The sequence below is a fragment of the Aythya fuligula genome, chromosome 6, assembly GCF_009819795.1.
Source record: "Aythya fuligula isolate bAytFul2 chromosome 6, bAytFul2.pri, whole genome shotgun sequence".
In the NCBI taxonomy this organism is placed as follows: domain Eukaryota; kingdom Metazoa; phylum Chordata; class Aves; order Anseriformes; family Anatidae; genus Aythya; species Aythya fuligula.
Window position 1 is genome coordinate 37,823,707 of NC_045564.1, and position 283,184 is coordinate 38,106,890.

Consider the following 283,184-nt stretch of genomic DNA (forward strand, 5'->3'; position numbering starts at 1 on the left):
ACAGGACCACAGGCACTCACTCGGGACAAGTCCCAGCCCCGAGTCCAGCACAGCCTCCCACAGCCCAAACTGACCCCAAAATGCTGCCCCTGTGTGCCCCAGCCCAGCCCCAGCGGCACTGCCACCCAGCACTGCCGAGCATCGATCGGTGTGAGTTCGCATCGGCTGCCATTCATGAGGGATGCTGCCATTTCCAGGGCATGGAGGGATAAAAATAAATGGAGATGAAGCAACTCGCCTCAAGTCGAACAGGAAATCTGGAGAAGAAGTGGAAGCAGGACCTGGATTTCCTGCTTCCCACTCCTGTGCTTTAGCTACAAGTACATTACACCTCCCACTGAAATGAATGAGAAATGTGTGCATCTTTGAACCGATCCCGCTTCTACTCCAGAAAGCTTTGAACACAGACCAGCTCCCTTGGAAAATAACTTTTTTTTTCAACCAACTGGGAAAGGGATCAAGAAAGCAAGCTGCCAAAAGCATCAAAGCACCACCACTTCTCCAACGTATGCGGTAGCAACTTTATTTATATTCAGAATTACATTAGAGCTACCTTTTTCAGCCAGCTGCCATGACCTTTAAAGTTTGTGAAAGCGATTAGTGCAGCCAGCTACCAGGTGTGTGAAACCAAGGCAGCATTACAGCAAGCATCTGCATAACAAGCTCAAATCATGCTCCAAAGGCTCCACGCAGAACAAGCACACCTCTGCTGAAGGCCCAAGGTACGACAGGGTGAGCACATTTCTTTCTCTCACACTGTAGACTTTTATTTTTTTATAAACCCTGGATGAAATTAGGCAGCCTGGTTTCTTTATCAAAGATGAATGTGGGTCATGAATGCTGTAGTCTAAATTAGATTATTTTTAAATTCACCTTAGTCGTTAAATAGGTACTAGTAAGGATACTTTTAAAATTATTCTTAGCGTGGCTACGTGGCTCGCTTCCCAAGTCAAGATACTGTCCAGAAAATTTACACCATCATCTCACTTTAGCAAGATATAGTTATGTCTGAGATTTGAAATGAAGAACAAAGTAGTTGCCAGTGATTTAGTAAATGCGTTGGCTTTGTAAGGTTCAGATGTGTAGTTTAAAGTACCCTGAAATCAAGCCAGTAGGGTCAGTGCCTCCAAAGGGTGCTGTAAATAAGGGGTGTAGTGCAGCGCGGTGCTTTGTAGCTAATAATGCCATCCTCAGGTGCAGCAGGCTCCTTGCACACAATGGCTTGGCATCCATTCACAGCCTCAGCAGAAGGCATCTTTAAAGCACAAGGATTTATTCTTCCTTTGAGCTACGAATCCTTCTGGGTAATTCGTCTCCTTGAAAACCTATAATAAGCCCTAAGCAATTATGGTTCATTCTCAGGATGTGCGATACACTGCTCTTAAAGTTTCATTGTATGTGTTTTCTATATAAACACCTCATCATTTGTGGCAGTTGTGTGCATTTCCATTTTCTTTAAGGTTATTCTCTTCTGTTCCCCATAGCTGTTACCATACGCATTGGTTAGCAACCAGCACACCGCAGCACTCCCTACCACGCTGAGCCCAGCTTACAGACAACTAAAGGTAACGAGCAAGGGTTGCCGAGTAGAGGAGCTCACCCAGCAGAGGTGAAACGCAGCACAGCTCTGAAATTAGGCTCGCCTCTTCCAGAGCACTGGCACTGCTGGGAGCGCGTGGGAGCACGCTGAGCTGGAGGTAAGTGGGCGCACGGCTGAGCGGGCTGGGGAAGGAGGAAGGTGAAGGCTGCAGCAGTGAAGTTCATGATTCACGCTGTGAGTGGCACTTCAGGCAGCTTTTGCCTCGTCTTTCTGGCAAGGATTTAACCTAAGGAGTAAACAGAAGACTCTTCACCCGTGTTTGTTAAATAAACTTTGTTTTATTCACACAAGGCAATGCACACATATTGCAGACAAGAGGCCAAACGGATATTCCATTAAAACAGATCCCCTACCCTTAATACTGCAAACTGTGGAAGGTAATTTTCTGTAAGAACTGTGACGCATCTATTAACCAGCACATATTCACCTCAAACCCCAGGCAAAATAGAAGTAGAACCACAACCTGCATCCAGAACTCAGGCATGCTGTGTGCTGGGGGTCAGTTCGCCAGCTGGCAGACGTTACAATTCCAGTGGAGCCAGCAGAGATGAAAATCCAAAGTGCTCAGACCCTGCCCATTCATGTTTCTTTTCCTTCATTTCTCATTTGCACTGATTCAAAGCAGTTTCAGTCAGTTTCATGTAAAATTTATCTGGTAAGAGCCATAAATTCTAAAAAGTTATTTATTCGACAAATATATCACAGTGTTCAATGTAAGCAAGAGTAGTGCCTATTATGTCTTAGAAAAGATGCATAGATAAAAATAAGAAAAAACCCTTCCTATCAGAAAATAACTACTGGAAGAGATTGCAGCTACAGCCAGGTCCTGCTCGGCACTCCTTTCTAAAGGACAGCCTTCCAAAGAATTACAGTTCCACAAGCCTATGGACATCAATGAACAAAAGCTAAATGAACACAGAACATTACTTTAAGGTCTACCTGTTACAGAAATAATTTCAAGATTGTAATTTTTATACCAAATTTAATAGACAATGCATTTGTCACATCAAGGCCATATGAAATACCAACGAGTCTCAACACGCACCTCTGAACGGTGGCATTACAGACATGAAATCATTGCTTTCAGTTGACTATATCTTAGACGTAATAGGTTGCCAACCCACACTAGAAGAAAACGTATCGAGCATCGATATTTTTTAACACCCATGAAACAAATATTACAATAAAATTCTCCTTATAAAGTTGCACGAACTTCTATGTTAACTAATAAGAGTTTATATGAAAAAGCAGAAGTTATCTACCCTTGATTCCTGTTATAAAACAGTAGGAATAAACCTAGTGTAGAAATCCGAAGTTAGATAAATCCTTTGGCAGCATGTTCAGTTACAATCAGGCCTTAAAAATAAATATGATAATGTATAGAAGTTTGAGGAGGAAAAACAGTTCCTATTAACACCGAAACCCTCTAAATACACTATTTTAATAATTAAATTATTTTACACTATCTACAAGTTGCATATCACAGAATTCAGAATATAAGAGATGACAATCACAAATCTGGCTTTTATAAAATTTCAGGCTTTAACAGTATGCATATATGTAGCTGTGTAGAAAATCTCAGACAAATGAGTATATACATTATTTATATTCATAAAATAATTAGAAGTAATCAAATCACATCTGTCCAGCCATCTCCATTTAGGATATTCAACATTTCTGCTGGATCAAAGTTTTGAATCCAATAAAATTCTCTACCTTTATCTCATTACTAATAAACATGGAAAATCTATATAAATGACAGCAAGGTCTAGTTTGATTAAAAACCAATTTGGAACGAAATAAAACCTTAAAAAAAATCTCAAAACAATAAGAATTTTGAACAGCAGCATTGAAATTAATTATTCCTCTTAATGCAAGGAAAAAGTTCTCCAAGTACTCCAGTATTGCAACGTGTTATGTATGCTAAGCTACTTCAGAGGGAAGGATACAAGAAAATTAAAATCTTTTAAAAGGAAAGATAATAGATTCTTTCTAACTGCACAGATTTAAATAATGATTTAAAGAGCAGGTACTGAATCCCTTATTCCATAAGCATGAGGCTGCAATCGAATAAAGTCATGATACTAAGTAATTAAATAAAATGCAAAAGCAATGGAGGTGGCACTGAGTGAACGATGGTTTTTATTACTCAGCAACAGTCTACAATCTGATAGTTCTCATTTGGTAGAAAAATTATACACCAAACATACTTATTTAGACATTTTCGGAGTTTCAGACATTCAACAAGATGTTTTATCAGTCATTTGCTTCCATTATTTTCCCAATCTAAAGATTATTACTCATCGTAAAATTGTTAAAATATGTATAAATACGACTACGCTGAAGTGAGTAGGTAAACAGGAGAATTAAGTGATTTTTTCAGAGGCTGAAACCAGAAAAGAAAAAACATTCCTGAAAGGTAACTCAGCTCAACTGTTCCTCGTTAAAGAAAAAAAAAGAACCTACCCATTTAAAAGTGCATCAGGGAAGAAATTCTTAGATTTCTTTTCTTAGCCACCAAATGCTTCACTTGCACAGTCCCAAGGCAATTCCTTTTCTAAGGACGTCTGGTATTTTCAGTATGCAGCCATTCCTTTTATTAAATGAGGAGCACAATCACAAAGCACGCATAGTCTGCCTATATGTGGTCTGTTAAATGCACCTTTCCCAACTGGTTTAAGAGTTTCCCTCTGTAACCAGTCTTTATTTAGACATGTAGATGGCAGCAGCAAAAGGAAATCCTAGAGAGGCAAGAACCCCCTGGTCCCATAAAGATGCTTCCTGTTCCACTTGCCTCCCCAATGGAAACGGAACAAAGGTGGATTCTCAGTCTTAAGCTTCAAACATTCTTGAGCCCCTCCTTTACCACACAGAACTACAGCTCTCCTTCACTTCTACATACAACAAAAAAAGGGAAGAATACATTCTGTACAAGACCTCATATCCAGAGCACCCACAGTCTGCTGGGAGCATCCCTCGTGTGTACCACCTCTGCCAAAAGCAAGTTCAAGCAACCCCCCGCCATTTCCTTCAAGAGAAACACATCAGAGTTCCCTGTAGTTTCCCCAAATCTAATAGGCAGCACTGCAAAAACATCATTCCTCATACTTCTGTAGGTACGTGGTCCTCTCTGTCACAGTATCAAATCATTTTCTCTTCCAGCTCTCATCTGATTAACTCGTGCAGCTGTTCCAATTATCTAGTGCACACCGTATCATAAAGCTCACGACAGCAGCACAGAGAGGAGGTGTCTCAATCAGCAGAGATTTTCTAAAGCTACCTGGATAGAAAGATGACAGTGAGACACCAGAAGAGACAATGCGTAATGAGAGCAACGCATGACGCTGAGGATGCGTCCCCAAATTGCCAGAAACACATTAAAAGAGAAAATTATTTTGGGCCAATCTTTTTAGTTATATTCAGACTCACAAACAGCATTTCTTGAAACCGCTGAACTAAGGGCTCAAAGTAATCTGAAATTATTTTAAACCATTACCTAATCTAGTTCAAACTACCTTGAAGCAAATGATTAACAACCGGTTCTGATGTATATTTTTACTCAGCATCACCCGAATGCACTAAAAGTTGGGTTACTTAAAAAGGAAAACGCATTTTGATATCTGTGACAGGCATTAATAAAAATCATTAGGTTCAGCACATTGTATTCATTGCTTTAGAAATACGAGCCTGGTTTGTGTCTAAAGGAGGGGCTGTTGGTGGTAGTTTGTTTGTTGCTGCAGAACGGAATGAGCAGGAACTGCCATGGGATAACCTGGTCCTTGGGGCAGGCTGGACGCGTTGTTCTGGTAGGCTGCCATATCCACCGAGCCTCCCATCTGCTGCGGGCTGTAGGCAGCTGTGCTGGCAGCTGACGGAAGAGCCGCGTTCTGGTTCACGTACGTCTGGTTCAGCACAGAATCCGGTCCTGGGCTGTAAGGAAACAAACCAAAACAAATCTAACTCCGACAAGTTCCCATCTATTTCTCTGACAGGCAGATTTGCAAGTGAGAATTTTGCCTAGCCCAAAAGCAAGCTGTGTGTTTTCAAAGCGGTTAAACAGCATTACACGTCACTGTAAATACCTCATGGAGATACAGCCTCTAGGCAAAGCAGTAAAATTACCATCAGGGATAGGGTGACGTAAGAGCTTGCTGAAATGATACCTTAAATAGGCAGCTTGAGCAGGCTGAGCGGCTCCAGAAGAATTTATATTTTGAGGCAGAGACCTCAGCTGCCCCATCTGATCAGGTCCTAGGCCATAACCCGGGGAAACGGTGACTTGGTGAACACCCTGGATCATGTAGTTTCCACTAGGTGGCTGTACAGGATATGACTGTTAATTAAAAAAAAAGCATACCTTTTATTTTCAATTAAGCAGCAGCAAACGTGGCACAGAATACAACTACAATAAACAAATACATTAGGATTCCAAAGCTCAATAAATATCAGTTTTCCAACACACACAACTTCTCCTAACACATATGAGTAGTAAATAGGCATCCTTTATTGCCATCAGCAGGCACCTTTTTCAAAAATGCCCTGCTAACACGGTCTGTCCCTACTATCTGGAAGATCCTTTTGTACCATGTACAAGACCTTTGTCCCTCCCAGAAACCTTGTTTCTTTTTCTGTAATTTGCCTTGACTTTACAATATTTGGCCCTCACACATTTTGATGCACAAACACGGTTGAGTGGGATGAGCACCAGAAAAGATTTGTTATTTAATACATTTTGGGAATAAAAACAGAGGAATGTTCTAAGACTCTAACATAAGAGGAAATAAAAAAAAAAAAAAAACAAAAAACTTTAGTTTCTGGCATTTCTGATTTGAGATAACGCAAGTTTTTAATCAAAATTCAGATAGAGCAGGTGATATAACATGCTTATAGAAGTCTGTGCTGCTCATTGCTTTTGGACTTGGGACAGTACCGGGACACTGAAGGAACAGACAGTTTTGTGTCAAGTAACTGTGCTAGGCCCAGCACGAGTAGCATTATCTCACATTTTCACTGCTGGAAGCATGAATCTTGAAAGAAATAGTAAACCCCCATTGCCTTTTGGCTCACGTTACTTCTTAACCTCCAAATATACTGAATTTTTCATCGTTACCAGAATTTAAGGACATGGAATTACTTTTAACTGACAGATTTTCAGATCTAGCAGTTGCTATGGCAACTATTCTTTATTCTTTTCCCACTGAACAATTAGCATTAAAGTAAAATTCACTTGAAGTAAAAACACTCGTTCTATGCTTTCTTTAAAAAAGGATCTTTAAAATCCCTCTCCCCTCTATTTTTGTTTTCTTAGGACACCAGTGTGGCACACAACGGATACTGTAAATCAGTTCTGAGCAACTACACCCACTAATGCAATACCTTTTTTTTTCCCCCCTTGGGAAAAAAAAAAAAGCTAAAACCAGATGAAGGTTTCTATACTTAGCAAGTGCACTGGGCTCATGATTAATGCACTAATATTCAAGTTCACTCACATCCCTGCTATTAGATAAGAAGGTAACATTTTACTTTAAGACTGAGAACATGACTCATCGCAAGAATATCCACCAAGCTGCTGAAACACACAATTCTCACTAGGAAAAAAAAAAAAAATCACAGAAAGAATCTTTTAAGTATTTTCAATCAATCATCTTTATGTTAAAGTGAGCAAAATTAACATCTATAGCTTATTGTATGAGCAGGTAACTGCAAATTAAAGTACTCTGTTCTAGTGCTTAAGTGATATTTTGTTCTAAAGGCTACAGAAAGTCACCAGGCAATGTCAGATTGTTCGTAGGCTAGCAAGAAAGCCTACACTTCATTTTGGTGTCATCTTTTTAAATAGAAATCTGTATTAGGAAAGTCTCTATTTCCAGAAAAGGGTACTGACCTGCACTGAAACACCAGAAGATGTAGGTGGGTATTGTGCGGGATGGTGGAGTTTTGAGTAGGCTGAGTACATCGGTGTTTCATTCATCAGTTTGTTATAGAGCTCCAAAGCTTCCAGAACTTTCACATTCAGTTCAGATAATTCTGAATGCTTTCTGTTTCAAAACACATGTATGCAAACACTAAGATCCTCTAATATCTAGTGTTAGATGGTAAAAAAGGAAAGCACTTCATTAAACAGGTTTGAGCATGCAAGAAAAAAAATCTTGAAAGGTAGATGGCTGATTTCTTACACATCTGTATCATAAAACAGTCAGAACCCACTCCATTCCTTCTACCAGTGAAGGAGAGCCAAAATGGTGAACAACCATCCTTCCCTAGTTGCAATAAAGCAGGCAACTCCACGACGCTAGTCGATTTTTCCTTCCACCATTAAATATCCTGAGTCTGAGGGGAAAGAGGTAATGATGCTGACGAACAGATTTTCCTGTCGTGGAGGGCAGTGAGCATCAGAATGAGAATACCAAGTTCCAGACAGATAGAACAGCCCACAAGCAAGTGCTAAGATACAATACACCAAGTAACTTATGCAGTATGTTTAGGAGAGCAGCGACAAAATCTTCAGTACAGAAGTCCTGGTGTGGGTACTAAATGTTAAAAGTAGAATGGTCTAATTTTTTCTTGCAAGATTTTCTACTTTGAGAGATGAAGGAGGAAATAAAAAAATCAATACAATTTGAAGCATTAGTAAATCATGCAGAAGCTACATTCTGACTCACCTATCTATCTCTTCTAGTTTTTCATCTATCATTGGACCCATTTGTTGGCAAATATCTGTAACGACAAAAGAGTCCAAGTAGTTAACATACTTCACAACTCAATTTTAAATCCAGCCAAAATATACTTTAAGTACACTAAGCATACAGAATTGGACAGTGCCCCTGGTTATCAGGCGTGTCCAGTTCCTCCAAACCAGAGAAAAACCCTGGTTATTCTGCTTTGTCACCCTCTCTTCACTTTATGTCCACAAACAAAAGACTACTGATGAAAACCAGAGAAAATTTTGCATTTCTGCTTCCACCTCCAAGGTTTATGGGGTTCTCATCTTTCACTGGAGTACTACCTATGAATCCATCTAGGCCTCCCATACTGAAGATATTCCCTTATTTTCCACTTTTTTCATTCTAGAAAACACTCTAAAACACTCTCCCCCCCAAAGTACACTCAATTGTTCTTGCACACCTTGAACAAAAGAATTACCAGCTTAATCGATGGAAAAGAGTTGTGAGAAGAAATACAAGAATTAGCAAACTTAGTGCTCCAAGTACCTTCTGAGTCTAGAAGATCTGGAGAATCAAGCTTTAGATCTGTAGGATCTATACTCTGAAGTACCTGCAGTGTTTTATCCATCTTATCCTGAAAGGTGGGAGATGAGATTAATAACAGCAGTTTCTGAAGCACAGCAGAGACTGTTTTAATTTTCAAATTAAAAAAGGTCTTTATATTAAAAAAAAAAAGTTCTCTCAACTGGCAGCATCAAAGCAATGTCTTAATCACTTAAAAATATCCATATTTCTGTATATTGAAAGTGACTGCATACCTCGTCTATATAAACAGGCTCAGGTTCTGCTTTCTTAATTTCTTCTGCAGTATCCTCAGGAACACAATTTTTATCCACAGTTGCTGGAAGAACAAACAGTAGTTTCCTTCCTGTGGCTGCGTTACTATGTTCACTTAAAGTACACATTTTAATTGCTTAGCATCAAGTCTTTAAATGAGATAGAAATTTGAGTAAGTACATCAAAGAGTGATGCAGCTAGCTGCTGGAGAAGTATCATGTTACTCTCAAAGAATTATGGCAAAATGAACTGAATTACTGCAGCAGGGAGAAGGTAACAATTTACAATCAAAATGTATCTTTAAAGTGAGCTACAGCAGTGGTATCCACTTGCTTGCTTGAAACAATGTCAGGATTTCTCCCTGGATTCTTTCCTTGGGCTGATTTCAGGAAATCATTTTGCTGATGGGCTAATTAGTACTCCCACCACAAGGCTGCCTTTCTAAAAATAACGTGTCAGCTTTTGAGCAGCTAACTTACCTGCCTCAGGTTCAACGCTTAAGTCAGAAGTCACAAAATTAGACGGAAACAATCCCACACCTCTATGATTTTCACCTTTCCACCAATTGGCGTCACTGGGGAAATAAAGCCATGTTACAAAACCCTGACCATCAACAGCATTTTGTGCTTTTGACAGAAAACCTGTGATATCCGAGACACTATTTCCTAGGTGCCCAATAACAGAGGCAAAGGAGAACATCTGTACAGATTAGCAGCCCGGCAAAGCCAAGAGCAGGAGCTGGGGCACAGGGGTGGGCTCGGGGGAAGTAAAACCATTTAGCAGCAATCACTGCAAGCTTACAGCACAACTCCTCAGTTCTTCAGAGTGATTAGATGATAGCCCATTACTGCTTCACCTCAAAGTTTACAAGAGGTACACAAGTGGGGACTAACATTAGAAATATAATTAATCTGTCACAGCCTGTTAAATCAGAGCAGCGTTAGCAGGTTCTGCTTCTTAGCTGTCATTGGAGCAACAGTGACAATAGTGACAGTAACTACCTGCAGCATTTTTCCTCTGTTTTATTCCTAGCAAACGCGATGCTTGAGAGCCAGAGATCTAACAATTTCAGTACTGCAATGTGCATAGTTATTATGCTGTGTTATAACCAAGTTATAACTGGGCCAGTGGCTTGCAGTCCACTCAGCTGGGCAGAGGCTACTTTCTCCTTGCCACTGGTATTTTATTTATTTTTATTTATTTTTTATAATATAAAGCAGCAAGCCAGGGTTAACCAGGATGCTATCCATCAGAATCACAGCACGCTGCTTCTCCACTGAACCTCAGCAAAGCAAGACAGCTGCACAGGAGAACTTCAGAGAGAAAAGGCAGCTTCCTTTGATTACAGCCACCAAAAAGCTCCAACAGCATCAGAGAGTTTCAGTGGTGGTGGGTGGGGCTCTGTTTTAGAGAGATGGCTCATCACTGGGGAAATGTATGAACTGGGGGAGGAGGGCAAGGATGGCCTCAAAGAAGTGTAAGATCCATTTTTTTTCAAGGGTTAAAACAATTTGGGGTATGGAACAAATAGCAGAAGATAAAGGATCCGGGGAAGGCCAGAGTGACAATATACGTGCTTGTGGAAAAGAAAGCCCTGGGGGGAAAAAAAACTGCTAACAAGACAACAGTTGTGGAATAAAGGCACCTTCATCTGAGCGCGTTATACCTGTCATCCAAAACAAAAATAATTTCTCCACTTTTAAAGGTGAGCTCATTGTCCTCGACAGCTTCAAAGTCATAGAGAGCTCGCACCTTCCTTGAGTTCTGACTGGTTTGCTGAATGTCTGCAGACGGGTACAAGGATTTGGTTTCCATTTGTTGCTGTTTCTGCTCTTGCAATGACAATTCAATAGCTACAGTTAGGAGAGGAAAATAAAACAGGTAAGTCTGTCTATTTATCCCTGTATACAAGGGCAGTTTGCTTTCCTAAAATAAATACTTATTTTAACCATAAAGACCATGTTTATATTATCTTTTTTTTCTCCAAACTATGAGCCATTTATTACATTTCAACAGCTTTACTCTGCCCTACAACAGAATGAAAAGGTAAGACATTAAAATGTTTCATAACTCGTGCATGATTAACATAAACTTTAATTCCCAACCCGCTGTGCCCTCGCGTTCAGTTCTTGCAGCTGATTTCCATGCATTTTAACAAGACGCTCCAGAGCACAAGCCAAGGCTGTGACTAGTAATTTACCTTTAGCTATATCTTCATCTTCTTTGTTTTTACTTAACGATGAACCATTCTTAGCAGCATTAGTGGTAGCCTGCAAATGTGTTAACAATAGAATAAGTTCATGGTACAAAGGAAGAAGAAAGCTCTGTAATTATATACTTAAAAAAATTAGTAATAAGCTGTTTCTGATTAATTGCCTTATCAGAATATTTCATTACTGACCCAAGATGATCTTCTAGATGAAAAAATTTACTGTTCTCCAGAATCTCATCCATGTTTTATTTTGTTTTCAGCAGCAAAGTAAAATAAATAACAATCTCATTTATTTAAAAGATTTCATTTAAATACTTACTATCGTTATTTAAATGAGCTCTGTTTAAATGACTACGCTTTCTGCCTTTGCACTCCATACCTCCCCTCAAAAGGGAAGGAAAGCTCTTGGGAGTCCTACGTTTGTAAAGACCCAAGTTATTAACCTGCAGCCGGACTTGCTAAAAAAAAGTGAGATTTTTCTCCATGTCACACCAGAAGACACTCTCAGTCTCTGTTGTAGGAGCGTGGAAACAGAGTGAGTGTTAGGAGCTGCTGCCTTGCCTAACTGAGTCTCCACAACAGCACAGAGAAATCATTCTTAGAGTTTTCACTCCATCAAGGAAGTCATCCTGCAGGAACGAAGAACCTAGTTTCAGACACTGAGGTTATCAATGATCCTAGAAAACAATTCTGTGCAAGTATACCAGAAAATTCTAAACCTCAGTTTTACTGTTTGCAGTGAAGTGTGTGAGGTAAAGACAAAGATATAACTTCGTATGTATTTGGAGGAAAGAAAGTACAATTGGTTGCAGCTCTCTCAATCTTCCACGTTTCTACCATATGTTTTAATGCTCATCCTAGATTCAGAAGTGAGAACATCTTTGCAGAGAAAGGCAAGATTGCAGAAGTATTAAAAAACAACTCTGTTTAATACAGAGAAGAGTAAACTTCACATAAGGAAAACTCAACAGAAGCGACAGTTCTAATCTTCAGGATTGATTTTCGCCTAACTCATATTGAACATAAAAATATTTAGAAACATCAATAATAAAGCACAGAAAATAAGAAAACCTGTCACCGTATCTGTCAGCTAGATGATCAGGCATAACACACCAGCAGAAGGAAAAGAGAGAGCAAGTGAGGTTAGGGACTGGAGCCACCACTGCAGAGCCAGGGCAACTCCTGACACAGGAAAAAAAAATGAAACGGGAAATGGGGATTTAGGAAAGAAAAGCACAGAACAGATCAGCTTCAAAGATGCCTCAGTTCTAGATACTGCCCTTTGTTTCATGAGGCTCTGCAAAGGAAAAATAGAAGATATGTGCTCCAAGTCAGCAATTAGAGCCATGAAACACCAAGTACAAAGTGTGGGTGTAGGATTGCTTAGATTTAAGGCAGCGACAGCTCGACGAAGCTCTAAAAAAATGATCTGAAGAAAGACAGATCTAAAATGAAACAACTCATGAGGACATCATGAAATAGCTATTAGTCTGTTCTTATTTTTCTTCGGAAGGCAAGGAAATAAAAAAAGCAGAATGAAATGAACCTCAGAATTGGGAGGCAACAAAGATCCTCCTCTCCTCTGACCAAAAGCACCTCCCATGGACAGCTTTTCATTTTGTTCACTGCCAGAGGCTCAACAGGAGCAGAACGATGTATTCCTAACCAGCTTTTACCTGTGATCCAGCTGCAGGAAAAGTTACACCTTCTTCTTTTAAAGATTTAATTGTTGCGGATATTAAGCTACACTGGGGGTCCTTCTGAAATTCTTCTGACCACTCCACCATTAGACTTTTCAGCTTCTCAGATACTTTTGGATGAGCCTAGAAGACAAAATTGCATAGGAAGGAATACTTCCACCTCAAAGTGAGCAGAAATAGTTGTAAAACTTTGTTAACACAGCCTTTTTTTTTTTATTATATATATAAATACACTTAATAATCAATTCATTGTGTTCAGTAAGACAGTAAGAAAATTTTGGAAACATAACCTAGCAAACATGACCTTTTATACACCGATTCAGATATTACAGGCAGCATGTTTAGCCTCTGGAGCATCCTCCTTCGACCCTCACAGCACCCCTCCACAGCAAATTCTCTTGCACAGCCAAAACTTGGAATTTACAGGCAGCTCACCCATATATACTGCTGTAATTTTAGTGATGTCAATTTTAGGTGGTTAAAGAAAAAGACTGACAAACTTTTCCATTTCTCAGATGTTAGCCATGTTTCTACCTCAATAGTTTGGGGAGATTCAGGCTGCCTACCTCTGTGTCTTTCTCCATCCCCTACCCTCATCTAAAGGATTTACGGCTACTCTAAATCCAGGCCAGAGCACTGATTTTGTGCAACACTGCCAATTTTACCTGCTAACAACCTCATGCCAAGAGATAAACCACCTGAGAGAAGTGAGTCAGACTCAGGCATCACCCTACTGTATGAGTAAAGGACACACCTCAGAAGCATAACTTAAACTCCATCCACTTTCTAGTTTTCCTTCCAAGTAACTAAAAGCCTACCATTTGAACCCAAAGCCTCCAAACTAACACTGATACCTGCTGCTGAGTGAGGGTTCTGGGGCTGGTGGGCTCACCTGTATCTGCTTCAACCTGCCTTGTACAGATGGAAGCTTGGGACTGCACAAACACAGTGCGTGGCCACGATTTCCCATCTGAGTGTCCTTCAGAGCACAGTGTAAGCCTGTGGCTCACCCACAAACACGCTGAACAGTCAGAACATTGACGAGTTTGGGCTCAAGCATGCATTTAATTGAAATAAACCACCTAGCCCAGAAGGTTCATTATCAGCACAAAAATATTTGTTACACTTGTCTGAATGAATTTTCTTTCAGAGAAAAGGAGGAAGCACGATTTTATAGCCCCTCTGAGGATTCTTTCTCCAAATGAGGAAGGGACAGGGGAAAACACAAGTGTGCTTCCCACCAACAAAATAAATTATGCTCCAGTAGGCGATTCTTCAGCAGGATTAAAGGTTTGTTGTTACATCCACAAGCACTGTCAGACCATGAAGGTCAATGTTCTATTTCAGAATGGACCATGGCTAATGAGAATGAAGTGGAGGACTTCAAGACCTATTTTTCCCGCAGAAAGCAAGAAACAGAAGAGCCATGAACTCATTTTGCTTCCCAGCAGTTTTATTAGTTTCCTTAATTGCTTTGCTCAACCTCTGATGGTTCCGGGCCTCCCATACATTTGAAGACTATCTTCTTCAGTCATTCTTGTCTTCAACTGGAGCAGTAATTACGGTAAAGCTGTTTCTGCTTACTCAGTTCTTTACATCTAGATTTAGATCCCATCAGCTGCTTGACCCCAACCACTGAGGTCTTCCTTTCTCAGTTACCTCCTCATTCAGTGTTCTGAGAATCTCCAGAAACTCAGGTGTCTGAAGCCTTCCTCCTTTTCCTTGTAAAAATATAATTTAACCTTCTCACTGCTTTCCCTTTGCACTTTAGCTTATGAATTTCATTAAAGACACATAAAAACTCTTTTCAGGGAAAGCTGCCTTCACTATCAAATTAATTGGGCTTAGGAGGAGTCACAGATTATAATTAAAATTGCTTGTGTAATTTTGTTAAAATTTGGGGCAGGCAGTAAATGGAAATACACAAATTTCAGGGATAAGAAACAGCCAGCAGCATTTCCAACTGCACCAAAACCAGAAGATTTGATTAGCTAGCAAATTAACTAGAGCATTAGTTTTGCCAGTTCTTTGCTACAATGAGAGAAAGCAAAGAAATCACCAAATAATTCTCCCCCCCAAAGTTATAAGATAATTACCTTGTTTATTATACCTCGAGCTTCACTAGCAAAGTCACGAGAACACACTTCTAAGTGAAATATTTTCCCACAGTTTGATACGCAGGCTCCTAAAAGCTGACAACAGAAATACAACGGTGAAGACGTATGCCAACAATAATCCAAAATAAAAGCATGCACAGGAAGTTCACCCTTTGTTCAGCACGCACTCTCCCAGTGACTACTGAAGACACACAGAAAGGTATTAACTGATCAGTACACACTTCCCAGCTCCATCACCTAAAGGAACAGAAAGGTTTTGGGAAACAGGGACAGTTTACTCACTGTAAGTGCTTGCAAAGCCACATGGGGAACTTTATGATTTACTCTCTTCATGATGGCTTTAAGGCAATCCTTTGCTCTAAAAAAGGAACAAAGAAAGTATTAGCGATGGATGCCACTGACCTAATTTGCAGAATGAATGAAACCAGATACTGAACTTTGCTAAGCAAACAAAACCGTCTCTATTTTAAAAAATGCAAATGCAACCTAACCTAAACTTTTCCCAAAGCAAGCCTGAAAAAAGCGCTTAACAACGTGTTTGTTCTTAAACGTGCTGAATTGGAGCAGACTCCATTTTTATTCTGGCATTTTGTATTAATTTCCATAGTACTGCTGACACGTCACAAAGAGAGCATTTGCTACTACACTGAGGAAACAGATTTGACATAGACAACGAAAGAAACATCTGCATTAAAAAAAATACCTCTGCAGCAGCAGTGACTGAATGGCTATTTAACTGACTACTGTAAGTCTCTCTATAGATTTAATTTAAAACACATTCACAGCTTCTTAGCTCTTGGATCTCATTTTCAAGTCACTTGATTATAAAAATTTAAGATTTTTTGTGTTGACATTCCCTTTTTCCCCAGAAGGAGAGGATTTAAAATAATTCCCTCCACAGAAATTTCCTAGCATTAAAGATTTTTAAAAAAGGACCCAAAGAATATTCTACACTTTTTCCCTTGAGGCCTAAAGATTCCCAGATTGAAGGGATCTGCCTTTCTTCCCTGTGGGACAGGACGTAACTAATACAAAAAGAACTTTCTCAGTGTAGTACCCTTAAATACTACAAATAAACGATAAAAAATTAAGATCACTTGAGAATTCAAGGTATGTACCAGTTCAAGTTGACTACAAAATTTGAAGCATTTTTCCACTGTAAAAGATTACCTCAAAAATGAGCAGATACTTCTGGCAGTTACAAGATCACTGAATTACCACTTACATTTCTGTATTACCACTTAGGCTAAACTGATCCAAATTGAGGTGGGCATTGACCTCAGTTGTTTTTTCTTTTTTTCTCTTTTCTCCTATATCAGTCCCATCCTTTCTAATCAACAAACAGATAAATTCCTCATCATAAATAGCAAACTGTCCTAACTAGATTTTTTTCCAAAGAAACTAGTTCACCATTTCCTATTGACATAGTTCCTTCTCAAAAGGAATGCAAGATCATTAAAGATAACAAACTTGGTCTACTGTGCAAAACCTCATAAAATTGGGATGCATGCAACATCTCCCAAATGCTCTACTGGACATCTGGTTGGAACATTTCTTTTAAAGAATTTTAAAGCCAACTGCACACGTCTGTAGAGCTTACAGAAGCATCAGATCATTAGCATTTTGAGATGTATTTCTTCTGAAACAGTATTCTTCTTCATGAGAACATGAAATTGCATATTGTGATGCTGAGACATAGCTTACCCATTGGGAGTACTGCCAACTTTGTCACATATATCCATAATAAGCCCCCAGTCCTCGCTGGTGTTGTATTCATTTGTAGCCTTTTCTGTAACGAAAACCAAGACTGATTAAGCATAAAAATACCCTATTAAATTCAGATTCTAGGGAGCAAATGCCTTCACAGCCATACAGAAAAGGCAGCTCCCCATATAAAACACTGAAAGGCAGTGTCTTCCAGAGTGCTAATTCCTGCTGTTTTATGAAGTGTTCTGCATGTATTTTCATAAGGAATGATGAATAGCACGGGACTAACAAATGCATCGAGTGTTTTGAAGATCCAGAAAGTAAAAACTAAGTGTAATGTTGTAATTAATGAAAAAACTGCTTCTGTACACTTTGCTTACTTCCTGCAAGTTTAGGCCATAACCCTAAGTTGGGGTTTGCTCAAGGCCTTCCAATCTTTGCATTCATTATAATTATATAATATAGAATATAATACATATTATATGTATTGTGTATTATGTATCGTGTATATTATATGTGATATATAATACATATCATATATAATTTCCTTATTTTCAAGGAAAATAAATAAATCCTTTCAGACCTCTGAAGGAAAACCACCTCCTCCTTCAATAAACTTCTTACAACACTCCTCCACTAGATGTTTTCAAGAAATCTGAATGTCACAAGCGTAGAGAAAAGTCAGTGACATGAAAGGGTTACTGAAGGTCCCGAAACTGGCCAACAACACCCCAAACTGCTTCATCTCAAGAGCGTATCCCTCCTTATCCCTTACAGCGTTCCGTTCACCACGTTAGCAGACAAGGGATAATGCCATTTGTATTTCCCATTTTTGGTACAACCATGTTATTTTAATGCCACATAAACATTACAGCTCTATTAAAACAACTCAAAATCAATATTTTATGCACTACACTTGCCATCTTATGATTTAATTTTAACATGCCATTTTAGTATTTTGACTAAGCTGCAAGGTAAGAGCCCTCAGATATTTATGCCACGTAGGAACGCGCTCCATAAACGCTGCTGGCAATACCATCATTACTACTTTTATAGGATTTTGGGTAAGAGAAGTCATTACATCCCTTTGGGACTGAGCACTTCAAAGGCTATTGAGCAGATTAACGCAGCGCATGATGGTCACTATTAACACGATGGCGCTCTGTGGCAGCAGCTGGTCCAAAATGACCGGGCCTGCTGCCAGCAGCACTGGCTAAATGCATTTTCGGGTGCGCAGTTTGGCATCTTCCTGATAACCAGCTCCACCGCTCGGTTCTGCAGCCAGGAGCTGCAACAAACACCCCCTGGCAGCAGAGCGGCCTCCCCAAGAAAACACAAGCACAGCAGAGCCCCCAAAACCTTCATTACAGATCTAAAAGCAAACCAAGGAGCAGGAAAGGAAGCTGGCAATTTGGGCCACACGTTACCTTCACAGGTTGGAATTACTCTTCAAGGGAAGCAAATCCCATTTGAAAGCATGTTCCTACTGCACAAAGCTCCTTAAAATACTTCCCCAGAAAAGACACAAGTGCTAGATTCTAAGTGCATCAATATTTTTAGGACACTAAAACTAAATTAATTGCTCATTCTTGAAAATAAAGGAGAGACTGTGATTTGAAACAGCCTGCCGCGCTGTTTATTTAAAGAAAGCCAAACAAAGAACCCCTACGTGCAGGGCATCGCCTGGGTGTGTGAACTGCGAGTACTGAACCAGCACAAAGGAGGCACCAGAACAGCACAACGCGACGCTCGGTGCACACAGCTTCGCCTGCTGTTTGCTGTGAAGCTCCACCAGCTGATGGTGCTTTTTTTAAAGCATCACCTTGCACGCCTCCATCCCCGGGGTGCAAATCCTGCCAGCAGGGCTCGCCAGCCAAATTCATCCCTCTCATCTAACAGCAGCAGCAGCTGTGCTCACCACACCAGCAGCAATACCCACACAGCACACCGGGCACATGGTTTAGTCCCGCTGCCTTGTGGCAGCCCCAGCTGAAAGCTGTTTCTGCTCTGAACCCCCAGCTGCCTGCTGCACACACCTCTTTGCCACCAGCAAAAAGCCAACGGTGAGCAGCAAGAAATGGGAAGAGGTCAAGAGAAAGGCATGGAAGCTGAGAAAACACCAGGGTGCGTTTCACACTTGAGTCTTTGGAGCCTCAAAACGCCACAGATGGCAGTGACCAACGCCACGCTTTGGTTTTTCCAGTCCCAGCAATGCCTCAGGAGGCTGCAGACCCACCTGAGGCACAGAAGAGCTTTGATGCAGGTGGGCACAGCTCGCAAAGCAAGGCTGCAGACAGGCACTGCCACGTGTCTTAGCGTTGTTTCCCACCTCATTGACTCCAAAACCTCAAATCCAGACCCCTACACTTCTCCCTTCCTACGCTCCCTCCTCTTTTCCTCCACTACTCTCCTTTTAAAATGGAACAGCAATCAAATAAGGTAACTAACTTCTGGAGAGGTTCTTTAAAAAAAGATAATAGGATCCATAAAATGCACCTGAGGTGCTCTGAGCAGACACACACATTGGATTTGCAAAAGCCATCTCCTCTGAAACGTGGCAGCAAAGAGCTGTGCTGAAATAGAGCCGTGGGACAGACAGGTAGGAGATGCGGAGCACTCTGGTTGTTCACAGGACAGTTGAAGTGCAAGCTCGTAAAATTAGTGGGGAAAAAAGCAGCATAAACACTTCTCCTTGCACATACACAGCTGTGCCACAGGCAGCTCCCTCCTCCTGGACCCACGCACGCCGTTCCATGGGCAGACACAGCCCCACTGGCTGCCCTGCAGCAGCCTCGCACAGCTTCTGAGGTTTCCCTCCTTGCCAGCAGGACGGATTAATGCATTAACAGCATCTGCCTTCGCGCCTCGCACGAGCTCCAGCTGAGGAATCATCTTGGAGAGTAACTACCCTGCAGATGCTGAGACAGGGACCTGGATCCGAGGAAGCAGATGTGGGAAGGTGCCTTCTGCAGGGCTCCTTCAGTGCTAGGAGAAAAACTTGCAGCGAGGGGAAACGAGCAAGGCAGGTTGCTGACAGCTCGCCCTCACTGCTGCCCAGCGCCCAGCCTTCACCTGCAAAGTGTTTTCTTATTCTGCCCTGAGCTTGCCAACAATGCCAAACAACACGTCAGCTAAAAAAATAAGTACTCAAATGCAATATTTTTTTTCCCTGTGTCAGTTTTTACACTAGAAGCAGAGAAAACCAAGCAGTCACATGTGGACTTCGCACAAGGAGCCTTCCAGCTTGGTGTGCCATTAGTTAAACCCGATCAGTGGAACGACAGCCTTCTAGAGGCTGATTTGCCTCCAAAATATATGCAAAATAAAATCTTGTAGGCACAATCAATCTTGCATCTGGAGCGTTACACAGCACCACTCTCAGTTTGTAAGAACAGAGCCAGGGTAACAAAAATGAAAGGCTAAAACCTGGAGGACAATCCTGACTGCTGGTTTTCGGAACCACAAAAACAAATTCCTGTAAACCTGAAACTTAGCCCTACACCTTCTGTTGCTTACCTCGCCTTCGCCTCCCCAGATTAGAGAGGAGGCAAGGAAGTCATCTAGCTTTGCCTTAATGAGCGATTATGAAGATGATCGCTGTGCTCATGAGGCTTGCACTTGCAGTAAGGCAGCACGGTCCAGTTGGTCCTCACTGAAAGGCAGCCCTGCTTGGAAGGACCCCGGGTAATTAACTGAATGACCCCGGGTAATTAACTGAATGACCCTGGGGAAGGAGTGGCAGAGGGAAAGCACCCGGAGTCAGCAGGCCAACAGCCTGAGAAGCAACCAGCACTGCCTGTCGGTCTGGGAGCCCTCAGTAACCACCTCCCGTATCAAACATGGAACTGCAGCTCCACGGGGCAGGAAGCTGAGTCACTCAGATGAAGGTAAGGTCTGTGGGCTGGAGGAGATTTAAAGAAGTGAAAGAGAAAGATCCAAGCAAGAATGACACCAAAACTCGCAATCAGCTTGTCCTCAAGCATCTGCAAGGCCTTAGACCAGGCACTGAAGCAAGAATTATCACTGGGAAATGAAAGGGGAGGTGCTGAGGAGACGCAGGTGCTGTTCCCAGCGAGGTCACCTTCCCTGGGGTTGATTTAAGCACCAGCTGCTCTGTTCGGATGGCAGGGAGGTATTTCAGGGGAAGCCACGTGCGAGCTGTTAGCCACAGCTCCTGGCTCGCTGCACAAGGCGAGGAAGGCGAGCTGGGACGTACAGCACTCCCAGGGCGGGGAGCGTTCCCTTCCTGAGCGCCTCCAGAATCGCTCTGGAAATCAATGCTGCGAGCCCTGGCTGACACCGACCGCGGGAGAAGGGTCAGGAGGAAGCCAGCAGAAAGCTGGGAGGTGTCTCCCGTGGAAAGGACGAGCAAAGCACCGTGTAAGGAGGAACGTAAAGCAATCGGGGCTGGATCACACAGCCAAAGGTGACCGTAGGACAGAACACAGACTCAATTAAAGTTCCTCCTAGAAACACGAGCTCGGTGGCTGGAAACCAGAGCAGAACAACAGGCACACCAAGTCCTGGCACAGGAGGACGTGGGCCACCAAGGGAAAGCAGCACAAAGAGCAAACAGCCCCAGAACCAAACACCCCAGCGAAGGACAAGGAAACAAATCTCCAAGCTACCAGCAACCCGTGACACTGCGGGCGGGTCTGGGAGTCATTGGAGCTACACAAATACTTCCTGCTCCCCTGCTGCTGCCAACCTTGTGACAGCAGGCCAGCTGCTGGAAGGCTGAGGAGGCACAGACCTCTTCCCTGCTGGAGGAAGAGCTACTTGAGAGACGAAGGCTGTGTGGCAGCCAGGGTTACGCTGGAGGACAGCACGTGCGAGTGAATGACCTACCAGGAGCATCAGGCAGGAAATTAAATCGCTTCCAACCCTGTGAAGAACTCAAGGACTGGGCTGGAGAACCAGCAGAAGGAAAGCAAAATCCCAAACTAGCCCAAAGGTTACAGGAGAGCTACAGGCAGCAGCCAGGAGCTGGGACTGCAGGCAGCCCTGCACGTTTTGCACCACGAAAACAAGGCCAGCTGTGGCAGAGCGAGGGAGTGTTTATCTACACTTTCTAGAGGTGCCCTGAGCAAACCCCAGTATGAAATGCATGGTCCGGGCAGATAGCTGCATCGACCCGACTTGTCGCTGCTCCCAGCAGCAGGGCCCTGCTCCTCCCTTGGGCCTTGTCGGGGCAGCCCTGCCCCTTGTCTTCACTGCCACTTTGCAGCCCTCGATGGTTTAAATTGCCAAATTCCCAAAGTCATCACCTTCACAGATGATCCAACCCGTAAGCCAAACAGCTCTGTGAAATAAGCTTTGTGCCAAAATGCCTGAGTTAAAGCAGCTTGGGGGGGAAGTTCAAAAAAATCTGGGTGGAAGAGAACACAGGAAAGGAGCTCTCCTTCCCTGCAGCACCAGGACATCATTTGGGCTCACTTACGTGCTTGGTACCTACCTTATTTCTTAAGCAAAATGAAGAAAAAACAGTAACAGTTAAATCCTGACAGAAGCAGTACGTGCAAGCAGTTATGGTCTGTACGTATAGCACAAAGTTTAAGAAAGCACAAGTGCACAGCCCGCCACCTTTGCAGCACTACAGGAAATACACTGCTATACAAATATATAGAAGAATACTCCTGGAGTGTTTGTGTTTGGCCATGCACACAGCACACAGCTGTGACAGCTCCAGTTCAAAAAGCCTTCCCTCGTGCAGGTAGAGCACCTGGAGCCATGTGAAAGGTAACCCCAGACGTAAGCCTGGGCACACAGAAACCTCCCACCCGCACACACCGAGGCCCTGGCAAAACCCGCAGGAACGCAGCGCTCCCTCAGCCTACAGCCGCAGCCTGACGGCAACCACAGCCCCGACCCTCACGGCTACCTTCTCACTTTCCTCTTCCGGCGCCCCGGGCCAGCAATGCCTTTATTTCGGTCATTTTCTCTCAGAGAGCCCCACACCGGCCCGCCCCGGGGCCCACCTCCCCCCGCCACCAGGCCTCGCTCCGCCGCGGGGCCAAGGCCGCGAGCTCCCCGCCCCCCCCACCGCCTCCCCGCGCCTCCCGGGCGCTCTCTCACCCACGTCCTGCTCGAAGGGGTTGGCGGCGAACAGCGGCATCGCGGCGGCGGCGCCCCCCGGGCCCGGCCCCGCTCCTCCTCCTCCTCCGCCGCCGCCGCCGCCGCCACAGCACCGGGCAGCGCCCGCCCCGCCGCGAGGCCCCCGCGGCTGCCCCGCGCCGCGCCTGTCTGCGGCAGGCAGGCACGCACCGGGGCAGCCCGGCAGCACGGGGTCCTCGCGGCAGTGCTGTGCGGAGGGCACGCCCCCGGTGCACAAGCCACGCCCACTCCCCCACAAGCCGCGCCACCTCGTCTGCATAAGCCACGCCCCTCACCCGCTAGGCCACGCCCCCTGTTTGGTGGTGTGGCGTCACGCGCGGGCGCCATCTTGTGGCGGTGCGGGGCCGGGCGGGGGCGCTGCCCCGCCGCCATGTTGGCTGCCCCCCCCCGGGCAGGGATACCGGGCCCTAATTTAACCCCTCGGCTGTAGGATAAAAGCCCAAAGCTTTATAAAAGCCCAAAGCACAAAGCTGAGGGGCTCAAGGTGCTCTATGGGGTCTGGGGTGGTCTGGGCGGGCGGTCTCTCAGGTCCTTCAGAGCCCCCTGGTGTTGTGCTCCGTGAGGGACTCACCCCCCCCCGACGGGGTCGTGAGGTAAAGTTAAGGCTATCTATCGGAATTTAAAGGAATTGTGAGGGAATAATTAAAGGTTATACACCAGAAAGTGAGATTCACTGGAAGAACATGCCGATATTCCTTCAGGAAGGGAGGCGGCGCCTGCACCTCAGCGCGCTGGGTGCTAACGGCGCCTGCTGCAGGCACTGCGGGCTGCACACACACGGTGCCCCGGGGCTGGCAGAGCCCAGCCGAGCCTTAACCGAGCCTTAACCGAGCCGTAACCGAGCATTAACCCAGCATTAACCGAGCATTAACCGAGCCGTGCCGAGCCGTGCCAGGCCGCCCGCAGGCTGCAGAGGGCGCCGGCAGCTCGCTGAGGCGAGGCCGGGCAGCACCGGGCAGCGCCTCCCCCTCCGCCTGCAGGTCGGTGACTGGACCGAAACTCGGGGTTTCAGTCAGAAAATCGGCCTTGAAGCAGCGCAGTGTTGTCTCTGTCAGCGGGACGCTGCACCTGAGGGCTGCCCGGCTTCCAGAGGGGAAGGATTTCAGGGGGAGGACCCCCAGTGCCCAGCCCCTCGGCTTCCAGCAGCCGTGCACGGAACAGAAGCGCCTGCGGAGCTCCTGCTGCAGGTGACGGCACAACCAAAGCCATGGGACGTTTCCCAATGGCTCCTAATCAACCTAAGTTCGTCGGTAAATAATTAAATCCGCAGGAATAACAAGACATGGGAGGAGAAAAGGAAAAAAAAAATGGGGCTCTGCCAATTATTTGAGTCCTCCAGGAACAAGCTGTTTGTGAAGAAGAACTCCTAGGGAGCCCTACCGAGGAGGACAGAAAAAACAACTCTAAAAAAGTCACTTCTAAACCCATTTCTCCAGACCAAAGCTGGCAGCAGCGAGCAGGCCGTGCCCACCTGCAGCCCTGCTATCAGCCACGGCTCGGCTTCTCCTCGCTCGGTGCTGCCCTGGCACACATCAAAGGGGCCCGCTCCCAGCTTCCCCCGTCACTTTTGTAACAGCGCGCTGTCATAATATTTAATTTCAAGCCTTGGCTTTTATAACACACGTGTTGAAGGACAATTAATATTGTCCAAAATGTTTGCTTTTAACGAACTTGGGGAGCACTTAGGGAGCTTTCTCCTGCTGCCTAAAAGCCCAGAAGTGACTTGCTAAGACTTTGGGCTTTGTTTTGTAGCTGACTGGGCTCTCTGTATTTCCCCAGCTGCCCCCTGGTTGACTTGCCAGTTTTTGTGGTTTACTGAAATATTTTTTGCTCTTTTTCTAATGCTCTCTCTCCCTTGGTGCTCTGTGTAGGAGTCGCGCAGACAGAGAAACCGATTAAGCAGAGAAATGCTGAAAATAATTCTGCTAAAGCATTTCAAGATGTCCACGCGAAGACTCTCTCCCCCTCAGCCCTTCTGATTCTCCTGGTAGGTGAGGCTTGTGCCGAGGGAGGCTGGAGAGCAGCACGCTCTCGAGTGCTCGCCTTCTGCATTCCTACTGCTTTCTGCTCAGCAGCTGGGCAGACCTCGTGTCCCTCGTGCCCTTGCATGCGAGGAGCCTCTGCTTGAAACAAGCCTGGAAAAGCCTGAGCGCTTTTACGAGTGACTTCTCCTTTATGCGCAGCCTGATGCCACTTAGATGCAACGTGCCCTCCCTGCTTAAAGACTTTGATCCATTACTGTTAAACTTTTTTTTGGCTTTTGTTACGCAGCTTAAGCATTCAAGTTGCCTCATGCAAGCACTTAGGCGCTTTTTCATGCGTGGTTATTGCAGTACACTTGGAATTGAGCTGCTATTAACGGAAATAGATTATTTTTTTCCAAGGAGAAGTTGTATTTCCTTGTACCTGCTGTTTCACGGTGCTGTTTGCCTTTCAGCTGCCTCCCCTGACGAGCCCCAAAGGCCAAGGGGCTTGCGTTCGGCGTGCTGGGGCTCCTCGAGCTGCACCCCTTCACATCACACAAATCCCAGAGGGTTTCACCCCGAGGAACCCTGCTGGGGCTTGGTGCTTTCCAGCACACAAACGAACATTTTTAATTATTCCCGAGCTCCTGCACCCGCCTGGACGGATGCAGAACAGGAGAGGAAACAGCAGCCGGCCCCGCAGCCGCTGTGTCAGGCGGACGCGGTCACACGCTGAATGTATGCTCGGCCATCAGCTGATGGCACAGCACACAACGCAGCCGGCGGGCGCTGCCAGTCTCGTTCCCCTTCCTCAGCAAAAAATAAACCAAAAGAGCCCCGTGTCAGAGAGAGATTCGGGAGTTCACGAGATGGGGACTGGGACAAATGAGCGAGCCTGACAAAATGAGCCCCCATGCAGCGAGCAGCACAGGTTGCTCATTCCAGCTGTGCATTTTCCAGGATTTACCCCAAACTGCAGGTTCTCTGGTGCTGGAGCAGAGGGAATTGGCTTTTTTTTTTCCATTGTGGAGGAGGCTCCAGGAGGGCGCGGGTCCCAGCGGGTCCCACAGCCCGGGGGCACCCCACGACCACCGGAGCCCCCCGTGTGCTGCTGAGGGAGGCGAGCCGGGCTCGGGGAGCCGGAGCAATGTCACCGACCGCCTCCTACATCTGGTACATCTCAGGATAATTTATTTTAACCTCTGAAGATACAAGGGAAAATATTTGAAGGGGATGGAGCCGTGCCAGTATTTCCAGTTCATTATAAGCAAAGAGCTGTTGCTTATAGCACTTTTTTGGAGCGGAGAGCAGTCTGGTTTTAAATCCCTGAAGCAATGAGGCATCGTGTACAAGCCAATGTAAATTCTTCGTCGCTAAAGAATTCGCTAATTAAAAAACTTTAATTTTTAAATCCAGCCTAAAGTTTCCCCTCGTTTCCTCCCGTTCCATAAACGTTCTCCCTGCCCTTCCCCGGGCACGGCCGGCTGCCGGGGCTCACCCCAATTTCTCGGGGCCGGCTCCAGGCACAGCCGGGGCTGGGGCGTGCTCGGGGCCGGGCCCTGGGGGAGCTGGGCAGGGCTGGCTGGAATGTTAAATCGCCTCCAAAGATGCTCAAACCCCAAAAACTGCGCGGTCGGGGCCAAAGGTGAGGTGAAGGCCCGGCAGTGCCCCAGCGCCGGGTGTTTGGGTGGCGTTTGGGACCCCGTGCCAGCTGCGGGTGGCAGTGGGGACATTGGCAGCGTGGGCACTGGGCATGGCGAGTGCTTGTAGGGAAACCCAGAGCCACGAGCAGGGAGGCAGCTTCACCAGGAGATGACACCGCACAAGCAGCTACGTGTGAGCGTTAGCAGCATTCAGGCTTAATTAAATTCCTGCGAGGTTTTTTGGGTCTTCATAAAGCTCCTTTGAGCTTTCTGCCAACTAGGATGTGCTCTCTGGCTTCGGAATATGAAAGCGAGTGGTGTTGTGTTTTGCAAATATGTTTTCTAATGCATGCAAGTGCTGAGTGTGCAGAAGCCTCCCTGCTCTCCACGATTAACAAAATTACAGAAGCAGCGAGGGCAGCAGCCCGTCTTGTTTTTGACGATCCCTCGCAAACAGGAGACGGATCAAAGTGTCCCGTGATGCAGCTCATTAATCACACCCACACCGCGAGGAACCCGCGGCTCCTCTGCATTAGGGGACGCGTTGGGAACTGTGTTGAGGAACAGAGAGGTCTGTCCTTCCCCTCTTCCTTCCTTCCTTCCCCTCTTCCCCCGGCGCAGCACCGAAGGGGTTATCCCGCTGAGCCGGCAGCCCCACGTGGCACAGAGCTGGCATTTCAGCCCGCAGACAATGCGCTGTGCTCCCTGCATTCATCCCAGGCGCCCGCTTGGCATCGAGGCCGAGGTCCTCACCCACCCGGCCACGCTCTGCAGCTCCTCTGTTCCCGCTAGCAAAACAAAGCGGAGCTGAGTCGGCAGCACCGGCACAGCGCTGGGGCACGGAGAGGTGCCCTGATAGATGGCTTTCTGATAACGCTGCTGCAGTTGGTGCCAGGGCACTGCTCGGAGCCCTCCTGAGCGACTGCCGGGGCGATTTGCAAGGCAAGCGCTCAGCCAGCAGCCAGCAGGGCTCCACCACCGAGGCTGCTGGAGCTCAGCGCAGTGTTTTGGAGAAGACCTGGGCAAGGTGCTGCAGACACCGAGCAAGCCCAGCGCTCACAAGCTCTCCCCGTCCCCTGCTCGCCGGGAGACAAATGTTATTCATCAGCCCTGCAAGCCGAAATCCGTCTTTTTCTCCTGACTTCTGCAACTCATTTCCAGGCCGCTAAACGGCTCCCATCGGCCGAAAAAATGCGATTAATTTTATTCCTCTTGCCCAACCATCCTCGGGAGTTCTTTTGTCAGGAGGCTCCGGGGGCAAAACAATGGGAACTTGTGCGGGGTGGCCGCGCACCGAGCTCGCTGCCGGCCCGGCACAAGGCTGCCATTGTCCCACCGCCACCGAGGCCACGGAGCCGCCGGAGCTCGGTGCCGGGACCCGCACGCTGGCAGCGTTCTGGGCAGAGCAGGGGAGAAGGAGAATGTTTGCAATTAATACAAACAACCCGCTGAGGTCGGGAAATGTCCCCGTTTGATGATGGCTCTGGGGCTTCTTCGATAGCCGCGGGTCCCACGGGCTGAAGGCTCCAGGCGGGCGCACAGACACACATCTCGCCTTGCCTCCAGCTCCCGTGTTCAGAAAGTGCTGCTGTACGCCCAGATACGAGCGCTGCTGACTATTGACTCATCCCCTCCCATTCTTTGCTGCTCCATTATCTCATTTTCCCGAGCCTTTGCAATTCTTTGCCTTTCTGGGAACTCAGAAGTTGGGTTTTGTCTGCCTGCCTTCCTGCCCGTAAATCACCGGCGAGCTCCCAGCCGCGCCACGGGGCACTGCTCGTGGGACATTTGCTGTGAGTGGGATGGCAGCGGGCCGCACACGGGGCTCCTGGGGCTGTTTGGGGACCCCTGCCCGTGGCTGGGGGCGTGCGGGGAGCTCTGAACCCATTTGGGTGATGCTGAAGCCCCCGGTGGGTGCAGGAGGGGCTGGGGAGGCAGGGTGTGCGGGTGGTGTGCCAGCGGGGGGCTGGGAGAGCACACCCTGCAAATCTGCACCCCGTGCATGGAAAAATTCTGCCATCAATCGCCTTCATTTCTCAGGATCCTGGTGGCAGATGAGCCAGCACCCCGCGTTTGGCAGGACACCTCCTGGGGACAGGTCTCGCAGCAGACGCTCTCCGCGCTCCATCCCACGGACCAAATGCTCACGCTGCTTCCCAGAACCACGTTTTTCTCCAGCCCGTGGGCCGGCGGCTCAGACTGGCTGCCTTGGGAAGCAGGAGGATGAGAGCTTCCCAAAAATACCCCGGGCTGCATCCCCCCGGCCGGCAGCGCCCGGCAGCTTTGTTCTCAGTGTGCAGTCGTGGCTGTGCCGAACCAGCGCTGCCTCACCTGCAGAAATTGGGCTCAATAAAGCAGCAGAGGCAGCAGTCGGGGTGTTTGCCATGACTGCGGCTCCTCTGCGAACGCACGCGCTCCGATTCCTGCTGAGAGTTGCACTCTGCGGGCTCTAGAGAGAGCTCTCAGCGCCGCGTCCCCGCCGGCTCTGCCGCGCACGCAGCCTGGCCTCGGTGAGCGAGCCCGAATATTCCTAAGAAATAAATAAAGCATAAGAAGAGAGATGCAAAATCCTCTTGGGCTGAGCGGCTGCAGGTCCCCGTGCCCATGGATGCGGGGATGCTGTGTCTGGAGCTCGCTGCCGTCGGGACTGCCCCTCATCTCCCCAAGTCCAAGGCCATCAGCACCGCTACAGCAGGGTGTAGCTGCGAGGAGGAAATCAGAGTCAAAGCCAATAACCCAATTCCTGGCCCTTCAGAGTGACTGCGGCCTTTTCGGGTTCCAGGTGGCTTGCAGATTCGTGATTAATTGATTTTCGAACAAAACATGCGCCCTGCAGAGAGAGCCTGTGATGCTGCTCAGCCCAACGGGCCGGCCCATTATTTTACACCTTATTTCTGCAGGCTGCTGGGGCTAGATAAGGCAGGCTGCGGGTAGCAGGAGGAAATCTCTATAAATACAAGGCTACCAGGCAGTGAGGGAGATGAGCAGATACGTGGTGCTGGGCGAAACACGGCAGCCCCAGTGAAACCCCCTCCTCTTCAACAGCTGATGTGCACACGGATAAAGGCTATCGCTCAAGTCCCTGATCTCCTATCATCAGGGTATCACTGCAGAAGATGATTTTCATTGAAAAGGCTATTCTCAGAATCCTTTTTTTTTTTTTTTTTTTTCCCCATTTATTATAGAAGAAGTCCTCTGTAGTCTCCCAGGCAAGGTCAGCTGTTCCTGTGCTGCCATCAATAATCTCTTCTTATGTGCACGCTCAGCTCACGATGGGGTTTACGCTCGCAGCACATCTTTATTATGAATGAACACCACCTCTGCCACTGCTCAGCTCGTACCCGGCCATTTATTAAAGCCTGACACTGACCCGCCAGCTTCAAAAGCGCTAAATCAAATCGTCTGGGACTGCACAGAAATGTCAGCTCGGGATCTATCAGGAAATGCTGAGCACTGGGGAAAACGAGGCTTCATAAAATGATCCTAGGCCAGTGGTTCAGAGGAATTTAAGAAAGGCTTGAACCCAAACTTGCAGCTTTGTTTTGACACAGAGGTCTTGGTGACAGAGCTATTGGATGGCCTCGGTAAAGGCTGGGAAGTATTTGTCTCGTTCCCCAGTGAAATTCCACATGTGATTATGGCTCGGAGCCCTTGTGGAGCTGGTGTGGCCATTAACCCCGGCTCGGCCAGGGACACCCTGCTGGCATCACCCTGCCTGAACAGCTCGGACGCCTGGGATGAGCTCTGGAAACGAGAAATGGTGTAGCTGGTTTAAATAAATAATTGCAAAACTGAGGTCTTGTTAATTAATTTTCATCCCAGAGTAATTTCTTTAGTTTAAGCGTGAGCCAGCTAAAGAGCTTTTTATTCAGCAACGCCGCCGCGCTGATTTTAATGCTTGCAAATGTTGGCACCCCAGTGACGGACTGCAGCAAATTGTTCAAAACTCATTTTGTTCTCTTAAAAGGGCTCCTTCCCTTTGTGCACGCTGCGTTCACGGTGAGCAGTCGCCGTGCGCATGGATGGTGATTTTCATTAAAAATTTCGCCGGTCTGGTTTTGAACTGAGCGTGCCTTGTAGCGTGAGTGGGAGCTGAGCTGGCTGCAGGACAGCCCCTGGCTCCTTGCCTCCGCGTCAGCCAAGGAATCCAGTCGGACCTGCCGTTACCCTCACCTTCCCCAGGTATGCATGGCTAGCAGCAGCTCCCGGTCCCCCGAATGCCTTCCCTCATCCAGAGGGATTAAATAACGCTGAGATGATTTCCCCTGATTCCAAAAACTAAGTTCTCGTGGTCCTGCTTTGCAGCTGGGAGCGCTCTGCTGCACGGGCAGGTCCGCGGCTGGGCAAACCCAGCACCCGTGGCTGCAGGCATCACCCTGCACCCTGACCCCCAGCCCTCCTCTGCGGTACTCTGATGCTCCCTTATCTCACAGGGCTCTTGAGAAGCTTAATTAAATAAAGGGCAGCCTACAGATTTTTAAAAAAATAGTTTATGAAGGATATTGTAAGCATTTTAGGGTGTTAGCAGTTTTAAGAAATTCTTGTCTGTTGGACAAGAACGTTTCCAATCGTGCCGCACTCTCCTCTTGCTGAATATTCATGCACGTTTTCTTGCTTTTCTTTCCCCCCAGATGAATCTCTGCGTGGATAGTTACCAACTCCTACCAGGCAAAGCCAAAAATATCCCATATCCCAGCAGAAATTGATGGATCTGGCCAAACCCCTTTGCGGAGCACACCGGTATGTTTACTGCTGCCTGCCAGGTGAGAGCGCTGGTGAATCCCTGCGTAATGTGATTGAGGAGATTCACTGCCTTTCCTCAACTAGCTGGCAGCAGAAATGCAGAACTTCGCACGTAATGGCTGAGAGCCTTCAATGATGTTTGCAATTTTATTCGTAATTGCGAGCTGGCACGGCACCGTGCACCAAAGGGGTGCAGATGCAAACCCCTCTGCAATGCCAAAGCGAGAACGGGCCAGGAGGCAGCGAGTGTGCCCTCGTGACGGTGAGGCTCGGTGAAATTCATTCCTTTTTGGAAGGGCAATCGCACACTAATATAAAACAGGGATGTGGATTGCCAGGTAGGTGGCAGGGAAGGAATCGGGCCTCAGGTGGAGGATAAAACAGCATCAGTGCGATGCAGCGGGGTCACCAAACGGGTCAATGCTGTCTTGGCCAAGGTGCAGAGTTCTCCTAACCCATGGCAGGCTCCTCGCCGCTTGGCGGGCACTTGTAATGCCACGGGGTGCACAGAGAGCAAGCTCCAAGCATTAACGGGGTCTGGGCTTGACCATTGTGATCTTTTTGGCCCAGAGTTGACAGGAAATGGTAAAAAAGTCAGACAACAACATCTGGCGAGAGCATGGCTTTGATGCACAGGGGACAAGGGCGATCTGTGGGGTGACGCTGAGGCAACACTGAGGTGTTTATGGGTTTGTTTAGGCAGTGCCACCTCGAGCTCTGGGAGTTATTCACACCCCATCTTCACAAAACCCAAACCTGGTCTGCGGGGCCGGAAAGCAAGGCCGCCCCAGGAGGACTCCCTGCAAATTGCTTACACAGCTCGTGTGGCTCTGAGCAAACGTGGCTCAGGTGGCATCTTCACCCCAGCTCCTGTCAGGGCACCCCAACTCCTGTCAGGGCACTCCAAAACACGGCTGGGCACCCCAAACCATGTCTGGGTGCCCCAAACCATGTCTAGGCACCCCAACTCCTGTCAGGGCACTCCAAAACACAGCTGGGCACCCCAAACCATGTCTGGGTGCCCCAAGCTATGTCTGGGCGCCCCAAGTCCTGTCAGGGCACCCCAAACCATGGCTGGGCACCCCAAACCATGTCTAGGCACCTCAAACCACGTCTGGGTGCCCCAACCCCTGTCAGAGCACCCCAAAACACTTCTGGGTGCCCCAAACCATTTCTGGGCACCTCAAACCATGTCTGGGTGCCCCAAACCATGTCTGAGTGCCCCAACTCCTGTCAGGGAACCTCAACCCCTGTCAGGGCACCCCAAACCATTTCTCTGTGCCCCAAAACATGTCTGGGTGCCTCAACTCCTGTCAGGGCACCCCAACTCTCGTCACGGCACCTCAAACCATGGTTGGGCACCCCAAACCACGGCTGGGTGCCCCAACTCCTGTCAGGGAACCCCAACTCCTGTCTGGGCACCCCAACCCCTGTCAGGGCACCCCAAACCATGTCTGGGCACCCCAATTCCTGTCAGGACACCCCAACTCCTGTCAGGGAACCCCAACTCCTGTCTGGGCACCCCAACCCCTGTCAGGGCACCCCAAACCATGTCTGGGCACCCCAATTCCTGTCAGGACACCCCAACTCCTGTCAGGACACCCCAATTCCTGTCAGGACACCCCAATTCCTGTCAGGGCACCCCAACTCCCATCAGGGAACCTCAAACCATTTCTGGGTGCCCCAACTCCTGTCAGGGCACCTCAGCTCCTCTTGGGGCACCCCAAACCACGGCTGGGCGCCCCATCTCCTGTCAGGGCACCCCAAACCATGTCTGGGTGCCCCAAACCATGTCAGGGCACGTCAACTCCTGTCAGGGCACCCCAACTCCTGTCAGGGCACTCCAATTCCTGTCAGGGCACCTCAACCCCTGTCAGGGCACCCCAACTCCTGTCAGGACACCCCAAACCATGTCTGGGCGCCCCAATTCCTGTCAGGACACCCCAACTCCTGTCAGGACACCCCAAACCATGTCTGGGCGCCCCAATTCCTGTCAGGACACCCCAACTCCTGTCAGGGCACCCCAACTCCTGTCAGGACACCCCAACTCCTGTCAGGGCACCCCAAACCATGTCTGGGCGCCCCAATTCCTGTCAGGACACCCCAACTCCTGTCAGGACACCCCAACCCACGGCCGCGTGAGGCGACCCCCGCGGGCCCGCCCTTGTGAGGTAAGATGGACGCCGGGGGCGGCGGGGCGGGCTGAGGGGGTCTCGGCGGGACTACGAGTCCCAGCGCGCCGCGGGCCGGGGGCGGAGCGGAGCGGGGAGCGGGGCTGAGTGCGGGGCGGCATGCGGGGGAGCCGGGGCCGGAGGAGCCGGAGCCCGAGCAGGAGCGAGCCCGCCCCGGGGGGAGGGCGAGGACGAGGGCGGCGAGCCATGGCGTTCCGCCGGCGGTGCTAGAGGGCGACCGCGGGGCGCCCAGCCCGCCTGGCTCGGCGGCGGCGGCGGCGGCGGAGCGCGGAGGCAGCGCGGAGGGGCCGGCGGGGCCGCCGCCGCCATGGGCAACGCGGGGAGCGTGGACGCGCAGCAGCCGGAGCTGCGGGCGCACAGCGCGCCCCTCAAGCTGCCCATGCCCGAGCCCGGAGAGCTGGAGGAGCGCTTCGCCGTCGTGCTGGTGAGCCCCATTGTCTGCCCGCGGCCGGCCGGGGGCGGGGAGGGAGAGAAGGGGAAGGGGAAAGAAGGGAAAGGAAGGGAAGGGAAGGGGGGAGGCAGGGAGGCTGGGAGGGGAGCGAGGGGGGGGTGCCGGAGCCCCCCCCCCGGGGTTGTGGCGAGCCACATGGAGGGTTTGGGTTGTGGTTTGGGTTCCCCTGGGTTAAAGCTGCACCTGGGGAGCACAAAGGGCGCCCTGCACCCAGCTCCACGGCCCTGCACCCGGGGCTTAACTCGTTTTTGGTTTGAAAGCAGGAGCTGGGCAGCACAAGGGGTGTAAATGTGTGTGTGTGGCACCCCCCGAGCCCGTCACGCCCCGCAAAAGCTGCCTCAGAGGGTCCTGAGATGGGCACGGGGACACGCAGCCCCCCGGTGCCGCTGCTCGGGGTGGGCGCTCCCCGCTATGTGCATGGGTTTCGTCCTGCTCAGACCCAATTAGATTATGGTGTCTGAGGGAAGAATCAGCCTATTCAGCCGGGAACCCCCCGCCGACGAGCCAAGTGCTGAGCGATGACGAGGTTTACTGGAAAACGCCTGCCCTTGCCCCGCGCCTGCAGCCCCCGAGCCCTGCTTCAGCGCGTCCTGCCCCGGGGAGCCCGGCTTAACCCTCATCCACAGCCAGCAGCAGGAAAAATTGGGGATCTGCCGACCGGGACGGTGCGAGGGAGAAGCAGCAGAGTGCCGGAGAGACACACGGAGCAGGAATACAGGAGGCAGCAGCACCGAGCTTGTGGTTTCTTGAAGCACTCGCAAGGAGCGGGTGGCATCTGTTTGCAGGAGGTGGGCTCAAGTTCGGGCTCGGAGGAGCGGTCACTGCTGTGCTGGAGGCAATGATGGCACTGCAGGCGCTGTGGGATCGCTCTGTCGGGTCCCGGCTCGGCTCCTGGCAGGAGGAGCTGCAAGATGGGGCTGGAGGGCCGCTGCTGGCACGGCAAGCTGAGAACTGCCTTTAGCCTGCTCTCGAAACCAGCGAGGGATGGCTGGGGTTTGCTGCAGCTTCCAGGAAATATCTGACCGGTTTGTGGAAGGATAAACTCCAAGGCTGTTATTATTTTGTTTTCTCTGCAGCGCGGAGGGGGAGATGGCTGTGGCGCTGGTTAAACCCCAGCAGTGGGCAGGCCGTGAAATAGCCGAGATTAATGAGAAAGGAATGGCAGACTGGGGAAAACCAGAGATTTCTGTAGGGAGAGGGGATTAGTCAGGAGATGAGTATGAAGAAAGAGATGCTGAACTTCCCGGGACTGGAGCTCACCTTCTCAGCACTCCGGTTTAAGAATTTAGCCTGGCACAACCATTCCTCGTGCACCGATGGGATCCTGAAGGGCTTTGCTGGCAGTGCTGATTTTATTACTGCTAATGAGGTTTCCAAGACCACTTTTGACGCCGATGAAGCTGCCTGCAGGTACACGACCGTCACGCTGAGCTGGCTGTCCCTGTTTGTGCATAAACCCTGGGGCCGTGAGGGGAAGGTCCCTGCCTTGCCACGCTCGTGGTGCTGCCCTCTGAGCCACGTGCATGTCCATGGAGAGCGTGCAGGATGGTCACATTTTTACCATAAGTGCTGTAACGTTGACTGCTGCCTTATTTTTTCCACTTGGAACATGCTGCCCTCATCTTCTCCAGTAGCTCTGTGGTCTGTGCGGCGGGTGGACGAGCAGCAGGGCGCCTGGGGATGGTACACGTGTGCGCTGCCTTGTGCCTGCTGGGTCGTTAGCAGCCGTCGTTTTGTGGCAGGTCGCTGCTGTAGCAGTTTGGCTGCTTCAATCACACGCAGTCATCTTATTGCCTCCTTGGTTAGCCTCACTCTTTGAGGTTTGAGGCGCCCAAATTGCAGGAGGCGATGGGAGAAGCGCTCCGGGTCACCGTTTGTCAGCGAAGCTCTCAAATCTAACGGTGCTGACGTGTTCCTTCAGCAGTGACAGTGCCACGGGCATTGCTGAGGGTGGGCTGGGTCAGTCCCTCACCGTGCTCCACCTTCCTCTTCAGCTGCCTCGGATTCGTTTTCTCCCATCTTTCTCCTACAGACACACAGGATATGTGCACATAAATCCCAAATGCTGGTCTCCAGCCCTAATTTATCGACTGGGAAGCCGTTGTTCAGCATGTTTGGGTGCCCTACGTGTCTGTAGACATGGTGGGTGATGTGGTGTGCTGGGAGGCACTGGGGCAGGAGCCAGGCTCCCCGTTGCAGCAGCAGCAGCTCCGGCAGCAGGGTGGTCTCCTCCGAACCCCTAGCGGGGCTGCGTGTTTGCAAACGACACGTGGTTGGGAGGAAGCGGCCGGGACGGAGCTGGCAGGGCAAATCGTTGCCTAATGAGCTGTGATTGACATAATGTGACTGCCGGATTACATATCTGCGGGGAGGTTAGCAGGAAATATCCTCTTACCCCCACCGAGAGCTGGTCGGTTTCACAGAGCTCGCTGTGCCCGCTCCCGCGGGACGGAGGGGTGGTTGGAGGGGCTGGGGGCACGGAGCGAGGGCACGGGGCTGCTTTCTGCTCTGCTCTGCCTCTGGGGACATGGGACCAGCCTGGAAAGTCCCCGCTGACGGGGCTCTGCTGCTCGGCACCTCTTCTAATTCCCCTCCTTCACCAGGGATTTGGGCCAAGCATCGTTTTCCACGCGGGGCGAGGGAGCAGCGTGGTGTCTATTGCTGAGGAATTCGTGAGCTGGGGGTGAGAGCCTGTAACGGTTCCCAGCTGTTTTCCATTCTTTTTCCTAATCCTCTATCAGATGCAGCGTGCATTGTTTGGTAATGTGTACAGCTTAGGGGCTGCAGATCATGGAAAGGGATGCGGCCTTGTTGCAGGGGGGGTCTGCAAGGTGCTCTTTGGGTCCTGCCATTTGGATGGGGCTGGTGGGGCACCGGTGTCCCTGGTGTGGTTCCCAAACTGAGCATAAGTCTATGGGGATGGGTTTCAATTGAGATGCCCTACTCCTGCATTGGGCAAAGTTTGCCTTGTTTTTATGGGATCTGAAAGCCATGGGATGGAAGCTGAGAGGCGCTAAATTAGCTTTAGGAGCGGCGTTCGGGAAAAGGAGTTTACTGAAATTTCAGAAATTGGAGAGCCCTGATGTGTTGCCTTCTGTCTGACAGATCCCTGCCTCTGGGCTCTTTCCTCGGGATCTCATTTAAACGCTTTGAGCAGTGATACCTTTTCCCCGAAGAAACGACCGAATAAGTCACGTTTAAAAATAGCTGTTTGTGACGGGTTCAATTCACGGAGCAGACAGCTGCTGCACGGTACAACATCTGTCAGGCTGCCTCGTAAACGGCATTTCCAAGCTGTTCTGCCCAGGTATCGCAGGGGAATATTTGTGTAGAGCTGGGTGGTTTGTTTCTGTTGGGTGTCTGAGCCACGAGGGCAGCCCAGTGGGCGTTCAGCATTCCTGAAATCAGTTCAGCGCCTGGGAACCTGCGAGGCTTCGAGAGCGGATGCACGTGTGTATGGTTTTGTGTGTGCCGAATTTCCCTGTAAAATAATCGCCTGAATTTGTTGGGCTGCTGTGCCGGAGCTCTGAACCCATTCTGCCAGGCTGCGTGTGTCACTTGGTGGTGACTGCAGCGCACGGGGACGGGGTGGGGTGGGCAGGAGGGATGGGTAACAGCGGGTCTGTCACCTCCAGGAGGAGAACAACACCAGGTGAGAACCACGTGCTGCCCTTGTCGCTGTGTTTCAGGTGTGCTTTACCCTTCAGGATGCTTTTTTACCCTTCAGGATGCTTTACCTTTCCGTGCTGAGTAAACAGAACTAAAGCCTACAGAAACATTCCTGAGCAGCAAATCCAGCAAAATCACCAAGGCAAACACCAGATTTCCCCCACGTATTTGTTCAGAATAACCCCAGCCACTTCAGAGCTGGTGGAACCTCTCGTTTCTCCAGGATTTTTGACAAAGGTTGTAAATTATTCAAGGAACTTTGTAAAGAGCCCAGCTCCTCCGTAAAGCAAACCAGCTGCCTGGAGGTATGCACGCTGCCTGCCAGCCCTGCTTTTTGCCCGTGTGGCTGTTCAGCAGGAGGGCAGCGTGTTCCTGGTGCTGGGGCAGCCCCGGTGCCCTTGTGCAGGGCTGCAGTGGGATGTCAGTGCCACGTCCTGCCTGTCCTCTGCTCCCCCTTCCAGGCTTCCACCTGCTGAATAAAATACTTTTCCCAGGAAGGTGGCGTAAATCTGTCGTCTGAGTCAGCCAGCTCTTACTCCGAGGGGGTGAGTGACCCTCCAGGAATTGCTTTTTTTTTTTTCCTTTCCCCATTGTTATTTGTAGCCTCGAGTGCATCCTAAAGTGAAACCAAGTTTTGACCTTCACTTTCTGATCCTTTGTTTGCTCATTGGAGCGTTACCGGACGCAAAATTCCCCCAAAGCAAAGTTCCCCCAAATACATTTTTAATCTTGGGCTGTCAGCGTTTCTGCCCATTTCTCAGTGCTGTTGCATCCAAGTCAGAGAAACAAGAATGAATCCAGCCTATTGTTTGCTCCCTTTGAGAAATGGGAAGGTCCCCACAATTGATTTCAGTTTTGCTTTTCTTTCTTGCCGTGCTGCGGCGTGTGGTGGTGCTGTGCTTGGAGCAGCCGCTTTGAGATCAAGTTGCTGAATGGGAGCTCCCAAACAACGCTCTTAAATCACAGAAACAGCAAATTTGAAGTGATTTAACACACGGCAGGGCCTTTGCTGTGCTTTTTCGAGGTGGGCTTCCCGCGAAGCCGGCGTGGTGGCAGCCCGGTGGGGTGCTGGCACCCAGCGCTGCCCGCGCCCCAGCTGCCGGCCCGACCCCGCGCCCAGCACGAGCTGAAGGGCTCTCCACAGCACAATGAAATTAATTATGCAAAACATGCTAATTCAGCCACGCTCTTCAGCAGCAGTTTATTTTTAAGCATCTGGGCTGTCTCAGGCGTGTGAATGGAGCGCATTATGGCGGGGACCGCGGCGCTCGCTGGTGCAGGGAGCCGAGGGGGGGAGCAGCAAGCGGGGCGACTGCTCGCTGGTTCCTTGTGGGGAGTAAGGAACGGGGCCGGAGGTGAAGGTCATTTGCTTTGGTGGCTAAGGACTGAGCCTCAAAACCAGCTGGGAAGCCAAAGCACACGTCCTGCTTCCTGAGAGGAAGAGGGAGAAAGGCGCATCCCGGCCGGGGCTGCGAGGCAGCTGCTATCGCTGGGGGAAGGCTGCTGCAGCGAGTGATGTGTGGCCACGTTTTAGACAAGCCGAGATGAATTATTGTTTGTTTTCCTCTTTGTTTGTTTGGGAGAGGCCATCTGGGAATTTGGGATGGGAAACGAGTGACACCAGCTCCTTCAACGTGATTTATAATCGTGCTAGAAAGAAATCCAGCCCGAGCCTCGAGCGCTTCAGAGCTCCAGCATCACCTCAGCCTGTTCTCCGCTAGAAACACCTTCAGCTGATGCTGCTGGAAAAAAAAGGCATTTCCCAATCTCGGGCCCTGCTCATTTCAATTCTGAGGGGTCAGCGTGGCAAAACGAGCAGGGTTTTAGCTCCGGGGTGTGCAGGCAGCTACGTGACGGGCTGCCCTGCTTTAACTGAGCCTGGTTTCCCTCGCCCCGGTTGTTTCGGCCTCGATCATCGGCTTTCTAGTGCTATAGCTCTAGATGCACAGCAGAACGCGTGGTGTGTTGGAGAAGGCAAGCATTAATTTGTCCCAGGCACCGTCTCCTCCTAAAATAGCGCCTTCCTGCCTTGCCCCGCCGCTTCCTTGCATAAAGGCTTGGATAATGTATAGCTCGCCCGCGCTCTGTCGTAACTAACATGCTGGAGAAATTAGCTGCGTGTTGGTTTTCAATCTGCCGTGGGATCTCTGACAAAACAAGTGCTTGTCTTCTGTAGCCGTGCATCTTTAAACATATATTTGGGGAGGATATTCAGAAGGCAGCACAATAGCCGCATTGTGTCGGCGCTGAATGGCCTTCAGAGGAGCGTGGACCCCCAGGACTCTGCCCTGCAGCTCTCCGGGGTGACTGCAGGGCTGGCACAGCGCCTGCCCGGCCGTCCTGCAGCTGGAGCACGGCGAGGCACACGGGGACACCCTTACCAGCACCCTGCCAGCTGCCCGTCCATCTACCAGGGCTGCCCGGTGCCAACTGGGGCTGGGATTCAGCTGGGAGCACCGTCACCGATGGCTGTGCTCTTGGACACCCTTCTGCTGTGCTTTTCTGCTTTTTTTTTTGGAAGCATTCATAGGAGGATGCCCCAGCCACCGCCGCCAGGCTGTCGTGGAGGTGGTGGGACTCAACGCAGTGCTCTGCTTTGGCCGCAAATCGGTCCCGCTGGGAGATGGTTGAGGCCTCCAGGAGGCTGGGAAGGAGTCTCAGTCCTTCTGGGGCGTGTTTGGGTGTTGTGGGAGATATCTGAAAGCACAGGAATTGTTGTTGTTGTTTTCTTTTTTTTTTTTTTTTCCTTCTTTTTAAATACACATTATCTGGCCAGAAGTCATTTTACTATAAAAGGACTTGGGGAGAATATAGATTGTACATCTGTTACTTGTTTGTCTCCAAAATGACTGTATAGTGGAGGCCAAAAGCGAAGAATAGAGGGTTGCACAAATTGGCAACGTTTCTGAAGCCTTTCAGAAGCCAGTAATTAACGCGAAGAAGCAAATGGTTGAATCCAGAAATTCTGGTTGTTCACCCATCCGATGTTCTGGCACGTCCCTCTCCTCCTCCTGCCGTCCTGCCTCCCTCCTCAGAGGCCTGGGAGGGATGGGGATGGCCCCGTGGAGCGTGCTGAGCGCTTTTCGGACAAACATTCCCAATAATTTAGTGCGTTTGGGAGTGCTTCAAAGGGCTTTCTGCCCTGCTCTGCGAGCCTCGCAAACGCAGGAGACGAAACGAGCTGCTATCACAAATATTGAACTCGCGGTGTGGCCCAGAGGGAGCTTTGATGCTGTGTGTGTGTACGGGAGCCTCTGCGGAGCTGCAGCCTCGTGCTGGTTCGGTAGATCCCTGCTGTTTGTCTGTGCTCAGCCACAATAACCCAGCGCTGCCCTGTCGGTGGCCGCGTTGCACCCTCGGAGCCAGGCAGGACACCGGGCACCGAAATGGGATGTGGTGGCCAGGGGGCATCTGGAGCAGCGTGAGCTTCAGAGGGGAGCTGGCCCTAAAGCAGGCATCCCCAGTCTGCCCTATATTGAGCATCGTGGGGCATGGCATCCCCTACAAACGGAGGGAGATTTGTCTGTCGGTGCGTTTGCACGAGGTGCTGCTCAATGGCACAGCTACCAAAGCTCTTCAGGGAGGCTGAAGAAGCAAGTGTGGCGTAATGATGGTTCGTAACACGGGCTGCGGGTTAGGCCGGGAAGAATTTGGTAATAATTTCAATCCCTCTGTGCTCACATCTAGCTTATGGATCACTCCAAGGAGCTGTCGCAAATCTGGTTTCTCTAAAAATCGCGTTGCCTTGCAGTGAACTGGTCTGGGGGTTGTCACATCCCTGCACTGAGCCTCTCCCTGCGCGTGGCAGGGGGGCGTGGAGCTGTGGAAACGCAGCTCTGCTCCCTTCCGAGCTTCAAGTACAAACGCCTGTTCTCTTGATCATCTAAATGAATATCCAAGTACGGTAAATGCACGTCGTTCTTTTTGTTAAATAAAACACGAGCTCTGTGCTTTGCAGCGTTTTTCACCTGTGGCTCTTTCTCCAAGCCTTGCTGTGCCGCAGTGGGAAGACACGGGGTGAGAGCTATCGTCGTCATCTTCTTGAAAAATAAAGCTGGAATTGCCACGAGCCCCCAGAACCGAGCAGCAGGAGAGAGATTAGAAGTAAATGTCTCCCAACTGCCCAGCGCTTGCTGTAACCAGCGGGAAAATGAAATGGAAATCCTCACTGCCTCCCCCCGTGAACATGTGTTGGACACATTGGGAAGCCCGCTGTGCCTCTCCAGCTAGCGTGGTGATTTGGGACCTGGCAGCTGGCATTTGGCTCTTTGAAGTCACCTTTGCAGACCCATATGAGCTTCCCTTTAAAGCCTTTCATTTGTCTCCCTCAGCTACCCAGAAGTCGAAGAGCAGCGCTTTAGTTTGTTTACTTTCTGGCATTTTAGGGCATCGTTTCTCTTTGATGTATTTACAAATCTCCTTTTATCATCTCCCGAGGTTTTGCTTGCTTCTTACCTCCTGCTCCCATTCTTCATTTTCAGCTGTATTCTGCAGGTGAGGTGTCACTTTTGGTCCCTCTGTGTGTATGTACCTGTGTATGAAGTGAAACGTGCTTTTTTCATGCCAGCAAGCCATATTTCAGAAGTGGCTGAGCTGTGGGTTTGGATTAGGGTGTGAGGAGGAGGTACGTTCATCCCCAGGCAGCTCGCTGGGGCAGCACCGAGCAGAGGCACTATCAAAGCTCTGCTGGGTCTTGGTAAAGGAAAGAAAAGGAAGATGAAAGGAGGTCGTGAGGGTCTAAGGAATCATCTTGCCTTGGGAATTAGTTCTGCGTTTTCTCTCAGTAGAAGAAAGACAAATCTCTTCTTTAATCTGGAGATGGCTGAGTGCATGAACGGCGTACTCGAAACACTGGGGGAAAGTGCTTTTCTTTTTGTTTTGAAAATGCACTTTTATATGAGAAACTGTAATGCCTGGAATAGGTATTCAAGGGTGATTTCTCTGCTGTTGGATGAGTGGCGGCTGTCCTGCCACTGCTTGCTGCGGGACCAGCAGAAATCCTGCCCGAAACACAGCTGTGTGCACCTCTAACCCCAGCCTGCTGCTCAGCCCGGTGTGCAGGTGGGCTTCCTCTGTCCTGAGGAGGATTTTGGCAGCAGGTGAAGTGCTTCAATTAAAATATAACAGGACTTGTGCAAGAATTTACGTGAGCCTTTTGTGCTCAGCAGCGGCAGGATCCTTGGTCAGCAAGGGTGATGCAAATGACTTTGTTGTTCACGGAGCGGGGCAGGAAAACCAGCTCGCAGTTTTCACATGCTGATACTGCTCCTGCATCCTCAGATGCGGCCCCGATTACAGCTGGCAGTCGGTGGATGGAGAGCACGCCGCGTTTTCTGTTAAGATGAGCAGCTCAGATAGCCACAAACAGGAGGGAGCCAAAGGCTGGTCAAGCGTGAAGTTCATCGCTGGCACGGGACTTGCACGGCTCGAAGAGGCAAGAAGATGTACAGCCAGGGAAGAAAAGGACTTGTGCTTAGAAAGCTCAAAGCTGTTTATTTGTTTTTGCTAGCGTTTGTTTCTGAAGGAGGATCTTTGTCAAAGGTGAATTCGCTGTTCTGTTTAGCCAGTGGAGAGAAAATTATCCTGATGTGCCTGCAAGGTGTTCAGTGAATTAATTCTCCATTAAAACCAGGTTGCTCTCAGGGGCTCCAGGATCCTCGAGGTGTGGTAACCCACAGAGGCAGAGTATTCCTCGTGTTTCTGGTACAAAACACGGCTCTTGTGTTGAAACCACGCAGGGAGTACACATAAATAAGCACGCGGAGGTGTCTGCATGGAGCCAGAGACCTGGTGTAATACTGCTAAGATTATCCTACAGGCTTGTGTGGGTACGTTCCCCCAGTTTCTGCTGCTGTGCCGAAACATGCGCCTCAGAAAATACAGGCAAAACAGAAAACCTTCCCCTCTGAGCACTGACAAAAATCCCTCTTTAGATTTATTCCGTTTTCAGGAATGCTCAGGTGAGGAATTGCTCGGAGGAAAGCCCCGTCCCGAGGCAGCCCTGCCCCAGCAGTGCCCTCACTGTGTGCCGCAGGCCGCTCGTCCCAGCGGGGCCGGCATCTCGCAAGGCGTTCGGGGCCTGTTTACTGCAGCCAGAGCTTTTCTCACAGAGATAGTGCTGCAAAGCAGGGCGTCTTCTGCTGACATGGAAATCGGGGTAGCCAAAACACCGGGTAAGGCCTTGAGCGTGGCCGCCCTTATCCTGCCGGGCTGTTCGTCTGGTTGACCTTGTGCTGCGTCGTGTTGCCTCCACGGACACATCTCTGTAGAAGCTGCAGTCTCCAGCTTTTAGTAGTGGCCTAATTTTGCTTTACAACTTGCTGCTGCTCGAGGTGCCCGGGGCCTGGCTGCGGGCTGCCTCCCCCTCGTGCAGTTGGGAGAGCCTGCTACTTTCCGTAATCCCTCGCTCGCAATATTCGGTGTGCAACGCTGCCTTTCCTCACGGGAGCTGGATGCTGGTGCGGCGTAATACTGAGGATTTAGGCGGTGGTTCAAACAGCAGATCAGTAGATTATCAAGCGTTATCAAGCGTTATTCACTACCCATGTGGGATCCTGAAGTGGATTTTAGTACTGCCACGAGTGCACGGAGGAGTCAGGAGGAGCCAGGCCGCGCGCTGGCACCTCGAGCACGGCTGTTGGGAACATGGAGGGCTCCTCACGGCTCTGCAGGAGGAGCTTTCACATCAACGGGGCGCTTCAGACTCTAAGGAACTGCCTTAGCAGTCTCCCCCGAATTATCTCGAAGGCATTTCTGGCTTTGTGGGAGGGAATGTGGCTGAAGGAATACCAACGTGCCGTGAGCGAGCGCGGCTGAGAAGTGTTTGTGTTCGTAGGGCCTGGGCAGTGGGCGAGCTGGGGGCAGGGATCCTGCCTGCGGGGCTGCTGAGCAGCAGGAGGGCAATTTGACAACGTTTAACACAAATTCATCCTGACGGGAAAGGTTTAAAAGAGGGCTTTTGGGAGCATGTGGCAGCCTGGGAGGCACACACCCACCTCACAGCTCCTCTTTGCTCAGTGTAAAGTCTTGCAGATCTCAGGTAACTGTGATGCCATTTTTTTCTTTTTCTTTTTTTTTATGTTGTATTCCGGTCTCTGGAAAATGTCACCAAGTGCTGCAGCTCGTAAGAAATGAAAGAGAGCCCGTTCCTTTTTACGAGGTGGCCTGCTCCCTCGCCGGGGAGGAGGAGGTCACCCGGAGGGCTGCGGGCTCCGTGTCCCGCGGGCTTGGGCTTCGCTTCTCAGCCACCCGTGTCCTCCCGTGCCTGGTGGCGCTGGGGGTGGGAGGGTGAGATAAAGCCTCGTAGGACTACCATGAGCCAGCACACACGTCCTGTGAGTCAGAGGAATGCCCTCTGCGTGCAGGGACGGGATGTGGTCAGGCTGGTGAGGCACGAGGTGCTCAGCCCCCAGATCTCTCCTCTTCTTGCTGGGACTGCACCACCGGGGTCAAAACCTTGTGGTTTTTGAGGGTTTCCCCCACAGCATCCCATCTGCAGGAAGGAGAGGGCTTGGTGCCATTTATTTAATTTAATATTGTTTAGTGCAGAGCATCAGGAGCTGGGACAGAGACCCCCATGCGCTCCTCACCGCTGTGGCTTTGCCTTCTGCTCACCGACATCTCATGCTGTACAGGTGCCCTGACACACGAGTGAGCTTTGCTTGGGATTTTTTTGTTGTTCGGATTGCCCGGAGGCTGTGTGTATGCCAGCACTCCTTGTGTAAACAGGGAGATCCCTTGAAGCGCATGTCACTCCCCTGCTCCGAGGGTTTTTGCCGTCTGAGATGTGTGGCTTGTTTGTAACATCTGCTGGGCATTGCTTTTAATTTGAATGCCGCTGATGTTTCTGAAAGATGCTTTTCATTAGGGTCGTGGGGCCTGATTCCAGTGACATTAAAGGCTCTCCCACTCCCAGAGTGATACAAAGGCATCTTGGGGGGGGATAGGAGTTGGGCTTACACTTTGTTTAAAGTTTTGCTGCCTGGCCATGCTGGGGGCTGGGGCGACAGCAGCAAAAGGCACTACCTTGTAAGAAATCTTTGTACCTAGATCGACAAGGGCTGCTGGTGATTATGTGTGTGTAGGTGCAAATCTAATCTGTTGTCCTAATCTGACAAATTTATGAGGAGTTGATGCACTCCAGAGGTGATCTCTGCTCCTCCTGCTCGGTCAAAACACAGTCTTCCCGGTAAGTGTGGTAGTTCTTTGAGTCACGGGAGTGGACAAATGGTTTTTGTTCACTTGTCTGGATGCATAAAATGAAATTAATACCCGTAGTTCTCTCAAAGAACTTCACCGAGGCAGTTGAGGGCAGAATTTGGTCTGCCTTTTGTTAGTTTTAATCTACAACACACTGCGTTCTTAAATTAGAGGAGATTCATCCTAGAAACGCACACAGTCAACGCTTTGAAATACACTGAAGCAATGCATTTTCTACATAAATTATATAAAAAAAAAGAAAAAGCAAAGTTCGAACCCATGAGCTTGCAACCGAGCCTCTTTCTTACAGATGGCGAGCTGCTGGGCAGCGCAATGAGAGGCAGATGTCCTCTCTCCTACCCGGTTGGGAGCAGCAGGACTGAACTGGGCTTCATTTGCAGCCCTGCTCAAAGCAGCAGCCTCCAGGGCTCACGAGCACGGGGCGAGCTGGCAGGAGCAGGCATCGTCCGTGTGTCAGGGCTGTGCCTTTTGCTAACCCCAGAGCGCTTCTAATGTGGGTAAAACTACTGTGTTTTCGTAGCCTGGCTCTTTTTGGTAAGGAATTGAAAGTTTTGGGTTAAACGTTCAGCCTCAGACAGACCCTAAATAGTGGCTTTACTGAAATAGTCGCTGCTTGTCACAGTTACGAGCATCTCTAGATGGTCTGACAGGAGGGACAGAGTAATAACTGGTGTTGTTAGCCGAGTGATGGTGACTGTCATGTCATCGGAAGTGCAAATTTAATTGAAAATTTAGAAGCAAAACCAACTCCTTGTTGTTTATGGTGTTATTTCCTTAAAGCATCTGTTTATTTCTGAATGCAGCACATTATAGATGAGCTCCTGTAAAATGAGAAGACGGTTTATTTTGCCTTAGGGAAAGCAACAACCAGACTTAAAAACCTCCCAGAGCAGACATCTTTGGAGAGCATTTTACAATTCCTTACGTACTTTCTGTTACGTGCTCAACCTCAGACTACACGAGAGCATAAAACTTGCACATCAGTATGCAGCATCTCTTCCGAAGGCCTCCCAGAGCCTCTGGCCCGTGGCAGCCCCACGTTGCATGGAGGGTACGCTACATGCACAGCCATTCTGCTTGGAGTCTCAGTCGTACACCATTTAGGATCTGTAGAGGTTTTTACTGCTTTTTTACTTACTCGTTAAATCATCTGGAAAACATATTTAAGTTTTTATGTCCTATGTTGTTTTTTTTTTCGGATGTTAAAGCAGTCTAAAAGCCAATGCAAGCGTTCCTTGGTGCGCAGCATGGAGAGCTCAGAAATGACATCCCACTGCAGCAGAGCATCTGCGGTCAGCACGGGGTGCATAAAGGTTGGCTTCATGATGTTTAAATCCTGGAGCACAGGTTCCTGGTGATGAGAAATTCCCTTCTGGACTGAGGCTGTCATAGCCCACAGAGAAAGCCCCCAGCCCAGGTTCTTCTCTTTCCTTTCTGAATGCACGCGGTATTTGAACTTCACCTTTCCCTAGAGCTGCCTCACGGCCACAGACACGGAGTTACCAGCCTTCATGTGCTGAATCCTCAAAAGCTGTTCTTGTTCATGTCGAGTAATTTTTATTAATTTATGAATCAAGAAGCCAGTAAAACCTCGAATGAGATTTAATAAGCTCCGTTAGCAGTATTTATGCATAGCAGAAACAACACAGAGCTTTGTTCATGTATTCCCTTTCTTCTCACCATCCTGCAAATGCGGTGGAAGGGTCGAGTACAATGGAGACCATCCTTTGATGCTAATTGACAGCTAATCAATTAACTGCTTCCAAGTAAAGACAAGAGGAGGCAGTCCCACATTCTCCCAGGTCAAGTTTAATAACCACTGTGGGGAGAAATCCTGATGGGAAGCAACGCGCTGTGCCGTTCAGATAGAGCACCAAAATGCTTACAAAATGCAAGAATTGTGCAGGATTTGGTAACGTGACAGCGACGTGCAAGCCGTGCGGGGCGGCCAGAAGAAAATTCCCCAAGTCAGTCACCCCTCAGCAGACCAAAGGAGATTTTCTCTCTGAGAATGTGGGATGGAGAGCCTGCCTTCCAGCCCTGTAATTAGAGTGTTATTTTCCTTTTAACTTAAGAATATTAGAGCTCCAAATGCACCAAAGTTACAGCCAATCCTTCGGCTTCATGAGGGACAGATGCTTGGGAAAAAAAAAAACCCGCTGGGTATTAAATGGCCAGGCTGTGTATTAAATGCCAGTATTTAGGGCAGAGTTCTGCAGTCCGTGTTTCCTGAGGAAATCCAGGAAAACGGAGCTGCGAGATGCAGGCGTGGAGGAACGGGCGCCCGCGCTGCCCTCTGCCCGGGTGACCACCAGCGGGGGTGTGCAGATTGCTTTTCCTCCTCAGCTGCTGCTCAGGATGTGCTGACGGTCTGTAAAACAAGCAAACAAACAGAAAACCCAATTATTCCCAAGCAGTAAATAACCTGCGAGTGCATGGAGCTGCTCTGAATTATTTAATACCCGCCGTGTTTCTCACTGGCAGCAGCAGCTTTATGGGTTTGTTGTAACGTTTGCGGAGACGAGGAAAAGATTTGCTGTTGTCTGCTCCTTTTATAGAGTTTCTCAGATATATTTGGCTTGGATAGCCCCGTTTTTCTTCCCGTGTTGCCACTGACTGTGGAAGGGTCTCATTCTTCCCTTTTTCCTTTTTTTTGAGGGAAAGTCTGTCCCTGCCACAAATCTCCTGTGGCAGGAGGATGCAGCCCTTGGAGATGGCAGGACCGTAACCCTCCCCTGGCTAACTCGGTGCAGCTCCTTTGCTCGCAGGTGATATTACCTCTGGATTTTCTCTCTGCTGGGTCTTGGCGTGCTCCTTAAATGGCTTACACACAAAAACGAGGACAATTCCCCTATAATTTCCAGGGCTGCCCAGGTAAGACTCAGTCACTCAGCACATCAGCACGCAGGTTATTCACAGCACGGCTGGCCGTGGAGCAGGCAGAGGGCTGATTCCTTGAGGCAGAGCAGGGCTGGCAGTGTGTTTGGCACAGGGGGGAGCAGTGCCACGAGGCAGGCTGCTCTCAGCCACTGCTGTCAGTCCCCTGATGCCAGGAGAGCTGGTCCAAAACCAACCTAAACACGGCGCGGTGTCAGGGAGCCTGGCTCTGGCCCACAGATGTTCAAAATGAATCACGCTGCTTGTCTGTGTGCCTCAGCTGGGGTTAACTCCTGGCCTACGGAGGATAAAACCGGGCTTTTTATTGCTTGGGAGGCTGCATTGTTGAGCTAATGCCATGGGTGCTCGGTGATGAATGCTGGAGCACCAAACAGCTGTCTGTGAGAGCAGCACAGTTGGGAGGCAATGCGCAGCCTACCCGGCCAGCCAGATGATGCGATTGAATCAGGAATAGATAAGCAGAGCCTTGTGCTTCCCTCTGCTTCGTGAGCGGGGCTCTAGGAGTTCCTGCACATTGGCACTTCCAGGAGTGAGCAAGGAGAAGTTGGGCTGAGCAGCCTAACACACCCAGCAGTGCTCGTCCCTGCTGGCTTCCCTCTGATAACCCTCCACGCATTTCTTTGGAGGCAGCAGCATTACTGACGTGACAACCCAAAAGCAGCAATAATCATCGTTCTGGTCATTAGTTTGGGACGTGGGCTGGAAAAGCTTAGGAGTCCAAGAAGCTGGGATGTGCCTGGGCTCCGGCAGCCTGCTGCTGCCTTCGGACATCACCCGGCCTTACAGCTGGGCTGCTCCGACGGACCAGAGCGATGTGGGGATATATGCCAAAGTGTGAGCACGCCTAATTAAGAGCTGATTGATTAATACTTTTATTATAGCACTGCTGAGACTGCTGGTGGAGGCAGCTCGGCGCGTACCAGCACAGAGCAGAGCTCCCTTCTGAAAATCCCTCTAGCAAATGCTTTCATACTGGGTTGAAATGTGTTCCAACACACGACATTGATTTCAACTTTTCGATTCCTTAAACTTTCTCTGCAGCAAAGCCCCCCAAAAATGGTCCTGAGAGCTGTTCATCGACTCTGCCCTGCAGTAGATCTCGGTTCCTAGCTCCTGGCAGTCGCTGGCTAGAGGCAGCAGTACAGTGGAGAGGAGCAGCACAGCCCCGCTCCTGAATGCAGCTGCTGGGAGCATGGGGGGCAGGTGGCTGAGGGCAAATTTAGGGAAATTAATGGTTGGAGATGGGCGAGATGCAGAGAAACGAGGAGGAGTTATTGTAGATACTCCCCACACTTTCAGTGATAGGAAGGTTTGGGCCCATTTGTAGAAGCTGTCTCCCGTGAGCTGATGGAGCGGGGCGTTCTAGAGGAAATTAATTTAATTTCCTTTATTTAATTTATTTAATTTTATTTAATTAATTTAATTGCCGTTCAGATTTTCTGAGCTAGGAGGGAATAATCAGAGTAATTTCCTCAGCTAGGGCATGGCACAGAGGGACATCCCGTGGTGGTGGGCAGTGTGTCAGTCGCAGTTACCGGGCGAGCACCGCAGGGCAAAGAGTTTCTGCAGCCTGGTGCTTATTTTGCTGTGCTTCAGCCATTAACGCTTTGGGACGAGCATCTCGCCCTAATTAGGCCTGATTTCTCAGCTGGCCATCTGTTCCCTGAGCCCTCTCTAAATCTTCCTCTGCTGCAAACCCTCCTCCGGCCGCGCCGAGGTCCCGGCTGGCCCCGGGCTGCTTTTGTGTCACAAAAACAAGCCAGCGCCGAGCCTTCCTCCTCTGGACTCGTGAGTAGCTCGTAGTGCTGAGCACTTTTTGGATGGACTTAATAAATGAGTCTATCTGGACAAGAAAAGACCCAAAAGACACCCATGACAGCGAGTTAACAAACAGCTATTGCAGACAATGGCCTTTTTCTCAGCCTCAGACTGCGTGTCTCTCTGGCTCCGTTTCTTTTTGTGAAACGCCAGGGCTCTTTTCTCTCCTCCCCCCCTGCATTTGAACTCCTTTTCTGTCCAAAATCGTCATTCAGCTCTCCTACGAGTGGTGCTTTTACGACATCCACCGCAGTATTTCTCGCAGGCGCTGCGTGCGCTGGGGATTAGCCTGGCTGAGCAGCTTCTCAGGGGGAAATCCCTTTGCTCTTACTGCTTAACAAAGAGAGGCGAGGGGTCTGGGAAGGCTTCACCTTCCTGCTCCGTGCTGATGTGACAGCCCCTGAGCCGGGCACTGCCTGGGTGCACAGCCCGTGCTGGGGACACCCATGCACAGAGGACACCGCGGGTGCTGTGCCTGGCCGGGGCTCACAACTCTTGCAGCCCAACAGGAGCATGAGATCCATGCACACCTGCAGTCCTCTGGCCTCAGGGGACTGGAGAAGTGTCACCGCGCCAGCCCCGAGCCTTTCAGGACTCACCTTGGGCAGAAAAACGTGCGGGGTCACAGCCAGGCTGGGGAGCGGGGTGGTGGCACCAGCTTGTGCAGCCACCTGCTCCTGCTCACGGCCAGGGCTGTGAGGATCAGGCACCGAAACGGGCAAAGTGCTGGCGCTGCTCCTGCAGGGCAATGCGCAGGAGAGGGGCTTGGATGTAAGGGTTTTGCCATTTCTGCTACACGCAGCAGCCTGGATTTGGGGATCCTTTATCTGGGGATATTTCCATGATGGCATGAGCAGGACTTTGGTCAATCGTGCCACATTTTGTTCAGGACTCTAACGCGTGATTTCACATTGCCCAGGTGAGCCACGTGGGCTGATTCCTATTTTTCTTTTCGGTGCCTTAGCAGTGCTTTGGGGTCAGGCTCTCCTTTCAGGCTCTCCTTTCCCAGGCTCTGCAGCGTGCTGGCGCATTCGCTCTGAAGTGATGGATCGTGGCATGCTGAAATGCTGCTTCCCATAGCACCACGGTACGTCTTACAGCTCTTAGCTCTATAAGAAGAAGTTTAGGGACACATATTAAAGCTTTCTATTTTCTGTCTGTTTAATAAAAGCTGCATTCGCTCTCGGTGTGTATACAATTGGTGATTTATTTTCAGGAAGGATGGAAATTCTGTCCCTATGGTAGCTTCTCGTGAGTAATCGGTTTCATCCTTCATATTTCCTGTGTTTTCCTTTTTAGCAGAATGCAGCCTCCTTAGAAGGGTTCAATTTACATTGAATTCACATTCAGTTCTGTATTTATTCACGGTCAAATTCTGGTTTTAGTTAACTTATAGACAACTTCATTGACGTCAGGAGAGGCTGGATGCATGCGGCAGTGTGGCTCTCCACGATTTTATGCATTTATTGCTCTCATTTTGGCTCGCGGATGCAGATCTCTGGTGTCTGTCATTACAAAGAACAGATGCCCCTCATTTCAGACCCAAATTTATTCCTATCCCACACAGCTCAGGGTAGCGTTCCTGCCCTGTTATTGTTGCACGCCGCGCAGACGCGTGTGAAGTGGGAGGTCATGGGAGCAGGGCTGCAAGCGGTGATCAATGCTTGAGCCCTGCAGGCTCCCGGCGTTAGCAGCTTCTCACTCTGCTCTTTCCACGTTCTTCCCTTGGCACTGCTGCAGCAGGGACGGAGCCGTGGGGCAGATTCACCGCAGTGTGACCGTGAGCCTGTCGGTGTCCTGCTGGTCACAGCGGCTCCTGGTGCTGCCCTGCGCTGGGTGTTTCCAAATGGGAAGCTGTAAACGCACGGCCTGTGTGTGCTCCGTTCCCTGGCGAGCTGTAGATTTGTAGCTGTGAATGAATCAGGAGCTGCCCCTTCCAGGTTTGGTGCTGCCCTGTGGTTTTGATGCCTCCTTCCCAAGCGGGGCGAGCCGCGAGTGCTGCCCCCGTGCCCCGCAGGCGTTGTTGTGGGGTCGGGAGGAGTGGGACCCCGCTCTGCACGCTCCAGTTGGACTCGAGATGTGCAGGCTCCTGCCCTGCTGGCACCTCACGTGCGTGCACGCTGCAAATGGGCCCTCGGTGCTGCTGCTGGCATGCCCTGAGCCGTGCAGGGAGGCCCTGAGGGAGCAGCTCCGGTTGGCGTGATGGGAGCTCCTGCTCAGCCCTGCGTGGCGGCACCAAGCAGCCATCCAAAAAAAACAAACAAAAAAACCCACAAAAGATCACCTTTTTCAACCTTTTCTCTTTTAAAATAATACTTTGCACGCTCTTTATAAATATTACCTTGTGTCTGAGCTGTGGGCTGCCTGCAGGACAGCAGGATGGGGTTTGCAGCCGAGTTCCTCTTGAATCACCGAGAAGCTCCCGAGCTGCCGCTCTGTGTCCTGAGCCCACCCCGGCCCCAGGACAGCTCTTTCTGTCCTCGGTGTCCCTGCCGGGGCTGCTGGTGCTGCCAGCGAGTGCCATCTGCCACCTGCATTTCCACGCCAGCCCCTTTGGAAGCAGCCGCCTGCGCCCAGCGGTCTCCGGGCCGCCTTCCTCGTGGCCGGCGGGTCGCTGGCACGTGCCCTGCACCCTTTGGCTGCCTCGTGGCTTCGTGTCCCTGAAGCACCTTTTAGCAGGGAAACGGGGGGCTGGGGGGAAGCAGCAGCCCTCTCACCTCGCCTCCAGGCAGCCCCTGGGAGCTGAAGCGAGGCGGCCGCTGGCTCCGGCTCCTTCCCTTCCCCTCTTTGTCGCGGGGGTAATTTATAGGTGCTGATACAAAAGCTCCCCGTTGAAGGCTCATTGGGTTTAATGAAGTGAGATTGCCGAGCTTGGAAGTGAAATAAAACCCCAGTAAGCCAGTAACCTTGAGACGGGAGGAGAGAGAGGGTGATTAAAATGCTTTATTCTGAGATGTCCGGGACCGCGAGCCATTCACGGGTACGCTCACTGCTTAAAGGGAGCCCTGACTAAAAGCTGAGGATCAGCAAAAAAAGATTGTATGAAAAAAAAAATATCAAATAGTGGTAGCAGGGGAGCGGTGCCTTTCGCAAATCGCTTCCCCAGAATCACACCGCAGCCCCACGGGTGCTTCCCGGTCGGATCGCAAGCCCCAACTTATACCTTCTGCATTTTTTGTGCTGGGCTAATTGCAAATACCTGCCTCCGTTCGCAGGCAGGCATCGCACAGGAGCTCCTTCCTCCTGCGAAATTACAGCCCCGGCGCTGGACTTGCCGGAACATATTCTCACATATTCCCGTCCTCAAAGCCGCTGCTTTTCCCCCCAAATTTCCCCGTCCCTCCCGGATGGGTGGCGCCGGGGGATGGCAGCGGGAGCAGGGGGCCCCTGGGTGCCAAAGTGGCCTCGTTGTGCAGGGCAGGGAGTGCTGGGGCTGGAGGTGGGAGCCCTGCTGCTTCTCACCCCGCCGGGGAGCTGCAGGAGGCTGTTTGGGAATCGCAGCACCGAGGATCTGCATGCCTGGCCTCGGTTGTGGCTGAGGACCTTGAAAAATCCAGGGCGTTCACATGTGGATAAATAAATCCTCATGCTTTAAGGCAGAAGGAGCTTAGCCTGGCTCCCCTCAGATCCTAAAAGAGTGTGCAGTGCGTATCCATCTTCACAGAAACCTTCGGAGATCTGAGGGTGCAAAGTGTCAGCACTGCAGGGTGGGTGCAGCCCCTGGGCAATAACGCGCCTGCGTGGCCATTGCCCATGAATTTGGGAACGTGTATCTGGGTGCAGCACCAGCTGATCCTACAGGGACGTGGTAGGAGGATGCAGCATAACCTGGAGAAATTGGAAAGGTTTCAGAAATGCAGGGGCTGACAGGGAAGGAAGAGCTCCAGCCCCTCTCTGCGGGGACGGGGGCAGAAGGGGCTTTGTGGGCGCAGGGGCTGTGCCTGCACCTTGGGGACGAGCTGTGTGCCGGGCTCCTGTCCCCTCTTATTGCTACCTGAGGGAGCTGGGATGGTGCCTCGGGAGCCCTGCTGGCCAGAAATGCCCTTTTGGTGCCCAGAAGTGCTGATCCTCAGCTGCCGGGGCCGGCTTTGGTGCCTTCCCCCAGACGCCGAACCGGTCAGGTGCGGGCCTGGCTTTTCTTGTTGCTTTAGCCACCCTGCTGAGCGTGGCTTCAACCAGCAGCCTTTATTTTCTTACGCCCACGTGCTTGTTTACTTCCTTGTCGTACCTCTCGGAGTTGAAAGGGCTCTTTCATGAAAAAAAAAAAACCTCCCTGGCAAAGAGGAGCTTTTGTTGTGGTTTGGGTGATGCCGGGCCGGGCGCAGGGTGTCTGCGCTTCCAGCCAGAGCGCGGCTGATCCCGGCGGCCACCCGCTCCCTGCTGGCTCCTCGTGCCCGAGCCGATGTGGAGGTGTGGTGCACGGCCTTCCTGGGACAGCAGGACACGCGTCCCCAAAAGAAAAGAGGATGTATTCCCCCAAAAAGGCCGCGGGACACACGCCCCCCCCCAGCCTCGATTTGTGGTCGGCATTTCAGGGCAGCCCCGTGGCAGCAGCCCAGAGCTGGGATTGGGGCTCACCCGGTCCTTAAGAACCACACCGTGGCTAGTATTAAGTGTTTGCATGCATTAAATCCCAGAAAATGAAACCAAAAAAGCCCCCTGGCTAGCCTGGAGGCTGTGCACTGAAAGGCTGCCGCGTGTAAAATTTGCTCCCCGAGCGCGTCAGCAGAAAATGCAAGAAATCAGCCAAGGCAGCGGGTCCTTCTGCGGGGCTGCTGTCAGAACTGCTCAGCACACAGTGTTTTACTGTCTTTGAGCGCTCACATTGTGTTTTTTTTTTTGAAGAAGTCTCCTCTTTTGATGAGTATACCCACAAACGGAGAGCAGCCCCAACCCCGCTGTGGCTGTGACCTGGCTGAGCCCCCAAAGCTGCTCGTCGCAGCGGTCACCGTGTCACTGGGTCAGCGCATCCCTGTCCCCGGCTGGCACCCGGGCAGCCTCCCGCCGAGCTGCAGGGCTGTTTTGGCTGCTCAGCGTGGCTCCGTGCCACGATTTTACAGGCTGGACGTCCTCGGGTCTCCGCGGAGAGCTGGAGGATGGAGCAGGCATTGCTCCGAGGAGCCAGAGGGAGAACCGGAGCCCGGCGCTTCCGCAGAGCGAGCGCCGCCTTTGTTCTGCTGCCTCCCGTGCCCGAGCAGCCCTCTCGGATTTGTTTGGAGAGGGTTTCGAGATGCCTGCCTGCGAAACGCTCGGCCCCCGAGGGGATACCAGAAGAATGGAGGGTTTTCGTTGGAGCTGCGAGCCTCTCCTCCCCGCCTGGAAATTGCTGGCGATGCGCTTTCTTCTGGCTTTTAAGCCTTTGGGATAAAACGGGAAACAACCAGAGGTCAAGTGAAAAAAAGAAGGAGTTGTGCGGCAGGAGTAGGGAGCGGGGCTGAGATGTAGGTCAGCTGCACGCAGCGCAGCGCCGCAGAGAGGAGCCGTTCTCTCCGGCTAGATTGCACTCAGACTTTTTGAAGTCCACATCTGGTGAGCAGATTGAAGGTAGGAGCCTGCGGTGTTTGCGCAGAGCTTCCTTTGCTCCCTTTCTAAAAATACGACTCGGAGCCCTCCCGTTCGGTGAGGCGCTGGAGCTCTCGCTGGGCTCCCCTCCCCTGCACGCTGCCGAAGCGGTGCCGCAGGTGGATGGAGGCGCCCTGTTTTCGGGTTGCCATCCGCCTGCTGCTCACACTTTGTGAGCCTGTTTGGGTGCAGGAGAGGAAGGTGGCAGTGAGCAGGAGTTTTTTTCTCCCTCTGGACCCCAAGCAGCCCGGCGGGGCTGTGGTGAGGGCTGGTGCCCGTGCGCTCTGCCTGCTTCTCCCTCGCCCCCTGGCTCTGCCCTGCCGGTCTTGCTGGAGCTGCTCCAGGCTTGCGTCAGGCCCCAGCCCTCTTTTCCTCCAGCTCGAATCTGGAAGAGCTCTGTCGAAGGCAGCAGAGCTGCGGAAAAATATTTATAGACAGGAAGGGAATCTGGTCTCCCCCCACCCTTTGGCAGGGTAACTATCAGTTTCCTTAAGATACGCGCTTGGCAGCGGCGAGACCTAATTCCTCCCGTCGAGCATGCTTCTCCCTAGCATTCATCAGATGCAAAATGTCACGGCTTTGTCGTGTAGCTTAATTTCTTCCATTCGGATATGTGTCAGGAATGAAGGCAGCCGAGGAGGCCACAAAAGCAGCATTGATGCCGTGGTCCCCACGCGTGCCCCCGCGGGAGGAAGGAAGCGGTGGCGGGCCGGCAGCGCGCTCAGCTCCCGGGGGGACCACCTGGAACCACTGCAGGAGCTCCCTCAGGCCCCTCGCCATCCCAGCTGAGAAAAAAAAAGCCATCTAGTTTCAAGGAAAACCCCTAGGCGGTGTGTCAGGCAGGTGAGAAGCTGCCCTGTGCTACCAGGCTGCAGGTTCAGGTTCCCTTCTGCCCTCGCCTTTGGGACCAGGCAGGCTGTGTCTGGGGCATGGCTCTGTTGCCACGTGCAGCATTCGAGGAAAAAACGTGGAAAACCAATTCAAGGAAATGGTTCTGCACCTGTGAGAGGCGATGCTGTTCCCCTTGGAGCGGTGGATGTGGTCCTTTGAAGCGCATCAGAACCGAAGTGGCGTCATGGGAAGAGTTGGAGCAGCGAGAATAGCGCTTTGTGCTTATAATCTGTACATTTTAGGCGCAGCGGGGGTCTGGTTTGCAGAAGGGGATGCTGTTGCACTCGTGTAGATGTCCATGAGGAGAGGCACGCTGCCAGCACACCGGCCGTGACCCCGCTGCTCTGCCTGGCTGGAGCCCGAACCTCCGCCAGCTGAGATCAGTGCAGTGCCGAGGCGATCTCACCTCCTGTCGGGACTGGGACGAAGGCTCAGGGCTGCCAGCCACAAGGCAGAGGATCAGCCGGGAGCCTACACCGAGTTATTTTGTTTGCAGTGCACCTCGGTGTTTGCCTTAATGTGTGTTTTTATACAAACAGCCCTTGGCAGGCTTCAGAAGGAGACATAACCCCTTTAATCCGTGCCATCCCCTCCTTGCCCCTCAGCTTTCCCCTTTTCTGGACCCGCTGCCCTGTGGAGCTGGCAGCACCCCGAGTCGGGGGCGCCTCTTTGCACGCCAGTAGGCTGCTTGCGTCCTTGTTTACTATCCCTTTTACCTCAGAACCAGCAATTTTTGTGCTGAATAAAGGGGAAGACTGAGAGTGCTGGTGCTCTGCGGGCCCCCGGTGCTCACCAGTTGCCCCCAGTCCCTCCTCTCCTCCCCGTCCCAGCTTTTTCCAGCACGGCTGCTCTTGGGAAGAGATTTCCAGCCGTGCCAGGCTGAGCAGGGCTCCTGTGCTTGAGATGCATGTGTGTATTTTCGTGCTTGGGACACTGGTGACACACTTGGTGGTGTGGGGTGTGCTCCGGGGCTTTCTTCTCGGGGAGCATCAGTTTTCTGATTAATACTGCCGTGCGTGTCCCTGGAAGTGGCACTTGCACAATCCTTTCCAGGAAGGGGAACGGGGCGCATCTCGCCTCGCAGAGCCCGGTGGAGGAGTTGAATAGCTTGAACTCCCTTTAATTAAAGGTGAGGAAACCGAGATGTGGGGAGATTAGGGACCAGTTTTCTAAGGCAGCGCGGCGGCTGGTCGGGACGGGATTTTCCAAAGAGCTCGGCCCCATTGCAGCAGCAGATGAAGGGGCGGCTTCCCAAAGCACCCCGCCGTGCTGGACGTGCTGCAGGGCTGAGATCCGGGTGGGAACTGCCCCCTGGGCACAGCGAGGGTGTTCCCTTCCCTCTCTAGGTGGCTGTGGGGACGTTTTGGACCCGTCCTCCCGTGGTGCTCTGTGTGCCCCAGCACCTCCTGCATGGACGAAGCCATCAGGACAAATGAAACCATGTCAGCAGAGGACACATTGCAAGCATTGATAAGGCTAATTAATCTAACTTGGTGCCGTAGTACCAGGAACAATTCGTGTGTCCCCTGACAGCCTTTGAATTCCATGGAAAATAAAAGGACGCGAAGTAGCCTGTAAAGGTGAGGGCAGGTTATTTTCATTGGAAATACTGAATGCGAAGACTGCAAAGTAACCCGAGACACGATGAAAGCATTTCTTCCCCGGTGGTTCCTTTGCTTGGAGTGGAGACCCCCGCGTGGCAGGGCTGCCCGAGGAGGGCAGGCGGGATGGGGCGCGCATCGTCCCTGGATATTCTAGAAGAAAAACGTGTAGCGAATTAAAGGAAAGGTGTTTTCCTCTTGAGGTATTTTCCTCTGTCCTCTTGCGTTCAGCTGGGTCCCAGCGGCTCTGGCAAAGAGCAGCACGGCCTTTTTTCTATTAAAGAGCCCACGGAAGCTGCTGGGTCCCCTCCCCGGCCTCTCCTCAAATCACAGAGTGTGATCTGGGCTTGCCTGCCGTGGCGCAGATGTCAGCAGCCGCTGTGCCGCACAGCTTCAGTGCAGGCGTGCGCTCGGTGCCTTTCAGAGAGCTCTTTTATTCTTCTGTGTGCCTTTAGTGCCTGTCCAGTCAGTCCTCGTTGTCCTCTTCCTTTTGGAAGAGCCAGAGCAGTTCAGAGGAAGAGAGAGAAAAGGGAGGGCAGCCTGCACCGCGTTGTGCGGCGTGGAGCAGTGTCCGCGCAGCTCATCGCTGTCTGCTCCTGGCTCCTGCTCCCAAAAGTGCTTCTTCCCTCGAGGGGGGATAGGTGGGACTTTTTGCTTCTTGCACACCTTGGGAGGGACCTCGTGCAGCTCTCTGTGCTCACACACTTGTGGGGGAACTGGGAAAGGGGCTGCCTCAGCTGTCTGCACAGCTCTTGCTCTCGCTGGCAGGACGCGGTGGTGGAGCTGTGCAACGCTGCACCACAGCCCTTAGTTTTCAACCAAAAAGTAAACAGACACGGGGCTGAGCAGTAACAGCTTTGGGTTTTTGCTAGAAGTGCGCTGACCAGAGCTAGGCGAGAGGAAAATATTTGGAGAGTGGCATCTCTCCTGGCTGCTGCTCACAAAGTGCTGCTGTCCGTCAGCGCCAGCCTGAAACTCAGCAGCCACGACCTGAACTTGACCGGCATTAAAGGCAAGGAACAAAACCCACCTTAATGACTCCATACTGCTTTTCCTCCTTTTTTCCTTTAGTTTTTTAAACAGGAGTTAATTTTTTCCTGCTTTTCCTGCTCCCTGCAGCAGCTCCCCACGTGGACGGGGAGCGCGGGTCCGGCTGCCGGGGCAGACCTGGCTCCTCGGGGCAGAATTGTCCTGGTGAGCTCCTGAAGGAGCCCTTCGGGTTTTGGTTTTAGGCCTGGGGGAGAGCTCAGCCGAACACAGTTCAATAAATGTCAGATCTCCTGCCCGGGGATGCGTTTCCAGCACATCCATCCCACCCGGGCGTTAGGGAGGGGTGCGTTTGGTTTTCCCTCATTATTAGATGACAGCTTTTAATGTCCCAGCGGTGAGATTGGAAACAATCAGCATGGAAAGCAAATCAATAGGAACTCGGGGACAGCGGGACGGATGCTGCTTGACTTGATTCTGCAGGAAATCTTTGGTTGAGGTGTGGGACTGGAGGAGGATCTCCGCAGGTTCTGTACGCTGCAAAGACACAGCTGACGTGTCCAGGACTTGGATGATGCCCGGGCTGGTTAAATGCTGAGAGTTTTCCGTAGATAATGGAGAATTTGCTGCAAGAATAGCTGTTATTAAAAACAGGCACGAAAAACTGTCAGGAGACATTTTGTATCTGATAAGGGAAGCAGGAAGATAAGAACTCTGCACAGTGAAATCTCAGCCTAATTGCAGCTAGGAGGGAATTTGTGCTGCTTTATTCTCCACGACCAGGATTTCAACACGCTCCTTGGATTTTCTACACATTTCCAGGCTCGGGTGCCTCTCAGGGGACCGCCTCAGTAACTTCCCTTCTCGCAGGGCCCGTGATGGCAAAAGGAAGGTGGTTTTTACATAAATCTCTCCTGGTGAGTCAGTGGTGCACCCGAGCAACACGCTGGCTAAGTAGCCTTTTGCATATTGCATTTTCCTTGGAAGGGGCTCATCGGTTTGGACTCAGAGCCCTGCCTCAAATTCATCTGTGCGGGAGGGCTCCCTGCCCTCGGCTGCCTTTTGTCGTCCTGGATGGCAGTGTCACTGGGTCGGGGGCAATATTTTGGTCTGAGCTGGAGCAGCAGCCACATGAAAAGCTGAGTTATTCCTCAATCAATTTCTCTGGTAGCAGGGTGAGCAGAGGCACACACGTGGCAGATGTAGGTAGGGCCCGGCCTTCTGCAGGGCTCTGCGTAGTGCCAGGACGTGTTTACTGAAAAGAGCTTTTATTACCTTTTTTTCTAGCTGTGCTCGGTTTGCATTTCCACCATAAATTTTTAACCGCAGATTTGTGTTTTTGCTCAGTGGAGGAGCTCCATGAAAGAAGGCCAAAAGCCTGACTTGAAGTTGTTATTGTGATTTCTGTCCAAAAAAATCATTGTTTACTTTACCATTGCAAATGTATACACATGGCACCAGCAGCTGGCTGGAATTATTCGGGGGCAGATTCTGCTTTTGTTGAAGCTGGTGTAAAAATAATTCCTTTGTCTTCTGTTACAGCCCGCTCGGGGGCCTCTGCGAGCACTCGGCCCCTCTGAAGAGGGGTCTGTGTGCGAATATATAGGAAGCTTTGTGTCGGCGGGTGGTGGACCAGCTGAGTATTTGGTGGTCACACTTTAAAGTAGGTTTGTTAGCGTTTTCCTGACGTTTTGTTGAAAAACGGAGCAGAAAGCAGCCCTGTATTTCGGTGTCACCATGCACAGATCCCCCCTGTGCCTTCTCTGTGGCCCAGGTGCCAAAACTCTGCCCGAGCAGCCGGGCTGCACACGCAGCGTTAGGAAGCAGCGGCCGAATGCTGGAGTCCTTTTCTTCCTCTTCTCTTGAACCAGGTGGAAACAACGACCAGGGCATGCGGACCGGTGGTGTGTGCAGCGTGGGTAGGGTTGGGAGTGCTTTGGATGGCACGCTGGTGTCTGCAGGCTCCTCAGCACACCTCAGTGCCCCCGCTGTGTGCCGGGTGAGAACCGGGCACCTTCCCGAGGTACCTGGACCCTGAGGGCAGCTCTGCGTGCACCACGGGAGCCGAGAAGCGCCGGTCCCATTGACAGACGGAGCCTATTTCTTACAGACCACACAGGAGCACGGAGTATGTTTTTACAGTGCTCTGTTCCCGAGGCCCATACGGTTTCCGTTTATTTACCAGCGGAGGTGCACGGGGCTGATGGTAGCTTTTCCAGTGCTGTTCCTTCGATGCCATGCTTTCGATTCCAGCCTGGGAGCGTTCGTGGTGACCCCCAGCAGTGTCCCCAAGGTGCTCCCCGCTCGGGGCTGCCCTGGACCTGGCAGTGCCTCCCGAGCGTGCAGCCTCCCTGATGTGCCAGCTTACGGAGCTCTGCTGAGAGCCCGCAGGATTATTAAACTGGGAAGGCAACGGAGCTTGTGTGGTAATTATTTATGCAACTAGAATTAAGGGCAGCGTCTAACTGTGGGAAAGAAGTGGAGAGAAATATTCCTTCCTTGGGCTGGTTCAGGGCAGCCGGCTGTGTTTTCGTAGTCTCCAGCGTTGGACTTCTTGAAAGATCCTACAGAGCCTCCCATAATCCTGAAATATAATCTCTAGCAGAGATATTAGCATGTACCCTCTCACACCGAGTCAGGCAGAAAGCTCTGCTGCAGAAATATGAATAACCCAGTGCGTGATTCACACGGGTTTGGTTCAGCTTCATTGATTGGGGTTTATGAACAACTTTGATCCCAGAAGGAGAGACGTGCACCCGATGTGAACAGTTTCAGGCGACACGCACCCTTTATTTGCAGGTACCCCCCTGTTTTGCTGTAATTCATTTGTATTCTTGGTACGCTGGCGGTGCTGGGATCGTTTTTCCTTGTTCACACAGTGTCTGCTCGGGCTGCACCGCTCCCTACACCCACACTGTCTGCTCGCCCGGGCTCTCCGAGCATGTTAAAGCTTGACATCACCCTTCAGTCCCAGTCTGATTTCGCAATAACAAAAAGCAGAATTTGGAGAGAGAGCTGCCAGTTTTAATAAGCGCTAAAACACACCCAGCCAAGTTTACTTTATTGTTCTTGGGATAGACAAAAAAAAAAAATTGTTTGCACAATAACATATTTTGCAGGGTTTGGCTGACTCCAGCCTTTCCTGCCTCCTCCTTTGTTTTCCGGATGCATCAGCAGATGTCCATGAAAGTGCTAAATCTGCACCCTGCCTGACCTTTGCTATTGAGGAAGGTAAATCACTCCTGGCAGGAGGCTTCCCAGAATATCTCCAGAACGATACTATTGCTATTGTAAACAAATCTAATTAAAGAGCTTTTTTTTTCTTCCTGCTAATATTTTAATCAGTAAGCTACCTCATCACAGTGCCTATTTGTGGTTTTACACTTCAGTGCTTTCTCAAGAGGCAAAAAAAAAAAAATAAATAAATTGCTAGTGATGTAAACCTCAGGGTTTGTTTTGCTGTTGTTTCTTTTAAAGACATTTTGTGGGGCAGAGAGTAACGCGGAGATTAGGCCAACAGAGCGATAAATATTTGAAATACGACTTGGAGGAGGATGTTTTAAGTCTGCATTTTGTACGTGTGGCTGTGGTGGAGTCCTCTGGGCTCCCCTCCCCTGCACCGTGGTGCTTCAGGGACCAGGGAAAGCTGAGCAGGAAGGGGTAGGGATGGGAGGTGTGGGGCTGGAGGTCTGTCAGCAGGGCCTTGTGGTGCTGCCGTATTTCCGTGGGTTGTTCTTCTTGTAGTCACGTTAACAATCTGGCTGCCTCTTCAGCAGCAGTTAGGAAAGCTTGCTGGGATGTAAAGGTTCCTAAATCAATACCTAATCCCCGAAACAGCCGTATCCCTTTCCAAAGGCGGTGCCTGTAGGATCTTGCTCAGAGATCTGGTCAGCGCCCAGCTTTGGGAGCTGAGTTCAGACCTCCTCGGCGGCCGTCCTGCCGGCTCATGCTGTCCCTGGAGCACCTGGAAGAGCCTCACAAAATTCCCCTGAGCAAATCCCCGTGTCCTGCTTACCCTGTCTGGGGTCCTGGGGGATCCCTGCCCCACCTGGGGCCACAGCTCATGGGCACTGGTGTGCTGGCAGCAGCTCGTGCCCAGAGCCAGGAAGGTGCCTGGCAAAGCAAGGGGACAGGGATTTGGGCTGGGGCTGTGCAGATCTCCCAAAGGGGTTATCCCAAATGTCTTAAGGGTTGAATTTTCCAGTGTATGTGCATGCAGGTTAACAATTGGCTCCGCTGTGATTAGTTTTGTGAAACACAGGGCTAGAGGGTTGTGCTCGTCTGGGGTGCTGGTGGTGAAAATAGCGAGGATGGCAAGGGCGTGCTGCTGACTGCAGTGGGAGCTTTTGGCTTGGCCTGCTTGCAAGATCGCTCTTGCTCACAAGACAAGTAATAAAATCATTTTATTGATTTAAACAACAACAAAAAAATTCAAAACGATGTCTACATATGAGCAACGTAAACACCAGCATAAATATCAGGCTTTGTACTTTGGCTTAAAACAACTCAGACAGGAAACTAATACCAACGCCCATTTCAACAGATGTCGTGTGCCAGGAAATCAATATAACGCCTTTCCAAGGCAGAGCCACGTTCTGCATGAGCAGTGAGTAATGAAGGCACGGCTTAACGAGGAGGGAGCCGCACAGCCCTCGGGAGGCACGAATTTCTTGTCAGGAAGAGCGCTGTGGAGGTGTGCGCTGAGGGTGCCGCAGGGCCTAATGGCCCGGCAGGGGCTGTGGAGGTGAAGGGCTCTGCCTTTTCGCTGCCGTGGTGGTCAGAGAAGTCACACCGAGTGTCCTTGGGATGTTGGGGACCAGTCCCTGTGTTGTGGCCTGTGGTGGCTGTGGGTCTGTCCCCAATCACCTCAGCGCTGCGTGTGGGAGTGCAGCAGGGCCCAGGCGGCCCCGCGCCATTCCTGAGCTTAATTCCTCACAGCAAAACCAGCCCTGCTGGGACCTGGGGCTGCCGTGGGGTTTTCGAGTGGTGTGAGGAATGTCTGCTGTGTCCTGGGGACAGAAATCGGGCTGATAAATCGGTCCTCGAGGGCTGATGTGGCTTGCACCAGGAAGTCAGGGGAGGAGTGTGCTGAAAAGGCTTCCCATTCTTCAAGCACTTGGGGTTTGAGGTGTTGTCTGCACAAACAGCGGGGCTAAGAGTTCAGGACCGGGCAGACTTCAGCGGGAACAAAACCAAGCTGAGTAAAGATACATCCCTTAGAAAAGCTGGTAAAGATATCTCCCTTAACACTGCGGGGAGACCAGGTGGCAGCGAGGGCTGGGAATTAGTTTAAAAGTCTGCTTGGTAATGTCATTAGGGGGTTGCTCTGACTGGAAGAGATCAGGGCCCTGCTGTGTCCTAACCTCGTTTATTATATTATATTTATTATATTTTATATTACTAACCCCAGTTTTTCCAGAGGTGCCACCGAAGCACCCAGAAATTGTCCCCCGTTCTCGCGTGAATGGCAGGGGGTGGGCAGGAGCTGTTCTTTGTAGTGGGCAGGATGGTCCTAATTTTAATGGTCCTTAATTGCTAAATTAAGTCATAACAGGCCTTGGTCAGTGTGAATACCAGCGTTATTCGTAGCTCCCTGATGTCCTGCCCCACAGCCCCACGTCACGATGCTAACCACAGGCAGCCTGTGCACGGGGAGCCGCGGTGGAAGGGATGTTAGGAGGGTGACGCCGTGCAGTGAGGTGTGAAATGCACCCAAACAGGGGAATGACACGGCCCAGGAGACGAAGAACTGTCATTAATTAAACCCATTGAGATGGACTTCAAGGGGTTCTGGGGCCGGCCTTGCGGGCAGTAGAATGAAGCACCTGCAGCTTCAGACGGTGCCTGCAAACCCCGTTATTAATGTCTTCCCTGCGCTGCGTTAGATGTTTTGGTGGATATCACAAGATCCTAATTGGTAAAACATGTTCTGCTAAAACAACCCTCTGCCCTCATGCTTGGCTGGCCGTCGAGACGCTGTTTGTCAGGGAAGAGAGGAGGTGCAGGAACTGAGAAATCCCCTCGGAGCTACGCCCAGGCGGCGCTGGAGCGAGCTCTGCTGGGTGTATCTGCGGGGAGGATGTGGCGGGGGGGGTCCTGCCTGCGTGCTGCAGCCTGGCTCGCTCGTGGGCTGTGTGTGACAGCTCGCTGGGTCTCCCTCACACCTCAAAACCCCTGCTGGTGGTGCTGGGGCTGGCTGAGGGTGCCAGCACCCCTCTGGCACCCCGGTGATCTCCTGCTGGTCCTGCTTGGCTGGTGCAGGGAGCATCTTGGTGTGATTTAGATCCATGGACAATTGCATCGTTTCTATTATTTCTTGTACAATTATTTATTCCAGAGGAGGAGCAGCCTGTGTTCTTACAGGGACGGGTACTGTCCCAGTCCTGCTTGTGGAGTGCCCTGTAGCAGCGAGCATCCTGGTTTTACCATCGTGGTGTTTTCTGGATTTTTTCTTTCCATGAAGGTAGCAAGGGGAGCATCAGCAACTCCACCTGTCAGCCCGGCCTCTGCCCGTTGAGAAGCTGTCTTGCCGGTGTAAATGTTGTCCAACTGCATAAAGCACTGCCTAAATCCCTCTCCAGCTCTTCCATTCATTAGTCTGCAGGCACCTCAGGCTCCTGCTGATGAGGACGCCTGCCTCGTCTGCAGCCAGTGCTCCAGCAGAGAGGAGGGCAGCTGTGGGCACAGCACCTTCTGCCTGCTCAGGTGGCCCTGTGCGGGCTGCTCACGTTTTGGGGGGCACCCAGAGATCCAGCACAGGCTGTGGGGCACGTCCTGGTCCACCACTGCCGCAGCCCTGGGTGCCGGGCTTTGGCTCTGGCTGGGCTGCGGATGAACTCTTGTCTCTGGGAGGGCTGGAAATGCAGCTCGTTTATTCTTTCCCAAGCAGTTGAGTGATGTTCAGTTTTGGGTGGTTCTGTTTTTCTTCTGACAAATGCTTTTGGAAGAAGATGCCTGCTGCTGGGGATGGCCGGAGGAGCGGATTGCACAAGCCCGGCGCTTGCTGCCAGCAGCGGGACGCCAAGGGCCGGCGCGGGGCTGTGGCAGCTCCGGGACAGTGGCCACCAGGGCCGACACCTCTGGTCCCCATCCCGCAGCCAGACCGAGTGGCCGCCTGAAGGAGAGGCCTCACATCGTGCTGCCAGAGGTGATTTATTGCTGGTATCAATGCAAAGGGTTGCCTTTTAGCAGGGCGCTTGCTACAAATGTGAAACACCGAGAGAGGTGCTGCTGCCACAGCCCTGCTGCAGACAGAGAGAGGCACGTGGGGAGATGCAAGAAATACGATAAAGAACAGCGTTGTGCTCTTCTCCCCTTCAACAGATGGTTATTTTTGTTGTCCAGCGTGACCTTATGTGTCTGATCCTGTGTGCCGTCTGGTTTTGTTGTCACCGTAGGGAACACGGGCGCTTCTCTGGCATGCAGATGTCCTTCAGCTGCAGGACTGGCAGCAGCTATTTCTCGACCTACCTGCTCTGCTTTGCTGAGCCACAGCTCTGGCAGGGGGAGCTTGCCAGCACCGATGGGCACAGCCACGGCCGTGCCTAGGAGGAAGCCGGCAGAGCTCGAGGTTCCCCAGCACAGGAGCCCTGCTGCAGGCTGGGAGCTGTGAGACCTGTCTGGGGAGCAAAAAGCATTAATTCTGACTTTCTGAGCTGGGCGATTTGGGAATTGATCATTTTTTGTAACCCCGTGGTTGCTCTGTGTTCCGCTTGGCAGGGCGTTAGGATGGGCACTACCCCGCCAGCTCTGCACCGGCTCCTGCAGAGAGGAATTAGGATGGATGTGGTGTTCGGGGAGCATCACGCTGGCCTTGTAATGCTCTCTTTCTGTCTCATTTTAAACCAACAGCACGTAATTGTAGCTGGTATTGGCTGTGTAACCGAGCAGGAAAACTCCCCATTTTAATGGTATGAATTGCAGTTAATGGGGAACACCGGCTGGGAAATAATAACGCTCACCTCCAAAAGCTCCTTTCCCTTTTTCTAACAACCTGGCTAATGAGTATTTGGGGCAAAAGCCATGGTTGGGACTTGCCCGAGGACATTTCATGCTAGCTGGAGTAAGCAAAGGGGCTGAAAGCAATGCCCCTCGGGGGGAAGACATGGTGGGGGTGTCGCTGGTTTGCAGGGGACGGGCTGTGTTCCCCTGCAGCTGCCCGGGACCCAGTGCTGGTACCACCGAGCTGCTTTTGGATGGGAAATGCTGCACCCCGTGGCACAGCTCCACTGGGAAATGAGCGAGGGGAAGGTTTGGGGCTGCCCACAGCTCGCTCCTGGTGATCGCTTCTCCTGGTGCTGGTGGTGTAGGGAGCTCAGTGGCACGGCGCTCTCCCCTCCTCGCAGCAAGAAGCAGGCCCAGAAGAGAAGGAGCAGGGCGGAGGGAAGGGCATAATCCCAAATTACAGGCAGGCTCCAGGCTGGACGTGGTATTTTGGGTTTCACAGCTATTTTTAAGCGCTCTGCGGCCTGTTCAGGCGTGTGCCAGGAAAGAGAAATCCGGGCAGGGACCTCTGCAGCTGCAGCTCCCGTGCATCTCCCCGCTGCTGCTGTCCCAGCCGCTGCTTTTCTCCTTCCCCTGCTGTCCGAGCAGAAGTTTGTGGACGTTTCCCTGGTGCTGGGTGTTCAGTGCTGAGCACGAGCTGGCCCCAAAGTGGGGCTAAACCTGCTCGGTGCCGATGCCTGACGCTGCCAGCCCTCTGTCCTGCGGAGCGACTGGGAGGAGGACCTGACCCGTGCTCTTGGGTAGGAGATGGTTTGAGGATCACCTCCATCCTTGTGGGGCCAGTGTGGGACTTCCACGTCTGCATCTGCACCAGCAGCACGTGCAGCTGCTCCTCGCTGCTGCCATCCTTGGAAATGCAGGAGGAGGGAGGGAGGTTTGCTCACCCCCTGCCCCTGTGGAGGTTCGGGGACTGGCCCCTTGCCTTGCAGCACAAACCCAGCCCCGAGCTGAGCCGAGCAGCTCGAGCCAGCCCGAGGGAGAGGCGCGGGCTGCCCTGAGATACAGACATCACAGTGACAGCCTCGTTAGCGGAGCAGAAAAGGCAGGCTAATTAGCTGGAGCTGTGCTCAGCGAGGATGCCCAGCGCTGCGTGGAGGATGGGAGCCAGAATTTCCAACCAGAATTTCAATTTTGTGCCTAAACAATCGTGCATTCCCTTTCTCCCCCTTTTACCATGAATCCTCCTTCACCTCCTAGGCGGGTGGTGACAGCAGGTGGATGGGGGCAGGCAGCTGAGTCCCCGGCTCTGCTGTCACAGCGTTGTCCCCATCCCTGTCCCCATCCCCAGCAGGGGCACAGCCTGCCCGTGCTCCTCCTCGTGCTCCATGGGCGCTCCCCACACCACCAAAGGGCAGAGATGCCCGCACCAATTTGTGTGCGGCGCTTGCCCCTATTAATGCTTCCTGGTGAGCTGCTGCTTCAAAAAGGAAAAAAAAAACTTTAAAAGAGATGTAAGCAGATCCCCTGACTGCCTGTGCTTACATTCACAACTCAGTTTTTCCTGTCCAGGGGCTGGTACCTCCTTGGCTCTGCACGGCTCTGCAGCAGGGTTGCCTGCGGGTGCTGTGCTGCGGTGGGGACATGGAAATGTGGTTTCAGGATTAATCCTGCTCGTGCCCTCGGTACCGTGCCGCCCCAGAGCCTCTGCCAGCTCATTGCCATGCAGTGCCACGCTGGGCTCCTGTGCGAGCTGTTTAACCTCATTGGCATGCCGGGGGCTGCCCCGGCTCCCGGCGTGGGAAGCAGCAGAAAGGCAGGGCTGGATTCACCAGCGGGGTCACCCCGGCAGTCCCGAAGAGCTCAGGCTGCCGTGCGTGCCCGAGGGACTTGGGTGTTAAAAAAGGGGGCTGTGAAACACTCCAGTCCAGCTTCCTCGTGGAGGTGGGGACAGGAGGAGCGTTGCCTGGCTCCGACCTGCTCAGCCCGTGCTGGGGCTGCGTGGTGATGGCAGCAGAGCAGCAGCAGCCAGGCAGGAGGTTGGTTTTCCAGCAGGAGGAATTTTGCTGTTCCCGTGCACTCCTTGCTCTGACCCAGCGAGCAGTGGGCCCTGGGTGTCACCTGCTGTGCCCACAGGGCCACCAGACCCAGCTTCACCCTGCCCGGGGCTCCTCCTGCTCTCTCCTCGCTGCGCTGGGCTCGGCTCCCGACGCTCGGAGCCCCCTGCTCCTTAATTGGGGGTTAATCACAAGAGCATTACCGCTTAATTTGGGGCTCTTAAAGAGCGGCAGAGCCTTCTGGAAAGGCATTAGCTAGCTTAGCCTCCTTTTTGTCCCCCTTCTTTTGTTGATATTTACAGCGTCAAGGTCATGACAAGGGAACTGCAGGAGGGGCATGCGCTCTGAGCTTTGTTTTGGGGGAAGGAGCAGGCCTGGGGTAAAATAAAGGGTTTTGGTCATTCCCCAGTGCCGTCGGTGCGAGACGCGGTGCCAGGATTTACGGCCAGGTAGCAGGCAGCCTTCACAGCCTAAGCTAGACAGCAATAAAAAAGCGTAGATATTCACCAAACGTAAACATGACCTCAGCTTCGTTAACACCTGCGGGTTGTCTCCACCTCCGTGGCAGCGAGGGGGGGATTTTTGGAGGTTTCAGCAGTGCCGTCACCTACACGGGGCTGTCTGGCATCTCCCTAAGGGTGCCCTGCTCGCCTTCAGTGCCTGCTCCAGAGGTGCCCGGGGAGTTTGCTTCGTGCCACTGCCGCCCTGGGTGCTGCGGGTGCCTCGGGATCATCCTCCAGACCCCACGGAGCAGCCAAATCCTGCCCCGAGCAGCTCACGGCCGCGCCGAGCTCCAGCAGGAGATGGAGCGTTGCAGGGCAGTGCCCCATCATGTTTCTGGTTGGGGTTTATCAGCGCTCATCAAAGGGGTTTTTTGGTGAAAGACGAGCTGCTGCTGTTTACGCTCTCCACATAACACACTCGGGAAGTCACGAGGCTGGTATCTCAGGCTGGTATCTCGGGGGTTAGCAGGGGAGCTACCTCCGAGATTACACGATTAAATTAGGAAGGTGTTTGGGGGTAAACAGAGGCCATTGTCGGAGGTGTTGCCGACAGGTGAGAAGAGCAGTGGGGATGGGGAAGGGCAACCCGGGGAGCTCGGCTGGGGCTGGAAGAAGCCCTCAGCTGGGCCGGGGAAAAGACAAAATCCATGAAGCGTGAGCCATTCTGGTGCACGCTGGAAACTTCAGCCTGCTGAGCATAAGCAGAAGCCCAGAAAATGTGGTTAGGGCTTTATTTGGAAAAACTTAACCCAGCAGAAACTTTTATGGGAAGGCGCGAACATTTATGGGTCTAGCACCGAGCCGGAGGACCCGCGTTGGGAAGGCTGCAGTAAAAGAGGTTAAAGAATAACCGAGGCTGGGGGGTGTTTCCCCAGGGCAGGGTTCAGCAGGGCTTTGCCCCGTGCCCCACAGCTCAGGAGGGTTCCCTGGCAGCAGACCTGGGGCCGGCACCAGCTCCTGGTTTACATTTCGTGCCAAGCTGTCTGGCAGCCTGTGTGCTACATAAAAGCTAACGTAGTGCTCGGTTTGACATCTGGGGGGCTGTGCAGGCTCCTTCTCGTGCTGGAGGACGAGCTGGGAGGCTGGGAAGGGGAGCAGGAGCTTCCCAGCGAGGATTGCCCGGCTGCAGACGTGGGCAAGGTCAGGACACGCAAGGACAGCCCGTGGCCATCCGGGAAGGGAACGGGCTGTGTTTGCAGCATTGCCTTGCTGCCCCGTTACTCAGGCAGCTTCCCAGTCAAAAAAAAAAAAAAGCAAAAAGCCAGTAAAAAGCCCCCAGTGAAATGGCTGCGAACTTTCCATCACTGAGCAGGGCGTCCCGGGGGCTTGCAGCACAGTGCAGCCTTGTTCCTTCTCGGTGTGGCGGCTCAGAGGCAGCGCTGGGTTTTGCTGAACACAGCAAACCTCGTGGTGCTCGTGTGAGCAGAGGGTTATTGCTTTTTGGTGCTTGGCTTCACCTGCTTGGTGCAGGCGTTATTGAACAGCTTGGCCCTGCCCCACGTGCCAGCACCGAGCCCGTCCTGGCCGTGCTCCCTCCTGGTGCTCTCATGGTGCTTCCCAGCCACGCTGCGGCTCTGCCCTGTCCTCAACCAAAGGATTTGCTCAGTTTGCAAACCCTTGGGGCCCGACACCTCAGCCCTGAATGGCAACAGCAAAAAATATTTAAGAACAGGTGAAACGTCAAATGTCAGGACTGGAGGTTCGAAGGCACGTGATTTTTAGGGTTATTCGTGTGATGTGTGTGTGTGCTTGTGCACCACGCATTTTTACTAACTCTTTTATTATCAACCCAGGCAGCCTTGAGATAAGGTGGGCAGAGCCTTGGGGGTGGGTTATGAAGCACAGAGTGGTCCTGTAGGAAGGATCCCTCGTTCTGGCTACAGGTCCCACACCCGTGGTTGCCTTTGGCTTGCCATGTGCCTCTTCTGGGTGCCGGCGGTGCCTGCAGTAGCCAGCCTGTAAATATCCCCAGTGCAGAGCAGGGTTTATGGCTCGCCCGTAAAAATTCCCCGGGGTTTGAAGCCTGGCGTATGGGAGCCTTTCCTCCTGTTTACATTTTTGTGTATAACAAGCTTCCAGACGAATTGCTCTCGCCCTCATCGAGTAGAGGAGCGTGGAAAAGAGGAGGGTGAGTGGTTTGCAGTTCTCCAGAAGTGCTGATCGCTGCGCTGCTCACCGCTTCGCCGTGTTTGCTTGGTCCGAAGGCACCCACTGCACCTCCTGGAGAGCCTCGGCCTCCTGAGCTCTGGCTCACGGACACGCAGACCTTCTGTAAAATTAGTAAAAAGCTCATTTGTAAAGGTCTGTTGTGAACGTGTACCAGCTTCGCCCCTCTGGGCAGCCCGTCCCCACAGCTGCCCTGGGTGGAGCAGTGCCTGGCCTTAGGTTTTGAGGGGAATTTCCCATATTTCGGTTCGTGCCCACCGTAAGTCTCAGCACATTTTGTTCGGGTGTCTGGGGGCTTTTGTGTTTGTGTGGTGTTGGTGTGCACATTGTGTCCTGTTTTTTTTTTTTAATTATTTATGTTTTTTCTGGATACATTAAAGTAGATCAGTTCAATATCCATATGCATTACCTTAAAGAACTCAACAGAATGTGTCCATACGCATGCCTGTGTTCATGTATGTGTATAGGGGAAGAGGTGCCATCATCTGTGTGAAATACAGATAAAAACCATCCAAGTTTCCAGCGAATTGAGGCTTTTTAGTTCACTTGTTCAGGGGCTTTTCTGAGCTACCACCCAAACCTGGCTGTGCCGTTACAGGTTTCTGTGTGACACACATCCTCCAAAGGGTAGGCTGAGGAAGGGGGCTGCTTTCTTCGTCGTGTTGTATGTACCCCAGTGTGCAAAATGAAGCCAGTTCTGTGCTTTAGAAGCATCCTTTCACCATCCTGTGACCTCCTGTTAGTTCAGTAGAGCAGTGACAGGAGGGTATGAGAAGAAGAGAGCCTCTGATACCATCGACCCCACAGTTTCCCCACGCCACCTGCACACCTCGGGTGGGAGAAGGCTTCTTCCTATCAGCAGTGCTTGTAGCAAGGTGGGAGCTGCCTTAAAAATTCCAGATAGAGGAAATTTCTCTACCTGCTTTTTTGTTGCTTTGCTGAGAGCACGGAGGGGTTTGGGCAGCCACTGCTGGGTGCTGCTGCCCCTCGGGGTGGCTCTTTTGGGACAGAGCGACCGCGGGGCAGCCGCTCGCTGCCAGCCCTGGGACATCTGCTCGTAATTCCGCAGGGATTGTGCTGAGCAGCATCAGGAGGGATGGGAGTAAAAGGCCAGCCTTTTATTAATTAATAAAATTAATTAATAAAATAAGGCCAGTGCCAGGACCGAGCTGGGCACCCAGGAGCGTGTGTGGCACGGGGGGAATAAGAGGCACCAAGGGGCTGTTTGCACGGCGGAGAGCAGCCACATCCCAGTGCCAGGTGGGAATGCTCCCCCTGCAGATCCAGGGCACGGTTAGTGGCAGAGAGGGCTCGTCGGTGAGAGCCCGTATGTTTAGATCAAAGACCAGTTGAATAAGAAAAAAAAAAAAGGGGAGAAGGAGGATTAGAACAATAAGTACATTTAATTTTAGCATGGATTCCTCATAGAGTCAACATGCCCAGGATTGCTTCACTTGCTTCGAAATTTCCTAAATAAACACAGCAGAGCGGGGCTGAGAGGTGAAGCTGTGCAGACAGTTACAGAAAGCTGAATTTTCATATTGTACGGGAATATTGAGGGCTGGTTTAGTGCCTGGGTCCTGGAGTGAAATTTTGGTACTGCCCAGAAATACGGAGGGGGCGTTTCAGTAGGCAGCTGTTAGCGGGGAGTTCGGTTCCTTTCTGCTCCTGGTTTCTGGAGAGACCCGGGCACCTGGCAGTGCCAAGAAGTGAGCCTGGATCCGCTGATGATCCCAAATTTTCTTCCCAGGCTGTCCCCAGCCAGGAAGGCGCCTGCTTGCTTTCAGCTTTCCGAAGCCGGGAGGTATGGATTTGACTTACGGACCAATTTGGGATTTACTTTGTAAGAGCTCTCCAGACATTAATAAAAGCTTAAAACAATTCAGACTGCGCCTGAAACCAGTCCTGACCATAACACAGGCAAAATGAAGGCTGCAGCTCATCACTGTGGAGGCAACGGAGAGGAAACCAGGAGAGCCGGAGGTGAAAGGCGCTGGGACCAGGCTGTCTGCAGGCTTGAGGAGCGTAGCTGAGGAGCTGGAGAGTAACCTCAGGTTAGGAAATTCCAGCTGGGGACAGGGGGTCCTTGAAGTCTGCAGTTGCAAATCAGAACTAAGCCCAGTCGGAGGAGAGGCAGAAGGAGAAAGTGCGTGGGGAATTAGGTCTCACCAATATAAGCCTCCCTGCCACGTCTCAGCGAGGGCTCGGCGTTAACCCGCACCCTGCCCTGCCACCATGGGCACTGCAGCTCGGCTTGAGGGCACATTCACTGAGCTGAAATTTAATATTACCATTGCACCCCAGTTTTTAAGGCCCCAAACAACAGCACAAGCTATGGTGATGTTGAGTTCAAAGGCTGGGAGCCAGCGCCGCAGAGCTGTGGCCAGGCTGAGCCCTGCAGGATGCGGCCGTGCCCCCAGGGCTCCTGGGCACCCCGGGGAGCTCCAGGGAGTAGGAAATGCTTTTTTTTGCTCTTGGAGGCTGGTGTTTTAGGGGTGGCTGCGCTGTAATGGGCTTACTGAAGCATGCAGGGCCTTCCCTGTGAGCGGATGGATTAGGAGGACTCTGCCGTGTTGGCACATTAGTGTCAGGATTCATAAATAAAAGGGATTTGGACTTAAAGATGATAAGATTAATAAGAAAGAGCAACAGCTTAATGCCATTAATTAGCAATGCTTATACCTCGGAGTCACTCAAACTGCTGCTGCATTTGTTTCCCAAAACACGAAGCCTTTTAATTCTCTCCAAAACGAGGAGCGAGTCACACAAAGCAGGCGTCGCTCCTCGCCCCAGCAGTGTGTGGCTCGGTGCCGCTGGGACCTGCAGCCACGTGCCAGCCCTCCTGGTGGCAGAAATCACCGGAGCTGCTGTGTGTTGTGACATTTCTGTGACAGGAGCTGGTTCGGCCCCTCCTTTCCAGGTATTTCCGTTCCCAAATTACCGTGTCCCCAGGGCGCTCTGGCCCTCGGTGGCACCTGGCGCGCTGCCGTAGCGTTTTCTGAGCATAACCCTGACCGTGTGCCCCTGCGCGTCCTGCCTGTGCTTCTGCAGGTGCTCTCCTTGCACGGGGTTCCCTTTTTTCTTATAATGCACTTGTTGGTCCTGAGAGATGCAAACAAACCACCCAGCCTTGGGCCCAACACCCGGGTGATGCACCTGAAGGGGAGCCACGTGTTTTGTGCCCTGAGCAGGGTCCCAGTTCCCAAACCCACAAGCTGCGCAGTTCTCCCACTAAATTCAGGCTCTTTGGCACCTCAAAACCTAGTTTTGATGCCCTTTTCTGCTTTTCTTGGGGCAAGTGAGTTCAGCTCTTGGTGACAAAGCTGTTTTAGGGTGGCCTTAAAACGGGAGGTTCTGTTCCCTGCGTTTTGGGGCTGTGCTCGCTCTTTGGGGAAAGACTTGGGATTGGGTGGCACTGGTGGCTCTTCAGGGACCTGTGCTGGGTCACTTAACTCTCGCTGTCGCACCGATTCAGATAAAATCATCAGGAAATGGTCAAAGCAAGGCAGGCACGTGTGAAGTGTGTCTGTGTGGAAGGAGGCTCTGGACAAGCCCGGGTGCGCAGCGCGGTGCCGAAGCGTCTGGCACGGGCCTCGGAGCTGCTGCTGGGGGGGCCAAGTGGGACAGAGCCGAGTTTTGTTTAATAGGTTAAAAATATACATTTCCTTGATGCGCTGCTGGTTTTATTTTTAACTCCTGAGCAATTTAATATTTTGTAGGCCTGCTAGTGTTTCCCCCGGTTTTCCATCTGCTACTGCGATTAATTCAAGGCCGCGCTTTACAATGCCAGTCTGGAGCAAACGAAATGGAAACCTTACCTATACGACTTGGCACGCGGCAGCAGACATGAATAACTTTGGAATTTGCGGGGAAAAAGAGAAGTTATGTGTGTGCGTGGAGCCAAAACAGGGCTGGAAGCCGGCCCCTGCAGACGGCAGCGCGGCGTTGGGGTCTGGCCGAGTTGTGGGGGGAGGCGGTGGAGGTGCTGGTGGAGGAATGGGGCCGGTTGTGTGAGCTTTAGCCTCCAAAGCTGCGACGAGGGTAAGGATGGGAAGAGGAATTGCAGGCCCTAGACCTGTAGGTAGCCAAAAAGGACCTGGAGGTGGCGAGGAGACGGCTGAGACACCTCCCGAAAAGAGAGCTCGAGGAGCTGTGGGCACAGCTCACGCTCTGTGTATGGGCAGGGGCTGAGCCCGGCTGCACGCACGGGATGTGGGATAATTCTGCCTGCCAGACCAGGGCCATCCAACCTACATGGCAGGAATTGTTGGAAAAAACGAGAGGGTTGTGAATGGCAGCAGTTGGCGAAATACAGGGGGTGGCTGTGTGCAGCGCAACCATGCGGGGCGAAGGAGGTCACGTTTCGGGATGAGGTCAGATTGAACTCATTTCGAAATGAGCTCACACCAACCTGCTGCCTAGGTCTCGTTTTCCCTGTTTGGGGCTCTCGGCCACGCGGAGCCCTTGCCACGGCTGGGTTCTGCAGAGGTTTCCAGGCTGGTTTCGTGTCCGAGCGCCAGCGTGGTTCGGGGAGCTGGTTAGGGACAACCAGGTCGCAGTTCGGCAGGGCGAGCACTGCAGGCAAACGGCGAAGCTCCTCCTGCAGCTGAGGTGTAGTGGAGCTCTGAAATGTGTTTGCGTCCTCGGAGGGAAGGAATGGCACTCGAAAAAGCCCCAGGAAAAATACCGAGAAGTGCATTAAAATGATAAGAAGAGCTGATAAGGTGTATGCGAAGAGGCTGCGAGAGGAATCGAGGGCAGATAGGATCGCAGCCTGTAAATGCTGTCAACATGACAGCATGGATGAGCAAAAAGAAGGGTATTTGTTATCTGATAGAAAAGAGGCTTTGGGAAGAGCAGCCACTGCAGCTGCAGGTGACGCTCATCCGCTGGGGTGGAGGTAGAGGGGGTCCTGTGGGAGAGCAGCAGGCGCATCTGCGAGATGCAGGAGGCCAGATGAGCTGGAGACCTGTTCTCCGTGCCTTCCTCGGGGATCCTGCAGAGACCGCGAGGTCAGAGGGCGGCCTCGGGTGTCAGAGCATTCCCGGCAGGAGGAGGCGTTTGCAGCCACACCAAAGATTTCAAAAGAAATCTGTGCTGGGGTCGGGAGTGACTGTGCTCCGCGCAGCACGGCCCTGCAGGGAGGTGGCCGTCATCCTGCTGGGGCTGTCGGCGGCTGTCCCTGGCCAAGGGGGACGTGGGCATGGAGACAAAACCAGCCCAGTGCATTTCTGATAAAGTGCTTCAGAAATACCGATCCCTGCTGCATGACCACTCGACATGCGGGTTGAAATTCCTCGGTCACCGCTCCCTCCCGTGCCCGGGACGTCCCCTGTGCCACTCGTGGCCGCGTGGGTGTTCCCAAGGACCCCCAGGACAGGCTGGGTTTGGCAAGGCTGTGAGCCTCCTGCATGGGCTGTGAAGGTGCGTCCTGATACAGCAGGGTCTTGGTTCCTAACCGTGGGTTTATTGAGCACTGCTTCGCTGCGGGAGTGTTTATGGAGCAGCTTGTGGCCTCGTTCTGTGCCCGTGGTGCTGTGGGTTCCCATCACCTTTCCCAAAGGAACCAGGGGAGCGCAGCGCTCAGTGCTGCAGGGCCTGGCACCCCGCTCTGCTCGCAGCAGGGAGCCGGGCTCTGCAACCCACTGCTTGCGTCCTGGGGGTTAATTCGGGTGACTCCGTGGCCAGACGAGCGCGCCGAGGAGAATGTGAGCTGCAGACGGAGAGGTGCTTCGTGGCCCTCGTCTTCAGGCACTTGGCCTTCCTGCGCTGCCCTCGGCTGATAGGGAGGCTCTCCAGGCTCCGTGTGTGCAGAGCTCTCCAAACGGCACGGCCGTGCCCTCCTGCTTCCCAGCGTGTCCCCGCGGCAGCAGAGGCGCCGCTGGCCCTGCCGTGTGACTCACTGCTGCTTTTGGGGCCAAAGGCGGTGTTGGGAGGGAATGTTTCTGAATAACTCTGTCAACGGGGATTCCCATAAAACAATTAGAGCGACCGCAGCCATGTTGTCTTGGTTTGCCCGTGACTGACTCCTCCTGATCCCGAGCCCGCTGTGGTCCCTCACGTTGGTTTCTTTCTCTCCCTGCAGAATGCGATGAACTTGCCGCCCGACAAAGCCCGGCTGCTGCGGCAGTACGACAACGAGAAGAAGTGGGAGCTCATCTGCGACCAGGTAAGGGCGGCCACGAGGGCTTGCAGCAGCCACCCTGTTGAGAGCATGCTCTGGTGTTTGGGCAGCGCGCTCCCAGGGCTTAAAAGGGGAGGTCGCAGAGGATTTGAATGGTTTCAAGCACTCATTTGTTTGGCCTCACGCTCCATTGTTGGGAACAGCTCACGGAAGCCTTGTGCTGTGAACGTTGCTTAGTTTGCAAGGCAAAAGCTCGAGCAGACCAACCCTTCATCCCCTCCTGGTGAGTGCTCGGAGCTGGCTCTGTCTCGACCTGTGCAATGCCGAGGAATGGTCTGGACCCAGTGAGCCTCTGGCTTTTCACATCACGAGCCATTGTCACAGCTGGCGGTCGCTGTCACCTTCACCAAAACCTCAGTGGTGATGGTGAACTTCCCTTCACCTGCATAGCCTGCACAGCACCCTCAGATTAAGCAGCACCATGTGCTGAGGCGTCCTTGGTGTCCGCGGGGTGCAGTGCTGTGCAACAGTGAACAGGTTGTCTCTGCCACGGCAAGGAACAGAAGCTGTGTTATTTAGAGAAAGGGAAGCATGCAGAAGGGAGGGTGTGCAGTTGTGAGCCAACAGCAAAATCGGGTCCTGCCATAAACTCCAGAAGTAATGGCTAATGAAAATAATTGATCCCGGACCGACGGAGGGGGATGTCTCCTTGGAAAGTAAACACAGAGGTACCAGGATGAGAGTTTGGCAGAAGGTGCAGTCATGCTGTGAGGTCAGGAACATCATAACAAATAGATCCGTGAGACATTTCCTTTTCATCCAGTTCAGCGGCGGAGCCTCTGATGAGATCCAATTACCCCGCAGGAAAGCTGAGTGAAGAATTGCTCGCTTTTTCCACGAGTTTTCTCTGCAGAAAACCTAAAGCAGCGAGCTATTTCAAAGTTTCGCTTCAGCCAGACGCCGAACAAATTGCTTAATCTGCTGCGAGCGATTTGTTTCCCCGTGGCTGCGTGCTTGGAGCGTGCCCATCCAGCGCGGGGACGTGCGGGCTGGGCAGGGGCAGGGGCAGGGGCAGGGGCAGGGGCAGGGGCAGGCAGCGGCGCTGAGATCACAGCCCTGGTGTGCACACCCTCCCTCCTCAACGCAGCTGCTGCTGATTCACCGAGCTCTGCAGCAGGACAGGAGGGGCGGGTGGGTGGGAATGCAGCAGAGGGAGTTTGCAGCGTGCAGGCACTGTGCAGCTTGCAACCCGCAGTGCGCCCCAGGGGCACGGGGATCCGCTCCCCGCTGCTCCGAGGAGGGGATGCAGCACAAGGCAGGAGCCTCGCTGGGACTGGAAGGTCCCCAGGGGACGGGGGTGACGTGTGCCATGTGTGTGCCATGTGCCGTGCTCCCTGGGGTCCCACCGTGCCGGGGCAGCGAGGGGCTGCGTCTCCGTGAGGGGTCCCCGGTGGGTTTTTGGCAGCCGCTCTGAGTGGGAGCAGCATGAAGCAGGTGGCTGCAGGAGCACCAACGCAGCATATGGTGTGTGAAATACTGATACCTGCCCGTGGAGTCACAGTACTCAGCCAAAAACACTTCCAGGAATGGGTTCTGTATGCAACGTGCAGGCTGAGATGTGGACGAAAATTTCAGCTGTTTTCTGTCGGTATCGACCATCACACCTTTATTTTGGTTGCTGGAGCACAGAGGCTGTCAGTGAATATAACAGCTTGCAGGCTTCTCTCTCACCTTCCTGTGCTGGCGTTCAGCTTGTCGGGAGGGGAAAAGAACCCAAAGTTGCTGTGAAGGGGTAGTTGCTCAGTGCTCTGCAAGGCAGGCCCTGGGTGCTCGACTCTGAAACATTTTGAGACTGCTAAAGGAGAGAATTCGGCCCAGAAAAGTAACTCCTACTTTAAAAAAAAGTGAGAATAAAAACCAGGGGAGCTACTGGTCTCATGCTTAATAGTAATAATAATAATAATAATAATAATAATAATAATAATAATAATTATTATTTCAAATCTGCTTTGGTTCGGTTTCTGCCCTTTCTGGTGAGTCACTGCAGGGGTTGCCGGGCTGGTTGTGGGGACTCATCCCGGGTGGTATTTTCTGTTCCTTTGTCTATAAAACTTGGAAGTCATTTACACTTTGCTGTGGCTTTCCTGGAGCTTGCTGCCCTGCCTCTCTGGCTTGACCAAGGCATAAATGTGAGGAGGAGGAGAACGAAACCAGTATTCCTACTGCTGCTCACACGTCTGCACGATCCTGACAGTGTGTCAGCGAGGTGGGGTAGGCAGGGAGGCGACCTCGGTCCCGGGGGGAGCTAAAAATCCAAGCAGGACGGGTAAAAGCTCAGGGAGGGCGCACGGGGAGGTGGCAGAAGCTCACTTGGTGGTCGTGGGCTGGCAAGGAGTGAGACCCGGAGAGAAAACCCCGAGGAGCCTCGTTGGAGAGCTCCAGCCCTCGCCCTCCTGCCTGCAGCATCCCCGGAGGGGCCGAGCTGGGGGTCGTTAGGGAAGGACAATTAATTCCCTGCTGGTTCTCCAGCCTTGAGGCCCCGTTGGCAGGTCCTGTGGGGAGAGGAGCAGTGCTGGGATGGATCCGAGCAAGGATGACAAGCCCGGAGGTGATGAGCCACCCCCTTGGTTTGCTGCCTTCACGGAGCTCTGCCTGGTGGTACCCCGGGCGTTTCGGTCCCGCAGCGTGTGGTGAAGTGTTGGAGGGGACAGGGATGCTGAGGGCGAGGCTGGGAGCATCGTAGGAAGTTCTTCATTGCCCTCTAATGGCAAACCATGGCGGGGCAGAGACCGGGGCCTCCTTGGAGGAGCTGGGGGTGTGTGGGGAGGGAATGGAGGGAGCCGAGATGGACGCGGTATGAGTGACACCCCAAATGCCTTCACCGGGGGCGTAGGAAACCCTTGTTTTGTGTACCAGTGAATCTCTCGCCCTGCTTGGTTTTTTGTTTAAAGAGCCCAAAGTGGGTAAAATATGGCACCCTGCCTGCTCACCTGGGGGATATGAATGCTACGAATGACACGAGCTAGCGAGGGCAGGGCGGTCATCGCAGCGTAACTCGCTAATGCAGAAAACGTCCCGAATGGGTTTGGAAGGAGAAGACCTCTGGAAAAGCCACGGCTTCCTGGTTTCGGGATAAATACGTTTCCCAGATCTGGGTGAGCAAGGGATGTATCGAGTTCTCCTTGGCATCGCATCGAAGGGGAAGCGCAGAAATCCAGCAGTTCCTCTTGGCTACTGCCATCAAGCCCTCCACCCCCCCTTTTTATTTTTTATTTTTATTTTTTTTTTATCCATCAGGAAAAGAAAGTGCTAATGCTGGAGGCTGCTGGTGAAGGAAGCACAGGAGCAGCGCTGTGCTGCCCCAGCTGAAGCCTTTCCCCGAATTCCCCTCCTTTATTGCTCCGAGGGGACGCGCTGGGGCGAGCTCATCGCGGCGTCTGGCAGCGCTCGCACTTTGCAGCTCCTAGGCTGCGGTTCCCCTGCCTCCTCAGCGAGTTTTGGGGGAAGAAAGGGCCCTTTATTCTTGCAGGATGGATTTACATGCTAGGTGGCTGACGGAGGCGGGGTCGGGTTATTGTGGGTCCGTGCCTTTCTCGTTTTGGGGCTGTAGGTAGGGTTGGTGCTCCCGAGTCGCGCAGTGCAGATAAAAGAGGCATTTTATTGGGTTTTGATAACTTTGTTGTGTCTGGTGACCACGCAGGGACCTGGTAATGTCCCAGCCCTGGTGTCACCCACTGGCTCGTGCTGTGTGCTCAGTGAAATTTGGAAAGATGAATTTAGATTTTAAACTTTTAATGTGTGTGGTAAAAATCCCTCACCTCCCGGTTCAGGTAGCGTGAAGCTGCTGCCCGTATGCATTTTTATTTGGAAAGCAGATTTGGCCGATGAGCAATTACGGACTGCCAGAAGAGGAGAGGAGGAGAAGACAGCAAAAAGCAACAGGTTTTAGCTCCTTATTTATGGTCCTTACGGAAAATGAATTAGGCACGGACAGCAGTGCCTTGGTGGTAGCCAGGGCGTGTGTTTGCCTCTCAGATGAAGTAGATGCTCTCGGGAACACCAGAAGGAAAGGATTTGAGCTGTCCTGCCTGGGACCTGGTGGGTGAGTGGCACAGGGCGACACTGAAGGCTGGTCCCTCGTGGCCTTCCAAGGCAGAAAAAGCACTTCAAGGGCCAAATCTGCCCTTACACAACTTTTTAACTACCAGAATGTTTCACTCCTTCCCTGGCAGGTGCAAACAGTGGCTTGGTATCTCCAGAGCTAATACAAAACCGTGGTGGGGGAAAGAGAAGTGGTGCTGGTCTCCGAGGTTCGGATCCCTCTGGTAACGCTCCTGCCCTGCCATGGGCCACGCTCTCATTTCCAGCAAAGTGCCGCTTTTGTCCATCTGCCAGAGCAAAGAACTTTTAAAATGAGTTAATGGATGGAGTTACTTCTAAATAACTTGTATTCCTGCCCACTGTAAAGCCACGGTTGTCGCTGTCCCATGAGGGCTGTAAGCGTAAACGCGAAGCTGCCCCAACTGCTCTGCACCGAGTGCGTGAATTAAGCTAGCAGTTCAGGTACTGAGTAGTGACAGCTTAATCTCTGACATGATTCACTTGATGGACTTTTAATTTCTTCTGTGTACCTCTGCCAACATTGGTGGGTGTTCCTGCTTTCCCCCTTCCCCTCCATCGTGTCTGTTTTCTAAGTGCAGGGGCACGAAGGGCGCTGAGCGGTGCGAGGTGGGGGACACGGCACGGGGTGGCACGGGGGTGACAGGGGTCCTGGGCTTCCCTTTGGCCAGGGAGCTGCCCGCCAAGAGCTCTTTGCAGAGCTGCTTCGATATATAAAGGAAATGCCAAATCCCAGGACTCGCAGTGTGCCCCGTACATCTGTGTGAAGGTGCACGGAAGAAAAATTGCTAAAAAAGAGGAGAGAAATGTCTGCTTCTGTCTTTCAGAGCTGTAGCCCAGGGCTGGGGGACCACTGGGTAGATTTATCGGTCCATTTTCTCTTTCTGACCGTGATATATTACTTTTTTTTTACAGCAAGCAGCAAGATAATAACAGGAATAAGTTTTGGTGTTCAGACAGTACGTTCTGGTCACTGGGCAGCAGCGCGCTCTTCGTTATGAAATAACTTCCAGATAATGTAGTCAAAATTGCATCCTGACCGAATAAGTGGGGGTTTCAAATATCAGTTATAAAATGCGAAGCTGTAACATCAGGAGGAAATTGTTATGAGATCTTTCCTCAAGGGAGAGGGCAGAATAGTTTAAAATTCTTCCAGGATACAAATAGTATCAGGGCTTGGGGTAATGCTCTTAGCAGGTCTGGACACAGCGCGCTGCTTGCAGCCTGACTTGTGCTTCACAGCAGCTTTGCAGAATAAATGTCAGCCTGGCTGTGCAAAAGCAAGCACAGACCAAGAGGGACTCAAAATACAGGTGTTTTGAAGGTTTTCAGTATTATGAGAGGTTTTCAAAGCGGTCGGTATGCCCTGGAGAGGAGTGCAGGTGACAGCACGCGGCGTGCCAGCCTGGCCCAGCTGCGATGCCCCTCTCTGCTCTGGGGTGCAGAAGATTAGAGAATCTGATGGGTGTGTTGTGGGAAGGTGGAGGGAATAAAATCAACTGCAGTTGAGCAGTTCTTGTGCCTGCAGGAGGTGCATGTGCTCGATTGTACCCACTCATCATGGCGCAGGCACAAGTAGAGTTAAACAGTACCTGTCAAAATACCACTTGTCTGCTGCTAACGTACTGCTCTTGCATTTATTTTTCCAAAATCCAAATAACAAAATAAAACTTCTTCTGTGAATGGACCACGCGGTGTGTTTGTGGGCTCGTTCCAAACGACAGAAAGGTGCCTCAGCTCTTGTGGTGACGGCTCTCAGTCCGGCATGGACACGCGCTCGTTCTCCAGCCCCTCTCTTTTCTCGCAGTGCTCTGGCTGCCAGAAGCCCTTTGTTTGCAGATGTGTTTGTTTATGCGTGTAACCAAAACCATCGAATATGCAGGACAGGTTTTTACGCCTCCTATATAAATATCAAATTTCAGAAAATCAAGGTGCATGTAAATATCTGGTATTTGCATGCACATTGTATATGCGTAGGTTAAGTATTTATGAATATAGGGCATGCACATACAAATTCAGGTTATACATACGTCCTGTTTAAATATGTATGTGTGTGCATGCATTTCATGCGTATAAGAAGTAAATACAGAAATGTTACCAAATGGCTGATGTTTGTTCTTACATCCTTTGCAGGAAAGATTTCAAGTGAAGAACCCTCCGCACACGTACATCCAGAAGCTGAAGGGCTATCTGGACCCGGCAGTGACCAGGAAGGTGAGGAGCGTCCTGTTTCCTCTCATCCTCTCGTCCTTGTTCCTCCACGAGGATGGTCCCGGGGTCCCAGTTCCTTCCTGCCTTTGTGTGGAGGCTCTGTGAGGGTAGCTGGGAAAAGTCTTGGAGATGTAACAAAACGCAGAGACAAACAAAGAGAAATTGGAAAGGCGCTGCGGTTTGCGCAGCTGAGAAAGAGGAACAGATGTTGCAAAGAAAGGGACGATCTGACACATGAAACAAATTGTTTTAATAACTTTAGCTTCAATAAATAGTCTGACAAATTGTCGCTGAGCTACGCTCTAGGTCTGCCTTTCCTCATGGGCAGTGCTGGTGGCAGGTAAACTGCAGCTCTGAGCTGTTCTCGGCATTCACCTGGAGGGATTGGGTTCAGCTGGCATTGCGGTCCCATCAGAGAGCCTCACGCATCCTTCTGCCTAATATTCATCCTGAATTGTCTGCTAATGACTCACAAAAGACCCAGGCACTCCACCTGGCCTTTCAAGGATGCTTTTGTTGGGGTGGACGCCTGATCACGGGAGAGCTGCTGCGTAGGTGCAAAGGGACCCTCCTTGTACTGCCGGTGTTTGCTGGAGGTGGTGCTGTGGCTGTGCACACGAGTGGCTTTCTGCAGAGTGTGGCAGCTCTGCCTGGTGCTCAGCAGGTCCCAGGCTGGGGAAACCAGCCCTCTGGGAAGCAACCAACCCTCTGGGGGAGCGAGATGTGTAGGGCTGGGCACAACATCACGGGAACGTGGGCATCCCCGAGCGAGGCTTCTGCACCAGCAGGGACCTGTGCCTGGTGCTGACAGTTCTGCTGACAGTTTCTAAGCCCTCATGGGCTTAGAAATAGCTGCCAGGGGTCTTAGAAGTATAAATTTACATCCTGTTCAGAGGACGGTCACTCAACCTTTGGTATTTAAGCACTGTGGACATCAGCTCATATCCTGTGCCGATAGTTCCAATAGCCCCCAAAAACCCAGCACGCAGCAGTTCCTGCCATTGACTGCTCCTCTTGTCCTCCACAGTCGCTGCTTTGTGCTGCCCTGCAATTAGCCGAGCTGGGTGCCCCGCAGTAAAACACAGATCCTGACAAATGCTGCGAGCCAGGGCCAGCTCGGGGGGCTCCTGCAGACACAGCGCCGAGCCCTCTCTGCCCTAATGCCTCCTGACAGGGCTGCTCTTGTCAGGGGCCGCAGCGAGGAATAGGAAGCCATTTAGGAGGAAACCTTTAAAATTTGCCCGTAGCTGATTGTAGGTTTTTGTTGTTTGTTTTATTTATTTATTTATTTAAAAAAAAAAAAAAAAAAGCTGAACGGGGGTCTTTGTGTTTTTCCCCTGCAGGGTTTTGAAATTCGTTGAGTGTGTTTGGCTTCGCTCTGCGGTTAGTCCCTGGGCACACATTGAAGCCTTTCTTACCCTAATACTACTATAGGAGTCCCATGACAAATGACAAAACCGAAGGAGCCTAAAAATAGCCCCATTGAGTTCCTCCCTTTTGTCGCATTATTCTGCATCACCAGCAGCCTTCCCTCAGCCTGGGCTGCGTGTCGGAAAGATTTACAAACGGGCTCCTGGACGGATGCTGGATGCTGTGGGCAGGGCTGGGGTTACCGGAGCCGTGCCCGTGATCGGGGCTGGGTCAGGCTTTTTCCTGCTAAATCCCCGTGTGGCCAGGGGCTGGTGGCTCCCAGCGCTGCTGTGAGACGTGTGCTTGGGCTGGGAGCTGGGACTGTGATGGGCTTCTCATCCCAGCTGAACTTTGAAACAGGAAAATTCAAAGTGTGGTGATCCTCTGCTTGCCCTGGCCCCCCCTGCAGTGACCCAGCTCGCGGAGCTCCCCGGGGGCCAGGCAGCCCCAGAAGTTGCTGCGGGCTCGTGGCAGAGCACAGAGAACAAGGTCCCTCTCCTGCAGCGGCCTCGCTGTGTCCTGGATGCTGACAAACCTTCCCAGACCCATCCAGCTCTGCCTGACTCGATTTGGGTGTGCACTTTCAGGTCTCCTGCCATTGCCAGAGCCTGCTCCGAGCCCTGGGGTGCCGTGGGGCTCTTGCTGCATCACGGGGAGGTTTTGCCAGGCAGTCCTTTCTCCTCCTGCACGGGGATGACACAAAACATCATCTTCTTCCTACTGCCCAGCATTTCGCTTCTGCCATTTCAGGGCCTCTTCCCAGCTTCTAACTTTGCAGATACAATTTTGCATGCACCAAGTACCAAAACCTGCAGATAGTGGCACATGTGTAGCTCATTACCGCCTCGCACCCACAGATTTGGTAATTAGACAGAAATTACGGCAGCGTTTTGGTGTGGGTGTGAGGTCACAAAAGTGAGATTAAAACATATGGCTGGGAGTGACACCCAAACACCGTAGATCTCAGTGGAGGGGTTGTTGCTAAAACAAAGCTTGTATTGTAAAGAAATGTGTATTTATCTACAGGCTTTTCATTTTCTTAATCCTGGAAGCTCAAAATATACACGGGAACAGAAGTTATTTTTCTGTTTGTTTTTGTTGCCTGCCTGCCTGTTGTTGTTGCGTTCCTCGGGATTTAGGGGAGGTTCTCAGCTTGCCTGAATGTTTTATGTGCTCAATCTGTGCTGTAGGAGATGCTGGCGTTTTTAATAGCATCACAGAAGTCTAAGTGCTGTTCTTGCCTTCTCACTCCATTACAGAAATTCAGAAGACGAGTCCAAGAGTCTACTCAAGTACTCCGAGAACTGGAAATTTCTTTGAGAACAAATCACATTGGGTGAGGATTTTTGGTGACCTCTGGCCTTACTAGATTTGCACCTACTGATGGCTGTCTTTCAGAAAACATCTCTGCCTGCTAGGCAATGGTACCACTTATATTGGTTGTTAAATCCTGAAGGGCTCAGGTAAGGGGTAGCTGGGCGTCTCAGGAGAAAATTCAGCCTTAATCCTTTCATGATAGGGTTAATCCACGTCTCTGTGAAGGCCGTCAAGAGATTGCTGCTCACCCGAAGTAAGTCAGGGCAAAAGTGAGAATAATTGGGTCTAGAATAGTACAAGCACTGCAGCTATAAAAATATGTATATTAAAACATGCTGGTTTATAGCTGAACATGATACAGTTCACGAAGCCTGGCTGTAAGTAACGTTGCCAGCATTTTGCTTTCACAAAGCAGAAAATTCTTCTCGAATAGCACAAGTAAAAGCACGGCCAGGGCTCCAGGTTTTTATTGAGCAGGCCGTCTCAGTGCGCATTTCTGCCCGTTTCATCTGTCTGCTCGAGGCCTCGGCACAGGAAGCCTCAGTGTGTCGACCAGAAAGGCTTTGTGTAATTGTCAGACTGAAATTCATGGCAAGAGGTCAGCGCTTTTCAAAAAGGAGAAGGCAAAAATGACTGCGAAACGTGCACCTGGGCTGTCAGAGCCGGGCCTTGCTGCTATTACTCTTCCACATGTGTGCTGTCTGTATGCACCTGAGAGACTGCCAGAGGCCAGGGTGTGGAAAATAAACACGAGAAGTGCTGGAGGACAAACCAGAGGACAGACGTGGTCCCTGCTTGGGAGCCATGGAGCACGGAGGAGGAGTTGGGCAGCTGAGCTCTGCAGGACATCCATGGCCCTTGGTATTTATTGGGCCAAACGTCTAGCTGCTGGGTGTGCATTGGAGAGGGAGTTTTATGGTTTTGAAGTGCGGTGCTTTTCTTGTCCAAGCACTGCAAAAAGGCTCGTTTCAGTACATTTGTAAAGTCCTCTAAATAAAAACTTCTGTTTTTTCAAAGTCCTCTTTTCCTCAGTGAGAAAGAAGAGGTTTAACTCAGCAGTCCCATCTTTCCTGCAGTGGCTGTGTCTTCAGTGTCTGTGAAAAGAATTCCGGTAACTGCACAAAACCAGTGAAATGCTCTGACGTCTCATGATTTTTCCAACAGATGGGTCAGGGAGTTCTTGAATGAGGAAAACAAAGGCCTGGACGTTCTGGTGGAGTACTTGTCGTTCGCACAGTACGCGGTCACGTAAGTAAGACTTGCCTCCTACTCGCTGGGCTTGCGGGGCTAAGCAAAACCCCCAGGAGAGGGAAATGCTGATGGGATGCTCGATGAGATGCTCAATGAGATGCTCGATGAGATGCTCGATGAGATGCTCGGCTTCTCCTGTAGCAGGGCTGCCATGCTCGGTGCCAGAGCTTGGCCCAGTACCGTGTGCCTGCTGCAGAGCAGGAGCAGAGAAAATGGTAACGCTAGTCCTAAACTATTGAATTATAGCATCCTGTAGAGGAAAAAAAAACACTTTAACCTTTGTGATTATTTTTCTTTAAGGCTTTACTGGTGTTTTTTAGCCTTGGTGGCCTCTGACTGTCGTAGGCTACAGTGCAAAAGCAATTCAAGGAATGTATGGAAAGATGCAGACTTCCTTAGAAATAGGTTTGTGATTAGTGCCCAACCCCAAGGATTGTAATACTGCCTGCCTTGTTCAAAGCCCCATCCCCACAGTAACCACTACTCACACAGCTCCTGGCAGGCAAAGGCACCTTTGTTTTGTGTGCCCACAGGCTTTCCATTCACTGTATTGTAGCATTAGATTTTTGTGTAAAATTGTATGAAACTAAGTGGTGGGTTACAGATGCCATTGTAGCTGGGAGCTCAAGCCGAGTGGAGCTGATGTCTTATTTTTTAAAAAAGATGCCATCAGACGTATATATTGCCATTGCACAGAAAAAGGACTTATGGTGGAGTTGCAGTTGAATCAATGAAACAAAATTATATGTTTGAAAATGTTACTAACACTGGAAAAAACTGTGCGCAGCAAAAAGATGTCCTTGTATAAAGACTTTGTTCCTAAAATTATACAAATGTACGCAAGTTAGCCTGCTGGGTTTTTTCCCTCTCTAACGTGGTGAACATGAGTAATAACCTCAAAAACTGCAAGGGGAACGAGCAATTTTTGCTTGAAAGAGCAGTACGATGGGCAGTGAATCAGAAATCAGAGAAAATCTATAACGATTATGGTAATGTCTTGCATATGCGAGCAGATCAGCGAGGGCCAGCAAGGCAGTGTAAATGCTCAGTCACATACTGATGGAGGAAACTGAATTAGTACTTGCGCAGCGTATTGATTTATTGCAATAAAATGGAGACAGCTTGAAGTATTCTCCTTCTTTCCTTCAAGGCATTGCTGTTCATCTGCAAAGTGGCTGATGTTGTATTTATTTGACATGGGAGTAGAATAATCCGTAGCTGTTTGATCCCTCTGAAACCGAGCGCTCGTGTGGTTAGCTTCTCCCTTTGTCGAGGTCCAGATTTGCAGCAGTATGTACTGAAGCTCGCTCTGAATTGCAGCTGAAGGGAAATTAGTTTGCGGTGCTTTCTTCCTTTCTTGTTGTAATCTTCTGGGACCTGCTAAGTCTGCAGATGTTTAACAGGAAGGGAAGCGCTGTGTGCATCTTTGCTGTCTAACCCAGCTTTGGAATTTCTATTTCCTTGCAGCTTTGACTTTGAGAGTTTGGAGAACAACGTGGAAAACTCCATGGACAAGTCCAAACCTTGGAGCCGATCTATTGAGGACCTGCACAGAGGCAGCAATTTACCCTCGCCAGTTGGCAACAGCATCTCCCGCTCGGGCAGGCACTCCACTTTACGGTAAGGCCCCGAAGCAGGCAGCAGGTGACCTGCAAGCAGCGAGTGCCCGAGTGGGAAGAGTCAGCATGGTTTTCCAATTAGGCTGTTTTTCATCTTCACGTGTCGTTGTGCTGTCGGTTTTGAGGTGGAAAGAAGTGCTAAGCCAGTAACACGGGGCAGCATCGCACGGCGATTGAGGAAATGAAATGAATAAGGCTGCCTCCCTTTCCAATGGCAGAATGATCTAAGGGTGCGTGATATGTTTCCGTCAGGTACAGTGTGACTTGCACAGAGGAAGCAATTACTCTTCTCCAAAGAGTACCTCAGGATTTCCATGGGCCCAGCCAGGCTGGAGCTCTGATCTGGTGTCTCATCCAAAAAGGTCTCTTCTCGCAGCACAGCCCGTCCATGCTGCTACGAACAAGATTTATGTTTTAAAGGCCACTGCCATGCTTCAAACCTGATGTTAATTTGAGCACCGCCCCAGGCTTTACTATGAAGTCTCTTTCCAAATACCGTTTGTTTTTTTTTTTTTAGTTTGTGGAAAAGGCAGGATCCCTTCCCAAGGCTGAATGTCAGTCAGCTCCGTTACAGGACCTTGCATTCCTACGATCCTTCACTATTACAAGGCATGCTGAGAGCATCTTCAGGCTGGCAGTACAGTTACTCAGGGGCACAGCTCGGAGTGCTGAGGGGGATTGACTCTGTGCACGTTTTGATCTTTGGGGCTTTTGTAGAGCTTTGCTGTGAGCATAAAGGAGTCCTACAGAGCTGGAAGCAGTGGGGACCTGCAGATTTTTTCTGTGTCTTCCAGTCGAGGTTCAGTTCTGGTTTGTCACTCAATGCTCACGTTGGCTTTTTAGTTCCTGTTCAGTGGCTGCCATCCTCCTACAGCCTGAGTGGTGGCGGGTGCGAGATCTGGAATGTATCAAAGACATCGGGGAGAAAGTGGGGAGGAGGAGGCAGACACACAGCTCTGGCAAAGAGATACAGGCTGTGGAGTGCAGCAAAAGCACTTGACTAGGTTTTTTTTTTTTCTGATGCTGCAAAGGTGATTTCAGTGCTTGTGGTGTGTGCTTCGATTTCTACCTACTTCAACAGAGAAGGCAGGGTCTTGTGTTTGGAGGACGTCTGATCCTGCTCTCTGTCTTTGGGAGGCATGCTTGTGATCAGTTATTCCAGAAATGCCTAAGTCAGGTATACATTACATGTCTCTTAATTTTCTTTCTCTTCATTTCCTTCCATCCTTTTTCTTTTTCCTTTTTTTTTTTTTTTCCCATATCCCCCTCTCATCTTTTATTTTCCATTTCAATGTCTCCTTCCCCACGTCCACCGTTCCCCTCCCTCCTTCAAATGTTCTTCCCCGATTCTCCCTTCTGCATCCTTCTCTCCTCTGCCCTCCCCCCTCTTCGTGTACCATCAGATTGGTTTCTCTGCCCGAGCAACTTCAGTTCAAACGCCGCCAGAGCTGCTTTTCACCCTCCTGCCTCTGGAGCGGCTTCACTTTGCGCTCTGCTGATGAGGCTTCGAGCCGGAAAACCTCGTAAGTGCCAGGAGTGAGGGCGCACGCAGCACGGGCTGTGCCGTGCATGGGAGCTGCTCCCATGCCCTATAATCCGAGAACCACACGTCTTGGTAAGCCTCGGTGGGAGATGGCAGCCTCCAAGATGTGTGGTTTTCGCATTATGACTTCAAAGCATAGTGTGCTTCCGCAGAGTGGGGTTTTCTAGAAGAGGCTGAAATGCGTTTTACCTGGACACAAGGCAGTAGTTTTCGTTATCGTGCTGCAAAAAGCATTATTAGTTTCATGCCTAAGACACCGAGCCTTAATCATCATCCGTGTTGTTGAACCTTTTAAGTAGAAATATTGCTGGAGCGTTGGGTTACCTGCACTCATGTCCTGGATGGGCTCAGCAGTGTCACCTAGCACACTGTGTGTCTGCCACGTGCTCCCCCACCGGACCAGGACCTTTGGGCAGGAGCTGTGGGACAGGATCAGCACCTTTGATGTGTCTGTTCTGTAGTGGGGACGGTGTGTATTAGGAACAGGGAAAGGTAAAAGTGGGTGGGAAGTTTTAAGACTTGTTTTTTGATTAGTTTTTGATTAACTAATAACTATTGGTCAACAGAAATGGAATCTTCTCCTGAGAACCAAGTAGGGTCTCCACAGGAGGGTGTGCAGGACTGCATTTGTCATAGTTCCTGCCCCGTGCTGGGCAGGCAGCGTGCCTGAGGCATGGAGGGAGGCCCAGGCCCCAGGTTCTGCTCTGTGGAAGCTCCTCTCCTGTCCTTGCTGGGCAGCCCATGTACAGGGAGACGGGAGGAAGGGGGCCTCCCTCTGGGGTGAAAAGGGATGGGTCCGACAATCACAACAGGGTAATGTAAAATTCAGGAACTAGACTCGTCCCTGCCATGCCAGCATGAAAAATGGGAACATGCTCGGCCTGGATTCCCTTTTATTAAACAACACAATCTGGGGAGATGTCTCCCAGACTAAGTTAACTGCAGGTCAGGTGCTGTGCAGTCTCATCTGCAATCTCATCTGTAGTCTGGTGGCACTGAGGTGGCACAGGGGCTGTCCCCTCGAGGCACCTGCTTTCTCCCTGTCCTCTTTCCCCACCCGTTGCATCTTTGAGCGCTCTCGGTTTCATTTCTGTGTGCAGCACCTCCCCCAGTTAGATCCTGCCATCTCTTTCGGGCGGGCGAGGGGCTCCTGCCAGCTCTCACACGTGGTTTCCTCGATTTTGGTGCCTGCCTGGCAGCGCCACACTGCTGGCTCGCCAGCCTGTCCTCAGGGGTCAGCCACTGCCACCCCCAGGACCCTGCAGCTGGTGTGCCCTGTACCCATTACATTGCAGCAGCAGGGCTAGGAGACAAGCACAGAGTAACCCTAGCAGGGTGATGCCCTCATATGCCTGCAGACGACACATCCCCATCGCAGCGAGCAGCTCCTCGTGCACAGCCAGGACTGGGTGCCCTGCCACGAAGCCTTCCCGGCTTTCTGTGCTCCCCTTTGCGTGGCTGAGGCTCTCCGTTTGCACGCTGTAACTTTACTCGACTTCCTGGAGCTCTTTTTAGCAGTGCTAGGCCTTGCCAATTCCCCTCTCGGAGCTGTTTCCTTGGCAACTGAGATTTTTTTTTTTTAAAAAGAGGCACAGGGATTTGGGAGGCAAGCACCGAAATGGGGGTAGAAGGATAAAAACGGGGATGAATCTTTGGGGATTTTATTGCTGCTCTTTTTATTTTTTATTCTGAACAGAGCATTGCTTTCACGTGAGAGCTAGACCCTCCTCCCAGATAAATATTCATAATGACTTCGCAGCGTCCCAGGCCATTAGAAATTCCCTTTCTTCCGAGCCTAATACTTCAGTTTTTTATGTGGATTGAACTCGGAAACTTATTTTTGTGTCCAAAATCTGCAGAGTTCGTAGTGAGACAGCAGTCCAGACAGACGTATCGTAATCCATAAATGGGCTTTAAAAGCATTCAGGATTTGGGCTGTGCTCTGGCACTGCTTCCTTCTCGTGCCGCAGCGATTCAGCAAGGGCTCTGCCATTTCCACTTCCACTCTGTGGGGAGCAGCTGACGGTCACCGTGCGCTCTGTCAGGCCCTTGCTGATTTAGCAGAGCGTGTTTTCAGAGCAGTCGGCTGCCCCTCATGGGATTTTTTCTGCTTTCTTGACCAAGGGACCTGCAGGTCTTGGTGCCTGCTCCCGTGCCCGAAGCCCGGTGGGATGCGCACGGCGTGGCCGTGCCGAGGGCTCCCCGGGGTGTGCTTACAGCCTGCGAGCCTGCGAGAGGGGAAGAAGAGCTGGGGAAGGCCAAACCAGACTGCTACAATTTTTTCTCAAGCAGCAAAGGTCCCTTCAGCATTATGGATTACTAATTTTCCCAGATTTTTTTGAGAAGAAGACAAAAACTGGAGGCCCAAAGTGATTTATTCTCTCCACATGTGCAGCTCAAAACCAGCTTCGTTGCCCTTGTTTGAAATGCCAGAAAAGAAACATTTGGGGCGCCGGGGCCACCCGCTCTGTCACACCCAGATGAATATTTTTGCCCTTGCATGGGCAGAGGACCCAACTGCAGCTCCCTTGTTCCCGTCCTTGTTCCTTCCTCTGCGGAGGCTGCAAGTTCCAGGTCCCCGTGGAGAAATGCAAAGTTGGTAGGAAATTTCCCCCCCTTCAAAGTCCCTTCCTGCCATTAGAGCAATGTTTGTCATGCAAACACCACCTCCTCCAAAGCACCAAAATCCCAGTGGGAAGCAGGAGCCCTGGCACACGCAGAGCTGGGAGAGCTGCCGGGAGCCACCTGGGGCCGTCCTCTGCTCCCACCGGGAGGGAGCCAGCGGGACACACGAGGGTGTAGTGCTCTGCAGCAGAAAACAGGATAAAAATGGTGAGAGAAAGCAGCTATAGCTTGGGTTTGCTTTAATGCTGTGTGTTGGAGGCCTGCACCTTTGGATCGGGCACGTGTCCTCGTGCTGAGCGTGGAAGTCTTCCCTTGAAGCTGGTGGAGATGGCAGGAGTTTGAGTTATGTGCAGGTTTACCATGTTGGGAAGGGCTTTTCCTTCCTTTGAGTTCCCCAGCTCATTGCATGGGTGTTTTAATTAGCTATATGCGGGTCCTTGGTATCTAAGGACTCTCTCACATGGTGCACTTCCATGGAAACGATGACCAAATTATTCCCGAACAGACAGGCACTTCCCTGAGACCTAGGCAGGAAAAAGAGCCCTAAATCGTACGTTTGAGCGCAGGGCTGGGTGGTGCTGGTTTCGCCACGTGGTCGCAGTGTCAGGGCTTGGAAGGGCTGGATAGATCTCACACATTTCCCCAGCTGCCAGCCCAGGACACGGCGGTGGGGTAGCTCGCTCAGCTCGGTGCCGCAGGGAAGCACCGTGAGCTGCAGGAGCCTGCACACGGTCAGGTTTTCTGTTTCTTCTTTTTTTTTTTTTTCTTTTCAGGAGTAAGGTTTTATGGTTCTTCTTTGAAGGAGGGGCGAAGGAAATAAAAGAGGAGCCATCTGAATTTCATTACTAGTATAAATACACGCTCGGTGACACAATCTCTGACCTGCAGCAGACAGGAAATCAAAACCAACAGTTCACCCAGATGCTCGCATCAGCCTAGTGGTTAGTAACAAGCAATGACATGAAAGCAAAAGAAGATCGTCCACCCTGGTTTGGCTCATGTCGGGCACAGGGGCTGTTGCAGTTACCACTCCTGCGGAGAAGGCAGCTGGAGCCTTACTTGCAGCGTGCAGAGTCGCTGGAAAAGAGTTTCTGTACCAAAAACCCTCGTCGATTCTTGGCATTCGCGTCTGCGCGAAGAAATTTGCATCTGTTGAAGGGAACCTCTCTGAATCTAGGGCAGAATCCCATCTGTGCTGGGAATATTTTCTCTGCACTGCAGCTCCCGAGTGCATATCCTGTGCTGGTTTCTCAGCCTCGTCGCAGACCGCCGTGGGCAGAACCGAGAGGCGCGGGGTGCGCGCTCCGCACGTCGCCAACGGGGGCTGTGCGAGGTCTCCGTCCTTCACCAGTTGAAGGAGCCTTGCCCCCGGTTGTTAGAGCTGACAAAACTCTCCAGATGCATAAACACATCTTGAAATTGGAGGAGTCAATGCACCAGACACCGAGGAAGCTTTTTTCTTCTCTCAGCGGCATGATAGAGATCTAAGTGCTCTGCTTATTAAAATTTAAATGGAAATAATGTATGCAGTCTTCAGGAGTTTAGGGCTGAGATAAGTCATTATAGGAATGATCTGTGTGTGACGAGAAGTGGCTTTTAAATCTTTTTATTGCAGTGTTTTTCATACTTAGTGAAATGTGTATGGAGATGCGCTGGCACGGCGTCTTTCCACGCTCTCCCGCGAGCGTTTTCACACCTCCTGGTTCAGACTGGGTATGGGCTCCAAGTAAACGTGGTCTTGCTTTTGGCACAGGAAGGGATGCACCCCTTTTCCTGCTGTCCAGGGCAAATGCGTGGCCTAGGTAAGCACAGAAAAAGCTCTGTATTGACGTCTGCCGTTTCCCAGGCAGGTCAGGAGATCGCCACCTGAAGCTGCTGGGCTCTGCCCGTCCAGGCTCCTCGGAGGAAAGCTGTCATTGCATCTGCATTACTTCTGCACATACTTTCGGTGTGTGGGTTGAAGGGAATGCCCCGTCACTTTGGAGGGAAAAGAGCTGCCCTAGGTTTTTCCCCGTCGGTTCTGGGAAAGCGTTTTGTTGCCGGGGATGACCGGAGGGAAGGGCCGGGAGGTGTGCGAGCACGGGAGCTGTCGGTGGGACTGCTGGCACGGCCGCAGAGCCCTGCAGCACACTGCTGGGGCTCCTTGCCCATCCGTGGTGCCACCACGAGCAGCAGACGAGGTGCCCCGGCACCCAGGGCGAGGTGCAGAGCCCGATAATCATCCTGCTGGCAGCTTGGAGAGAGCGGGGCGGCCCCACAGTGCCTTCCCTGACAGAGGAGGGAATGAGCAGCAGGTTAAAACTGGAGCCGGGGGAGTTTTGCTTACCAAATGTGAAGCTGCCCACGTCTTGCCTGTGCTCGTCCTGTGTTCTCAGCTCTCTGCCTCCCCTGCGCTCCCTGCCGGGGTCTGCTCCCCAAAACTCGCTCCGAGTGCGCCCAGCGCTCCCCGTGGCTCCCAGAACTGGGGCAGCTTTCCTGCAGGCCTGAGAGCCTTCTGGAGTGCCCGTCAGCCGATTTATGCATTCATATATATGGAGAAAAAAAAAAAAAAAGCCGTTTGACTGAATTCTGCTTTGAATTTTGGGGTTTCTTTCATCTCGGCGCTCCTGGGAAATGAAAGCAGAGCGCAGGCACTGCTGCAGCCCGGGCACTGCGGCTGTGCGCCGCGCCGAGCTCCTCTCCCGTAGTCTGTTCCCACTTGTTCGTGTATTTATGAGTATTCTTTACTCTTATTATTAATAATAATGAGGCTAATCATTGATTTTGAAAGCTACACCTTTTATTTAAACAAAACGAGTAGCGTGGATTAGACAAGTAAGTGCACAGTAGAGTTGGCGGTGAGGAGGGCAGTGAGGAGGTGTGCAGCTGTGCTGAGTAACCCTGGGTACCAACAGCGGTTCATCTAAGCTCAGGTTTGGCACCTAATCACGGCTCGGCATGCCACACTCCTGAAGCTTTTCCCACTGCATTGTTTTCGCATATCAAACACAAGAAGAGCTCCCGTGAACGTTGTCCAGGCTGCAGCGGTGGCATTGGCAAGGGTGAGGGTAGCAGCACTTGTCTGAGGTAGCCTTGCTTTTGCTGATGGCTGTGTTTAATCCAGCAGCCAAGTTTCACCTACAGATTTCATTTCCCTCCCCCAGCGGGGCTGCTCTTAGCACAACAGATGTCAGAATTCACAAACCTCGTAATCGCGGGTGCCTCATGGTGCTTGCCTTTCTGCCTTTCTTTCCAGCAGATTTATGCCTTCTTCCTCGGCTTTCAGGCCTGAGTGTGATTGTTTGAAATGCAGAATGACCACTGTGACCTCCTGGGGGTTTTGCCAGCCCCGCAGCCTGCCAGCCGATGCCCATCCTGCTCTGTGACCACGGTGGCCAGGATATTTCAGAGCCACCTTGCCCCTCCAGGCCCCTGGGCTGGGGCTGGGGACACGTGGGACAAGCCTTGGGCTGGGTCACTTTGCTCCTGCTCCATTTCAACACCTATTATATATATATATAAATATATATATAATATATATATCAATATAATTCTGTATTATTAGTAGTGCATTGCTGTCAGAAGGCTTTCTGGACCGTAGCCATGATCTCGTTGTTTATTCAGCGCTGTGTATGACTGCAAGAACATGCAAGTATTTCACATGTCAGCCCTCTCCCTGTCTCCAGTTTCCCGTGCTCAGCTCCCAGAGCGTGTTTCGCCTTAAAGAAAATCAGCAGTGTCTCAGGAAGAGCTGAAATGTGGCTTTCGTTTACCGTGCCATGGAAATGACAGATTGAAAGGTTTCCCTCTGTCTTTATTCCACGCACTTATTTAATAGAATTGAAGGTTGATTTACCAGTTAGGGGTTACAATTAAAATAATTAATGCCTCTGTGCTGTGGAAAGATCCCGAAGGCTTCATTTTCCTCGGATCGTTTGGAGGGCTTTCAGAAAGCTCAGCTGCAGAGCAGAAGAGAGGCACCATTCTTAAACGAAATGCAACCAAAATTAATACGTTTGCTGATGCCTACAACTGTTCACTTCCATTAAAAGTCTGTGTCTGCACCGGCAGAGCATAGACAGAAAAAATCTGGGATATTTCTGCTGTGGTAGAGCTGCGGATGAGAGCCTGCAGGTCCTGCTCCCTCTGCTCCCGCTGGTACCTGGCGCTGCTCAGTTCCTTCAGGGCCCGTTAGCCTCGTGTCCGGGCCTCCTGTGCTGATAAATAACCAGCCCCTGGCCTCTTTCCTGCTTTATTTGCATGCGTGTTGTCAGCTGGCCGTGTGCTCTGCAGAACAGAGAAACGTGTCTGTTTTCACCAAGCGGAGGGATGTTTCCTTTCCTTTCTTCTGCCCACCTACAGTAGTCCCCTGACTGATGAAAGCTGTTTTTGTCTGCAGGTACAATACCTTGCCAAGCCGAAGAACGCTAAAAAATTCCAGATTAGTGAGTAAAAAAGACGATGTCCACGTCTGCATCATGTGTTTGCGTGCCATAATGAACTACCAGGTATTTCCCTTTGCATTCTTCTGGACCGTGTCACTTTTTGTTGTTGGGAGGGAAAGGTTAGTGGTGAATGATGAAGGTAAAACTGCTGGGAAGGTTTAAATCCTTGCTCATTCTTAGACAGCACAGCGGGGAAGCCGTGTACAACACAGCCCTTGTCACAGCTGGCACTCTAACGCTGCTAGGTGTGTGAGCTGTGCTGGTGGGGATGGCAGCTCCTGGGAGCTCCAGGATTTCTTTCCTCTAACAGGAAGGATGCAAGCGATGGTGCAGTTGTGGTACTAACTGATACCACGCTTATAAAGCAACTCTTTTTTTGGGTTTGGAGAGCAGACCCCGCAGCACTCGCGCAGTAGCTGCATGCAGCAGTTGCTCGGTGGCAGCACGCCTGGGGAAGCGATCTTGGCAGCTGAGGTGCAAATTCCCCTTTGGAGAGTAAATGGCACACTGGGCTGTCAGAAATAAGAAGTGTTTGGGGGGGCAGGAGCAGGCAGAGGGGTTGTCAGTGCTGCAGGAGCAGCTCCTGGACCCCTTTTTGTTGGCCAAAGCGAGTACCTCCGACGTGTGGTGACAGAGTCGTTGTTAGTCACGGCGTGAGATGGAAATGTGCTGACTGCCTTGATAAAACTCAGCACTGTTTTATTTGGCTTACAGCGTTGCCAGAGACTGCCAGATCTGGTCAGAGATACGTAATTTGTTGGGTTTTAAAAATAATGACTTCGGTTTCGAAGCTGAGACGATTTTTTCCCCTTCTCGTTTCAGTACGGGTTCAATATGGTCATGTCGCACCCGCATGCTGTCAATGAAATTGCACTGAGCTTGAACAACAAGAATCCCAGGTAGGCTGTGCGTGCTAGCAGGGAATTTACGAAGTAGGTAAGTTAAGAGGACGTGGAAAGGGGTTTTCATGGATACGTTTATGCGCAAATCGGTAGCAAAAATCAGACCTCACTCTGAATCACGTTCAGTCTGTGTTATGGTGGGAATAGAGGAGCAGTTGCCATCAGCAGTAGTGCCATTGGTTTCGGAAGCTGCTGACTCTTCAGCTGTATCTTTGCTGCTTGAGCTCTCCAACCCTGCTACAGTGCAAAGAAGACCCTGCTGATCGTGAGCAGCTTCACGTGGGATTTTCCTGAAGAAGCTAAATTTTCATCTATAAACTTCGAGGGGGCCTCAGGTTTGAGTGTCTTCGAGAGAGGGTTTTGTTCTTGTCCTGCATCTGTACAGCAGCTGACTCAGCATCGGGTGTTTCTTCAGCCTCAGCCCCAATTTTGTGATCGCACAGTGGAGCTAATTGCTGCAGGGCCGTGTCCCCTCTCCTCCCCGCACACCCTGGTGGCCCTGGTAGCTGCTTCCAGCACGGCCTGGAGCTGCAGCCCTCTTGCACCTCTAATGAAACCAGATCTGACATTCTGCTGCTTGCAAGGAGAGGTAAAGCTAGGGGATGTGACAGAACTAAGCAGCACCATATGGAGAGAGCAGAGCACCTTTCCGTAGGCTGTCCACTTGCCTTGCAGTGCTCTGCTTGTTTTGTCCTGGTGGAAGTAGGTGCTCCCTTCCTCACTTCTCTTTAGGCTTAAATCAGCAAGCCTGGGCACAGCGTAAATGGGAAGGGTATGGGAAGTTTATTGCTTTTATGATTTTTTGGTGTCTTGAGCCTGGAAATCGGGTGATGGAGAGACAACTTAAGCTTTTGGTTGTGAAAGAGGTGAGTTGTTTAGGTTCCTGATTATTTAAAAAAAATGCATTCAAATGTGGCTAAAACACCTGAAAGCCAATTTACCGTTATGCTGTTCAAAACCTAATTCCTTTTTGTTTTAGCCCCATCATGATTTTTGAAGAAACCTGAGTTTTGGGTGCTTAGGGCTGGCTGAGATGTGCACAGAGGGAAGCAGCAGCTCCGAGTCGCGCTGGAGCGTTGTCCCCAACCACACTGCAGAGCTAAATGCCACGAGAGCTGGCAGGCCAGGGGGAGGACGAATGTAGGGAGCAGTCAGAGGCTCCATCCCTTCTGTGTGTGCCCACAGGAGTGACACCAGCACAGTGGCACTGTCCTCTCCCTGTCCCCAGCTGCAGATGTGCCAGCAGCAGGCGGGTGAGGGCTCCAGGTGCCGTGGAGACCTGGGCATCCTCCTGGCCACGCTGTGCACACTCATCTCCGTGCCCTTTCCCTGCACACACAGCTCGTGGCCTGTCCTTGCAGGGGATGTTACTGATGAGCCATAGTGAGAGCTCCTTGAGCCTGTCTGAAAGAGCTTGGGTTTTCTTCTTGTGGCAGGAAAAAAAAATTGATGAGTAAGGATTGAAAGTGATCCATATAAAATTTCCTGGGAAAGTGAACATTTTATCTGGTTTCCAAAGATAACCTTGACACTTTGAAAGCCAAAAGGTATTTCTTTTTTCTGTAACATCTGGTTTGAGTCAGTGCTTAGGCATGAGACTAATTTCATATGTGTCTGCATGATTTTAATATCTGCTCATAGCTCATCAGGCCATAAGGTCCGGTTGGTGCTTTTGCCTTATGTGACCCCGTAAGAAAGCACTGGGGCTTATTTATATTGGAGCTGCAGTGAGTCTGTTGCATGCTTTCCTCTCAGTAATTGATTGTCTTCTCCCCCTCATTGCTGTGCCTGTGTTAGCACTGCTGTCAGTCAGTTGCCCAGATTTCTGATCCAGGAGGGGAGCGATGTGCTGAGGCATCCTCTCCTCACTTCAGTGTGCCACAGCTTACTTTTTGGGGGGGCCACGAGTAATACAAATTGTCACTGAGAGTAATTCAGATCTGTATTGGGAAATACAGATGTGAGTTTTAAGCACGTTCACCAAAAAGTGGACGCAGGGGGAGCGGGCAGGCAGCTGGCTCCTGGCTGTGTGCGGTGATCCTGCTGTGCCCCCAGCCGCCTCCTCACCGACCCTGTGCAGGGGAGCTGCTGGGAGGGCCAGCTGTGGAGGGCTGACGTGCTCTGCCTTTACGGATTGATGTTCTGCCGTGGGTTTGCTTGGATTTCCACAAGTGCAGTTTGTGATTTCAATTTTTGCATGTTTCGGGAAGCATTAAAATGGGGGAGAGCTGCATGATCCCGGAGACTCAGCGTACCCCGGATCAGACGATGCTCAGCATTATGCATCCTGCAGGTTTTCTCGTTTCAAGAGACTGAATGCAAACTACTGGATGCAAACTACTTCTCCCAGCGTCTGCACATCATTTGGCAAACAGGTAGAAGGTGCTCAGCACATGCTTGTCATTGATTGCCACGGTTTGGTTTCTTCGCAGGACAAAGGCCCTCGTCTTGGAACTCCTGGCCGCTGTTTGTCTCGTCAGAGGAGGGCATGAAATCATTCTGTCTGCGTTTGATAACTTCAAGGAGGTACGTTTTTCTGCTTTATCAGGATTTGATGGGCATATCTGTAGCTCTCGGTGTGTTAGCTTGAGCTTTCTCACTCATCTAAATTCCTTAGACTGAGGATTTTCCACTAACTGTAGATTTTCCAAAAATCACTTCGAGCTGCATAGACAGCAGCGGTCGTGCCGTTGTTTTGTGCAGTTTCATGTAAAAGAGCTGTAATCCCAACAAGGTGAATCCAGTCTGAGAATTGCTTCCTTTACCTTTTGGTCAGTTGAGCTGTGCCCCAGAAATGGAGGGCTGATGGAGATGTGGAGAGCTTTACTCCAGTTCCTCTGTTTCTGAACGCTTTGGTACATTCTTAGATGAAATAACCAGGAATTGTGGATTACAGCTCCTATTTTCAGAGCCATTTACACAAGCCTTTGAAATGCAAAATTCCTGGTTTTACTATCAGCAAGAATTTTATTTGTGAAGGAATCCCAAAACCAAGCCTCTGTGATAAAACCCTGACTCTGCTGGAATTAATACAAGTATTCTGCTTTGCTCAACTGGGGCAAAACTGTCATTCGTCTGAGTGTACGTTCGGGCGTAGCAGGTTTGCATACGGGGGTTAATGGGACTCCAGAACATTGTGTGAATGTTCAGAGTTACTGGTGTGGGAATCCAGCTCAAGAAAGCTGCTATTCTAGTTTATTTTGAATATTGGGTATATGTGTGGATGTATTATCAAAGAAAAAACGAATCTAGTCTTACCAGCTCAAAAACTGTTAAACTTGATGAGTCCCAGCTGGACTCTGCATAAACATGTAGCAGGTTTTAGCTCAGTGCCTAAGTAGGTTAGTGCAGATGATCAGCGAGCCAAGCTGTTAGGTTTTTTACTTTTTGTGTTTTGGGAATTGTTTCTGGTGGAGAGATACCGATCTCTGATTTACATCCGCTGTAAACATCTGCGTGTCGTGGAGCTCTACCATAGCTGCCGTGCTGAGGTTCCTGCCGGTATATAGAGCCAGAGCAAAAGGTTTGGAGTCATCTCCAGTGTGCTTCTCTTGTGGAAACCTCGGGTGTGCAAGACCAGACCTGTCCGAACTGTGAGCCTTGGTGTGTGCTGCCTAAGAAGAGAGCTGCTGGGAATGGCACGGCCACCGGCGAGGCTTCACCTGGGGTGAAGATAAATTCAGGCTGGGATGATTTTGTGACCGTGAAGAAAGCCTGACTCGTGGGTCACACCAGTAAAAGGGGCAGTCAGCGTGGCTTTGTGAAATGAAGGAGTGGTGGAAGGGAGTGCAAATGAGATTGTTGTGAGAACACCTCTGTAATATCTGAGAAGGGCTTTAAAGAGGAGCAGCACGAAATGTGTGAAAGTGTGGCGTTGATACTCCAGGCTGAAATTCTCCATGGCTTGTTCCTGCCCTGTTAGAGCAGCAGCCTGACTGGTTAGGGAGGACAGCGTGAGGAATGGCAGATAAATCTGGCAGAAATGCCACTGGTTGGGATGCTCGGTGGGGCTCACTGGGCAGGCCCTGGTGCATGTCACAGGGAGGGGTGGCCAAAGTCCCTTCTGCTCCCTTTCCTTCCTCTACCCGCAGCCAAGCTTTTGCTCCTTCCTTTCCTTCCACATACACTCTCATCTTTTTCCTCCTGCTGACATTCAGAAATCATTACATAGCCCAATCAGTTTGTCTCCCATCACATATTTATTCCCCTGCTGTTTGTGCTCCATGAAGCCATTTGTCTGTGGACCTGCTGGATGGATGTTGGGGGTGAAGCGGGTGAGCAAGGAGAGGGATTTTACCTAATTTCTGCCTTCAGCTGCTCTGTTTGTCCAGTTACCCTGCTTATTCTTGCTCTCTACTGTTGTTTTCCACTTTCCTCCTGGGCAACTTTGGGGAATGGTTTCAAGCCTTTCTGTTTATCATTCATCCAGCTGGTCTGTGAGAAACCTCGGAGTTCCCGGCATGGAAAGCGTCCGGGGTTCCATTTCTAGCAGGATGCTTCCACTTCAAATTACCGTAAGCTCAGTGATATTTGTGTGGCTTCTCTGAGTATGCATGGCAGGGCCGCCTCGGCTTCCCTGTGGTTCTTTCATCAGACGCAGCATGCATATTTAGGGCAGATTAGACTTGTTGAACTAGATCTCTGCCACCCTATCTCCTCGCCATAAAATAACTTCAAAAGAAACCTGAACTCCTGTCTAATGCTCTCCCTGTAATAAAGTCAGTAGAGAAAACAGGATATTTCGGACCAAATTCTGCTCTCATTTGCATCGGGGCGAACATCAAATATTTCATTAGGCTTTGAGCTTTGCTCTGATGTAAATGAGAACAGGATTTGGCTCTCAGGGTTTGCCCGAGCTAGCAAACCACAGCTGATCTGAATCTTGTCAGGAATTCTTTTTGAAAATGGCTTTTCACTTGAAAATGATGTTACAGGCCAGCTTTTTCTGGCTGAGGTCGGGATTTTTAAATGGACGGTTTGTTTTCCCGAGGTGTCTCCTGAAAATTGTTCTCTCTTGCTTCCTTCCCCTGCAACCCTCGGTTCCCCTGCAGCAGGCCCAGCACTGCGCCCTGCAGCCACAGCTCCTTGCTCCTTTTTCAGTGAATAATTAGGATAATGTTGAGCGGGTCACTTCTGCAGATGGAAACACAAGGATGTCCTCAGGCCACCAAGAGCCTGCAGCAACCTAGGAGCTGGGGAAGGCAGTGAACATTGCAGAACTCAGCGGGGGAAACCCAGAACTGCTGTTACCACCAGGAAACAGGGAGTGTGAGGTGGGGGCACGGAGAGGCAGGTTTTTGTGCGAGGTGAGGAAGCCAGGCTTCACAGTCACACTGATTTTGGGAAAGGTGAGCCCCTGCTTCAGTGCAGCGAGGGACAGAGCTGTTGGATACCTTCTTGTTGTGCCAGAAGGCAGGCAGCAGTCACAGTGCAGTCCTCGTCCCTATGGCACGGGACAAATTAGTTATTTTCGGGGAGACATCAGTGTTGGTTTCTCATCTGTCTTTGTGCTTCCCCTTTGTGTTCTCTGCGGTGCTGACAGGAGCTGAGGATAAGCAGGGGATGGGGAAGGCTGCTCTCGTGGTGCTTCCTGCAGCCTGCTCCGTGCTTTGGGAACTGTTCCCTAGCGGCAGGACAGCAACCTCCACCCTCTGAGGTCCCTCCTGCCTTCGGTCCCTCCTGCCAGGCCAGTGCAGGCGCTGGGAGAATCGTTCCCAGTTTCCAGGCCAAATTTATCTCATCAGAAAGTGGCACCGGGTGTGCTCGGGGCCGCTCGCGCTCTGTGTGTCCAAAGCTTCCTTTTTCTGTAGGATGCTTGGCTGAATTCTGCTGCACTTAGGGGAAATAACGGGGAGTTGTGTGCCACACCAACCCCACGTGGATAGCCAGGGGCGTTTGCTGTCTCCTTATCTGTCTGGTAGTTTCTGGCCCCTTGCCGGTTCTGTTCGCAGCCACCGCTTATTCCCAGCCTCTCGCGCTGGAGGAAAATGCTGCTTGAAAGGGGCAATGGCAGCTTTGGCTGGACGAGCTATTCAGCACTGCCCCGACCCCTGCATTTACCCACTTGCAACCGGGCTTCCTTAGCAATATTCCCAGGTCCTTTGTGCTTGTTTCCATGGATTTGTGAGAACTGGCTACTGGGTTTTATCCGAGTTGCCTGGGATTTGCGTTACGGGATGAGCAAATGCACTTTAGCAGAATGCCAGGGGGAGAAAATGAGAGTAAAGTGAGCCTCCAGACAAGTCGGTAGGAGCCGCGGGGGTCACAGAGCAGATGCTGGGAGCCTGTGCCCCATTTACATCGAAGCAGGCGGAGTGCACCACTGGAAAACAAGATATATTTTCCTAACGCCTCTTCAGAGTAGTTAATTCATTTTAATAGTGTGACTGTATGTGTGGATACACAGAGAATGAAGCTGCTGTCTTTTCCTGCCAACAGTAAACCCTTTGTTTTACCAGCATTTCGTGGCATACTGCTTCTTGAAGCAGGCGTGCTGCTCCGGGGTCACGGAGGCGGCGGTGCACCGGGATTTGGGCTCCTCGTGGTCCTGGTGAGTCCGTGCGTGGCCGTCAGGGGCCGTGGGAGCCAGCACGGTGCACGTGTGCAGCTTCTCACGCGTTCACACTCGCTTTGCACCGACTTGGAGGCTGTGCTGCTGTGCCACTCGCTCGGGGCACAAAGCGAGTGTCGGTCAGACTGTCCCTGCGCTGTGGCATCGTCCTGACAGTGGGCCATCACCAGGGGCTTGCTGCGAGCAGCTACAGCCCTGCAGGAGGGTGCTGCTGGCCCGGGCACCGTGCTTTTGCTGGGCTCACTGCAACTGTACGTGGTGGTGCCCAGATGGCAACCACGGCTCCGGATCCTCAGGGCCAGTTCTGAGCTGGGCTGAGGGCTGCTGCTGCTCCACCGTGCAATTTTGGAAGGTTGTGCATCCCCAACAGGAGTCCCATAACACTTTACCCATTGTGTATCCATATTTCTATACACACATACACATATATGTGCATATATAAAGATATACACCCCAGTCTGCTGGGCTAGGTAGAAGGACCTAGTGCTTGCAGAGCAGGCTGCTGGAGAAATCTGGTGAGAACGGCCAGAAGTAGAACCAGCAAAAAAGTCCTTGTTAAACACAACTAAATAAAAACTCATTGAGGCTATGAATGCAAAAAGCTGTTTTCCAGCTCGTCTTGGCCTTGCTTCATTTTATTTTTATTTTTATTTTGCAGCTTTTCTAATTAGCTGTTTAATTTGCATTCTTCATAAGCTTTTTATTTACCAAAAGTGTAGTAGCCAATGAAGGAACAACTGCAGGAAGTTTACTTGGTGAAAAACGTCCGAACCCAACAGCTCTAATGTATTGCACAGTGAAAACAGTCACAAAGACTTTTTTTTCTTCTTCCAATTACTAATTTCTTCAGTTTTTGTGAAGATCTGAAAATGGCAGTTTTGGAATATACTTTGCAGCATTCTGAACTGGCATTTTAAGGAGAAAAATCTTAGATTCAGCTTTTTGTTAACCTCCATTTTGAACGTTGACTTGACTTAAATAACAGCTCACTATTTCTGAGAAAAGACCAGAGGGCTCTACCACTCTTTTTTTTTTTTTTTTTTTTTAATAAGCATAATTGTAGTTTTAAACCAAACCAAGGAGGCAGAAGAATTGACTGCGATCTGGTGCGAGACAGAAAGCCAGCCAGAAATAATCCTGGCTCTCTGCAGGAAACACTTCCTGACTTTGGCTCTAACCCAGCAAAGCAGTTAAATTGCTTATTATATAAGCATCTACCAAAGTCAGTGAATTCAGCAAGGTGAGTGTATGCCTGTGTGCTTCTCCATATGGGAAATAATTTCAGAGCTTTAAAATAAAACACGAATGGAGGTGCTTTTTCTAAGATGAACCATATTTCTCAGAAGACCACCTCATTTTGCTCTGAGACAAGAGGAAATGCCGAAAATACACTTGGAATTCAGATAATCCAGGAGACTTTTGGGGAGCTCCTCGTTTTGTGGTTATCCCAGTGTCTGAACTTTGCTGTCTGCTCGGCCGAGAAGAGTCAGCGTAGCTCCCTGCAGGCCTGGGGGTGAGGAAGGGGCAGGGTGCAGGATGCTGGCTCTCCCTCTCACTTTAACACCAGTTTAATTGACTTATCTGTTCGCTGCTCTGCCACAGGTGAGCAGAATTCAGTCCCATTGCACATCGTCTACTCAGGACAGCGATGCCGGGCTGTGACAGCAGGATTCATTTGGGTTGCTGTGCGGCGAGCTGGAAAGCCGAGGCATGGCAAATGGACCTCTTTGTTTACCTCCGGCAGTTTTCACTCCGGCGGCGTGAGACAATATTGTTCAGCCCCAACTTTTCACAATAGCGGATTCAGAGTCAGATTTCTCTATTTGAATAATGAGTGACAGCACTGAAAACAGCAGAGCCGGGTTATTCTTACAGGCCATTATAATAACTCAGGGCTAGAAGAAACAGTTTGCAAGCGCTGGAAAATGTAAACGCATTTGTTGTCTTTTCTACTGCAGCAGTATTTTCAGAGTGCCTTAACCCTGCTGGTAGAGAAGTAAGAGGTATTTTAACCTAGTAAGTATTAAGTAACTGTTTACTTAACCAGTAACTTATGAGAAAATCGATTTTTTGTTCTTCAGCGAACTGCAAAAATGTCAGCGTGATCAGTCAAAACAAAGTGTTCCTGTTGAGCGCTGCCGGCCCGTGGTGGGATCTGCTGACCACAGTGGGCTGTTGTGGGGGAGAGAAAGCCAGCATTGTGCCGCCGGGACAAAGGAGCACAGACAGGAGGAAAGGTTTACAAAGGGTCGCATGGATTTTTGGGTTGCACATATCCATCAGGCTGCTTATAGCACCGCACCCAGTATGGGCTGCGTTCGTGTGCTTAAAATAAGCTTTGGGCACCACATGGTTAGATGGTTGCTTTAACGTTTGCAGTGGCAGATAGTGGTGCTGTGTTGCAAAGCCTCTGCTGAGGTTTATGTGTTTCAAATTCAGCCCTTTAGTAAGAAGAGGCTCGCACCGGGGTGGCTGCAGCAGGCAGCTCCAGGGCTGCATGGGCTCCGCGTCTCAGGCGTGCGAGCATCGGTCCTCCAGATGTGGAGGAGGCAGAGATCTGGCAGCTGGGGCTCATAGTGTGCGATTTGTGCTGTTGGCCAACAAAGCTGCAGCTCCAGAGCCTGAAAATACGGCGTGTGTGCCCTGCCATCTCCACACGGAGCTCGCTGCGTTGGCTGGTGGTGGGGTTTGGTCGCAAGCTCGGTTCCCCAGGTGATGCTTCGTGTCCTTAGCTAATGACCTGGGGCAGGAGGACGATGTGCTTCGCTCAGCCTGGGTTTTCCCTTTGGCTGACACTGCTCATGAAAACGTGGCCCTTTTTTCAAAATAGCCTTACTGCCATGTGCTGCCTGCCCCGCCTGCCTTTCTCCAAAGGCCACGTGAGTGGGAGCATCGCGAGCGCTGCCGCCTTTGAACTTTGCTCCTGGGTGGTCTGGATGTGAACTGCGTGACCTGCCAGCACTGCCAGGTGGACAGGGGTGCAATCCTCACAACATTTTTCATACCAGAGCCTTCTGCTTCCTTACAGCGCTGCCTTGTGCCTTTGTAACGCATCCGCAAAGGGCTCACCTCGTTAGCACCCGGAGAAAGGACCCTCCGTGGGTGGCTCTCCATAAAGCCACATTGTTCTTCCAGAATGACGTGGGCTTAATGCAACCTAAAAAGACTTTTTTTCGCAACCTAAGTAGAGACAGAGGCTTATTATAGCTGCGGTAACCCATTTAATCTTTCTTCTTACATAGAATAATGCTAATAAAAGAAAGATCAGTCTTTCTTAGTCCCAGCCGTACTTCCAATGCAAATGACAGACCTTGGAAATTTATTCAAATATAAATGGCAACATATGGTTTTATGCGGTGGGATTTGATTTCAGCGTTCGCCTTGGATTCGGGCCAATCTTCAGGCTGCAGGCTTCATCTACAGTCTCGCTCTCTTTAATCTTCTGGGATAAATTATATCATTTCACGAAAGTCAGCTCGCTGTCTCTCTTGAAGCACACATGTTCCCAGCCCTGACTCATCTGATGACAGTGTGAAATATCTGCAAGCAGCCGCTGAAAGCCACAGGTTGTTGGTGCTCTTCCTATTGCTATCAGCTGCCGAAGCCAGCCAGCCGGGGCTGCTGGGTTCCCATCCTTGGCAATTGGCTGCCGGGCTTCTGTCACGTCAAGTTGCTCCCCGATTTAATTAGGCAACCCCTAATGGGGGCTGGTTGTTTATGTCAGCTTCTCTCAGCCATGCGGAACGGTTTGCATTAGATTCCCCAAAATCAGTCCTTCTGGCTTGTGTTGTTGAGTGATTGTATGTGCCTTTGTCATGTTTATTTCCACGGTACCTGATCTGCTTTAAGTCCTCCCATTTTGTCTGAAGTGGCTGCGGGAGAGGTGTGATTGTTTGAGGAGCTCAAACCTGAGATGAACCTATTTCTCCTTTTGTCGTGTTGACTCCAACTTTTTTTTGGGAAAGGGAGGGTACGAAGAGTGTAGGGTGGGCTTGCTGTTGGTTGCATTGAAATACCATGCCGGAAAAAAATGGGCTTGGAGAATATCGAAGGGATGAGCACAGCTGAGCAGCCTGTGGTGCAAATCAAGGAGAGGCTTCTTCGGGGTTGGTTTGAGAGGGAATTGGATCGGGCCCAGTGTGTGCCTCTGAAATGAAATTACATTGGCAGGCTGCTACTGCCTTTGATCTTTACAGTGCAAGTGGGTCCCTGACGCCCTGCCAGATCCTGGTTTTGGCTCTTCCCGGGGGAAGTGAGTCTCTTTGCAGCGACTCATCCCTTCTCCTCCTGAAGGGCGTGCTGCCTCTGCCTGGAAGCATACGTGGCCCAGGGAGGCGTGCACGAAGCAGCAGCAGCCGTCCCAGGCAGCAAGGAGGGAGTCTGATGGCCCTCGGTAAGAGGGTGCTCAGCAGGGTGCTCACAGTAAGTCCCTGAGGTAGGTCATGGTGCTGCACGGTCATTGAAGCTGAGTTTCGTGGCGCAGAAACCATCCCTGGGTCTGCAGGCAGAGAGTGCTACGGAGATGCTCTGGTCCCTGCCAGAGAGCACTCATTTGAGCTCTTGCTCTTAAATGCACACTGGTGCAGCCAGATGCTCCCTATGATCTCTGTATCTTCCCAAGGGTGCTTCTCGCCGTTTTGGAGTTGAGTTTGGACATCTGGTGGCTTTGCAGAGCCTAAGTCTCTGAAGTGAGGCCAGCTCTTGTGCCACCACCATCTGCAAAGCACAGCGTGTTGCAGGGCAGGAGCAGGAACTCACTCGTTTGCCCTCGCTTTTGGTTAGAAACATTTTGGAGCTGCCCTAACTCTCCGTATACAGTGTTTGGGCTTTGATCTCCCACCAAAAGATGATTCCTGGAAGGCTTTGTGAAGATTACCATGAAGAAAACCCTGGGGTTAGACTGGAGATTTACAGCCTGAAGCTGAGTGACCGGTGTCTCTCCAAACTCACCCGTCCTTCCCATGTCCCAGGGCCCTCTGCTAAGCAGGGACAGCTCGTGCATCCTTCTCCCACTGCACAGCTGCGGGTCAGACAGCACAGCAAGACTTGCTGCATCCCAGTGGGTCTGTCTCAGCTCTGTTTTACTGTATCTTGGACCTTAACGTGTGTTTTACAGGCAGAGTAAAAATGTTCAGTGCTTTGAAACCCCTTCTGTGATGTAGGCTGCACAGAGAGCTGAGTCCTTTGGGTCTACGATTGTGACAATTTGCCTGACCACCGAGCACAGTCTGTTTGTCACAAGGGTGCAGGCTTTGTCACTAAGGTATTTCTTCTGTCTTCTGAGTTTTTAAGGTTTAGCTGGAAACATGCTGCATTTTAAACACCATTTTAGCCAGTGCTGGTTACACCTTCGGCACCTAGCAGATGCGTGTGGTTGCTGAGCATGAATAATAACCCAGTTATGACAATTTTGTATGGCAATGACAGAAGATGTGTGATATACACTGCAGATAGATTTCATTCAGTCGTAACAGACAGCAGAAAGGATGGAGAGAGAGCGCCCAGCAGCCCACCACAGGCAGTGCTCTGCAAATCCCACCATCAGCTTAGTTTAGGTCCCATTAAACCATCCAAAACCTCCCGCTGACCTCAGCGAGGTCTGCTCGGTGCCTTCGTTGTGGAGATAAATCCTGCAAGACAGGGACAGCTAAAAAGAGAAAGCTAAGGGGGAATAGTAATAGTAATGCATACTTTGGATAGAATTTGCTTTGGGGGAGTAGGTGGAATCAGGGATGTGGTCCTGCTGTGGAGGCACTGGAGAAATACATCCAGAGAACCAATCCTTGCCCCAGAGGGTTTAGTTCCCAAAGAAGCACCCAGTGCTCCCGCCAATCCTAATTACCATTCGTTGGCTAATTTCACACAAGTGCTGCAGGATGAGCTGGCTCTGGAGGGAAGCAGCAGCCGATGTTCTCCGATCTGGGACGGGGAGCTGCGGTGGTGGCTGCCGGAGCTACTGCTTTGTGAAGTGGCTGGCTCCTGGGGTTGTAATCACGGGGATGCATCTGTGTCCTCCTCACAGCAGCAGCAGCCAGCGCTCCCCAGATGTTCGCCTGAAGCCTGGTTAAGAAAGGAAGAAGCCTCTTGGGCTCACCAAGGGTTTTGTGCTTCAAACAAAAGGAGGGCAGCGGTGCCCACCCCACGGTCCCGGTCACTTGGCAGCGCATTTAGTGTTTCGTGAGTTTGTGGGGAGTCACTCAGGTCATTTGTCTGCTGAGAGAACTAGGACTTGACCAGGGAAGCTATGGGGGAGCAATAAGAGTTAAGCAATACACTGAGACCTACGTTATCTTAGATCTTATTTCTCCCTCCAGTTGGACGTGTTTCCTGCCAGCACCCCTGTATTACAGCTCTGTGATTCCAAGCAGCTGATTGTTGTGCTGATGCATTTCGCTCCTCATTTAGCTGGTGATAATTTTCCTTTTTTCCTCTCTGTAATTTGGTCTTCTTCCTAATCACATTATGTTGCAGTGGAAAATCAATTCTGAACTGTAAGAGAGGCCAAGTCTTCCTGTGGCATCGCTTGGTGTAACTCTGTTGTAACACTTGTACAAGCAGTGAGTATCCCTAAATTTTTAGGGGGAAAAGAGCTATGAAGAGTTACATTATAATTGGAGCACATGTGTTGGTTGAGCTGTGAATCCACAGCTGGATTTGTCATGAAGAATATTTGTAACAAGAGAGGAAACGTGGACAGAGGGAGGTTTTGAGCAAGCACAGAAGCTGCTTTTTAAACGTTTTTAATACTCTCTCTCGCAAAATGCAGTTTAATGTACACGTGGTGATTCTTTTCTAGGTGTGTGGAGAGAAACAGCGCTTCGAGAAGCTGATGGAGCACTTCCGAAATGAAGACAACAATATAGACTTCATGGTGAGCACTCTTCATTATCAGCAACCTTGGGTTTCCCTACTTACTGTGTCTGTTCCTGCTGTCACACGCAGCAGTGCCATGTGTATGATCCCTGGCCTAAAATTACCACAGTGCAATTTTTTAATATTCTAAATCGCATAGTATAACTCTCATATTTTTTTTTTAGTTTCGGTTGACTTCAAGAAATGTCTGCTACCATAGCAAAGGCATTAGGAAAGTAGCCTTTGGTTGCGTGTACTGCTTCTATGTGGCAGGGTAGCAGCATCTGCAACATCAAGATGCATATTCTGTACATGTGCCAACATCCTCAAAATCACAGACAGGGAAGTGTGGGAGCGACTCAGTGCAGCTGCTGTCTGTCCTTATCTGCAGATAAAAATAGCAGTAGTTTTCACCACTTTGGTTCCTCAATGTGCATGTGTATGATTATTCACCAAATCCACTTCCCCTGGAGCACAGCAGAAAGCAGCAAGAGAGGAAGATCTTACTGGCACCCACAGATGCCAACACCAGCTTGCACGCTGGAAACACGTGAAAGACAGAGGGACGTGGCAAGGATGAGCTGGCTGGTTACGTATTTGATATAAAAAAATACTTCTGTATCTATTTCTTTAAAGCCTGTGGCAAGTGGGCGGTCATTTTGGTTGGAAGTTCTATTTTTAATTACAAAACAAACGCAGTTCAGATACGGTTGGTGCAGTCTCCCTTGCACTATTTATGCCCAGTGCCTGGAATATGACATGATCCCATTTGTAGGTGAAAGAAGAGCAGGAGAGTTTCCCACCTGGTCACATTGGCCATTCTGGGTCACTGTGAAGCGTGTGTGACACTTTATACCATTCTAGTGCAGAGCTTCATGATAAAGACCTCTTCCTGCCAGGAATTAGGCATTAAACCAGCTGGTGGGGTGTTTCCTACTGGCGTTGAAGACCCCAGTGTCAGTGACTTGCAGCCAACAGGGCCAGGTTTGCACCCACGAGGTGGTGGCAGAATCAAAAGGAAGCAGTGTGAGCAAGATAGGATGACCTTTTCCTTATGGTTTATGAAAAAAAAAAAAAAAAAAGTGTTACAGTGATCCCTGCAATTTTACTAAAGTTAGCAAGCTGCTCTCAGTAACTCTGTGACATGTTACAGTTGGGTTTTCTCCTTATTATTGCAGTCCCAGTAAGGACATGTTGCTAGTCACAGTATACATTAAGTGTTCTCAGATGTGCGTACAGTTCAGCCTGTAATTTAACAGAAAGATTTGTCAGGCCCAAGCACCCAACTCCTGAACGTTTCTGCTGTGCTCCCACGAAAGGGTGATGGTATTTGGGGAGCAGGAGAGCAGCGCAGCGTAGTGCAGCCTGCAAGCAAGAAAGTGGCACCAGCCTGCAGCCTGCACCTTGCTGGGAGCTACAGGATTTGACCCCTTTATTAGAAACAATCATCCCTCATCGTTATTTAAGATAAGAAATGGTGTATTGTGAGGTTGGAACAGGGAATGTACCTGTCAGCATGTCTGTACAGGCCCGGTGAGCTGTGAATATTCAGCATCCAACTGGGCAGCCTGTTTCAGCTGTGAGAACATTCCCTGGTCCTCTCAGGTTGAATGTAGTGCTTGAAAGAGGATAAATAGAGAATTTTTTCAGAACTTGCCCAACTACTAATAAAGTCTGCGTCTTTGGGTTGCTTCCATTGACTGAGGGCTTGAATATATGACAAGCCTAGAGCTAGAGGAGGGAGCTCATGACAAATGATTTGGCAGATCTGCTCGTTCCTGTCACCATCTGGCCCTAACGCGCTCCACATGCTGCTGCGAGCAATAGCTGAGAAATGTGCCTGGGGGCGAGCAGGGGGCTCGGGGCTGCCAGAGAGGTGCAGAGCCGAGGAACCAAGGTGCGGAGCTGAGATGTGGAGCTGTGCAGTCGTTCCTTTCTGCAGGATGGGGTGAAATGGCTCCAGGATGTAACGTTAAAGCTCGGGTAATTCAAGTAGTTGTAAGGAGTGAAGATAAACAGAGAGCTATTCCTGCAGGACCTGGCTTTCGGGCTGCCCTAGATGGAGAAGACAAGAGTTGTCTGGGAAGCTGGAGCTGAAAGGGGCTGCAGTTAATTGCGTGGATCTAATGGGAGGAAAGAACAACAAAAAGGCAAAAGTATTTTAGAGAAGGTTCCTGTTGTTGACATTGACTTACTTCATTTTAAAAGCAACTTTCTTAGATTAATTTTCTTTGACTTGATAAATTCCTTAGTTGTGTATGTAAGGATCTGAGAAAGGAAATGAGAATTTGGCCCTCATGTTCTAAGAGCCAAAGCAAGTATAACAAAAGCGCTTTTGAAATAAGGAAATTTGGCTCTGAGTGATTTGACAGGACAGCAGTGTTCAGCTGGCCAAGGCCGGCACCGGCCCTAGGAGGAACCAGAGTTCACCACAGAAACTGGAAGGAGTCCTCTGCCATGCAGGGAGTCAAAACCAACTGCACGAGCAGGGTTGCTTGGTAAGAAATGGGTGCACGTTGAGTGGCAGGGGTGAGACACCCCAGGAGCTTGTGTTCCTGTGGTTCCTGGTGGCTCCAAAGCTAGCTCAGGTTGGGAGAATGGGCATCCCGGTCCCAAACCTGTTGTCAAAGGCCACCGTACAACAGACACTTGTCCACTAGTTTATTCTTTGGGCCTTGAAACAGAGAACTGGCCACTTTCCAGCAGCAAACTGGAAATCCAGAGGGCAGCCTTCAGTTCTGTCTTCCCACAAAGCAGCCCAGAGACATGGAGTCGCCTGGAGGCTTAGTTTCATTCTAGAAACCTAGGAGCTACCTCAGTCAATGCTGGGAACGTGGTGTTACTCCTGTCACAGTGTCTCCAGCAGGACTGGCTTATGGCCTAGAGGGACACGTCAAGGACAAGGCGAACCCTCTCAGAGCAGCTCAGGGAGTGACGCAGAGGTGGTCACCCAAGGGCTGAAAGAGCAAGGGATGTGCAGAGTGGGATTTGGCTGTGCCTTCTGTTCCCATAAAAAGCAAACCTTTGTGGGGTTCCTGGCCCGATTCCTGCCCTTCTGCAGGCGGCTTGCCCTGCTGCTCCTAGGGCTCATGGCCCCCTTCGCTCCAGGGCCTTTGTCTTGTCTGTGCTGTGCTCGGACGTGGTGGCGTGCCAGCTCGTATGGTCTGGGCCCTTGCTCAGTTACCAAACCACAGATTTTAAAACACGCTTTCTGCAAATAACAAAGCACCTTTTGTAAAGTCCCCCTTTCCAACTTAAGGGTTCCAGTTGAAAAATTAATCTCACTTTTAAAGGCAGTTTTGGAACACGGCATTGTTTTCTTAAGCACTTGTGTGCTTGTGTGATGTCTCGCAGTGCGAGCTGGCACGGCAAGCCAACCAGCGTGCAATAAAGGTAGGCTCCACAGACATGACTTAATTGCTGGAATCCGTGTTTCCCTTTATCACAACAGACAAACAAGCTGATGGGGAAAAAAAAAAAAAAAAAAGCTGCAGAACAGCAAATCAGAGTTTCCCTTGGCAGCAGCCATAACGAAGTGCGGTCACTAGCGCTGTGTGCCCTGCCCTGCTGACCCGTGATGGTTCCTCTTGCAGGTGGCCTGCATGCAGTTCATCAACATCGTTGTCCACTCGGTGGAGGACATGAACTTCCGAGTCCACCTGCAGTATGAATTTACAAAACTGGGCCTGGACGAGTACTTGGACGTGAGTATGGGCAGGTTCCTGGCGCTCACCAGACGGGTGAGCGTATTTGCAGCGTGGGGCTGTTGGCACGTGTGGGCTTTGCTCAGGGAGCTGGGCTGCTCCTGCCTGTGCCCTGAGAGCAGCAGGGACACGAGTGAGGCCGGGGAGGCAGTAGGCAGGCAGTACGAGGAGGCCAAGCCTCCTGCTGCCCCAAACGTGCTGCCACCGACAGCTTTCAGGAGGGCAGCACAGGGCGGCCCCACAGCCTGTGCTGAAACCGCCGTGCTTCGGGGGCTGACAGGGCTGCGGCCTGGAGCCACCCTGCCGCGAGGGGAGAAAAACCCACTGCTGCGAGCTGGAATTACAGACAGGGAGCTAAATTGGTAGCTTTGTCTGATAACAAGGCGAGGATGAACCACAGCCGCTCTCTGTGGCAGTGGCATGGCCCTGCATGGTGCAGGCCGCGCGCTGACCTTTGGCCTCGGGCTGCGAGCACTGTGCCTGGAGGCACTCGCTGCATGGAAATGGTAGGGACGGGCACTGCCTCAGTGTCTGCCAGAAGTAATTGTACACACTGGTACCAGCATGGCACTCTCTGGGGTCCAGGGGTGCCCCAAATACTAGAGTATCCTCAGAAACAGGCAGAATGGTTGAAACTGCACTCTGATGTTTTCTTTTGAGATAAAATGAGCTCATTTTGAATGTGGCAAGCCAGCCCAACACGAGGTGAGTGAAGACAAGGGGAGGGTTCGCTCTGGGCCATGAGGCTGCTTTGTGCCTGGCCACGAGTGCTGGCTTCACCTCTCCGTGCTGGCTGCAGGGCTGGGGCATGCAGGAGAGCAGTGGTACCCTCTGTAGTAACAGAAGACGAGACAGTGCTCATTTTTATTTGAAAGTTCTGGATGTTTGGTCTTCAAAAATGACTGTTTCTCAATTTTGACCCCAGCTAATGTTAAAATGCAGAGTGTTGTTAAAATATTAAAATTCCTGAATGTTGGAAGTGGCCAAGCTCCCACTGTTCTCCCTCCCCTTTTCACTGTGTGCAATTATCTTGCTTCAAATCGCTCCCTGTGCTGAGTGACGGCTTTTTATTTTTGGGTTTACAGAAATTGAAACACACGGAGAGCGACAAACTGCAGGTGCAAATTCAAGCTTACCTGGATAACGTTTTCGACGTGGGAGCATTACTGGAGGACGCTGAAACCAAGAATGCAGCCCTGGAAAGAGTTGAAGAACTGGAAGAAAATATTTCCCATGTTAGTACAAAACTGAAGTCACTTTCTGGAGTGGTGCAGAGCCTGCTCTGCACAGGGGCTCTGGTATTGCCCCTTTCTTTCAGGAGGTGGACATAAAAGCATAGCGGGGGCTAGAACCTTTGGGGTGAGGAGTACTACTTTAAAGGAAGTCTGTGGGACTGCTGTGCTTTCTTTATGGGGGGTGAAAAGATACTTGGCAAATGAAGGAATTCTGGAAATCTCAGGCAGGTAAACTTCCTGGGGGCTTCCATGGTGTATTTTGAACCTGATATGCTGCATATTTTAGTGGTGGGCCGAGGGGGGAATTATCTCCACGTGGAGGTGCTGAGCAGAGAGGCACTGGGCACACAGAGTGACTGCAAAGCGTTGTTGTGAGCCGGGGAAGCTAATTTATGTGGAAATGGCAAATTCCATAGCAAATTCTCAGTACCAGTAAATAGAGAAGATAAGGATCTCTGACTGTAAAAGCACAGCGAAAGCTCTGTGTGGCTTCCAGCACTCACAGCAAGGATGTGTGAGTGGGGGCAGGCAGGTGGAGTGAGACCACTGCCGCGGGGCTCCTGCTGAATCCCTGGGGCAGGGCCGTGTCCCGTGCTGGAGGAGGGTGGGTGCGGAGCTGATAGGTGCTCTGATGCCTTAAAGGAAGCAAGGGCTTAGTAATATAGACTGAAAAACAGCAGCGGGCAGATATTTGGTGCTTGCTCATGGCTTTTCTGTCCCATCTCTTCTTGGTATCAGTCACTTTAGTGTAGAAAATGTGGCTTGGCTGTTTTATATTAAATAAAAGTGTTTTCCATACTTTAAGAAAGGGTTATTCTACTACCAGTCCTATGTGGCCATCACTTAGAATAAATATATTAAAAAAACCCTTCCCATGCAGTATCTGCCACTCTTGAGGTACTCTTCTGCTAGAGAAAAATGATGTGGTGGAAATGGCATGGGTTGCTTCGCAGATCTCCTTTCCACTGTTTAGAAACTTAATGGTTTACCTTGGTGGCAAAATGTTAAGGGCTGACTTCTGATCTCCATTTACACAAACTAGACTAATCCCAGGAGTATGGACATAATTTTCTGTTATGTGTTGACAGAAATATTAATAGTAGAATTGCAAATTTTAATCTCAAAAATGCAGCAAGCAGTACAGCCTTCACCAACCTTGCCTGTGGTAATGGAAAAAAGCCAGCACGAACTTCGTGGCTTTTCAGACCCCTTGGTAAAAAATAAAAATAAATCAAAAGACCATGGGAAAGAGCAAACTCTCAATAATAACTAATTAAATTAGCTCAGTCGTGAGAGGAGATATTTACAGGTCCCACCACTTCGGCATCTATTGGCTTTACAACAGTGCCATTGTAGGATTGTGTTTTTTTTTGGGGTTTCACATCAAACTTGGTGTGTATACTAAATAATTGCATTTTAAGTTCTTTATTGTAGAGTAGACTCTCTAACTGGACAGGCTTGTGACTGCAGTCCAGCCAGGCTGCCTGCTAGTCAGAGCTGAGGGGTAATGTTCGTCATCAGCCCTTGGTGCCACCTGCCTCCTCCACGCAGGACCCCTTGCTCTTTCCAGCAAGTGGTGCTGACATTTTGCTTGAGAAAGCTACTGTTATTTATCTAATTCATTTCTCTGTTGTACAATAGTTATCTGAAAAACTCCAAGATACGGAGAATGAAGCTATGGCAAAGATTGTGGAACTGGAAAAACAGCTTATGCAAAGAAACAAAGAACTGGATGTGATTCGGGTAAGTGCGATAGGAAGGCTCTGGCTGATGCCACGTCTCAGCGGAGGGATCTGCTGTGCATTTCTTGTCTGGGAGCTAATGACTGTTTTAATGGGTTGAGCAATTTCCGTCAGCTTTCTAATTTGGAACCCAGAGCAGATTTCAAGTAGATTTATTTGTCTGTGCTCTCAGAGATGGACATTTAACGCTCTGAGTGTGCCAGCAAATCGGTGAACTAGACAAGCATATCCTATTGCTCAGGTCTGTAGCGTTGCTGGTTGAGTTTTGCACATGTGGTTGGCTCCGGAGGGGGGTTTGAGGTGGAACTGGAGTCTTTGAGACTCAGGTAGCATCAAGCACAGCATCAAGCACAGCCTGCTTTCTGTGCACAATCCAGACTTTTTGATCAGGAGGGGAGACACCTTATGGGTCAATACCTGCTCATAAACAGAGCAACCAGCAAGGCATCAGATACCCTGAGTTAAAATCGAGGTAGAGCACATCTGCTGTGCATAGGATGCAGTACTGCACACAGCCTTACCTCTAGTGTGGGAAAAACAAAAAGGAGGCCTTCCTCCCCAATGAAAATGTATGGTTTGTGTTAAAATGCTTCCTTTGATAATGCCTGGGGCAGCCCAAGGTCTGGTGTCAGGCTGCCTTCTGTTGCTGGTATTGGCATATAAAATTGGTATTGTGTTTTGTGAATAAAGCTGCAAATGCCGTGTTTGTGTGGCATTCACAGGAAATCTACAAAGATGCAAATACCCAGGTTCACACCTTGAGGAAAATGGTGAAGGAAAAGGAGGAAGCCATCCAGCGACAGTCAACGCTGGAGAAGAAGATCCACGAACTGGAGAAGCAGGGGACCATTAAGATCCAGAAGAAAGGAGATGGTGACATCTCTATTCTCCCTGTGGCTCTGGCCTCCGGGGTGGTGCCGGCAGGCTCAGAGGCTGTGGCTGGCGCGTGTGTCACACCGGTTGCTGGAGCCACAACTTCTGTCCCCTTGCCACCACCTCCACCACCACTACCAGCCTTAGCAGCAGCATCGGAGGCAGGTAAGAAGCATCACGTCCCCAAAATATGGGCTGGCCGGGAGCTTGAGAGCTGGGTGTTTGTTGTGCTGGGGTCAGGCTTGGTGGCCTTACACCAAAAAACCACCTTCTGAGGTTGTAATCAGCTTGCAGGTCAGGTTTGTTTGATCCATTTCTGAGCTCTTCAGTTGGCAGGAAAAACAAACAAACAAACAAACCCCACCAGCTTCTTTCATTAGGGTGGTTTCCTCCCGTGCTCATATACTGAGGTGGCGTGGTGAAGGGTCCAGCAAACACCCGCCTGGTGTAGTGTGGAGAGGAGAGCGATGGGAGGGACAAGGAGGGTGGTGGGCCCTGCTGTGAGTTGTTCTGCAGCTGCTTGTGACATTTTGATTTCTCTTCATGGCAGTGCCTCTTCTCTTCTCTCCATTTTTTAGTGCAAAACGGCCCCGTGACGGTGCCAATGCCGCCTCCACCCCCGCCTCCACCACCACCTCCGCCGCCGCCACCTCCTCTCCCAGGCCCAGCCTTGGACACCGCTCCTGCAGCTCCTCTGCCCCCGCCGCCCCCGCCCTCAGCTCCCCCCCTGCCTGGGACAGCCTCTCCCACCGTGGTTTTCAACTCAGGGCTTGCAGGTAAAACTCCCCGGTGTTTCCCCAGCGTGCTGAGGGTTTGCCTGCAAAGTAAGCAAAGGCAAGGCCAGGGCGTGTGGACTGGAGGGGACAGGATACTGAGGTGGGGCTTCTTTTCTCTTAGTCGCCTAACTAATACTCTTTATCTCTATCTGGTATTATACTTAGAGGGATTTACGAAAGGAAAGATCATTTATCAATCAAACAGATTTGGTTTGGTCTATGAGAGATGACTTCTTCAGCGAAACTGAAGCTGTTGCCAGAAATATTTTTCTAACATCATCATTTTTGGCCTGAAGTGAACAAAATATGGTTTTGAAAGAAATGCAAAGCTTCATGGTTTTGATTTCTTCTCAGAACATGATGAAGAAATATCTGTGAAAAAAAAAAAACACGGCAAACTTTTTGTAATTATTTTGGAAGGAAGAAAAATTTCCTGACCCATCTTCCATCATGTTTTTATGCTCTCTCTATCATATGCCAAGCATCTCACACAGCAAGTGAATGTTAATTGGTATCACACCCCTTCCCCTGCAGGAAATCTCAAGAGTACATTATGATTCCAGAGACTGAGAAAGTCTGATTAATAGCTTTTTTTTTTTAAACTAATTAAGTATTCCAGATTCGAGCCCTTAAAGTCTTTTTTTTTTTTTTCTTTTTTTTTTTTTTTTTTTTTTTTCTGAAAGTGAAAAGCATCATGGAATTGGAGGGTCCCAGAGAGTGTATTAAAAAAAAAAAAAGAACAAAGGATGATGCTTGGTTGAGGTTAGGGGTTAATGTGTCCCCAGTGGGTTTCAGAGCAGTCCTGCAGCATGCAGCGCTGCTTGACACCGTGGCTGGAGGAACAGAGCAGAGAGCTTGCAAGCAGGCGCTCCCTTCTGCCTCTGCGGGGCCAGCCTGGTTCTCCAGAGGCCTTTCCACGTGGAGAAGACCCCTGCCTCAGCCTGGTGTCCTCGTGGTGTGCAGGGACAGAGCAGCAGCGCTTGGTGCTCCTCGGGTGCGGAGGCTGCTGGGCACAGTCCCTGCGGGGTTGGAGGGGGAGCGGTGAAGCGATGAGCCTTGCTGTTCTGACCATCACTAACATTTTTTTCTCTGTTCTTTCTGCTTCCTGATTAGACGGGCCAATCAAGCTCTTCTGTAGGTTGCTCTCTGCTAAGTATTTAACTCTCTTCTCCCCTGTCCCCCTCTGTCCCTCCGTGCTGTGCCCTGTGTGTGCCCACAGACGTGTCCCTGTCCGGGAGGTGGAGGGGGGGTGCAGGCTGCTGCAGAGGGGCTCTGGGTGGAGCAGGAGCACATTTTGGCTTCAGGGTGCTGCCGACCAGCAGGATTTGGCCACTCGGAGGCCCTGATTCAGCAAAGCACTTCAGCAAGTAATTAAGCTGTGTGGTTTCTTTGGAGCTGTCCTCCAGCTGCGCTCTTTACACCGTTCACATCAAGGATAGGCTTTTTTCCCCCAAAAGGCTGAAGCACTGAGACTGGGCAGCCTCCACCAGTTGCAGATGCCTTCCTTGGCGTCTGTACCCTGCTGGGACCATGTCCCCACTGTGCTGCCCTCAGTGGTGCGGCTCCCAGGGGCCTTGCCAGCTGCTGCTGGGTCTCTGTAAGGGAGGAGGAAGGGAATTTTTAAGGGATTTTGATTAGCCGAGGTGGGAGCTGGCTCACGAGGCAGTTCGTTTCCCTTCCTGTCCTGAAATAACCCAGCAGCAGTCACTAAGCTATTCTAATGCATGCATCAGATGAAAATGTTTTTTTCATGGATATTTCAGCTTGGAAAAAAAATCTGTTTTATTTTAGGAATTATTTAGGTAAACACATTAATTGTACAAAGAGCAAAACTGGTTTAGATGAGCAGAAGTTTATCATGCGTGGTCATGTCTTCCAGTTGGGTGAACGTATTTCTCAAAATACACTTTCAAGCTGAATATTGTGCATGTTCCCTGTTACTCACTGATGGATCTTTGTTTCGAGCAATTTGTCTTGCCAGTAATTTATTCTTTGCAGTGTCTCTGCAATATGGGCACGAGCCCGAAAGGTACACAGAGGCACAGCTCAATTCTTTTAGAAGTGGGAGGACAAAGTGAGAGAAATGTTCTTGTTGTTCACCTGGCTCCAGTGCACAACAGGAGAGTGTCCCCTGAAACAGGTGGTCTCTGTCCTGCCCAAAATGTGCTCACAGACTTGCTAGGCAAAAGTAAAATAATTATTTGCTCAAGTGCTATGCAAGCTGGGAAATCCATCTTCTGAAATCACGGGGAAAAAAAACCCTAACATCTCTACACAGCATCAAAAAATGAGCAAGATTCCTCCCACTACAAATGCAGGGTAGGAAGGAGCCAAGACTTGGATAGAAATGGCTCATTTTCTAAAGGATTTTGGATCAACATGTTGGTTAATTAATGAACATCCTGATTTCGTAGTGACTAACACCACTGTGTGTACATCAACATACACAGAAATGAGCACTGAATTACCAAAATTACTGATGTACCCTGCACTTCTGGAGGAATAGCAACAGAGTTGTGTTGTTTTCCTTGCCCCAACGTTATTTTGTTCTCTGTTCACTGATTACTGGCAGTAGTTAACCTTCATTTCCTGTAGCTTCTCTGTGTAAGTTACTGAAGCACACAAATGCTGCACAACCCGAGAAGACCAGACCCATTACTTCAGCTGTGTGAAAGCTCTCGTGTCCTGCCCACCCCTTGGGCTTTAGAGGACAAACCTGGCCCTTCTGAAGCCATGCTGCCCCATTGCAGCAGGGTACCAAAAACTGGGGAGAGGGGCTTCTCTGCCTCTCGTCCCCTGGCTTTGGTTGAACTTCGTGACCCATCGGCTGCCAGCAGCACACCCTCCCTCCACATCGCTGAGGGAAAGGTGTCCTCAGCTGCAGGGAATTTATCATTTCCTTTCCTCTGGTGTCTCTAGCTGTGAAAATCAAGAAGCCGATCAAGACCAAGTTCCGCATGCCAGTGTTCAACTGGGTCGCCCTCAAACCCAACCAGATCAATGGGACAGTCTTCAACGAAATAGATGACGAAAGGATCCTGGAGGTACGAGTGCTGTCTGCTGACTTCTGCTTCCCACTTCTGTCCATACCCTGAGTCAATATTGGCTTTTGCGGAGAGAGGTTTTGGCAAACAGCTCATCAGTGGCCTGTGGTACCCAGTAAGGAGTCCTTGTAGCTGCTGGTATTGATTATAAAAGGTGCACACCTATTAAGTGCAGTTGTTTGAAGCAGATCCAACGAGGAAGATTTGGTTTTCCCAGCCTAAAATCGCTGCTCCAGCCTGGTGGGTTTGGGCACATGTGGGCTGCATGCCGGGGAAAGGAGCCTAAAGCAGCACGGAGCAGGGCTGAGTACTCAGGTGTTGCGTGGTCCCTGTGCCCTGAAGATGCACAGAGCTGCATGGACTATTTGGGGTGGAGGCCAAATTTCCTTATTACTAACTCAGGAGCACGTTTACTACACCCTGCAGCCACAGCCTGCAGTACTCTGCTGCAGCCACAGCAGCCACAGGGCTTTACTGCAGCTCTGGCCCACTGTTAGGCAGTGCTGGCTGTGGTATTTGCTGCAGGAGGGATAAATCATGTGCTTTCCTTTTTAGGATTTAAACGTGGATGAATTTGAAGAAATATTCAAAACAAAAGCCCAAGGTCCAGCCATTGATCTGACTTCAAGCAAGCAAAAAATAACTCAGAAAGGGTCGAACAAAGTCACGTTACTGGATGCGAACAGGGCCAAAAACCTTGCCATTACTTTAAGGAAAGCTGGAAAGACGGCAGATGAAATATGCAAAGCTATTCATGTGTAAGTAAAACACTTGTCAGCAAAGAAGTCATAGTCAAGATTTACTGTGGTTTTTGGTAAGTGGAATGGTTTGGAATTGGCAGTTGATGTAAATGTTTCTGCATCTGGAAAAAATCCAAGAGTAAGGATGGAACCATTCTGAATTCCCACAAATCAGATCCCCTTGTACTGAAGTATGTTAACTTGCAGCTTTATGTTGCTGCATCACTCTATAGGCTTAACAAATTAGCACGTCTTTTGTTAAAGAGCCTAATTCCTGTGTATCCGCCGTGTGCTGTTGCACACTGAGTCTCTCCTCCTGTTTACACGATGCTTTCTGTTCCAGTGCACGCTCAAAGCCCAGGGTGTCAGGGGCAGGCAGCTATCGCCGTGTGCTCTGTAGCGCTCAAGTTCAGCCCAAGTGCACTGGAAGCCTTCTGCATGCAATGAGCTTTACGTAATCGCCCCACGCAGTGCCAAGCCCCGATGTGATACAGGTGTATCCCACAGACGGGGCAGGGGAATTCTGCTCTGCCCTGGTGGTGCAGAGCCTGGGCTGCCAGCTCCGCTTTGAGCACAGGTGGACCTGCTCCTCTGGGCTGCTGCTGGAGTCGCTCAGAACCTGGTGGTGTTCGTGGCCAAACATCTGCTATTTCTCTCAAAGTGAGGTCTTCAAAATTTGCAAGTACAAGCATTACACTGGGCCTGGGGAGGAGAGTCACACAGACCTGCTGTGGATTGAGGCAGCTCCAGGGCTTACAGGGCTCTGGCCCAGTTGTGTAAAACAGCTCTTTGTTCCTCCCAGCACATCTTTGATAAAAATGAGATGTGGCCATGCAGGGGTGGGGGCACTGGGCACGTCGTTCAAAACAGAAAGAAGATGCCAAACAGCAGCGTTCCCTTCAGCACTTCTGTCTGTGTCATCTGTTCAGTGCTACCTTGTTCACCCCTTCATGTGCAGGCAGCTTCATGTGCAGGGCTGTGTCCCTCAGCCCAGCCAGGGCAACACGAGCAGGGGTAGCATCACAGCATCTTTGTAGTTTCTCACTGCTTTAGCTGATGTGTAGCTGAGCAGTGTAGGAGGCAGAGGTTGTGCCACTGGCAGCTTTCTCATTTCTTTTACTTGTCCATCACTTCAGGCAGACCCTTGTTGTGACACTGCTTCCTCTGTCTTTTTGTTATCACCCAGGTTTGACCTGAAAACGCTACCAGTGGATTTCGTGGAATGCCTCATGCGGTTCCTGCCCACCGAGAACGAGGTGAAAGTGCTGCGGCTCTACGAGAGGGAGAGGAAACCCATCGAGAACCTGTCCGACGAAGACCGGTTCATGATGCAGTTCAGCAAGATCGAGAGGCTGATGCAGAAAATGACCATCATGGCCTTTATAGGCAACTTCGCAGAAAGCATCCAGATGCTGACCCCGGTGAGCAGGAGACAACCCCTGGAGATGCCTCTGTGATGCATCAGCTGTGCAGAAACAGGGTTCCCTGAGGCATCAGCCCCACAGGAGAGTTGCTCTCTGTGGCACGAGTCAAGCTTGGGGGGAGCATTGCAGCCACATGCAGGCGTGGGGCAGCCAGTGAAGGTTATAGAGGTCTTAGTTTTTCTAAGAGATGGTTTGAGTGTGATGGAGTGATTATGAGTTCTCACGGAGGCAGATTGAGAAATGATTACATGAATGAAAAAAGTGTTTTTCTAGCTATGTTTTCATTTATCAATGGCTCAGAGATCTCAGGTGCTCTTTGTATGGCAGCCTGTATGCTGGGCTGCTCCATATCATCCTTCTTTTTCCCTGTAGAAGTTCAAGACCAGTTTAAATGAAAATCTAGTTGTTTGTGTCATCAGAAAAAGTTACTATCAGTGCTGGGCTGGGAGCTCTTTGATGTGTGTCCCATCCAGTCTGATGCATCTTTCACAGTAATAAGGACTGAAATGTAAAGACAAGTTTTACTCAACCACATCTGAATGTGCTAAATCTGCAGTGCAAATGAATTATTTGAAATCCTGACATGCCAGGGCAGGGTAACATTCATGCTAGGGCCCACTGTATAGATCAAAACCATTTATTTTTTTCTTTTTTTTTTTTTTTCCCCCAAATGCGAGTGTGTTGAATTTTAATTTTACTTTGGGGTTTGATGTGCATTAACTAGCCCTCTTCCTGTGTTTACCTGCAGCAACTTCACGCAATAATAGCTGCGTCTGTCTCAATAAAGTCGTCCCAAAAGCTTAAGAAAATCCTGGAGGTAGGTCTGATTTTGGTTACGTTCAATAGCTCAACCACTCGCCCCGTGTGTGTGCTGGAAGCATGCATGGATGCCTGCATACAAACTCTCCTTTCAGAGGTTGCACAGACGCTGTGCATTTGTCCTGAAAATTCGTGTTCTGCTCTGTTTCTTTCTGGCAGATAATCTTGGCTCTTGGTAACTACATGAACAGCAGTAAGCGAGGAGCTGTGTATGGATTTAAACTACAGAGTTTAGACCTGGTGAGTAAACTGGAGGTGACGGGGCCAGTACCTTGTGGGGGCACAGGCTGTGATGCATTTCTTGTAAGCTGACAGTGGCTGCTGGCTGCCTGGGGGCTCAGCCGGGGCTGCCCAGCCAGTAAAGGCAGCCTTCCCACCACACTGTATGAATTTACTTGGCTTATCATCATTTTGGAGGCCCCTCAGGAGAAGGACACAAATCCTCAGAGGCTTTGCAGTCCACAGTTTGAAAACCACTGAGTAAACACTTACAGGGGCATTTGTAGCTGTCCTTGTCGGGTGGAGAAACACCAGGAAAAAGCAAACACCACTTCAGTCACTCTGTTTGGTGTCCGCTGCACCTTAACCCAGCAATCTTTTTGCCTTTTCTCCCCAGCTCTTAGAAACAAAGTCAACAGACCGAAAGCAAACCCTGTTGCACTACATCTCCAATGTTGTCAAGGAGAAGTACCAGCACGTGTCCCTCTTCTACAACGAGCTCCATTACGTGGAGAAAGCTGCTGCAGGTACTGTAACCCCTGGGACCATCCGAAAAATAAAGGCAGGTGGTTTAATGTGTGTGCAAAAATTGGTCTTGTAGTAAAGCCAGTTTAGGACAAGATGCTGAATTCTTGGTGTCAGCAGGCTGGCTGAGCTACTGTGGGCACAGGGATTGGTGCTGACACTGTGTGAGGGACTTCAGGGTGAGCCACACAGGCTGTGTGACACACCGCTGTGTTTGGGGGCACTTCTCGGCGAGGAGCTGTTCATGCTGTGGGTTTGGGTGCTTGCGGAGCAGGAGTGGTTCAGCGATTTCATTTTGTTTCCTAGTGTCTCTTGAAAATGTCCTCTTGGACGTGAAAGAGCTCCAGAGGGGCCTGGACCTGACGAAGCGTGAGTACACCATGCACGACCACAACACGATGCTGAAGGAGTTCATTCAGAACAATGAAGGAAAGCTGAAGAAGCTGCAGGATGATGCCAAAATAGCCCAGGTAATTCGTAATTCTTGGAGATTGACACAGGGGTTTGAATGATGCAAAAAGCAGAGCACTGTCTGTGCACACACAGGTGTTTTCTGCTGAAGCCAGACTAGTTTGCAGCTGGTTGTGCTTTGAGTGAGGAGGCACTCTCCAGGTTCCCCTCCTTTCTGATTTAAATGTGTAAAATGGCCATTACTTGTGGAATGAAGATTTGTTGGCCTGTTGTGGTGTATAAAAAAAACCTCTTCCATGCTGTTAGCCTCACACATACTGTATCCTCACACATACTGTATCCTCACACATACTGTATCCTCACACATACTAACCACCCATTCTTCCTCCTTCATGGTGAGACTGAGTTTAGATTATTTGCTTGTGCTAGTATTTTCCTAGCATTTTTTCTTCAGGCTGCAGATGTATCTTACCTCTGTCAGCCTGGTGATAACCCTACAGATGTTCTTCTCAACACACTCTGTGGGTCAAACCCTCATGGTCCCTTTTGAGGCAGGCTTCAGCCCATGAGTGACCAGCAGCATGTCACTGCAAAAAGGAGCAGCAGTTCTGTGGATTTGTCTCTGAGTTCATGTGCTAGATGTAGATGTGCTGGTGTCAGCCAAGAGTTTCACACCCTGAGGAGATGTAGACCCTTACACTGAGTTCTGCAGTAATGGCTGGCGAGTATATCATGAAGTGTGTGCAGCACAGTCACCGTCTGCTTTTTGTAGGATGCCTTTGATGATGCTGTGAAGTACTTCGGGGAGAATCCCAAGACAACGCCCCCCTCAGTCTTTTTCCCAGTGTTTGTCCGATTTGTGAAGGCCTACAAGGTGAGCAGGAGCATCCTCATCTTCTCTTCCATCCTCAACATTTATTTGGGACTCGTGTGGCTCTGGGTTCCCAACACAACAGCTTGTGGCTCCCTCTAGCTTTGATGCAGCGTGAGCTGTCCTAGACAGCACAGTAACACCGCTGGAGGCAGCACAAATAGTTGTTTTGGGATTACTTTCAGGGCTGAAAGACAATACAGCTGTCTGAAACGCTGGAGGAGTCCTCAGACACTGAATGTCTGGGAGGCTGCAGTTTGCACCTTTAACCCTGAGTATGTGTCTTTTGGGATTGGGAGGGGGAGGTTGCGTGACCTAGAGAGGTCTCTCCCAGCCCATTTTTTCAGACTTTGTTTAGAGGTAGTTAAATTGCTACACCCTAAGCTTGTTTTCTTGGAAAGTCCTGTGGTAGCAAATGGTTGTGTTATTTATTTTTAATATTTAGGTTCTCTGTGGCAATTTGAAGCTATAACCTGTTTGTTTTTGTTTGTTTGTTTGTTGTGGTGATAAATAGCAAGCAGAAGAAGAGAATGAGTTGAGAAAAAAGCAGGAACAGGCCTTAATGGAAAAACTTATGGAACAAGAAGCACTGATGGAGCAACAGGACCAAAAGGTATGAACCACAGGCTGGAGCCATCATGTTCATGTTTTCCTGAGAGTTCAGAAACCACAGCTCTGTGTAAGAACTTAAGTTGTCTAGACTTACAGATGCCCAGAAATGTAGTCCCGAGAAGTTTTTTTCCTTATGGGGAGAAAACCAAACTGGGCTAAAGGAATCCAAGTGTACAGTTATGCTACTTTGACATTTGCAAAATTCAAGAAAACTGAATAGACAGAAAGTCACCTGGCCCATATTGCTGTTGGTTATTTATTTTTTCTGCTTTGGCCTTTTATCTGTCTGAAATCCCACCTGTATGAATTGTGCAGAGACTCCCTTCTTGCAGGGACATGTAACATTCCTTCCCAGATCTCTCCCTTTTAGAGCGTGGCAGCAGGAGTCAGCCCCTTGTTACCATTTTATAGGATTTTCCTGACCTCTTTTTTTCCTGAGCTAATGCTTTAGATTTGCTGTAGGAGGTTTCCCATGGCTCTACAATGGCTGCTTTGGTGATTGATGCTGCTTCACACAGCTCTTGTCATTAACAGGTATCTTTAATCCCAGCCAGGCATTTTCCCTGGGAAAGGAAAGCCTGTTCTCATTCCCTTCATGCTTTTCAGAGGTAAAAGGTTGGAGTTTCAGTTTCAAGTGAGGAGAAGGCTTGGAACTAAATTACAAATGTAAGAAGGAAAAACAGCCTGGCAGCCAGGGGAACTTGTGGCTCTGGCCTTCCTCTCCTTGGGGTGTGAGCTCACCCCAGCCTTGGGTTTTCCTGGTCTTGCAAAATTGGGCAGAAAACTGGCAGTTCCTCTTTGTTGGTTGCTGCAAGTGGGATCACCTGGTATTTGAAATGTTCAGGGAAAGAGGAACAGGGTAACTGGAGGTCAAGCCTTACAAATCCTCTCTTCTTTGCTTTCAGTCTCCTTCACATAAAACAAAGAGACAGCAGCAAGAGCTAATTGCAGAGCTCAGACGGCGGCAAGTCAAGGATAATAGGCATGTGTATGAAGGGAAGGATGGTGCTATCGAAGACATTATAACAGGTAAACCCACTTTGTTCCACCGTCCCAGAGGCCCTTTCCCAAAGGACAGAAATGTGTATCTGCCTAGTAGCTGTCGTAAGTGCTTTATGTACTTCTTGAGGAGTGTTACTGGAGCACAGCTTAGGAAATTGTTTACTTGATGTGAATCAAATGTAGAAACTTACGCTACTGGTACGTAACAAAAACCCCAATACCTTGCTTTTACATGTCCACTGTCAGTGCTGCCCGAGTTTGTGACAAGCACAGGCCTTGGACATGTGCTCTGTTTCTCTGCTCTTCTCTCAGCATGTTGGGACCCACTCAGGCTGATACTAGAGTAGGCAGCTCAGTGCCTGACCTCAGCAGATACTCTGGTGGCGATATGCATGCTGTGCAGATCTTTCCCAGAAATCTTTTTTTTACCCTTAAGTGGAATGAATGATGGATGTTTAACATTATTAAGAGCCTACGTTTTCATTAAAATGTACTAACAGTAATTGCAGCACATTATTGCACAGTTACAGCAAATCATTTAGTCAAACCTGAATGATTTATGACCCTAAACTGCTTCTGGTTTTACTGCTTTTCGGTTTGTTAGACAAAGCCCACACTGATCACCAACCTAGGGTCACAGGGAGAGGCACAGAACCCGCTGGCACAGCCAGAGACAGCCGGGACACTGTGTGCAAACGTTTGCTGGTAGAGCTGTCGTCTAAATTGTACTTTGCTCAGGAGACAAGTAATTTTTATCCATGCATCTCCTCTGGTTGTGGTACATGGATTTTAGTGCGTGTTCTTCCCCTGTGATGTGGAAGAAATATGATTTTAACACTTTGATAGCTGTACAGTAATTTATTTCTGTTGCACAGAAACTCAGAAAAAGGCCTTTGGGCAGGATTTCCTTGGCTCCTTCTCCTGAATGTTTTCCATGCCATTTTTTCCTGCAGGAGGGGAGGAGAGCTGTTTTATCTCTCAGTAAGGAAAGCCAGAGAATTTTTGCCCAACGAGATGACAGGGTTGAAACGCTTTTGCTGAAGCTTTCACAACTCTTTTAACTTTGATTAATGGCTTCCTAAGATAATAGTCTCTAGGAGGCAGACTTGCTGTAATATCTAAGAGCTGACTGCTTCTGCAACTCCTTCAGACTCCTTGAAACTCAAAGAGTTGACAAAGTGGTTCTCCTGCTCTGTGGGGGAAACAGATTGTGTGAGAGGTGACAATCCACATGCAAATGGCAGTCCAGTGCAGGGAGGGCCAGACAAATAACCCCAGCATTTCCTATGGTCCTGTGTCCAGCATTTCTATTACAGGGCTGTCTCTGAGGGCCTCAGGCCATGGAATAATACAGGGTGGGCACCGAATGTCAGGTAGAGCTTGAATATGGCCTGCAAGATCTTTATCAATGGTATGGAACTAGTCAAAAGTGTCATTTAAAACTGGCTAGTGCCTCATGAGGCACACAGAAAAGCCCTGCTGGTCTGGAACAGGCCACTGTCAGAAACCACAGCCCTTTCTGGAGTAATGGCTTTTCCATTTAGCAATAGCCTTTCAAAACCATTGAACACTGTGTAGCATAAGAAATACTCAGAGACTTAGAACTGCCTCGTTCCCAAATGCTGGTAGTGTCATGAGACAGCTGATTGGAACATGTCAAACCGTTCCTGGATGTCCTTAACCAAGCACTAACAGTGTACTAATGCGACAGATCCTGCTCCTCACTGCTCTGTTTGTCTGTTTGGCTGTTATTCCCATGCAGTGCTGAAGACTGTGCCCTTTACAGCTCGAACCGCCAAGCGTGGCTCTCGGTTTTTCTGCGAACCTGTTCTCACTGAGGAATTCCATTACTAAACTATTCCTCTTTCACACCTGATGCTCTTAGAAAAAAAAAAGGTTGCTGTAGATTTTTGACACTTCTCCATTTGTACGGACCCCAGCCAGGACCATGTGAATGTTGAGTGTATAGTAACGCCCGGCGTCCGCCTCACGTTGTGTTGTTGTCACCCTCGTTGCATGCTCTCGTCCTGCCCTAACTTTTTATTCCATCCCATCGACTTTGTCTTCGATGCTTTTGGCCATCCTTGCATCTCAAAGGCATCTCTAATCCTCATGACAAGTGCCATAGAACAGCAAGTGGTGGAAGTCACGGCAGCACGGTGGGGGCTGGCGAGGCTCAGGGGGCCAAACGCAGCCGCGCAGTGACGGTTCACTTGTCTTTTCTATGTCAGCTCTTCTGGCCTACAGCTCTTCCCTCTCTGCAAATCTCCCCGTGTAACACGCATGTAATAAGTGGGCTGGATGCCACGCAGAGTTACGGTCTGCATGAACTAAAGGGGACTCTCGTGGGCTCTGCTTTCTGGCGCGGAGGGGTTGTCCGTAGCAATGTCCGTCCTCTGCAAGGAGCCACGGTTTGTTTCAGACTTTCTAACCAGCACCTGCATGTCTGCATGCCAGATACGGAATGAAACGGACAGCATCAAGTCTCCTCTCATTCGGTCACATCCACGTTTAACTTTTTTCAGTTCCATGCCAACTTTATCTAAAATCAGAAACGTTTATGGAGCATTACCCGGTTCCAGTGCTCTTGGTGGGCTCAGCATGAACGGGGGGAGACGGAGGCAGCGACGCTGGGGAAACTCAGTTATTTGCCAGAAGCAGGGAAATTGTGACGATGAAAAGCTTGACATGGAACTGAGCAATTTACATCTTGTGGTGTAAGGTGTAAGAAGGGTGTGTTTAACCCTGCATGTTTGTTAACACTGTTGTCTTGAATTAAGGATCGAGTGGCTTAAGAAGACAACAGTGTTTCACTTTGCCATGTGTATTTTTATGAATGCTTCTAATAAAATTGCAAACTATAATCAGCTCAACAATTATTTGCTCTTTCAAGTTAATTGCTGTGTTATCTTCCTGGAGCCAATCTTCAAAGCAGCTTGGAATTTGGTTAGCAAGAGGCAAGGGTGGCCCTCTTGTCCTTTCCTCTCCTTGTCTAACCTCCTCTCGTAGCCTCGGCCTTACCCCTCCTGGTGCTCTGTTGGCTAACGTGCCCGGATCTTTGAACGCTGAGTTGACTTGCTCTTCATTTTCCATCCCATTTTTTACTTAACCATCATTTTGTGTTTGTTTTTTTTCTTTTTTTTTTTTTTTTCTTCTGTTTAGCCCTAAAGAAGAATAATATCACTAAATTTCCAAATGTTCACTCGAGGGTAAGGATTTCTTCTAGCACACCGGTGGTGGAGGATACACAGAGCTGGCAAGCATCACTTTTTACTTAGCTTCCTCCTCTCTCTGTATGCCAGACAGCCTGTCAGTAGTCGTGGCTAAGGGTAGTGCTGGTGAGAGCCCAGAGGCCAGTGCAGGTCCAGGCCCTGTCCTCACTCTTCTGTGGCAGGGGCTCGGTAGCCCACTGGCTGCTGACCCCTGCGTTTTCCCCTTTCCCTCCCGAAGTTAGCCCCAGGTTGGAGGTTAGCAGCCTCGTCCCCAGGTTGGTTTAGCTCCTGGTCCCGTGGTCCCCATCACCCCCCCTTTGGGTACCAGGGATGGGCCAAGAGCCCCGGCACGGCCCCTTCTGCCAGGGGCTGCGGGGCCTGGGACTACCAGGAGGTTTGAGGGAGGCCGTGCCCAGCCCAACACTAATTCACTTCCCAGGCAAAAAAAATCAAAAATCTGCCTGCCCAGGAGGTGCAGCGTGCCCCTCACATACTGCACCCTGCGGGGAGGCAGCTCTGCAGCACAGGGAGCCCCGCCGGTCCCCTCCACAGCGCTCCTAACACCGGCTCTCGTTCCAACGTCCATCTCCAGCTTTCTCCATCGCTCGACCCATCGCATGCTCAGTGTCTCCCTTCTCTTCCCTCCCGAGCTGTCACCCCCTAAGCAGCAGCCAGGGGTGGGCCGGGGCAGTTTTTGTGCTGTGCAGGGGCGTTGGGGTCAGCAGCAGCTCTGCGGGCAGGCGGGCTGGTGGTGGTGGGGCAGCCCTGGGTCTGCAGTGGGTCGCAGAGGAACGGCTGCTTTGAAACACGGGTGGGTGGGGAGCACGAAGTCAGGCTGTTCTGATAAACTCACGTACCCCTGTGCCCTCTATTCAGTGAGTTTCATGCCGCATTGCAAAACGCCTGCAGCTCACACCAGGGTTTTAGAAGCTGCAAGGCCGAGTAAGGCCAACTGGCTTCAGCTGCTGTTGCCTTTGCTAACGAGGTTCCTCAGCACCAGCTGCCCAGGGGTGGGGCGAGGCTCAGGCCATCCTGACTGTGCTGACTCCATTTGGGCTCAGCTGCACCTCGGCGCTTCCCCCAGCGTTTCCTGCTGCTTGGGCGCGTGGCCAAAAGGGCCCCTCAGTCAGCGTCCGCTCACGGCTGCGCCCCTCGGGGTGACGGCCCCGCTGCTGCTCCTACCCAAGCTGCTTTGATTGGCTTCCAGCAGGACCTTTCCTTGTCTAGAGAGCGTGTGTGTGCGTGCGTGTGCCCGCGGGAGAGACCCCTGTGCTGACGGCGGCCGCTTTCCTCTCCGCAGATCTTAGAAACCAGCCGTACCGACGGGCCGATGCGGTGAGGAGAAGCGTCCGGCGGCGCTTCGATGATCAGAACTTGCGCTCTGCAAACGGTGCTGAAATAACCATGTGAGCTGGAGACCTGCGCCTGCAAAGTCGAGGGGGTGCTCGAGCGATACCTTGTCCATGTGAACTGTGTGCTCTGCCGCTTTCTGACAGCCCTGGGACCGGTAACGGTACTTCCTAAAGGGCTCAGAGACCTAGAAAATGCATAGGAACGTCAGCGATGGGCTCTCCACTCAACTGTAGCTAACAAGTGCCTAAAACTGAAGTACCTGCTCAAATTAATCAAAGCAATAGGACTTGATTTGATTGGGTATCTTTTTACACCAATACGTTACTCAGTATTTTTAACCAAAATGTACAATATGTGTTGGTTTCGGGTATTTAGTTTGGTTTGATTATATAAAAGTTTAGCGATCGGCCTTCTGTCGGCCGTACCTGGATCCCGGCTGGTTGTGAACAGGCTGTACCTGGATGTGCTCTGCGGAGAGCTCCCTGAGCTCGGAAACGCGTTCCTGCGCTGTCAGCTGAGGGATTTACCTTGGCTTCAGATGCACTTATTGGCTTTTTCTTTTTTTTAAAAAAGAAACCAAACACTTAAGGGCTTTTTCTGTATGTAATAGGGAGATGACGACAAGAAGACCCGTTCCTTTTTCCACCATACACAGACTCCACACCACTGTAGGTAGGACGTGGTAACACGTAGGTCAGCGATCACACGATTTGTAACAAATGAGCACTGCTCTTCTCCTTAGGATTCTGATTTTGGCGGTGTGCAATGCGGGGCTGAGGCATGAGGGATACTTGCGGGGACAAACGCGTTGCGAATGCACAGAAGGAGAATGGTGGCTACGGCAGTTACTGTGCTCTTCAGATAGGGGCAGCTTTTGAGTAACAGTGTATTTATTAATTAGCACTAAGGTATTAACATCTCAGTAATCAGTATTAGGCTTCTGAGGACCATTACAGTTCAGTTACTAGCACAGAGAAATCATCCCGTGCCCTGCTGCGTAGGATTAACATCCCCTTACAACCCAGTTCGCATCTACGTTGTAACCCCCCCCGGCGTCCTTCGACAATCGAGTTCAAATTAAGTCCTAAGGTTCGTTTGTCGGGTTCATCTGTTCAGTAACACTCCAGACGGGTTCCACATTGCATTTCCAAAGCTTAAAAAGGGACGGGAGCTGCGCTGTGCACGCCCCACTGCCAGTTTGCCCCAGTACCCCAGGGTAACGGGACACAGCGCTCCGTGCCGGCCGGGCACTCGATTTTCTCAGACGTGAAGAACTGGACTGCAGATAAAGTTGTACTTTCCAAGATACATTTTGCTTACAGCTTACCTTTCCTGGTATCGATGCATCAATATGTTAATTGTAAAATTTATTGTATAGTATTTAACCACTGAATTTCTTTTCTTTTACGTTGTGCTTATGTGAACCACTGGTGAAGGTCCCATTTTTCTCGGATAATGTGTAGTTATATGATAATCTGTTTTTAAATGTACAGATATTTTGCTACAAAATTGGTGCAGTTTTTTATGGTTTTTACACTTCTCTTTTATTCCCACTTTAGCCTCTGGGTAATATTGTAAATATTGTTTAAAAAAATGCATCAGCCTGTGCTATACAATCTGAATGTTATTTTAACTTATAGTTTTTGTTTTTATATTTAACTAAATGGACAGTTTGGGGCTCAGTTACCACATTGACCTCTGCTTACCTATTTACAGGAAATTTACTTTAAAACTGCCACCTTCTTGCATTTACAGCAACATGTACTTGACATGCTAAAGAGAACATGCCACGTGGCCTCTTTCTTCACTGCTCGTGACAGAAGAGTGTTTGAATCTGTGTAAAAAATTCGGCTGTTAATTTAATAAATTGGTAGTCAAACGGTTGAAACCAGTAGCTTTCATATTCTTAAGCTCAAAGGTATTTTTTTAAACTTCAGACAAAAATTCTCGTTCAACTGGACTCTAACGCTGGCATGTTCTCTTTAATATTTTTCTAGTAATAGACCTGCTTCTTAGCAATATTAGAAATGTTTTATAAAAGCAGTTCATGTTACTTTCCTGGTCTGTTCCTGGCATAAGATCAAATAAACTATTTACACTACTAGCCCGCAATCCAGGCTTTTTGGGCTGTGTGAGACGTTCAGAGTGCCTCTGCTCCTGGTGCTGCCGGTGGGCACGGCCATGGCGTGCTGCAGCCTACACCTGGCTTCAGCTCAGGGCTGGGTTTTAAAAAGAAAAAGGACAAAGAAGGAAGGAAGAGTGGTGCTTCGGGGTGGTTGGAGTCTGGATAAGGCTGGAAGTGAAGCACCGAGGCCAGTTCGCCCTCCCCTGCCAGCATCCCGCCCAGGCAGAGCCTCCTCTCGCAGTGGGTGCCCCCTGCAGCACCCGACTCGTGCAATGCCCACTGAACGCACAGCGCTGCTGCCCACCAGCCCCAGCATCTCACAGATTCGTCTTGTGTTTCACTACGGCCTCACCATATTAAAGGCCTAAACTAAGAGAGACAAACTTCATATTTTAGCCAAAATTCAGATTTAATTTTAGAAGGTTTAACAAAATAAATACAGCGCAATGTGGGGGGAGCATGGGGCTGCCAGCCCTGGCCCCCAGGCAGCTCCGAGGGGTGGTTGCCTTTGGGAGGGCAGCAAAGCAGAGCAAGTCAAACACAAAGTTAAACATCATCATAGGTACCATTAACATTTAAAAATAACTGCTTTTGCTAAAATCCTTTAAAGTTCAAGGCAGAAATGAAGCATCTGAACGCAGAGCATCTTCGTGCTGCCCAGCGGGGAGGCACAGGCAGGGGATCTCCACTGCATCCTGGACAGGCCAGCAGAGAGGTGAGGCCACAGAAAAGGAGGGAAAAACGAAACAAAATAAAATGCCCACTTAAAAAGTCTTGTCATTTCCCTTAAAATGAAATTATGCCTTACCAGGATTATTTTCTAAAAGCCTCATTTTAAGATTTTGTTTTGGAAGATCTGATTAAAGAGACGTAATAAAAAAATCTGATTTTTTATTTTTTTTTTTAATGGAAAAATAAAGGCAAACCTTCTTAAAAGCAGTATTTACTTAGAAACACATTTTCCTTATGTAAGTTCAGCAAATGCAAGGCATTAGCAAAATACTGTACACAAGTTCTGTGTTTGCAAACCATTATGACCAAACCCTAACTCTGTTCCCTCTGCATTTCCCCGTCCCGCATCTATATCAATGTAAAGCCAGCGTAAGACAAGATTTTCAGCTAACCTCATGTTCTAGAAATCAGTTGCAGTTTATTTTTTTCACTTGGGCATTGCTGCCTGTTACACTATTTACACATTTCCATCTTAAAATACAAACCCAGGGAAGTGAGCTTACAAGGGTAACAAAATACGTGGGTGAAGTCGCTGCTGACCGCGCGCAGCCCTGGGAGCACCGAGTTCCCTCTCCGCTTCATGCTGCCGGGGAGCAGCCTGGAGCAAAGCCCCTGCCAACGTTTCAGGCTGCAGCTTCCCAGATTTGACACAACCATTTCACTGTAATGAAGGAAATACCACACATCCTGCTGCCCAAACCCCTGCATTTATTTAAGTGATGGGCAGTAAGTGGGGGGATGAGCAATTAATGCTCAGCTGGAAAGCAGCAATACCACAGTGGGCCCTGGACTGACCCTCCTCTACATACCAAATGATCTCAGTTAAAAAAAGTTATCATTTCCTGCTAAATAGATCAGCTGTCTCCAGCATTTTGCATTTCAAATGACTAATTCTGATCTCGAGCAGTATTCTTAAGAAGCCTGAGTCACGTAACCACCCTAGCAAGAAAATGTGCTGCATGAATTGGACCTTTGGGGTTATTTTTGCGCTAGTAACAGCTGTCATACATTAGGAAAAAATGCACTGAAAACAGAGCTAAACTCTAAATACAGCCTTCAAGTATCGTTGTGTGAGCATACATTGCTTAAATCCAAGAACCAGAAGACAGTAATTTATCAGAGCTGTACACAGCATTTAAAACTAGAAATAAATACTAGTACACACTAGGAGACAAGGTTTAATAATTGATAAAAATGTACAAAAATATTCCAATCAAACGTTTCAGAATGTGTACCACAGCGGTCACTGCTTGTTGCTGAACTTTCCTAAGAGCAATCAGAAAGGAGACGGAGCTCAAGCTTCTTCCTTTTCCCTTTTTAAGGAAGGGTTTAGCACACACTGAGCTTCTAGACACGGATACTGCAGCTGCTACTGAAAACCCGGTGGTACATTCTTCAGCAGGTTCTTAAGGCAACATACTGAAATTAATTTACAGGATTTTTATTTCGTTTAAGATTTTAACGTGAAGATAAATGCTGAAACAGCTGCAGCTGTTCTGGATCAGGTTTTAGCTAATACAAAGGGCAGCTGCGAGCAGCAGCACCCTCTGCCGGCACGGCACTGAAGCACCCACTGCGTTTGTCGGCCACATCTGCATTTTATTTACCATAAACATTCGCTTGGAGATGAGACTTAGATGTGAATCTCAGCCAGGACGTCAGGTCTTCTGCTTCACATAAATGCTCAAAATTGGTTTGGCCAGGAATGTAGTTCATAAAAAAACAATTCCAAGATCTGATTATTTTTGCAGTAAAGGTGAAGAAAGGGATTCATTACTCCCCTTCCCCTTTCAAAAATAAAACCAAATTCATAAGACAAATTAAGCCACAAGAAACTATATTAAAAATCTTTCTAAAAAACGAAATTTTACCTGCCTACATTGGCCAGGAGAGACAGTGTTACTACCTTTCTAGGAAGGACCGTACTTAGGAGATGCTTTGCTAGAAAGGTGCCAACACTTTCCTTAGCCTGCAGACAAGATCCAGCGAGAACTGAAATGCCTTCCACCGTGTTGTTCCCTTCAAAGGGCTCTCTCCGTGGCGAGCAGAACACCCATTCTGCCTAGCAGGTCAAGGACAGACATTCAACTTGTAACTCAGAATTTTGTTCACTTTTCTAGATTTGATGCCCGTAATAATAGTACTTGAATGTATTTAGGTGGTCAGATTAAAACCCACTGTTATTCCAACAATGGAACTCAGGATATCAGAACCCACATCCTGAATCAGACATTGGTTTCTTTTATTATGCCACAATGTAAACATATTTGGTATAAATAACGTTCTCATTGATCTTCATCCAGTTGTTCCAAAAGAGTCCGCCTCTGTTTTTCCAGCTCCCCTTCGCTCAGTTCACTGCCTGAAGTATCCCAGTTACCCTGCAGAGAGAAAAAGGCTGATGGTGAGTGATTTATTTTCCACGCTTTGTTCTCCGGCTGAGGCACAGCAGGGGCCCCCCGTTAGCCTCCTAACCCTAATGCAGCGCGTTAGGGAACGCTCTGCACCGAGGCTCCCAGCTGAAGCCCAGGCTCTCTGAGCACGAGAACCCCCCAAACCTATCCTGTACAGCACACACGTCCACAGTTGTTCCTGCACAGAATTTTCCAGCAGGACTTTTCTACAGACACTTTTACTGATAAAACACATTCAAGAGCAGTGTTTCTGGTGCCCCCTGATGCCTGTAAGCCCTGCAGTGTTTAAGCCACCTCCTCACGGTCCCAGCACGCTGCTCAAAGCCCCGCGAGCTGCTCGGTGCCTCTCTCGCAGGGCGTTCAGGCAGCAGCAGTCACAACAAGAGGCGGGGAGGGAAAGAGGGACATTGCAAGCTAAGCTGAGGTCCTCCAGTAGACAGTGACCACTTAATCACACCTGAGTTCACGTTCGCATTCAGCCACATAATTGGGTTTTTCAGCGGCGTTCAGATGAGGCCAAAGCAGCTTATTTTAAGAAGATAATGCAGAGAGCAGCCATCTGCCCTCCCACCTCCCCAGGGGAGGCAGAGCACACGGGGCGCTATCCAGGACAGCGCCATCAGCACCATCCAGCTAACCACAGCTAGGCAGATGATTCCCACAAAGACACCCCAAGAAGCTGATTCCTCCCCCCTCTAATTATTTTTTTTCATTAGGAAATGTTTGCACGTCTTTGAAGACACTGTCCTAAACACCTTCCAAAACCAGTTCCATGCAGAACCACCACAGCAGAGAGCAAGATCACAGCTACAAGTACACTGCTGTATGATTTTCCAGCTTGAGAAGTGAAAGAATTTAGATTTTCTTCCTGTATCAGGCTAACACCACTCAGCACAGCAATTGCTACCTGAACAGTGACAAGACGACTAAAATTTTAGAATGGAAGAGCCCCGTGATCAGTCAGATCTTTACCCAGCTGTGCTGCTCATTTTCCTTTGAGATCAATTTGGCAAATTGGATGGAAAAACAGAAAGGCAGTCTAATCATAAATAGCACTTTGTCACAGTATGGACTGTGCTCCAGTACGGTCTATGCCTCATTCACACTTTACATCACCAGCAACAAACAGCATTTAGCCAAATAATTTCACACATCAATAACTAAACACTAAGTGAGGGCACAGAGTCTGCATGGCTCAGCTTTGGCTGAACATTCAGTCCTTTTATATATGGAGTGGGAACATAAATAAAGCTTTAGCACCTTACTTAAAGGTAAACCTTTTATGACCCTTTAAAATTGCATACTACAGCAACCCACTGATACATAAAGCCCAAAGGCATTACACAAGAAGGAAATAAGAAAGCTTACAGAATCTTTTCCAGGTCGTTTTTTAGTCGGAGATTTATGTTTTGATTCAGATCTTTGTCTAGCTCTATCCTTTTCACTTTCTCTCTCTCTTTCTTTTTTGTCTTTGTCTCGTTCAATATCTGATTCTGGTGAATCCTTTGTAAACAAAGGGAAAATATTAAATATTAATATTAACTGTGTTAGATATTAGTTTACAGAATACCAACACTTCAGAGAAGCCTGACTTCATTTTAACATAGGCCATATTAGAAAGAAACTGCTTGAAGCGGTTACTAGTTTAACACATCCTATTAACCAGGGCAGAAACAAGTCATTTCAAATCACATTACTGAAGTGATTTGAAAAGAAAAGGAGAGAGTTTTAAGAAAAACCATTTACCATTTTCAGTGCATGCTAAGACAGAGCACGCTGGGTGCCATACAATAATCTCTTCCATACACAAATGCCATTCATTTAACAAGATTTTTTCCTGCTCCGGCAGGGGGATTGGACTAGGTGATCTTTCAAGGTCCTTCCAGTCCCTAACATTCTGTGATTCTGTGATCTCTGGAAAGGGTGAAGGCTGGTACACATTTTTTTCTGCTAACACAGTTGCTTTGCCATATTTGACTGCTTTAATGCTGCTGGGCTTTTACTGGACTGAGGGATTAGGTGCTGCAACCGTGCTTTCGTTCTGCTTCATCCCAGTGTTACTAAGCTTATGTGAACCTGTGCTGTGATCCATTAGTACTAACGTGTTACTCAGTGCCTAACAATCAGTATCCCCGCTCTTTGTGGATGCTGTCTGTTGAAGGGCACAGCTAACTGCTCAGAAGTTACAGAAACAAAAGAATAGATCAGTTTCAAAAAGCTCTGCAGCAACAAGGAGTCCAGAGACACCAACTTCTTTCTTTACCCAACACCCAAATATTTTACCCAAAAATATTCTTTGGCCTCAACTGATACAGAGTGAACAAAAAGCTTTCTGCTCTTTAGGTTGTTTTGATGCTCCAGCACGTCTGATGTCAGAGCTTCTAACCCAACCCTGATACTCACGCAGACAGAAGGAACGTTGCTTAGCAAAAGGAAAAGATGGCAGGGATTTTATAGAGCGCTCCATGGTAAAAGCCAACGCCAAGACTTGCCATGATGATAAACAACAATTAGCAGGCTACAGTCCTTCATACTCCCTCAATTAGTTGCAGTTACCCCCTCCCCCCCCCCCAAATTCTGGGGTTTTAAGTACTTTAATGTTAATGTGTATGTAACAAAGTGACTATTATACCAACACCCTGTCTGATCTCACAGAATGCTTACTAGAAAGACAGCTGGTGATCAAATACCTAAAAAAGGATTGCTAAAACTATAAGGCATCAAGTTGTCCCTTAAACTAGCTCAAAAAAAAAACTAGTTGCACTTACAGACTTGTGTCTTCTCTTCTTGCTCTTTTTCTTGTGCTTTTTTGACTTCTTGTAACTTCTCTCTGCAAACATATGGAGAAAAAAAAAAAAGTAAGATTACAATTACCCAGCCATAACAGAGTAACACTAATTTGAAAGCAAAGAAAAAAGTCTCATACCAGATTCTGCACTGGAAGAACGCTCAGACACAGATCTAGATTCTGACCGTTGCCTTTTCTTCTTTGAATGACTATCATCATCCTCAGACTCTGAGCCCTTGATACAAAAAATGCGGTTAGCAAGACAGCATTCCAAGTAATTAATTACAGGAGTAGGTTTTACAACAAACGCCTTACCGAACGAGAGCGAGACCGCTTCCTGTGATGTTTTTTAGACTTTTTAGAATGTTTCTTGTTCTTTGAATGATGGTGCTGACACTCGTGCTAGAGTACATGAAAAGGCAAACGTTAGAATTGATCTACAGGGCACGGCAAGAAACTAATGACATCTCTCATCATCCACAAGGCACCTATAGCTGGCAGTGATTAAAGATAATCAAGCATTTTGTGTGTCAAAAAATTATACACCATTACCAGTACTGCCAAATTAAAGCTGTAGTAACAAGCGTTTAGGAGCAAGGAAACAGCTAGCTTCAGGCACGGATGCACACAGCTCCCATTACCTGTACCCATGTTTCAATGCATCTGAGTACTTGTTCAAGTTGGCCTAGAATATACAGCATACCTGGCTTTGCAAGATTTGAAATTCTGAAATTAAGCCATTTTAAAGTCTCCTAAGCTCCAGAAAATGAAACAAAACCCATATAGTGTAGGTGTTTCAAACTCCTATCTCACACTGTCTAGAAAAAGACAACACCTTTTTCAACAAGAACAGTTAAAAAAACCCACCGTAAATGTTGCTTTTAGTTAACTTTTGAAAATTCTTGCAGGGAAGCAGATTAAAAGAACAACTACATATCAAATAGTAACATGTTTCTTCAGTGCCTCATTTTCAAAACGAGGTTGTAATAGCCATCATTTTGGGAAATGCAGAACGTCTGTCTCTTAAATTATATGGAAAGGGAGACAATCAGGTAAGATTTTTTTCGGTATATTCTCTAATCAGAAAAAAATAATTACCTCTAGTACATGCATGAAATCTTTAAATATTCTTTTTCTTTCGGACTCTAGAGTGATGTCTTCAAATGCTGGCTCCTTCACAAATCTATCTCTGATCTGTAAGAAAAACAGCAATGAATTACTAATATGAAATATGGCCATTCAGAAGTGCTAGCATACAACAGCCTGTTAAATATATTTGGAAAAACTTTCATAGCTAAGTGACAATACATACATCTTCCCAGACAGCATCCAATTCAATCGGAGGAGTAGCTTGTTTCAGCATACTCTTGAAGGCAGACTCTTTCCGCTTCATTTTACGAGCTTCTTCTTTTTCTCTCTCTCTCTCACGGGCTTCTGCCTTTTCTAGCAGCTATAATAAATTAAAGTTGTGAGATTATTTGAAAAATATCAAAATGGAAGGTTAATAATTCAGTTTCATGCCATTTTTGGAAAGCCCAATGACAGTTTACCTTTTGAGTTTTCTATTTGTCATTTCTACCTACCTGCTACTTTAAAGCGTGCAAGTGTTTCTCAAACAGAACCTAAAATATGTTTAATACCTGATGCAAGCCAGACTGACAAATGCATAAAAACCCTTTAACAAGATAAATTACAAATAAGCACGATAACATTACTGAATTCCTACTGAAGTGTTTCACTTTTCTCAAGATGAAATGCTTATGGTTTCAGATAAAAAATCTTCTTGGAACTGTTACAGGATAAATGGCTCTAAAACACAGCCTTTTTCTTAAATGTTGTGACAGCAGTGATAACAATACAGTGAAAATAAGTGCCAACTCTTATTTTACAGGGATTTTGTATTATTATTTTGGAACATTCCTATATATTAATACTTACACTATTGAAAGCCAGCTTGATATTTCCTGCATCTAAAGTTGTAGCTCGTTTAGTTGAACTGATGACCGTAACAAAGTCTTCAAAAGAAGTGTTCACTTCAACCACAAATCCTTTATCCTGTAAAAAAATTCCTTTGCATCAGGTAAGAAATTCTCACATTAGTGGCGACATACACAAAGTAAAATCCTACCTCCTGGTAGCAAAGATTTTACTTGAAAGAGATATTTGGCATTAGAATAGAAACAACATAATGGGGCGTTTTCCCCTCTCACCTTTAAGATGTCTTTTATTATCTTCTTTTCATCATGATAACGTGCTTTTAAGTCTTCAACATAGAACTTGAAAAGATCAAGTGCTGTTGATCCTGATGAAAAAACTAAATAAGTCAAAAGCTAGCTCTAATAAAAGAGCTGCATTTTTTTTTTTTTTTTTAATTAGAAAACATACAAAAAACCCTGCTTTACTCTACCCTAAGATTAAGAGCTTCACACCTTACTTTTAACAGGGTTGGAAGGAAAGAATTCTTACCAGGTTGACCAAGCATATTAGTGAATCTGATGTCAGAGCTTATGGTTGGGTACAACTCCATCCAAGAGGACATTGAATGTAATTGTCCATGCTCATGAAGTTCATCTAAAAATATCTGTAAAATACAAGCAAATTGGAAATTCATCATCACTTATACTTCCTACTTTGCTAAGAGCTGAAATGAATACTCCTGACAACTGGATTTCCGTATTCATTAAATTTTTAATTTTCCATATTCTCGCAGTTTCTGGCGAACAGATTTATTACATCACAAAGTGGTGCACCTCTGATATTCGATTCATTATATGTACCCATAGCCTATCCTATGGGATAAGAAAACACTGAGTATCTAATCTATATGACATGTCTAGGACAGAAAAATGAAGTCCACCAACCTGAAAAGATTCTCTGTTTTTACGCTGCCGCCTTCTTTCTCTAAGCAAGCTTTTCTGTTTTTCTTCTTCCTCCTCTTTTTCCAGTGCCCTGATATGTTCTTCAAAACAGATGAGCGCATCTTCCTTATCCATATCTAGGAACAGGTAACAACAGAGCATTAAGAGTAAAAACTAAGTACTGCTACTCAGTAACTGTAAGAAAAGTCTTAAGAGATAACTGTTGCCAATTTTTACTATTAATGGAGTGAGGTGAAAATTCATTGACCACTGAAATATATTAAAGACCTGTGCAGCAGCAAAACCACCAACCCTCCTCCCCTCCAATCTGGCAACCTGGCTAAATTTTCTTTGCCAATACAGAGCATGGAAGTCTTGGTGAGAAAAATATTGTGGATGAGCACTTGTGCATCTCCCTCTAACATCCCAGGTATCTTACAAACATATGAAAAAAGTTAGAACACAGTAACTCTATCAAATACTTCAGCAGTTGTGCAGAAGCATATGCTGCTCTTAAAAAACAGGATCAACCTATTTACAACAAAGACGTAAACATAATGGAAAAAAATACCTTCTTACTCAGAAGAGTAAAAAGAATCACTGCTTATAAGAAAGCAAACACAGAAGAACCTCGGTCTAGCAGAAAGCATTGTATTTGCCACAGTGCTTACGCTGTCAAATAATCCTTCAAATTTCACAGAATAGCAACTACTGAGGTAGTTTAAACCCTGTGAAAGAGGAATCCATTGCTTTATTATTAAGAATAATAATTTTCTGAAGCTAACACTCTTTCTGAGGAGCCAAAAGAAGACAGGTCCATTTACATGCACTGCTCAGCAGCTGTCACAGCTGCTCCCAACCACACAAGAGCAAGCCATAGCCAGGAACCCTCACTGCTAAAGACAAATCCATTCCCTCATCCAGAAGAAACGCGTAGACTTTTTACATACTCTGAAGTTCTTCGTCTTCTGCAAATGTAGGATTGTCCATCAGATACTGCTGAGCCTCTGACCACGTAGTGCAGTAAGTGACATTAGCCATGTTATCTAGTATGTTCTTTAACGCTTCCCAATTCCTCTTTCGCAACTGTTTGGCTTGTTCCTGAGGAGAAAATGTAGTAATGTAACAATGCTTATTTGGCTCCCAATCTCTTTCCTACAAATTCCCCCCCTTCTGTTTGCATTTTGACTGTCCCTGAACTACGCACAGATTTGTGCTGCTTGTAAGATCTCTTTACCAAGGGGTGTAAACTAATTTACTGGTAAGTCAAAAAAAAAACAAACAACAAACAACAGGTACAAAAGTTACCTTCTCTTTCTTAGACAGAAAAAAGAGGACATCCTCATAAATTTCAAGACGATCACGCTCAGATATTGCATTCCAGACTTCCATCTCCCCAAACATTTGTTCAGCTTTTCTAGACAAAGAAAGAAAAAGCACACCACAATTTACTGGTGAATACTAATTTAACATGTTATTGCAAGACAGCGGGACATCAGCTACATTATAGGCAGTAATGCTTTTGTACAACATCTCCCTAATTTCTCTCTTGGACAACTTCCGTGACAGCTTTATCTCCCTCTTACAAACAATGAAAACAGTTGAAAATCAATATTCCTCTCCATAAAGTCCAGGCTCACCTACAATTCTAGTAAGCACCCTGTGAAAGCAGCTGAAGAAAATTTTCAATGACAGGCCTATCAGACACACCCCCCTTTGGGCAGTTGCAATGTCTTTCTTTTTTCTTTCCTATTTGTGAACTAGACAGAGAAGACTAAAGTTGCACTGTCCTTTAGATTCAGTAATGTTACACAATAGCTATCAGATTTAACCCTTAAAAAAGAACATGTAATAAACAAAATCAAATTAAAAAAGAACATGAGTTTTAAAAGCCACACAACTACCGATTTTTTGTAGGTGGGACATTACCTAGAATAAGTGGTTGTCTGCATTCACCTAGAATCTTTATCACTTAGAAAACCACAGACAATGTTGAGTTTATCCACCACAGTGACTTAAACTTCACACAATTGTTTCTCAACACTTCATCAAGTCTTTCTGGAGAGAATAAAGCCTTACCAGTCTGCATGCCTACTACCTGAAACCAACTATCAGTGTTCTGGATTAAATTGTGCTTTAGAATCAATCCAAACAAATGAAAGCAACTTCTAAAGATAATCTAGGCTTAAAGCACAGAAGGGACTGTTCACGTGCTTAACATCACATATCTAATGAAGTTATCACAGCTTTACACTCAGACCACATTCCAACAGACTCCAGATTCAGTATGCATAAATGCAGGATGCTGATTCACCTGTCTTACACTAAGTTGCTTGATGTCAGTGCTCAGAAGTACTTGACACAGTACTCAGAGAGAAGAAAAAATCTGAGTCTGGACAATTTGTCAACTGAGATTTTAAATTTGACTGAACTTTGATAATACGGATTTCTGGCAGGCTTGGTATTTGCTATGGGCTTAATAACCTGACAAGTCTATCACACTTCTATTTTAACACTTGGGATGTTGGTCCCAGACATGCCAAAATTTGACAGCATTTACACAATATCACACTTCAGGAACAAGCTATCAGACTTTCTTTGTTCTTGATGGCAGATGTAACAGAACAGCTCCCAGTGTTGCCGTTCACCTTTACTTATTTGAAATTCAACCATATGAGTTGAATCAGTACACCACCCCTCTGTGTTACCTCTTTTTTCTTTCTTTCCTGCCTATTTTGCCTGACTTCAATACATTCTGTGAAAATGAGAAGAGTTGTTTTCCCATAAATGTTTTACTTTCCAGCTTTTCAAGGCTGAGCAAATGCAAAGGCTAGCATTACTAAGAGCAAGCCAGGAACGTTTAAGGATAAACTTGCCAAGTTAGCAAAAGTCAGAACTTCATTTAAGATTGATCTTACTTGTATCTTGTTGTGGATGTCATCTTTTCATGGTTTTCAAGAAAACGCTGGAAGGATTCTTTAGCTTCTTTGTATTTTGATCTTGCTTCTTCTTTTTCTTCTTTTTCTGTTTGAACTTTGTAAGCATTAAAGGCTTGCTTTTTTTCACTCAACTTTGCCAAAGCACTTTGTATAAAAACAAAAACACGAATATGAATTACAGACAGGAAATTAAATTATAAAAACAAAACTGTAGAGTCAAAACGTAAAATAGATCTGAACAATTCAAATATTTGAGACAAAGTTCTATTTAATCTATGTGGCCAGTCATCGCCCTCTCTCTCCTTCAAGAGAAGTGAAATATCATTTAAAAAGAAAGTAGTAAGAACAAGTCATATAGAAAAGCAGTTAAGAATAAAACAAACTACTATCCTATTATCAGGTTGTGTTTACACATTTCAATATTTTTATAATTGATATGCAACAGTTTTTCTGCCAATGTTTATGGCAGCCGTCCATTTCAAGAAGTAACCTAGAAAGTCTTCAGTTCCAGTCAAAAGCATGCCTTTGTTCTCAAGCAAGTCATTTAAATTGACAATACAACTGTCAATTGCCTCATCTTCTGCAAATCAAACATTAAACCTAAGACTTGTGCTTTACATACTAAAGGAACAGCATTCCTTAACAATGGCATATGTTCACAAGTGGACAAGTATGTATTAAACCGATCAAAAAGTTGCAGTAAAGTCAAACTACCTCAAATAATATTTGTATAGAAATGTAATGAGAAAAGAATCAAGCAGTACCTGTATCTAGGATCATTAATGATCATTTTCATAGCTTGCTCCCAGGATGCATTAGATGGTACTCTCTGTCAAGACATGACATCGTTACTTTGGCACCAATATCTAACAATGAGAGCTTCCTTAACAAAAAAAATCCTCAGAAAGAAAAGCACTACATATTTTAGGGTTAAGACAACATTCATTGTTACAGAACTTAATTAACAGTTTATTAACAGTCAACTTGAGAAATGAAACTAGATTCTTTGGTATTATCACTATTCCTACAATAAATTCTCCTGGAAATTTTTCTCACTTGAGAAAACACAGATTCTATACACTGAGGGAAAACCAATGCGAATCTCATTTTACTCTTATTTAACCTCCATCTTTAAAACAAAGATGATAAAAATTTAAGACTTAAACAATCGTACTTCTGAAAAAGGCTTAATCCGTACATTGTTTTCACTGTATTTATTTTCCCATATTTCTTGTCTAGCATGTAAGTCCTCTTTCACAATGCTGAGAAACTTTAAAAACAAACACAAAAGCCCTCTAGCTGTACCTAGCAAATGTAGCTCGTGCAGTTCTATAAAGCATTAAGAATAGTAACCAACTGAAATACCTTTTCTTTCAGGAGTTCTTTAAATGCTTGCTTTGCTTCTTCCTTTGTATTCCATGTATAGGTTTTTTTAACTGGCTGTGCATCATCGTCCTCTTTCTTTGAAGAAGCACTATAAACAAAAATGAATTATTTTAGTATTTAAGCATTTTTTTTTCCTAAGTTAAAGTCACTGAAGAATCATATAGGGTAAGTGTGTAACATTACCCCCAGAGAACTCTTAAAGCTATTCAAAATTTATCAGCTGTGAGCCACAAATGGTTCTATAGTAGCTTTAGGGGAAGGCTGACAAGAGGGCATTAGATTTTTAAAAATAGATTTAATACTCCTTCCTCTTTCTTATTCATTCTTCACTGCTGCCATTGAGATCTGTGCTCATGTTTCACTGAAGAAACAGCCAGTTGTCAAAGAAGCCTGGCCACCTAGAACTGGAGATTAACCAGATCTGACAAGCAATACAGAAGTTCCAAACTCGTAAATCCTATATAATTTTTCTTACTCTGCTGAACCCTCCTGCTTGGAAGAATCATCTGTTGCATTAGCTGCAGCTTCTGCACTCTGTTCCTGTGCAGCAGGTGCAGAAGTTGCTTGCTGTCCCTGTTCCTCTGCTGTGGCTGCGGCAGTACTCTCATTTTCTGTCCCAGAAGCTGCAGCAGTTTCTCCTTCAGAGGCTGCTGTCGCTGCAGTAGTGGTGGTGGTGACAGCTGCTGCAGTTTCGGCAGCAGTTGTGGCTGTGGTGCTTGCATTTGCTGCTTCTCCTGTAGCAGATGATGCTGCAGTTGACTCCTCAGGTTTGATGCTGTAGGTATCAGAAAAGGCAACAGTAACATTTAAGCACGGGAGACCTTAACAGTTTAGAGAAAACTGTAGTTTAAAGAAGTTCAAGTAGGAAGGGAGAGGCTTAGGTCAAGTTACAAATATTTTTATCTTAGAATAATATAAAATAATCAGCTCTGAGATAGGAAGGTTTCACTGAAACTATGCATTTATGTATTATATCATAGGATAATGTCACAGAACAGCTGCGGTTGGAAGGGACCTTGAAGATCACCCAGTTCCAATCCCCTTCCATAGGCAGGGACACCACCCACTAGGTCAGGTTGCCCAGGGCCTTCTCCAACCTGGCCTTGAACACCTCCAGGGATGGGGCATCCCCAGCTTCTCAGGGCAACCTGTCCATACAAGGACCATGTTTAAGATTCAAGGACTACATTCTACTTTTAAGAAGTAAAGGCAGCCTAACATAAAACACAGCACTAGTAACACACTCAAAACGTACCTGTTTTCTTCTGCTTTAATCATTGCTAAAGGAGAAGAAGGAAAAAAAACACAAATCAAAATACAGCTTTAAAAAAAATGTTTTATGTATGGTAAGAAGTCATTGTTAGCATGATTTAATAAAAGCACAGCTTTAAGTATCTTCATTACCACTGTTCTTTGAAAAGTGAATTTAGTTACAACTGAAACAAAATTTAGAAAACCCATTAGGGTATATGAAAGGGATTTCCTCATTTTAAAGTAATTATTTCAACTTCAGACTATTTCAAAGAACAGAATGTCAAGCTTATTGAAACAGATCTTTCCTTCTTTCTTATTCGAACATTCATTGATGCTCATTAATTGTAGTATTCTATATATTTATTTCATAGACGGCTGATCTTTTAGTTTTTCATTAAGATCTTATTTCCCTTATTATATCAAACAAAACTGTTTTAAAAGTGAAGAATGAGAGCACATCATCATGTTTGTTTAAAAAAAAAAAAAAAAGAGACAACATTCTGTGTCCCTCCCCTCCTGTTTTTACAACAGAGGACAATACAAACATACTAATATATTTTTGCCACAACAGTTTCTCATATTTTTTTAGAGAAATTAACTGGAAATAGTTACCTAAGCAAAACCTGACAAAGTTTTGGCTTTCAGTAGACACTCTGCTTTCAGTATAAAACATATTACTATTCTTAAATATTACCATTCTTAAAATTCTTCCAAGACACCAAAACAAAATGCATTTCCTACTTGATTATAAGCTATATAATATTATTGGAGTCCAGCACCCTTTTATCCTGTTTTCCCAAGTCAATGAGTATTACTATGGTAGCCCCTCTGCTTCTTGTCTTCCCCCACAAACCAGAACCCATTAAAAAATTCCACCGAAAGCTCATGTTTCCAAAGAATTGGTGGCTAAGAGTGAAATCATACAACAGACTTAAATGAAGCATCACCTAATGTAATGAGAACATGCACATAGCCCTGAACCAGCCACAGCAATTACATCCTAATTCAGTTCCTGTTTAAGGACACCAGGGGGAGCTTCTGCTGCTGCCACTAGGTAAGTAGGCAAGAACTATGTGCATTATGGAGAACTGGGTGGCAATGAGGTAGAAAAATACAAGGCAAACAAGAATGCTCCATAGAACTCTCAGACTGCACTAACTCTGTAGCATACAGCTAATTCCAGTAGTTTTCATTTCTAGCAGAAGTGTAACTCCTGTGCTCTGATAACAATCTTTTGCCATAGCTCATGCGTGTATGCGCACAGCTTGCAACCCTCTGTCACTGTCCTTACTCAACTTTGTTGACATTACCTTCAAGATCTTCAAGTTCTTTGGGTTTTGCCCAGCGTGATTCCTTTGTTTGGGAATTATAGTAGTATGGCTTTCCAGAATCAGATTTGTACTCTTTCCAGGGACACTTTGACAACAATTGCTAATGAAGAAAAAACAAAAGCATAAAATCAAGTTTACAGTAATATCATATAATTAAAAGACTGCCAGAAGTGAGCCATAAGCACTAAGCCAAGAAATCATTTAAGAATCAACAAATACAAGGCATCTACTTGCCAAGGAAAATCCTCCCTAGTGATGTAAACACATCACTTATCTAAATACTGAAGAATGCCACCCTTTTGATTGGGAAAATTTACATGTACATTGAAGAGAACTGTTTTAGTTCTGTCCATTTCGCAGCTTTAAGTTCCATCAGTATAAGGAATTGTATATAAACATATTTGCAACATCTCTAATTTTAGGAGTTTGCTCCCAATGATAAAAACCAGTAGGCACACCTGTTCTGCATGGTAGTCATGTAGTAAATTCTTGCCTTCACACAAACTTCCACAATACAGTAACTTTCCTTTGAACTTAGTTTACCTCAGCTGGTGTTTTGAGATCATCTGGCTTCTCCCACGTGGACTGCTTTGTTTCAGTATTATAGTAGTATGTTCTTCCATCAGGTGATTTGTGTTCCGTCCACGTAGATTTCTAGGAAATTTGAATATGACATTAGTGATGAACAATAACTTATGACCAAGATGCTACCAAAAGCCACTACAAAGTGCAATACAAGTGGAAAGCAGATAAACCTGTTTAGAGTGGTCTTCATTAACAGAGCTGTTGGTTGTGGCGGTTTGCTGAGCTGCACAAACTACAGGATGTGTTGTCTGAGGGCGAAACAAAACAGAGCTCTGAAAAGACATTCTGGTTACTATTTGTTTTTCATTTCAACGTGCATATTAAACATAGTAAATAATTCAGCAGCAAAGAAAACGCAGCAAAACAAGATCTAAACAACGTTAAGTTGGTATTGTTTTCAAGAATCTAGTTTGTGCTAAGCTATTAAGTCTTCTACCCCCTCCCATTCAGCAATCCAAGGTAGCCAATTGCCATCAGAAAAGAAAGGAAAAGTTAATGGGATCAGACCCTAGCAACTTCAAATAATAATCCCCAAAGCATGCCATGTTTTCAAAACTAAGAAAAATTTGCTTCAAGGAAATCCGACTTCAAGAGTTCAACGTGAACTCAGGAGTACCTTCTTAATGCTTCTCAACAACAGCTTACATAAACTTACTGAAATCAGAGGTGGCAGAACTCAGCTTTAGCTGAAATCTGTTCTGAAAATCTGCCATTTCAGTTAGTGACTATGGCTGAGAAGAAACAACCCCTTCACAGGTCAATTACACAGAACGCAAGTCTCAGAAATAGAAGGACAACTGATAGTCACTTATATTCATCAAATAAGTGATATTCATTTAATAATTACACTAGGCAAAAAATGTGCTTATAAACAGCTCTTGTAATAGAAGGGAGATTTTAAAAGAAAAAAATGTTGGAACAACTTTCACTTCTTCAGTCCAAAGCTACAACTCTACCCCAAATAACTGCCTAGCCTGACACTGGCAGACTTAGAACTCTTTAAGACAGAACGACAGCTTTAAAGTAACATGGGTATTTTTAACCCATCTGAACAGCAAGTGAATTATATTCTAGACACCTAAAAAAAATCAAAATAAACTGCCCTGCATACCAGAATAACTAGACAAAGATTAATTTCAAAGTTCAAAAATTCATGGAAATAACAAGAAAATCACACCTTCTACTTAAGTTCAAGCTCAATTCCTTTCAATAAAAATACTAACGACACAGAAAACATTATGAAAACCTTGGCAAAGCAGAAGAAATGCATTTGAAGCTATTAATTTTAACGTTAACTACCAACTGATAATCTAATGAAACCTTAAATCATAGATAGGCCAGCAAGCTCCATAAAAGGAGGACAAAAAGAAAGTTTTAAATCAGTAGAGCCATGTTTGTGCAACACCACGCTTCTATCAAAGACTTCTAGAATTGTGATTTTCACCTACCTGAGTTCCAGGTGGCGTTACACCTGAAAAAAAAAAAAATCAAAAAAGGCTGGTTACTTTTTTATTCCTAGGTAAAAACACACAAAATTAGAAGAAAAATAATTTCTCTGGGGACCAGTGACAGCTAAATTATGTTTTACAGAAGTGTGTGTGGGTTTTTTTTTTTTTTTTTTTTTTGGTACTTCACCTAATTTTGGTGAAATACTTTGAAACAGTAACAAAGAGCTTATACTTACCTACTTGCGCGTCCATGCTGTTCACCCCTGGCTGTAGAAACAATCAGCAGATATTTAAGCACCAAGTACAATCAAATCAATAAATACAGTACTTATCCAAACAAGTGTGTCTAGCTGCAAAATGCTCTGATGTCTTAAATACGGATTCCTCGCTTCCCATCACCCACACACTTATTACTGTTGACTTGAATTAAGAACATCAAGCTACTTCTCAGAAAGGCAATACACAAAATCAGCTACAGCGGGGGTCTCTCCTGCCATCATCCCAATATTTCTGTCTTTATCTCCCAAATAAATTATCTCCTACATAAAGCTTCATCACAATTAGCAATTGCTGTTTTCTTCAGCTGGACTGTGAAAAAAAGATATAACCCTGCTAAACAAAAAACAACTGACACGAAGACATTTTAAAATTCAAAAAAGTGAAATTAAACTCACCGGAACTGTAGGCTGCATAGCAGCTTGGGACATGTGGGACATCATCATTCCAGGCATTACTGACTGCATCATTCCAGGCATCTATAATTAAACAGTATTTCAGATATACTTTATGATACTTTAAACATTAATTATGCCACCTCTCATCTTTGTTCTAAAATAATTACATGACACTTGCTTTAATACAAATGAACCTTCTAAGCATTTGGCAACAAAAAGTAAGTTACATCTGTAGAATCCTGATGCCTACAAAAACTTACAATAGGAGTAACACATCTCAATTATTCTGAAGTCTGATATGTGATATTAACAAAGACCACCACTTCAACAAAAGAACAGCAGCAAATGATGAGGTATGTAATCTGTGTGATAAGCTATTACAGGAAGAAACACTTTACAGGGACACTAGAAGAATGAATTTCTGCAAATAACTTCAAGATGAAGAGAGCTATTAAATTTAAACACCAAACCCACTGATTTCTGAACTCTTTTTTTTAAAACACAGATGAAAATCTTCATGTAGACACACAATATTAAACCATGTACAACATGAACTTGGTAATGGGGATAAACACTGTACCACAGCAAGGAAAAGTTTCAGTCTAGCCTCATATCTGAGTTTGTTGGGTGATCTGACGAGATACAGAACACGGAACTGCTACTCTGATAAGCTAGCCTTGAATCCAGTATTTACACTGACAGTCTCAGGATGGTAAAGGGATGGTTATGTAGAAGTTACGCACTGAACCGATACGCTGAAAAGCTGATAATGCTACTGAAAGTATTTAATATTTTGTATGTTTCCCATTATTATTAATATTTTTTTTTACTGATCCTGACTTCTAAGAACTGCTAAGCTATTAATAAGTGGCAAAAGGAACAAAATATATAATCGAGGTATTGCCTCAACACAGTTTTTTTTGGCCACCGATCCCAAACAGATCTCTAGAAGTCAACCCCCTTCATCCTTTCCGTTGTGCCCCTTTACCTTTATTGTCCTTGGCAGGCTGGCCAAGAGACCCCATCCCCCCGTATCTTCAGGGAGCACCAGGTTACCACTCTCCTCATCTTGCATCTCGTGGGGAAAGAGGGTATGTGGTAGGGCTACTGCTCCACCCTCAATCCACAAGGTTTTCTTGGGAGGGTGAGGGAGGAAGGAAAGACTGGAAGGCGGTCCCTCCTATTCCTCGCCATCCTGTAGAAGCAGGAGAAGAAAGCACTCTTGCCCCACTGCTGCTTCCAACTAAGGGGGCTCTGAGAGCATCAAGCTTCTTAAAAGCCCTGGCCCAGGTCCTGCAGAAACCCTGAGCACTGCTCTGTTTCTGTGTGACACTAACACACAAAGTAAAAAAATAAATTAAAAAAAACATCTGTTGGGGAGGTGACCCTACTCATTTCCAAAAGGCCTTCCTTCCTCTGACTGATGCTGAGAGGAGGCCACACTACTGCTGCTATTACCTATGCTAGGAGACACTTATCCTACAGGGGCTCACCTCAGAAAGGAGACAAGCTAGGAAAACATCTCGTTCTGCAAAGTTTCCCAAATAACCTCCAATAACTACTGGAAAAAGTGGTTACGACCCAAGGAAACAAGCCAACATGAGCTGACACTTCCACCTGTCCCATCCTCAAGGCCACAGGATGATTGAGCCTCTAATCCCCTCTCTGCCATGCCATTTTCTTTAGCTTTTTACTCTACATCTACCAAAAATTCCTCAGTTCTCTACCTACATTGCTCACTAAAATATTAGACACTGAAATGGGTAAGAACGTTACACACGTATTACATGGGTAAGAATCGTGGAATAGAAGTAAACAAACCAAAACACCTGTTAAGCAAAGAAATAAAACAGAACTGCTATTTAAGTTTTTAACAAACACATGCAAAAGCTCACACCATTAGCTATCATACTAACAGTCAAGTCCTCCTCACCTTTTAAAACTGCATTAATTTTGCAGATCTAACAGGCTGCAAAGCCATGCTGAAGAGTCCTCTCAGGCTCAGTGTGTCAGTGGAAAAAAAAGAAAGCACATGCTCTATCCAAGGTACTGCAAAGGAGCACAAGGAGTGGCCAGGATGACCTCAGGGGCTCTTCTTGAGGCGTTAACCATTCCTGCCATCCCCTCACCAGGATGATTGCAAACCCTCAGTTTCTACTTAGGCAAACCATTATCACAAGCACTTCTTACATCCAGCAAGAGATCTGCTTCTTTACAAGTTCAAAGTTCAATTGGAAACCACACAGGAAAGGATTTTTCATTATTTAAAATAAAGCTTTAAATGTGCAAAAGGCACAGCTATGATTCTGACTACTGTACCTGTCAACCCAGCTTCACACCAGGCAATGTGAATGGCCAAGTTTATTTGTCAAACTGCGCACTCCACTAACAACAACAGCATATTATACATCACTCCCTAGGATTCTGGAAGGAATTCTGCAAAAACTCAAGTTGTAAGTGTTTTTCCCATGTAATTTTCATCCACCTGGACAGAGCAGATAGCCAAGAATGAAAGAAACACAAAGTTCTCTACTTTTTCTACTTCCAAGAAGAACCAACACTTCTTGATCCTAATATGTATTAAGATGACAACCTGACTTCTCCAAAATCCACACAAATCCAGCAGCAAGTTTTTTATTCAATTTATAGGTTCATACCTACATCTACTGATGCTTAAAGGGCAAAATGAAGTACCCTGATTATCTGCTATAATGAGAGGAGTTTCTGTGTGTTCCACACGGACAGGAACTGTGGCATGAGACACCCTGAAAGATTAACCTTAGCATTGCAAGCTAACGTGAGACTTACCTACACGCGGGGATGACCTGACATCGTTATGGGAAGAAAGAAAAAGACACTAAAAATGCGTTACCTGCCCCATCGGCGGTCCTCCCATGGGAGGCATCATCTGAGGCATCATACCATGCGGAACCGGCGGCATGTTCGGTGGCCTCTGCCCCATGGGGTGCATTCCCATGGGCGGGTAATGTGGCATCCCTGGGTGTCCCATCTGAAAGGCAGCAACGAAGGAAATGCAATGAGTGAGAAGACACCAATTCAGAAACGCATTAAGAACAAAGGGAGGCTGCACGCTGAAATGAAAGCTATTTGATCAATTTTAACTCAATACTGCATAACGACAGTAAGCATTTGATCTTCCAGGTCCTCTAGAGTCATGAACATTAGATCGAACAAAGTTTCAAAACCAACATCCAAGTGAAACCTCCACAAACCTTTCTCAAGCCACCTTATGGCTTGGCACAGACAAATCACAGAATTGTAGGGGTTGGAAGGGACCTCGGGAGATCACCGGGTCCAACCCCCCTGCCAAAGCAGGTTCCTCAGAGCAGGCTGCCCAGACAGGCGTCCAGACAGGCCTTGAATATCTCCAGAGAAGGAGACTCCACAACCTCCCTGGGCAGTCTGTTCCAATGCTCCGTCACCCTCACCGTGAAGAAGTCCCTTTGCATGTCAGTGCACAACTTCCTGTGCTCTAGCTTGCAGCCATTGCCCCTTGTCCTATCCCCACAAACCACTGAGAAGAGGCTGGCTACATCTTTCTGTCCCCCACCCCTCAGGTATTTATACACACTGAGGAGATCCCCTCTCAGCCTTCTCTTCTCCAGGCTGAACAGCCCCAGGTCTCTCAGCCTTTCAGCCTCTCTGTGCCACCTTAGGGCTTGGCACAGACAAGCACGCTAAGCTTGGGTTTGTAACTCTTTCTACATGCTCTTCTGCACAACTATGAGTGATTTTGCTCATCGTGCAAAGTTACGTGCATTCCTTTCACTCCCCATATCCTAGTCTGGAAGAGTTTTTATAATGAACTGGAGCAGTTTTTACAGTGAATGTGGTCAGCACCTCTTTATTAAACAACCGAACTCTGTTGCTCTTGCGATGCCTGATACGGCCATGCTGCAAGGACACAAATGGCTACGGATATGAGATATCATTCATTTAAAATTTTCGAATTAAAGCATGGGCCTTCAGTTGTGGCTGCAAGTACTTGTTCTAGGAGTACTTTAGGAGCTGCACAGCGAGGGAACTTCCTCACAGAGCACACAGCAGAGCCTCACAGCACAGTTCTGCAGGTAATTGCTCCAGCTCACTACAGAACCACCCCCTGAAGGGATCATTCCGCTGCGGCGGCCGCATCCCCACCCCCCCACGCCCCCCAAACCCTCTCCCCATGGCCTCCCGGCGCTCCCCCCGCACTCACCATCAGCGACCCGCGGTCCACCGCGCCGGGCCGCATGGCGGGGCTGAGCAGGCTGCCCCCGCCGCACCTGCCCAGCAGCCGGCCCCGCAGCGGCTGCCGCGAGGAGGGCCCGAAGGGCATCAGCGGCTCGGGCTCGCCGCGGGGCGGGAGCAGCGGCGCCAGCAGGCTGACGGGCTTGCCGGCCGGCCAATCGGGGCGGCCCGCCAGCCGGCTGCCCTTCGGCGATTGGTCGGCGGCGGCGGCGGCCACGGGCCGGACGGCGTCCCCCGGCGTCAGCTGCATGAGGGGGGGCGGCTTGGGCAGCGAGAAGGGCAGCGGCTGAGGGGAGGCCGCGGCCGCCGCCGCCGCAGAGTCGCCGCCTGACATGGCCCGGCCGGGAGCGGCTGCGCCGAGCCCTGAGGGGAGAGGGGAGAGGCGGGGGCGGCCCCCGGGCTGGGCCGGGCCGGGTGAGGGCGGCGGGGCCGGGGCCGGGCCCGGGAGCGGAGCCGGAGCGAGCGCGGGGGAAGCTGCGGCTGGGCCGAGCCCGGGGCACGCCGGGAAACTGGTCACGTGGGCGCGGGGCGGGGCACCAGGAGCTGGGCGGTACCACAGCGCTTGAAGGAGGGGGGGAGCAGCGCCGCGGCTGACGCCCTCCCTGATTGGGCAATCACGGAGGGGTAGGGCGATCCCCCCCCTGCGCCAGGAAGTAGATGGAACGCGCCGGCTCGAAGGCTTGCGCGCGTCCGTCCCCCCCCGCGTCGCGGCGCGTTGGTATGGACCGAGGCTGGGGCGCGCGCGCTGCAGGGCGGCCGCGGCTCCCCCCGCCCTGGGCGCGAGGTGGTTGGCGCCCGCCGGGCCGGTGGTACCCGGCCTGAGGGGGGGGGTGGTTCTGTCCCCATTTTTTGGGGCAGATTTGTGTGAAATCGCGGGGTTTTGTGCTTTCTGGGAGCCCCGGCCTGCGGCCTCCAGTGAGGGCCGGAGCCGGAAGCCCTGAGAGAAAGGGGAGGGGGAGAAAGGGGGAGCTGGGAGTTGGTCTGGTGTGGAAATCCAGCACAGCTCTAACCGAAATGGGGCGTAACCTGGGTTTTCAATAAAAAAAAGTAAAATATGAAGTTGTGTGCTCTTTGTGTGTGGTACTTACACGGGTTTTTTAAATCATGCGTCTCCTGAAAGTGGTTGGCGTGAAGAATAAAGTTACATTTAGGTAAAACTAGTAGGGTGTGATAAATCTTCTTCAATTACGTCCATTTACAGGTGGCACCAACACACGGTTTTGTTTCTGGGTATCTTTAATTTAAAATGCAATTGAGCTCCATATAACTCCTGTAGTTCATTAAAATCAGGTGTGAGTGTGGCCCTTTGGATCTAGTGGTGTTTGGGGTGTCTTTTTTTTTTGGGGTGGGACACATTGGATACCACAAGTGTAATAACTTCCAGGTGTGAAAATACTCTTTACAGGTGTCCTGTCATTTAACATGTCCATTCAGTGGCAGTCTTCAGTCCCAGGTGACAATAGGATTTGTGTGGGATGGGCTCCAACAAAAATCCGAAGTTACCGTCTATGTGGGCCTGCAACAAGATCATACTGCTGCTGCAGTGCTCTTTTGGCAGAGCATATTTGTTGATAGAAAATGTTTCTAGCTCTGCCAGTGGCATTCCTCGTCATCAAACGTGCCTGTCAAGTCAATTAATTATCTCTAAATAATTAAGGTTCCATGTAGATGTTGTATGAAAGGCACAGATTATCACCTGCGCAACATGCTCCAGGTGATCCTGCTTGGCAGGGGAGTTGGCCTAGGTGATCTTCAGAGGTCCCTTCCAAACTCGGATGCTGTGTGATTATAAATCTCTGTAAATATGATATACCCAGGCTGAAAGAATACACGTCAAGTTTCACAGGGATTAGGTGAGAGCATCCAATTAAGACTTCTCTTCTAAGTAAGGTGCTAAATTCCCAACCAGTTGTCCTGTGGGAGCCGAATGCTGTTCTCTGTGCTGCGTCTGAAGGGAGCAGAATAACGTGGCTCTGCCAAGTTACTGTTGGAAAGCATAATCTTGACACTTTCAGCTGGCCTTTATAGGTGTATTATAAAAGAATTAACGATACTAACCCTGTTTTGGGGTTCCTGTGTGAAAAATGGAGACAAACACATCGGGCAAATGATATTTGAGGCACACAGCTTGCTTCTGATTGTCAGTGTCTTTTTGATTAAGTCTTAGTTATCCTTTTATGAAGACGTATGATAAATTTGCTCAGACTAATGTTAACTTCTGTGGTGACCAAAGGAGGAAATTTAAAAGCATAAATAGTAGTAATATGGGAGGATTGAGTTGTTGATCTGTAAAGGTGCTTTTACTTTAATAAGCTTTTTAAAAACCATGTTGTAGTTTTGAATGTTTAATCACTGCAATAAAACAGGACAGCTTGTGAACAGGATATTAAAACTTGATTTCTGTCATACCAAACAATTGGTGTACCTTCAGCAGTTTCTCAGATTGGTGTCCTTTCCTGACAGGTTGGCATGTCCTACTGTACTACTGTATTAAAGACTTGATTTTCTTTTTAATGTTTGAATATGGTTCTAAATGCAAAATTACATACTTTAGTGACTGCTGTTTCAACCAACTTCATTGTGAAGCTGAAGCAATTCTTTTGGAAACTGCTCATCTCTTGCAGACTGTCCGGTTTATACTTTCCTGGCCAGGTTTCCATGTAAAGGGGCTGCATGTGCAGCTTTCTGCTACGTGGCTCAAATCCAGTTGCAGACAGCACGCTGCTTGGCAGAAGGTCCTGATCTGGTATTCATCATGGGAAGGAGTCAACCCAGCCGTGAATTCCTGGGTCTTGGCGGAGGAGTTACCAATCCCATTCACCTGTGTTGTCTGCATGGTTGAGAGATGAATAAAAGGCTACACTCTGTGTCAGAAAAGCATTGGAAATTTGGCTTCATAATTATTTATAACTGCTATGACTTAAAGATGTGGTCAGAGCAGGTACGAATGGCCAGGCACGTCTGCATGCATGAAAGGGGTGCAGGCTCTGCTGGGCCTTGAGCTGTACTGGTGCCAAGGTAGCTACCAAAGACAGGAAACCATCCTGCTTTTGGCAGGGAAAGCTCCGCTGTGTTAAGGTACTACTGCCTTCACTCAGTAAACGCTTCGGTTCAAAGTTCAGTGCAAAACCAGTTTCAGACATGGCTTCCTGATTTATTTGTTTATATCTGAAAGGGAAGAGCAAGCAGAGCTGTGAGCTCTGCCATCAAAATCTAAGTTGTGAAGAGACTTGTGTTTATGAGCATGTTCCTGGGTGAATTCTCTGCTGTCTGGGGAGGGCTGAACTTATGATGTGCCCATCATGAAAGTGATGAGCATCAGTCCTTGAACAGTTTTGTGAAATTTAGGTTTCACAAAAGCTATGAAAAAAACCCCACCATCTAGTTCCCAAGCGTTACAGGAGGGATGGATGCATACAACATGAACAATAGTCTAGAGACAATGGAGGCAGGAGTTTTGCTAGAAACTAAGAATTTACCTAATGTCTTGTTTAAAAACATCTTGTGAAGCTGAGCAGTTTGTTTGACACAGCCAGCTATGTTACAGCTGTTACTGTGTTCTTGCATTCATCTCCGGAGAGTGTGTGGGCAGATCTCTTCGTTTGCTGATTACACCAATACAATGCATTCACCTGGCAGCGTGATTAACCAGCCACTGATAAGTAGCCCCAAAAGAAGTCAGCTGTGTCAATTGGGTGTGTCGCAGAGTTGTCCTTAGGGGCTGCCAGAAGAGCTAGAAATCTTTGGGACTGTTTCTAGGGATTTTTTTTGGTTTTAATTCCCCAAATAGAAAGAAAGGAACTAACATTGATCTATGTTATTGTGGTAGTAAGTTACTTACCGTGTATATAAACTAGGGAGTAACCTGCCTAAATAATTGTTAAAGTCCAACAGTTGATATATATGGCCATTATAATTATGGTGTTGTGGAGTTAGGTGTAGTGATTATTGCTGAAATATTTATTATTTTAAAATTAGATGCATTCATGAAGCCTGGACAAAATACTTTTAGAGAAGACAAATGAATCTGGTATGAATGCACAGGTGAAACTGCATATGTAATAAAGGATTGCATGTGCACTTAAGATTATAGTAAGTCTGTGAACTCAGTGGGACAGATAATGAGTAAAGTGGGAGAAGGGATGGAGATATGGTAAAGAGAGAGAAGATATATAGAGAGAAAAATATAAAGAACTTATATATAAATTCTGTATCACAGTTGTGTTTCAGTATAAGCTGAACTTGTGATAACCGTGCCATGGTGCTGCAGAACAGACAAATGCTGCACTGAGACACACAGGAACGTAGCTTAAGAGGTACAGGACGTAATCTTTGCCGTGCTTTGGATTAAAAAATAAATTTAAAACCTAACTTTGTCATAAACTCAAGTTGGAGAACAATAATTTATTTGGAATTTAAAAACTGGCACTATTATCTTGATACTGCCATCCACAGAAAGGGCAGTTTCTTTACTAAAAGTATCCGATTGAAAATTATTTGCTGCTAAAATGAGTTAAAATTCAACAAGTGTAGTCAAAGGTTCTGCAAATAAGTTCTTTAGGAACTAGAACAAATCACACTTAGCCCCTGAGCATGAGTTGATGTCAGTGATGGTAAGTTTAGCTTTCTGTCCCTACGATGTAGCTTTAAGTGGTGTGTACTTCCTGCAATTGCATAACTTGTAATGTGTCTTTCTTTTTTTTAATTGCACCGCCTATCTTATGGTGCGTTGTTTCCTCCTCATTTGAAGGGAGCAGACATTCAGGGAATGGGGATTTTATGTCTGTGCCTGACACCTGATTCCCACCCCGGCACTATCAGAACAGTGTTACTGCTGTGCTGTGTGGGTACAGGCATTGCAACAAACGCTCCGCAGCCAGGCGTGAGCTCGTTGGGCTCAGATGCTGAGCTGGGGAGCTGCCCTGCCTCGTTAGCATGATACAGGAATAACGAGGCAGGGTGTAGCAGTGCTCAGTGCATGTCCTGTGTCCTGCATGCAGTGTCCTGCAGCGTGAGAGCAGGGAGAGCCCATAAAGACCTCCTTTAGACATTTTTAAGTGTCTTGTCTTATGGTATGCTGGCCATGGCAGTAGCCTCGTACCCTTTGTGTTTCACTTTTAATCTTTCTTGGATTGTGGGATCAAGGAAAATTTCTTTGCAAATGTCCACTGTAGTTCTTAGGTTGCGGATAAGAGATTAAAAATGCAATCGGCTTGCATAGCTTCAACACTGCGTGTGCTTCTGTATGTATTTATGTATCGAAGGAATGTGCTATGCATCGTGATTTCTGTGTTGTTCAGCCTATGAAATAAAGGTATTCTGGTGAGGAATGGATTTGGTACCTCTGATATGTTTGCTAATCACATATTGCTTTCCAGTGCCAAAGAAGAAAGCCAGTTTTACCACACTTATAGACGTTACTTCCTAAGGTCCCAGGTTTGTTACAAGAGGTGAAATTCAGCCAACTGCAGGACCAGGACGAGGATTTAACAGGCAGAGCTTTTGCTGTTTCCAGTCCTGCTCCAAGCCAGTTCTGTCGCTTCAGGATGGAGATGCTGAGCAGCTTGGGCATTAGCTCCCCAGTCACCATTTTACAGAACTCATACCTTGAAATTAGAGTTAAAACTGTAAACTCGCATCCTAGTGACTGCAACAGAGCCCAAATTAACAGTTTCCTAGTACACAAACATTAAAAGGCTTTTCCTTAATCATCCTTTTCTGGCATGGTATAATTACATTTTTTTTGATTTCACAATTGCTGTCTGGAATTAATGGTGTTACTGAAGCCTCCCACTTCACCTGAACCTGCTTCCTACCCAAACACGACCTGCTCACCTCTGACAGAAGGACTGCCATTCTGCAGCTAGGAGAACTGCTTGGTTGAGCCCTGTAATTTACAGCAGTGAGGTGCTGGCTCCTGTAGCAGCAGTCCCTGATTTCTCTGGCATGTCTTCCAGAGCAAGGATATATAAAAGATGTCCTTCTGCTCTGGTGCGAGCACTCCACCCTCATTTTTGCATGCTTTGCTCTGCAAGCTATGACTCTGCTTTTATTTACTGCACACTTTCACCCGCTGCCACCGCCCTTCCCTGTTGGAGCAGACTTGAGCTTCAGTGGTGTGAGAACCACAATTCACCGCAGGAACCCCAAATCTGGAAGGACTTCAGAATGCAGCTTGTCCTCAGGACTGAAGTGAATGAGTTTGCATTTGGGTTTAGGAGAGCTGAATTTTCCAGGATGCTTTTTTTTTTTTTTTTTTTGTCCTCGCAGTAAGCATAGCTTGAAAAAGCGGGGTTGAAATTGCTTTTGTTACCTCAAGGTGCAAGTTTGCTATTTACACTCTCATTTTTATTTGCATTTAGTAGACTTACTTTAGGCGGTAATATTTAAAGGAAATGATTATTATTATTTTTTTTTTCCTGAAACTTTTTGCATTGCTTTGCATTTGTTTTGGTAGAATACATATTTTTCTTGCAGCCTGCCTTCCTTTCCAGTCCCCCAGGAAAAGTCCCTGGCAGTACTTCTGTATTCTGAAATCCGTGGGAAGCCAGGGGGAAGGAGTGCTTGATCTCAGTTGCTTGTACAAGGGAATGGTAGATTAAATTAGTTAAATATAATTAAAATATTCGGTATTTTATTTTTTACTCTTAGAATTGCACTTTAGGTTTCTATGTATAAACTAAACAGATAACTAGTCTCAAACATCTTTAGACACCTGTCACTTCATATATAGGCGGCTACTTTTTGGGAGCACAGCGGTTTCAAAGGCAGTCTGTAATCTGGCCAGCAGGGTGAGGGCTTGCACACAGAATATGCTTGAAGACTGCGAAGCTAAAAGAAAATATTAGTGAAGCTTCCAGCACGTCTGTCTTGGGATTCAGTTAATAAACCAGGAACAGCTTGTTAAGGAAAAAAAAAAACAACAACAACAACAAAAAAACTAAGATTATTATTTTTATTTCTATATATATATATAATATGTATGTTTTAATTTCAGAGTGCCATTTAGAATTCTTCTACTTGATGCGCACTGGTACAATAATTTCAAATGTTGTCATATTAAGCAAAGAACAAGGGACTCCAAAAAGCAATGTTGCCTTAGCAACTGCAGTCTTGGTTTCTGGAGAGATTAGAACTATTGTTTTCTAACATTGACTTTAAGAAATATCTCTGGGCGTTGGAAAAAAAAATTGGTGAAATCATATTCTACATGAAGCCAGTTATGTTTTTGTTTTGCAGGTGAGCCTAAATGATTACTTCATAGCACATGTGCTCCAGGCTACAGAGTAGGTTGCTTTTTTATTCTGTTGGAGCTTCATAACTTATTCAAGGGTTGAATGGATTCTGTTTATTAAAAGTATAGTATAATGATGTTGTTTTTTTTCTTCCCCTTGCAAGGAGTCCCAAGATGTATTTTGTTTAGAAGCATTCAGCTCATAACCTCAGCGTATTTGTCAAGAATTATAGGGAACTTTTCCCTGTTCCAAAGGTATTCTTTGCAGCTTATTTCTTCCCCCTCAACAGGGGTACTTATTTTTCACTCCTTTATTCTACAAAAAATGAAATTTTTCAGTGGGGTATATTGCATTATAAATAATGGAATTACACCAGATGCTGGGTGCTATGTTATCATGGCATTTTGTTGTGATTATTTTCTGCTTCCACTCATGCTGTCAGCTATCATGGAAAAAGTGAGACCAAGAGTAGACCGGCTTCAGATTAGTCCAATGTGGGGACCAAGGTAAGGGGAGTGTATGTAACTTTTTTCCTAAAAAAAAATAAAATTTAAATCAGAGAATGAATGCAGTGTTGTTTCTGGGGAGCTCTTGGTGTATCATGCTCTGAGGAGAAAAGGAATGGAAAGCGTAGCCTCTGGGGAGCCTGAACCTTCTGTGAAGCATGTTGGTCCTGGAGGTGCTGTTGTCTGGATAACTTTAGAGCCTGACGAATTCAGGATCTGGGAAATCATTTGAATCCTGATTCTTCGGGTTAGTTCAGGAAGATAAGGTTTCAGATGTTAGGCATCATGAGGAGCAATGCATCTAAAACCAGCATCCTCTCTGGTGCCTGGAATCTGTGAGAGAGTGGAACTGCCAAGCTTTAGGAAGGAAGTGTGTGAGGCAGATATAATGAAGGTAGTGGAAAATGCAGAGCAGAAATACGTGACGATAAAAAATGATTCTCACTTTGGGTAGCTTACTGCTGCCTGAGTGTGTGTGAGGCTGAGGGGAGCTTCCCTCCGAGGTGAGTAAGGTGCGTGTGCTGCAGATCCCATGGGTAATGGTTGGACTTTCACCTGGCTTGCTTTCACTAGAGTCCTTGTTAAAATGCAGTCCAATGACTAGTTACTGATTTTGATAAAGCTAATCAGGGATTTTATGCTGTATAATTACGTATCCTACTTTATTGTTTTCATATGCTTGTTTTGTTTCATAAAAATCATGCCATCAAACATAGATCAGTAATGCTTGTTGCTTGATCCTATGGCTGTATGGCTGATGAATTCATGGATTTAAGACAAATAATCCGTATTTCATTACTAGCAAGTGCTAGAAATAAAAATGTACTCTGGACTATTGGTTGAAAAACAAATCCTAAAGTCATAAGAGAGGATTAAAGTTGGAAAAAAATCTCTCAAGAGAAATGTTAAAAAACGAAGGGAGTAATGACATCTGCTTAATAGCATCCAGCCCCCTCAGCCAACAGCTATGACCCTTTGAAGCCTCTACATACAGGAAATAAAACCAAGGAGGGCAGAAAAAAAAAAATTTAAAAATGACTGTGAAAAAACAGAGTAAAAAGTAGCCCGGGTTATCTGAAATTTTTATTTTCTACATGGGAATGCTTTGAAGTCTGTCTGAAATGTGTTCTAAAATCCACTAATGAAGCTAAAGAAAAAAGCATAGGGATAAAGCTTAAAGGGCAATAGAGCTACATTTAATTCACAAACAATGCTGGTAGTAGGGAGAGAAATCTTATAATGCCTGGACATTTTCCTTGTTTCTGAAGGTGGTTTCACTTCAGAGCACCTATCAGCAAGGAGGGTTTTTTTTTTTTTTAGTTGAGAGAAAAACAATGACAGGCTTTTAAGTTAATGTCAAGTGTGATGGAAAAGTCAGAAAAAAAAAAACTAAAAGGGTATATTTGGAAATAATGTGGAAATGCAGCTCACTCAGTGCTAAGTGTGGCCTGTCCCTCAGGAAGGGAAGACAAATCAATTCTTTGACAATCTTCCTGAAAGAAGATTTTTTTTTTAATGTGCTAAATTAAATACCTTATTTCACTTCTCAGGGAAACTTTTTAGTGCACTGAGAAAAAAATCCATTTGTTGTCATCCAGAAAGTTGTCTCTTCTGTTAATTATTGTCTCCTGTGAAATTAAGCTTGAAAATCAGGGTAAATTGAGCTTCACTGAATGGAAGAATGTATTTCATTGGACTTCTGATGAAAATGCATTTCCTTGTTTCTGCTGGTCTCGTTTGGAATTCAGGTGACTAAACAAGCAATGGGTGTTACTGGTATAAGACCACTGTAAGCGCTCACCTTTGCCAACAAAAGTCATGCAGACCACTGCAAAAATGTTTCCCTTTATATGCTAATGCAAATCGTGCTACAGATGACTAAATGCTTAAAAGAAACAATTATCTCATGGTGGGCATTTCCCAATCTGATATTCAGTCCTGCAAATCATAGTATAGGAAGAGCAACAGAATCAACATTAATGCATTAATCGGATGTTAAATGTGAGAAATAATCTGAACATGAACAGAGGTTATGGATGTGTGAGGAAAATCCAGTTCCCTTCCCCATAGTGTTCCATGCCACAAGCGGGCATCAGAAGAGCACTGCCCCAGAGGTGTTAAAACCGTCTCCAAATGATCTTCTCCATAGTTACTCTAAAAGGCTTCTTAATTACCCTGGCATATGCCTGCAGAATGAAATAACAGGGAAGCTGAAAATGCCTTTTTCAATAATCAGTTTGAAACAAGTAAACACTTTCTGGCTGGTCGTTCTGCCAAATTTCTATTCAGCATAAATGTTTGGGCTTTTAAAACGAGTAACTTCTTAGTATTTCATTTGACTTTGACTTAAATGTTTGCTGCTCCTACCCCTCTCTATAGAGGCCTTTTTGTGAATGGAAAACTTCATCCTGCATAGCTGTAAAGTGTTTTTCCTTAATTTTCCATCATGTTTGGGTGTATTGGCAGTCCACATGGCTTGCTATGGAGAATGAAATCAGTCTGACAGTACCAAATGTTACCTGCACACCTGCTTGCTTTTGGCCCTGTTTGTGTTCAGCAGCAGCGTTATTCTTCCCAATGCACGATGGAAGACGGCGTGTGCCCAGCAAGAGGGAGCAAAAGGGCCTGGAGCTCTCTGATTTCTCCTGCCTTCCTCCTGGCTCGCTTTCCTCAGCAGAGAAATCCAAAATCTGAAGTTGAAGGGAAGCCCTGCAGCATCAAATGGTAGCTATAGAGGAGAGGGATTTCCTGGTGGCTGACTAAATGGAGAAACTTCACGAATGAAAGACTGCAGTTGTCATTAATCTAATTCGGAATTTGCTTTATTTCCAGAGTTAGCCATGGTTATGAGAGAGTTTTTGATTTTTGTATTTTTTGTTAGCACGTTTAAAGGTGTCAGACATGTGCACACAATGGGAATCATATGCAAAGTATGAATAAAACGTATTTTAATTAAGGCAGTCTGTGTTGTGTTGTCCCAAGTTCTGAACAAACGCTGTCCATTTTCATTGTTTCCCTCGTTCTCCTTAAACAACCTCAAATTTGAGGGTTCATAAGTACTTTCAGGAGGTATTCATCTGGTTGTTTGTGTTGATGAATGCCTTTGAATGCAGTTTGGGGCACCCATCACAGACTGTGTTAGGCTGGAAGGGGCCTTGTGGGGCTGCCCCGAGGCTGGCTTGCCGCCTTGGGGGGCTGGGGGCTGAGCATCCCCACGGGTGGTGGTCCCAGAGGGACATGTGGCCACCCAGCTCTGTGCAAATTCTGCACAGGGGTGATGCCTTTGGGCTTCTTCAGGAGGGAAACGGCAGCTCAGGCACCCCTCTCGCTCAAGCACTCGTGGTGGGAAGCAGCCGCGGTATTTCTGCGCTGAGTTCCTGCAAGAAAGGGATGTCGGTGATATAGTTGTATCATTGCTAGCACATAGAAAACGTGGCAATGAACTTTTTCCTGGTACTTTAGAGCATTAAAACAGCTGTTTGAGATCAGATCAGCAGCTGTAGCAGTGATCCGATGGTGATTAGTGGGCTCAGGGACTTGCAGACTCGGAGCCAGGCTTTTTTGTTCTTATCCGTATTTTGCTTTTAGGACTCCTGCTTTTGCACTGTGTGCTTCTTTACATGCAAAAAGTTCTCCCAGCTATAAATTCTCACTGAACCCTACAGCAAAGAGCTCGTAGTTTAAATGCCTCCTGCAAAGATTTGTTCTGAATTATTGTCATCACCGTACTCTCAGCATCCCGATGGTGCAAACAGCGCTGATTGCGTATCAAAGCTATTGTTCCTGCCACAGGCTGGGAAGGAGAGCGGAGTGCAAGTCCGCCTCGGGACCTCGAAGATAATGCATTATAAATAAACATCTGAAATTTGTCTGAGGCTGCAGCGTACGATGGCATGGAGCGCTGGATTCTGACCATGCTATACAAAGATTGCTGCTAACGGGTTTTGGCAGGGTCGTCTCTCAATCAGAAAGCCGAAATGATTGCAAATTGTCTGCTTCAATACAGATCATACAGCTGCCTGGAAGACTGTGGAAGGAGGGTTTAATTAATGTTTGTTCTTGTCAATGTACTGATCAGGTTTTGATGCAAGGTTCTCTTCTTTTGTGCTTTTTTTGGTCAAATTTTATTTTAAACTTGTATTCTATGCTAAACAGTAGCTCCAGTGGAAACACAAGCATCTGCCAATGAGGAATTTAAAGTTAGGACGTGTTGTAGAGATCTGAGAATGTTTTTCTATTTGGGTAAAAATGTTTTCTATGTTTTCCTCCTCAGCTGCTGCTACGGGATGCTTTAAAACAACCATAATCCAAGATGTTTGCTTTCCAGAATGCCTCTTGGTGCTCCCCTGCTCGGGCTGTGCGATGCCCCAGTGATCCCGCTGGCGTGCCCGCGCCAGTAATTCACCGTAAGCTGGAGGAATCCATCTGATTTCTGAACTCCTAATCCCGCAAAGCCTTTAAATGATGGTTATTTTAGCTTCGTTTCTGATAAAACGGGGCTTGGGAGACGATGACATTTGCTGTCTGTTTCTTCTCTGCTCTGCTCCCTGTCACCACCCAAAAAGACCTCTGGAGCCCGTTAGGCAGCGCTGGTGGGACTGGGAGCCTGGGGCGTGCAACGGCACGGGGTGGTCGGCAGAGGAGATGGTGTTTATCCCCAGTTTGAAAGGAAAGCTGTTGGTTGAACCTGGCTTTTATTACACAACAAAAATGTGTATAGCAGCTGAAATGGGGAAGGCTGGAATTTTAATGTGCTCCTTCAGTGGCCCGCAGGTGAGAGTAAAAGCAAGGTAACACACTGTGGCGTCTCAGATCTGAACTGCCACCAGATGGGGTGGACACCAGTGAGAAGGACCCCAGTAAGAAGGTCTTTAAGTTCCCTCTAACTCCTCTTGGAGGATGGGGATAAAGCCTACAAAGCAGTACACATCCTCAGCGTAAGGCACCTGGCCTGCTGCTTTTGGTTTGTCTTACCCCATTGCACACCTGAGGGAGAGGGGAAGCTTTAGTCTTGGTAAAACCACAAAGAATCTTAATTTGAGCCCCCGCACAGTGTGGTGAGTGTGCTGCTTGCCTGGGTACAGGTCTGAGCTCAGAGAAGGCTCAGCGTGGACAGCTCTGGTTGAGGCCCTGCCACGGTTCAGAGCTCGGGCACCTCTCCAAGTCCAGTTCTCTGGAGCAGCTCATGCAGAACAGGCGCTGACGTGCAGTCTTTGGACGTAGGACTTTTTTTTCTCATCACAAATTAAGACGGAAATAAGTTCCCTATAATGCATTTATACATCTTCTTGCACTGTCCTCATCCTCCTAGTCTCATGGGAATTAGTGTGAGCCTGCGTTTGGTGCTCCTCAGGGCCTTTTTGGATCCCCATCATCGCCGCTCAGCAAAGGGCAACTTCTTCAAAGGGTGAGTGCTGCAAAGCTCTGGTCAGCAGAGGCTGTGTTAGCCAAAAGTGCACAATTCCCTTTTAGACCTATCCTTTATATATTTGCCCTTTTTTTTTTTTTTATTATGCACTACTTTGTTACAGTTTGAGAAAATAAAATAAAAAGCCCAGGGATTTGGGGACTCGATTAGTACTGCTGTGAAAGGAGGTGGCTGATTGGAAAAGGAGCTTGGTTTAAGAAGTGGCCGTATGGGAGGGTAAACTGTGACATCAAAGGTGCGTGCTGGGCTTTTTGCTTTTACTGAAACGTCTGGGCATGGAGCATAGCCGTACCGAGTGCAGGCTGGCTGTGGAGGGGAGCGTTCTTTGAATTAAGCTGGCAGTAAGGGAACGCTGCCTTTCTCTTGCACCAAGTCCCGCTGAGAAAGGTGTTGCAACCTTTTGTGTCGCCTGCCTAGCCCCCAGCTCCTGCCTGCCTGCATGCAGCCTTTGTCAGCCAGCTCCTCGTCCAAGCTGCACTTTGTGCTTTATAGGGTAGCCACGAAAATGTGTCTGGCAAAGGATTTTTTTCTTAAAAGATGTGAATAAAAAGCATAATCACAGCAGGTATTTTATGACTGGCAGCTCAAAATGTATGTATTAATAAAAAAAAATATTTTTATAAATTTTAAAGTCTGTGAAAACTGGCAGCAAACTTTTGTACTTGTGATCCAAGGCAGTGAAATGTTCTGTCCTGCTCTTCTGCCAGCTGCAGATGTCACGGGTGGGCAAACAAACTGCTGCTCCTGGTTCAAGTTTCTTAACTACTTCTGGTTCAAAATATTTGAAAGAAGCACATTTTAAAGCCAATATGATTTTTTCAGGGCCTGGTTGATTTATTTCAGAAAACGTTTCTGTTAAATAAAACACATTGTGAAGTTTAGCAGGACTTTTGGTGCAGAGGGGCTCCTGGAAAGGCAGGGGAGGGCATTCCTCCTCGCAGGGAACCTGCTCAGCTCCATGGGAAGAGCAGGGCCAAAGCTGCGTGGTGGCCTTGGCTGCTGCAGGACGAAGGGAGGCATCTCCTGGGAGGGATGGGGATAAAGTTCTCCGATGCCAGCCAACAAGAGGTGCACCGTGAGTGACAGGATGCTGCTGACAGTACTCTGATGGGTAATTTTCCATCTGCTTGTCTTGAAATACGCAGTAGAGTGCTCAGATGCTTTTACAGCATGGCTCAGGAGATGGCAGCTGCATCTGATACCATCGAAGCACCCCTTGTGCTGAGCCTTACACCTTGATTTCTGAGCAGTCAGGTTTTTTCTGTAGCTTTAAGATTTCTTTCAACACCCAGCTTTCCAGAAGCGCAGGACGAGGGAAGTGCAGTCCAACCCCACGTAATGAAACGGTGGCAGATATGTAATGCAATCATGCTTGTTTGGTGTCATACCCTCTGTGCGTTTTTTTTTTTTAAACTCCGTTGTGGATTGAAATGTGATCTTTGAGCCCTAGTCATTCCATGCAGTGTCCGCCTCTTGGACAAGTGTGAAATGGCTTCAGCACTTGTGGATGATTCACAGTTTCTTTATTACACAGTGTGTGAAATTGTTGTCTGTGCTTTGTTAAGCATGCATGACATTCACTGGGGATTTTCGAAGTTTATTTTTAGCTTTTCCAAATAATTCACAGATTTGGATTAAATTTCAGTCTATGTAGCAATTTAAAACAGTTGGTGTATGCTAAACGTCTGTCACTGAAAACCGTGACCTACAAAAACTGTGTTATAATATCCTAAGCAATGAATTATTCACATACTTGCACATACTGTAAATGCAACGCCAGCTTCAAAAATCCAGACTGAGCTTTTGATCACATCATCCCAGCAGGTCTGGCACTTGGCCTGCGCTGCAGCTTTCCTCCACACCCCCAGTGGAAAAGGAGAGAAAAAGCCAAATAAAATTGTACAAAGTAAAGCAAAGAAAGAACAGAAGATGGAGACGAGAGAGAAAAGATGGAATGGTTCTAGTAAAGGCATAATGCCCAAGTATACCACGTCAGGAGTCTCTGCTTGCTGTCTTGAATTATCAGGGACTTGGGAAAGGTTTTTTAGAGAAGGTGAAAAAGAACAGAGTGCTGGGAAAGCAGTTGATGTGTTTATACATGCGCGTTTCCAGCCACTGCTGTCATACATGCGTGTAGCAGGATCACACTTTACACCAGAGGACCAGTTCTCTACAAGTGTAGCAGGATCAAACTTTACACTTGAGGACCAGTTCTTTACAAGCGAGATATTCATATGAATTGCAAAATGATACAGGCTTTAAGCATAAATCTCAGAGCAAGTGAGCCGCTATGGTTTTGAGGGAGAATGGTTCAGTGCGAGGACACCAGCTTAGAGCCTGTCTCGGCTTTATGAGAGGAAAACACGTAAGGCTGACATTTCATAGCACTGTTGTCTCTGCAGTTTTTATTTGTGTGTCTCATAACGGAGATATTTTTTCAGTTTAACTTTCTACCACGATTGGTACGGAGCTGTATGAAGAGCTGACCTTGTTTGCAGAGAAAATGACCTCCGAGTCAAATGTTACTTTATATGAGCTGTTAACTACAATGTACTGTTCAGTTTGGTTTTGTAGGACTTTTAAATATTACCTGATCAAAATGAAACCTTTAGCTTTAGATTTGCATTTTTGTAATTAACTGCACCATGTGAAAACATGCAAATCACCCTCAAAAGCTGCAGGTAAAACAAGCGATGCTATTTCAGCTAATTTCTTCATCAGTAGAGCTCTCTGTGATTTTACTGCAAACCAGATGAAAATTTCTTGCTCTTTCAGCCACTCAGAACAGTTTTTGGCTGCCCCGTTTTGTCAGCAGTGATGTATTGTACGTCTATTTTGAGATGCTTGCTATTTTATTCTTTAAGCAATGAAAATGCATCACAAAAACACCCAGCGCATCTACTGCATGATCTCGAGGACAAAGCAAAATCTGCCTGTGAGGATTTAGCTCTTGACAGGAGAAAGTATTTTTGTTTGTTTTATCAAACATGGGGTCTGAAACAGTAAATAAAAAGAAGTATAAAAAGGCCCACTAAACTACTTCCTTCTCATCTTTTCAGCAACAGCAGAAATGGAAATTTGTTATTAATCTGAAAAGACTTAAAAATTATCTCAGTGGTTAAATTGCCTTTTGCTGAGTCCTTTATGCTTTTGATATAAATAAATAGAAATTTCTATTTTTCTGGGCTTTTATCTAAAGTTATTACCATTCTTAATGTGAAAGTGATTCATCTGTGGCATTGGTATTTAATAAATTTCAGTTCTGATGCTTGTACAATCACACTAAGTAGTACTTTGCGTTGAAATCATATATAGGTATTAAATGCTTTCCTGAAGGCTGCTCTTCACATAATGATATCTTCGGAGCTCTCTGCAAGTATCTTGTAATTAATCGTCCCGGCAGCCTTGCGAGGAAGCTGGAAAGCGCAGCGGGTGCTTGCAGTGTGCGGATTGCAGCCCCGGCTGCACCAGCAGCATTCCTCAGAAATAATTAGGGAAAATATTTTATTTTGGTTTCTTTTTGGACTTTGTTAACCAAACCAGGTTTTATTACTCAGATTAAGAACACTGCTACAGTGGAGCCAAGCCTAGTGCATCTCTCGGTGTGCCCATACAACCAGAGTTTGTGCCCATATAATTTCAGCGTGTGTAAAGGAGGAGTAGGATGAAGCCATGTGGGAAGGTCCCAGGAAATTACTCCAGGTTTCAAAGTCATTGGTTGCTGGAGTTCCCAACCCCAACTTTCCCTTGGTATTCAGAAAAACTACCTTTCTCTGCTGGATTCAACAAGCATCCCTTCTCCCCCTCCCTGTAAAGCTGGCATGCGCTTTGAGAAGAAAATTAATTAAACATGTTTGAGGAGAAAACCAAGTGTGAGTGGGGCTGCGGCTGGCAGCCACTTGTGCGGGGCCCTGCTAATGGGTTGGGGGGCTCCCAAACATCCTCCAAGACCTCTGCTTGCCCTGCCCATGGCCTGCAACAGTGGGGAGAAGGTGTTTTGGGCAGGGTCTGCCAGTAGCAGGGTTCTCTGCTTGCGAGAGGGACTTCCAGCATCTGAATGTGCCGGAGAGCCTGAGCGTTGGGGTCGTACCTTGTTTTCTTACAAACCTTTTAAAGTCCAGGCTGGGGAGGGCTGCACAGCATCTCCCTCCATAAAAAAGTAAACAGTCTGCAGTGGAAGCAGGGGGTGAGGCAAATTACACAAACACCCTTTCCTCTCCCTTTCTCTGCCTTCTGGCTTCTGCCCTGACCCCTGCCCGTTGCTCCCCCACCCATGCTGGTGGGCTCAGCTGGCCAGGGCTGAGGTGAGCGTGCATCTGTCCCTGCAGTGCTGCTGGGAATGCTCGCCCTCCCCTGGAGCATCACTTGCCGACCGAGAGGCTGAGGTATTACAAAAGGCTTCGCAAGTGATACAAAATGATTGTGCTCTGCTTTTGTACATCTGCAAAGTGATTTTGTCTCGTCTGTCATCCGAGTGCTCATTTCTATCTGAATTCCAGTTTTGCTTCCACTCGTATTGTACAAAGATCCATTGAAACAGATTAAAATTAAAAAAAAAAAAAAAAAAAAAAAAAAAAGAAAGCAGCAATCAGCATACCTCAGTGGCATCCATGGCAACAATTTTCCCCTTGCAATTAGTTTGACTCAGGAGACAATAAGACTGTTTACCATGCTAGAGGAGATAAATAAAGACTAATAGCCATCTTTTTAATAATGCTTCCCCCTCTAAGTCTTTCATTTTCTCTGGATTAATATTCATGATTTATGTTTGGGAATATGTTATCTTGCAGATCTGTATTTTTTATTTGGGTACTCATCTTTTACATTTTTTTTTTTGGCATCTGGTCAGTGTCATTTCCTAAGCAGAGTTTCACACGGTGTATGCCCAAATGCAGTTCATGTACTTAAGAGATGAAGAACTAGACTATTTCCACAAAGTGTAAGCTGCATAGGAAATACGTTTTGAGCAGCATGTGCCAATATCAACGCTCACATCTCTTGCTAATTCCCAAGAAGCCACCCTCCCCTCCCAGTGGCACCCCTGCAGCGCCCTCACGGGCTGGGACATGGCCTCAGCGTGGGGAAAGTCAGCAGGTGCAGGGCTGAGCTTTCACACTGCAGCATGGAGCAAATGGGTCTTTTTCAAAGAATTTTCTCTTTTTTTGTCCTACTTTTTTTGGAAAGCAGAGAGGCACAGAAAGTCGATTCACTGGAACTGCAGCCGCACATTTTTGCACATTCACTGTGTGTTGCCTCAAAAATCCCTTTCTTTGCTAAGTGAACCTGAGGTCCAGGGTGGAATATTTCTCCAGAGCTGGGAGCTTTGCTCTCCGGTCACTAGCAGGGTGCTGCCCTCCCCGTCTGTGTCCTGCCCCTCGGCTGCCCCTGCCTGTGTTAGGGCCCTGTGCAGCCACTGCTGAAACCAAGAAATTACAAGAGAAAAACTGCAGAGAGCATCTGTTTCCTTTATCTCTGTACACGTTGCAGCACACAGAATGCAAGGGCCATATATTTTTAAATATAGTGTATTTTAATTATCTATAGCATATGTATTTTAAAATAAAGTCTGTCCTACAGTTTATAGTGCCTTAACCTGTCTAAAGTTCACCCATTTTGGTCAAATATCTCATATCACAACATCAAAATGACTTCAGGGGGCTGGTGCACACTGGTCCCCCGAGGCTCCCTGATGCAGATCCAATCTACATTGTCAAAGTCAAATGTATTTTTGCCAGCTGTGCCAATTTTTGTCTTTCTGATGAGGGCTCCTGTGAGCTGGCATGGTTAGGGTGACTTACAAGTCCATGTTCTTCTGGTATTGCAGCAAATTAGCTGTCCTTTGTTACACTTTAACAGTGTCTGAGATAACAAACTATAAAATCAGTATTGACACTTGTAAAAAACTCAGGAACCAAACAACTCTCTCCTAGGTCTTAATAAAATTGACTCCAGGTTTGGACTGGTCATAAAGGAAGGGACAGGAAAGAGCCTTTGATAATGCCATGGTGTTAATTTCATTAAGTCTTCTTCACAAAAATATGGCAGAAGCTCCTTGATTTTGTTTGGCAATGAGCTATTTGTAACAGACAACTAACGCTGCAGTCCTCGCAAACTGTGAGGCTTGATTAAAAGACCCGGTGCCATCAAAATGACGGGAATGGATGCTCTCAGGGCTGTTAAGTCCTACTGAGAACAATCAAAAAGTTGAGTTATGATTCCTCAATTAGCTGTGGGGTTAACTTCTGATGAAAATGAGGCATCCAAAAATGCCTCAAACTGTGTCTGACAAGGCTTTCTGTAATGAATTGCTCAGCTCTTTTGTGCTCCAGCACCATTCTTGGCTTGGAAAGCTGCAGGGACACTACATGTTCGCTGGATTTTTTAAGTCAGAGAATATAGGTGCTGTATTTCTCACTTACTCTGCTGTATTACAAGGAATATGGAATATTGTCGTTAAGTCCCAAATACCCCCTGCAGAGAACAGCAATTAGCAATTCCATCAAGCCCCCAGCCGAAGCACGGGGCCAGGCGGCGGCAGGGCTGGGCAGGTTCATTTGCTGGCAGTGCATAATGAGCAGGTCCTGCTCTGCTCACGTGCTGGCCCCAGACATGCACAGCTGGGACCTCAGCACTCAAAATTGAGAATAAGATGCCACAGTGATGATGCAGAGTGGAGGAGGTCAAAGGGAAAGCAAACACGACCAGCAGACTGAGGGAGCGCCGAGGTGAGCGGAGGCAGCTGGGGAAGGGGAGCTGCCAGAGGGCACGGCAGAGACCTGAGCTACCCCAGCAATGGGCCAAGGCACTTCTGCAACACCTGCCTCCACCCAGGTTAATCCATAGCACCCCAGTGCAGGGCAGGCTGATAAGACAGACGTTAAGCTTAGTGCGTGCCCACAAACATGCTGGGAATGTTGTTATTCCATCTAGCTGGCCTGCCAAAAGGCAAAGAGTGACAGCAGCAGATCAGCACAAGGTTATGTTATGACTCAATAAACTGCCTGTATGAGGAAACTCGTTAATATCTAACTTGAGTGTCTATGTCTAACATGGGAGTCCAAATGTTCCTTGAGAAAATCACTGTGCATGGTCAGAGCGGTCTCTCCTGGTATACAATAACTTCACTGACAGCAGCTCCAGCTCCAGCAGTCTCCATGGGAGACTTATGAACTGCTTGGGAAATAAGAAGAGAAATGACTTGAATTAGAAAAAAAAAAAAAAAAAAAAAAAAGTAGTGTTACAGCTGTGCAAATGTCTGGGAATTTTAGCGTTGAATTAAATGGCGTGAGGATGGTGCCATGATACTCTCCTAAGCACCTTAGAAATACCTTGCACAATTTGCTAAGCAGGACTGTAGCTACATTAATTGTATGGCTGCTGCTTGTGCACTTTGAATAATAATAATTGCACTTTAAAACGAGTTCCAAAAGGAATCCTGTTAATACTCCAGGACTTGTTTAGTATGTGCAGCAAGTTTTTGGACCGTGGAGAACATAAAGGATCCAAAATAAATCTCACTTCACAGGCAGATGATGCACATCTTAATGCCTCCATAATTCACTGTAACAATACCGAGTGATTATAGTAAGCTCAGTCTCTCATTCTGCTGAAAAACTGTTCATAGGGGAGATCACCATCAAAAGTTGTTTATTCATTTGCTTCACATGTACAATAACATAAGGTAACACAATAATAACCAGATTTTCTCACTTATTCCCTGTTCCTGTTGCTGTAAATACCAGGAGGAAACAATGAAGATTTATTGTCGAAGAACTTTGTAACCAGGCATGGCTACAGTCCTTGGCAAAAAGAAACCTACATCTGTGCCTTTTAATTTTATCTCAGTTATAAAGGCCCTAAATTTTAATTATTTGAGTAAGATTTCCTGTTAATCTTAATGGAATTTCATCAGTAGAATCTGAACAAACAGGAACTGGAAAGCTACAAGTAACACAGCATCAGTTTATCCAGTTGTGTAATAAAACATAAAATATATTTGTAGGTGACAGAAGAAAACCAAAAACAGCAAATGAAAGAAGTGAAAATTCATGGCAAAGCTGGCTGTGCTATCCACCTAAAATGTGCTGTTTCTTTAGAAGAAATGGCTAATCATTAATAACAGCATGAGCTTCGGTTTTATCTAAGTACTGCTGAATTTTATGTTCCCAATTTAGGGAAATCCCCTTTAACAGTTTGTGTGAGTTCCTTTGAGATGGGGATCGTTCTCCCATCACTGTGTGCAGCTCTCACACTTCTCATACTGTCCAAATTAATAACCTGTAATTATACTAAAATTATCTTAAACATTGGTGAAGATGGAGGGGAGTGGCTCTTTTTAATTAGACAACAGAAGTAGACTGAGTCAGACTTTTCTGTAGGAAAACTGAGGACTTTTCTGGGGTAAGAGCTGCTGGTGTTTTCTTCACACCCAGACAGCTCAGGGACAGTTACTTGCTGGGTTTCAGTGACCTCAGAATTTAACTCAGGAACAGAATTTGTGGTGTAAACAAATCATTTTGAAATAAGAATGGATTTCAAGGTTCCTCATTGACTTGTTTTCTGACAAATAAAATGTAACTCGCTTGTTAGAGTAGGTCATTTCACACCAGTGAGTGAGGGTGTGGAAGAACTCAGCTCACTCCCTTTCCTACAAGGCATTTTTTTCATGGAGAGATTTATTTTCCTCTTCTTCTTTGCATATTTTTCCTTTTTTTCTTCTCCCAGGCTCTCAGAAAGCCCCCCTGTGTGATATTCAGGAGGGAAGGTAGATGAATGTGTCCTGTCATCTCCCTTATTGCTGTGGATGGGCTGGGGATTCTTTGCTCACTGCTCTCAAACCTGTTGGCAATCCAGTCAGAACTGCAAATGGATATACGGACGAATTCAGTGTTAATCTGTTTGCTGATGACTACCCCTCAGAAAGGGGATTATCTACAAATTAGGAGCCTATACTGCGAAGGGAGAGCACTCTCTCAGTCAAATCCAGGCTTTATTTGAAGATTATCTAAAGAATAAAACAGATTCTCCATCGGCTGTGTTTAACAGTTCATGTCTGGAGTGGCTGAGTTGCCTGCAGAGCAGCGTTGTGGCTGGCCACATCCATCTGGGGCAGCTTTGTCAGCGACATCCTGAATTCTATCCCGATTTAAACACCAGCAACAGCACTTCCCACTTCAAATCTTCAAGGAGAGCCGTGATGCCGGGGATGTTTCCCGCCTTGTGTCCCAACAGCCTGCACATTGCCCTGCAGTGCCCCACACACCACAGCCTGCGGGCTCCTCTGCTCCTGCTGCCTCTGCAGCCCCAGCCCTCGCCCCCATCCCAACATTGAGTCACTCAGAGACATCCTCCAGGCTCATCTCAGCCACGCTGTTTGTTTTATTAGAGAGGAACCTAATTAAAATGGTGTTGGTTGCAAATGGCATGAGTTAGGGCTCGCTCAGCAGGTGGCTGAGGGTTAAGCCACGTTGCTGCCTGCGTGTTGCCCTGGGGCTCTCCTGCTGCTGCTCCAGGGTCAGGCCGTGCAGCAGAGGGAATATAAAACCTTGTATCTGGAGAGCCCGTTTATGGGAGAGCCTTAATGCTGCTTTTATTGCCGTGGCAAGAAAGCAAAATAATACCAGCGATGTGTCCTGTTTGTTTATCTCTGGCTCTTCTACACCGGGTGTAAATTCTTCATTTATGCACACACTCCTGGAAAGAGACCCGGAGAGTGCAGGCTGGCTGGAGGCTGCTCAGCTACAGTCCAGAACGTGATCCCAGGCACTTGGCTGGCCGTGTGTGGATGCCATCAGCAAGCTCCTTACAAACACGTCTTTGGGCACAGCCAGGTTCTTCCATGGACATGCCTGGGCTGAGCTGGGCATTTGGGCTCGTCTGTCCCCAGGTGGACGTTGACCTTTAGAAAGGTGGTGGCCCTGCATGCTGGGTCCCCTGCAGGACCTGGTTCCCAAAGTGATTTGATCATGCCAGTGCTGAATGCTGCTAAAAAGCAAGGTGGTCACATCACCTGCTTGTGGTTCCTAAGAGAAAGCCCTTCCTGGTGTCCCAGGGCACTGCAAATTGTTTGATTATGGAATGTTCTCCATCTGTTCCCATAGCGTGCAATGCTGCAGCCACCTCCAGTATGCCTGCACTTCCAAGGCAAGGAGAAACAAAGATATAAAAAAGGAACAGGGAAGAGAAGGGGAAGAGAAATTCCAGCTGTTTCTGAAGCAGCAGCCCAGGAACATTTCTAGGTGGTGTTGGTTCATTGCTCCCCAGCCTGCTGCCAGCCCTCCTGCCGGTCTCTTTCTCCCACTCCTCTGTAAGGAAAGGCCAGTTGTGGGACTGCAGGGTCTGTGTCTCCCTGGTGTTCAGCTCTGAAGAGCAGCACTGAAAGCCAGAAACTTAAAAGCCTGGCGGAATGGGTACTTCAGGCCACTCTCTGGTGAATGGCTGCTTCAATTAGCATTTGGCTGTGAAAATACCGTATTGTAGGCAGGCTATTTATCTGGCATGGCATTATCTAAGTGCTTGTCCTGGTTTATAATCATTTCCATTCAGGGCAGCATTATCATTATGTTTTACTATTTGTGGCACTAACGTGTTCCAGTGTGCCTTTATCCAGCCCGGTGCTTGCTTACATTGCTGGTAACTTAATGTCAAAAACAAATGCTTCAGTTAATTTTACACTTGTGTTTGTACTGATAAAACCTCACAGCTTTGTAGAGAAAGATTTCATATACGTGAAAATAGATTTATTTGGGAGAATATGTACAAGGTATAAGTAAACATTATAGTATATGGCATTCGGTATAGCTGCAGTAATACAACAGTTTGGGTTAGGTTCTCCTTTTAGATGTGAGAACTTGAATGTCTCCTCAACCAGTGACAGGCTGGCAAAGCTGACTGGCAGGGTTTGCTCTCCTGCAGCTCTTACAAGGCACAGGAGGAGCTGCAGGGAGTGGGGCTGGGGCAGAGCAGCCCCCAGAGCCTGGCTGCTGCAATGGGCATGGGTGGGGGGGCTTTGTCCCACCTGGGTACCCTGTTCCTGGTGGCGGAGGAGATGGCAGCAGCCAAAGTGGGTGGCTGTGCCCGAAGCTGCTGCAGGGGCTCAGCAGCCACACGGTGCTGGGAACCCTGCGAGGAGGGAGACAGTGGTGGGTTTGGGTTCAGCACCACGTACAAAGTGAGTAAAATGGTTTGCTGAGCATGTTCTGCCCAAATTATCCACCGATATCTGCGATCCCTAAAAGTAGGCTTACCGTTCGGGTCGGATTGTGACTGCTCGCTTTCCATCTGTAGTCTTTTTCATTGCTGTTTTTTAATGAGCTATTTGATTTAGCTTTCATTTTGACTTCTTTCACACCCAGCTGGAAAGCTTTGAAGGTATCAACATCACCACAAAAAAGCTATTATTTTCAATTAGCTATTAAAGGCATCGGAGTTTGATGCAGCCTTGCAGATCAGCCTGCCTGTGTTTCTTGTGAGTTTTGGGCTATCAAATATGAATTACTAGCTTTGATCAAAGTCCAAACCAGTTCTTAATGAATTATTGAATTCTCGGGGAAGCTGTATGCCATTTCCAAGCACTCTGCAAACTTCTCCTGCAGCTCCTGTCACGTTCCAAATCCTGCCTGATTCTGCAGCGTTTCTCCAGGAGAGGTGGGTGCAGTGTCTGGCTGGGTGCTGAGATGCAGGCGTGGACCCCCACACCCTGAGACCTCGTGGGGAAGGACTGAAAATAAGCAAAGAGCAGACACAGCAAAGGGGGCGAAGGCACAGGGGGTTAGCCCTTCTTCCAAATCCAGACTTCATCTCGAGAGGTAAGACACCATCTGGTTTGGGTTGCTGAGACCTTTGGTGTCTTCCAGAGACTTAAAGTTAACCAAGGAACCAGCCTTTACAGAGGTAAATTGGGGAGAACTTGAAATCTAAGGCAAAACTTAACAAAAGGGCATGAAGTGACTTACATGTTTGGTATGCTTAGTATTCTGAATTCTCATTTTGATAGCGGAGAGCATAGTTTTGGGTTATTGATGCAATTTTCTTTCTTGCATCTCTCATACTAAATTGAAAGAATAAAATCTGGACAGCTGCCTTGGCATCTAGCAGAGATGTGAATGCTCAAGAAACAGTCTGAATAATGTATTGCTGCTTTCCTGGCTGATGTCCTTAATATCAACTTCCCTACTCTCAAACATGTTGGCACGACTCTTTTGAAATATTATATTGCCAGACCAAGTCTATCAGGCCACAGCATCCTGGCTGGGAGTCAACAGATCCCTTCTGCTGCCCCTGTTGAGTCTCTGCAGCATCTCTTGGCTGCTTGACATCTCTTCTGCTTCCCCACCTGTGCAACAGGGCAGTAACAGCACCCAGTCCCCTGGGAAGCAGCTGGGGACCCTGAGATGAGAAGTTTTAAGAGTCAATATTAACATTTTAATGCATATTGCTAGTGGTTTCAACATTTTTCTCGTATACACAGCAGCATTTTCCAAGAATTGGATGTTTTTGAAGTGATATCACTGCATTGGTGGTTACTAGAGTGCCCATGAGCTGATTTAGAGAGATTTGCCTTTTGCAGCACAGCTCCTTCTTCGTTTCCACATTTCTCCTTTGCTTCATTTCCACATTTTCCCGTTAATATGATGTGTGTTAATTTTGGTGCTCTTCAGCCCTACATACAGACTTGCACATTCACAGTCCCTTGGTGCCAGTCAGCTGTTACCACCAAGTTATTCACTCCTCTTTCTTGTAAATGCCTCCACCTATAAATAAATCAAACAAAATAAACAATTAAGATATAAAACAATTGAGGAGTAAATATTAACATATAAATGAATCCAGGACCTGAACCCTCTCCCTGTGGGTCTGACCAGTGCAGAGCAAGGTCCCCTGTGTAGCTGTTGTGCTGCCGTGGGTGGCTGTAGAGGGATGCCAGCTCACGGCAGCCAAGGAGATGTTCTTGGGAAAGTAACTCCGGGTCAGAATTTATTTTTTATTTTCAGGATTTCCAAATCTGGGATTGATTACACAAAGGGTTGAGTCTAAATCATGTTGACATCTGCTCAGGGGTGAACTGACCCCTCTTGCTTGCAAAGCTGGACACGGGTGAAGCTCTAGGCAGGCCTGTTGGTGAGGTACTGCAGCAGAACGGAGTGAAAAATGGCTAACCATTGTAAGGAGCAAATTATCTGAACACCTGGAAGTAAAACCATATGCTGGGGAAATTAAAATATTAGAAAAGAATACAAGCCAGGCTGCAATGAAGGAGGGATTCTGACATCTCTTCTGTTGTTTTCTGTCACATTTAACGTTTCCAGTAGATTAACCCCAACTTTTAGCACCCAACTCTACCAAAATATCTAATATGCTTCATTTTTGGTGTGTCTCACCTCAGTATCTTACAGCCAGGTTCCACAGAAAAGGGCAGTTTGTTCTGCCACTCGTTCTGCCCAGCTCACTAAGATAGGAAAACTTGGAGACCATCAAGGGTTGAACACCACCATTGTTTATGAGAAATGGTTTATAAAGCACAGGAGGGGTAGAGAACTTTCTGAAAACAGGCTGTGCTTTGCCTTAAGGTGTGGGCAGCCTGAGTGTTTAACTTTATGATTCCTCACACATTTAAATGGTGCAACTGAAGTCAGTGTGACCTGCACCAAAGTAACTGGGTTGTGCCTCATACAGCTGGCTCTAGAAAGGCAATCTGTGATTTTTATATCCATCTTGGCAAGCTTAGCCCTCAAGACTAGTGGAACAAGCACAGCCATGCACTTAGTGTCAATAATTTATTTGTTCATTAGTGCATCCAGATTCGGTCCTGGGTGCTGTTTAAATTGATGCTTAACTAAGTGACAGCCTTTCTTACTGCGAGCAGGTGCTGCAAATGCTTCTGTCAGTGCATCGTGAGTTCAGTTACCAGTCCCTGCTGTAGTTCCTAATAGTTTGTTGCACGGCCATTCAGAAAGGATTCACTGTACTCTGAAGTCCCAGCTCACTGCAGACCTGGAGACTCCAATCTTAGGGATGTGGTTTAGTGGTGGGCTCAGTAGCATCAGGTTGATGGTAGGACAGGGTGATCTTAAGGGTCTTTTCTGACCTAGGTGACTCTATGAGCTGTGGTGCTACACAAGAGCTTGGGGGTGAGAGCTCTTTCTTCCCTTTATGTGTTTCTTCAGTGGTTGGCCAAGCTGGTGCAGCAAGGCAGCTTTGTGTTTGATATACCTGACCTCAGAGGTTATGCTGGTATTTTGCCTTTGTACGAGCAAGAACACTGCAATGCCCCATGTTGAATGCACAAATACCGTGCCATTTACAACATCTGATAATGTGCAGATCCACATGGACGCACGCCAGGAGAAATATGCCCCAAGAGAAAAGAAATGAAGAAGAAAGTAACAAACTGAGCCAAACGCGCTGGATTTGGGGACATTCAGAGATTTAACATCTGTTAGCATAGATTTTGATGTTTGTGGTGCCGAGGAAGCACAAACTTACAAGAGGAGAAAGTCTCACACACACACGTACGGTGGTTTCAGCTCCTGCCCTCGTGGTGGCACAGGACATTTCCCTTCCCCCTGACCCCACAGCAAACTCCCTGTGCCAACTGCAGGGATGGGAGACATGGGAACCCACGCTGATCCCCTCGCAGAGCATGGTGAGCTGTCTCCAGAGAGGGCTCAGCACCTGCACGCCAGGCAGGACGTGCCCCAGGACCAGCCAGCTATTTCCAGACCACTGCTGGTTGCTCTGCAGATAGGTTTGGATAAGGGATTTAGGCCAGCAGCCAGGAGCAATGGAGACAAGTAGTCAGAAAGGAATAAAGAGAGAAAGGCTGCTCTTCCTAATGAGTGCAATAAAACAATAAAAGTGCAATTATGCAGTAAAACTATTGTCATTTTGGGTTTAGAAGATAATGCACTAGGCAATAACGCTCATTTTAGCCTGTGTTTTCAGGCATTTTTTACCCTCTGACATTATAATTATGTACTACTATCTGATTCCTGCATCTCTTCATTTTTATGGGTACTGAAGCATTGCATCAGAACAGTGTCAGATCCAGAAATTCTGTAAGCCCATGCTCGTCCTTAACTTCATTTTGCCAGCTCTTTAACATACACTGAATTGTAGTCTCTCCATCCTTTACATTTGTTGAGTAACATGATAGCATGAGAGAAATAATTACAGCCAAAGTATAAGATGCATTCCCAATGCTGAGCTCACTGTATCTATTTCTCTTGCACATCAAATCTAGAAATTGTGCATGAAATCATTTTTTATCAACTTCCCCCTTGCTTCCTGTTAATAGCATAATTTTATGGAGGATATAAATTATAGCTTCTGTTTAATTTTGAAAAATGTCCTATTCCCTGCAGTTACATTTTGTCATAATAACCACAAATACTGACAAAGGCAGAATAATCTGCCTTATTGGTGCTTTGTTTTCTTGCTTGGCAAATAGTATTTGTCTTCCCCCTCCCTCTCTCGTTCCCCTATTTTTTAGGGAATCAGTTTGATGGTGGGTTATTAGAACAAAAGGAGTGAAATATACCCATGTTCTTTGTGTGTGTCTATGCTTAACTATTTTTAATATGATCCCTTGGCTTTAAGCCATTTCATATGTAGTGTCACGTCCTAGTGTTTTGAAGCTTTCAAGCAGAGCTAGCCGCAGTTGGTGGAGGCATTTCTGCTTTAGAGTGGTCTAAAATGATCTCCTGGGAGTTTGAGCAAATGTCGTCCTTGCGTGTTAAGAACAAATAGCCAGTATTTAGATTGAAAATTCTAACTTTAACCTATATCTGCATGCCAGTTTTACAGCAGAGGAGAGTCCCGCTTCAACCTTACTTTTTTAGGACCGTTCTTGCAATGGTGTAGTAATAATAATAACCACCCTCTGTCCTTTAGGAAAGCACCATCCTTCAATTAGTAATTGACTTGGGTCTAATTCTTAACAGTGGTTCATTTTGAACACCGGGATTTAGTCACTGCTTTTCTAAAGGTTAATATAAATCTGTAATGAATGGTACAGATTAAACATTGGTGACATTCTGTTTTCCCATCTTGTATAGATAAAATATTTACACTTTAACAGAGATCAATTTAGAAAGCAGGTGCAGCTTTGATGTTTACATCTTTTAATCAGCAACCTTAATTAACAAGTTGTTTGCTAATGATTAATCACCTGCACAAATACCGTGTGGATTTGTCAGTTCTGAAGTTACAGGCATCTTGGATTACTTTATTTTCTTTTCACCTTAAGATGAAAAATGACATAGGATGGTGACGACTGTGTCCTACCGAATGCTTGAGCTGGGAAGGCGCAGAGGCAGGACTGGGTATTTTCCAACAGCCCTGGTCTGTGTGCAGAGCAACAAAGGCGCTACCTATCAGGCTTTGGTAATTGCTATAATTCCTTTAATATTATCCTTCCCAGATGCAGCTTTGCAGGGAGGAGGTGGGGATGATTGTTACTTGCACCTGCAGGTAGCTCCTAGCACATAAATTAGGCTGGGGAGGGTAGGAGAGCTTTTCTTTTGGTGTCAGCATGACTAAAGGCACAGGTTTGTTTTCCTTGTATTGTTGGGGGACAAGCTGTTAGTGTTTGAATTGCCTAATAAGAATTTTAGAATTTTAGTTTCAAGTTCTTATCTTTCCTTTGAGTGTTTTGGTGAAAATTTTGAGGCTTTTTTTCCTTCTTTGTTCTAGTAGCTTCTTCTGCCCTCAGTGTTGTACTTCTGCGCACAGAACCAAGCCTTCCTTGCACAAACGTGGTTGTGTTGATGACTTCAGAGGTACTAGAAGCAGCAAAACCAAAACAGGTCTGCCATGAGAAGAGGGATTTGCTGCTTCTGTCCTGCAGCTGCTGTCATGGGAGGGTTTCCCTGGGGGTAGCCTGAAGGTGCCCCCTGGGGCAATAGGAGCTTGGGTGCTGTGTGAGGGCAGCGCTGGTGGGAGCAGTGGGGGGCTTCCCTCCTGCAGAGCCCCCCAAGTGTTTTTTGTTGATGACAAATCTCTGGGCAAGCTCATTAAAGATAAACTCCCTGCTCTACAGCTTGCAATAATTTATTATTGTTAAGCTATAGTTCGCTTTCTGAGCAGAAAGGCGAGGTTGAAAAGTGCCTCTGTTCTGGTGGTGTCATTAAGCCTTAATTCAGTACTTCACGTTATGAAGTACTTACTGGCTTTGTTTATTCACACGAAGGCTTTGACAGTGATGAAGTTGGAGAGGCCTGTGTCCTCCTGGGTAGTCTTCATGGATGCTCCCCATAAAGCTCCCAGGCCACTAATGATCCCCTTACTTGCAGCAGTCCATTAACTCATTTTATTCCTACATCACAAACCATACAGCTGACCTCCTGAGTGATGAGGAGGTGTCGAGATGATTTGTATCTCTTTGGCTGTTTTATATTACTCTGCCTCCTGTGAAACGAATTATAATGCAGTATTGTTGAGGAAATAAGATTTAAGGGAGGCTTCGTGAAATGAGTGCAATATTTCAGGAGGTATAATTGGGAAATACTTAGTAGAACAAGACACCTTAATAACTGTCTTCAGTGGAAGTCAAAACATCTGAATCTCCTTGAAGACAAGGAATTGATTGCGCTGCAGTGCAGTTCTCCAATCGATTGGTAGCCCAGCTCTGGAGACAGGAGCTTGGCATTTAACCTCGCACAGCAGAGGAATGAAACCTGAACCCAGTGTATGGGGAGCTCCGTGCTGTGCTTTAGTGGAAAATCTGTCTCAAATGCCAGAATAAGAGCTTCTGCCTTTTTAAAATGGACTCTTACTTCCTTGCTTGACAGGCTGATAGCAGTTGAACTTGTGAATAATTTAAGGATTAATTGGAATGTATTTAGGAGAGTAGCCATCACTGGAGACAAATGCTGAGCTTGCACTAATGATGGTGCTTGTGTGCTAGGTGAGGAGGAAGTGGGAGGTATTGTCTGTGATTTCTTTGTTCTATTACCAATATGTACCTTGGGTAACTACATGCAGTCTTGGGTTTCTGCACTCACAAAAATGGTAGCTATTGTGCTCCTGCATTATTAGTTAGTCATTATGAGTTGGTTAGACATCTTTAATGCCCTACAGAGCACTACTGGGTGTTCCAGCATGGCACTGACAACTTAGGAAGTGCAGGTTGCAGGCTGGTACTGGCTGTCTGTTCTGGGTGCTGCAATATGGATTGGAAGAAGCCTTAAACTCACTGCTGTTAGTTTTTTTTTCCTTCATGTCACAGCAAGGAATAAATGATCTCCACTGAGATTCATGCTTGATGAAATATCTCCACCAGCCTGAAACTTTAAATATTTAGGAGGTAAGTTCCTGAAGAAAATGAAGTGGTAGACTGGGATTTGACACTTGGAAGAGCTACAAATGGAGAAGACTGTTAGCCAGCCAGGTGGCATGGTCATATCTGCAAATACTAACCAGGAGGGCCTCCTAGAAAAGTCTGGGTTCAAAGTCATGCTTTCTCTTGTGCTTTTCTTCCTCTGGTTATGTCCTAGTGAGTCTGGGCACGTTTCTGTGTGAAGCAGGGCTGGAGGCTCCAAGAGGGCTGCTGTGCTCCACTCTGACCTGCCATTAAGTGATCCCTGGGCTCAAGCTCTCTGCCAGGATATATCAGCACCAGCCTCTCAAGGGGCTTAAGCAGAGAAACATCTCGATTTGGTGAGAGAAGGGACTGTGTATGCAGAACTGTAATCTAGTTTTGCCCTGTAGCATGGTTCATGGGAAGCTATTTGTAAATGTTGAGTTACAGCAACCAGAAAGGCTTTTAGTTACGGTACAAAGAGAATGTGAAAGATGACTCTGAATGGAGGGAGGACAGGGAGAGAAGTCAAACCCTTGTCTGGCTGCACTCCAAGACTGCCCCTCCAAAGCAGAACTCATTTTCTTGCTCCGCCATGGAGATCATTGCATGTCCTTTATTCTAGGCAGAGAGAAGGGATGTGACATGCTGGACATTAGAAGCTGTGCTGAAAAACGTCTTTAAGATGTGTGTCACTGTAAGCCTCCATTGCAGAGGACAAGCTGACTTCTCAAATAAGTGAGCAAAGCATTAATCCTCAACTGAAGGCTGTGTTTTACCCAGCCTGACTCCATTGTCCAGAAATGTTGGCCCTGATAGCTCAGACCCAGGGACTCAGACACTTTTTTTTGTTCTGGAGCATTTTCTTAGTTGTATCTGAACAGTCCTGAGCAGCTTTGTGGCTGAGACATCAGGTGCACAAAAGGGATAAAAGTCCTCATACAGCCCACAATTCTTAGCATTTAACAGCACCTTTCAGCTATTGTGAGATATATTATTCCATATAGTGCATGAGGATTTGGTCTGGTTTAAAGAGGTGATATGTGACTATTAATTTACTTTACTAGAGAAATGGCAAAGATGCTTATAGTGTTAACAATGTGCTCCTTTATTTCCATATACTATGATTTTATGCCTCCTTACGTGCAATGGTTTAAAGGTTGATGCATAGTAATTGAATATAGTTTATAATGGGACATGATTTCTTAAATTTGTGTTTGAGTGCATATTGAAGTTTTTAAAATCCATATCTTAATGAAAGTGCACTTAGAGATGGAACTTCAAGTATGGAGTTTCTCATTATTTCTGTTAACTATTTGGCAGTGAAATACTTTGTTTTCCTTCGTGAACTTACACCTCTGTAATCTGTAAAACAAGATTGTGTTTCAAAAGATAAAACTGGAGACTGATTTAGTACCAGAGTTCCCAAAATGGGGTGTTCTCATGCAACAGTTTTCTCCGGAGTATAAGAATTCCTAGGGAACGCACGAAGTCATCAAGAAAAATAGAAACCTTATATATGTGTACACTGCCAGTTTACATCTACAGAAATGCTATTTAAATAGTAGCATGTCCAAATGTTGTTGTTTTAGTGGATTTTATTGGGCACCAATTTAACTGTAAAGAGTAGATGCCTTTCAGGATAGCAAAAAAATGTTGTTTTCCCATTCTGGGAGGCCTGTCAAAATCTTCATGTCTCTTCCTCTTTCATATTTAGAAGAGATGGATATCTTTCAAAGATTCCCATCCCAGAATAGTAAATTGATTGAAAAATGCAGATGTAGCAAATGGTTTGGCTGATGGTGAGAGTATTTGCTTCAATCAGCAACTTGAGCTTCTAGTCAAGATCCACTCTCCTATAGGGATTTGTGTGGTATGGTGCATTTCTCTAATCAAGTATGTGGGATTTTTATTAGTTTTGGCCTATTATCTTCACTCGCCAGGTTACAACCCTCCAGTGCCCTTCTTGGACATCAGGTACATACAATTGTCCTTTTGTTTTTGCATCTTGACATTTATTTTCCTTTAAATAGGGATTTACAAAAATGCACTTCCCTCTGGCTCTTCATGATGACAGCAACACCTGGTTGGCTGTAACACACAAGGAGTTTTGAGAGAACTGATAGTGCAGACACAACAGCACTGCGTTACTAACTTTTCCTGTGCAGAGTAAAAAGTCTCCTGGTGTTTGCTTTTGTTTGCCTTTAATTCTGGCAAAGCATAATGCTGCTCTGTGATGCTGTGTGAGTATCTTCTGCAGAGTGCTAATATCTTGTGAAACCTACTCCACAAACATGGTATTTGAGTTTATTTCAGCTGATGACTTGTTCTTCTTTCCTCTATCAGTAATACTTACATGACCTTATTCTGATTATTTCTTCCCAGGGAAGAGGACTGAGGCTTCATCTGAGAAGTGATTTTTAAAGAAATGAAAGCCTCCTACACTTCCTTAATCATAAAGAGGAAATATAAGGCCAATCTTGATCCTGTTAGACTCTCTAGGCTTCCACACACTACCAGTCTTAAGATTAAAGAATATTTGTATGACTGATCTTAAGTTCCTGCTGTTCTTGTGTGCTTCCCATCAGTATGCTGCAAGTTCAGTGCCTGTTGTGCAAAATTAATTCCTGTAATATCCAGCTGTGATACCCAAGGGAACTGTGACTTCAAATGGGGAATTAACACAAGAAGCAAATCAACCCTTTAAATGAAACCTGGGTTTTGTGCAGATGCTGTTCAGAATGAAGAACCTATTTGCACCTTTGTTTGACGTGGTAGAGTCATTAGAGAGCCACAGGTCATTGGATGATGAAATGTATGCATTTCTGCAGATTTTAAATGCTTGGTTTAATGTTGACAAGTGGCAATAATTCAGGTGCTTCATAAACATCAGGATTTTTCTTCTCCTAAATGAGGAAGACAGCGGTGAAGGAAGAAGCCATCTTCTGAGCTAATTGTCAAGATATGCTTAAGAAGAGAATTGTCAATCACTCCCTTGTCAGAAGTGTATAGAAGAGAAATCATCTTTTCACTATTTATTTCTGCTACAAACTTAGGTATTCCTGATTTTTTTTTTTACCTTGAGGGAGATCAGAGTGGTTTAATGCTGAATGGCAAAATACCATAACAGCATGTGTGCAGCGGAGGCAGTGGGCTGTACACAATCAAATTGGAGGGATTTTTGGTGGCAGATCACATTAAAATAAGAGCTCAGGAAGAAATTGGCTTTGCTTTTGCATTTAGTAGCACATCTTATTCATTCAAAATGGGACATTCAAAAAAAGGTGCTCATCTTCTTGCAAATGGATCTTTGCTATTCCCCGGTAGCCTGTAATCTTTCTGTGAAAACAACATAAGCTGATTTGGAGGAGGGAGGTGGTAGGAGAATTGCTGAGAAAACACTTTGTGGAGTTGTTCCAGGAGCTTCATGTGTGCGGTGCTCCTCTGCTTTCCTGGACCAGCACAGCTTGTGCTGAAGGATGTAGGTAGAAATGAGGATAAATTGGAAAACTGCAGTGTTTTTTGTCTTGTGTGTTTGATAATCTCCTAGAAACTTAAAAAACCACCACCAACAAAAGAACACTAGTATATTTTCCTGTCAAATAAAGATATTCTATAAAATCTTCAGCCTGCATGGGCTAAAGGAAGGGAGAGAAGATGTTTAATGAATGCAAAAATATTGCAAAACTTCCTTACTAACTTCCTTACTACAGGCTTGTGCTTAAAACTTGATTAATGGATAAGCAATGCATGGGGATGTATGACCAAAATACAGTTGGTTTTTATCTTCAGTAAAGTGAAGTTAACACCATAAAAGTTGACATACACAGGGAAACAGTCTTTTGTAAATTGCCACTTTATTTTTCATTTGTTGCTCAGGGAGACAGCATAGACAGGCATCATTGTTTCAGTGGCTTCTGGATATTTTTTCATTTTGGGACTGATGTGAATCCCATTAAAACTTGCTGGGAATCATTTGATTCACCTGATGGCTTTTCCCCCCACTCAGCCCTGTAAAAGATCAGAACAGTCTTGTTTTTACTGTTTGTTAATTATTTTTTTATATGCTCCTGGGTCTGCTATTCAAATTATTTTAATATCCCCCTTGCTGAGGAAAAGGGATTTTGCAAGTGTCACCTCCTGGTAATTTCCCTACTGCTAACCAGGGCCATGGGAGAGCTGGAGCGGGGAGGTATTTATGGCTGTAGGAACACTGCCATGCACCAGCTATGTGCAGTTTGCATGGACACTGGCTAAACTAATTGGCTTTCGAGCAAAACCACTGGCCTCTGGATCTGCATTTTCAGTATTTCTGAGTCACAGCATGGCGGATTTGGAAGGGACCTCTGGAGGGCATCTGGTCCAAACTCCTGCTTGAGCAAAGCTGCCTGGAGCAGGTTGGCCAGGGCCATGTCTAAATGAAGCTTGTGAAGCAGCACCTCTTTACTCCAGCTGGGATGTAGCAGGCACATTGACCTGGAGGGTGGGAGCTTATATGAGCTCCCAGTGTGTGAGTGCATCACCGTCACCTGAAAGTTGACTGCATTTGATCTATGCTCTTATTCACAGAGCAGGAAGGCAGGTGCTGTCCTGGAGAGCAGATCAAAGGCTTGTGCTCAATCTGATCCACCTCTCTTCTGCCCCTTGCTATAGCTCCAGGCACAAGTGACACCAGTGGTTTGGCAGCAGTGTGTTGTGTTCTGCCCAAAGCATCTTGGCATGTGGAGCAGGACCTTGACAGGAATTTATTGCAGGCTGGCACCTGGGGGAATGAATACTATTCATATTTCTCAAAAATTCTCTATTTGTGTATTCTACATTTTATGCACAATGAATAAAAGCATCTGGGAACTTGTAGTTATCCAATTTAATAAAAGAAGAATTTACTCTCTGATACTTCCCCATTCTTGTCAGTTACTGGGAGTTTATTAACTTGACCTCTAAGCTCAGGGCAGGAGCGGAGAGCGGATCAGTGTCACTGTGTCACTTGTAGGTACCTCTTCCCAGCAGTGACAGCATAACCAGCAAATTCGGAGTGAAATATCATTCCTCATCCTTGTGACAATAAATTGTCACACTGAAGCATGAGATGTGACTAATCACACTTTAACATGCATAAATGCATGCCTCGTTACAGGCTGTAAAATGAGCTTGCCCCTCTTTAATATCTCCAGCTGCTGTGCTCGACTCCAGCCTGCTGTATTGAACAACTGTTCAGTTCTTTGTCACCTGGTTGTGATAAATGTCTCTGCTCTGAGCTTATAAAGTGAGACTGCGGTTGTGTGCCCCCCTTTTACCTGTCTGAGGGAAGAGGCAGAGAATGGGCAAGTCAGCTGTGGTGAGCTACCTGCTCGTTGCTAGCTATGGTCACTGGTGGAGATGGGAGTGTATTAGCTTCTAATTTAAAAAATCTGTGTTCAGATCAATTTGTGATGTTTCTCACTGACTAGAAACAGATGCGAAGGTAGCATTTACTGATCACTGCTTCAAATAAAAGCTCACAAGCATGTTGTGTTAAGAATTTTCAGAGTCCAGCGTTTGCCTGTTTCAGAGCCTGGCCGAGAGCTTTCACTGAGACAGTCTCACAAAGTTGAACGTATTTAATTTGGCAACAGATACAATGGATTTGGAACTGCTGTTGATAAATACACTTCCTGCAGTAGTGCTACTATATGATAACAGTACTAGCAAAATGCTGTCCCAGCTCTGCCTCACCAAAAACTGCAGAGCTTACTAAGAAGACATCCTCGTCTTGGTGGAGGAGAAAGGGTACAGCCTCATCTAGGTCCCCAATTCCCTCCCTCTTCCTTACTCTAACATCTTACTTTTCTTCCTTTTTTCCTTCTCACACTGACTCCTAGTGTTTTTATATCCTAACCATATCTGTTTCCTCTCTGGGGTGATGTCTAGTATGATTTGGGTGAGGAGCTAAGTACTATAGTCATGTGTACTTCTTTAAGTTCATCATATTTTGGGGTGTGAACTTTAATGTTCATTTTACAGATAATGAAGCAAAAGGTTTCACTGTGGCGCTCAAGATTCTGTTCAGCTGAAATTCAGTGATATTTTGAAGAAATGCCCTCTAGAGAAGATCAGGTTTGAGGCCATCTAAGCGATATGGAGGTACGTGGGTCCATGAGGTGCATCTGAGGGCCCTGGGGGAACTGGCAGATGAAGTTCTTAAGCCATTGTCCATCAGATTTGGTAAGTTGTGGCACTCCAGTGAAGTTCCCACTGACTGGAAGAGGGGGAACATAACCCCCCTTTTTAATAAGAGGGGAAAGAAGACCCAGAGAACTACAGGCCATTCAGTCTCACCTCAAACCGTTTTATGATTTTCTCTAGGCTATAGGAAAAAAAATTGGGGTAGGCTGTTGTGGGGGACAAATGGTTAACTACTGCTGTTGTGTTCTTCTCCATCCAATTTCCTTCTCTTTACTTTCATTTTCCAAGGAGAAGTTGGTGTTACTGTCATCTGAGCCACTTCAGTGTTATGTCTGTATAAGCGAAAATACTCTTCAGAAATGCTAACCCTCGTGGGACAGATGGTTATATTTCTAAAGCACGAGCAGAAAAGAATGGTGGGAGCAGGTGGATGGAGTGGTTAAGTGTGTGATAAAGGTTCTGTAAGAGCAGTTCTTGGGGACAAAAGGGGCTGGCTGAAGGACAACGATGCAGTTTCACAGCAACTGCCTCAACTTTAAAATCTTATTTTGCCACTTGAAAGAAAGTAAAATCTTCTAGCTTCACTGGTGTGTTACCTAAGGTACTTCAGTAACCTCCAAGGAGGGTTTTTCCTTGGTATTTTGCTGTCTGGTAGCTCTGAAATGGGCACTTCGGTTCCTTCAGAGCCAGCAAAGATCTCTGCAGCCCCTAGGGAAGGGCTGGGCTTAACCCACAGGCTGCTTCGCCCACGGAGTCAGTGCTGAGAAACAGGTGAACAAAGGGCACAAGACAAAATCCATCTGAGAAGTGAGGCATGTGGTGAGGGGAGGGGAGGCTGGAGAGCAGTGTTATTTCTAAAACGTGGTTATAAGTGACCTTTAAATGTTCACAGAGGTCTTAAGAAAAGCGAGAGGAGAGGGAAGATATTTTTTGTTTAGCTAACTTTAGGTCACAGAGGACAGCAGAAATATTGGAGTTGTGCAAAATATATAACGTCCTCCTTATAAGCAAAAGTTTAGAGTCAGCCACAGGGGTTTTGCACTGTAGCATTTCATTTGGCCCAATGTATATATCATAGGTGGCTGCTTGTCTGCGAGCAGAAGGAGGAACTAAAGACACCACAAAAATATCAGTTCCCGAGGAGAAGTTTCTCCTCACCAGTAAAAATCAGGATGTCAAGTCCCAGATCTATATATTTCACTCTATCTTGTAGAAAACCAGAAGTTCAATGTAAGCAATCATTTCCTTGTCATTTTGGTATGTTGGCAATGAAGCTTCTGCCTTCGCCTGCACTTTGATTTCAGGCATTAGCTGTCACCTACTGTGAGCTAAATTGTTTTAAGGCATGAAAGTAAAATTTTTCATCTAGACTTGATTCACACTTCCAGTGTAACTAATACTCTTAATTAAGTCCTAAGTGAATTTGCTGTCATTTTTGAGGGCTAAGTCGCTTGTCTTTTGGTACCAGTTCTGCCTGCACTAGACCACAGCTAAGCTTTCGGAGGTCCCTTGCTTCCAGCTTGACTGCAAACCAGCAGGCTTTGCTTTCAGCCTTTTGGGTGCCAGCGTTGGTCTGAACTCTTCTCCCCTTACTTAACTAGGAAACCTAGGACCCAGGAGCCTGCTACTGGAGTGCCAGAAAGGTTGAGCAATAAGACTCTGCCATCCTTCAGGCCTTACTCAGTTCCTGCCTAGAAAAGCATGAAATAAATACTGCCTGCTGTGTGACAGTGGTTATTTAGTGAGTAACAGTGAAGTTAAACTCTGTTACTCCTTGCACAGCTCTCAGTGGTATGAGCAGAGGGGGTGGTGAGTAGTTAGGCATGTATCAATATAAAGGCATTAGAAATTGCTTTCCTTGTTCGCTTAGCTCTTTCCTTGCTTTACTGTCAAATTCTGTTTCCAGAATATGAGAGACTTGAGCAACCATCATAGCATCAGTGGCCAGTCAGCAAACCTGTCTTTAATTTGCCTGGGGTAAAGGTGTTTGCAGGGGAAGAAATGTAAAAGTTTCAGAGACTCAGTCCTGGATAATGAAGTATGGGGGGAGAAAATCTTGCCTCTTTCAAGGATTCAGTTAAATGATTGCAAAGCAGTGACAGTGCACACATGTGCTTCTCTGCCAAAATGTAACAGCAGTGCTGGGAGTCCCTTCTTCTGCATTGCACTGGTAACGGGGGCTGCTTTCCAGCCAACAGACATCACGGGGGGCACCTGCATGAGCACAAGTGGGCTCATCTATTAACGTCATCCCAGAGATGGAGTGCCACTACAGCCTCTATTTTTAGCAGTATGAAGTGTGATGAGCAGGGATTATCTTGTTTATGGTATTATTATTACATAAAATATGCTCCTGAATCTGTATAAGGCTAATATGTGCTTGGAGGAGGAAGAAGTCATTAGGTTTCTCCTGTAAAGATGGATGTGTAGTTTTGAGGAACAGTATCTGTCCCAGAATAGTTAGCAGCTGCTGCAATAATTCTTCTGAGGTTATAAAGAAAGCGACAGGCTTTCTGGGGTTTGTTTTGGTAGAAGTCCAAGAAAGAAGAAAATTGGGCTTCAGGCATCAGATTCATCACCAGGGCTGGAAATGAAGGAAAGCCAGTGCAGCCCTGAAGCTTTGCTTTGCATGCAGCAGGAGAAGGTCCTGCAGCTGCCAGTCCTGCTCCCATGAAAAGGGGAAACAGCCCCATGGCCCCAGTTGATCCTGGGTCAGAGAAACATGCTAGGCTGGTCACATCTTTTACAGACACTGTTTTGGAATAGCTGTGGATTTAAGCACGTTCTTCTGTGTTGGTTGATAAATATGTCTACTGCTCTATGACTTTAAAAGTACAGGAGTAGATCTGTTTTTAGAATGAAGCAGGGAGAGTGGTTACAGCCACCTTAAAGCCTGATCTCCATGTAGTCATACGGCTAATATTCCTTGTGTTGATAAATATTCCTGTGCTTCTCATTTCATAGCGGTCCTTCACTTTAGAAGAATACACAAATACCTCACATACCTGAACAAAATACCCCCTTCCCCTGAAATAGCCTAACTGGAGGAAATGAAGCATAAAATACTGCACAGCAGGTGGCAATGATGAAATGATAAAGAAATGAAACTGGCTGTATGGTTGCTTTTTTTTTTTTTTTTTTTTTTTTTTTTAAATTCCCCAAAGGGAAAAGATGATTCACAAAGTGATTTGAGGTAGATGCTTCAAGCCTGAGCAGCCTCAATGACTGAGGGTACGTGGTACTTAATCCACCTCCTTGGTCTACGTGGGCAGCAAGCATGTTTTATTTTTATATTTTAATGAGCACACAAGTCATATCAGGTTTCCGGAAAAGACTAAATCATAACAGCATTCCCAGAAGCTTTGTTTCCTCTTTTAAACTGTCTGCTCAAAACTGGAGAGGGAAAGCAGCAAGGCTGGCAGGCAGTCACCAGACATCTGCTCGGGGAATCCAGATTCACGCTCTGTGCTTGAGATTGCCTATCCAGCAGGCAGCAAAATAGGGTGGGAGAGAACCTGTAGGTGCCTTATTACTTTGTAGTCAAGGAAATTTTGTAATTAGCGATCTCTTTATGGACTAGTCTCCTCTGCCTGATTTCCCTGCGCTGTTCTGGGCAGTAATGCAGCCCTTGGATGTGTCCTCTTGGGATGAGGTGGCTTCCATCCCAGGAGCATGGGCAAACCCCCAGCAAATATCTTGGTTTAGAAGTTTTTCTGATAAAAACTTCTTAAGGGATGAAGTACAAGTAATGAGGAGTAAATTCATCCTAACACATAGGTTCTACAGGCTTCACATAGTGTAATTTGGTTTTGAATTTGAGTTTTGTGGAGCAATGGTTTTAGCTAAAACCTGCTAAGTTCTCAAACTGGTGTAACTTTGCAGGTGATTTTCTTAGGGTTCCTCTGAAATCCTGGGTACAAATAGCTGTAAGGAAAGTGTTACTAGATGAAAGAAGCAGCTTCTTTGTACTCTTGTGCTCTCTTATAATCAAAGTTTTGTGTTATGTGGTGAAAACCTGTGGATCAGTTGATTTTTTTTCTAGTCTTCACTGTGTCTGCTGGTGGTCCTGGTAAAACCCAGCCTTACATGGACCACGGAAACAAACTTTGTGTACTGACTGTAACCTTCTCCATTTAAAAACTGGGACAGAAGCTGCACTTTTCAATTCCCACTGCATGTTTCTGTTCCAGGACTAGGCAGCACGCTTGCCTCTTCTCAGGAATCCATTTGGCACTTCTTGTGAGCAATAAAATCAAATTTGAATCAAAGGAAAAAGTAAATGAGGACAAGAACAGCCTGTTGTTTTGATGTCAGATCAGAGCCCGTAGGAAGCACTCTGGCTGAAGTGGGTTGCTGCTAGGGTTTGGTCAGTTGACGTGAAGATGTGCTGCAGGGCTGCTTTCAACAGGGGCTTCAGAAACGAGGGACAAGGCTTGGACAGAAGCAAACCTGCCATGGAGCTCCCAGGGCCCTATGGATAGGGATCATGCAGGGGGCACAGAAAACCTCTCAACACTTGGAAAACACCAAAAGGGAGATGGCTTGCATAAGTCTGCTCTGGCACCATAAATGTGTGCATTACGAAAACTACAGGGTGAAGCATTGCATCCTTCGTGCGGAAGACTTTTCTTAGTCATAAGACTATATATGTGTGTGTTTGTATCTTTCAAGTTTTTATATTTGATCATCTCTAGTAAGAGTAAGTTTCAAAAGTTCATTAAATCATTGAGCAGTTTTTTGTTTTTCCCAGGAAAAAACATCTTTAATCTCATACATTCCCCCAAAGAGGCGAATCTTTAAAATGTATTTGCGTCTAATGTGGAATTTATTTTATGACAAAACAGGAGATACTTGTACATGAAAAATAAATACCAAGAATAAGTCATGCATTTTTCATTTTGTGTCTGAGTACGGAGAGTTGAGAAGTTTAAATATTTAAAATAAGCCCTCTGGTGCCCAGTAGAGCTCTGGGCTGTGCATATAGGTGTGTGTGTGTGTGCTGGGTGGGGGCTGAACCCCCCATGCCTCAGGGGTCTGTGCCCTGCACTCTGGTAACTTGGGGGTGGAGGGTCCTGTGAGGAGGGAGCTCCCTTGCCTGGGGAAATGCAATGTTGGATGATGGGTGTCCCAGCTGGGATGGCTGTTTGCAGGGATGGGGATGGGGAGAAGCCCTATCTGTGTCGTGTATCTTTTGCTGGACTCTCACAGTACCTTGTTTACTTTGTTGTTTACTGCATAGGTGAAATCCTCATGGCAAAGTCTATCTTGGCTATTCACTTTCACCAAAAATTAAGTGGACTCTTGTCTGTTCTTATGGCTAAGGTCCAAGTGATCTAAACCTGTAAACCAAGCTGGGGAAGAGGTGAGGCAGAGAGCAAACCCCTGACCTCGTGGTGATTCCTCTGCAAGACAGAATGGTATTATGTCTTTAAGTTTGCATCTTTTTATCATCCTCAATTACAGTTTCTCTTGCTTGTGTATAGGAAAGCTCTGATATTTCTCCACTTTTGCTAAAACTAAGCTTTCTCAGCATAAAGATCAAAATTATTTGCTAGCCATTGGGACTAATGATCACCTGCATCCTGTGAGCCTTCAAAACCATCTTGCTCTGTCAGACAATCACACAATGCACCATCATATGCAAGAAGAGTAAAGCTTGGCATGGTTGTGCCAGGCAGCACGTACCTGAACTGTGCTGCTTGCTCTGTGTGTTATGTGTATTATGTCAGATCATCACCTCTGAAGTGCCTGCCTTGCTCCTAGGTCACTACAGACATCATTTGTATGGGGGTCTCTCTGTTGGCAAGTGGAACCGATAGCATCATCTCTGAGTTGCTGAAAAATAAAGGATAGAGCAGGAATAACAAATTTCTCAGAAGTTAATAAGGTCCATATGACTCATGTAGTGAATTTGCATTTTGTCTTCCTTGGTTTCCAGATGCAATTATTTTTTTCACTGCTTTCTTCCTTTGCTTTTTGTGAACTGGTTTCCTCTGACCAGTACCAGTCCAGTTGAGCAGCCTGTAGGTTACCAGATTTTCATTATCACACTTTCTCTTACCTTCCCCTTTTGCAAAAAGCTTGCCATTCTACAAATTGTTCTTCATCAGAGATAATGTGTCCATCTGAAATGGAAGCACTCCTCCCTTTAGTTGCTCCCAGAAAGTGGCCAAAACACCTGCAGATGCTGATGGGTTTTAAAAAAGGAAAATCAAATGTTGTCTCAGCCAGAAGGCTGTTCAATTAACTTTTCCTGCTGGGAATTATTAGACCTGAGGCTGTGCTGTTGGGAGGAATCATTTCTTAGCATCAATGCTAAATGAATTAGGACTTTGTTGGTAACAGAGAGGAACTTATCAGAACATGAGAGGCAACAGCAAAGCTCTGAAACTTTAAAATATACAAACATCAGATGGAGTTACCCTTTGGAGCACCATAACATTTCACTGAGAAATGCATTTAAATGAGAATGTCCATAAGTAGATTTTTTTTTTATTGAATATCAAGATTTGCTTTAAGAATGGCAATGTGGACACATTAAAGGGAAGATTTTTTTGGGGGGTTATTTTTCTAAACTTTACCACTTCCTTAGCACAAGTTCTGTCAATCCTGCTTAGCTCAGCCTGTCTGAATAAAGGGCAAGTGGCTCCTGTAGGGCCAGGACCTCTTGCCGTGGTGCTTAGGTGCCATTTGAAGGGCTCTATGGATTGCCAATCAGAACCAAAGCCTGCTTTGCCTGAGCACTTGCTTGTATCCAGGTTTTTGGGCAAGTGCTCTAGTTCAGTCTAGCAACCAAACTCTTGAAGCTTTTGAAATACTGATTTTAGTAGAAAATAAAGCACAAAACACTTTATTTTTAAGGAGGTGAAGCTTCCATCCACATATTGTTTTTGGAAGAATTTGAGCTGAACCCCAAACTCTTTTCTCAAGGAACTTCTCAAATCGTTGTCAAACTCTTAGGTATTTTTATCTGAATCTGTGTTTTTAAACAGTAATAATTTCTTACATTTTTTAAATGAATGCTACCAATAAACTCTTCTGCAAGGCAGTGATGCATTTATTTTTAGCAGTTTTAACTGAGATATCTGGTATTGCTTGGACATGTGTGACCAGAATATTGGCCTCATTTCATGAACACCTGAGTCCTGAGCAACTTCTTGAAATTGATACTGATAACAGCTATGTACTTTTTTGATGCTTTTGTTCAGCAGGTGTGGGCTGATTTTGGCAGTGATCACTGATCACAAGTAGGAGGAAACCCTATATTTTGTTATCTCCTCCAGGTGCAGTACTTGCAAAGAAAGCTTAGGGCTTGGAGGTGACGTTTGCATGGTGAGTGAGCACATGGCTCCTGTAGTGTGTCTGCAGGTTGTGTGGCTGGGCTCATCTTTCCTACTGCACTCTAGGGAAAGTTATGAGCGTCAGAATGAGTGCTCTTCAAAATGCACAAGAGGAATATGTTGTAATCTATTGTTCGCTGCCTAGAAGCCCTTTTGATTTAACCATTTTTCTTTTCTAATAGTTCACCTGCTTTTATCCAGTGCTTCCCTTCTTAATACACAACTTTCTAATATTTGTTTCCTTCAGACCTGTTCTACTTCCATTATTTCATTGCTTTCCTGATCTTTCCCTTCTCAATATCTTTGGTTGTGGTGTGATTTTACTCCAGTCCTTCTCTTGCCCTCTGGAAAAATAAGTTCAGGGGTGGCACCTGCAGCTGAGCAGGAGGTGCGGAGGAGATGCCCAGCTAGCAGGGTATATTTCTAGTGAAGGGTTCCAGTTTCTGTGAATTGCTGTGGGAGAAACAGAGGCTGGGCTGTGGCTGGGGGGCTTTGGTTTGTCAGGACAGCAAAGCCTGGGCTTGACAGATACCAAGTGGCAAACCACAGCAAGTTACTGGGTGAAACCCATCCCTCTGCCACCATACTGCATGTTTTTTGGAGGAGTTGCACATAGGTGTAATCAACAAGAAACCCAGTTGTTACCTGGTGGTGTCAAATAATGAGCTGAATAATTGCCGTGTGAGTGTTGCTTTTTGTGTGAGAGCCTCTTTGAATTTGTGCCTTAATGCATGTGTGAGTATTCCAGTGGAGCCAAGCAGGAGACCTTAAAATGATTGCTCTGACCTGAAGCCCTGCTGTGCTACCGTATCCTCCAGAAACTGGCTATTACCTCTGCTCCAAGACATGTCTCAGAAGTTGCAGGGGGTGACCTGCTCACATTCCTCACTTCAATCTATACTTGTTAAATGGCTGCTGGTGAGGGCTCAGCTGCTCCAGTTGTGGTTGTGGGAGAGGTTTGGGCACACTGCTTTAGGGGCTGCTCCCAGGTAATTAAAGCACGTCATGCATCACCTCCACAGGCTGATTCTGAATTTGTACTTATTCCCCAGGGTTGAGCAATGTGAAAACTTGAGAATTGGGCAGAAACTGTAAACCTGAGCTGTTGGGATCGGAGTGGCTCAGTGTGGCCAGGTTGAGGAGGAGCTGAGTGCTGAGCTGCTTGGCTGCTGGGGACTCGCAGACCCACTGGCAATGAGCTGGGACCCAGCCACAGGCAGAGCTACTTTCCAAAAAGAAACGTGTGCCAGTGATGGGTATTTTGGGCTTTAAGCAACCTGGAGAGTGGGCACAGCTCTTGGCAGTACTGCCAGAAAGGAGAGGGAGAATCACAGCCTCTGAGCAGCGGTGGTAATGGGAAGTGCAATTAAGGCAGGTATGTCAGCTTCTCCCTAATTGTGTCCGTGCCGCAAATATAGATGTGTGCATGTGAGTAATGGCTGTGCCTCTGCAAGCTGCACGCATCTGATAAGCTGAAGGTGCTGGAAAAGAGACCTTCAGACCGTGCTGTTGTTCCTTGCAATGTTTTGGGCACATCTGTCCCAATTTCTGTGACTTGTTTGGATTTGGGAAGGGTGATATGCCTACAGCTCTGTGCCGGGAGTCTGTTAGCGAGAAACTTTTCTTCTGCTGGTGAAAACATCATAGTCCTTGTGGATGAGCTGTAGGCTGACTTTTTGTACCTTCTGTGCTTTAATTACTGGAAAATCCCTGGAATCAGAGGATGGCATCACATGGTTTATAGCTCTGCTTTAGCCGGGATTCAAATGCCTTACTCGGTCAAAATTTGCTCTGAAATTCGAAAGAACTTGTCTGAATAAGGCACACAGGATGCAGTTTATCGTCGGCGTGTGCCGTGGGTAATTGTACTTACTCAGCTGTCCCAGCCACGTGCAGCCTGATAAGGCGAGCAGAGCCAGGCGTATCGCAGGCTAAACCAAACAGTAAGATAAATCCTTACTTTCAGAATTAACTAGGCAGTAAAACATGTTGTTTTTCACTAAGTGTCCATAAGATGTAGCTGAATAAGGTATTTGTTCTCTCTGAATGGAGCAACAGCTCTATTAATGTATGGCGCAGCCTGGATTTCCTCTCCCCAGCATCATAGTGATAGCAGCATTACAGGGACTTAAGGCAGAAGATGCTCCCTGTGGCTTGCTGAGAATAAAACGTGCCCTGCTATGACTCCTGAAGCCATGGTCGTGATGATGGGCACTTCCACAGGACGTGGGCAGAGCCGTGTGTGATGTGCAGCTGGGTGCCTGCCGGCAGGTCCGGGACACAGGTAACAGCTAAATGCAGTGACACAATTCCCTCAGAAAATACAGGGACCTGTTATGTTTTAGTTGTAATTAAGAATGCATTAAACCTGGCGTTATCAATTAATCAGACTTTCATGCCAATTAGGCTGAGGCTTGGGGGGAAATATATTCAGGGGTTTTGTAAGAGACAAAATGGTCTGAGAAATTTGCTTTTATGTGTGATGAACAAGACAGCTTAAAGATAGCACCAGCCTTTGACAAGCTGCTCGAAAGGGACACAGGGTTATCTCTATTTTGAGCAAATCACAGTTGCAATAAAAATTGGAAAACTGTCAGTTTCACAAAGCACGAGAGAAATTCTTACCATTGGTTTTCTGGGAGCACCAAGAAAGAACAACAGTCTGGGGTTACTTAGTCATCCAAAACAACAAAAAGCCCTGCTGCCTCAAGTGTATTGCCAAAAGTGGGGGTTTGGGTGAAAAACTGGTAGTGTGAAAGCCTTAGGGAACTTGGGGTGAATCTACTCCAATTAGTTTGGTGTGGAGGAAAGGTGGACTTATTAAGCACACTTTATTACTGCAATCTACATTAATCTTTTTCTTTTTTGAAGATGAGTAAATGCTAACAGCTTGTTTAATAGAAGCTAACAGGTGCTAAGCCAACACAGAGGGTGTTGGCAAGACAGGGAACCTGCACAGGGCAGCCTTGGTCGCTTCTATAGTGATGAAACCATGGGCTAAGAAATTTTCTTCTGCATTGGAAATTCATCAGGAAACATGAGATCAGCTCTATCATGGAGGGAATAAATACATTTAGTTGGGTAGTTGTCTTGCTGAATAAGAAAAAGATCAGTAAAATTCTGTATGCAAGGGTAGTGTGGCTATTTTCTTTATACATGTAAATTATGTGAGCTTAGGAATCCTCCATAAGCTTATGGGAAATCATAGAGAACTAAAAAATAAAATGAAAAAATGAAGCTTCAGCCTTTAGCTTGAAGGTTTCCTTGGATAGGGACAACAAATGCCAATAAAATAAGAGTTTCTTCACTTTTTTTTCCTTTTGTGAATTACCTTCTGTCTCCACAAACTGTGATGTCTTCTGTTGCCATGGCTCTGCTGAAACTGGGGGTGAAGTTTGCTGGCTGTGATGAGGACAGGTTTTTGCAGCATGTAATCAGGTAGATAAGCGCTCTGTTTGGATCCAAAATGCAAACTTTCTCAGTTGTGTGTTTCAGGAGATAGCCTCGTTCAACAGCTCTAATGCCACGGTGGCAATTGCTCGTTCTGCTGCTGCTGGTTGTTTTTTTTGATAGGAAATAAAAGTGAAATTATTGTCTTAAAAGTTAGAGGGTACAATGCACAGAAATACTAAATTTTTTCAGAGTTTGTTAAATATTTGTTTGGAAGCATTTCAGGCTCTTCGGGCTACTAAGATGTTCTCAACATGAAGCCATTTATGAGCTTGCTTTAATTTCCACATCATTTTCAGCTCCAGACAAACCATTCTAGTGATGCAATTGAATTAGAGAAATAAAGTCTTAGACACAGGAGCAGTGTGTGGGGTTCAGGAGGCTGAGCAGGTAGGGGCTCTCTGAACCCATTTTTGGCAGGACCAGGACCCCTTACTTTGGTAACTACCTGTCTCCACTGCTTGTTGGCTGGTTTAGTTGATCACTGTCTATTTGCCCTTATTTCTCCATGTCCCTATTGTGGAAACAAGTATCTTGTCTGTTAATGACCTTTTCCCAAGTGTTTTTTTTAATATCCCATACCTTTTGCAAACCCATCTTATACCGTTTGTATTGCATTTGCAGATGAGATTGAACCTAAACAACTTATACCTTTGCTTTAGCATAATAGAATTCTTGAATAAGCAAAACCATTTGGGATGTCTGTACTCCGGGCCTGGATGCTGAGCTCTGGGATCACATCTGCATATTCCCATGGCACCTTACTCACGGACTGTGTTCCTTTGTTTTTGTCTGTGACTGATTATAATTAATGGTCTGGGTATAGAGTTACTTTCAGATGTGAAGTAATGAAATACAGTTTTCATTGCAATGAACTTTACAGTGTCAGAATTTGGCATTTTATTTGTTGTTTTTATTCTGATAAGGCTGCCTTGAAAGATGTGACATTTTGTACGGTTACCAAAATGGAAAATTTCCTCTGCAAATGAGTCTTATGGAACTGATTAGAAATGAGTGTTTTGAATGATCTCCCACTGCTGCTGCTCATCTGTCTGATGAGACCTGAGATACTGTAAGCCCAATTCGTACCAGCCTCTCAGAGGCGATGAAAAGCAATTTTGTGAATTCTTTAATAATGTCTTCAACTTAATTGACAATCTCAGGCACACATAAAGCAGTTTGTTGCTTACCAAGTGAAAATTCCTGTCTGTAGAGCTGATCCTACATCATTCTTTCCAGCAGTTCCCTTCAGAATTGATAGATGAAGAGGAAGGCAATGCAATACGCAGGAATGGAAACCCATCAAAATGGTCATTTTTATATAGGTTTGTTCTGATGTTCTCTGAAGCCAGTGCAGAGAGCCCCTTCCAAGGGGCTCTGTGTGCAATAATCCCAATCAAACCTCAGGGAACTAAACTCACAGTGAAAAGTTTCAGATTGATAACAAGGAGGAAAATACAGCTGCTCTTTATTTAAGACTTTAGAGTTTGATACGCATGGCTTTCTGATTGTTTTGTGTGTTTTCCTTTGTTATAAAAGGTGTAGGACAAGAACCAGCCCTCAGCATTCCATGCTTTAAAACCAGGCTACCATATCAATACCCCACCTATACCTACACTTACCTAGCTGGTAAGACACCATTCTCTATCTAGGTAAGACTCTTTGACTTAAGCTTTATTTTAATGTTTTAAGTTCAGATAAGTCACCTGAAGATTTGATACCCTTTACCTTTCAGCTTGTATTTGGTCTGTATTAGGGCTGTCAGATGTTCTGACGAATGGGCCCCCAGTGGTTTGTCTCCATAATATGATCCCACCCAGTCTTTCCCCAGCCTAGGTTAAGAAAACTGATGGTCAGTGTATTTGACTTTGATGCAAAAGTGTTTTTTCCTTCCCTTCACAGACCAAATTACCCAGGGATGTGTCACTATGTGTTCAGTTCAGTCATGTATATTGACACTGTCTAGATTACAAGTAATTTTTAGTGAATAAAATCATAACATTGAGCAATGATGGAAAGGAGCGAGGAACAACTTTTATCCTATGTCTTGATTAAAAAGAATTTTTCTTCTCAGTGAGCTGGAAAAATATTTGCCTTCCCGAGGAGAAACTTTTTCAGACTATCAAATGAAATGGTTGCCAGTTGACAAGCCTGAGAAACAAACACATACAAGTCAAGATCTTTTAGTTGCTGTGTGACTCATGTTGTTGCAGCTGAAAATGTTTTTTGATGGACAACTTGTCAAATAAGAATTTCATTATAGGAGACCTATGCATAAATGTATCTTCAAGACATAGAAATTACAGTGTGGCCTCTGAAATGAAAAAGTGCAAAAAAAAAATAAATAAAAATTTCCAGATGCTCTGAATAAAATAGGATATACTGGTAGGTTTATGATTTTCACTTCAAAGTAAAAGGTTCATTTGTCTGAAATAAGTGTAATTTATAAAATTAGTATTCTGGAATGTGCAATCATAAAATAATACAGTATTCTCTGGTGTTACATGGCAATTGCTGTCCTTGAAATTGAAAAGTAATGCAAGGGGGACAAAATGTGTAATGAAAGGGCAGGAAAAATACTGGTACCAGAGGCACTGAGAGTAACATAGTCTTAAGCCATCCCTCCACATGCTGGTGTCTGTGTGGTGTGGCTCACCCTTTGGTACAAGGCTAATATTTATATATTCAGAGGTGTAGTTTTTGTGTCTGCAGCTGTGTATTTGTTTCACCTCTAGCACATGTAAACTCTCTTCCCCAGAAGCTCAGCACAGGCAGCGTTCCCTAATCCCAAGCCTGCTCTTTCCCCCCACCCCGCTGACTCTGCCTGGCGCTGTTCCTCAGGCTTTCAGTGTCAGCTCCCTTCCCTGACTCTCCCCTCCCGCACCGATGGGCGATATTGATCTCATGTCATCTCACCGCCTTCCTCGCTCTTCTCCCGAGCTGTGCTTGCTGGCCTATGCACCGTGACCCCCTGGCAGTTTTCTGGCAGCTTGACTTGGCAGAGCTGCAGCTGCTTGGGGTGCTGCTTCCCCCCCATCATCACTGCTGGTGGGGAGCTGTCTCCGTAATTAAGGCTATCAAACACGTGCTGATGCCCCTGCTCGCTGGCTCCATGCTCCATCTTACAGCCACGCTGTTTGGAGTGGTAGTGTACTGACCATGAATGAAATTCCTCCTTGAAAAGGGGCCCAAAGTCATCAGCCAGCACCATCGATTGTGTAAGGACGCTGATCGATGGCTTCTGTGGCGAGCCCCGTGCCTCAGCTGGGCTAAGCCCTGGTGTGGCAGGGACCAGCAGGCACGAGCCTCCGAAACGTGGTGTGGTTCCCACTTCCCAGAGGTTCTCCTCCTGCACCTTCACAGCTCTGTTTTTTTATTTCTGTAGCATTTGTTTTGGGTGGGTGAGTTATAATGAATCACAGCCTGCTCAGTGCTCAGATTGCTCTCTGCTGGCATCTCTGTGGATGGAAAACACACAGCTGGGGTTCAGCAGAGGGATTTGCAAAAGGAGGAAAAAAGAAAAGAGCAGGTGACCGGTGCTGAGGTTATGCGGACCTTGCCTTCCTCCCTTCTGGATAAGGAATAACTGCTGCTTGATGGGGACGCAGAGCCTGGATCAAGCTTTGTGTAGCCATTCCTTTATGGACAGGGTTTATTTATATAGTAATTTGAAGTGTTAGAGTTTTTGTTGTTGTTGTACTTTTTGTTTTGGCTTGGTACGCTGTGTGGTGCCTCAGCCAGACTTCTCTGGGCATCAGAGTTCGGATCAGGAGCACAACGTGACGTCTACAGCCCAGGAGCTTGCTACAAACTCATCAACACTTTTTTTTTATTTTATTTTTCACAGCTGTAAATCAGTTGCAGTCTTTTCTTGGGCTGAATACTGCCAAAATCCTACTTTAATCTAGAGTCTTCAGCCTCTGCCACCTTTAAACACAATTTGGATGTACTGATGCACTTCCCATGTGGGATGAGTTTCACGATCCTCGTGCTGGGACATGAGCCGACCAGTGGCAAGGGCAATGGCCAGGGCTGGCTTCATCAGACCAGGCAAATCTCAGCTGATCCTTTCTGCTGGCTAATTGGGCATTAATGATCAAAAACTTTCAAATGGCATCATCTTACTCTCTTTTCTGTTTCTAATCCCACGGTTTTATTTCCAGGTGTCTGGGGACATTAAATGGCAGAGAGAAGGGAGAGAGGAAGAAGAAACTCTCAAGCCCAGTGGAAAGAAACTTCAAAGCATCACCTATTTATCTGAAAATCTTTAATGGTTCAAATTACCAAGAATCTCAAGAAGCACTCAGGGAAGGATGAAGAAGTAGTAGTGTGACTTACGTATGATTGACAAGGAGAGAGCAGGATCTTCCCCAGTACGCATTTCTGCAGCTCTTCTGTTCCATTAATATCAAGTTAAAATATTCTTTTAGGAGTCCTTCCAAAACAACAAGTTTTTCTACATCCAAGTGTCTTTGTAGGAAAAGACTTTGTAGGAAAAAACTTCATGGGCTTTTTTGGTTATTTTCTTTTCTCCTTGTATAGAAATGCTAATGGAATGGGCTGGAATAACAAAGGATAAGCAGACTCATTTTTAAAAACCATTTCTGATAAAGAAAGCTTCCCCAAAGCCTCTGCTGTGCAGAGAAGTGATATCTCAAGCTACAGACACAATTACAACCAGTAGCCAAGATCTTCACTTGGAAACAAGACCGAGCTGCGAGCCCTCCTCACTCCCACTCCTCGTGGCTGCATTTGCAGGGAGCTGTGCAGGGTGCTGGGGTGGCTGCACCCAGGGATGCTCTGCGTGGCTCCATCCATCACATGGCACATGTCCTCCTGGCACCACGGCCATCAACAGCTTCAGATTTTCTCAAGGGTTCCCATTTTACTATCAGAACTCTTCTGTTCATCAAGCTACAGTGCAGGAATAACTTAGCTGGCAGCTCGTCAGGCTGAAATCTGGAACTGCAGTAATGGTTGCTCATTTGGTAGGACCAAAGAGCTTAATTACATGCACCAAATGACTCGAGTTCCAAACAGTTGTATTCTCATTTTAATTAAGCTGTATGAGTCAATAGTTATCTCCTCTTTTCTTGCACTGAGCAATAGCTTTCCTTCATGAACAGCATCGTTGATAATGAAGAGAAAAAGTTATTTGAAGAAAAATTTATTGCTTAGTACTAGAGTGAAGCCTTGCACAAAGCATCCCAACAAGTACCAAGGAGCTATGGGGAGGGATTTCTTCCTTTTACCTCTTTTCCCCAGGTTTTGATGCCTCTGCTGACATTGTCACTATGCTGGTGGATGAGCCTCTGAATGATGTGCACAGGTGTGTGAGTGCTTCACAGACTTGTGTGTGGAGAGAACAAATCCTGTTCACTAACTTGATGTTGGATGTTTAATGGGATTTAATTATTTGAAGGTTTTCTGAGTTGCTTCTTGAAACCAGAAGATGTGTTTGGACCACCCTAAGGAGGAATGCTCAGGTGCTGTAATGACCAAGGGGTGAGTTTCATAGGCTTTAAGTTATTTCACGGTGCTAGGAAAAGTGTCCCCCATGCTGTTATACCTTGTCTTGCATCCTGGTGTTAGAGCCCCTTGTCTGGGGAATCCATGTAGGAAGGGCTGTGGCTCTGAGCGCACGAGGGGCTGTCTGTTCATTTAACTCTGCCAGGAGAGGTGAGCAATGGTCCCTTAGCCCAGGGAAGGAATAAATATTAAGAATGATGCACTGTAAAAATGTCACTTTAGGAAAAGGAGCCCACTTTAGAAGAATATATTGATTTTTCTTTCCCTCCCCTCTGTGTGGGTAATGCGAACAGCATTCCCTTGCCGTTACCTGCCTGGCAGTGGCTGCTACAGCCTCTGATTAATGGCTCTCTTGTCTTGCCAAGTGGCTTTAATTCTGCTTCAATTTGAGTGGTGCTGCACCATACACAGTAAAAGCAGGTTTTCACGTGCAATATGGTCAGCTCCCAGCAGCAGGGTAAACTCCTGCCTTTCAGAAGCAGCCATCCTCGGGCAGGAGCACGCAGGCAGCTTTATCTGGGCACGGGGCTTGGAGGAAGGCAGCGGTGGCCAGAGCCTTCCCCACCACCCCAGGCAGTGCCCAGCAGGCTGTGTGTGCCCCTGCTCCCCCTTGGCTTTCCCCCGGCACATCAGCTCTGCCTGACAGCATGCCAGAAGATCCAGGGCACGTCTTTCCAAAGGTTAAAGATGAAAGGTACAAGGCGAGGTAGACAGTTTAAATGCTTAAAATGAAGGGGAGACAGCTGCTATCCGTATGCGTGACAGCCCTGACAGGCTTGGCTGTGGTTTTATGCAGAAAATACCCTTGACAGTAGCAATCCGGGCTTTAAAAATATGATTTACCCAGCCTAAAGCGATGGACAAAAAAAGGTTCTCCCATAGTTTTATTATAGTGTAAATATGCTTGCTGTGTTCTCAGTTCCACCTTTAGTGTTGGTTTCTAAGCATTGTAAGAGTTTATAGGTAAATTGGTCAGGTTTTGGTCATGTTGTCTGCAGACACAGCACAGCTCTGTTGGTCTGGGGCTGAGGGCTTCCAGCCTTCTTCCTCCTGCCTCCTCCTCTTGTCCTGGTGCTGGTGCTTCTCCTGCTGCTTGACGCTGCTGCCCGGAGCAGTGACTGCATGTGGCTGCAAGAAATGCTGAGAAAAAGCCTTTGTGCCAGCCCAGAGTGTGTTGGGAAGCCTGGCTGTGCCTCGAGCAGCACCTCGAGCTCTGGTCGTGTCTCTGAATGAAGAATGTGTGTGTTGCACATGTTACAGGATGAAGTGTGTGTGTGTGTAGCACATGTTACAGGACGCTTTCCTTGCTCATTGTCAGCTTGGGGACAGCTGCTAGGAGTGGCTTTAGGGGACAGATTTTAGGAGCAAGAACTGCATTAGAGAGCTGCACCATAATTGGGATTATCTAGAACTAACTCCAAATACTTAGTGTTTAAACTTAGTGTTTAAAGTGGACAAAACCTGAGGGAAATGGGGAACCAGCTCCCAGCAGTGCCCTGGTTTGCTGCCCCAGCCCCGCTCGGTGGCAGAGCTGCTGGGGAGGGGACGAGGGCAGCCCTGAAGCCCGGGACCCCCCCAGCCACTGCCTGGCGGCTCTGCAAGCACCTCCTTGGGCAAAGGCACCTGGCTGCGGTCTTGCTCCCAAACTGGCATCGTTAAAATGTTACCTGAGGTGATGCTGAGCAGTTTTGGAGGGTTGAGTTGGTTTCTGCTGAAAGTAAATATCTGTGCTGGGATGGAGGCTTGCGTGCAGGTGACCCAAAACGTCAAGACAAACTTATTTCATTTAAATATTTGCTGCTGATTGGATTTCCATCACTTCTAAAAACCCTGTAAAGTTCTGCTCAGTAGCTATGCAAGGAGTCTGCAGTAACAGCATTCTGCTTGATCTGGTGCTTGTTACTGGTCTGCTGAACTCGGTGAGCACAGACAGAAGCCCCCTTGCTGTTTCAGGAGAGCAGCAGGACAGGACCATCGCCGTGCTGGGCTCCTGCAGCCAGGCACGGGAGTTATGGCTGTGAGCGCTATTAAAAGGAAAGTCACTGCAGGAGGGCAGTAGCTTTGAGGCGTATCTACTCATTTGAAATATTTCAAAATTGCTTGTAGCACAGGAAGGCGTATTACAAAACAGAAAATAAAATATTGCTCTCTGCTTTTATTCACCTCTAAAGGTAATAAACAGTCAGAACAAAATGCTATTTTATTAGTGTCTCCTATTTTTTTTTTCCTCCCATGATGTAATTTATACAGTAAGAGAAATAAATATCAATCTTTAAATTGCTCTCAGTGGTGCAATACCAACATGCATTGCAGCTCTGATAATGTGCTTGATTTTTTTCTAGCTCAGTTAGTGTCACGCTGCAAAAGTAAGTTGTATTTACACATATTTCTAAGCAATGTGCACGACAAGCTGCAATATAAATCAAATCCTGTGAGTGCAATGTGAGACTACTACTCTGCCCCTGATTTTGTTATTCCAATTTCAGTTCCTTACGCCATAGTTTGTGGGGGAAAAAAATCTTTTCAAATCCAGTCTGGTTGCTGCTAGCTCTGCTTTAATGTGATTTTGCAGCGTTTGGAAGGCAAGGTGTATTTATCCTAAACACACGCCTCCTTGCATGTAGTGGGAGCAGCTGACTGAAGTGCCGCTATCAACCTGATGTAAATCTATATGGGCAGAGTTTCATTAAGCTACATACATTTTATTAGTAGTATGTCAAAAGTCTTAAGGTAGAGCTCTGAGTAATGAAATTTGCTTTTGTATGTACACGTCAATGTGAAATAATGCAACCTGCTCAGCGTGGCCATGTGAGGAAAGGCACGGGCACAACCAAGGGTACGGTGAGCAGTGTAAGGGGACAGGAACATGGCAATCCCTCCTGGTTTTGTTGGCTGAGAGGCGAATCCCTCCTTCTCCAAAAGAAACTGCCAGTTCTTTCACCCTTAATTACAGAAACTCACTGAGCAAGGCTTTTAGCTTGCCCTGTGGATGCAATGGCAAAAGCTAATCAAATACTTCTACTCCTTGGTGAAAACAGAAGGGCCTCATGTCTGAGGCCAGTGTTTTCACACCTGCTTTACTTTTGTGTTGTGCCATTGAAGGCTAACATGGCATTGCATTCAACCTGACAATAAGTGACTGGTGTTGGATGCTGCTGCAGCACCAAAAATGGTGAGCCCAGCTCTCAGTTCTTATGTATTTTGTCTCCGGCAAACTAGTGACTGTCTTAAGATTAATTTTAAGGATAGTATTATTTCAGCTCTTCATTCTCCTCTGGTTTGGACACATAGTCCAATTTTAGTCCCATTTGAAAGAAGCATGTATTTCTCAAAATAACTGTTAAATTTCACAAAACCTGGCTATTGCTAGGGGAAAGAAGTCCTGGTGATGACTCCTGCTGAACGACATGCTGCTGGGGGTCCTGGGTTCCTCTCGGTCTTTGCCTGACCCTCGTGGTGTGGCTGTTCTTCAGGGACATTTGGCGTGCCTGCCCCTCGCTGTGCTGTGTTGGGGCACATGTTGGCGGTGCTGAGCATGAGGATGTGTCCAAGCACCGTTCCTCACCTGGTGTAGGCTGTTTTTTGCTCAGAGCACCATCCATTGATGGGTATGGATCAGCAAGCTTCACTGATGCTTGTATTGCCACTGCTCTTAATTAAGGCTGGGTTAATTGCCCTGGGTCTGCCCAGCACTGGCTCTGCTCGCCCATTGTGTCCCCAGCACACTGGTTGCTGCTGCCCATCTCACCCAGCTGGCAACAAATCAGAACTTACAAAATACTTACCTGCAGGGTTTTTCTGCTTTCTTTTGTCTGGTCTCCTGGAAAAGAAACCCATCATAACCCGCATATGAGCCTTCAGCAGTTCGATTTGTCTGTTTCTTCCTGCTGTTCTGCACAAGGGCGTGCATGCTTAGCCTGCCCAAGGATGTTCATATTTGCATGTTTCAGTAGCAGTTAAGGTTTGTCCTGGAAAAAAAAAAAAAGCCTTGCCACAGACAGTGCTGTACAGCTGCTGCCCTTGAGGTGTCATTTTCCCTTTAATAGAGATCAGTTCAGTAAAGCTATTTTTTTTAGTTAGCACCTCGGCCACCTTCCCCTCTACCCCTCCTTGCCCTCTGGGGCTTGACTGACAATTGTTGAAGAATTTATTTTTACGCCTGGGAACCTCGCCAGCTTGGAGCAGTTTCTTTTGTGGCAGATGCTTCACGCTGTCCATGTGTTTATTAAATCTCATGCTGATTACTGCAGGTTCCTAATTTGTCCTCTGGACTATATGCTTAAAGAAGAAAGGGTGGACAAAAAGACTTGAAATTTCAAGAAGGCGTATAGCGAGAGGGTGACATACGGCTGGTGTCATGGCTCCTTTTTTAGTCTCAGTTTACTGCACCATCTTCTCATAAAACCAAGATGGGCCTTACCTTTTAAATTTTATTTTTACAGCTCCTCGGGATGTGAGACAAGAAAAGTACTTTTTACAGTTTATTGTGTTGTACTCTTGCATCGTCAGGTCCCCAAGGCTACGAGTTGCGTAGCCCTCCACGCAATATGTCAGAGAGTAACAGGGAGGCGTGGGAGATGCACAAATTGACGTGCACCTTGCCCCTGTGAAATCCCTGATAATAATATAATATTATAATATAATAATAATCCCTGATTTGGCCAATAATAATAATAATTGGCCAAATCAACAGTAGTAATTAGTACTTCAGGACAGACAGCATGAACAGGCGAAGTGTAAAATTAAATATTTAATTTTCAATCAAAACTTTTCCAGATCAAAGAAAAAAAAATCTGTGCAGGGATGAAAACAGTTTTTACCCTGTTTGGCTTCCTCTTGCTGTTAAACCAGTATGTAAATTATTCACCAAGTCTAACGCTAATGCTAACGATTTTGTGCTAGGTTAATTTAAACAATAGCTTTACCTCTAACCTCTGTGGTGTTATCTAGTGTGAGGTGTCCACTGATGGTGTTCTTTGGGCTGTTGTACAAGAAGAAACCAAGGCAGGACCCACAGGTGAGGGACAGGGGCTCCTCTGGCTGTCCCCAGGGGGGACACGGTGCCTCAGTCTCTGCCTGTGCCCTGCTGGTGTTCAGAGGTGGGTACACTATCCACCCCCCTTCAGCTAGCTGCCACAGCTATTCAAATTAAGTCTTTAATTAAAATAAACACAGTAGGCTTTCAATTAGACCAGAATGAAAATTGGGAAAGTTGACTGACTGTTTCTCAAAATCTTCATGAAATATGATAAGACTTCGGCGTTATTATAGGACTTAATTATACCTTCAGTGCAGCATGCCGAGCTGATCTTAAAATAGTGTGATTTGTTTCCTACCGTTTGTTCTTTTAACAAGCTGCTAAACTGCTGCTTAGTGGCCCAAATTATTTCCATTAAAGAAATATTTATTGAAGTTTATCTTAATTTAAACGTGAATATTTCCCTTAAAGAAAAACTCGAGTAAAACAACAGGTGCTGGTGCAAAGAAAAGGTCTCTGGGAGCCTGAAAAAAGCAGTTCTGCTTGGAAATGATGGTTTTGGATGGAAAACAAAAATTTGATGGTAGAGGTAAAGCCAAAATGTTGGACCGGATATAACTAACTGCCACCTTATGATGAGTTATCCAAGCCTTGAGGTCTTTAGAAGACTTCATATGTTTTTGTGAGGTGCTGGAGACAAGCAGTGCTCTGGATGGGGCAGATGTGGGGTGAGGTACCAAGAGGCCTCGTGGCACTATTGCAGTGATTCCTTCAGCCCTTATCATGCATCAAAACACTTTGAGAAGGAATGCACATATCTGACCAGAACAATAAAACATTAATTCGCTACCTTTGACTCCACAAACGGTACCTGTGGCTAAGTAGAAGGCACAACAGGATCTTACTTTTAGCCAATTAATTGTAGAAAGTGATGGTAGGCTTTATTTCTGCTCCTGAGTTTAGAGGTGGGTTTTGCAGTTTTATTATTACACTCAGCTGCCTTAAAAGCCTCATGCTTGCTTCTTCAAAGATCTGCTGAAGCTGGAAGCAGCCACTTACCTTTCTTTTGATTATTTTTTTTGGTTTGTTTTCAATAATGAATGTGTTATTCGACTATGTAAATGTGAAGTCTTTCTAAAAATAAGAAGTATTTTTAAGGTGCTGTTTTTGTAACATCACCTGAACCAGTTGTTCGTGTTCCCTCTGCTTTCAGTATTCTTCCAAGAGCCTGTTTGGGGTTAGCACCTGATGGGCCCATAGCACCTCCTCAGATAGCGTTTAACAAATGGGGTAGGACGTCAATTTGGATGTAAAACACCGCTGCTGCTGAAGTTGATGGCACAGGTAGCATTGGCACCGGCAGGGCAGTGCTCCATCCTCGGGTTTTTGTGCTTGGCTTTCAGAGTTTTTAAATTATTTTCATGCCTGAGTGCTCCGTTTGGACAAGGTTCATCTATATTCATACAGCTGTCTGCAGAATTGAGTTTCATTCTGGAGTTGCTCAGTCCCTTTGTCTGAACTCGGGGCTGGGGCTGCAGGACTTGGGAGGCTGGTAGTGAGTAATGAGCGGCGCCGCCTCCTGCGCAGCACCGGGGCCGAGAGCTTGCTTACCAAATTTATCTCTGCCTTTGCTCTGGGCGTAGTTCCAGGGATGAATTTGGCACTTTTCCCATATTTTCACCTGAGGGAAAAAACACTTCTCCGTTCCAGCAACCATTTCTAATTTTAGTTTGCTGGAGGATAAGCATGATAAATAATTCTGTTTTCACACAAGAGTTTCTTTGTGTTAACTGTTGAATTTTTTGCCCACAATAAGCACTCTGACCAGAACATACATATATATTTTTTAAGTTATTCTGACTGAAATTCCCTATGGGAAAAACTAACAATATTTTATCACAACCTGATCTCCCTAGTCTAACTTGTACATTCAACAAACTCTAGAAGCAGCTGTGCTTTGCTTGATTTATATTGCTAAATTATTCAGCATGTAAGTCCAATTTACCAAAGGGTTTAAAAAAGCAATTAGAAAACTTGTGACTGGCCAGAAATTGCTTTGTGCTTACCATTTTGTGTGCCCCAGCCCCCTGCCCCTTAAGGTATGGCACTGGGAGATGTGGGAGCAGTGGGTAAGTACTGAGCATCTCCTTTGAGGTCATTATTTCATTAATTATTTCATTAATGACTTCAAATGAGAGGGGGACTGAGGCTTGTTGCATCTAGACTTTGGACACACAGATTTTCATGAGAAAGAAATATTTCTTCACATGAAAGATTACCACTTTGCCCTATGGCTTCTCCAGACTGTTCTTAAGTGGCACTTTAGGATTCTGGGCATCCAGCTGTGCCTGCAAAGGTTTGTTTTGTGTTCTCATTGAACTCTACACCTGCCCAGTTTTGAACTGTTCCTATGAATTTCCTCAGAAAATGTGACCCTGGTTCACACCTTTACACAGACAGGGTCAAGCTCTGTAGTGCTGCTCGCATTTTCCTTCTTTTTAAGGTGTCATTAAATAAATTGCATTCTTAGAAACTCAGTAAAACCTGTATTTTTCGTCTTGTTGGACTTCTTTTATATACTGCCAGTGCCATTTTCTTCCTCCTTCAGACAAGGAGAGGCCCTGCAGTGCTCCCTCATGTTCTGCTCTGGAGATCTTGTGGGGTGAACGCTGCTCTGGCAAAGCAAGCACAGCACTGAGCCCTACTGCAGCAAACCAGATAAGCAGAGATTTAAAAAAAAATAATAATTATTGCTTTGGTGAAGGCTAATTTTGATTTTAAAGTGATTGGTGATCCTTGTGATCTGTCCCAAGGTGCTTTAGCTTCGCAGTGATTTGGGAGCAGCATCACAGACCCGTCCCACTTGCAAACTGTTGCAAGGTGAGCAAATTCACAATTGCAAACTGTTGGCAGTGGAATTTTTTTAAGTTTCCTTAATGAATGGAGAAGATTATTTTAAATGCAAATTTGACTTAAAAGTACCAGATCTTGAAGTCCCTTTTTGGGTGTGTGTAGATCATTTACGTAGCTATCTTGTCATTTGCCTTGACTCTTTCTTCATGCTGTCCTTGAACCAAAGGAATCAATGTGACTGTTCATCACTGAGATTTCTATTCTCTGGATATCCTTTGAGCCCCACTTAGGCAATAAGCATTCATGCTTCTATTGTGGCTGGGAAGAAAGGTCAGAGATTTTTCAAAACCCACAAAGAATCAGACTTTTCTACAGGCAAACACCGTGCCAAATGCATTACTGGTTTTGAAGCTCACCCCCAAAATCTGGGGAACAGAGCTGGGCAGACTGTCCACATATTTTAATCTAAGACGGGTTTAAAATATACTTAAATACATCATTAAATGTGCAAAAAATAGGAATAAATAACATCTGTTTTTCTCATTTTTGTCAAAGTAGAAGGGCTCATTAAATCTATCACAAGATATATGGCTGCGAGTGTTTGTAATGTATCTCATGCAGATATTTTATGTTTAAAGCAAGATCATGAACTGAAATTTTGAGGTCAGATTAAGCCTTGTTAGCAAACCATCTGTCTAATGGGTAACAGCCAGTGATGGATATCATTGAAAGATGGAATAATTTATGAAGCTTGGAAAGCTTTTCCCTTTTCGGCTGGGTTCTGCTCAGTGGGAACAGCAGTGCTGGGGGGATTGGTGGGGCTGCAGTGGCCGGTCCCATGGGATGGGGCTGCCACCTTGAAGCACTCCCTGGCACCCCGTGCCCATCCTGGTACCATAGGTGAAAATAACCCAACGGGGATTTACACAGAGCCAAGGCTCCTGTCGCAGGTTGCTGCTGCTCTTGCACGATGTGGGGCCCTGACCTTTAAATAAAGGCAGAGGGAGTTGTCAAAGGCAGATAGAGCAGTGTGAGGGAAAAACAGGCTGCTACTAAGTGCAGATCAGAAGCTTGCTGTAGTAAGGTTTTCTCCTTATTGTACCTCAGGAACAGGAAAAACCTTGGGCAAAGGGAGGCTGCTGGTGGCATTATGCATCCCATTTAAAACAAACATCTGACAGTGACAGTGAATCTGTCTTGGGAATTGACTGCTTTTTCTCTGGAATATGATAATTATTGAATTTGAGTCTCTTTTTTATTAACTGGTGGTCTTTACAATAGAAGGGAGGCTTTAATTGCTGTTGTTTTGATTTTCTCTCCTTTGTTGAAGAGTTGAAGACTTTCAAATTTTAAACCTGTCAAAACATGAATTTGTCATGAAAAAAGCAGTCAGGGAGTGTTTGATGATTGAGCCCTGCTGGTAACACAAGTGGTGAATAATTGAAAAGATCAAAAAAAATAAAAAATAAAGCCAGCTTGTGGATGACTCTGTTGTGCTTTTCCCTGCAAAGCTGATGGCCTGTTTTAATGAAGTCTGTATATCTGAAGTCCTGCTAGTCCTGCTAAAGAAAGTAGCCAAGCTAGTTTTTATTATTATTAATAATATTAATAATTAATCAATATATAATTAATATAGAATACATAATTAATATATAATATATTTCATATAATTGATATTATATATATATATATATATATTTGATATATAATAATTTTTTATTTAACAAAAAGAAGGAAACCTCTCAGGCATCCTTGGGTGGCCTGTGGTTCTCCAGCCATGATCTTGCTCCTTTGCTTGTCCTCAAAATGTACCATTTATCCTGTTGCCTCCAGCTGGGTGGCACAGTGGATGAGTGTGACCATGGGATGCTTCCTGCACTGAGCTGTTCTCTGATGTGATGCCCTCTCAGGACACACATCTGTCTGCCTTGGTTTCCTGCACCTGCCCCCCTGGGAGGGCAAAATGCTCAAATATCTCCGTGGGCAGGTGGTGTTGCGATGCTGAAAGCTGGTGCTGGCAGAGGCGTAGGTCCTTATTCAAAAGGAAGTGTTTCCCACCCAAATGAAGATGGTTTGTATGTTCTCGGTTGGCTTTTTATACAGATTGGGCAGCACGTGGAGGGAAACTGGCTGATTTCTTATCTGAAAGTATATCCAAGTTTTAACGTGGTTGTCTTTGGGCTTTCACAGCAGAGCCCTGCTGAGGCTGTGGTTCCTCGCTGAGGTTCAGTATTTTGTTCAAATATTGGAGCAGAGAGAGTCAGGGGTAGGATCTGGACATGGGACATGCAAGGCAGGGGTGGTCTGCCTCAGAAGATGAAGTACTCTGACCACTTTAAAATGGTAATAATAAAACCTCACCCACAAAACAAACAAACAAATAAAAAAACAAAAAAGGCTTGTCAATAATGAATGACTTGCTGGCTACAACGAAATTCTGGGGGCCAGCTGTGTAAAGGGGTAATGATTAATTCCCAGCAGGGTCTGGAAGCTGCAGGTCTATGGAGGTATTTTTATCCCCAGCCCCAGCAATGTGGGGAGGCTCGCTGTACAGATTAGGGCAGTTCGTGTTTAGCAGCTGGGCTTTTTAAAACAGACATCAGCATCGGTGTGAAAAATGTCCAAGGGAAGCAAGGATGTTCTCCAGCGATAGGGCACCACCAAAGAGCACCCTGGAAAAAATAATTGCCCTGCAGCAGTATTGAAACCTAATGGATTTTCCTGTGCAACTCCAAGGCAGGCAGGAGAGGAAAATCAGCGTGTTTCATTGGGCACAGCATCGTGTCATTTTCCCATGAGGATGTGTTGTAGCTGCAGCATGGTTATGTAAATGCCTCCATGATAAAGCAAGTTCTTCATTTCTTTTATGCTCAAATCAGTATGTAAAAAAAAAAAATAAAATAAAATAAGAGAGAGAGAGAAACTCTGGGAGATTTGAACAGTGCAGAAAATGCCATCGTACCCTGCTGTTACATAAATTCAGGTTCTCTCCATCTCTAAAATCAATTGTCCTGGGAAGCTGCACTGCAAGCTGACACATGGAAGCACTTTGTCACAAGCAATTATACCATGCTACAGTAAATTGCTGCACAATCTATTACATTATGGGACACTCGATGTGTGCAACATTTTTCTCTAATCAGTCTGCCTAATTACCCATTAGCAGAAATGAGATTTGCAAGATTTTCCTAAGACTTTTCCAAAGAAAGAGTATTTTTAAAAGGAAATGGTAAGTTTCCCTATTTAGTATTTTGAGTTGTATCTGTTGAAAAGACTGTTCTGTTCTGAAATAGGGGAAATTGTTGTTTAACTAATGCCTTCTCACTGGGGAGCATCCTATGGCACAAGCCACCACCCTGCACTAATCTGGCAGGCCAACACACTGGACTGTGGTTCTGGGTGGTTTGTGCAGGACGCTGGCCAGCTCTAAGACTGACTGGAAGACAAAGCTGAGATATTCCGTTATCAAGGACAGGGGAATTTGAAAATATAAGCAGCTCAAAAACACCTTATTGTGACTTTTCCTGTTTGCCATGATTAGCAAATCCAGTGCAGGAGGATGTGAGCAGAGGCAGGCTGTTTAAATCCATACAGCCAGAGTACTTTTGCTTCATTTAGACCAGAACTAGTTGCACCAAGACACAGCTTAAAAATGTCATAAATGACATTTATTTGAAAAAAAAAAAAAAAGAAATGAGGAGACATTGCTGACTGCTAGGTGAGATGGGAGAAGGAGTATGAAAACTGAAGCTGGTACAAGGGACCAGAAACAGCAATTCTTTTCGTGACACACTCTTGCAGATGCAGTCGGTGCGGCAGGTGGCTGCGGCAGGGCATGTGGCACCGTTTAGTCTTGGATAGCATCACAAAGAGCTCTGGGGCTCTGTGCTGAGGCTTTAGGAGGTCTGCCTGGAAATCCTTTAGTTCAGTCTACTGCTTTATGTACACAAAAAAATGAAGGTTTTGGTACCTCTTTTGCCCTTTGGCTGGCATGCCTCCCACAGACTGTATATAGATTGCAGCGGCTACACAAAGGTTATGTTTTTTAAGCGAGGTATTCATGTTCGCCTCACTACAGCTGCACATCTTCAGTAGCAAAAGGTAAGCTGAGATAATAGCAGCCTTCGTACAAAGGAGAGTTTGGCTACTCTCAATGGAGAGCATTTTATGGTCACCTTTCCCCCACTTCACCTCCTTGATCACTTGAGGCGTTTATCCCACTTTTTCCTGACGGTCTCCTCTCTGTGTGCCAGCACCTCCAAAACCATTGGCACCCTGAGCATCCCGTTCTGGCAGCTGGAAGGGATGCAGGGCTGTGCTCCAGCTGCACCCCCAGCACCCTGCTGCTGCCTCCAGCTAGCGACAGGTCGGTGTTTCACACGGGGGCTGGGAGCCCGGCTGGCTCTGCCCAGCAGCGCTGGTTCTTTGCTCGAGCAGCCGGGCGTCACGACAACATCTGCTCTCCGTGCTCGTCTGCAGACGCCTTGGCTGAGACAAGAGCAGAACGAGCATGGTTTTCACCGCTTCCCCCTCTGCTGTTTGTAAATTGCTTTTCCCAGATGAACTACTTTATCTGTTAAGTGCTGCACTTCTAGCTAGTTTTGCCATTGCTTCTTGTGAAGTCTCCTTTCCTTCCTGCCCTTCACTTTCTCATTACGCTTTTGTACGTCTGTTCTGGCATAATTTGGCTGGTGCTTTAAACTCTGGTGCCTTTATGAGTTATCGCTCGTTCTGACCATCTTGACAAAGACTTTAGAAAGGCTTGCTCCTTTCTGCAGCCTTGCTTGGATTTTGATTTGATTTGGAGGTCTCATTTTAATTCACTTTCACCTTAGGAACAGGCATAATTTTGTAATGACTTAATTTCTTTGTTCCCCCTGGGTAGCAGGGAAATGCAATCACACTTAGGTTCCTCTGGTAGCTCCCATCCAGCACGCAGCAGCAAAGTGTGCTTTGTGGCTCAGATGTGCTGCACACATGCTTGGTTTTGGGGAACATGACAGCCTTACCTATTTTGAAGGAGATGTCCCTTAGGCAATAGCCATGTTTCATTTAGCAGTTAAATTAGATCGGTCCCAGCAGCTGCGTTTAGGGTATCTGGGAATGTGACCCCTGGAGATGCTCTCTCCTTGCCTGCATGGCCCTGCAGCTCCTGCAGCACTGCCAGGAGGTGCATTGGGAGCTCCGACCCATGGCGCTTCCTCTGGAGGGAAGCTGGAGAGCATTAACCTTTTGCTCCAACCTGCCACTAATTGCAAAGCTGTGCACAGACAGAACTGCAATCGATGTCGCTGAGGAGTAAAGGGGGGTAAGGAAATAATTTGGGAAGCAAACAACAAAGTGCTGCTGTACAGGGCAGCTGAGTGCCATAATGAGCTTTGTTGCTCTGCTCGGTGATGTCTGGAGATGATGTTTGAGTTATGTGATAACACAGAGTGGGCATTCACAAAACCTGAAATGGTCACTTTGCATGCAGCCTATAAACAACTCCAACCTGGACTTTGAAAGTAGCAGACTGGGCTCCTGAGCAGCTTTTCTATTTGATTTCTGGTGCTCAGCTCCCTTTTCTCTCCCAGAAGGCACACAGTGAGGTCTTACGTGCCATTTTTTTTTTCCTCCTGCCCCTCAGAATGACTTCATCCTTCTTTTCCCTGCTTCACCAGTTGCAGCATGCCCACTGCTGGGTGTTCGTCAACTCCCAGGCTGGTTTTTCCCCTCTCTTTATAGGAGTTATGTAGTGGATCCAGACGGAACAAGCTAAAATGCAATAGCAACCATCAGGTGAATACCATCCTTTCGAAGATAGGACTGTGGCACCTATGCAAAGACGTGGGTTTTTGGACATTTTTGCTGGGGCGCAAAACTCAGGTAAATCCTGACTCGCCAGGCCTGACCCAAGCACGTGCAAGCCCCGTGGCCGAGTTGGCTTCATCCCTGCAGGGCTGGTGTTGGGACGGGGATGCTCCTGCCTCCCCTCTGCTCTGCTGACATGCTGTGGTGCTGAGCAGAGCTGGGACAGACATCAAAACGTGTCCACATACATATATACACACGTATATATGGCTTTGGCAACAGGTAGATATTGCCTGGGCAGCTAGTGCTTGTGTAGCAGAGATGTGGTATTTTTAAACTAAAGGAAAAAAGACTTTAAAAAATAATCTTGTTAATAAAAGCTGATTGGTTCCTAACTTAATTAGAGATGGGAACAAGGGAGCCCGAGTGACATCTGTTACTTCTGCCTTCTGCAACATTTTGTTTTTTCCATGGATGTCACTCAAGGAGAAGCATATTCCTTATCCATTTCTTCTGAGATATAGTTTCAATTCCTTAGCAATTAATATCAGAAATAGCTGTTACGTGAAATGAAGCAGTAACATTTTTTATACTGTGCTGTTTTTGTTCATTCCTTTTATTACACAATTTTATTTCCGATTGTTAGTTACAGTGTGCAAAACAAACCTCCTATGTTTGTTTTAATGCTAATGGCTGTGTGCTGGTTCTGCATGTCCATCTGATCTCTGGAAGGGGCCGACCTGGCAATGCACGCTGCCACCCGTGGGAGCTGCTGCCTGGGGACACCAGCCCCGTCCACAGGAGTGGCTCTGAGGAAGAAGCTGAGGTTGTTTGTCACCTCCCAGGAAAACCTTGCCCCGTGCCTGAGGACTGGGTTTGAGAAGAACAGGCATGAAGCAAAGCTGTCGCTGCCTCGCAGGTCAGCCGAAGGGTATCTGGACCTGGAGCATCCCCTGCTCTTTTGTGACTTGCAGGGATGTAGCCAAGTGCTGAAGTGCTCAGCATGTCCCAGGGGTCCCCTATATAGGTGGGAGGAGGCTCTGGGGGAGCTGAGATGGTAAATGGCTGAGCAGGAGCTGGCTCAGGGAGCCGTGAGGGTCGAGTCGTGTCTGCTGGCTCCTGCCCTGCGGAGGAACACAAGATAAAAACCTTGAAACTGTTGCTTACACAAAACCACAATAACGCACAGGGGATGCACATGAGAGTAGTAAATACTGTTCTGCAGTTAATTCAACTACTTAAAGGACTCTTGTGTAAAACAAATCTCATTGCACACAAATCTCATTGCATCCCCGACATTACCTTGGCACTTTGTGCTCCACCTTGTAGCCCGTTTTGTACCAGAAACCCTCTTTCTCTCCCCCCCTCATCCCATGCTTTATTTTTGACATGAGACACAAGCTCCCGTCCATGACACTTACTTACCATAAATCAGCAGCAGTCGGGGGCAGGGCCCAGGATGGGCTGCAGAAACCTGAGTGCCATTGATCCGCGTGATTACCGCAGGCACCAAGCCTTCCCTTCCTCCCGTCTGGTTGCCGTCTGCAGGCTCGGTGTGCCCATCCTCTCATTACTTCCGCAGCCATAAAATGCCTGATTTATTGTATCGGGCTGGGGAAGAAGGCTGTTTAACTCGCCAGTGCCCTATCTGGGCCCCAGGGTGGGTGTGAGGGCTGGGGATGTAGCCTTGCACAGGGCAGCGTGGTGGGGACTGTGCCAGGCTGTGGGGACAGACAGGAGACAGAGGACAAATCAAAAAACATTTAGCTCTGTAGCATGTACCAAAGCATCTAGCTCTTTACTAAGTACTACAGCAACAGAATTTTACTCTCTGAGCTGTGGGACTGCAAGATTAAAAGAGTGCAATAAAGATTCAGGAGAGACCATTTTTTTGGGATGTCTCTGCGACCGACCTGCAGCTGCCCACATTTGCATTCCTCACCACCAGGATCTGGCTAAAGGCTGGGAAGGAAGATGAAGTATTGCTACCGATGACACCAAGCTGGGAAGAAGACCAACCAGCGTGGTGCCGTGCAAAGAGCAGTGAGCAGCAGAGGGCTGTTAAAAGCCACTCGGGTGACTTTCATTCTGCTGGCTCGAAGTAGTGTACGTGGAAAACACACCTGAAAGCTGGCTCCTGCCCCAACCCCAGCCTTGTGCTAAAGGGGGGTGTGTTGGCTGCTGTGATGCTTTTGGGTACTAGCCGTGTATTTCTGGTCAAAGCTTGCCCCGAGCATTACTGGGGCTCTCAGAGCAGCACATCTCCACCAGCATCGCACCCAGCAGTGGCTGCCAACCCCTCTGGGACCACATCTCCAACAGGCTGGGCAGTGCTGGGGTGTCCCGGGAGGGTTCAGTAGCACTGCTTCTCCGTGACATCAGCTGCAAATTCCTAATCACATTTAATTGCAGAGCCCAGGGAGTACAACACACATCAGATTTGAACGGGCTGTGGAAAGGACAAAAAACATTAGCAGTTGTAACACAGAGCAAGTTACTGCTCCCCCGACAGATATTTAGCCTTCTGCCTTTAAACATATGAAGGAAATATAAAACAATAAAATAAAACATCACGGGAAAGCTGTTACCTTTCAGATCCAAGTATAAATATTTAAACTCGAGGTGGCTGAAGTTTCGTGGCTCGCTGTCAGAAACGGGCTGAGGGAAACCAGCCGGGCTGGCAGCCCCACGGTACGGAACATGTCAGAGGACAGCACTGGGGTGGCTGCGTAAGCTCTTAAACCCAGACGGGTAAATTAATTTATTCTGTGCTTAACGGTGCCTCGGCACGAGCCCAGGTGCTGCTAATCCTGAGGGCAGGCTGCCCACAGCACCAGAGCTGGGGCATTTTCTGGTTTGGCTCTTTGGGTTTATTCCTGGGGGGGGGTTGTAGTGAAAGGTGACGATGCACTGCTGGGGGTTCACTGGAAATTTAAACGTTGGTGTCCAAGAATTTTATTGCAAGCTAATTTTAGTTAAATAACCTACCTGGAATTCACATGGAAGTGAATGCTTCATAGTTTTCATTTCATAAGAGCTGGAAAATTTTCTGGCTGGGCCATGTCCCCCGTTTAGCTGCAGGGCCCAGCTGCCCCTTGGTGCCGAATGCATCTTTGCTGTGCGACTGGTCTGAGAAATCTCACATGTAAAGTCCACAAAACAAAATTACTAGTTCAGTCCTTTAACTCACTTTCTGCAGGAATTTATTCATCGTCTCCAGCGTAGTGCATCTCAGGGTTAAGATCTCAGAGATAAGCAATCAATATCCTCGTAGTGGGGACCTGGGGGTTTGGGAATTACCAAGACCCTGGGCTCCCCAGGAGGGTGCGTGTTAGCTAAAAGTGCATTTACAGACACAGCAGCTGGCATCTGTTAGAGGTAAATGGTTTGAAAAAATATCTTTCCGTTCCTCACTCTGCACTATTTGTTTTGATCATGATATAAACAGATAGCTTAATAAAACGCTGAAGTATAGCTGCTGAGACTAATGCCCAGCTGGCAAAATATGTGATCTCTGAAGCAAAATCTGCCACATTTTGAATGCATATATTAAAACTAAGGCTTGCTGGTATGTTTTTATGATGATTAATATTTACAATGCTGTGTTTACAACTCACTGTGAAATGAATATCCATTTACTATTTTAAAGTGCTTAATTTTATGAATCATTTCCGGCTACAAACCCAGAATTTAGAGCAGTGCGTAACTTCTGTACAGCTGGAACTCTTTTGCCTATCCATAAATTCAAGCAGTACTTCCCCAAATCCCCATTTCCTTCTTCTCCAGTAAAACCCAGCCTCCACCATGTGCCTCAGAGAAAAGTATTGTGTTTTGGTAAACCATCGCAGGGGGATGTGGTTTGCCTTAATGGACTCATTATTTGCAGTGACACCCCTGTCCCCATGCAGCCCCCTCTTCCCTGTGCAGGTCCCAGTTCTGGGGTTTAATGTTGCTGTGAGCAGAGCTTCCCGGTTAAACCAACCTCCACCTATGCAGCGGGATGGCTGAAAAGCCACACATTTTCACAAAAGATAGTTCTACTAAAGTCTTTGAAATCCTACATTATTATTATTATATATTTTTTTTTTTTTTCATTTTTCCTCATCCTGCAAGGTAAGGTTTCCTTGGAGAGCATAGTTACCTTTCTGGCAGGAAAACCTGATACTGGAGCATCTTATTTGAAAATAAGGATGGGGTAGGTGGGCTGGGAAATAATAGAGTGACACAACTATTGCATGAGGAGTGTTTTAATTATCTTAAAGATTATTTAAGAGAGGGCTGAACTGACCTTTGGGTGAAGTTGTCCCATCCATGCCGGTGCCCTTCCACTGCCCAGGATTCAATTTTCTCCAAATTTCTGCCACACTCCTCTGGCTGCTCGCAGGGTGAGGTGCTGGTTTCCTCGTGGTGCATGGTGCTTGTGCCATGATTACAGTGGTTTTCCTCCAGAGCAGCTGGTTGCAGCGTGGGGACATTTGAACCTTGCATCTTGAAGAACTTCTCCAATCTGGGAAAGCCTATGATTCTGTGAAATACAGCAGGGGTTATAGAAGTTGGTGGGTCCAGGGGTAGTTCGTGGGGATTCCAGCTAAATGTGGCACGAAGGAGGTTTGTGTGTGATGCGTTTATGCAGGGATGGGCAGTTCTGGAACAGCTTCTCCAGCCCTTCCATCAACACCACTCTTCCTCCATCAGCGTTACTCCACAGTCCCGATTCCTGTGGTAAAATTGCTAGAAAAGCCGAGCTTGGCCTGAGCCCAGGCTGCCATTAGGCGAAGAGGAGGGCTGGAGGAGGCGGCCCTCCTCCTTGTGCCTCGCTAGAGGCAGGACCAGGCCCCTTGCACACGAAGGGCACTGCACCATCACTGCCTGCTGCTGCTGGGTGCTTGGTGGACTGGGTCAGGGGAACCCATGGGGTGCCACGTGGGGCTTGCCTCTCACCATCCTGGCATCTCCTGTGGCTGGAATTAAATGCGATGTCCTCTCCTGGGGGATCTTGGCCTAGCTTGGGCGAGATACAAAGCCCCAGGAATTATTTGCCCCTTGCCCCTCTGTACAGAGGTGGGGGTCAGTGCAGGCAGCCCAGGCTTGGCCTCAGCAGGCTTGCTGCAACACAAAACCGCTCACAGAGGGAAGGAGCTGGCTCCTCAGGTGATAATTTCCAGTAATTAATACCGCAGGGAGAGCTCTACCCCCTAATAGCATAAGAGCCCAGAAAGCCTGCTAGAGAAGTGCCTTTTTCTCAGGGTAATGCATTTCGTTTCTGCGGGTCATTTTCCTGACAGAAAGCAGAAATATTGCCTTGTAACAGAGCAGGGCTTTGAGCCTGGCTCCTTGCACACACCTCTGTTTGTTTGCACCTAGCAAAACTGATAAATGTTAAAATAAAAAGCTGTGCCTCATTTTTAAGCTAATTAATCAATTTAGTGCTCTTTGATTTAATATTTATATAAGGTTCATGGATCAAATCCTGCAACTTGTAACTATAGGTAACTAGGGATCTATTCTTGCTAGGTGGCCTCTGAATTGGGTGGGAATTCTTATTGCAGGGAGGTGTAAATACAGGTGTTAAGGATTCAGGTGGCATGACTCAAAATGTGAACATCTTCAGGCAGAGCATTCACTCAGCCCTGAGCAAACTCTGCTGTGGCTCCTTCAGAATTGGCTGCAAGCAGCTAATTACAGATCAGCTGGTAAATGACATGCTTTCAAGAGCTGTTCCAGGCCTGAATGCAGGACACAAATAAACGGAAGGAGGGAAAAGGAGCAGAGCCCCTCACTAGCGCATCCCTGTAAATGTGGCTAGTTGTGTTCAAGCCTTCGCGTTATGGGGAAAGCATAAAAATTAGTGCCTGGTGGAAACGTATCAGTTACATTTACTGGAAGGAAAGAAAAAGGCAAACACCATTCCCCTGGTGCTCCCCCATCCCCCAGTCCTCGCCATGCACACACTGCGCTGGCTGCACCAGGTGAGGCAGGTGGCAGTGAGAGCTGCAACCAAACAGTGCTGTGCCTTACACCCAGAGCCAGTAACAATGTGCTCAACGAGGGCACACAGACGAAGAAAAGTGTCAGGAGCCTCATTCCCAAAAACCGAAAATGATAGTTTATAGGAATTATTTCTTTTTATTTTATTTCAAGAAGCTCAATTAAACAAAAGTTTTAAAAAGCAAAGCTCTCTCAGACCTGGAATCCACCCCAAAACGCTTTCTAGAGAAAATAATATATTTCAACTGGCTTGACAGCTGTAGCGATCCTTTTGTACTTTATTAGGATAAAGAGTCAGTCTTCTCCATCCATCGTGGAGATTTAATAAAACCTGTTTTCTGTAGCTCAGCGTTTCCTTTGCTTTTCTCTGCTTCTTCACTTTCCTCTCCAGCTCGTGGCAGAGGGGGAAGCAAGGCACAGCAGTTTTGCAGTTTGCTCCTGCTCTGGGAGCATTTTGCACACTCTCATGACAATGTTCCTGCGAGCACAGGGTGCAGGACTGAGCACAGAGCTTGCAGGGTGTGGGGGTGGGATGCTGACACCTTTCCTCCCTGGGGTGTTACAGAGGGAGCAGGGTGAGGGTGGCTTGGCTCAGATCACACTGGTAGAAGGGAAGAGGAGTGAGGTAAAATAGTCCTTTGGCTTTTCTTTTCCTTTACATTACAAGTCTCCCAACCTCACTATTTTGCTCATGTTGATTTGGGGGAACACAAGAGGAAGGGAAGGTTTTGTGCCCTCAGCCCAGCTCCCAGCCCCATCCATGGGGGACTCCCAGCTCCATGCCCGGCCCCCCAGCTCCATCCTCCCGGAGCAGGGACGCTGCAGGAGGTGGGTGCCCAGCACAGGATGCCAAGCTGGTGCAGAGAGAGGAATTTGGGGAAGAGGAGGAAGGGTATGCTGGACTACGCTGCTGGGGCTTGGTCCTGGCAGCACGGCTGTTGCAGTGCTTGCTCGTAACTACCCAGCGAAAAACCTCGATTCTGAGAAGCTAATGAATGCACAGCAGTCTCAGACAAGTACAAAAAGCAGCATCTTGCTTGGCCCCAGGGGAAATTTTCCATTACAGCAGTGGAGAACTCACTTCAGCAGAGCTAGCTTCTGGTTTGCAGGACAGTCTGCGTTAGCAGCACCAGCAGAGTCTGAGTCTGGCCGAGGATGCTGCACGTGTCCCCCCAGTTCTCATCATGCTCTGTGCAAGGTGCTCACATCCCTGCTTAAAAAATGAAAAGGAAGGTGTTGTTTTCTTCTTCTTCTTTTTTTTTTTTTTTTTTTTTTTTCCTTTTTATTTTTCCCTAAGAATCCCAATAAAGCAGAGCCTGGCTCGGCCCCCCTCCTGTCCGCTGTCCCACACGTGCACCCCCAGCACGCTCATGCAGACAGGACAGGCACGAGGCAGCCGTGAGGGCAGGTTGGCTGCAGCCGGTTGTACTGACCCCAGCAGTCCTCGTGTCCCCAGGTCAGGATGACAGTAAAATGAGCACAAAGAGCCAGTGTTAACGACTGCTGAAACTGAAAAGGAGGAAAAACCCTCCTGGTTTCCTCCCGCTTTGCTGAATCCAAGTGCAATGAGCAAGCAGTTTTATCTCCAGAGGCAGCATGAAAGTAGTCTGACCCAAACGAGTCTACATTAATACTTTCTTGCATAAAATGTCAAAATGAAACACAGAGTAATTCATATTTATGGGGAATATAAATTGCTTTTTATTTAATCTTGCAAGCATGAGAAAGAAAATTAAATTAATTCCTGAAATCCAGATATAAATACGTTTTGCTGTATGTATAGTAACTTGCCAGCTATTACTCTAGGAGATTTCTTATATTTTGTCTCTGCTTTATAAGCTGGAAGTCTCAGCAAGATTTGCAATAGAACGGAGGATCTTCCAATCAATGATGTTCTTCTCCGCAGGGTGCAGGGGCTCCAGCTCCAAGGCTAAAACCATCCTGCTTTGAAACCCAAAGGGGCTGAGCGGCTCTGGCATCACAGCACCTGCATTACTTTGTCAATGGGAAGCTGAGTAGTAATGTGGATTTGTTAAAATCACGAGAGGATAGGCAGCTTTTAGAATGGAAAGATGAAGGGGCTGCATCATTTACCCTGCCTGTCTTATTTGTGATGAATTTGGGGTTTTTGCACGTGTACCTGATGCACGTCTGTGCCCTCCTAGCTTCAAGCTGGACCTTGCCGTGCAGGAGCAAAGCTGGAGACAGGAATGTGTGTCATGGGGAGCTGCCACTGCCGGCCAGCACAGCCTGATCCGTGCAGCACGCTCACTGTGAGGGCCCCTTTGCTCTAACTTTTTCTTGTAGGGCTTATTTCGAATGCATACAAACCCTATAGAAGGCAGAAGCATTCCCTGGTGAGAGGCACCTGTGTGCTGCAGACTCCTCCAGGCAGCTGGACTGCTGCTGGCTTTATGTGGTTTCCAGCAAGGATTTCCCGTCTCCGTAAGTCCCCGATGCACATGGGTGCAGGGAGGAAAGTCCCAATTGCCCCCAGCATCGCCTCCCCTCCCACCCCCACTGCGGAAAGCACAAAAGCCAAAATCAGTGCTTCCCCATAGTCCTGCTTCCCTTTATCAGGTAAAGGCAGTGTTTGATTTGCTTCAAGTTAAAAACAATCCAGATACTATGCTGTAGTGTATATATTACAGCATCTCATTGGAAATTGGAAGAGGAAAGAAGAAGGAGAAGGTGATTTTCAGTCATCCTCTCAATAAAGGACGGAAATTTTAGAAAAAATCATTCTTGTTGTGGGTTATGTTGGATGTTGGAGCTCTTTCCATTCTCTAATTATGCTCTTTAGCACAGCCTCTCTATTTAACCTGATGATTATTGCAGCTGAAGAAGATATACTGATATGTGAACTTTTTAAAGCTTGGAGTTTTGTTTATGAACGAGGTGGAATCACAGAATCATTTTGGGTTGGAAAAGACCCTTAAGATCATCAAGTCCAGCTATCACCTAACGCTAAACCACATCCCTAAGTGCCACGTCCACACGTTTCTTAAATACCTCCAGGGATGGGGACTCTGGGCAGCCCATTCCAACCCCAATACCTCCTCTCCATGAAGAAATTCTTCCTGATCTCCAAGCTAAACCACCCCTGGCACTGCTTGATGCCCCGCAGCGCCCCGCTGCTGAGCCGGCCCTTCCTTCGCGGGCGGTGAGCGGTGCTTCCTGCTGTGTGCGCCGTCCCGAATTGCTATCAATCAATTCAAGGCACAAACAAAGCAATTAAAAATCAATAGCAATGCAGCTATTAGAGAGCAAGATTTCATTAGGGTTAATAATCGCAGGAATTAGGGAACTAATCAGCCCTAGTGATCTCCAGGAGAAGCCATTGCAGGCTCTGCATCCAGCCTGCCCACAGACCTCGGTTACTGTGCCAAACGCTTAGAATAAATGACTAGATGTTATTTTGTAACTAATGGTCATGATAATGACCAAAAATCAGGCTTGTAGCTAATATCTTACTTGTGTACTTGGCAATAATCCTACTTTCTGAAGGATAAATAGGAGCAGTGTGCTGTGTGGGGAAGGCTCGTCCTCTATTTCTCTGTGCCTGAAGAGACCATTATTTTTTTCCATAAAACCAGCTTGCAGGCACTTACATCCTTGTAAATTCACTTTGGTAGCTTTTGTCTCTGGGTCACAAACCAGCAGCTGATATCCCTGTGGCCCCATTCCAGGGTACCCACCAGGCGAGCTCTGCCCTCTCCCCATAAAATCCAGCCAGTGTTTGGGTCATTTCTTTTTCTCTGCAAGTTGAACAGGTCCTTGGAGACTGCTGAAAGTCTTAGCAAAACATCCTAATCACCCAGAAATCAGGAGGAGCCTTCTGGGTGTGCTGCCACTAATCAGTCCATTTGCTGCAGGCACGACTCATTCTGCTCCTTAATTCAATACAGCAGATGCAAACCCATTTCTGCTCCACTCCGCATCGCTGCTGGGTGGGTCATCACGAGCCCACCGTGCACCACTGCAGCACCACAAACACGAGGACGGTGCTGCCACTTTTCCCTGTAACATTACATTCTGCTCATAGTGGTGCCCCAGGAGCAGGTGCTGGGGGCAGAGAGGTGAATTATTCGTGCCCTTCAGGGGGTGTGATGAAGGGTGATGGGTGTGTGGCTTTGCAAACCCTGCCAGTAGCAGCAATGCAGATGTTTGCCCACCATGAATGAATACCAGCTCCTCCTGAGCTATGCACAGGGTGGTTGGTGGGACACGTGCACCCTGCTCCGTGCAGAGCTGTTCCTGTAAATCTTTCATGGCAACATCTCTGGTTGACTCCTCAGGCAGCCCAAAGCAGCAGGAAGATGGTGAGAATCCATGATGGACCAGAGCGAGGTGGTCTGAGGGCTATCTGTGTAAGTGGTATGCATGCAAGACAAAATATGAGTAGTGAGATGAGGTGAGGAGACAGAAATTAAGGTCTGAATATGAAGAAAAGATTTTTGGTCAAAGCCCTGACGAGAAGGTTAAAGGGATGACTTAGCAGTATGAAGCCTGTTGTGGTTTTCTGTTAATTGATGTAAAAAAATTCCGTTCATCTCTTTTTACAGATCCTGACTAACTAACTTTCTGGGAACCTCTGGGGTTGTGGCATGCTCCCTGGTGCTGCTGTAAGTTCCAGGAAATGTGCTGGGATATCCAGAAAAAAAATCTGTTTATTTATAGCATCCGACATGAAGAATACCAGTAGAGATATTGACAAAAGGCACGGATCAAGGAGAGGAGAGAAAAAAAAATAAAAAGGGCATGTTAATGTAGGCTATCTCCGATAGTACTGGTGAGCTTTGGTATTGCTCTGGCTCTGCCAGTCATTTTCCAAGCTTACCATGTAGGGTTTTTAATTACATCTAATGACAAAGTAGCCAATCAAATCTAGACACTTTTTTTTTTTTTTCCTTTTAATTGAAGTTAGCTAGAGAGCTCATTTTAAAACATCACATAAGAAGTCTGAGATTTAATACGTGCTTCTGAAAAATAGCAATAATAACAATTGACTTTGGCTTTACTTCTCAGCTGGCAAAGGCGTGGAGCCAAGAAAACCTCATCCATGCCATGTAATGACAAAACCAGGCCAGGGCTCTTCACTGGGGTGGGCTCGTGCTCGAGGTCGAGGCACTTGCAGTGTCACCAGGGCTGTCCCACCAGGGCTCAGTGCTCAACGATGCCCCATCTCCTCAGCTGTTAGTTCTGCCTTCTCCTTCGATGTAAGAAAGGAATGTGAGGTCCTTGTGTAATTCTATTAATTAATCTCCTGCATCAGCTCTTTGTTTCCATTGAGTCATACTAAAGGAATGCAAAAGCGATGCGAAAAGGTGATCACTTCCAGGCAGCTGGTGTTCTTGAAAAGACAACGTGGGGACAGTCTGACAACTTATTCATAAACAATAATGGTCTTTAGTAAGCCCTGGTCAAGTGTTTGTACCTGCCAATGTGCATCTGTGTTTGGGAAATGATCTGCTCAGAGCTTCCCTCCAGGAACACGAGCCCTCAGTGCAGGGGCCAGACCCAGCTTCCATCTCCTTCAGAAGAAGCGATCAGCCCCACTCTTCTGTGGCATGACCAGCTCTGATTAGGAGCTCCTAGAGCACTGCTTCAGCGCCTCTGACACCGTTTGTCTCTGAATACACAGCACCGAGCTGCTTACATTAGCTGCTGTTTGTGGCAGGAGACAAGTGCACATGTTTTCACATTGGGCTTGTAGCAGGAACTTACACATACAAGTCATGTAAGAGATGCAAGAAGACCATTTCTACTTAAAGCTGACAGGCAGAAATAAATTATGCACATACTTCAATTCAGGTAATTACAGACATGAAAATGCAGATCTTTTTGTGTAGGAAACACTAGTTATATGCCACCTTTTTGTTACTGAATTTGTCAGTTTTACATTTTTGCTGTGATCTTAGTGATTAAAAAAAATTGCTAGCGAACAACTCACCCGTCCCCTTACTACAACAACTGAGCAAGATATGTCTTGTGTGCCAGACAAGCTCCATATGACAGCCATGGGGCAGCCGGCTCAGCCTTCAGGCAGGAACCACCTTGGGCTCGTCTGGTTTGGGTCAACACAACTCTTCCCAGGTCTGCCCTTGGCTCTTACGGCTTCTTTATTCTGAATAAATCAGAGTGAAAACGTGCACTGATGTAAACAGGGAACAACCCAGTCCAAGTCCATCAGATTGCTAAAATGCTCAGAGATTTGTATATGTTTGCATGCTTTTTTTTTTTTTTTTTTTTTTTCCTCCAGATGCAGCCCTGTGATTTCAAATTATAATAAGGTGACCCGATCTTAATTGAACTAACCTTTATAGATCAGTTGATAGGCTTAAATATTTGCTTATATTAGCAGAGAGAAAGAAACCAAAGTCTTTTGCATAGTTACAATTGCCAAGGAAACCACTCTGCTGGTATCCACGTTGGGCATTTCATCTGCTCCTCTGTGTGGCTGTTGGAAACCTGTCTGATTATAAGAAAAATGCTTCCAGTCTGACTAGATGTCTAGTCAATGGCTGCGTACTTTTCTATCAGTTCATCCATGAGCTGCTGCTGTCCTGCTAAAGTTTGTGGAGTCACAAGCTGTCATTTCTAAAAAAGGTACGCAGTCAAATGTGGAATGGGACCCTTGATGGGAAACCGTGAATTAAGAATTGTCTGTATTCAGAGTGTTTTCCAGGCATCTCATAGTTTTTCCGAAACAACCTTTTAACTATGTGATTTATTTTAGCCTTTATTTTAAACTAGGTCCATCTTTAAGGATTTCTGCTGCTTGAAACACGCAACCAAATCAAACATGTTCTAACAAAGACTAATTGGACTCTGTTTAAAAATAAGTGTTTTGCCTGGAAAAGCACTTTTCTGAAACTGAGCAACGTGCTTAAATGAGTAGTGACACAAAGCTCTACACAATTCCTAACTCAGAAGTTCTCTGGGGATTACACATGCACTTTAATAAAGATATATCAAAATTAAGCACTAATCTAAGAGGCAGCCTCATTCTCAGTGCTTGTTTTGGGACCAGCCTGTCCCTTTTCAGGTGAGGGTGATGGACAGAGCCTGGACAGTGGGCACATACTGACGGACGTGCTCTGATTTCAGTGCTCTTCACAGACACCTTGATTTTCACTCCTCTACCTCCACGTGTGCTAACGAGTTGTGCTTTGAATCAACTTCTGATCTGTGTTTTTTAATCCAGCTCGGAGCAGGCTGTCTGTGGGGCTTTGTGCTGGAGAGCCAGTATAATTATTGTAGGGAGGTTTTTGGAAAGCTGTGCTCACAGCAGAGATAGCATCTCCATTCCTCTCTCGGTGCTAATCAGTTTATGTGAGCCTGCCTTATGCACAGCTTTCTGACCATGCCAAATTCTTCCGAAACAAACACTTCATCCCTGGTTATCAGACAGCAACATGCCTGAGAAATTACATTACACTCAGCAAAAAGCCTCCGAAAGCACGGATTTGCCACCTCTTTCCCTCAGAGAGCTGGACAATAGCGGATTTTTGTTATTGTTCATTTTTCTTCTGTCATAAGATCTATCTTTTATTTTTCCCTTCTATATCCTGGACAATTTCTAATCCTTTTCCGTAGGCCACACAATAATAGCTTATTTTTCAGTTTAAAATGAAATATGGCTAAAGTCTCCAGTCCGCAGGCTGCCTGCCCCAAACCTCCTTGTTTTCCTCTTATTTTTATTTTCCCTATTTTAACACTATTCAGATAGTAGCCATAGAAGCCTAATCTGCATGTTCAGAAACTGGAGAAAAATACCTGGCAGGTGCTGGCTTGGCACCATGGCCTGCCAGCACCCAGGCTCTATTTGCAGAGAACAGTAGCTCTCTTATCCCAAGAATGAAATTTAAAAATATATATAATAAAAAATAAAATAATAATAATAAAAAAGAAATGTAAAAAATACTTAAAAAAAAATCTTTCTATATAATTTAGAGGAGAAATGCACTTTTCTTCCCACTGGGAGGATAGGGAAGGTTACTGAGCAGGACTGTGCTCTTCATCACCCAGTCCTCACAGGCAGGCATTGTTTCCAGGATGGAGATACCAACCTTTGTGCCCCAAGGCAGCACGTGGGCTGCTGGAGCCATCAGTCACTTGCTCTTTTTCCAGCAAATGCAGGGTGCAGGGTGGGTCTGGGCATCTCACAAGAGGAGAAAAAAGAATTAAAGGAGGTTGTTTTTGCTGTAAAGCTGCTGTGTAACACTGCCACATGCTGTATCTGGGCACAGCCAGGGTGGACGTCGTGGGTGCCCCCTTTGTACAGTCCCTTGGGGATGTGCTGGCTCTGCTGAAGTCCTGCAGAATGAGATCTTCCCCAAGCATCGAGGCAGACGTGCTGCTTGGGCCTGCCCCTGAGGTCTGCAGCCCTACCCACGGCTGCAGTGGTGATCATTGATGCATTTAGCCTACATCGTGCTATGAGTTGGGACTGTCCTGCACCAAGCTTTGAAAGCACCACACTTCCTCTGTCCCCTTGTCCCCCCCAGGGAGTAGAGGTGGGATCCAGAGGTGGCTATCACCTTACAAGGATGTGCTGACGTGCACATATCGGCATAAAAGACACTGCATGCACTCTCCTAGATCTTGACTTTGTCATGAGCAATTAGAACTCAACATGACAACCTGTTGGACAAAGAGTTCAGCTCTTAAGCTTTTCTATGGCTGAGGTCCAGAGTGATTCCAACCTGGCCAAGCACTTAGGGGGAGAAACACAATTACAACTGCGTGGCAGGAGCCCTGTCCCTTTGGTAAGGGAAAGGTCCTTTTTCCTACACCACTGTCTGAAACTGTAAGACCCTTTGCAGTTGAAGGAAAAGGCTGTGCCATTCTCAGAAACAGTCCATTTATTTATTCCTACCTAAACTGCTAGAGACCAACTAAATAATGCTATGCTGTGGACAGGGGCAGAATATATCTTGCTCTCAAGGGTTTGCATTAGTGGCCACCAGGCTCATGAAGAATGGCAGCATTGCCCGAAATGGTAGGATGGTATTTTCAAAAGCATCAAGGAGGCTGATGACAAATTTCCCTAGCACTCTGGTATGTAAATGCCTTAAGCTCCCTCTGTAGTGTTTGCTCCGATGCAAATGGTCTTTAAATAAGTGCTGCAAAGTCTGCGGTAGCGAGGAGCTGAAAGCTGTGTGCGCTGCACAGATGCAATGTATCCTTCACAGAGCAAACTACGGATCTCCGTCTCACAAACAAACAGTTTCCATCTGTTCCCTCAAATTAATAATTCCTAATTAGGCAAAATACATTATTTCTTTCATGCAAATTCAGCGGTGATTCTAAAAATGCAAAAGGACCTGTAGGAAGCTGTGTTTGCATGAGCCTCTCAGGCAGTGGCAGAGGATGGCTCACTGCTTGTCAGATAGCCAGGGTGCCATCCGACAGATACACCAAGGAGGCTGCTGAACCTGCTCCTTTTGTAGCAGAGCCCTGAGTTGCCTTACATTTGCAAAATGAGGTCTTGAGCTGAGGAATGAAGTGCATCACGAAGAATAAAAGATGGGAGCAATTTAAGAACTCGTGCTGATGGCCAATTGACTCATGCTCTCAATCTAGCCATTCTGCAAGCAGAAGGAGTCGAGATGTGGATGGAGGAAGATAATAAGTGAGAAGCTGTACGTGCCCACTCCGTTACAGCTCTTGGGACTGTGGGCTGAAGTCTGACCCCAGGTGTGTGCAGTACCCAGCCCCCTGCACCCCAAGGGGCAGCACGACCCCAGCTGGCAGCTTGGTGAGCAGTCTGCACTGCCTGGTCTGTTCTGCTGGAAATGGCTGGTTATATCACATTTAGTCTGCTGAAAAACACTTTAAAGAGTGCCTCGAACCCCACAGAAAGCCTCCCGGTCCCCTTGCTGTTATTAATAACAGCACTCATCACAATTTACATATGCGGCTGGAAGCCTTGGAAGGGCTCCTTTAAACATCCCCTTGCATAAATAGGGGCGATTCCAGCCCACCAGTTTCTTGGTTCTGCTTCAGGAGGACGAGTTGGGTGCCGGAGTCGCAGCAGCAGCAGGCTCCAGGGGTACAGGTGGGTGCTGGGGCACTCTGGGGACAGGTGATGGTGTTTTAGGGGGATGAGGCCACTCCCCGTGAGCTAACTACCACAGGAAGGGGTTGGGGTTGTTGTAGGGACCTGGTCTCCTACAGTGTCACTCAATGCAGCTGGTACTTTACACTTTTCCCTTTCTAGCTTTTTCTTTTTTAAATTCACATTTGGTTCCCTGGACTCCTTTGCTGAGTTTCCACATCTCCTAGCATTAAAGGTGAGATAATGCATCTCTCATTGCGCCTGGTTAATTAGCTATCATTGGGCAGGCGATACTCTCTACTTGTATTTTCTGCTCTTTTTTTTAAGCACCTGAGGATGTGCAGTCCAGGGACTGCTGATTTGGGGTTGGGCAGTAAAACCTAATCCCTTCTGAATCACTTATTGTTATGAGTGACAAAGAGTTTATCGGAGCATTAGCTGCTTCTCTGGACTGTAACAGCAAGCCTGGTCTGCTGCTGGCTACAAGCAGTTCCCCTGCAATTATTACTTAAAGCTGATGGCTGATATGAAAACTGCTCATCATCAAAGCCGTCTCAGCACCATCGGGCTCCATTTTTCTATCTCAGCATGCATGTAGAAATTTTACTTATCTAGGATAAATATTCATGCCAAATTCCTATCGAAATATAGAGAATAAAATTTATCACTCATTAGATAAATGGAGCACAGAAAATATAATGAATGCTGTAGCCATTTTCAATGCAAAATCCATATACATTATCCTGCTATCCCCCAAATTGCTCTTTGGGTCAAAGAGACACTGCAGAAATATTAGTGAAGTAAATTGCTGAGCCCGGTAATTAAAATATCACGTAATGGCAACTCATGCTTACCCCTGTTCCTTACATCATTGCATGAAATTTGGCAGAACTTTTCAGGACTCTCCAAGGTTTCTGGTTGGTGATGGAGGCGTGCAGGTCCCAGTGTGGTCGTGTTGGTCCTGCAGGCATCTGTCTGCACCACCAGAATTGGGTTTTGTGGATTCACAGTGGGTGAACACCAAAGTGCTGGAGAAACACGAGAAGGTTTAATCACATTCAGAACCTTTCCCTTCTCCTTGCCCACCCAGGTCATGAGGATTTTTGTGCATGTGGCTACGTGTGTGCACAGTCTACAGCAATGCAAATGTTCTGTGCAGTAAGTTCTGCAGGTCAGTAAATCCACTTGAGGAAAAAAAAATAAATAATAATAATAAAAAATATATATATTTTACCCTAATCCCCCCACAGTCCCTTTCCTGCTTGAAACATTTATATCCCTACTGTCCAGGATTTGGGCACAAAGCAGGCTTTTATTTTTATATTGTGTACTTTCATCTTGTTTCCTGAGGTCACCAGTGGCAGTGCAAGAGGAGAGCTGGCCAGGCTGAACTGGAGGGGAGGATTTGCAGGTGGGAAGCTGTTACCAGCATGCTGGGCCATTTATCTCGGTCCTACATGCAACAGCCTATTTAAAATACGGATTTAATAGAGCCGATACTGGTATGGCTGGGGAGAGAACACTGAATTCAATTTGCAGTGTCAGTTCTGGTGACAGGTTCATCTGTAATGGCGTGAATTAGTTGCAGCAGCTTTACCTGTGGCCATTTTGCATACGTTGTCTGCCTGTTCTAGATATTTTAGCCAGCTCTTGTTTCCTAAATGCAGGCCTGTTTTTTCTTATCTCACGAAACTGCAAAACTTGGTGTCGTTTGAATATGCTTTTACCTTCCTGAATCTTGTCCTCCTGTCCCATCCTAGAGGGCCAACTGCTAGTGCATTTCCTGGCCTTCACCCTGCCAGAAAATGACTCCTCATTGCCTCCAGCCTGCCCTGGTTAGCATTCATTCAGCCCCTTCCCATCCTCTTGTGCCCTTCAGGACAGCTCTGTACAAGGACCCGGGGCCGTGCCGTAGACAGCCCTCTCTCTGGGAGGAATTTTTCCAGGATTGCTCTTCTTTGGAAGAGTGCCTGGTACGTGAGTATGGCTATCCATCACCTTTGGAGCCACTCAAATGTTTCTCTTCCAACTGCACGTATCCCACTTCCCTGGGACATACTTTGCTACTTGCCTTTTGGATGTTTCCATTTTCCCACTTTGGATTTCCACCCCCCAAAAAAATTATCGTGCCACGGTGCTGGGGCTTTCACAATGCAAATGAGGGCAGCTGCACCCAGATGGCTGAACAAACGATGACTTCAATTAACTCTGCCTCCAGCATATCGTCAGAGGTGCTTTGTGCTGTACTCCTATCAAGAGGTTATAGCAATGCAGTATGTCTCTTTTACAGTCTCATTAAGTCATAGCTGTGCTGGATTAAAGTCTCCATCTTATCAATCATTTTTCTAAACTGTACTAGAAGTGAACAAAATCTGAACTGGAAGGCAAGTGTAGCACGACGCTAATTATGGGCCAAACTTTGTGTTGCGTTTTAGCTTTTCCAAAAGCAATGCATTTGGAAGGAACAAACTGCAATTTTTTTTCTGAAATAAAATAATTATACCACAGAGATCTTGTTAAGTATGTCACAGTTCAAAGATGGGAGATATAGTGGTGTGTTATCCCTCGTTTGCAGCTGCAATACTGAATTGCATCTCTGGAGAAGCAGGGATGTATCAGGTGTGGATTAATCTCAGTGCTCAAATATTACCTTTGGAAAGTGTTTTGTTTACAGAAGCCAGCATGCCACAGTGCTTGGGAACAGCCCCAGCAATGCCATTACACTTAATGCTGTGCTCCAAGCTGAGGTAGCAGGGATGTAACCGGACTTGTATGAGGCAGCATGAGGATATCTGCAGGAGAGCACAGCTGGCCAGAGGTTTGTCTTTGCCTTCCCCAGAAGGAAGATGGAGATGGGCAGGAGCTGGAGGTAGGAGAGAGAACAGCATGGCTGCTGCCCTAAAGCTGGACATAAACCCCTCATGGGCACCCTGGCCGTGTGTTTGAATTCCTCCGGGATCTGTCTGAGGACAGTCAGCTGAGGGGAAATGGAGTGCAGTCCTCAATTTCCTTTCCAGCACAAACTGTAGGACTGCTGTTGGGATTGTTTGCACGTACCTCACTGTAAAAAATGACCCAGACCTCTAGTCAGCTGCATAAAAGCCTATCTTAAATAAGGAAACCGTGTATTTATTGTAAGAATTGAAGTCACTGTGGTAAAAGGAGAAAAGGCATGCATTATTAAGTGCAGCAAAGCTTTTTTTTTTTTTTTTTAAGTGTTTTCTTAAAGAATACTATCTATGGTATTGTTACTAGATTACTAGATAGGAACAACGCAGCTGTTAGTCACAGGGGGCAAAGGCAGGAGCATTAAACAAATTTGTTCTGAAAATAAGTAATGAACTAGCTAAGGGCTCTTAGAGTTGCCTGAACGAGCTCTAGCCTACCTGGAGAACCCCAGAGGTATAGAACTAAATTTCGCATCCATCCATCCAAGGCATGGTAGGGGAATGGCAAAACTTTCAACTCATGAATTACAAAAGGCCAGTACAGGTGCTGCTGGTCTATATGGCTTTCTACAAGATAGAAACTATCAACCACACTTTACCCTTGATACAATGTGCATTTTGTTGTTGTTTAACATCGAAAATTTATTTAAGCATAAAGAAAGCAGGCTATACCTACAGGCTCTTAAACTGTCTGCAGAACCCCAGTTCTGAAAGGGCTTCTACGTCATGGCAATTTAATCAGCAGAAGGTAAGACATTGGGACCAAAGGAACAAATAAGCATATATATATATATATATTTTTTTTTGTTCAAAATATACCCATGCACTTTTTAAACAGAGGAATACAGATTTCTGTGTCAGTGAGGTTGTTGTCTCTGTGCTCGCTTTAGTGAGGCTGCTACTGGAACACTGTGTTCAGCTCTAGACATCCCAAATTTAAGAAGATGATGCTAATGATTTGGCAAAGATTCAAATAAGTGCTATGAACACAGTTACACTATGAAAATGTCTTCTGGTTAATTGCAAGAACATCCAAGGCTTAGAGCTTGCAAGTCTCATTCATAAAATGGGAATTGATAATGCAGAGCCTGCCACTGTGGGGGGAAAAAAATGTAAGAAAGAAATCTGGGTGACATGAGATATATTCAGACAAAAACTATAATTTCTGAACACCAAGGATAATTAGCCATTGGAACTGTTGTGCTGAATCTCCATAGATAGGAAAAAAATTAAACTCAATACTTAATATTTTTCTAGACATGATCTAATTAAAAAATTGTTCATTAAGGGAAGACAGTAATGATATTCCACCCTCCATGGTACGTGAATAGATTTCAGTGTGCGCATACAGAGATGTTACCACCACAAGCAAGGAGTTTACTGCTCCTTGGCATGCTCTTTTCAAGACTCATGTGCTTGTTAAAATCTGAATCCGAACTACTTAAATCCACATGCATGGATTATGGATTGGTATCTTCTGGAGAAGACAAAGAACCGTATTTTGTTTGAAATAGGTAAAATTTGTCACTGCTTCCTTCTGCTCCCCAAGCAATCCTTGCGTGGGTAACTTCTCCAAGGTGTTGGTAGCGGAGGCAACTCTTCAGGAGAGTGATGGCCCTGGGGGATATTGCAAGCACAAATGAACTCTTCTGATTAAGTGAGTGACCCACTGAGTGCTTTGCTTCGGGGCTTCATTCTTCAGAGAGGTGGCAGGAAACAAACAGGAGCATCCAGTTGTCTGTGCCCAGGTATGCCCTAAAAGGGGGTTTGCAGCTATAGGAGGAGGGAGTGGAGCTGAGGTTATCTGCCACCTGCAATGAGCAGTGAACGAGGAGGAGGAGGCACCAAGGCAGGGGTGGAGAAAGGGCAGAAGTGTTATAAAAGAAAGGACTGAAGTGTTACGGAGGTTATAACTTCTCCTTGCTCTGCTTTCCTATGAAAAGGGGTGTTTCTGATCTTCTGGAAACAACAAAGCCCCCACTTTACTGTTAAATCGATCGTTGCTTCCCTAGCGGAGTGCTGTAGCCCAAGGACACCGTCCCCCGGCCGAGCAAGCTGTGACCCTGCTTGGAAACAAGGTAAGCTGTTGCCTTCTTGCCCTGCTGGACAGCAGAACCAGAGCTGAGTCAGATGCCCCCGACATAGTGCTGAGCCACAGCACCGATGGAAATGAGCAGCACAGCACAGGGCTTTGATAAATATTAAAAATAGTGCAGTGCTTCGATTGCTCCCTGATCTTCATTTGCAAATGGTATGAGAACGTCCATGTAACTTTTATTGAAGTGTTTTTGCAATGTAACTGCATGCTTTCCGCAGGCCAGCTGCACTCCCACTCGACACGGGGCTGGTTCTGCATTGCTCCTGTGGTGCTCGCGCAGAGCCCATGGCTCTGGTGCACGGCGCTCTCCACAGGCACCATTTGCACAGAGCACGTGTGCTCCCAGCAGCACTCAGAATCTAGGAACTTGTGGTTTTCTTCCTAGCGCCACCCTTTATGAACTGGGAAGATCCCTGGGCTGAGTGCAGGGTTGCTGGGGTACAGGGCGTGACTGGCTCATTGACTCCAGAGTTGTTTCAGTCGTGGCACTCAGGAGCTGAAGCTGTGCCAAGTGCCTCACCAGGCCTCACACTTCCTCTCCCTTCCACAGGCATTACAGCACAAGCTCGTAATATTTTCCCCAAAGCCTGCTTTTAATTAATGTATGCAGTTTTGTTGTCTGTCCAAGGATATGGCAAATGTTAGGTGTCATTAGCTAATACCTGCTGTGCTCCATTTCCCAACGATGCTGTATTTTTTTCTAAAGCAATTCATTTCTCGCTTTGAGAATATCCTGTGGACATGCTTTGTTCAAATTCAAGATGTTATTTGTGTACAAAAATGGTCATGGTGTACTATTTGAAAAGGAGCTAATGTGATAGCAAACAAATGGAGTGTGTAAAAAACAAAATTACTTAAGATGCTGTGTGATTTCCTCTTCTCTAATACAGCATGAAAATGCCAAGGAGATTTGTGCCCAGTGGAAATCAGCAGGCTGGAATTACGCGATATTTACTGACAGGGATTAATCCTCATACAGGTGGTGTGGAGTGAGGCTGGTTAGGCTGTGGGGCAAATGAAATTTCCCTGCAAATGAACCAGTGTCAGCCCAGTCCTAACGAGGCAGGGAAGGGGGTATTTAGTGAATGACAACATTGCATAAACTCATCTGGTAGGAAGAGTGCCAACTAATGTCAGCAATCTTTTCCATCTCAAACACATACTTTTTGGTGCGTAGACTTTATATTTGGCAAAGGGGAAAGGAGATGTAGGCGTCATTAATAATGAAGAGATTTTAATGAAAGTTTGAATGGATTTGTGAGCCACTGAACATGTATTCAGAGCACTTTGAGTGGCAGTTCCATTACACACACAAATGCCCTAATTGGCAATCGGATCTGAGAGCACTGCGCTTGCTGTCAAGCAGCCACCAGCCTTATGGGGAGATGTGGCTGATGCTGGCGGAGTGAATTAAACAAAACTGCTTCTTTCTCCACGTCCTGAGATTGCTGGTTATAATTCAGTTTGTTCTCTTTGTTTGAAAACCTTTGAGTAGTTCTTATGTGAAGTTAATATTTACAGCGTGATCGGCATTTCTCATTCCTGTAGCTTCAGCAGTGCACAGCAGTAAATGGAGTGGTGGAGTTTCCTAAGGCAGCAAGGGAGAGGAGCAGGTCCAGCTCTTTGTGAATGCAGCAGCATGCTGTAGGGAATATATTCTTAAGTTGAGAGTAAAAGTCACAGGTAAAAGAATTTTTATATCTTCCCAACGGAGACTGTTCCACAGCCTGACATCTCCCATGCTCAAAAGTTTCTTGCAAGCCAGAAAAATGACTCTACTCCATGCCTAGCCTTTCTTTCTTTCTTTTTTTTTTTTCTGTTGTTTTTTTTTGTTGTTTTTTTGTTGTTGTTGTTTTTGTAGAGCTGAGCTCCAAACCATTTTCTATCAGCTTGTCCTTTAGAGTTTATCACGCATTCTGCATTCTTGTTTCCATTTTTTTTGTTGAAGGTTGCATTTGTTTGTTTATTTATTAACATGAGGTGGGGATAATACGCTTTAACTCTCAGCTAGCCTTGAAGAGGTCAGGCAGTTGAACTGGATGATCTTTGAATGTCCCTTCCAACTGAGCTGTTCTGTTTCATTCTATTCCATTCTGTTCCATAGTTGAAAAATGAGAAGAAAAGGAAAAAATCATTCGATACCTGGAGGAACTTGAGAAAAGGTAGTTTTTTTTCCTTATATCTGGTCTGAACCTCCCCCGGAGCAGCTTTGTGCTGTTCCCTCACATCCTGCCAACTGTTACCAGGGAGAAGAGACCAGCACCTCTCTTTTATCACCTTTGTTGCCCTCCTCTGGATGCTTTCAAGGACCTTAACATCCTTTTGATATTGCGGAGCCCAGAACTGCACACAGTACTCAAGGTGAGGCCACAGCAGTGCTGAATATAGCGGCCAGCTGGCTGTGCCATGTTTAATGCACCCCAAAATGCAGTTTGCCCTCCTGGCTGCCAGGGCATGGTGCTGCCTCACGTGGAGCTGCTGCTGACGTGGATGTCCCAGCTGCCAGCACTGATGGTCGTGTACCCAACCGGAGCTGGGGCTGCCAGCTGTTATTTATTGCACGGTATGTCCACAAACGAGGCACACAGCAACACTGAGCTTTTCTGTGCGTGTACATTTTCCTTTTGCATTTCCTACATTGTAAAATAATTCCTAAGGCTGTATGAGGCACTGCGGGCCAGCCCTCGTGCTCCTGGCATGGGGCAGAAGCCAGACCCTGCTGGGAGCCGGGCAGCGGCTCCATAGCAGCGCTGCTCCTGCACGGCCCTGCTGGCGCTCCGAAATGGAGGCAAGCAGGGGGAAAATCCTAACCTGATTGTGCAGGAATAAAGGACATAAAAGTGATAGATTGCTTTGTGTATTTTTCATATCATGTGCTCATGACACTTTTTTTCCATGTGCTAAAAATACCTTCTGTAGCTGCAGAATGGGTCCCCAGCTGCTAGTGGCCAAGTTGATGGATACGCTTGGTCCCGAGCAGTCCGGGCTTCCTTCGGTTTCCTTCTTCAGTGACAGCATCTGGTCCTCAGCTACAAGCAATTTTTGGCATTAAATAAAGGCGTCCCATAAAAGAAACCAACGCCCCACAAGGGTGGCTGAATTGTGTGACCACCAAGGTCTGGGCTTAGATTTGGTGAAGGAGGAAAGAGAAGATGGTGCTGTAAAACTTTGCATTTCAATGTGTGTGTGTATTTTCCTACCCAAGCAGGTGCCTCTATCTCTCCTATGAACACCCACTCCTTTTTGGAAGCCTGCTGATTTCCCTGACTTTGGCAGTACCTGAATTGACAGATTCACTAGGCTCTTTTTTAATGTCACAAAAACTTTTTCCTTTTTATCAAGTTTCAGGTTTTTGCCCCTCAGTGTCCGTGGTGCTTTTCCCTTGCATTTCGTACAGTTTCTGCTGCTGGCTGGCTTCTCTCTTTCTTCTTTTTTCAAAGAAACCTGCATCACCGTTCCAGTAATAGGAAGTACCGGTGCAGAGGAGACTGGGAGCAGCAGAATCGTCTGAATTGTCTGAAAAAAAGCTGGCTGCCAGCCACCGGGCACACATGAAAGTATGATGTGCGATAGCTATCACTTTTTAATGGTGAGCTAACAGAAAATTAGATTTTTGGACAGCAAGTTTAAACCTTAATTATGGAGAGGACACTGCTGTTTTATAATATAAAAGAATTGAAAGACTTGATGTCCCTCGGGGCTCCTTTCGCTACACCAGTCAGACAGCCCGAGTCATGGTCTGCTGAAATCAATGGCAACGGCAGAAGCCGTTCACGCACACAAACAGTGATGGGAGGAAGGAGAGAAGAGCATTGGTAATGATTCATTCTTTAATGGTAATTAATATGGGCTCAAACCCAGCTAGGGCTGTGTGTTCAAAGGGGTTGCCTACCCGAATACGAGCCTGAATATTTTTAGGAAACCCTTCCTCCAAGGGTCCTAGCTCCAGCCAGAAGCAAGTACTCTGCCTGTCACTTACAGTGAAGATTTTTATTTTTTTTTTTTAACTGCAAATAAACAGTGGGACTTGTTTTCCTTATTCAAGCTAAATTGCCTTTAAAATCAATGTGCATTTTGCCTGAATACAAACCCATAATGACGCCCTGTACTCGCATATATCTTAACTGCTAAATGCACCTTTTCTGCCTACTTCAGACATGGTTTGATTATTATTACGACTAAGATGTGGGAAGCATACAATTAAAATTGTATAGCCATCAAGACAAATTTAGCCCGAGTACACTCAAAGGGTTATCTAAAAGCAGCTGCAGTTGCTGGAGCGTCTTTAATAAGTGTATCTCATTTAAAATATTGAACAAAACACTTCAGTGCCTGTTTGGGAAGTGGCTAAGATACCTCTTGATTTTTGTTCTGGAAGATTAACGCGTGTTTTGAGCTGAAAGGGGGCAATCTTTTATCTTGTGTTTCCCAGGCTGTGCTCCCAGCTAACTGGAAGGAAGGAGGAGACCAGTTGTGGGACGGGAGAGGAATCAGGTGGAACCTGGCAGGCTGCTGGCAGCATTTGAGGGGGTTTTTAGGAGTATTTAAGGGGTATTTACACAGAAAAGAGGCTCTGGCTTCTGGCTGATGCTCCACAGGCAGTTAGAGAAGTGAGATTTGAGCTAATAATGCATTTTAGGCCACTATGTTAGTAGCTGATGTAGTTTAGCTGAGGCTGCCCCAGTCCTGGCGGTGTCCCTGGGGTGACTTGGGAGAGGCCCCTGCCCACGGCACTGAGGGGTTGCAAATAGTGCTCAGGGAGGGAATTACTCCAGCTGCCGTGCTCTGGTGGGGGCTGTATGGATTTTTGGGTCTTGTTGTCTCTGAAACAGCTGCTGGGAAGCTGTGGTGAGGTCCTGATGCGAGTCCTGCTGAGAGGCCCTGCTGCAAAAACCCGTCCCTGCCACAACCACCGAGCATCGTGAGGGCTGGCATTTTCAGACAAACCCGAGATTTGGAAGAACTCTTGTCTAACAGTAACAACAGAGAGCTGGTCAGGTCTGCCAGGTGATTCCTCAGTGGAATCAACACCTATGCTTGCCCCTCAGGTGAGCAGGCTGGTGGCTGTGCACACACCAAACACCTCTCCTTGCACGACTGGAGGCCACCTGCACCCACGCCATGTGCCACGAGCCAAAGCTGATGGCAGGGCTGTTGCTGCTGCTTCTTCCCTGTGCTGTCCTCTCCCTGCCTGCCCGAGTGGATTGTAAATATCCCAAACCTCCTCCTGGTCTCTGAGCACCAAAGTCCCCGCGGTACAGATGGAGAGTGCAGCCTGAGCGACGCCAATGGGACTGGAAGCGTGTGAGCACCTTGGCAGCATGGAGCAGGAAAGCCCTTTCCCCAGCCTGTCTAAACTGAGATCTCTTTGTCGAGCTTAAAAACAAACCTCAAGCACATTGGGGGTAGGGGACCCTCACCTTGGATGGGGCCCTTAGATCGGAGGCAACCACATCTTGGGCTGCTTTTGTGAACTCCGCCAATTTTCTTACAGAATTTATCATCTTTTCTTACCGGGAATTTACCATATCACAGATTTACAGTGCTGGAAAAAACTGTGGCTCCTGGCTAAAGTTAATCAAAACGCCTTCCACTTTAAGTGTTTGCCATAATTAATAGAGTACATACCGAATCTAGCCCTCAAACAAAGTTCAGATATGCCGTGCCCTCCTTGCAAGTCAGACTGCAGCAGCGGCCGTGCACTGCATTACCATGAAGTGACGCGAGTTAAAAAGTTTGAGATGTTTAGCAATGAAACAGTGAGAGTGAGTGAAACGTCTGTATTAGGAGTTTTCACTCTTACTGTGTTGTCTTTAAACACTGCATTATCTTCTGTTCCTGCAGCATTAAGCAGTAAAGAAAGGAGGAGAGTTTTGGTTAAATTTCTCACTGATGTTTCAGTTGATAGATAGCTTAGTAACGTTTATTTTGATTTAATGACAAATTCCATAGCGTATTTGTTCCCGAGAGAACAGGCAGATCTGTTCTTTTTCTTTCCCTTAAATGAGTACACGGCTGAGATTTCTGCTCATCTTAGGGAATCATACTACATTGCGAAATTCTGTTTTGTCTCATTTTCTACCAAAAGTTTATTCACAGTCAAGAGGTCGTCTCAGGCTCCAGCTTTATTTCACACCCTTTTAAGCTCCGGTGCATGTTGTAAATGCTAAGTTTCACCTTAGTCTATCTAAGGGGAAACTTGTAATAGCATCTCCTAACGACACCCATAATAATTTGGTGGTTTGGCCATCTTCACACCAGCTCAGCAGCAAGTGAGGGAAAACCGAGCAGTCTGAAGTCCCCATAGCTCTTCCAGAAAACTTCCCGATTATTATCAGCATTACAAACGGCGACAATTAACAGTCTTGCTCCAGGACTCGGGGTGTCAAGAGGGAGAGCTGGCTTATGGGGCTCGAGCCTTTCCGCACCCATCCCGCTGCTGCAGTCCCCAGCAAGCGTTTGTGCCGGTTCCTCTCCTCCCACAGCAAATGTGGCCACATTGATTTATCGCTGGCAACCAGTCCAAGCCCTCAGGGATATGATAAACAGCTATGCAAGCCTCTCATAGAAAGATGTTCTGTTATCCCTATAAAGGAAATGGATGAAGGAGAAAAAAAAAAATTATGAGAGCATAAATATCTCCCTCCCCCCGCTGTAGGGCTGTAGGAAGTCACCTGTTGGCGACCCTGCGGGCGGGCAGCCGGGTGCACTCGCACTGCTCCCTGGAGGGGGGCACGGGGCCACGCACCGGGGGCGTCGCGGGGCAGCCCCAGGCGCGGCTGTGGGGCGGTGTGGGGCGGTTGTAGGGCGTTGTGGGGCGGCCCCAGGCCAGGACGGGCGGCGCTGCCCGGCCGGTGGCGCGGCCCCGCGGGTCGCCCCCGCCGCTTCCCCGCTCCCCGACCCCCTCCGGCGAGCCGCGGCGAGGCGGAGGGAAGGCGCACGGCCGGACCTGTTGCTCTCACGACCCCTTTTATTTCGGCACCCGCCCGACAACCGCTCCCCGGGGCCGCCGCGCCGCTCCCCGGGGCCGCCCCCGCTTGCCCCCGGCTCCCCCGGCCCCGCAGCCGTCGGGGCGGGCGGTGGCGGGGCGGCGGCGCTCAGTAGGGCCCCACCACCACCGCCTCCGCCTCCTTGGACGGCCGCCGGTCCTTGACCAGAAAGTTGATCATGCCCTCGGACTTGATGAGCAGGTTGCAGCCGAGGAAGAAGATGCCGAAGACGACGGTGAGGGCGAGGACGCACATGACGGCGATCTGCACCACCCGCATGATGTACACGCTCCGCTCGTCGTCCGCCGCCGCCGCCGCCGCCGCCCCGCCGCCGCCGTCGGTGACCACGGAGGCGGCGGTGCAGCAGCGCAGCGCCCGCTCCAGCTCCAGCGCCGCGCTCCCGGCGCCCGCCAGCAGCCCCGCCGCCGCCGTGCCGCCCGCCGCCGAGCCGTTCATCCCGCCCGGCCGCCCCGCCGCCGCCGCCGCCGCATGCAGGCGAGCCGAGCCGGGGCGAGCAGAGCCGTGCCGAGCCTAGCCGGGGCGAACAGAGCCGTGCCGAGACGAGTTGGGGCGAGCAGAGCCGTGCCGAGCCCAGCCGGGGCGAACCGTGCCGTGCCAAGCCGTGCCAAGCCGTGCCGAGCCGTGCCGAGCCGTGCCGAGCCGCCCCGCTCCGCCCGCAGCTCCGCGCCGCGCCCCCCGCCCCGCCCCGCCGCCCCCGGTGGGCTCCGGGAGGGGGCTCGGGGGCAGGGGTTTGGGGGAGAGCAGCGAGGGGCCGGGGAGCGCAGGAGCAGGGTTTGGGGGACAGGGTTCGGGAGAGAGGGGCCGGGGCCAGGAGCTCTGCAGGTGGGTGTCGGGGCTGGGCTTAAGGCAGGCGCCGGGGGCGGATGTGTCGGGGGTGGGTTTGGGGAGGGGTTTTGGGTTGTCAGGGCTCGGGGTGCGGGGAGGGGGGGTTTGCAAGTTGGGTTTCCAGGGAGCAAGTTCTGAGCATGGGGGGTTCCGCACAAGGGGGATTTTGGGGAAGGGGTCTTCGAGGGTTTCTGTGAGAGGGGTCGGGGAGCAGGTTTTGGGGAGCAGGTTTCGGGGATGAGGGGTTCTGGAGGCAGGTTTGGAGAGCAGGTTTCTGCCGCACAGGTGCCCGGTGCTGTAGGAACAGCCAGACCAGCTCCCTGGGGACCATTGCCGACAGGAGCTGCAGAAACCCAGTGGGATTTTGGGGTTGCGCCCAGCCACAGGCATGTGGCAGCGTGTGGGCTGTGCCCCCCTGCAGCCCCACAGCCCACAGCCGGCTTCTTGTCTTCCCTGTGGGAACACCCCACCTGGGAGCGTGCCAAAGAGCAGTGTGAATTTCCTAAATCCATATTGCTCTCCCTGTAGATTTGCCCCTGGGATTTTCCCTGTGACAGTGAGGAGCGAGTGTCCCAGGAGGGGGTCCCAAACCCTGGGGATGCACCCGAGCGCAGTGGGGACCAAGGCAACCCCATAAAGAGCCCCGTGTGCCATGGTTGGGTGACTGGGAATGCCTCCAGGGGGGATTCTCTATGGGATGCTGTGCTGGGGCAGGTGGGACCAGTGTGGGGCAGGGCCAGGGACCCCCTTGGGATGCAGTGGGGTACTAAGGGGGTCCCCAAAAGCAGCCCCTCAGGCAAGGCTTCTCCCTGATGCCACCAGTGGCACCCAGTCTGTGGTTTGGAGGTTTGGGGGATCCAGGGAGGGAGGTGGCAGCTCCCTGGCCGCAGGGCAGTGATGAGGATCTGCCGCTCCCACGCCGAGCCATGACTTGGGATATTGCTGAGCGGAGGATGTGGACGCAGGCACTGCCGGTGCCGCGAGCGCTGCCGTCGTTAGCCCTGCCCGCTCTTTGCTGGAGTGGGGATTTAATTACTGCAAAGAGAGGGAGAAATCTGTGTGCCAGGGGCTGCGAGCGAGCAGTGCCCATGGCAGGCTGGGGGCGACGGCCATGCAGCACATCACACTGTCCAGGGCTGGTCCTTGGAGGAAAAAATGGTCTCCTGGGAATAAACTAATTGGGCGGTCGAGGCCAGGCGCTCAGCAATGATGCTTCCCGAGCCCCTTGCAGCTAATTCATCTCAGGGTGGTGGCTGTTTCGTTAACTGCTCACAAACAATTCCCCAGAGCCTGGACACAGCCCTCTGCTCGCATCCTGGCCTTGCTGCCCCTCGTTCCCTCGCACAGTGCCTGTGCAGGGTCTGCTCCCTGCAGTGCTAAGCACGGCTGGTGCTGCCTCCCGCCCAGGGCAGCCCACCTACGAGGCTGTGCTGGACGAGGTTTGCTGCCTTATCAGATGGGACACGAGGAGAACATTTTGTTTTTACCATTGGAGGAAGAAGATGATATTAATTCTAATTAGCGACGGGAGTGCTGGCAGTTATTTCAGCCAGAGGAAAGTGCTGGAAGAGAAGATCCAGCCCCACATGGCTCCTCGCAGTGCGCAGTTCCCTTGCCAAAAGGTGGATTGCGGTCGGCCCCTCGCAGATCTCACATTTCACCAATTTCTGGCACCTCTCCCCCGGTTAGGAAGTGGTTCACAGCCCTAAGCTGTGTTGGGAAAGTGCTGGGTGCTCCTGCACCTAAAAGTTAGTGGCTGAGGGTAAGGAGGATCCATGTGAGTGCTGCGGGCCACTAGGGAGGTTTTTTGGTGCATAAATCATTTGGAAATCCTAGCCTGAAAGTGCTTCAGAAATGTGTCCTAGTAAATGAGTCTCAGTGCCCTGAGGTAGCAGCAACATTAGACCTGTGCTAGAGACCAAGACATCACAGAACAATAAAGCAGTGGTCGTGTAAAAATATGCAAAAGAGGGAAACTGTGGAGAAGGTAATCCCTGGTCATGTGCATGGTGCCCTGTAACACTGAAATTTCATCTACTTTGGTTTTCTTTGATGAGGAGCCGATATCCAAACAGGCAAATGCTTTTCTGTGCGCTTTTCAAACCTCCCCTCTGTAATTTAACAGTGGGTTTAAGGCAAGGTGTGCAATTTAACCCCTCAAAAGTCCTGTCATTGCTTTTGCTCTTTTTATCCTTATGATTTGCAAACCGCAAATGGTTTCAAGAGCTTCAAAGAGTGAAGTGTATTTCGTCTTACCCATTGAAAAAAGTTTCTACAAGCTTTGGTGATGCAGATTTCAGCGCGTGCAGCACCACGTGTGTGCAGAGTACTTGCTGTGAAGGATTGGGAAAGGGCGTGCTCTGTTCCCTTCACCCAGCACTATAGGTGCTTGGAGGCTGGGGGCACCTGGAGCTCACCTGCAGGGCAGCCCCCAGCCTTGGGGGCAGTTTGGGATGAGGCTGCGATGGGGCTGCAGTAGGGATGGGGATGGGATGGGGTAGGGATGGGGAAGGGGATTGGGATGGGATGGGATGGGGTGGGATGGGATGGGATGGGATGGGATGGGATGGGATGGGATGGGATGGGATGGGATGGGATGGGATGGGGTGGAGTGGGGTGGGATGGGAATAGGTGCTTTGTGCCTTTCCCATAGGTAGCAGCTGGCTTCCAAGAACAGACACTTGTGGGAGTGAGGGACATTCTGGCCAAAAGCTGCCTTCATCCTGCGGGTCTTGAGCTGAAATCCAGCTCCCTAGGTGCTGCTTGGCCAGCTCCAGACAGCAGTGCCCGGGAGAGGGATGCCCCCAAAATCCTGCTCACGATGCATGCGAGCCACCTGAGCTTGCACAGAGCAGGGATCTGTCTGCAGAGGCTGCTGGCTGCGCTCCCCACCCAAGCCAAGCCCCCCCCCGGTGTGTCTGTGCGGACTCGGGCTGGATTTTGGTGCTGAGCAGCACAAAACTCCGGTCCGCCGGGGCCGAGGGAAGCCGAGCGCAGATTTCAGGTCGTGCAGTGACATCTAGTGTGTGCGGGGAGCTGGCGGCCGCCCTGCCGGGGACACGGCACGGGCACGGGCATGGGCACACAGCCCCCGTGCTGGGGTCACAGGGATGGAGCCGTCATCTCCCTGATGTGTGCGTTCTCACACCGCATGGTAAAGGTCGCTGACACCTGGTATCTAACGAATGATTTGCAGCAGAGGTGGTGGCTGTCTTGTTTTCTTCTGTTCTTGCTCCACACGCTTCATCTTCAGATGCTCCCTCACTCGGGATCCCAGCTGAGATGAACACTGCCTGACCACATTTTGTTCTTTGGCTGGTGTGACGTGTACTGAACCTTGCCTGTGCTTCCTCACCCCAGGGAGCAGGACAAATCCCCCCGACACACTGCTGTCACTCAGTGGCCACAGAGGTTTCCCCACAGCCAGCACTGAGCAGGGCCAGAGAGCCAGCACAGGAGATGCCACCGTGCAGTGTGTCTCCTTCATCTCCCTGTGTAATTCGGGTGCACAGCCACAGAGATTTTGTGGATAATACCGAGGAGGATCGAAGCACAATCCCAAAGGGCTGCCTGGCCCACCCCGTGGCTTTGAGTGTGCAAATATTTCCTTATTTCCTGCTCAATGGGACCTGGGGACAGCCCTAAACCCAGCCTGAACCCATGGTGCTGGCATGAGCCACGGGGGACAGGGCCTGCCATGCCTGAGTGGCTTCCCCTGAGGAACAGAGCACAGAGCATGGGGATCTCCCCAGGGGATTTTAGAAACCTGTTTGTTGTTGTATTTTATTTTATTTTTTTACTAGTGACTTCGTTTGTCATCTCAATTTGTTCTATTTTGATCAAGGCAATGAAAACAAGGCTCCGTCTTCTAAACTATTTTATCCAAGGAAGTGAGAAATTGTGTATTTATAAAACATGCCAGTCAATGGATGCGTGGAACACACTCTGTTCCATTTCGGGTGTATTCCTCTGGTAATTAGCTATAAATACAGTCTCATTTGGTGACTGATTTTAAGTGTATTTATTCTACTTAGATGTGGAAAAATATTCATGTTGATCAGCTCCCCCGAGGCCTTCATCAGGCAAGCTTAATGAAAAGAACAGACAGGTGCTTTTTATGAGAGCCTTTTTTTTTTTTTTTAATTTATAAAAAAGCTTGTAACCATCCCTCTTTCATCCTGGCCTCCAGCTGAGAGCCCATGCCGTCAGCAGAGTTAATATCTCACAACAGGACCCTCTGGGCTTCTGAGTGTAAATATTCACGGCTTCATTCTCCTCCCTCTTCTTATAAAAAGTGCAATAACTGATTATGGGAGCTCGGAAAATAATGCCATGAATTTACAGGGCTTGATTCAGCTCACAGTTAGGGTGATGCAAACAGGAGTGTGAGAAAACGGAGTGACATCGGTGCCAGGCTGATGCAACTGGCTGCCCCTTGGATATGTGATCTTTTTACAGAGTCCAATTCACCTGCAAACATCCCTGCTGTGGGCATCCCTGCTGCAGGTCTCCCTGCAGAAGCAGTGGCTTGTCTCCCCGCTGCAGGTTTGCTTTGATGATCAGCTCCTTCACCTCTGCAGCACTGCCTCAGGCAGCAAGCGCTGCTGGGTGGATTGCCAGAGCACCTGGCCAGATGTGCTGCACAGGATAATTTGTTCCCAAAAGATTGCAATTACGGAAATGAATATATTTACTTCTTTTTCACTGAATAAAGCCACCGGACTCTGTGCTCACTCTAAACTGTCTTAGCATGTAATTTGGCTGCCTACTGGGATGGAGGTAATTAACGACAGAGGGGGAGACAGCTGTAACGATTGGATACGGACATGACACAAAGCGGCACGTCTCTGTGTTACAGAAACACTTTTCTCTGCTAATCCTGTGGGAAGTGCGAATCAATGCCCTCACCAACACAGCAGCAGTTTTTGGTGCCCTCCGTGAGCTTACAAATCACACCCAGGGAGCCAGCCCTCGCGGGACAAGCCTGGTTGGGCATGTGCAAAACCAGGGTCTGACGAGAGGTGCTGCTGCGTGCAGGCGCGGGGCGAGCACTGCGCGGTGCCAGACGTGGCTGTGCAGTGGGACTGAGCTGGGGACATCGCCCCCAGCCTCCTGGACATTCACAGGATGGCCACACAGGGCCAGCAGAGCTGCCTTTGGGCAGAGAGGCTGAGTGCCTGAGCTGGGGACCGCAGGGGTGGCACCTGCCTGTGCCTTTGTGCCATCGGCGGGCTCAGGTCTGGCCCCGCGCAGCACTGCGTGTTCATTAAAAGCTGCTTTCAAATTAAGTGGACTTCAGCAGCAGTTTTCTCATCTGAGTTACTGGTTCTCGGTCATCAAAGGCATTTAAAATGTTTCTCTATTCAAAAATTAACCGAGAAATGGGTTTGTGGAGGCTTCTCAGCATGCACAGCAGTGATGCTTCTTCAGGGTCAAGACCTGCAAAGACGAGTTTACAAGTGATGCTTTAATGAAACCACTATTAGCATTTAAATGGGAAGGCATTGACCAAATTTTTAATAAAATTACCCCTAAAAGGGAGCTTAAAATAAGCATTCTAAATTAAACCAATTTCCTCAAGCTCAAACCGGAAAACCTTTGGGTGATAATGGAGTTGAACGAGCTGAAATGCAGGAATGCTAATACACGAATCAAGGAGGAGAAAATTGTCTTCTTTGACGTCAGATGAGTTGGCTGGGTTTAACTGTACAGTTTCGAGGTGTAGGCATCACCACAGCCCACTTGGGCTCCTCAGGGACTCCTTTGCTGTCCGGCTCCTTTGCTGGGGACAGGTCTGGGTTGTAAGTACCGTGCAGAGGGGACTTTTTGGGTGAGAACAAGTGCCAGCAGGCAGCAGGAGTCCCATGGGAGGGCTGGGGCTGCCCACACAGCTGCTGCCACCCCCAGCACAGGTGTGGGGCTTTCTGCAGATAACACCAGGGCTGTTATCACACACCGTGCCTCTGGTGCTGGCAGCTGCAAGCAGGTCTCTTACTCTGCTGCTGGCAGATGGCACTTTGCAGTTCCCCTGGGGTTTGGAAAACATCAGAGGTTGCTTTCCTTAAAATGGTATTTCTTTCTGCCTTGTTTTTCACCCATAATTGATACTAATGTGTTTTCACTTAATTTCAACACCAAGTTTTCATTGTGCCTCTGCTCCGTAAGGATTCAGACCCATTTTCGTGTACCCGTTTGCACTCCTCAATAAACATTTCATTTCCCTGCAAACCTCCAGCATGCAGTACGAACATGAGAAGGATCCCTGGGAGCTAAAACCATCCCCAGCTGTGATGTCCCCAGCATGTGTGCTCAGCAGCCTCCAAAAGCATAAGAAATATGGTGCAAACCAGGCTTTCAGCTGTAAAAATATGATTTTATCCTTCTTAGGTGTTAGTGGTAGACCAAGAGTGAAACAAATTTTGGAGATTTTTTTTTGGAAGATTTTGTTTAAGGGAAATATCTGCCACTGTTAATCAGAACTTTTTCAAGTTATTGTCAGTCTCCTAATCACAAATTACCAGACAATATGTCAGGCTGTGCAGTCTGTCATAATCTGATGATATTTAGTCAATGTTTTACTTAGCATTTTAATACCTCAGCATGCTCTAGATCACAGGATAATGGAGCAAAAAACCCTGTCCTGCCTTCTCAGGGTCTGCTAGTGTTTTCTTATATAATGAGCAAATAAAAAAGCCCCACATGCTTCACCCTGTGTGATTTAATGATTTAAGGGCGGGCGCATTTGTTATGCAAAGATCCTGCCTGGCCTGCCTGTGCTTTCATGCCACAGCCTTGTGTGAAGCTGGTGGGAAGAGAGGAGACGACCAGAGGTCCCCGAGTGCCACCTCCTGCTCACAGCAGCTCCTCCAAGCCAGCACCAGCCCTGATTCATGCTCTACAGCATACAGGATCCCTGCTTATAGCAGCAGATGAAGGGATTGAAGTGGGAAGGCTCAGCATCCTTCTCGAGAGTACTTGTCTAGTTGTTTACATTTGTTGTAAAATAGCTTTTCCTCCTCCGCTGTCTTTTTAAGCTGTCTGGTTTCTGAGTTTTCAACAGAAACCCTTTTAATAAACCCTCACAGTGTGACCTTATAGCATGATAGTGTGGAGGATGTGTTCTCGCTTTAGAAGTACAGTGAAGTTCGGTGGTATCTCTCCCTGAATGATACACCCCCAGAACCCTCCTCTGATTTCTCTCAAATGCTGTCAGTCTGCCTCTGCTAAGCGAGATCAATTCCCAAATCCATCCTCGAGGAGCACTGCTGAGATCCTTCCTCCTGCTCATCACTACTTGCTCTTTTTGCACACCCTCGAGGTATTTTGGCCAATGCCGTGCCACTCACTGACCCCCCTCGTTCTTCTTTTGCAATGAATCCCACCTAGCAGTGCTATAATGCCTTTGCAGAGGTGAAAGCCCACATTCCTGTTGCTGGTGTGTGTTGCAGCAGCAGGGCACGCTGAGCACCTGCAGCCTTTTTCTCCATCATCCATCCACCTCTCCATGTCAGCTAAAGAGCTGTTTATGAGGAACCACCTGAAATCAAGGGCAGCAAGCCATTAATTGAGTTAACAGGACGTTGGGATGTGCCAGGACACCCAAAGCAGTTGTGCTAGGGTCTGGGATGCACCCTGGGACACGACGGAGGGGGGATATGGAGAAATAAAGTGGAGATTGTAGATAGGAGTAAAACATTAGTGAATAAAGTCCTGGGTAGATTTGGTGAATGGAATACTGACACTGTTTGAAAGTGTAAGGGAGTATTAAATGAAAAAAATACTTGGGTAAATACAGCAATACTTCCTTTTTCCTGAGGAAGTTTAATTGTGTTAGCGTTTGGTTCTGCTTATTCAGATTGCATGAGCTGAGGGCTGCAAGGGATGGATCGAGACCTCACCTGGCATCTGGCTGCTCCCGCAGTGGTGCAGGTTTGTGGGGTTTGGAGGGGAATGGCAAAAGGATAGGGTTGTTCTCTGAGCGAGTGCTCCTCTTTGGCTGCCCAAAATAAAGAGAGATTTATCCCTTCAAACTGTGTTCTCTTCCACTGCACTGCCGCTGCCTGAAAGGGGGCAGTGAGGTGAGAGGAAGCAAATTTCACCTTTCTAATAGCATTTTTAACATCTGTTCCTCACACAGCTAACTGTGGCTCTGTGTGCAGAGTCTGTGGTAGGGTGACTAATAAAAATGACTCTAGTTACCGGATTAAATTTCAGCCTTCTGAAACAGTGGATCAATATCTTGATGTTTAGAGTAACAAGTCGTTTAGAAGTTGAGTAATGGCCTAGCAGTCTTGAGATGGGAAAAAGCTAAGAAAAAGCCTGTACTTTTACTATATAGCTGCTTCCTCTGGTTGGTAAATTGTGGAAGAAGTTAGAGCTCAGGGGAAAATGGGCTGCCCTACAGTGCATGGGAGCTCAAGCAGAGGAGCGGGCACTGGTTTTACCTTGTGATGGGGGCAGGAATTTTCCACAGGGTTTAAAAGGAAAAAGTCAGTGCCAATCTTTCAACTCTATTGATCGGTGAGCATGAAGCATCTTCTGAAAGACTAGATAAAGTACTAGATATAGTCCTAAAGTACTTTCCCGTGTAGGAGAGAGTCTTTCTTGCAGCTGCAGGAGCTCGCAGCTTCACGGGGGCAGTGTGGGCAGTGCTGGTGTGCCGATGTGCCGTGTGTGTGCCATGTGTGTACTGTGTGTGTGCTGTGTGTGTGTCGTGTGTGTGCCGTGTGTGTGCCGTGTGTGTGCCGTGTGTGTGCCGTGTGGTGCCCTGCCAGCAGAGCCAGGTGAATGCTCAGCCCTTGCTATGGGAAGCAGCACATCTAACACAGTGGCCAGAAACTGCTCCACTAGCCAGGGGACAGGAGCGTGGCTTCTGAGTGCTTCCTACAGCTGGGTGAGATGTTATTCCTCGATAAAAATAGAATTTTTAACCAGCAGTCTTGGAAAGCACTTTATACCACACCATTAGGCTCGCAGGGCAATAAAAACATTTCTTTGCCTGTCCAAATGTAAAAAGGAAAAAAAGAAAATCAATCTCTCTGGAGCCAGTTGTTATTTAATGTTCTTACTTTAGCAATGTGGCTCAGTCTGTCATGGGCAAAGTTAGCTTTTTGTGGTGCTTGTTCCAGGAGCGAACAAAGGCATTTATCTCCAAATTGCTTTCACCTAAAGCCATCCTGACACAGGACCGTGGCCGGGGGAGCTGGGGGAGCTGCTCTGCTGAGGCCTGGGGTGCTTGGGTGCCTGGGCCTCCTGGTGCCACCAGGCCGCGGGGTGGGAGGGCAGCGGCTCCTCCATTTGGTGCATTTCCCTCAACGAGGTTTTATTTTAGAATAAAACCAAGTGCTCTGTGAGCAGGACTGGCAGCACCTGATGATTAGGGCTCATGGGCAGCAATGGCAGGTTTCCAGGGTCAGCCCAGGCCCTCGTGGGGATGGCAGGGTGGGTGAGTGGCTGTTGTGCCCTTGGAAGCATCTCAGCTGCCTCCCAGAGCCACCACCAGAGCTGAAGGGAAACTGAGGAAAAAGGAGATGACCTTACAGGTGGATCATAGAATCATACAATCATGAAGAGGGGCATAAATCATATAATCATTAAAGCAGACCCTGGTGTCCCAGGCCAGCAGGGAAGCAGCCACCAGGCACAGCTTGGGTTTGAGTGCCCATCCCACAGCCCTCACTCAGTTACGAGCCCAGGGAAGCAGAAAGGACGTGATTTGGGCAGGACCTTTCCTCGGGTGGGCTGCCCTGGGATGCACACTGGGTGAGGTAGGTGAGCAGTGGGAACAGCCCCCAGGCAGCCTGCCTGCCTTGGTGATGCAAAATGCGTGGGGCTGCCTCTGCAAACTGCTCTGAGAGGGCTTAAACACATGTCCAGTTGGCTTGCAGGCACCGAGTTTCATGCATGTGCAAGAAATCTAAAACCTTAATCACATTTTTTTCTGTGCTCTCACAATAAATTTGTTGACACAGGACACAGAACAGCTGCAAAATGTGGTGTGGTGAGACAGGGAACAGAGCTCCTTGTGAGCATACCTGTAGTGGGAGCTCGTTGCATCTCTCTTACTTGGTGCATCTCTTGGGGATTATTTTGCTATTGGCTTTGTCCCTAGATAATATTTATTATTCTGGTCAGAACCAGCCGAAAGGCATAAGCAGAATGCAGCCTGCTTCTGAACTCCTGGCTGTTCAGAATACCTGCTCCTCTGCACGCCAGCCTGCAGCTTGGCTTTCTGTCCTGACACTTACAGCCTTCTGAACTCCACTGCTGGAGCCTTGGTGTGACAGAGCCTCAGGAAGGACAGCAGGGCACACACTGCATCCGGGGAATCTGCACGGGGAGGTCTGAAGACAGCACCAGGAGCTGTCGTGCTCAGTGCAGCCTCTTGCAGGGCTGTGAACACCCAGCACAAGTCCTCCCCGTGCCAGGGACACCAAGTGCAGCTGGAGCAGTGAGGATGCTCGTGTCCAGCCCACCCGCAGCTGGCACCAGTGTCCCCATGCCCCGTGCTCCAGCAGGAGTCCTGCCCAGCTCCATCAAGTCGTCCCAAGCCAGAGGGCTTGCAGCTGGCTCTTGTGAGTCACCTCCTTGAGCACACTGCAGCCTCTTTAAGTAGTCTGCGGTGGCAGCGTGAGCTGGTTTGTGAAGTATTTTAATAGCAGGATGGCTTGGCAAACCTTCTGTGCTGCTCCGCTAATGACACAGTGCCAGACTGCAAAAATGCCGCAAAAATGCAGTGAAATCAATAGAGTAAGACAAAAGAGCAATCAATGCTTTATATTTACTTAATTAAATACTATCTGATGCTCGACCTCTAAATCTTTTGGACTAGATTAGGTTTAATATCTAATTATCAGCCACGTGAATGGTATTGATTTAAAATCATGATGTTTAAGTGATCTGTTTTTCAGATATATTTTAAAAAAATTATTAAAGCTTTCATTCTTGCATATAGGATGGGCACTGGAGAAATTTTCAGGAAAACAAACAACTGTTTGGACTGAGTGCTATAAAGCTGGAGGATTTTGCTAAGATGAGTTTCTTTTGCAGCCTCTCTTGTAGTACTCCGATGGGTTTTTTCCCCTTAGTTTGATAAAGGCACTGCTGGAGCACGAGGAATACTGATGAGCACATGTCCAGTGTGACAGGTAAGGTAGGTCCTCTGAGCCCCAGGTCTCTGCTGATGGCTAGGCACTTGCTAAAGAAGCTGCAAGCCTTAAAAGCTATATACTATCAGCCCTATAATATCAGCTACAGTGCTTTTTCCCTGTCTCCCCCTGCCAGATATTGAAGGAACTTGAGCTGTGAGGCTGGTGCAGACAGAGCCAGCTGGCTCTTAGTCCTCCCTTTAAAAGTCAGCTTTCAATGGCCGTTAGAGCAAATTGAGAAGATGTGTGTAATGGCTTTGGCAGGGCTCGACGCAGAAAGAAGGCTGGGTAGTGTATGAACAATGGGAGGTAAGTTTGTGGACTTCTGTCTTTGCAAACCCCATGAACGCCCCTTTCCACTTTGCAGAGAGAGGGGCTTTAAAGTTGGAAATTGTTAGAATACAGCTGCCTTTGCCATGCTATTATTTAACAACTTTAGCATCTAATACGTGTGTTGTCCTCAGTTCTCCGTGCTGCTCACTGTGGGGCATTGTAGGGATGTACTGGTAGGTATTTTCCATGTTTTGGAAGTCCTTAATGCCAATTCTTGGCTAAGACCATAGGTGCTTTTCTCAGGATGGCTTTCCATGGGTGCTACCATTGCCAAGCAAAGTCAGAAAAATTGTTTTTCCCTCTCAAGGGCAGCTGGGAATATTCTGAAATCCAGCTTTTCTTTCTCAGAATGATTCAAATATTTGCCCATGATGCAGCTTCTAATGATGAGCTCTGTATTTGGCACCTTTTGTTGTCCTCTGTTTTCCTTTTCTTTTTACAGGATGCCCACATTTTTGTATTTCTTTGCCTGAAGCCTGGGCAGAGCTTAGTGATGTTTGAATTCTGTATGTAATTATTTTACTGCAAGCGTTGCACAGAACTCCAAGAAGTTTTCTGTGTTGAAAGATAACTTCTGTAAAGTATTAGATACATAAAACTTGCCAGACTTGGAAACTTTTTTGTGCAGAGTCTGTTAATTTGGCTGGTATGTAAGGGAACATGTTTTTTTTGGATGCTCTTGTTGAATGAGCACATCCCAGGCTCTGGAGTTTGGGATCAGGGTGCAGGTCAGGCTGGAAAGGGGACTGGAATTTATTTTTTCCTTCTCAAAAGGAGGAAAAAAAATCTGGTAAGAGTTGTGTGTGCTACCCCTGACAGATATCTTTCTGCATGCTGGTCGGAACAGAATACAGGAACAGAAACAGGAACAGGAGTTACACTGAGACCAGTCACTAATAACCCTTTTTTCACACCTTCCACACTGCTTGGGATTTCTTCCAGGATCTGGCCAGGAGGATGTAATCCTGCTGACATAGCTCCAGGCTTAAAATGAAATCAGTTAAGGATTTCATGATCTTCCTTTCTTTCCATCAAGTTATTCTGAAAGCGTGGAAGGAGGAAATTGAAGTGGTTGGATTTTTCAGCTGTTCCTCTCCTGTTACGCGTTTGTTGAAAGGAATCAGTGTTTTGCTTCTTGCACTCATGCAGAAAATATTGCCAGAGGTATCTGGTGTTTTACTACAGAGCTGGTAGGAACTGAGGAGTGCTAAGCTCAGCCTGTGCCTATCCTTCATCTTGCACAATGATCCCGAAGCACGATAAATGCCAAGAGAAGAAATTAAACATAAATTGAATTTTTTGGGGGGATCTTATTATTTATGAGCAAATAAGGGAATAACTTCTAATAAGTAATATGATAAGATGCCTGTGATTGTTAAGCACCATCCAGGTGAAGTGCTGTGCTCTCCTACAACCACCAATGTGTGTCCCACGAGCCTGATGCTTCAGATTCCCCAGTCCCAAAGGAACCTCACCCTCCTGCAGTAATGTATTCAAGCACCCGGGCAAGGAGTTTCATTTGCAGTGGCTTTGTTGTAAATTCTGTCCCCCTGGGACACATTGCTCAGCGTCCATGGGGTTGTTTTGACCTGTTTGTGACAGCCTGTCTTGCACAAGCATTTCTCAAGCTCCTGTCTGTTGGGGCTGTGCGCAGCAGGGGTGCTGGCGTGCGTGGGGAGCCCAATGTGGGGCTGTTAGATGTGGGTGCTTTCTTTTTAGGCAATTTTGTGACTCCATCTGGATACATATTTCCATATCATCGGCTGTTTGAATATGCAAATAGCTATATTGGGAGTGTGAGAGAGGGCTGAGAGAAATGCAAAACTGGGGTACTCCAGCAAGAAATGTTTTGAGGTCAGCCTGATGCTGAAATCAACTTTCAGTGGAGTCCAGAATGCATTCAGCATGTCAGTGGTGCTCTGAGATGTACTGGAAAGGAGGGCTGTGGGAAACAGGCTTTTGCTGTGGCTCTTCTTGCCTAGCAGGTTATTAAATTTTCGAGCCACTGTTTTGTTGTGAAATAGCTGTATTGGAAAGCACTCGAATGCTAGCACATTAATGCAGCAAATGGAACTGAAGGATAACTGTAATTAAAGCATTAGGATACAAAGAGCCTTTCAAGACATTCCAGATGTATCCAGCCCTCGGAGAATCAGAGAATTTGGTTGCATTTAACAGCCTTTGTTGAGCTTGCTGGCCACCCAGATCTGGTTTTGGCACGTCCATGCAAAAACCTTTCAGTGGCTTGTTGCTGCACATGGGGTCGAAACTGGGACTAGTTTCACCCCCAGCAGCTGGCTGATGGCCTGAGCACTGGGCTGCAGTTCGAGGTGACTCTCCTCTAATTGCAAGGCACGGAAAAGCCCCGTTTTCTGTGTCTATCCTGCCCCTTGCTGCAGGAGTGCTTGTGTTGCTGGTGGCAGTGGTGGTGTCTGAGTAGTGCCTCCTAGCCCACGCCTGCCCTGCTTCCCAGACGAGAAGCAATTTATTCTCCTTTCCACCTAGTTCACGGTCTCTTCTGAGAAGAACTTGTCAGTCAGGTGTAATTGCACTAAATTACGTGCAGCAGATCGGCGCAGAAGCACTGTCAGAGGGCCCTGGTCCAGACGAGCTGTTGGTGCAGCACCAGGCCAGGAGAGCCAGCGTCGGGGGAACTGGCCCCACGTCTCTTGCAGGCTTTTCACTGAAATACTTTCATTTTTTTTTTTTTTTTAGGTGTGCTGCATAGCTTTTCTTTTATTTGTCAGTTACTTTAGCTTTCCAGTCAGTAGAAATAACACGAAGCTTAGTGGGAAAGATGTTAAATTCCTAGCTGATCTGTGCAGCTAGCTAAGTAGGCTGAATCCCACAGAAAGGTGGGCCACGAGCTGCAGTCCCTTCCACACGCTCGGTTTAAGCCTCTTTCTGCAAATAACACTTTGAGGCACCTCGCCTTGCTGTGGCCTTGTGTGCCCTGGTGCCATGGGCTCCACACAGAGCCCAGGTCCCTCTGCCTCTCGGGAACACCTTACAAATCCCCCAGTGCTGCATTTTAACTGCTCCATTGAGCACTGCAAACTCAAACTGATCAGTGGGCTGGGAAGTTGCAGGTGAAATCTGCAGGGCTCAGGTTGCTGCATGTGGCTGGCAATCCATGGCCACCCCTGCTGGGAGGGTTTTCATGGCCTGTGTATGAAGGAATGAGGGAAATATGTAAGAGGAGGCAGGCTGGCTGCATGTGCTCCCACCTGGGGCAAAAAGTCTGGTCTCTAAGCAATCCCTGTACCTCAGTGCTTTGTGGTTTTGAAAAAAAAAAATAAATAAAAAAATAAGGGATCTGGTGAAAAGACACCAGAAGAGAACCCTTTACTGCACCCACGCATATGACTGGATACAAAGCCATAAAGAGAAAACATCTGTTCCTTCCCGACACCTTGCACAACTTGTGTTGTTTTGGTAGGGATGATACATACACCAGGAGGACACTTGGCCTTATGGACTCCTCTACCCTGAGCAGCGCTGGGTGTTCGGGTGCTATTTTGCACTAAAAATATTCACCTTCCATAAGCATAGGGAACACTAATCCCATACAAGGATTACACTTCTGAGGATAATATTTTACAGCATCCATAAGCTCAGATGCATGGTGGGTTATCGCTCATCTCTGCTTCAAAAGAAAAGAAGGGCACAAAGCCGATCCCTCACTGAATTACCATTTTCAAAATGCATCTTACTAAGTCCTTCCCTTTGTTACAGACAGGGCAGGAGTTTCATAGTACTGTAAAAGCAAGCTTCTGACCATTTCATTGGTTTTGGAACTTTTATTGGCTTTTTCACTGTTACTTTAAAGTCATTTTTGTTAACATTTAGTAGTGGTCAGAGCACAGAAGCTGTGCTGTCTGTCTGACCAGGCAAATCCCACCTTGCTGCTGCTTTTTCCTGGCTAGACCAGTGCGGGAGCACCCGGGGTGCAAATCTTTGGGGTTCGAATACACCAAACTCCCTTTCTGCGACCACGTGCCTTGCAGTATCCCTCTGGTTGGCACCTGCTGTCAGCTGGCCGTGTGCCTGGCTAAATCCACAGTGCGCTCTGTGCAGGTGTTATTCCGATGGCACGGAGCTGCTGGGATCGTGGGCACGGAGCTGGGCAACGTGGCTGCGGGGGCTGGAAGGAGAGGAATCCATCTGCCCAGGTTTATGCTGCTCCTGGTGTTGGCCCAAGGTCATTTCTTGCTCTGCACTGGTGTTACTGAAACTTTCTCATGAGTTTTTTGTGAGTCTTGCAGTAAGAGGCGCTGGGACAAGGGACGTGCCCAAGCAGCAGGGTGAGGTGACCGTGGGGCACTGCGGCTTTCCTGCACGTGGAAAAAGTGGGGACCAAAGGGCAAGAAACCTGGGAGCACTGAGGGCAAGGAGCGACCCACTGTCATGCAGTGATTTAATTCCTGTCCCCAGTGGAGCAGGGCTGCACCAGCGTGATGCTGTGCCAGCACTAATTAGCCAGGTTAATCCCCTGCATTAAATTCAGCTGTGCTAATTATTCTGGGTCCTGTGCTGCAGCCATGCTGCTGCCAGTTTCTGACCCCGTTTGCTCCCCCGTGGGCCCCAGCAGCACTGCATCGGGCATGGGGCTGCCCCATGGGAACTGGCTGGCTCTGGTTGCATTGCCATGGGCAGTGAGCAAGAGGCAATTTAATTTTTATTTTTTTATTTGTTCCCTCAAGATTCCACCCAGCTGGCTTTGTTGCAGGTGGGCAATGGTTTCACCCAAAGCAGAAACTGGAATGCAAAAAGCAAATGCATCTCATACTCTGGAGACAGGCTCACTGGGGACCAGCACGCGAGGAGCTGCGGCCAGAACAGCCGCTCTCAGGGCTGACAGGCTTAAAAATAACCCGTAAAAACCCACTACCTGTGGGTAGTGCAGAATAAATGTGGCAAAGGGGTTTTTAATATGCACTAGCACCCACCAGCACAGATGCTGATGTTACGATGGTTAAGCAATATTAACTTGTAATCTCGTAATTTTAGGTTCATTGCCTCGCAGCGTGCAAAACCCACACCTGCCAGAAACGCATTTAAAGGGAAATTGTAGCATGGGTCCCATTTCAGCTTATTAAGGCAGTGAGTACTAATTATGTTTTTTTGTTTGTTTGTTTGTTTTTTATTATTTTTTGAATGGATTTCTAAACAAAAGCTTTTTATTTATTTATTTTGCAAAGAAATTGCTTCCTTCAACAGCAGGTTGCAGATCTCGGGTAGTGCTTCTGCTACCCCAAATGGGCAGGCTGTACAGCTGCCCCCACTGTGCCTGGTCCTGCTGCTTGCCCCGAGCCCTGGCACTCCTCATGCTCATTTACTAAAGATCAGCAGCACCCGAGCTGTGCGGGGATCAGAGCTCACCTCTCCGCAAGACGTGTGTGCAGTGTTTTTCTAAGAAATGATCTCTAGAGGAGCTGCTAGCCGTAGCACTGGCTTTTCTCAATTGGCTTTGTAAATTTAGGACATGCTTAGAAATATTTTACACACAGAGGTAACCAGCTCCAATAAAGGAAGGAACCCATAGCTCAGAAAGAAGTACAAAAATTAGGAAGATGATCAAATAAAACATCAGGCATGGAGCTATAAGCATTAAATATTAATGTGAAAACTCCAGGACTGCAGCTTAGGATTTGCAAACACTTACGTGCTCGAGGAACTTTAAAAATTAAATTGACGAAACTTTAATATTTAAGCGCTATGTTTAAAATTTAACTGGTGTATTTCTGCAGAGCGGCGAGGTCGATGCTGGCTGGGGGACCCCCTCGGCATGCCGCAAGGTGCTGCTGCTGCCCCCAGAGCCCCCAGCAGCACAGGCAGTGGCCTGGAGATGTTGGGGCTGGACTTCGAAGTCTGTGTGGGTCCTGTGCATGTTTGTTTTGTTGGCCTCTCATGCAGCACTGGCCTCTGGGATAAAAATGGGCTTGGGGATAAAAACAGGCTTGCCTTAAGGTTTTAAAGCATGTGTTAAGACTATGGAAGACCTTTCTGCAAAGCCAGGGAAATCAGTACATGATACTTTCAGTATTTTTTGTTAAAACACAGCAAAATAAATATGCTTTTCATCCCTCTTTAATAATTTTCCAAAGAAACCGTGAAGGCTACAGAAAGACCTAGTTGGGGGAAAAAAAAATCCTTTAAGACTGAGTGAAAATCTTTACTGGTGGATGGATGCATTCACCTGAGTACCAGTTTTGGTTTGTAAATGGGGGAATCTCTGGGCTCAGCACCTCTGGGACTCGTTCCTGATGTTCACAGAGCTGCTCCATGCCCCACATACACAGCACCAGGGCCAGGCAAGGGGCAGCACCCTGCACCACCCTGATGGGGGATGTACATGGCCTGGGGCCCTGCCTGCTCCCTGGCAGTTGTGATGTGGAAGAAATATCCTTTAACACGGTACTGGCAGTGCATCCCTTCCACTTGTTACTTTTGATGCTACCTCCAACGGCACTGTGCTCTTTAAAGCTTTTTAAAATGTATTTATTTTTATTTTATTTTGTAAAGAAAAGCTTGGTTAGACAGAACACCTTAAATATCTCTTCTTTCAGCTGTGGTGTTTGTTCTGATGTGCCACTACTGCTGTGCTGAGCGGCTGTTTTCATCTCAGTAGGATAAATCCTAAATAAGTAATTTCCTTGTGAGAAGAGAGACTGCACTTACGCTGCGAGGAGGCTGCACGGAGTTGCTCAAGTCCTGCCCAAACCTCCCTGCCGGGGAGAGCAGTGCTTGGCACTCAGGGCACAGACCTGGAAATGTAAAACCCAGGCACAAAATTTAGAGCTTGGGAAAACTGGGTATTAATAACGGTCAGCCTCATGTATGCTGATTTCCATACAAAGAGCTGCAATTTTATGGCCAGAGGCAAGCTAGTGCTCATTTTGCACCTCTGCTTGGCACAGGGAGCCTCACCCAGCCCGCAGCTCCTTCAGGAGCCAGCTGCTCTGCTGGCAGGGCCGTGTTTTTGGGGCAGGTAATGGTGACTAAAGACAGAAGGCAAGGCAGAGCTGTGCCAGAGATCCTCTCAGAGATCCACCAGCCCTGACACCGCATCACCAGCAAGAGCATCCTGTGTGTTTTTATGGTACTCTGATTATCAGTAACAATAACACCGATGGTAACAACAGGTTATACACCTCTCCTATGGGGAGCTTTACAGGTGTGTTTTGGGAAGGACAAAAGAGATTTTCCACGTGCTCACCTGTTAAAGGGTGTTAACGCTCTGTTCTCCTCAGGTCCAACCCCAGCCTCTGCTGTACCCAAATTGCTTACCTGGGAAGGAATCAGGGACAGGTGATTTATTTGGGTATTGACATTCAGACAGCGAGAGGGTGTTTTTAATTTGATATTTGTATACAAAGAAGGACACACATGAGAGACCATAACCTAACTTTTAATTACGTGAGTAATTGCGGTCCTCGGAGCAGGCATTTGGAGCCAGAAAATGAATAGTGTGAGTTATTTCATCTTCTTAATTAACATTCAAAATGCATTTTTATTAAGAGTCAGTTAAAAGGTCGACTTTAAAACAGCTTCTGCCATTTGCTATCATTTTTCAAACAAATATGGCAAAATTGCAGCAGCTCTAGCCCTTTCAGCTTGCATATGGAAAACTTCTTCATTTAATGATGCTATGTCTTCATTCATTTGTCATTTTTAATTAACATTTGGAAGTAATGAGCAGTTTGTCTTTGCGTGGCAGATCTTAATGCTAGATTGCGTTTTCCTGCAAAAAGTTAAAAGGGAAGGTTATTTGGCACATTCCAGTTTTTTTGCTCTTTTCTGGCAGTTTCTAACTCCAGCAAAACATTGATCTTTGGTTTCCATTCTCCAGAAGTATGTTAGGGTTATTTGCACCCACAGCCGAGAGCACTGTACGGTGTTTGTACAGAACCAGGGTTATAAGGAGAGGTAATTGTGCACAAGTACTTTGAAAGGACAAAGTTCCTGTACTTGGGGCAAATAGTGTCCGGACAGCACAGCTGAGTTCCCAGCTTTTCTCGCATCTTACCCAAATGCTAGAGCAATACTGCTTAAATGCACAGGCCCAAGGATAAAAGCAAGCAGAAAACACAACTGCAAAGCCAAAAATCAAACTAACAGCGCAAAAATACGGTACCTCAATACAAATTAAAGAAAAAAAATATTAGGGAGCAGAGCTGGCCTCCTGGTAATGAGCAAGTCAAGCCTGGGAAACATCCATATATTGCCTCCTGACTTTGTAATGTGCAAATCCTGGGACTGTGAGGAGTTTTTACAAGACTTTCAGGCTTGATCAAGAGTGGAAAATGTGCTGTGTATTTGTGCAGCAGCGAGCTTTCCAGAACAAAGAGAAAAGGTCAAATTGTACCTGAGCTCAGATTCTGAAACTTCAGCGTAATGCCGTTGGCAGCCTTTCACCAAAAGTGGCATTATTTCCACCAAAATGCTGCACAGTTTATATAAACCAACAGAGTGCAAAACCACTTTGTTTCACAAATGTCACCATCTCAGGCTTTGGCCAAGCTACTTCGCCTTTGTCTCCCACCCTTCTGCCACCCCTTCTCCCCACTTCTCAGGCACGAAGCCCAGCTTCTTGCCTGGGAAGAGGCAGAACCAGAGGGCTCTTTGGTCTCTAAACTCTCAAGTGTTGGTTACACTGCATCTCCTTGACACTGTTAACTTGGTTTTTTTACCCACATGATATCTGAATGCAAAAGACTTGTGCGTGGCTCTATGAATGTGTTTGTGCTTGGCAATGTTCATTACAATTTGTTCATGGCTCCAAGAAGCAGCAGCTTGCTGGAGAGTGGTGGTTTGTTTGGGGATCTGGAACGGGGCAGCAGCAGGGCAGTGGCAGCAGGGCACCTCCAGCATCGGCTGTGACACCCCAAAAATCACACATCGAAGCTTTCCTGAGGATGGAGCCACGAAGGCAGCTTCTAAGAAGGATTTTGAGATGCAGAGCCATCCAAGATGCAGGGTTTCTTCCTTTTATAAATACATGTGTGTTCGTGTGCAGATAAGATAATCTTTGAACCCAGGTTACATTATTGTGGCTACGACTGAGGAGCCTCCCACCACCTTCATCTTGCTCCTGGAGGACTGGTGTGCCATGGTTTAATGCGAGGCTCTGCATCAGGCCTGTGGGCAGTCTGAAAGGCAGCCCCCACCGAGCGGAGCTGCTTCCCAGTGCTGCCAGCACCATCCCACCCCAAACTGGTGGGTGGGAGGCTGCTGCCTGTGGTGGGCAATACGAGAGGGAAAGCGACCTCGCAGATCTTTGACTCTTCGCTGGCTCATCAATTAGTGAAAAACAGCACCCTGCCTAAGACTTTTTTTCTCAAGACCCTCAGAGATTAATCACATTAAAGTAGGTCTCATAAATAATTCACCACTGCTGACTTAATGCCTTTTTTGTGCAAAGGCCAATTATCAAAACAAACATTCAGCTCTATGTAGATCCGTAAATGAAAAAAGTCATTTCTATGACATGTAATATATGTTTTCATTTATAAATTGTACCAGCACATGCAACTTTAAGTGTCTCTCCCTCCACGCTTCTTTAAAAGGGTCCATTTAAAACAAAAAAAAAAAAACAAAAAAAAAAAGGAAGAAAAGGATGTGGTAAAAACCAGCCTGCCAAGAAGGACAGAAGAACTTTAAAGGTTATTATAGCTAGTTTTGTTTCCAGATTAATGGAACTTTATCCTAATGAAACCATTCTTTTACTGGCTCACGTAGATCCAACTTTGGCTCTTGTTAATAAAGCACCGTAATTAGCTACTCCGGATGGCTGCCTGGGAGGTTTGCAGTGCTCACCCAGGCACAGCACGCCGGCCTGATCCAGCCCTAGGGACCTCCTGGGGAGGCTGGGCAGGCAGCCTCGAGGTCTCGCCACCCAGCATCTGCACCGATGTGTTAGGGAGTGGGGGTCCCAGGGAGCTGGAGGAGAAGGAACTGAACAGGATCTGGTGGGTAAAAGCCCACAGGTGTGGGCTCCAGCTGTCTCCTCTTTGACTGTTTCCAAGGGTCTCTGATAAGGCCCATTCAGTGTAAGTGGTGCTTCATCAGGGTGGGATGCTTGACTGCAAAACCAGCACGAGGTCAGGAAGCTCTCCTACAGCAGCAGGGTCAAGACAGGAGCTGCACAGACCCGAGCTGTGGGAATGGACAGTGGCTCCTTGCTGGAGCTCCTGGGGAGGAGGCATCTCCAGCAGAAGGACATCTCCTGGGGTGACCTACTTTGTGAGGGCAGCCTGTGCATTTTGCTCGATTATTTTAAGCAATCCATAGTGCAGCATTGCCTGAAGAGGTTTTCCTGTGTATCATTCTCCAAGAAAACACAATAGCAAAATTCTCATATAGTTTTCAAGTTAAATTTTGAAGTCTTGAACGGGTTTGCTCTGGTTTAATGAAAAAGGCTGTGCATAATTCATTAAATTCATTCCTGCAAAAATTTGCATTTTTCTTGAAAATATTTCCTCAGTTTTATAATAAACAAGTCAAAGTTATAAATCCTAAATGTGCTTTGTGGTGGCGTTCATAAAAATAATATACTTCGAGTGCATTCTAAGCACACTCCTTAAAAATCTCTTGTGGCTCAGGCACGTAGGCAGAACCTGCAAAATGCTCCCTGACAGCTCCCCGCAGCGGTTCGGGGACTTGCCATCGACCGAGCCTGTGCTGTATTAGATTATCTCACCGGCAGCTGACTTCATAACACATGTGGCTAAATCCCTCATCTATATGAAAGTGAGACCTGGATCATTTCAAATTTTAACCTAGAAGTGGGTTTGTGGAAAGGTACGTCTTTAAAGTTTTATGGCGTTAGTGCTCAATATTCAGAGAGCTCCTTTGACTTCAGTAAAAAGTGATGAGATTTGAGGGAACTTCTGCTTTGCTAGATGAGATATTCGGTGTGATTTAAGTGACTCCGTTGATCTTGCAGAAGAGTCTCTCAAACATTATTCACTCCTCTGAGAAATATGGGATTGTTGAAAGCCGTTAGATTTTTACCATTATTGTTTAGGTTGTCTTATAGAAGGATGGATTGTCCCGTTTCGCTGATCACAAATCAGTATCATAAACACTATGTTCTGTAATTGCATTTCATGTAATAATTTATAGTTTCTTTAGTAAGAATATGGCTTATGGCACATAAGATAGAAGCAGTAGACATATTTAGCTAATGGATTTTTCTAAGCCACTGCAAAAAATTTATTTGCATTATAACTTCTCCAAACCATCCATTTTTATACTTGTATCCATTTCCAAAGCAAAGCAAAATAATTTGAATCAAGTCCATCTGCTCCGGCTCAGAAGGGGGAGGGAAGGGGAAGGAAAGGCAGGTTATTTTACAAGTGAGGTATTTGGACGTGAGATAGGAGGATACTTTGCATGCTGTGTATTAAGTCTGGGCCAGGTGTGCTCTGTTTCCTTGCAGCCATTGCAGCGGAGGAAAAGGCAGCACGGCAGAGTCCTGCACAGCTTCGCCTTGCCCTGCTGCTAGGTGGTGGGTGAGCACCCCCAGCCCTTGGAGGGCTTTCCTTTGCACAGCTGGCTTGCTGGACTTCCACGGCAAGGGCTTGCTGGTGCACGTGCTCCCATGAAAGGTGCAGGGAGTGAAGCTGCACCATGTACGTTCCCCGTCTGAAATTGGAGCTAAGGAAATTATTCTGAACTTCTCAGCTGCTGGAAGGGCTGGAAGGGCTGCCTCCTCCATGCGGCACTCCAACCCCGTGACTGCTGCTCCCAAAGGGCAGTTTTCGAGAAAGCTGCAGCCCTGCTTCTTAGCCTAACACCAAGCCCAGAAATCCTTACGGCTTTCACTTGGTGCCTGGCCCTGACATTTGGGTAATTGCTTCACCCTTTGTGCGCTGCGGCTCTGTGCCTTCTCTGACGAGACGTTTCCTGGTTCAGACGTTTCACTCCTGCTTATTAACTCTTCCTCTCTGGTCATGCTCAGTGCTACTCTGTCCGTAATGTATTTGGGAAGGAAGTTGGCAGTGTGAGATACTGCCAATGAGAAGCAGTTATGCCATGCTTTGCTTTGGTCATTCTCTGTGGGATTGTATTTATAACACTGTATATTTATTGCTCAGAGGCGTAAGGGATGGCACCAAACCCTGGTGTTGGTAGCTAAGCTTGATCTTTGGAAGCTATCGATACATAGCCACCTAGCTCACTCTGGTTTTATTTGACACAGCCAAGATCATACCAGTAAAATTTTAGCTGTAGCATAGATGCTTTTGCACAAGTTGTTACAAGGTTTTGCAAAATGTTTGGTCTGATTAATATTTGCCAGAAACAGGGATGCTGTGCACACAAGCTTGTCTGGAAGGCTTAATTTTGTTTAAAATTCCAGACTAAGAAGGAGTCTCCAAGACATGCTGTCATCTGTCACCGCTCACCCAAAACCTCTGCCACAGGTTTCTTAGGATTTAGGAAATATGCTAGGAACCATATGCTAGCCCAAGCACAAGAATCATTAACTGATAACATCAAAAGAAATAATCAGCTGGATTCTTTCTCATCTTTATTTTTGTTGTCTTCTCCTCTGTCTCCTTCATGTTCAGTTTCAGTTTTCCTATCTAGGTTAGGTGTTTGGGGATTTCTCTATCTCCTACTGTGATTTCTTCACGTCCGATTTTCTCTTCTAAAGACAGCCTTTCTGTCCACGGCTGATAAGGCTTGTGTTTGGAAGATCAGGCTTTTTCCTTCACTTGTCTTTACCTCCTTCTTCCCCAGTGCTGTTTCTCTCCCCTGGCCAGTTCTCTCTTCCTCTCAGGGGAGCATGCCTGGATTTTCTTTCCCTTCTATTTTACTTTTCTTGCTACCCCTGTTATCTGCAGCTTAGTTTGTCTCATATCTTTATGAAAATATTTGCTCCTATTTTTTTTATTATTTTATTTTTTTTTTCTTTTTCCCTTCAGCCTGCATTCCCTCAACTTTCTATTCCTCTTTTGTTTATGTCTCATTTATATTCCAAGTTAAGTAAAAATGTACTGCTTTTGCTTCAAAGAAGTAAATCAGACTGGGTTTGCAAGGCCTTTTGATGCAGGACTATGTCACAAATGGATTCAAAACACCTATGGTGTCAGGCATAAGGTCATTCACAGCTTGATGGCTAGATGTTATTTTGACATGAGACAAGGTGTTGTTTTAGTTGTTCTTTTGGTTTGTTTGTTTTTGCTTTGTTTTTGTGTGTGAATTTAACTTCATATCCCATGTTTTCTTGGCAAACAGTCCTAAAAGCCCTCTTTGTTTCAAAATAATCATTAGTCAGTATGCCCATCTGCTCCGAGGACCCTCGAGGTACTTGGCTGAGTCTGGTTTCTCCGTGATTGCTCAGTAGCAGGAGGTATTACAATCCACTTCTCCCCACCCTTAGGGGAATGCCACCATTCTGCAGCAACACCGTCTCATGTGAAGAAGATATAAGGTAGCTTTGACGACTCCAGGAAAAAACGAGGCTATGCATGGAGCAGCATGATTAGGAGTGGCCCGTGACCCCCTACGAAGCTATGTAGGAAACCCCTGAAAAGGGAAATTTGGAGAGTAATTTCCAGCATTCAGATCTGTATTGAGTGCACACCATGTGTTGTAATGTTAGGGATGCAGTCATCCATCGAGCCATTTCAAAGAAAGCTGGTAAAAAAGAAGTCTCAATTTAAAGCTTTATTGTTATGTTCAAAGTTGGTATTTTAATAAAGATATTGAAGAATTCCAAGAATGCACTGAGAATTTCTGGGATATATTTTTCTGCTCTAACCTTCATTTTGCATTAGCATTTTATGCCAAAATAATTTATCAGCTGACATGTATATACATATCTATGCACATAAGTGTGTGTATGTGCATATATGCACGCATAAGACATGGATAAGTCCTTAAATAGCTTTTGTTGTTGTTTTTAATTTTGTTTCTGTTGATGTGACTTGGGTCTATTCAAGTGATAAAGATTTGACTTCATGGGCTTCTGTATAGGCTTAAGTTTACAGTTATGTTCTTAGGCTGAGTGTTTCAGTAGTCTTTGGGGTATCTTCTGGAGTAGTTATCACTGCAGTAGTGTCAGAGAGATTGCATAAATTGCCACGAGAGTGACCAGCCCCTGAACAATACTTGTATTTGTGCTGTATGCTAAGATGACCTCAAGCTGCAAGACTTCTCTGGCTAGTTTTAGAAAGCACTCGTTAGTGAGTAGTGTCCTTGAGTTCTCGTGGTGTTGTGAAATGTTCTGATTTACCAACATTAAATCATGATAGATCCTTATTTGAAAATGTCTATGAATATAACCATGCTGCTTACCACCTTAGCTACAAAGCACACATACCTTCTGTAATTTTGGAACAGTGTAAGTACAAAGAGATGTAGAACAACTTTCTGACTACAGCAAGTAGAATTAACTGAGAGTGGTGACTTTTTAACAAGATGTCTACTAATAGGAAATCAACATCTGCATTGTTTCACAATGGCAGTATTGCTTTTCTTGTACTTTCTGGTAAGCTCTGATCCAATAGGTCTATTCTCAACACCTCTGTTCACCTTTAACAAAAAAATGAATAAGCAAATACAATATCTTCTATTGATTCTTAACTACCCTCCATGCAGTTTCTACAGCTGAACGT

At 47.4% G+C, this 283,184-nt stretch overlaps 4 protein-coding genes and 1 long non-coding RNA gene across 23 annotated transcripts; 1 reads left to right on the top strand and 4 right to left on the bottom strand.

Annotated features, from left to right (window-relative positions):
- Positions 1-1,858: 1,858 nt before the first annotated feature.
- Positions 1,859-22,979, bottom strand: STAM2 (signal transducing adaptor molecule 2). Of its 2 annotated transcripts, none has more exons than XM_032189843.1 (14): positions 22,914-22,979; positions 16,836-16,920; positions 15,414-15,489; positions 15,111-15,206; positions 12,991-13,137; positions 11,303-11,372; positions 10,769-10,955; positions 9,582-9,676; positions 9,084-9,166; positions 8,812-8,899; positions 8,263-8,317; positions 7,485-7,638; positions 5,764-5,933; positions 1,859-5,530 (listed from the first exon to the last, which is right to left on the bottom strand). In XM_032189843.1, exons 1-14 carry the CDS (start codon positions 22,951-22,953, stop codon positions 5,299-5,301), a joined length of 1,578 nt encoding a protein of 525 aa, XP_032045734.1. In that variant the 5' UTR covers positions 22,954-22,979; the 3' UTR covers positions 1,859-5,298. The 2 variants fall into 2 exon arrangements, with proteins under 2 accessions (XP_032045734.1, XP_032045735.1); XM_032189844.1 differs by having other exon boundaries at positions 22,918-22,955.
- Positions 22,980-33,698: 10,719 nt separating this feature from the next.
- Positions 33,699-137,900, top strand: FMNL2 (formin like 2). Of its 13 annotated transcripts, XR_004253382.1 has the most exons (30): positions 33,700-33,918; positions 78,344-78,427; positions 84,635-84,715; positions 87,382-87,458; positions 88,604-88,687; positions 90,158-90,310; positions 91,713-91,832; positions 98,856-98,964; positions 99,724-99,800; positions 102,236-102,329; positions 113,171-113,245; positions 116,820-116,930; positions 118,016-118,165; positions 119,807-119,908; positions 120,630-120,945; positions 121,359-121,556; positions 122,670-122,690; positions 124,476-124,600; positions 125,156-125,358; positions 126,527-126,761; positions 127,513-127,581; positions 127,743-127,823; positions 128,200-128,329; positions 128,634-128,797; positions 129,511-129,612; positions 130,124-130,222; positions 131,127-131,250; positions 132,986-133,119; positions 134,117-134,169; positions 135,736-135,789. XR_004253382.1 is itself a non-coding variant. In XM_032189609.1 (29 exons), coding segments are annotated over exons 1-29 (3,396 nt in total). In that variant the 5' UTR covers positions 33,699-33,801; the 3' UTR covers positions 135,737-135,794. The 13 variants fall into 13 exon arrangements, 12 of the variants coding, with proteins under 12 accessions (XP_032045500.1, XP_032045504.1, XP_032045502.1 ...); XM_032189609.1 differs by lacking the exons at positions 132,986-133,119; positions 134,117-134,169 and adding an exon at positions 134,386-134,479 and having other exon boundaries at positions 33,699-33,918; positions 135,736-135,794; XM_032189613.1 differs by lacking the exons at positions 132,986-133,119; positions 134,117-134,169 and adding an exon at positions 134,386-134,432 and having other exon boundaries at positions 135,736-135,852.
- A 1,910-nt stretch (positions 137,901-139,810) lies between these two features.
- PRPF40A (pre-mRNA processing factor 40 homolog A) lies at positions 139,811-160,613 on the bottom strand. Of its 6 annotated transcripts, none has more exons than XM_032190156.1 (26): positions 160,539-160,613; positions 159,192-159,329; positions 156,320-156,400; positions 155,882-155,912; positions 155,646-155,668; positions 154,368-154,445; positions 154,156-154,266; positions 153,592-153,712; positions 152,283-152,307; positions 151,503-151,802; positions 151,007-151,115; positions 150,406-150,470; positions 149,621-149,785; positions 148,011-148,119; positions 147,653-147,803; positions 146,706-146,839; positions 146,311-146,425; positions 146,055-146,146; positions 145,783-145,899; positions 145,157-145,294; positions 144,943-145,038; positions 144,160-144,246; positions 143,983-144,079; positions 143,825-143,886; positions 142,425-142,559; positions 139,811-141,023 (listed from the first exon to the last, which is right to left on the bottom strand). In XM_032190156.1, the coding sequence occupies exons 1-26, from the start codon at positions 160,572-160,574 to the stop codon at positions 140,931-140,933; spliced, it is 2,709 nt and encodes a 902-aa protein (XP_032046047.1). In that variant the 5' UTR covers positions 160,575-160,613; the 3' UTR covers positions 139,811-140,930. The 6 variants fall into 6 exon arrangements, with proteins under 6 accessions (XP_032046047.1, XP_032046044.1, XP_032046042.1 ...); XM_032190153.1 differs by having other exon boundaries at positions 146,055-146,158; positions 160,539-160,612; XM_032190151.1 differs by having other exon boundaries at positions 154,368-154,469; positions 160,539-160,612.
- Positions 160,614-255,119: 94,506 nt separating this feature from the next.
- On the bottom strand, positions 255,120-256,277 carry LOC116490869. Its single transcript, XR_004253430.1, has 2 exons — positions 255,917-256,277; positions 255,120-255,828 (listed from the first exon to the last, which is right to left on the bottom strand). It is a non-coding gene; the product is annotated as an uncharacterized LOC116490869 (long non-coding RNA).
- Positions 256,278-256,286: 9 nt separating this feature from the next.
- Positions 256,287-256,860, bottom strand: RPRM (reprimo, TP53 dependent G2 arrest mediator homolog). The gene has a single exon (XM_032190468.1). The coding sequence runs from the start codon at positions 256,685-256,687 to the stop codon at positions 256,340-256,342; it is 348 nt and encodes a 115-aa protein (XP_032046359.1). The 5' UTR covers positions 256,688-256,860; the 3' UTR covers positions 256,287-256,339.
- Positions 256,861-283,184: the final 26,324 nt, after the last annotated feature.

Bases quoted from the DNA above. Each gene is read 5' to 3' on its own strand.
- STAM2 (XM_032189843.1), bottom strand. From the start codon at position 22,953: ATGCCGCTGTTCGCCGCCAACCCCTTCGAGCAGGACGTGG. The intron at 16,921-22,913 runs GTGAGAGAGCGC...TTTTCGTTACAG, and splicing joins CCCCTTCGAGCAGGACGTGG to AAAAGGCTACAAATGAATAC. The intron at 9,677-10,768 runs GTATAACGCGCT...TTATTTCCCCAG, and splicing joins ATTTTTGTTTTGGATGACAG to TGACGCCAATTGGTGGAAAG.
- FMNL2 (XM_032189608.1), top strand. From the start codon at position 33,802: ATGGGCAACGCGGGGAGCGTGGACGCGCAGCAGCCGGAGCTGCGGGCG. The intron at 121,557-122,669 runs GTAAAACTCCCC...CTTCCTGATTAG, and splicing joins TTTCAACTCAGGGCTTGCAG to ACGGGCCAATCAAGCTCTTC. The intron at 129,613-130,123 runs GTGAGCAGGAGC...GGTGATAAATAG, and splicing joins GATTTGTGAAGGCCTACAAG to CAAGCAGAAGAAGAGAATGA.
- PRPF40A (XM_032190150.1), bottom strand. From the start codon at position 160,574: ATGCGGCCCGGCGCGGTGGACCGCGGGTCGCTGATG. The intron at 156,401-159,191 runs GTAACGCATTTT...GTTTAATTATAG, and splicing joins GAGGACCGCCGATGGGGCAG to ATGCCTGGAATGATGCAGTC. The intron at 153,713-154,155 runs GTAAACTAAGTT...TTTCTTCATTAG, and splicing joins ATCTCAAAACACCAGCTGAG to CAATTGTTGTCAAAGTGTCC.
- RPRM (XM_032190468.1), bottom strand. From the start codon at position 256,687: ATGAACGGCTCGGCGGCGGGCGGCACGGCGGCGGCGGGGCTGCTGGCG.